The following is a 288358-nucleotide window of genomic DNA, read 5'->3' as shown; positions in this document are numbered from 1 at the left end:
AGTTCAGATTGTTCGTTGAATATATCAAACTACCAGCTGTAGCTATATATCAAGTGCGTACTTTTAGCCGTTAAACAGATATTTACAATACTAACATACTAATATTTAGAATAAAGTGTCTTACTGCATAGACTGAAAGCACACTATAACGTAAAGCAAAACCCGTATGTAGCAGCGAGCCGACCGTTCGAAATAACACCCTATGCATAAACACAGACAAAAACAATGTCGTTTCTTTAACCTTCACATATTGTAGGCTTGTCTACGTACATTTAGGTATTATCCGTCTCATCGAATGTAGTAATCTTGTCCCGGTTAGAGTTTTGGGTCTTATTGGGGTTTAGATTCACCTTGTATTTTGTACTCACTGCAACCGCTCAGGGTGTAGTCGCCAATTATCAAAAACACGTTGACTGTAGTCTAACATATAACATGATTCTACAGCTCGTCTCGTACGTTCAAGTATAGGACTCTGCAAGCGTGTGCGTGGAGATAATCAGGAAGCCTTTCAATGGAAATTGATTGCTTTCTACATTTCACTATTCGAGACAGGGCAAAGTTTGTCCTAGATTCGAATCCAAGGATGCTTGCAAAACTAGTTTGTTAATTAAGTCTGTTGTTAAGGTTTTTTAGTGTTAGAGTCAGTGATGTGTTCCTGTGCCCGTTTGGCAAAGAATAAGATAGTTTTAAAAGTTTATTTTGTGTGATCTTACCAAAATTATATCGACACAGGTGTTTATCGTGCTTATTGCTGTCTTTGTTAATCGAAAGAGCTCGTTTATCAACGAAGTTCAACTTAAATTGAGTTAGCAACAGTACATAAGCATCACACTTCTAGATCTTACTGCAGTCTACCCCAGTGGCCCAGATTGGCGTTGTGGTCGTAATGTATTTATTTGTTGCCTCGTTCCTGTGCGACGAGTCATAGCTCAAATCATACTCATTACGAAGAGGAAAATATATTCTAGCCAGCGTCTGGCTACTGATGCCGTCAGCAATCGCTTTACTATCAGACAAACTTGTGGCCGACGAAAGTGCTCAACTGTCACTAGCTGAGGAAGAACGCGCGAAAGACACCTTGGGAAAAGCGCTGCCGGATTAAAATCGGTGAACGAAAGCGTCCGTCTTCCAGGTCCTTCGGGTCCTGCGCGTTACGAAAAAAACCAACCGTAAAGGTGTGGCTACTCAGTGGGCGGTAATCAGGGCGTTGACTATCTTTCGTTCTAGCCTACAACCGCAAAACCAGGTTTCAACTGTCAGAGAGGCACCACCAGACATGAAAACGCGGGGCTTCGAATAGAGAACGACCAGGACTATGCACTGCCCTGACTATGCACTTGGAAATCGACCGTTTCGGCGAGAAACGCCCGAATAAACTGGAAGAACCCGCCACCAGCGCTCTTATAGCGTGTAGATCTGGCGTAGTCACAGCTCTGCAATAGATAGCCAGCATCGCTTTATCTTAGCAGTAACCTTTATCGCGTTACGGAGTCCGTGATTATTGTTGTTGTTGTTGTTGTCGTCGTCGTCGTCGTCGTCGTCAAATCTGCACTGTAATCCCGTATAGTGTAATTCGGACGGAACTCGGATTGGGTATCGAATTTATAAAGCCGTAGTCGCCTGAAGTACCGCGGCCTCTGAAAGCGCCAGTATTATTAGAGCGATGCAGACCAATTGACCGTAATCGTTTATACTGTCCGGGCGTTTCTTCGACGAGATCTGAAAGTCAACCGGTATCCCTCTGTTAAAGCGTCGGTCGTGCCGAGATACTGTTTGATTAGGTGATACGTGTGATCACCATTTCACCTGGATAACGGCTGTAACAGAGGATCGAATACTTAGCTGCTTTTGATCAGCCTAATTCCTTTGTGCCTGTGAGGGCAGTGTTTGTGTGAGGTGTTAGTTTGATAAACTCATACGAGTCGTCTTTTCGTTGACAATTAAGTGTCGCTATTAACTTAGCCATTGAAGAAATATGGAAGATAATTTGTGAATGTTTTGATTTGGCAACCGTAACATAATTATAGACGTATTGCTATTATGACAGAGTAAGAGCTTTTGAATGGCGGCTCCGACTTCTATGTTAATTGTATAGTGGCCGTCTTCGATCGACATTGGACTGCGAGATAAGACTGTAGCTGTTATGTGTAGAGAAGATGAATACAAGCTCATTTATACAACTGGTCCGGTGATCGGTTCGTGTTGAGTTGTCATTTATCTTACATGTATTCCGGTAACAACAAAAAAGAATCCATTGCCTCAGAAATATGACGTCCGGTTCACTTGATCATAGTCGCACAATATTTTGTGCACTAGGAGTCTTATTAGCGCTATGCGCCATAAACTTTTTCCTCATTACGGACACGCGATGTCGCCTCGTCGTGACGACGGATGCGCAGGTAGATGTAATAGCCCAGAAGGTAAGTGGACAGCTACATCTTATTCTAACTGACTACATAAGTCTGGAAGTAACTTCTCGAGAACTTTGGACAAAATTATCAAGGCCACAAACGACTACATATAATAACTCGAAAAAAAAAAAGAAAAATATCGAAACTTCCAATATTTATGTTGCGAGATTACGTAAATATCCTAGGTTCGGCTGCTTCGGTTATAAAATCGGCAAAGACATAAAACATTTATTTACGTTGCGTGTTGATATCCGCCTGTCAGTAAATAGCTTTATATATGTCGGACAGTACATATGCTATTAGCACAGATCCGTAGCGTTTGTTTGTTTTGTTGTGTCTGCTTTAACTCATTCGTTTTCTCTCGAATACATTAAAGAAAGTCCTATACAACTTCAGATACATTCGCATATTCTATATATATATATATATATATATATATATATATATATATGGATACGGTACACGAAGGATTGCAGTTGATTTGACAACATGAATAAATTCATTAGCGAAAATGTAATGCGTAGTTTTTTTAGAGACTATCCATAACATTTGCCCAGTCCACTCGAAAGTGCTTCAGACAGATCGTTTCTCACGGATTAACTTAATCAATCGTCTCTTTCTTCTATAGGTCTTAGAGCTTTTAGAGCCACAAATACTTCATCGCCGTCAGGTTCGAGATAGTGCCACCCCTAAGGAGGACGCTCTACCGGCTGACTCAAATATGGACGGATCACAATCTAGAAGCAGCTCCTATGCGACGTCGACGCCACCTGGAGTCAAGTTTAATCTCAATGGCTCGCGGATAGTTCCTATGCCGCACCATTATGCTACCGTGCCCGTACGGACGAAAAAAACCTAATCAAACAACTTCTTTAAAATTGCTTAAAGCTGCTACCTAAGCGATGCTAGCACAAACGCATGTCAGATACTATCGGATTTGTAACGATCAATTCGTAACAATGCCCTTAAATGACTAAGCCGGCCAATTTTTTCAGACGTCTTCAGCTACTTGTAAATTCCCTTTAGGGTGCGCGCTTAGCGTATCTTGTTTTACTGTAACTGAATCTCTGATTACGTATCGGATAAAAATTTGGCCGCCATTGCAGTCTTTATGCACAGACATGAGTGAGATGCACGTACGTATTTCTTAAGCTTGCATGAATTACAGCTGGATTCAATATGCACGCCCTTAATGCAATGTAAAACTGAATTACAGATGGATGTTATGACAAAATTCTGCAAGGATAGCACGGTATACTGCGGTTCCGAGTACGTTCAGGGTACGTTTGCGGTATTAGTCTATGATGGCTTTACGCCTGGTTAATTCCCAAAGAACACTTCAGGCACCGGTGATTTAGAAGTGTTTTATATTTGAACCCGTTTAGCTATAATTCTTCGCAACGGTTTCCTTGCACTTCAGGGGTAATTCGGATAGTAAATTTACTGTAGTACACATTCTTTGGAGCGCTCTAAGTATTTTCTTTTTATACGTGGCCTATTTCAGGTGAAAAGGGTGAGACTGGGCCAATCGGACCTCCTGGCCTAAAGGGTAAAGTGACCATTTTATGATCGTTGACTTATGTCTTGTTTGTAAACGGTAGAATTCCTGCAACGCATTCGAAGTAGTGTCAACATGAGCAAAAAAAATTGCAAAAATTGCAACAAATCCTACTCTAGAATAATATTTTACAGATAAAATTGTCATATTTCAAAAATAACACCATGTTTTAAACGTCATATCCCAATACATGTATAAGTTGTAAAGGGAACAATACGGAGGGACAATCTTATGGTTAAGCGAAAATGTCGACCTTCTAAATAAAACATTTTTCTAGCAGCTTATAAGGATTGCACACAATAGAGGGAATCTTTTGAGCGACATGTGTTTAGCCCTAACCTGAATTACTCTTACATACTAAACGATATGCAGGCCCTAGATACCATGTATCAGTTTTGAAGTGAGCAGGCAGACAATCATAAACATGTCGCAATTCAGGATGTACCTTCAAATTCGAATATTCTATCCTAGTTTGTGGACTGGCGCAACGATCACTTAACGAACGTAACGAAGAGGAAACGTGGTTTTTATAGACAACTGAATTCTAGTAAAGCAAGTGATGTCTACACCAGAATTTATTGCTTCCGTTTCATCGTACTACCACCTAAAGGCTTTTAGACTAGAAGAAAGTTTACCACCTACCCACGATTCAACAAATGGCAAATTAGGTCCCTGGCTGCAAACACACGGTATCATCCCCTTACGCTGCAGTGGCGATGCTATGTCAAAACTCCAAGCGTATAAGTAACTTGAGACTGGTGACCAGGCTGACGTAAAATAGGATTGCAGGATAAATAACTCTAGCGGAACTTGTTAAACGGGTGCGGCCTGCTGCTGTTTTCTTCTGTTGACAAAAGTCGCTCGTTCCATAAGTCACAAAAAACGGAAGAAGCAAAATAAAGTAGGCTTGAGACGCTCCGAAACGACAGTTATTTCAAGCTCAATAGATGGGCCGTGTTTGTGCATAACGAGAATCGAACGAAACCATTTTACAAGCGAATCCCGTCCAAATAAGCTATTCATGCTGAGCTTAAGCTCGAAACTAGTAACTTCACTAAATACGTCAACTTCCTCGTTTGCTTTTTTCGTTATCTCACATCAAGTACGCTGGTCACTTTCTAGCTGCACAATGCCTCTGAATCGAAAAATTTCTAACTTGTTAATCAATAATTGTTTGTATTCGAATTTTTCACAGTGCTGGTTAGTATAATAATTGAGTCATATATCTCATGCCTTTTTACAAATCCAATTGATGTCTAGCTGGATAAACTTATATCTTTCTAGCAAATTTATTTCACAGGTGATAGAGGTGCCTCAGGATTAGATGGCATTGAGGGAACTCCGGGAGCTCCTGGCCTTGACGGAATGGCAGGTGCTCAAGGAGCTGACGGGCCCAAAGGGCAAAAAGGTGAAAAGGGGCAACCTGGAGACCCGGGTAGACATGGATCGGATGGCATTAATGGTACGCGGATAAAATTGAATGCCTTTGACCTGGCATAGAGGCAGATGTTACAAAATTCCGGTAGAGCATCTCAAGTTGACTAAACTCATAGTATGAGATATTCACTGCGAAAGATAGTGACGGCATACAATTATTTTTCTTAGTGTAGCAATTTCCAAAGACAAAAATCAAGCCGATTTAGTGTAACATCAGTTAAAGGGATAAATACGAAATGTTTCTAGATAGTGTCGAAAAGACAGCCTTCATTATGCAGGAAGGAAACGGAGAACGTTATTAAACATATCCTATTTTGTACACTTGATGGTGGTACGTTATGCTCATGAACCTTATGTGAAATGTTTCTCATGTGCAAAACAGGCATCAACGGCATCCCTGGCATGAAGGGTGAAAAAGGCGACTCAGGTAAGGGGGTTGCTTACTTTAATAATATAAATGTTTAAACTGGATGTTTTTAATTCCACTTTCACGTGAAATCTACCTTTCAATTATTCAGCATAACATCTTCATATTTTGAGCTGGAAATTTAGAAAAATAGGTCTGCTCTATAATATCAATATTCTAACTATGACAGCGAACGCATCATTTTGATGCGTTAAATTAGGAATAACTTTGTCATTAGAGAGGCATCCTATCTATTCTCTCATTAAGTGTCATAAATGAAGTACGAACCTGGGCGAAGTATACTGAGTACCATCTTTATATAATACCTCGGAAGTAAGAATTCGTCAAAATACATTTTAATGATGAAGCGCATCTAAAAATTGTAAAAGTTATTAATAATTATTTTGTTTAAACAGGTTGGGTATGGGTATAGAAGTAGCGAACTGCACGCGTACGCCACCTACGTTCTGTGATTTCTTCTACTTGCGTCGAATACTTTGTATAACATATATGGTTTAATTTTAGGTTATCCAGGCTTGCGTGGTCAACGTGGCACGAAGGGCGACCACGGTGAACGTGGCGAAGCTGGTGTGCCGGGTATTCAGACGTGGCTGCCAAAAAACTCCACTCTTGAATCTGTCTCCGACTTGCTTAGTTTGTATACTAGACCGCCATTGTAGTTTTATCAACACCACCCCAACGGACTTATTTAGACTCAAAATATATTGTTAAATAGCTTTGTTTCTTGGTTACTCGCTTTGTGTCTTATGGAAGTCAAATGTCCTCGAAAATCGCTGGACAGAACGTATTCAGCATAGCACAGACCTAGAAAATCAGGACAATCTATAAAAAAAAATGAAAGCTAATGTAGATCTGGCTGATGGCAAACAAAATACAGCCTGTGAAAATAATCCGGAACATGGCGCAGGCGTATGAGTCAGCATTTTTTTTTTATCGTAAGCAAACAAACGAAGTTACTGACTAAAGTAATTGGCGACCACCTATCATGTAGGCTTTTTGTGTCCTGTCTTGCACTTTTAAATGACGGATGATAATCGTCATATAACAGTTCCACCAGAAATCGTTTTAAGTCCTGCTTCTACAGAAGTAGAAGTTAATGAAGGTGTTCGTTTGAGTTTGACTTGCGCTGCAACTGGCCAACCACTTCCTCGAGTGGCGTGGTCTCGCACGGATGGAAAGCCGATTTTGGGAACAACGCATGGTGAGTATCTTCCACTGAGGGCAAATAAAGTCGCTACAGCCGTCAGAAAATCAGTTTGTTTTTTTAAAAACAGATTTGTAAAAAAAAATCACAAAATGATTCAATGGTATTTTATTTCTTAAATTCGTAAATTAGTTATATATTAAAAAAATGTTTTCTGGTTGTTTTTCGACATATTTTTATTATATAGTATGGGTTTTATAATGACTTTTTATAATTTGAATTCCAGTGTCTTCCTTGGAAGGAAACCAGTTAAATATCAGTCAGGTAATGCTGGACGCGAAGTATGCAGACCTAATTATACGTTAAAGTATTAGAATTTTTCCTCATTCAAATTCCACGTCCTTTTTCTTGTGTTATTGAGAAAACATGGTATCATTTACGTATTTTTCGTGAAAAGCATGTGTTAAATTGATCAGAAAGTAATTTCGTTATCCCACTGATTTTAAATGACGCTCATCTTTGGAAAGACCAAGCTTTTAGCGAGAGTAAATTTCCTGGATATCCGTGCCGCTCCTCCGCTCTGGGGTTATCAGGCGGATTCTTAGGCAAACGGAGAATGAGATGAGCTGTGGATAGGCCCATTTTCGGGTCTTTGCCTACTGTTCTGAGCCGCTTGTCCTAGACACCCTGCTGCGCGGACCCTCTCCTGCGGAGCAAAGTTTGGACTATTAGCTACATGCACCAAACTTCTCATTTGTGCTTTACCATAGTTGTCCAAGTCTTCAAAGCCGTACGAGGTACAATATTGTTAAATAACAATGTCACTTTATGTAAACCTTTATCTGTTCTGTCAAAAACCTGTTTTTGTCAATCTGTTAGCTCAGCTTAACGACAAATCGATTCGTATTGTGCATTTAGTGTTTTAATGCTTTGAGGAAACTCATACCGTAAATCAGCCCGTTCAGATCTAACCAATAATCTGAATAGTCCATGTTTACCATCTTTTCAAGAAAAGCGAGCAATAATAGAGCATCGATTAACACTTTTTTGTGAAGGGAACTTTTTTTAGGCTGACGTAACGATATCATGCTTGTCTGGTAAACTTAAGGACCTGAGGTGGTTCAGATTCGAAATCTAGTGTAGCCACGCCTCATTTCATGCTGGGTACCAGGCATCTTAAACAATGCTTCAGGCCAACACGAGACGTTATACTTGAAGCACCCGCTACCCGTGCGACGGATTCTAAACGTTTGTTCCAAGGCAAATTTTCACACCGGATAGTTGAAGTTTATCGTCCTTCCTTTCCTGGTGCCGTTCGGAGGGCCATTTGTCGTTTGAATCAGAGCTTCCAGCTTGGAGCGGTGCCAATGGCGGCTCATTTCTATCCAATTTCAAGCTGAAAATTCAATGTCTAAGTTGCACCTTTACCAGGGAGGACGGAGCCGATCTCCTGCACCTTATCGCACCAAAAACTGTTCGCACTACGAGCCCTTCGGAACTGTGAATTGTACGACAAATGCGGAACAGTCCCAAAAAAATTCGCAAAGTTTTATACCAAATGAATAACTAAAATTTGCAGGCAGCAAGGTTACAGTTGCCAAAATCACTCTTTGACCTATCTAAATTTTAATGAACCTCTTCAGGTTTAGCTAAGTAAAGCAGTTAACGAAAAGCTTGCTTGTAACGCAATTACTTTCTATTCGCTTGTACCCTTTCTGTATTTTTTTTGTTCAACCTATTATGCTCAGGGTCAGAGGTCATGATCACGTAGGAGACGGAAAACAGCGAAGTGAAAATAGACGTTGGAATAATTCGGTATACAAATCCTGTACATATATCAATGAATTTTTAAATTAACATTTTAAATGATTTAAAATGTTATAACAAACAAGCTATCCGCTTTAGTGCACAACTAAAAAAGCATTTGTTTTATGGTGTGGTTCCAGATACAGCGGAATGGCCTGTATTTAAATCAACCCTAACTAAATTACAAATCGAAGTCAATTTATCTATTGTTGACAGATATTTATTACATATTTAACTTAGATGCTCGTTGGATAAATATTACAGAGGGGATACAGCAAAAAGTAAAATGTTTGGAATCCCCATTTTATAAATTCAGGTGACCCGGGGTGATATGGGCGTGTACGCCTGCACAGCATCAAACGGAATTCCGCCACTGGCATCGAGAGAGATTGCCCTTAACGTTGCATGTGCGTACACTTTGGCAATATTAGTTTTTCGCCCTATTGCACAATACAACTAAATTGGAAATCTTAAGGTGAAAGCAACATTTTGGGATAGCTAGCCTCCCTAAAAAACAAAAGAAATTTTCTGTTTTAAGCTGACCACGTCTAATTATACGTCACAAATATAGTTGCACCTCTGATCCGCATTCAAAAATGGAACGTAGCGTCGTGGAACGGAGGGGGCGTCATCCTCGAGTGTCTCTCTGAAGCCTACCCTCAGCCCGTCAACTTTTGGATATCTCGATCCGGCTCCATCATCGGTGACTGGCCTAACTTTGAATGGGATCCAAGCCTTCTGAATGCAGGCAAGAGCCACTTCTGTGCACGTTGCAACTAACCGAACTTAACAGCGTTGTGCAGACCGAATGGCGGGTCATTAAGCTAGGATTACCATGCCGAGTCTCTGATCTTTCGTCATGTTTAGTAACTTGACTAAGTAGCAATATAGTATTTGAGAACAAGCAACAACACGAAAAGCTCTGGCATAAACGAACCTAGTTCTGAATAATAGTAGTAACATAATGTTCAGCTTATTAAAATACAGTTCTGATAAGGCGATACGTTTTTATGTCATGTTTCATGAATAAAAACCATACGCGTCTTACGATAAAGGCTAACGGTCGAAACATAATAATTAACTTGTAATAACTCGTAGCGACCGACGTCCCTAACAGGACAATCAGTGCATACGACTTTCTTATCCTCAAGAAGACCTTTTACGCATTTCCTCGGAATCATTTACCTTGAGCTTATGGCGGTCTTGTCGACCAGGGTATGTTAATTGTGGCGTAGTTTCAACGTTGTGAAAAGTTGCTAATAACTTCTATGCTGTAATGGTTCTTTGGTGAAATTATTTTCTGAATTTAAATTGAAGTTGCTGTGAGATAACACAATCGCTTCGTGTGCTGATGTCAGTGTGTGTGCTTACATAGGTAAATATAAAAGCGCTAAAAAGCTGAGTATAACCTAACCAATTTTGCTGTCTCTAAAAAAATGTCACATTTTCGAAGTTATCCTATATATTTCGTTCGTTTCACTTTATCTGCTCCTTAAAGTTTGGCGCAGTCGCTTATTGTATGCAAAATTTAATATAATTGTTTGATATCCGTTAACCGGAACGTGTTCAACTACTTGCGCCTGTACTTCCGTGTAAAGTTCACAGTTCTGCATCTGCTTCCCACACACACATGGGAAAAAAGCTCTTTTTATCTAATCGAATATATGTAAAACACGCGTTTTACTCATTTTCGACACAGAGAAAAAGAACCCGCGCGACAAACGTCACCTTACTTGACACACGTAGACGTTACACAAAAGTTTATTTTGGTATTGTTCAATGTTTTTTAAATTGAATGCAACTAGGGGAGAGAAAAAGTGAAAAATGCCATAAATTAATAGACCATAGACCTATTTTGCTGACCGTTGAATGAAATTTTCAGAGGAATCACCGAAGTTTATCCCACACGACGAGCGAGTTGGACCGTACCAGTATCGTCTAACCTTAAATATCACCTACGTCACACCGAGCGACCTTGGCAGCTATTTATGCGTCTCGAAAAATGTTCGCGGTCAGGCTGTTGGTACAATTGATCTCAGCAGTACGTATGCAACGCTGTATCGTTACTCAGACGCTCACAAGACCGCCGCTCTGCTTATTTTTCAGAGGAACAAAGGCCTCGAAAACATTGTTTTGTAGTGCTGATCATATGCCATCGAACACGACAATTGAATGAATCAACGATAACAAACCGAGTCCGGTCGGCGGTCCTTACTTTATGTTCTCTGTTACGAAAGCTCTAAACTAAAGCCAGCCGCTATAAATAATCAAGATAGGAACAAAGTGTAAAATACTTTATTTCTATAAACCTCTTGTATGACTAGATAATATATACTACGACTAGGTACCAGCATAATTTACTATACTGCAACTAAGAATACTAGATTTACTGCCTGCACGATGGCTGAAACTTTTAGCAGGGATTGTCCATATAGAGAGATGCAACGAGCATCGTGATTGCGTGATACTTGAATATCAGCAACGGCGACAGCGACACGCATACAGCGTCTGGTAACAAAGGCCAATGATAAGGCAGAGAATGTAGCGACAAATTATCGAAATCAAATATCAGACTAAAATTGTTTCCAGCTGTTTCACTAAATAATGTGACGCCGTTCACGCCTGCATTCTACAGCATCCCTAATTTTATCAAGGGAGCCCAATGTTTCATTGAAGCCCCTCATTACTTTGCATGCTCCAGTTGCTCATAAGAAGCTGGTTGGGTTTCCCTTATTTGCTAATCGGCCTTACACTCCTGACCTTGCGCCAGTGTTCTCCGTCCATTGCTAGGCTTTCTTATATCCGGCCCGGATGATCCATTGGTGACCGTTATTGCCCGTTGACATGGGCTTATTATTTTGTTTGTTTGTTATTTAATTATTTTGGGCTTTTGGCAAAGTTCCTAGTAGATTTTATTCTTCTTTCAAGCAATATATCCAACGGTGAGGCATGTATGTCTCTGCTTAATTTAAAATAGCATTACCAATGCAATCGAGCTTCGTCGAAGTGCTATCTACTCTTTGTGTGGCTGAATTAGACATATCAGTGTCGGGTATTTACCTACCATACAACTTCCTTGACAGAGATGCATTTTGTGCATATATCTTTTATGTAAATACGGATTTTTGGAAACAATTTATGGATTGTTTTGCCACAAAGCACAACGCCCAGTAGCATTGCCTTGGGATTTTCCCCTCATCCACATAGCCGTAGCGACACCAATGTTGTTTTAACCAGAGACCAACGCGTTGTGTTGTGGTAGCCATGTTTTGCGTCAAGTAAATTATGTACCCAACTCGAACTATATTGCTTCTTCAAACAATTACATGAGATACAAACCATTTTTATTTTGATAAAGCCTCAGTGCCAACTTGTGCTAAACAGTGCCAGTTTGTCACGTTTTTGACATTCACATCGCTCGATTTACAATATGGCTGTGATAGACTGTACAATTTATGAACGGAAAACTTGCTACCAGTTAGAAGATATGTAGGACAGTATACTGAGTAAAAAGGCCTATTGGATACCAATTCTAGCTGTTTTCGATGTCCGACGACAAGGCCAACCATTGCAACAGGCTGTTTCCACTTAAGGACACATCTACTAATAATTAAAGTCATGCATGTTCCAGATGGGCACGAGCCTCTTGACTGGCGATCTTCTAATGAGGAGATTTTATTTGGTTCAGGTAAGCTCTACGTACAACTACGCAGAAAAAGTATGTTGATTCAGTTGATGAATTAGCATTGAAACATCAGAGGCTAAATCTGTCACTGTAAATAAAGCTGGAAGCTTTCTAATTGCCCATTCCATGATACAATAAATATAAAACCATACCCACGATCAGTAAAAGCGTAATCGTGTGCAACTTGCTAATGTCAAAATGGTAAGTAAGTTTCACTGAATTAGGGAGAAATTGCATATGAAGGGAGGACTGTTTCTGAATTCTATATGTGCGTAAACCTGTGTCCTAACGATGTTGAAGAAAATGTTTGTTTAAGCTATTATTAGACGGAGAATAATTTCGAAAAACGTTCAAATCGATTCTGATTACTTGATATTTATCTTTTAGTGGTTAACTAGTTAGAGAATTGACGATGGTTCAATGTATTCAATTGAAACTGACAATATTATCTGTGATTCATTATGATAGCACTAACAATAAATCACATGTATTTTATTAGAGAGATCGAAGCATCGATTGGACGTTTGGGTAAGAACCCTATTCAAGTTACGATTGAAAAGACCTCACGGCTGCAACAGCCATCGCTTATACACTGATCTGGTGCCAAAATTGCCTTTGGACAAAGCGATACATGATGAACAAAATTGCGTGGATTTATTAGTTTCAGTGTTACCTCTACCATTGAGAAGCCTCAGATGGCGCTGTCATCCTCTATTCACGTTCTATTTCGAGAGGCTTTCTTTTCGATATAAGGGAATTGCTGATTCTCTGACAGTAAATAACGGTAATAACTATAGCATTATTCCAGTGTCTGTTCTTTTTAACCGTTTCTGTCTCGTCTATATCGATATATATATTAACCCTGTCTGGTAAATGACACCAGAGCCGAAAGACAAACAACACGTCCAGTGTTTGCGAAAATGCCCTGAGTGTAGATGTCGAAGCGCTCTTCCTGAAATGGCCGACGTGCGAAATGAATATAGTGATGTTAACAAACGCAACTGGACCAGAAAACCTGACAGGCATCCTGGTAAGATGAGCAAGTGGTTGATTTAAATACAATGTGAGTAGTCTAAATTTAATGAAATTCAGTAGTTTCGTATTCTCACCTATACGTACATGTCGACGCCATTGTCAAGTAAAGCAAGATTATTGTGTGGCTCTTTTTAGCATGCACAACGGACTCTCGTTTAAGCCGAATTGGCAAACCTGTGATGTATCTTGAGAATGGCACCTTATACAGTGCTTGGTGGCAAGATGAACTTCGTTACCCGGATAATGATGAGGCAGTAACAAATCGATCCAGAGTCTTCTACGCCACTAGACACGGCGATAACAAACATCTGTATATGTTCAAGGTCAGAGAACAGATGGTCCAAACATATGCAAGTAGAGCTTTGTAGAGTGACCCTTTAAAAATGTATGTATTTTCTTTGTCTTCTTCTCAACGGTACAAATAATCCAAATCGTAGTTCAAGCTCATAGCGTAGCCAGTGCTTGGAAACTGTATCTGCAGCTAATAGCGATTATTAATATAACGTCACTTTGCCACGTGCTAGCTTGCCATGAGCTAACGCATAACCTATCTCGAGCCGGCTCCTATAACACTGCACCCACTTTTCTACCGGTAAATTTAACGGCCTCAATTTTCCAGTCGTACCCCCCGAGGGCTCTTAATAGTATCTCTATCTCATTGTGAACAATAAATTTGCATTTCGCAAAGCCGTTATGTCACGCTAAAGTTGAGTGCAAAATACAGCCCTAGCAGGTGTACAAGAAGCACAGCGAACACTTTCAGGGACCATGCAAGCCAAGCAGACTCGGGTCAGCTTGCCAACTTAAATGAGGAAAGTTTTGTTTCGAGCTGCTTAAAGCCAATACAGCCACGAAGCAAGTTCCGAAATACTTTCGCCAGGCGGTACATAAAATGGAATATAGCCATCCCATCTCTACCTCAGAAGGAACGGATTCTGACGGATTACAATTTGTTTTAAATCGAAATCTTTCTTGTGGTACATCTCCTTTCATTACTAAGCTGGAAATCCAATTTCAGACCCGAGAACAGTTTCAAAGTGGAGCGCCGGCGAAACAGATACCGTTGAACTCCCCTTTCTATGGCAACGGTAATCTGCTTATCAACGGGACGTTCTATTATCATCAGAATGCGTCGAACAACATAGTGCGCCTACCGCTTTACTCGAGATCATTTGAGTAAGTTTACTGAAGTTTAACTTGGTTGCTTTGTTGCTTCCTAATACTCTAATACTGTACCATCACATAACTTTTATTCTTAATAGATCTCAACTTACAAGGCCTACTCTGCTATATTGCAACTGGCCTCCAACAGATGTAAGCAAACATTTAATGTATCAATATTTATGGAAGTTTAACTGAGCTCTATTTATAACTTTGTTCAATATCATATATATATATATGTATATATATATCAGATTAATACCATATATATATACATATATATATATATATATACACATATCAGAGCGTGATAATGGTAACCATTTATTTGCCGGTAGAGCTTTAAGATGCCACACATTAGGATGATTACTGTTTATCCTAGATGTTCGATATTCGTGGAAAACGTAAATCAGACTTGAAGGCTTGGCTCGATCTTGAAAAACAACTTTCCCTGGCCATTATAGCTCAAGCCTGTACGTAAGCGTATCTTTTATAAGAGATCATGTTTAAGTTTGCCATAACTAGATAAAGCACACCCTTTCCTTTCGTTCCACTCGATATAGCAAACGGTATAATATCGATACGGTGTTTTGCAGCAGTTCTCAGAAGGCTATTTCGTCATAGACGGTCTCGCATGGCGTAATATCCACGTATCTCATATAGAATATTAATACCCTGTTCGGCAAAGTTGAAAAATACATGTAACTTGACCAGTATAGCGAACGTCTAACAAAAGTTAGTCGGATGAAGGCGAAAGCGGTATCGATTAATTTAATATACTTTGTCCTAAATGTGTGATCCTTTTGGGATTAGTTCACCAGAAATAGTTTATTGGACCATCTCTTTTGCGCTATATTCAAATAATACGTAGAGGCTGTTCGAACGGCTTTGTGTATCTTATCAATCGAATACGTTACTGATGACACAAATAAATCTAAGCAAGCTTTATCTAAATTAGGCTCTGTATCTACTATGTTGGTGCTTTTTAGCAACCTAAATTGAACGCTACGTCTAGAATCGCTGCTGCCTATTACAGCAGACGCCTTTCATTGTCGACCTACTTTATCCTAAAACATATTGTTGTTATGTTACGCAGAAGAACTGTGCTTCATAAGACGGTCACCTCAGAATGCTTAGCTATATGATAAACAACGGCTCGGATCATTGTTTCGAAGTTAACGTATAAAACAATGAGACATACTGTATTTACAGACTGAGTCAACGAGTCTAGCCCAGATGTTGAATAATACACATATGTGGTAGAGCGTAATCCCTAAAAATCAATAGATTTCTATTACGCTCTTCCTTTTGAAAGCTTTAGTTTTTCAAAACGTCTTTTTTTTTTATTCATTCGCAAACCATTATACTAAATAATGGATCAAATATTACTGGACAAACTTAGTACTTTTCAATGTTGGAAATTTTTTTCTGTTATTATGGCAATACGTACCCCGCCAGAAGGGAACTTCACTCATATACAGTAACAATAACGTTTAACTATTATAGCGTCACTTCTTTTATTTAGAGGTAAAGGCACTATTGGACAAGTATCGGTTCTCGCTGTGGAAGACATGGCTTTCTCAAATCGAAGCTTTCTATTTGCCAGCCAACAAAACTATGCACATATCGTTGCAGACGAAAATGGCCTTTGGATTATATATGCAAGTACACGCTCAAATAACACCATGTTACTGAAGGTGAGTTCTATTGAGAGCAGGCGATAATCACACGCGTTTATCAATCCATACTGCGTAATTGATTAAAAAAAAAAAGGGAAGAACCGCGCAATCGAAGACATGGATAGACTGAATGACACGAGCCGGCGAAAAATTTAAATTGCTATCTATACGATTCGGGTGTTATGGGTTTCAGTTAAATGGCCGACAGAGCCTTCATGCTATATCTGAGTTATAATTAATGTCGCTGCAGAAAGAAGATAAGCAGCAACGAGGTACCGAAATAAAAGAAACACTATCCAACTTTTTTTTTCTTCACGAAATATTTGTTAGGTGGATGAAACAACCTTTGAGAAGCAGTTCATGTGGAATCTGACGCTTCCACACCGAAAAATTGGCCAAATGTTCATCATGTGCGGAGTCCTCTACGCAATCAATTCTGTGACAGAACCTCACGCCCAGGTGTACATGTATGCGTATGATCTTATTGCGGACTCGATCATTAGCCTTGAGGTAAGTGGATGTCTTATCTGTATAATTATTCGAACTTTTGCCTACAAGAAAATAACTCAATGGCGAAGTTAATGGACACATGGGCAGCCGTTATCATGCTTACCAGAATGTGAATTTCATTTATGGTATTTACAATTTGTTGCTTTAGGCGCCAATATCATTCACAAACCCTTTCGGCAACACAACCTTCATAATCTACAATCCTCGCGAGCATCAGTTGTTTTCAACTGATAAGGGAAATCACCTCGTTTATCCTGTTAGATCGCTTGAAGAAGATCGCCAAGCGGAATTGTTAGAAGCCCAACTTCGGAACGCTCGATCACCTTCGAACCCATTTTCATTTTCCGCACCAAATACAACAGATTAAGTTACCCGATTCAAATGCACTTAGATATACATAACTATCTAGTTATTAGGTACGAAGGCCGAAGAGATATAGGGAAATATTTATCTCCAATTCGTTAACTTTGGCGTTTATTGCTGAGAAAAATAAAGCAATTGTAGAAAAAGCTAGTGTACCTTCTTGTACCTATTTACTTCAAACATGATACATTATATTTGTTCAGACCCAGTTCGATGATCATAGATTTTTCCAAAACGGTTTGCCGGGCGTTCTCATTATTTTAAAACACCCTTTGATTCGCGATTCCATAATTTGGCTTTCGCGTTAAAGAATATTAGGGGCTAATAGGATTCGAAATATTAGTAGCAAAATAACTTACGGGCATAGTCTTTCTTTATCGCCTCTTCTAAACGTTTTTAATTCTCTAATAAAAATATATCTGAATAATTTTTAGTTCTGTGGCCACGTACTGTAAGGCCGACCTCGCATGCCTCAATTCGCCTAATGCTGGTATCTGTCGTCAATTCGAAATTTGATCAAAGAGCAGTATTTCGAAAAAGAAACGAAGTGTCTTAACGGAGTGTTTTTGGCCATATGGCTGTGTTTACGTCACTTTCAATGCTGGCGTGCCCACCTTGCTAGAAAAGTGACACGATATACCGTCTGAATTCATCACTGTATACGTTTTACATGGATAGCGTAAGCGGCTGCGCTCTACCGGAGAGCTCAGCATCATGTTTGAGCATGTCACGCGATTTCCGGGAATTCGAAACTGGTCATCTACCAATACCGATGCATAGTATCTTAACAGACCTTTGGGCGAATACGGATAAGGCAGCTGCGAGGTTGCAGAACGATACACGGACCCTTGCCTCAAGCGACCCGACGACAGCCCTCGATATTTCGGCAGAAATTTGGCGTATCGGAGAACAGCTCCGGATGTCGATGCTGCGTCAGAAGGAGGCGTTCGTCTCACTTGATCAGATCAGCGTTTCACTGGCGAGAATCTTTCGTGGTGGTAGACAGGATGGACGGCCGACAGCGTCCTCACCGAGCAGTGTCAGCTACATGAATTACACAAACAAATTAAACGGAAGCGGTGAGAGTGAGTTGAGGGCTTATCGGTTGGCTCGCCGTGCACGTCTTGCGAACTCACAGCATGACACAAACACCATTCAGGACAATGCATCCGTATTCTGTTCCAAAAAACAAATTTCATGATCTATCAGTTCGAGAAGGGAGAGGGATAGGGCACTAGCAACTGGGCATGTTAAGGTGAAAAAATCTGCTGCATCGTCTGGGAACGGCTGAAGCTTGACCTAACCCCAATCAAATAACATAGTTTTTGATCAGCATTAAATATATAATTGAACGTGGAACCGTTGCTGAGTACTTTTGAAATGTTACTGCTTATTAATATTACTGAAATTAGCTTGACAGCTGATAGGACAGCACAGGCACATTATGGAAACCAATGCGAAAAAAACGCACTTCAGGTCATTACCTTGGAATTGGTACGTTTATTTGATGATACATTCATTTAATACATATTTAAAAGTAATTTATTTTCCTTGTTATAAGTACGCTTCTTCAAAACAACGGATTCGAAATTCATGCTCATTCATATTCATCGCCTATGGGTCTTCTTGGGTTAGGCATTATTTTCGTATGCCGGTCCCGCGAATAATCCGATATGTAAGCTGAGGTGGCCGTTCCTATTACTAAGCTACCTCAATGCGATTCTTGCCTCTTCAGAGCCGCTAGCATTAGACCCGAGCCTGTCGAGGGTTGAGTTTTATTTACGTTATTCTACACACGCTTTAAGGTTTCAGCGTTAGACAAGCATTGAACCTCTCACAGTGAAGACATTACTGTAATGATAGTAGGCGAATAGAGATTACTACTCGATAAATCCCAGATCTTCGATTATATAGTGTTTCCCTCACTTTCATCAAGTTTAGTATATATATATATATATAGAAGCTTCTGCGATACGATGTGTAAGGTCCATGTAGGATGGCAATGAGATGTTTAGGTTGGTATCGTTCAGCGTCACAATATGCTAAGAAGCGGTAATACCCTTTTCCCCACAAGGTTGCTGGAAACAAATGACAGGCTCACAAGGAACTTCTCGATGGTGCTTTGCCCATTGCTTCACCTAAAACAGCTTGTGAGAGGAAGGACGGTGCCACCCGTCAGCATATGACGACCAGTGAAGGATATAGCATGTACGTATACGTGCTTATCTTTGCCAACTGAATATTACAGAACTTGAGACGTGTCGTTTTTTTAACGTAAAAAATCTCAAAATTTTCTGCGCAGTGTTATTTTGTCTATATGAACACAAGACAGCAGTGATTTCCGTGTGCTGTGCATAACTGGTAGGTTTTCATAGTTCTCAAATTCTTGTATTATTATCCTTGTATTATTGTAAATATTGTAGCCGCCTTTTGAAAAATTGGCATTATTTGAATCATAATTTTTTCGGTAGCGTGCCGAAGTCAGTTATACGCAAGAAGTATGTCTTGTCACATGCTAATGTCTCATTTTTAAATAATTTTATAGGGCAAGCTGCTTTGAAATATTTGGATTTATGGCAATATGTGCCTTGGAGCATAGCTCACAACAGTTATAGACTGCCACATTGCCATCGTGTTGCATTTGTGTTCAACACCAGAGTAACGAAAAGCGTTGACATTTCAAAAGGAAACAGCAAATGGTTTCTATGTTTCAATATAGTCACTTGCTCGTGCATTATTGAGACCTTATTTGAGTAATATCATTGCATATGTGCTACACGTATGCACAGTAAGGACACTTGGCAAAAATTCGATCTATGTGCTTTTCCGTATATAAGTAAATCGTCTGGATTGTTGTCGAAAATAACATTTTTGCCCTTAATTTTTTAAATCTTGTTGCCAACGTTACCAAGCGGAGTATCCAGATCAGGAATTGTCATTTGGACAGCTCAAATCAGCCATGTAGACACCCTCCGAACCGTCCTCCTTTACGCAGCAGTTAGATATCACAATGTGACCCAAGCTCGTGGCGTGATCTTACCTGCTGGTACTTTTGAGCAACAGTTGTCAGTACTATCGAACGTGTAGGCATGATAAAAATGATCTTAATTCGTTCTTAAGCGGCCTACAACGAACGCTCCGTACATTTAATTAGATGGTATCGTGATCATAAATGCAAATGAAGATACTTTTCACCCTTACGTATTCTACGGTTTTTGGCCATTCCATCTTAAGCTCACTCGCTCTGAAATGCGAAGCTGTCGTAACTTTTGAGCAAGCCGGGCTAGAATGATTTTTTCGTATTTGTTCTTTTTACACATTTCCTAGCGCTCTGGTAGCTCCTAGACAGTTATATACCGACCATTTGCGTTTCCACAGGCGGGTTTTTGGTTAACTAAAGTACCGCAAATTGCAGCAAATTGGCGACAGGTAAATTAACAGGTATTTTGGTTATAATTCTACAATACATTATATATGATATGCTAGTTTCGGTCGACAAAGTCCATACACTTTAAACTGCGCTCTCGTAAAGAGCGTCCTTGACTACGACAATGCGTTCTTGTCTTTGTTGTCCTGACATCTGGCCAGCGCCTTGCTAGCCCTTAACTGTTCAATCTCTGCCCGTGAAACGTTTGCACCACCTGCTTACTTAAGGCTTCGTTGCCTAATGCTTTCAGCAATCTTCAATAGGTCTCTTTAGAGCTGTAGCCTTTAAAAAACAAAGAAAAACCCGATCACTGAATACTGACTTGCGATCCTAGAGTCTGTTTTCTTCTGAACTCATTTCCCCTAATATAAACTCGACCGATTTATATATTTATATACATATAGCGGCTATTTACACCTAGCACGTCAGTGGCCCAATGCCTTCGATATATACTGGCGAAATGAAATTTGGGACTTCCCTAAGAATTTCCTCTTGAGGCTCGAGGTTCGCTGTTTGTTGAAGTCGTATACGAAGCATAACTGTTTCGAGCGCACTAAGATTCACAAGCAAAACGCCATATTCGACATGATGTAACTGGTGACTTCGTTACGCTTCAGTAGATCGATCGCGCTACAATGTGTCAATTGCAGGTAACACTTCAAGCCATGTTACTAATCGTAGACGCCAGTTACAAAATATATCAGACACATTGCTTCTAGTTGCAGCAAAATTATTTGGTGCTAAATAAAAATTCGCTGTTCGACAGAACAGAATGAGATCTGGAAAGACCTAAACATATATGTCCGTTTTGACAATTGGCCTGACAGGAAGAGGTTACTAAACAGGAATCCTCAACCCACTTAGTTTAAACTATACAGAAAAAGGTATTTGTTTTCATGTGAAGAAATTTTATTGTCACTTTATTATTGAACTGATAGCGTCAAGTATTTTTGCTTTTGGCAATATACTTTTTTTTTATAAAACTCGCCACCAAAACAAGACCCCTAGTTTCGGACAGAGTTCAATTTAAAATATGGTTGTAATCTGCACAATGACGTGTGATAAATAGAATATATTATTTTTTCGAAGTGCTGGCGATATAATAAAGACAAAATAGTTAATAAAATAAAAAGGAAAAAAAGCACAATTGGCACTATTTTGCATAATAGATAACATGATTCGCTGTGTGAAGAAGGAGGACAACAGGCTGCTGACAATCATTTGACAACAAAAACATATGAATACCGTACATGCGATCCTGTATCTAATATCCTCGCTAAATTTGTGGAAAAAGCCTACGCTTTTGTCCTAATGGTAAGCCTCTAAGCTACTTTACCTGATGCCAGATATCAGCCTCCGTTCCTTATGAATTGAGCTCTGAAATCGTGCGCTGATCGAAAGGCGCTCAAAGACTTGACAAAATCATTCCCATCAGTAGTTGTGGCGCTGGATTAAGCTTGAAGGAAAGGATCGAATGTAGATTTGGTTTGTTCGTGCCGGAAATTTTTAATAAGATGGTAGAAAAAATAAATACACGGGTAAATCCTCGATGCAACTTGTAGCAAGATCGCTAAGCACAATGCATGTTTACAAAGTATTTGTATTCTAACAGAATACGTATTTAAATGTCTTTAAACTGTAGGGTTTAAAGCTTCATATTTTTTTCAAAATCTCACAGTGACATCCATAGGAAGATGCCATTTGAATAGGTATGTAAAAACACCCAGATCGTACTTTCGTCGATGTAACACAAGATTCAATCCATCATATGATTCTCTAAAAACGTGTAGGCGGAACAGCAAAATGCTGGTCCATTCTCTCATTACTCAATTTATCCACTTCTTCCCAGTCCGCTTGTGATGTTCATCCTTCATTTATATTCTAATTTCTCATCGTTAACGCACAAGGATATAGGTCGTCTTTGTCTTCGATTTATATTAGTCTTGATATATTGAGGCATGTCTTTATTGCAGTACTTCAAGCGTTGGGAACCGGTCACCCCTAACTGAAATTGCTTTGTGGAGTGGATTATTTCGCTTTTCCTAACCAGTTAGCCATGACCTAGACTGTACCACATTATCAACAGAAAATTCTCTGAATATGCACTTAAAATGGTTACTTCAAGCCATATCTAAGGCCACAGAAATCAATTTAGTCAGAGGTAACGAGGCTTTCGAACTCTTCCCGGTAGCTTCTCTTCCAATTGTGCGCTGTTGCAACAGTTCCTGTAGTCACTTTCACGGGCGCAGCTGTTGTCCATGTTGAGATGTTAAATCGCTACGGTCATTACGATCATTACGGAAAAAATAGATTAGATGCATACAATACGTGCCGATGAAATGTTAGTTATTACAATGTAAAAACGCGAGTAAAAAAAAGGCCTTTTCGATTCTAAGTCGTAGTCGTGCTTCCGGATTAGAATTCTAGCAGAGAATCTGATCCTTTTCATTGGACGATACAAATTTCCTTTTGGTTATCTAATGATAAGAATGACGTTTTTTTTTGTTTTTGTATTTTATTTTTTCTACATGTCTATTATAACTGTAGAGGTTCAGAGTACTGTCCTGTTACTAAGCTATTTACAAAAATGCCTTAACTTTTATTATTTTCTCCTTTCATTCAAAAGTTACGTCTACCAAAGGGTCGTTAGATTAGAGTCAACGTTTCTTTAGCCTATGGCATTATAGTTGGCTGAGGAATTCGATTTTTCTGCATATTACAGCAGCCATGAGCTTGCCAGCATGGGTGGCGGCGCAGCGGCCGCGATACTAGAAGTTTCGAACGTCGAGTTGAGGTTTGGTTCGATACTTCATGACGACTGTATCATGCAATAGCAGAGCCACATCTTAAGCTTTCTGCACACACACGCAGTATCTAGCAAAGTCTGGTCACGTCTTGCTTAGTTCCAATCACTGACGTCTCTACAAGCATAGCTGCAACTCTTGGCAAAACCAGGAACGGGTGGCCAGTATGCTTGGAGGCGGTCGTCAGCGGATAGAAGGAACGCAGGATGATGTCCTGAGGCCACCGAAACGTGGTTGTTACTCAGGGGCGCAGCGGTCTTGCAACCAAGACATTTATGTTTACATAGCAAAGCGAAGTTGGAGTTAGCAAGCAAGCCAGGATGGGAGCCATTGTTACAGATCGAATAGCGCGTCCACCTTGGATTAGAACTGAATGATGAATGAACAGCATGCCTTGAGGTAAATGATTGCGCTCCTTATTAGAAAGCGTCCGTCGCCAGCGTCAGTAGACTCTGGGAGCTAACAAATGTTATGCAGTATGACAGTCCGACTGTTATATCCTTCTTACACTGACAAGCTGATATATATTATGACGTAATCAAATGAATGTACCCAAAAATTATCATTATTTGATGTCCATCGGGATGGCCTATCTGTCTACGGTCTTTAAATATAAGTCCTTTCTAGAAAAATACCCGCAATAAAGGAGGAAATACTGAGCCGACTACACTAATTAGAAATACGTGATTACAAATCTGTAATTAGTATCAAATAGCACCACAATAGAGGTGTATAAAACCTCTAATCGTGATTAGAAATTTACAGAGCTTCATAAATTTCTATAATATATAACCCAACGGTGGGCCGAATGTACTGAAAACCTTAGTAAATCTCAATGGCAAATTATGCAGACAACATGAACAAGAAGCATGTAGTTGATAAAGATTTAGGAATATAATCTTGGCTTATCCTGTCTGTGTAATAAATGCGACGTCAAAACTCTCTATGGGACCAACGACTGGACCTCTCATAGCGACTAAAAAAGAACTAATATCCAGCTTCCGTCCTAAACAAAGCGTAGAAAACCAAGAACCTTTAGGTTTTGCGGGGTTGGAGCGCGCCCTCCCGGGATTGCATATGAACGAGCTGGACATATTTGGTGATGTGTGTGTGATGTTTCTGCAGCAAAGTTTTTCGGTGTACCTCGCCCACCATACCGTCTAGGAGTCACGATTACCTGACAATTGCGAAAATCTGGCTACAAGTCTCTCTGTCCTCTTATTGATGCGTATTCCAGCCCGATGAAACATCTCGCTTAACATTCAACCCTTGCCTTGTTTCTGCTCTTTATCGCTCGTCAACTTCGCGACCGTTCCCCTTGCTCAATACTGATACGAGACAGGCTTTGTTCTATTACCAGCGTTGTTTTCAACTTATGGCCACCAAACGCCCTGCCGCTCTAGTGAGCGATTGAGTTTCATTGACTTGGAACACTGCAGTCATATATGGTTAGATGTCGCCAGTATCAGGCCCGTGGCCGGTCTATTCAGCCGTCCAGTAAGTGGTGTTTCATGAATTATTTCATCAAATTGGTCGCATCATTTCGAGTCCTCCCCCCGCTGGGTAAGCCTTCACGCATGAATCGGGAACGCGTCTAACCTTACTCACTTCCTACCCAACAATATCCCTTATTGATTCCAGTGCATCTTTTTTTGGTAGGGAAAACATATTTTCGAAAGGTGAGCTCGACACACTATACTGTAGAAATCAATGAAATTGTCGAGATTGAGGTCTACAATAAGCACGTTTTCTGAAACAGGTTCCAACTTACATTACAACAGAACGAATACGACCTACGTGAGCTAACCAGTTAAATGGTTTCCTTAAAGCGATAAATAACGCGACATATATTTCACTCAAGAGTACCGACCTAAGAAATGTCGAATCTATTAATGAAGCTATGATAATAAAATCTGATATGTATGAAATAATACTGTTTGTAGTCTAACTTAGTTATGCAAGGCGAGGCGACAAGCAGAGCCGGTGAACTTCGAAATTAAATAACTTAAGAACTAGTTGGGCTAGAGTAAGGATTTTTAAATATAAATTAGAGATACTCTTCTTAATTTTTACACGTGTATCTCAGTGCTTTGTCAGCTTCTGGATAATCATATACCTACCATTCGCGTTCCCATAAGTAACCTTTCAATTTATTAATATCCGAAGTTGATCGATGGCGGGATAAGCTCGGCCGTCTATTGCCCTATTTAATACATGCAAAGCCTTGCAATCACACGGACTTATATTGGTAGAATAAGCGAGTTGAAGCCAATGTCGGATATTTTTCTGCTCAATCCTGAAAGTAATTAGGACATGGCGAAGTAGGCTGGCGTTATTATCGGGCAGTCAGACTACGCGCTTTTGCTTTCCGTGCCACCCGGTCCACGAGTCTCTAAGAGAACTTCAGATAGCGAGGAGCACTCATTATTTCATTTTCGGCAAGTATCTCATAGTAACAGATGCCGCTAATGTCCGTTGCAAGTACCGCCATCATCTTACGCCCGAACCTACTCGATGCTGGCATCAAACTCATTTCCTTCTAGAAAGACGCTATTCTCTCATATGGTGGTAGATGTCGAATCGTGCCTCGTCGATCGTAGGCTGTAAACGGTTTATCTCTGAATTAAAGTTCCGCAAATTACACGGGAAATATACTGCACGCATTTCTAATTAATCTGGAGTCAACTTACAGGAAGCCCATTTTTTGCTCGATTTTCGTATTTCGGAACGCATTAGACGTAAAACGCCAGTTTTGATCGACAGAGCTTTAAACTGCAAGCTCAGCCTTCGTGAAAAACCTCTTCGATTGCGGCAACGCAATTATCCTGTCAGGTCCCGATTACTGCCTCGTTGATCTCCCCATTATTCTCTATATAGTTTTATTCTCAACTTGGTATAGAAGACCACTGGGATGATGCACTAGACGATGGTACACTTCCTGTATAATGAACCTAACCCAGAGCGGTTCCATGTATGAATTTCGATGAGAAAACACTAAAATCAGTTATTCTTCATATTAAGGCAATGTATGAGTAGGCTTGTAGTTTGATTTGCATTATCGTCAATTGAAATACTGAAAAATCTTTGGGCCTTGATTGGCCTTCATCTTGATATACCTGCACGCTTTAGTAGGATAGCTTGAGACGCGTCCGAGGTTCTTCTTTTACATTTCAGTTATACTAGACCTATTTTTCAACTTTAGAACATGAATATTCTAACTCAAATAGAAATATCTTAAACATAGATTTTATTCTTTAAAACGGAGCGACAAAGTGTTATACATACAGAGTTAAATACACAACGTGTGGGCCCCCCACATTGACGAAACTAAAAAAAATTGATGCTTGAATTGAAAAAAAAAAATAGGTTAGTAAGTAGGATTTTCAGAGTTGTGACTGACATCATGCGCGCAACCTCACAGACACATTGCGGCCTTTAGTCCATAGTTAAAACCATTATGCAGCCATTGAGCGCGCAAGTCAATATTATGTAAAAGTGCGTATGATGTATAACAGCGTAAAAAAGTACAAGGGATCGATGAATCGCCCATACATTATTACACATGTTCACCAACATATTTTGACTTATTTTACTCTTCGCTTATAAAATACTAAATCGTAAAAAAATAGAAATTATTCAAAGATCTACTATAAGTTCGAGGCATAAACATGTTCGTTTAGTTAGAAATAGGCTAATGACTTCACAGAATTACAGTTGAAGACACTAGTCCCCCTCCTCCTGCCCCCTTTGTCCCCACGCCATTATCCCAGCGCTTTAGTAATTTCTTTAAACTACCTTGATGATAACTAAACCGATAAACCTTGACCTATAGGGTCCGCGGCCTTATGCGGTTTTATTAAGCTTCATAGGAAACACAGGTCTGAGCGTGTTCCATTGTTCGCAGTTTATAGAAGGCATGTCTATATACCATATGAATATTACTGTTTCGTTGATTGCATAAGTACCTCTATGCGAAGGTAATATTTTGTTCCCGACTGCAATGTTTCGAAAGCTAGTGACCGCTCCGCCTATTCTATTCTTGATCTTTTTAATTAAATGTTTTGAGCTTCACGTGCGGCGCTAGTATTAAGCATTACTTCAGAAAATTAGATCCGTTTGAGAAAAAATCCCCACGATGAAGATACATGCGTTCCCGCCTGGTCTTAAAGCGGTTAATATGCAAGCACGCTTCTATTGCATCGTCACAGAGACGCCTGAATCGAACCTTGAATGACCGTCGGATCGGTTGTCAACAATTCTATTATCCTAGAGCGACCCTCTATCTACAACTGTGCCACATAATAATACGGTGGATTGCTATTGCCATCGTGCCCGTCCTATAGCAGCCTGTCGCGTTCGCCTTGAGACAGGCGAATATGATTATGTTTTTTTTACTGCAAACACTAAACATATTATGTCTATTTCACCAGCAGAGGGACTACGTAAAAACGTACCGTTTTTTTTTTTTTTTATTATGAAGTGGAACAAACAAGGACTTAGGAAACTATGCTAAAAAAAAATCACTAACTCAATATCAATGCTGCTCTGCAGTCTAGAATCCTAGATCTGATCTGAAGCTAGTAAAATAGAAGTTGAAGGTCAAGTGTACGTAGAATTACAACACTACAGTCTGATATGCATATTTTCGAGATGTCTCAGCATAGACAATCACCATTCAATTAACGGCTAAGTGAGGGAAGTCGACGTGGGTTTCGGGATAGCAAACAGTTAATGCAAGATCATTATTTTGACTCGCCATTCTCGGCTCAACTTCAGTTGCAATTAACTAACAATTATGAGTTATATTTGTCCTTCAGGCTTTGTATCGACCTATCACTTTGAAGGGCTTCTATCACAGGTTACCTAGTCGAACACGGCGAAAGGCACCACAACGCAGGTTAACGCCTTATCAGCATTCTTTCTCTATTATAAGTAATTTTAGTAACGTATACAGGAACTTACTATAATCTCCGGTTAGCAGAGGCTCCCTGTAACATAAAACGCCAAATCTATTATCTTTATAATTATAGTGAAGCATATTGACGACTCGCCATGTATTTACTATGTAAAGTGCAAAACCGTTGTAAGACAACTATTTCTCCCCTGATATATCGTACTATTTTTATGTACCGCATTATTTAGTAAGAATCGCTAATGATTGGAGCTCAGTTTTCGTTTCATCTACTCTAATAGGATACAGCTGCTGTCGTTACTTATTTTATCATCGTCGGTTTTTCCTCGTTACAAACTTCAACAAGCTGATAAAGGTGGTAACTTGAAGTAGGCTGCAAAACATAGGAATCGATTATCCGGGTGACGACTCTACAGTGCATGTCTAACCACTCGCGCAATGACTGCAGTCAAGACCTAGCAGTGATAAACTGTTTGGTGGAAAACAAACTTTTATTAAGTTAATTATACTATACGACAAATTTGACTAAAGATTATCAATGTGATCTCTAAAGGCATTACTAATCTCGGAAGAAGAGATGAGGGCCAATATCAGCGGCGGCATGAACGAGATAATGTCAAAGGTTCAGGATGATACGATGCTATCGTTTTATATCAAATCCTTTATGTTATTATTATTAATTAAATTCAAATTAAATATAACATACAATTTAATAGGGTCAGTACAGTCCCTTCCATAATCAGCTTGTTGGGATAGTAATGTGAGCTTGCATCTTCGCGACTTTTCCCTAAAATTAACGTCGATAATGATACGACAAATAAATGCGAATGTGACTTGTATTTATATTATTAAGGGCCGGCAATATTACGGTTCTTCCGACATATATAATCAAAACTGAATCCTAATAAGTCTGTCAAGTCAAAAAAAAGTACGACGTATAGCTGTTTCTAGTGTATTCCCTACCCAATTCACGTTATTATAGTAAGCGGAATAGGCACACATAAGACAAAAAAAAAGGCCGCAATTTTTGTATTGTGACCCATTTTTCTCCCGGATGTTATAAGGGGTCTAAAAGAGTCAATATAGAATTATTATATAAAAAAAATATTCGCTCTTAATATTTAACAACTAGCTAGGTGTGTAATATAATCTGCAAGAATGCACCTTAGTCAGAATCGATCTATCGCAGTTGTTTGGATTAGGCATATTATTGTTGCCTAGCTGATTATTAAAGGCACGTTGTAATATTACCACAATTAAGGAAGAATCTATTAAAAATGCATTGATACTACTCCGTAGCATAAAAACTGTGGAATTTAAGCAGCTCCCGTAGCTTCGTATTCAGAGGCGCACCCATGTGAGCCTTTACATTAAATTTCGTTTGAGAATTCGAGTCTATTACAGCCCGACTCTGTGAATAGCCATCCAGACACATCTGTATTATGAAAGCCGAAACATTTAAGCATAATTAGAAATACACTTTTGTCTACCCTAAATTACATTCGAAACAATCGGAGCTTCAGGCTCCAAGGCCCAGTTTTTTACATCGTGAAAAAATGATAGGAACTAAATCATCAACCCGAAAAAGTTTGTGACGAGATGCCGATTACTTTCAGTATTATATTTCATTTCCTCTCGTTGGACATCTTCTTATAGAACAGTAAACACAGCAATGTCGATCATACCTAAGCGTTAGTATTTTATATTGTATACATAGATTTCTTCCTCGTTGAAAACAGTTAATAAGATGTTATACATTAAGTAGTGCTTCTTATTATCTCTTCCACTAGTTGGGTACCGGGTAAAGACATCCAAATAAACCCACAATAGAGAGAAATTTTTACTTCATGCTTTGTATGCGACATCGGACCGCGTCAAAATAACATTGAACCTACAAGGACGCATATAGTTTGAATGTTACCTCACTCATTCCTGCTTACTTGTAGCCTATCTTGAAATGCCACTGTGAAACTAAAGGCATAACGAACGAATGTTGTTTCCAGTGATTTGGGCGCATATTTTCTACTGTTTTGGTATGGTAGACACTTGCAGTAGAAGCAGTATAAGCAATCTATCTACGAAGGCAAGTTTCACATCTTGACAACGATATATATTGGGATGCCGAAGAAGCACTGACTATATTTCCAACTAAATGGCTTTATAATCACATATCTCGGGCAATATATAAAATCTCTTAAATTGCTATCACTTGAAAACCCAGTCATTTGGCTGTTGTAAATGTTTTGTCGGAAAAAGTAGCCAAAGGTAATTCTGTTTTTTGATGGTCCTCGTTATTGGTAAACTAATTAGAATAAGAAAATAGAGAAATCCGCAAAGCACAACTTCGCAGAAGCGCAAGGAAACTAAATGTTTTTTTTTAAAAAAACGTTGATTACGGTAATGCGCTAGTAAACAAAAAAAAATACGATCCACAATCTGTGGTAAGACCCGAACTAATATCAAAGGTCCCACTATACGTTTGATGGGAGAAAAACAAAGGAACCGTGCATGAATTACTATCGCCTAGCCAAACTATTGATCCGAACTAAGACGATTGCAACAAGTCACAGGACACATTGGATCGGAACTATTAAAGGGAAAGGTGACAATGCGGGAGCACATTCATCTTCAGCTACCCGGTAAAATTGAGACAACCTGAATGGAAATTCCAATGCGTCCGCCGTATAACTCCGCATTTGCTCCGGTCTCTGTAAAATTTCCTTAATAATGTTAATTTAGCTTCAATGTAGAGATACAAAAACTACTTGTCACAATTTCTCATCCGGAGATCAGAATGGTTCTGCAGTGATAAAGTTAAGCTATTACCGGAAAGCTGGCATAAAGCCATTGATTAAAATCATTTTATTTCTATTTTACATTGTTATTTGGCAATATTTACTTCAGTAATATTGTTTTTAAGTTATATGTATATATATATATAAGTTCATCTTCAGCATAAAGAGGCCCTCCGTAACATGAACGCAGATTTATAGGAAGGCTGTTGGAAAACAGTAGCGATTTCATGCAGGCCAGCGGACAGACGAACGATACCTCAACCAACCGAGGCAGTCGACTCATAGCAGCTTCAAATCGAGTACCAACCAAATACAGTGATAAATTTAATTTGTTCACTCGCGTCCCGTGCCACGCTTCTTGCACCGCGAAACAGTTTCCCCGCAGCTTTTATTTAGCTCGAATTTGACACAAACGATCTACCTCTTGCTTCAGAAAAAGCGGAAGGGAATCTTACGGTAGCCAAATCCACGTTATATATGCGCCTATGTCGGGTTCAGTCACCAATCGCCCGAGAAAATCGTAGAATACATGTATTGATAGACTTGATTCATACAATTATTACTATGATCATTGACATTGACACACATTTAGTTGTCATTTGAAAAAATCTTCTTTTTACTTTACTTTTCTATCAGTTTATTGGTCATTCAGCTGTGTTTTCAATAAGATCAAGGTAGATTAATTTAGTAAACCATCTCACGTGGAATAGTGTCTTTTTTTCTATGTCAAAGTATTAATTTCTCTATGTGTAATAGCCCGTTGAGCAACTTTTAGTTTTTTGTAAAAACTTCATTCATACAATGAGATTGGCTGCTTGAAATAACTGAATGGGTGTTCCTACTTTCGAGTTTATTAGTGCGCATCCCTTATTTCAAATATCTACCACTTACAGATATGAACTAGGTAAGTCTCTGTAGTCTCGGTAATGCGAACCAGATCTGTTTTAGCATCTTAACTTTACCTGTAAAATATATGAAACGGTTTTAGTTGGTGGCGCTTTCGAAGACGGACTATTCTACGGGTAGTTTCACCGAAACGACAGGCACAATGGATCGAAATTAACTGTAGGTGATGGATGTCTTTCAGTCTTCACTCATCACATACTTCAGTGGCACTTCACAGGTAATTGAATATCTGAACACAGGGGCACAACGTTTCCGGTCCTTCCGCAGAAATATCTACGAAATAAAAACATATTCGACCGAAGTAAATGATTCGATTAGAAGTGCTAACGAGCCAAGCTTTCGTCATGGGGACAAAAACCAATGGCAGTATTGTCAGGCGGAGAATGAAAGAACTTCTGGACTTTATTGTTATAACAAAAAACCTCATTGTTCATTTATGAACCGCCTCTTTGGATTACATGTTTGTCGAAATCATCGCTTCCTTATCGAATGCTTCCAAACAAAGTTCAGCGTAGAAGAGCGGTAATAGCTGCATCTATTACGTCCAAATAACGAGCAGAAACTCATCTTTAGGCAAAATCAAGATGCTTCTCTCCGCTACTAATTGAAACGGATATTCTGATAACTTTGACAATTTAATATATCTAAATAATAGATTCAAATTAACCTCTGTCGATGTTAGTAGTCAGCCCTTGGCGAAAATTATAGAGGCAGGGCTTTTCATTTGAATAGAAGCGTTGCCTCTATAATTATGTGTCATTATAGTTTTTTGTATCTTGAGAATACATTAATCAGTAACAACGGGGCCTGCAACATCTTCACTTTGCCAGCACGTTCGGTGGGCAAACGCCCGAGGCGTTCAGTGGAATATCTCCTGCTAAATCCATAGTACATGATCATAAAGGGGGTTTAACAGGGATTTGCTTCCCAGTCTTTTTCGGTATCATATTGTTGATTCCCATATGTCGATAGTCCCAAGCTCGATTAGTCATAACGATTAAGGTGAGCTTCCGAACCTAATAGGCCATAGTCATTGGGCTGAGCTTAAGGACCCCCTCAAATAAGAAATAAGAGGTTTGATTGTTTAACCGATCGATAACCAAACCTATTGGCTCCACGCAAGTGATTTAGGTTTCACAGATATAGATATTGGAGCCAGTTAAGGCATAGATAACAATGGGCCTGGCTGGAATTACACCATTTGGTACGACAAATTGCGACGCCTACCCTTGCGCTAATGTTCGAGGTAACGTGTTACTGAGTAAAAGTGTATAATCCAGAAGATAGCAAACCTTTTTATGAGAACAAGTACGCAATTAAGAGAAAAATAGCAAACTAATAAGCCTTTAAGATGTACCAACGATACTTGCTTACTCTGTCAGTCTATCGACAAAACGACGATATTAGCAACGGAAATCGTTCAGAAGGTATATATAATAGATTTTCAGGAATTCTTGAATTTGTCATTTAGAAAATAATTGTGCTAATCCTTGACATGAAGAATTTTTGAGGGACGAATAAGCTGGTAAAGGACACTCATTTTTGACTACTGCGCAACTGTTTTGAAAATTTTTGAGGCACTTTTATTACGAGTTAGGCAAGCCTTATGTTGAAGATAGTATCCCATAGGCCCACGCGGTGCTTCAGTGAGAACGTGTTTACCTACTAAGCCCAGAAAAAGGCTTTGAAACCAACCGTAGATAGACCAACATTGTTTCTTGCTGGGGCTTAGCCGACTGAAACAACGAGCTTTACATTCGCGCAACTAGCGAATGTAAAGCTCGAAATATTTGTTTTTTTATTCGTTAGATGATTCCACAGAGCTGACCTTTAAGGTTCGCATTTGCGGCGCTGTTTCTCTTTTGAGCTGTTATCAGTTAATTATGATAAAACATTTCAGGTGTAACGCGTATTTATTTATATTTCAATAAAGTGCCCACGCATAGGTTTTCCCAAACAAGAAATTTCTACGTATGATCTTTTGGACTACGTTTCATAACACAGTTACAAATTCTAACTCTACGCACTGTGGAAAACGCGGAGCCAAGGGAAAGCTTTGTCAAAGACTCCTTGCCCGCGATCTCGTTCAAACAGATGAACGGTTAGGGACTTGGCCAAGTATGCAGTAACTGCCCGCGACAAATTAATATCGAAGAAGAATTAAACCGGAGCATTGGTTCATGATTCCCCGCTAGCAGCATTAACACGACACGTAAATCACAAAGACTGTCGCAGATGACTGACGTTTCAAGATAATCCGAAGGCTGTCATTGAAACCTGCCAATTCAGCCCTCAACACAGACACATCATCGAGAAAACGTACCACACAAAGGTCATCCATCAGCGCATCTGCACAGGCTATGCACAGGCGAGAAACCATCTTTTGCTACCAAAATCAAGGGAGCCACTTTCCACTTTTTTCTGCACCCGGCTAAAAGAAGCACATCGAGTCTATCGAGAGAATTCAACCACAATTTGATCTTACTGGGACTCAATTTCGAGTCGGCTCATATCAAACAAAAATAATACTTATGGTAATACTAACGGTATGCTCTATGGTATAACTACAGTCCGTTATACAACATATCGTGATGTTCGTTCAAAATTTATCTCTACTTTCAGATCAGCCAACATTTTGAACAAACAACTATTACTTACAGCATGTATGTTTTTTAGGCCTGCGAAACCCTCGCAAATTTCACTATTAGCAGAGTGCACCAGCCGCGGGCATAAGCATGTAAAATTATGTTTTGCTCGGGCAGATATACCTAGTGTACAAAGGCCTCATGAAGTTGCAGTCGAGTCGAGAGCAGAAGAAAAATCCTCGGCAAGCTTTAGTAGACGAACCCAAATTACATAACTTATGTCGACGGTAATCATGAGTATCGCGAATTGTCAGAGAATAAAGGAAACTATAATATATTGCAACAAATTCCCTAACCGAGCTAACATTTTCTTTTTTCAAAGAGAAAACATACAAACTCACACTTACCTTGAGCAGAAGGCTTATAGGAACGTTGGTTCCCAATTATATTTACTTAGAGAGTCAACGTTCTCTATCCAGTCTGTCTCTCTCGGTTTGTCACCCTCGCTTGCTTTCTGCCGATGTTATATCCAACGCAGTGTCACTGCAGCCGGCTTTAGAATGCTTTCTCTCTCACCCCCCCTTGCCCGTCTTCCCCTCGCATGCCACCACAGAAACAGACCAACGACTCTGAAAAGATCAACACACAGCGGCAATGCAGAGCAGCTACTTGTTGAGAATTCACAAGCGTCGTGGAAGTGAAGTGGACAAACGAGACTCGCAAAGCAATGGAGGTTCATTCTGTATTACAGCTCTAACCGTTTTTAGGGGGTCTGCAAAGGAAGATTCGTTCGCTAGGTATCATATACGTTCCGCCTCGTAAACATAAAATGTCTTAACCAACCTCTTTTCGATCCCCTCTAGAAACGAGCCCTATAATGTACGCAGAGCGAGGACAACTCATATTGTCGAGGCAACGTCAAACAGGCGCACGTAGCTACGCAATGAAAACTCGTTGTCCTGAAAAACGCTACACGTTAAAAACGCTTGTTGCCTCTATGCAACAACAGATAGAGCATCTCCGTAGAGTATCTAAAAAAAGGAATCATCAACTAGCTTTTATTCGTTCCGTAAATGGGCAAGCGACGTGGCATTAACAGCTTCTGTAACGATAGGTAATTTCATGTTTCAGCTATATTAAAGTAATCCTCTGTGTCGTCCACTTAGTATTCGTTCATATAGGTTTGTTGAATTGAAATAGTTGTTTATATGATTAGCATCACATTAGTTTCATATGGGATACAAACTCTGGTGCAGGTGTACGTACTGGTGCAAGCGTACGCAGTAGTTCAAGCATTGATAAGCACTCAATGAGATCGAAAACACTTAGGTTTCAATGGTGTCCAGCACTTGAGAGCCTTGTATGCCAACGTCGAATGTACTCGTGTTTCATTGGCTGGTAGGTAACATTTGATGAGTTCGGAACTCAGCGAAGCTATCCCCAGTGGCCTTACATCTTCTTTCAACCCCCAACAAACCCAAGAAGTCTTACTCAGGCTACGCCGAATGCGCTCTATAGCAGGCTATCAAAAATTCTTCGCTTGCTTAGGTATGATCTCTGCCCTTTTTTCGTTTGCATCCAGGGCAAAACAACGGACGAAACATCTCCAAAGAGAACCCGGATTAACCTTCGCACAAGACCAAATAAAAACAGTATCAACGTTTAAAGCAGTCCGGTAGTCTTATAATAGATATTCTAATAGAAGTCCTTGTAGCAGATTAATTCCAGACTAGTTATCACAGCAACTATATATTGCCATGTTTGTTATACCCTTGTGTGTGTGTGTGTGTGTATATATATATCTATAGAAATATGTGTTAGAAACACTGCTGTAAATATAAGTTTTTCGAAAAGCAAATGGCCTTACGGTTAGGCAACTGTCATTGTTGTCGTTTTAGGTGAAAAATCTCCTGCGTCGCATTAGATACGATCGACCATAATAACTTACATGAACTTACTAGTATTTAAAGCCTCTCATTGCAGCAGCGCATAGCCACCGCGGTATGAATCGATGTGGCCGTATGCGCTTAGAAATTTTGTTACAACGATGACATTATACCAGCCAGAAGTGCGTCTCTCTTCAGGAATCTAATTTAATATACATCGCAGGAGTCGTAATTAGCTAGAAAGCCATGGGTGGTCATTCGAGTTCCTAATGGAGCCATGCCTTGACGTGCAGCACTGTGGAACGGGTAAACGATCCCTCAAGAAAAGCTTAGATTAAAGGGGACGAATGAGGATAACACGGTCCAGAAAATGATCTTCTCATTCTTTTTCGTGTATCACAGCCTGTGGGGCCTGAATTGCTGGCCGTCGAATAACGGGTTCGTAGATGTGGACGTGGTCAATCTTTTTGCATCTCATCAGGCTCGTATAGGAGTTGCCTCTATATTAGATATTAAATGAATAAAAAAAAATATACACACTTTCACGATAAGCTTGATTGATTCGCACTAGATAATAAGCGTCAACATTTTTATACAATTCGTTTCTAGGAACAGAATACTAATCCTTGTAGTAATAGATAACCGTTATTAGCCTATATATTATATTATTCAACAATGACAAATTGTTTGGGTCAATTCCAATGTTAACAGGTTTCTTAGCCTTGTATGTTGCGCGGAAGTACTCGACTACTTACAAAGACCAAGTTATTATTCGTTTGAGGCGTTGTTATACCGATAAAGATATTTGACATTAACGGTTTTCAACGGAGCGTAATATCGATTGCTCAGCGACGCTTGTTTTTTTCCATATATAATCGGTTTTGGTGAATGGATGTCATAGATCTTGCCCCACGAGCAGCACGTACTATCAACGTTATCGTGGAGCCTATTTCTTTCCTATTGACGAGCAGAAAAAGAACGAAATCGTTTCAATTCGCCCCTCTTAGTTGATCGTCTTCGTCGCTCATGGTCGACTTTTAGGGTGATCTGTCATTTCTGATGATCTTGTGGTGTTCTTGCATTCTACTTGATATAGCGTTACGTCATGTCAGGATCACGCGTCAGCGTCCCGCAAGAGCAAAGAGTAGCAAGTCAAGCCGGAACGCTATATATGTGCCTGCTTATATTGACATAGGCAGGTCCTTGTACACAACAAATGCCACTGAATAGACAAAAACAATAGCATTTACTGTATGTACTCCAAGCATATGGACAACAAATATGTGACCTGTTATAATATTTATCAAAGTATACAACGTATAGGCGCATGTTAGATGTGATGACCCTGATGTTTTGTCAACGTATGAGTCGCGTCGGTTTTTGTCATGCGAAAGTTAAAGTTTGCCGTTAGTGAATGTGCTCCACTTGTTGGAACATTGAAGGTCGATTGAGACTTAAGACAGGGCACCTTGAAGATTTCAGTAAAAATTTGCCATATTGTACAATTTTATTAGGACCAGAAAACACACCCTAGCAAGGCTGATAAAAAAAAATGTGTGGTCGAGATAGGTAGGTCCAAAAGTGGCTTTCATCTACAAATGTCGATTTCCGAAGTGGGAATTGACCAGTTAGGGAAGAAATCGATGAAGCTATTACGAAAGTTGAGCAAATTCGATACGTGAGTAGTTAGGATATTGCCAAGGAACTAAACATCCAGTACTAAACAGTTTCAAACAATATGGAGGAAGATAGATCGGAAAAAAAACAATTGTTTGAGTACCACACAAATTCACGTGAAAGGATTTACTCAGTCGTATTTCCAAATTGCGATACTTCACAGAAATGTAACGAAATCGTGCCGTCTGTGCAGCGGTTCATCGCAGGTGGTAGAAAGTGATTCACATACGAAAATAACGTACAAAAAAAAAGTTAAAAATGTACTCAATAATCTGTAAAAACGTCGAGACCGATGCCAAGTAGATAAATCTAAAAGTTTTTGGTGAGCTTAGAAAGGAGTTGCCACTGCGTGGCAAAACGATTCATTTGGGCCTCAGTTGTCAACGATTAAGAAGACTGCGTCAAGTCATTGAAAAAAAATAGTTAGAACTAGCAAACAGAAAAGACAACATCTTCCACTATGACAATAATAAACCACGTAAATGTTTAGCTATCTGACAAAAATCCATAGAGCTTGGATGAAAAATCCTGATGTATCCGCCGTATAGCCCAAATCTTCTACCATTAGACCATAATTTGTTTCGATGTCCGCAGAAGCTCTGTACGCAGAAATTTTGAATATAATTTATATATTAGGTATATAAATAAAGTATATATGTATAATTTAGTAGGTATACAAGAATCACTAAACACAGTTTTTTGTCCATTAGTCACAGGCGTTTTATAGTGATATATACATGTTGTTGCCAGAAAAGTGACAGAGAGTTATTGATCAAGATCAAATGATGCATACTTATTTTAGTAATATTATTTTCTTATAACTTCCATATATATATATATATATATATATATATATATATATATATAAATTAAGGTAAGCAGATACAAGCCACATCAGAAATTCGAAAAGCTTTTAGATAGACAAAATGTAGGCTTTTGAACGCAAGATGTAGTTTATACGAACTCGGCGCTAATATCCATCATTTACTCTTTGGTTAATCTACTAGGTTTCGTTATGGTTTCGATATATTCCATGTTCGTTTAGTCTTTTTCCCAAGTCCATGATTTCTACGAAAATCGTTCTAATAACAATGGAGGCAGGCCTAAATAGCCCTTCATTTTACCCCGCCGTTAGGCCGTGTCCTCTACGAAGCTCGTACTGCGACAATACTTTAACACTGACAAAAATCGTGATAGGACTAGCAAGAGGAAATCGTATAATAGAATTGGGGTAGCGAGATTGTAGCTACACAGCGTTGGTAGTAGCAACGAGAACGAAAGCGGAAAAGCCTGTACCCACGGTGCCGTATCTACATACATTCTTCTGGGTTTCTAGTTTATTTCACATTTTCTTCCTTCCAATGTTTTTTTCTCTCGTAGCAAGGAAACAGGGAACTAGTGCCCCCACCTATGAGCCTGTACAAGATCGATGCTGGTCTAGAAGCGCATGACTTTTTTTTTCCTATAGGTCCAGTTAATTTCCGCCACTGTCTTCGAGCAAGGAGGCCCAGAAACAAGAAGAGTTGTAAACGATCTACTGGACAGAAAGGGGGAATTTTAAGGAACGAAAGCAAACGGGAAAGGTGGCCAGCGAAAAAAACCATCCAAGCTTCTACTATTTGCAAAACAGCCTGCGAAACAGTGGATGGTAGAAAATCACAGGGTTCGAAAACAACTTTACCAGAACAAGCCTATCTGATGCTGCAACAAACCGCAAAGCAACGTTCATTGCGTGGAATATTTTTTACACAGAAAGCAATTTTATTGCGATTTCATTATTATTCAGTTATGACACGGTTAGACAAACAGTTAAATGTAACCAGTCATTCTATGGCACTTCTTTAATCAGTGTGCGGTTAAGCGTAGTAAAATGTATTATTCATAAATGGCGGGATGGTACCACCAGTTAAATCGTCATAAGTAAATATTTTAGACGCCAACCCGACGCTTTTTAAAAAGTTTTATAACTAATGCAAAATTAATTACGCTTGAGCGTTTTAATATATATATAAGTAAACGTTTACAGTCTCGCTAGTCCCGAAACGTTCAGATCTGGTTATGTGGCCCACGTTTTATATAGGTATTAATAATACGTGTAGTTTAGCAATTACATGCATAGGCAATATGGTACTTCAATGTTGATTCCGCCGTCTGAACCTGCAGGTTCAAACAGCGGAAGTATCATCGAACTGTAAACCTAAAGGTTTAGCAAGTCCGTCGACATACTAAGAGTCATTACCTATCACCACGCAACGATTGATAACAGAAAAGTAAGAGGATTGGGGCGGATCGACAAGCCCTTCCAACTTCCAAAATTTAACACCCGTGTGCCCGAAATTTCAAAGTCGGAATGCTAATTAATCGGTTCGATGGCCACCGAAAGGCAACTGCGCGCGTGTCTTATTTCGAAAATGAAAAATGAGATGAAACACGAAAAAAAAGCCCAACTTTTTTGTTGTTGAAAACGACACTCCACGCCACGGGTTAACGTGATGTCATGGGACGCAATTCAAGCCACTGTGTCATCGGCGTACCATCGTAGTCTATAGGAGGTCGGCCATTAAACTGTTTGTTTTGATAGCTCGAAAATATTTGCGAAGGACACGGTCACAATCGTCTTTCAGCGTTTTTGGTCCAAATTACAGTTAATACAGCTACGTATATTAGTAGTAAAAAAAAAAATCGAAAAACCACTTAAGACCTGGCAAAAAAGCAAGAATCTACAATAGAGTTCCCCAGACAGATTGATTCATATTTGCTACGCAATGCACAGTTTACGGGCAGTCAGACTAAGTGAACAATGATATTATTACAATGGCGCCAATGTAGTCTGTCAACACTTGGGACTAATGTCAAGAGTCTAGTTTAACTGCAAAAAGGCACGAATGCTTCTGTCCGTCACAAACAGGAGTAAATTGGCGTCGCCATTATTATCTTTATAAAGTGAGAATTTTGCCGAGGTTTATTTAAGAGCCAATATGAGAATCTACTTCGCCCACTAGATACGTGTAGGGCATAATAAACATACTGAATAATATACTAATGATATAACATGAGTGTCTCATTATTGAGATCACAATGAATGTGTACAAGCGACAATCAAAAAAATTTCTACTGACTATCTAACCGCTTATTAGTGTCCTTATTGTAGAGATGCTTAGGCAGGTGTAGTTACGTCCTGCAACCATCCTGTTACGTCGGGCAGCCAGCTCCGATAGAATCTACTTGTCTGTAGGAAAAGGTGATCGGTAGTGTTAGAAGACGTAGTGCTTTTTCTCTCTCTCTATATGTATATCACTTACGCAAATCTCAAGGCTCATTTATGGCTGCATATTATTCCAAAATCTATTATACTATAAAGTTCAGTAGTACTTGGCTGAATTATATTTGGAAAAACCGTCTGCAGCCCGGAAGAACAAGAGTGGATGTATCGGGCCTACTACGGTGAAAGATATAGATAAAAGTGCCTTGAAAACACGGCTTCTGGGAAGCTAGATATATTCGATTCTTATCGGGGTTTTTGTCTTCGGTGACTGTGCGCGAGGCGATGCATTAAACAAGTTCGGCATAAGGTACAATCTTTTCTACTCAGCTCTGATTATGTTTTTTCTTAATAATTCGATTCTCTTCGATAAAGGTTTGATAACGTTGAAAATATCTAGAGTTAAAATAGGGACAGAACATTTATCGTTGACAGTTGAGTTGCGGACACATAACTACAACAGGACCTATGCACATTGTGCCTGGGCGGTTCGATGAAATAGTTCCTCTCTAATCAACGCAATAATCGAATCCTGTAAAATTCAATGACAGTAATGGAATTACTTCATTTAGTTTCGCACAATCGATACTCAAACCAGGAAATGACCGAAGCTCAACGATGTCACCACTAAAACGATAGAGCAATTACAGAAATTTCCACAACGCTGGAAAAGGTATGATTGGGGCACGTTGCTATACAACTTTCCTCGATCGAAAACTTGTTAGTCTTCAAGTCTAGTCCTCCAAAATATATGTATTATTACGACGTTTTGCCTTAATCTCTGAAGCAGTGTTGTTCATTTCCATGCGGCACTATCAAAGAAGATATTTTCCCGATGTTCCCAAGATGACTCTCAGTCTTCACACCATCATTTTTTCCATCAAATCTAGCTAATTCTTGCATAAATTAGAAACATTTTTTGTGCCATTACAATTTAGGTCCAGAATAGCTGGCACTGTTTTATCATTTTTCAAAAAGTCCGGCCATGATCGTTGCAGTGTATTGTTTGGATTTACGCGTAACATGCGTCAAAGATTGAGTGTTCTCGATTAGACATATAAAAGGCTAACCTTTAGAGGTTGCATGAGTCAAACCGAAGGTGGATTGAAAAAGTCTGCAACCGGCCTGATGTAACAGGGACAATGTGTTATACTAGCTGACCTTATTATTATGTATTATATTATTATTACGACCTTTAAACGTTTCAACGATGGAACACCTAGGCGGATTGTACAACTGTAACCAGCTAAAAAAGAACGGGCTCTTCTAAAAAGCCAACAATACCACAATGCCGAGAATCGAGAAGGGCTCAAAAACACATTTTACATTCATTCAGTTTTTTGAAAAATCTAGAGGCAGTTTGTCCCCTTGTGAAACCAACTAGAACCGAGTACAAATATGTAGGATAGCAGTGAGAAGCTAGGTTTGAGATAAAAGCCAAAGCTTTCGCATTGGCTCTGTCGGCTTGCGTATCAATTTTCCTTGATGGAACAACGTTCGCTCAGCGAAAACATCGAACTCCCTCTCTAACACAACACCGATTTTACTTACCACTAAGTGGCTATGTCACGACACCGATCTTTCGATCCTTCATGTTTCCTCAAAAACATATTCGCACTATCGTCCTGCCCAATTCTCTATAATAAGTTCTTCATTGTCCTTATGAACCGCATAGTTGTTCTGCACCGCTGAAGGGACTAATGGCCCTCAGCTTGCCCTGAACCAATTCCTCTGCATACCCACCATACCTTCCAGCTCAGGCCGACATGCTATGGTATCTTTAGCTTCCCAGACTAGCTCAATCAGCTAATACCGGGTGCGATATCAAGAGTATTCACCACGTGCCCTTGTACACGATCCTTAGGGCATTTGAGCACCTCACGCAGACGAAAGCGCGATGCACACAATCACTCCAAAATATCAAAGTTTACCGCAGCCACTAGTGTAGACATACTATTGGAGTAAGAAAGGCATATGCTTTGCCTTTCAGTCAATAGCCGACTCGTATATCGTATTGCAGTATTCGAATTGGCAACAAGAAGTTTTATCATGGAGCAGAAAAACAGTATTTTCCTTACATTCGCCCATCTCCACACTATTTACTATATAACTTGATATGTTGTCTAGGACTTGCATGGTCTAATTCTCGGCCTACAGCCTTGTCAAATATTGCACAGCATGTTCCGCCTCATGTCCGTATGGATATCGTCCATCTTCTTTATCATCATCTGCTATATTAGCTCGTTAATTCAGAAACCTATCCATGTTATTTGTAAATAGTACGCGTAATTTTAAATTTAGGTTGTGCCATTGGAATATAAACACACCGTTTCGTATAGGCGATCGCAAGAAATGCTACAATGATGGTACTTCTGCATGTCTAATAATACAAACCGAGTTGTTTAAGAGAGCAATGAAACGACGTTTGGTTTGAAATACGATTCGTTCTCCGATCCATATATATGAACTTTTCGTAGCATATATATATATATATATATGTGATAAAATTTAGCTTTCGTATACATACGACACCGGTAGTGTTCATTTGACTTCATCTACAGTCATGAACGCTTTCGATTTCTTTGAATGCCTTAATTTTGCCTCGTTTTTTTGCTTGCCTCTTTTTGCGGATATTTACTTCTTGTATTTAGCATGGTTTGGAGCTATAGCTGTTGGTCACTAGATAGCGAATTCAGTTGATTATAGTTTGTTATTGAACAACTTTTTGAAAATGTTTATGCACCTCTAAGCTACTTACTTATAAAAGGTTTAGTTAAATATCATTTTTAATATTTAGGTGCCAATGTGTGACATACGATAAGAAGGTGAGAGAGCATAGCGCGTAAGCTCCTTCTTATTCGCCTAGTCCAACGCCACAATCGAAGTCCATCGCGAAGACTCTTACCAAGGGCCTAAAAACCTGCTGCTGCCATGGCACAAGCTGTTCAACAGATTGTGAAACGCGCCACCACCCCAGTGCCCCTGTTTCCTCCAGCATTAGCGAAGTCATCGCACGGTCCAGTGACCCAAGCTGACGATATACAGCTTCTAGTTATTGTTCGCTGAAAAAGTGAGTGACGCGGCGCCTGACGTCCATCACACAACGAGAGGCGGAACGCTCCCAGACACCCTTTCCCCTATTGAGGGCTTTTGAACGGTCGGCTCGCAAGTCTCCGTCTTATCCTTCTTTTCTCGAACTTGCCACTCTCCGCTTTGGTCAATCCGACGGTCGTGCTTATACCCGACGGGTCTATAATCCTTTCATCTCTACAAAGCTTAATACACCGTCGCGCTTTCTTCACAACAAGTGATCTCAATTTTTTTTATGAATTGGTACGTTCGAGACGTCAAATAGTGGGAAAAATGAGAATTTCAATTAAAGAAAAATAAAAAAAAATTGGACCTTCGTAACCATCCAAAATATTTCTGTTAAAAAACCTAAACGATCTCCAGTAAATATGACCATAGAGTCCTAATTTTTACGATAAAAGACGGTCAGGGTAACTTCACGCATAAGCTATATACATCAAATTTTCTAAACGGTCTTCTTTTTGGCACAGAATTGAGATCCTTTAGTCTCTGTTAAGGGCATCATGTTCATTACATACGGGGGCCTATTTCGAATACATTATTAGTGGGGAGTGTAAAAGCATTGGCGCTACTTAAACATTATTGAATCGTGTGGTAATAGGTATAGCTCAATGTGAAAGAATCACTGAGTCACATATGGGGATACAGCTCGAGACTTCATAGTTACGAGTCTTGCGCCCCCTGCTTATACCGCCACTGCGGCAGTTGAAATTGACACGGCCTTGCCATACTATGTAAGACGAATATAAGTTTAAATGGCCACAAGGTTTTTGATAACCACAGAAATACATGTTTATTAACTAAACGTAATAGTTTTACGTGCAATGGCGCCGCGGTCGTCGATGCGGTTTTGCTATTTCGACCACAGCTAACCGAGGTTATCGGGTAGCGCTCTGCTCCCAACGTCTGACTTGTTACATTTATCTAGAAGGCAGCTTACGCACGTGGCTGCGTAAGTAGGTTTGATATAGGGGGCAGTATGTTCATAGGGCACTCATTGCTCTCGTTTGAAAAAAGATTTGTTCCGTTTGTTTTATTGTTTACATTCTTCGAAGCAAAGCGACTCCATTAGGGTCTTACCTCCATTTGTGACCGGTTCGCCAGTACTGAAAGTCAGTCGGCTACTCCGCTTTGTTCGGCTTTGTATCACAGTATCGTCTAATTGATTGGTCAGCCAGTTTGCTGGTTATACGGAGTTTGCCAGTTTGCCTGGTTTGCCTGAAATACGGAGACTGCCGAGCCAAACGGCTTCGCTGTGTAACTGGGCTCATGTCTATCGCCAGCCACTGTACTATAATAATGTCCGACCTGCTACTAAGGTTTCTCGAAAAAAATGACGCTACAAAAATTCAATGACATCGATTTAAAAATAAAGTCACCCGGTCCATCAAAAATTTCCGCAAATTGATAGCTGCTGCTGATGTTGCGTCCTCTATGCCCACTTCGCTCCACTCTTCATTATTTCAAGTGCAGTGCATGAGACCTGGCGTTAGTAAGGGCAAAGAAATTCGGTCGCGCTTTTTTGCTGGTTTTCTATTTTCTAACCCCGTTTTTTCATCTTTCTCAAAATTCTATTAACTTGAGACCCCTAACTCCCCCATCCCCCACCCCTGAAAATAAAAAGTCGTCCCTTGTCTTCAATCAACGGCCTTTTGTAGATTTGCTTCTGTGCTTTTTGTCCCTCTATATATATATATATATATATATATATATATATATATATATATATATAGAGGGACAAAAATATATATTTATGTTCTCTCTCCTTTTTGTCCCTACTATGTGCTATACAAGAAGAAGTCTTTCTTGCCATCGTAGCGTTATTGACATACATATTATTATGCACATCGCGAGTGAGACTTTTCTATCGCGTATGTAGAGGGAGCTATGACATTTGCTGTGGCGTCCTGCAAGGTCCACCAACGTCACCAAGCCCTCAAATCATGCCTGATAGTCAGCTTCACGCAGCTTGCAGAGATCGCAGCAGTAGCAAATATCCAACAGACGCAATAGAACTGAGTTAATGGAGCAGAAGAAGGGCAAGCCGGAAACTCTATTGGACCTTGCTTTGCGTTGACTGACTTGTAGAGGGCAGTCGGTAGTTTTCAAGAAAAAGCCGAGAAACGAACAAAGCAGCTAGAGAGGCCTCGGTCCTGGTGCTATCTAGAACGAAACCTCTGTACAGCAAAAGCCTTTTTCAATTGCTATAATAGGCTCTATTCCAGCTGCGATGCCTGCGTCGATGGATTCAGCCGCGACTTGGATCCTTGGCCCAAGTGCCCTCCACTCACGTTTCGCCTAGTGTTTCAATAGCGCTCAGTAGCACTTTCCCTGAATACGATTTCGTTGCTTGCTGCCGTTATTCTCGCGGGCGTCGCCGCGTGTTTTTGCTATTCAGCCGTTTCGGTTGCCAGAAAATGGATCTGCGCCATGTCCAGCTCACATTTCAAGAAGCATTTTTTCAGTGCCGCGCTGCCTGAAATGTTGCGGTCCTGTTACTTTACAGGCCGAACCAGTAGAACTGGACACATCAGAAGAAATCTGACTGAAGAATGATCCACTCCTTTAGAAAATGTTTTGCTTGAGAGATACCATTTACAAATAGAGAGACTATGCATAAGGTAGCAAATGTCAGCCCTGGCTATAGAAATACACTGAGTTATCTCATAAACATACATATGACTATATCATAAAGGAACGGGTAAATACGTTGATCCACTGTTTTACTGATTTGGTTTACGTTGTGCGTCTCTTTTTTTAATAGAAATTTGTGACTGTATTATTAAGTAGACGATAGCTGATGGCTCTTAGATGTTTGCACCAACTGAGCGAAACGGGATCGCTGAAAACGGAGTAAAATGTCTCAACGCGTACTGTATTACTTACTAGTATTTTATTATTGCTCAATTTTTCAAAAATGGTAAGTCTGAATGAGTTTCTTCACTATATCGTAGCCAAAAGACACATGCAGTATCCAGGTATATCGATAATTTTTCCAGTTGGTTGCATTTGCGGCTGCGCTGTTACTCTTCTGTATAACAGTCTTTGAAATAGTCCCTAGATCAGTACAGATGAAAGGATGTATCATCGTTAGATGACTACGCCATGGACGACACTTGAGAGAGCTGTCAAACAAGTTTTCTAAACTAAAGTTGGCTCAACAAGCATACGATGAGTGCGCAACGCGAAGCTGGCATGTTAGCTTTTAAGATGATCTGGCAAGACATTAGAGGGCAATTTAAGGTTGTGAAAATTCCTGAAGGTAGCGGTTTGTGACGTGGACTTCTTCAGGGAATGAGTGACGTTCTAATATCAATGTATACTTATGTGTGATGCTTCAACTGCATAGGGCCATTTTTACGTAGCATATTCATTTTACTGGACGCACGTTCACTCCCTTAAGTTAAATAATTTTATAATATTAAGTTTGCGTATCTGACTGTATTTCGCCACGAAGCACTTTTAGAATACATGTATGCTTTTAATGCTGTTACAAAAAACTCTATATTCATATAAGCAACCCTACAAAGCCGTACAGGCAATTATGACAATAAAACTATCAATAATTTTTTGTCAGCTTGTCAAGGCTGATACCTATCAGCTTCGACAGTCCCGCTAAAAGCCAACTTACGGCCCGCAAAATATTGGTCATCTTACTGCATCATAATACAAGCCCTATAGAGTGTCGTGACACCGGTCTGACTGCACGACCACGATCTCTGTTTGATGAAAGCAGCTGTAGCCGTTTGTGTTGTCGCCTAGTGACATCATTATCGGGAAGGGCCTAGCGGACCTAAAAGTAGGCCGGCGATGTCGTACTACGGTGTCTTACTTTCTCAATATTCTGTGGTTTCCGGCATCAGATAGAAGCATATAGGGCGATTATATAGCGTAGCGCATAATATTGTAATGAACTGCATGCAGCGGCAATGCAAATAACTATATCGAGTAGCAGTTCACAGCGGATCGCTTCAAATCACCTTTCATGTGAGTGAAAGACGTATAGGATAGAAAGCCGCCCAGTTTTGTACCCAACTTTTCTTCATGCCGTCACTCCTGCAGGCAAATTGAACAATGGAAATTGTATGGCCCCAGGCCATTCCATATGACACGTCGATTGACTACCGGCTAGGATTTTTTCCAGAAATGATAAAAGTCGTTGTCGGTAGCATTGGGGCAGCAGCAGCAGCAGCAACTTCCTGTGGTGGCATGTTTGTGCCTATTCCCGTGAATTATGATTGCATGTATAGCCGTATCCATACTACACTAATGTAGAGAAAAGTGCGTTTGCGCCTCCTGTTACTCGATGTTGAACTACAAGTAGAATGTTGACAACAAAACATTATTGTATTGTGTAATAATAATAATCATTCCAGTTCTTTGTCTTAATTTGTTTCGATAAATATCTAATAATTACATTCACATACCGGTCAAGCAAGATACGCTATGATGACATATATAAAGCTCACAATTTTCATACAGTGGTGCATAGTCAGTTACTGGAGAAGTTAAAGGACATAACGTAAAAAGTTGCACGGCAGGAAATGAGTCAGTTTTATCAATTATGGATTCACTGTTTTATCTCCAAAAACTTTAAAACTCAGTTGTATAAATTTACTTATTTTGATGAACGTTACAATTTCATTGTCGAGAGCTTAATGAAGAATGAAAAGAAAGAAATAAATGAAGAAGAAGGAATTCCTATATTGCATTCCTTGCAATCAGGATTGTTACCGCAGGATCAAGGTGTATTTACACCCAGCTGCAAACCTAATTATCCCTGTGTCTCTCTAATTGGTAATCCATTATCGAGATAAAAAGAGAACCACAAAAACTTGCTTTCCGCGGCATACTCGATGATTCTGTCTGAAAGAAGAGAGTTTCAACCTGTCACGCTCGTTAGAATCACAAAAAATACAATGCACACATGTGTATATCGATCTCTTTCTAGTTTTGGTAGTAACTATCTTAGGCTATGTTATTCAGTTAATTGGTAGAACTCGGTAGCTCAGATGGAATTGGCAATTAATCACATATTATTTAGGCAAAATATCTTTAAACGTCCATTTTTGTCGTTGTAATCCGATTCAAATTCCTTCCGGGATGGCAACTTTGCTGGAATATTCGTTGACAGGTGAAAAAGAAAACAACGAATATATGACATCACGTAGCAATCCGTCGTCATCTTTCTTGTTCGATGCTCGATGTATCCTGCCAGTTGTCTACATTGCGCTCTAAGTAAGTTTCCTGTTTACGCAAGTCGAAAGCGCCAATAAAATCAAGAATAAGTAGAATTAGCATGCGGCCAGATTATACCTGAAAAGTGACGGAAAATTTTCGCAACGAGAAATCAACACGGCTAATATGCAGTTGCCTATATATATATACTCCACAAACCCTGTTTATTCGATTATACATGTGCTGTTCCTACATGCGCTATGTACCTTTCCTTATCAAACTCTACAAGCACTATTCTTGTAAATACCAGTTGGAAGATCTCAGCAATATTCACCATGATATGCTTGCTGTCTGTTGCTCGTTAGGAACCATTCGATTGTATCGTAAATGAATACTACTCTAGTTGCCCCATGACTAATCAATTTAATTCAAAAAATTGGTCGTTTCATTAATTACAAAAAAAAAAACGATCGCGTACAGCACAGTCGACTGTCCTCGTCCACCGTACCTTAAAATAAGTGGTTGAAATATCAGTATTACATGTTTTAAGATAGTACTCAAGTTCCGTTCATTTAAAGGAATCCATAATTATTAATCATTATTTTTTATTATTATTATTAAAGGAAATTAAAACATCTGCAACTCGATATAAGGAATTGGCGCGACTAAAAAGCAAAGGCATGTGGAAAAGCTTAAAAAGACTTGCTGTATCTAATACAACTTCCATACGAATCGTGGATTTAACACACACTCTATGCGGCATATATATACATACATATTTATGTCGTCAGCTATTTTATACTTTCAAGTCAACTAATTTCCATAATTTTATATAATTATTTTCATTTTTAAGTATATATATATATATATATAATAAGTATAATAATAATAAACTATTTAAATACAAACACTATCGCATGAACTTGAAAATGCTTTGGCTTCTAGTTTTTTTAGCAAGATTCCACGCAATAGTTCGTTTGGAAGAAGTTTATTTACCAGATAAAAGCAAACCTTCAAAGGAAAGTTAATTCAAGGGGGCGGAGGTGGAATTAGGCTGTGGAATTTCGTTTTTCTGAAGCATCGTATTTTATAGTACATGTTCTTACCAAGAGGTTTGTTTTAGATATTTTAGTCTAAATTTGGTGATTTGGTTATATATTGTCACTTGACGTTACTATGCAACGACAACTGATTTACGAAGGGGTGGTTGACTAGATCAGTTTTTAGGTTTTAGGTTTTTCGAAAAACATGTTTAAATGATGAAAAAAATGAAATACAAATCAGACAACGTCAATAATTAAGGACGACACAAAAAATGCTACATTAATTAACGATACTCATGACGACTAAAATGACCCTTGTTCTAAATACACCAGATAAAAGAAACGCTTGTTAATTCTTACAGAAAGGATAGTAAATAAAATAGTAAGAATAAGTATATCAACATTGTTCGGGCACCACCTGATAATAAAACCTGTTATTTTAGTACATCTACCCAAGAGATTCATTTATTTATTTTACTTGTCCCTGACTACCTGAAATAATTCCACCCAAAGGATGAGCCTATAACTAATATAAAGCATTACAAAAGCTTCCAAACTAGTTTTTGACTTCAACGGAAACCAATTTGAAGACTATACCAAGAGGCGCTACGAAAATAATGAAAACCAAAGTTTAGGAAAATGAATTTAGAAATTAAAAACCTCATTTTATTTTTTCTGTATAGCATTAGAGATGGTAAAAATATTATACCTGGCATATCATCCACTTAATAGGAGTAAATGCAGGGTAACATTTGGTTAGATACCAGATATTTAACTAGCCGAGTTTTCATCACAACAGGAAAAATCCTGAATTTTATAAGCAATATGTCATGTCCTTTTGGTTTGTCCGTTCATTCAACTGACAATGATCCCAAGAGTAATTAAAGGTTTTAGCCTACTGCGTCTTCAAACTTGATTTTTCAAATGATTTTTTTGAACAGTGACTTGTCCTTCTGTATTCGTTAGGTTGCACCGCTAGGACTTACATCATTAGAAGTAATTCACAGACTATATAGCAACTAAGTGTATACACCCTGCAAAATCTCTTCGCACACTCCTACCAGTAATTTCTTGTTTTACATGTTTGTTGTCTCACATGTTTTTTTTTCATAGTAAAATCACCCTGTTGAAGAATATAGATATACAAGAAAATATAGACTTTTTATGTGCCAACGTAAGTTGTCCCATCGGTCTCTTTTCGAATACGTTAGCCTTCATGGATGTACGTTATGTACGCAAGTTGAGGATCTAAGTAGGCAGCATATTATGGTAACAATTAAAATAGCTTCAGTTATACACGCCAAGTATATAAATTTGCCTGTTAGTAGTAGTAGCTCTGTTCAAGTAAACTTTACTAACGTTTACCAAACAGTCTACTTAATATATTAATTCTGGTTTTATATACAGTTTGGCATACAACGAACGGGGAATGAAACGCGACCTCATTTCTGTCGCGTGTGACATCAATTCGTTCATATAAGAGAGTTAGTTCTATTTATTTTTCTGAAACTAAAATTTCACTTGGTTGATTAAATTCCACGTTCGTATTATTTCGAACCTGTAACGGTTTTATTATCTTTCGTTCCACAGAAAAGCAATGACATTCTATAGATCCTGAGGTTTTTCGGGACCGCTCCTACTTCCCCTTGACTTAAATGTCTTCTACAGTTGAATACTTCATAGTGTCAATGTGGCGTAATGAGAACTGCATTTCATGGTTATATTCTGCACAGTATACATTCGACTCGTGCGAAATTTACGCCGTAATTTAAATTTTTCGTTCAAAGCTAATTGTGCGCGAGCGGCTCTGAGAACAACTCCCATGGTGATGCATTACACGGCGCCTTAAGAAGCATCGCTTGATCTTTTTAACTGAAAAAATAGTATGCCCTCTTTTTACTCTCTAGGAGAATAGTCTTCGTGGAGCAGTTAGACGACTGTTTACTGAACACTAAAAGCAAACAAGTCAGCGGCGCAATATAGAATAATAGTAAGTATACAACGCACATAAAATCATTAGCGACAATTGGAAATTACGGATAGCACCTTTAAAAAAAACTTATGCTAGAACTTTTGAATTGCCTGACAAAAAAATCACCCTTTCTATACCTTTTAGAAACATAGGTCTTCTGCTTGTTCTCGAAAACACAGGAATAATAATGTGTCACGAATCTCCGATTGTTTTTACTAATTCCAAAAGCACAGCCACAATTGCCTATCCATTGTTTCCTGCGAATCCTTTCAGTCACCTTCTAAAGACAATAGAACTAGTAATTATCTTGTACGTGCCTAGACGTCCTTTTTTTTTATTCTGTTCTTGTCAGTTTTATCTTTTTAAAACTATGACAAAATCATCGTTCTACTACTATTCAAACCATGTAAACGCGCAATGACCTTTCAACACAATATAGTGAGTGCGAATGGGGCAAATGTGTCTACAGGCAGTACACAGTTGTTGAAAATGAACGCTCAATGAATAACAATATTTAATTTGTATGTAAAATGTATGTACAACTATAGTTTGACCTAAAGCTACCTATCAGGACACTATTACTATGACTGGCCTGTTTTAATAATACAAGCCAAATAATGGCCTATTTATACCTCTAAATACTTCAAACAATCACTACACCGACTACACCTACTATTATTCTAGTCAATCCTGAACGTTTAGAGCTAGACGAATCCAGTTCAGGCAAATATAGACCCCGGAAAACTTCCAGTCTCCTGGAACTTAATCAGCCTCGTGACGACATTTGCCCACTTACTGGTAATATAATTTATTAAATAAAAAATATGGATACTAGTGAAGACGTCGGTGAGTATATACAATCAACAGAAAGTTTATTATTTGTTTACTTAGAAAAGTTTTACATTAACAGCGAACGTGACATCTATAATTTCTACATTCGTTATGTAGCTACCACTAATAAGATCCGTAAATGGCCCACTGTAGAAGCTTACTAATAAAATACTGTACACTGGTATTTGTACATATTTGTGTATTATGTTCATTTTGTTATATATGTATATATGCATGTGTGACCTTTCCTTATGACTGTCTTGTATGTTTCTGTGTTGTGATTATGTATGAGCGAGAAAATCTAGCAACGGTATCCCTTTCCGCTTATGAAACAATCACCTTAATACACAGGGCAAAAATACAAGTGAAACTGTTCGGCGTACTCTGGCTGATTCAGAGTCTACGAAATATTTACGTCTTGCGGAAGCCCTTCAATATTGGATAAATATTATCGAATGCCTCGTAAATCTCTGATCGGACTTTTGCTCCTGTCAATACCACCTGCAATAGATGGAGCATAATAGAAATTAATATTCGTAGCTCTTGAGTGCAAAAAAAAAGCTAAAAGCTCGAGTACAAAAACTAATGGAGAGTGCATAATAAACTATATAGGTTTTGTCAAAAATCTACCATTACCTTTCCGGAGACAAATATAAGAAGCACGATTCTCGGTTTCACCATTCGGTAGATAAGGCCAGGAAACAATTCCGGTTCATACGAGGAGAACTGACAATGTGTAAGTACGAGACCTTCCAATCGGATAGGAAATCGAACGTCACAGCTTCCTACCATATTTTGAATTTTGAAGTCAAGAAATTTGGCCTGAGAAAAAAACGAACAGACATTTACAACTATACCGATATAATGTAGCCACTGATTCTGACAGCTTAAGATTACCAGTGGTATCTGTAGAACAATTAACAATGAAGAGCCAGATGATCACTGGCGCCCTAAAAATAGTGCTTCGAAGCGTACTCGCTTGAATACAAGTTACATCTTTACATTATTATAGAGCCAGACATGAAAATATTGAACTGATTTATTTAATCATAATAGATACTACCCGGAAAAATCTGTGTGATTTACTTTAAAAACCGCTATGTGAGCTCACATACCTCAAATCCTAGTTTTTGTACAATGCGCGCGTATTTTCGGGCAGCCAACCGAGATTGATCTTCAGATTTAGCGCCTGTGCACACCATTTTACCAGAAGAAAAAATCAAAGCCGTCGTTCGCGGTTCTCTAATTCGCATGATCACAGCAGCAAATCGCTTCGGATTGTACTCAGCATTACGGGCTTGCAAAGCAATTTTCTGCAAAACGTAAAAATCACAAATTAATCATTCGGTGGTTCGGAAATTTCTTAACCTTTGCTAGCACCTTGGTAGATATTCATAACGCGTTCTGCATTGTACTATGCAAATAGTTCGATTTTTCGCAAAAAAACATAATTAGGTTAGAATAGTTAATTAATATGATAATACCTTGAGATCAAGTTTACAACCGAGATTCACTGTTGATACAATATTCTGTAATTGTGGAATGATGCTTGGATCTACAGAGGCTGGGGTCATTGGAGCCGGTGTTACTGGTGCCGCAAAACTTCCTGTGTCCTTCCCTGATGCCTGCTGCTGTTGAACGTAAGGGCAAGTGAATCTGCTAGAAGGTACAAACTTGCAAATGGCTTTTCGAATCCATAGGAATAACTGTATATAGAATTTATTGTTGGCCAATCAAACAGTATATTAAGCTAATAATAACTTAATGAGTGTTGAAAAACCACAAGGTTTTAGCTTGAGGTTAATATCGCAGCATAGTAACTATACCATATTGCTACAACTAAGCTAATTTCTCTGTCATGGTTGATTCAATGAAATGTCCTCCGGTTTATTTTAGTAAACTAAAAGTCTGGCCAAGGAAAACCTGTGCATACATACTACCTCATATATCGAACATATTTGGAATGAAACAGAAATAAATGCCATGGGAAAGTATCTAATATAACCAACCGCGGGAGTTGTACTGCCAGGTGGTGGTACGTGGCCCATTGGAGTCTGAGGTTGCATCATGGCTTGAGGTGTCATACCCACCCCTGCGCCTCCGCCGGGGAATTGGTTCGATCTGCAACGCACAAAGAGGCACAAAGCAGCACACACAAATATTCACTTGACATAAAACGTTACCTGCGTCAACCAATGTATCTAACGCTAAATAGGAGCGAAAGATGGGATAATATTGCTAGAACTTATTTGTTATCACATATGATTTCAGCAACTTAAGTATTGTTATTGCAAACCTGGGTGTGCCCACATCATGGTGTTGCGGTTGCATTGGTGAGGGTGAAGGCAACATAAGCCTATTAAGAGACTGAAGATGTGCCTCCTCAGCATTATCCATTGTGTCAATGGGACCCCAAACACCGCTGGACGCTATTGTCTGATTACTTCCGTGTGGCTCCATCGTGGCTACCAGGAACTGGAATGAATTGAAGAATTAAATATAAAAATACATAATATTTATATAGGTATTTTCAGTTATGATACATGTAAGTGCGTACTAAGACGCTATTCGGTACGAGAAAATTTACGGATGAATTAGACTTATTAACAATTATATGAACGCGTACTCTATTATTAATATTTGGTGATATGTTTATATATATATAATATAATACAGACCAGATTTATGCACGTCTCTTCTGACTGTTGAAGGGAAGCTGTAATAGCTAGCATGTAATAAGCTCAAAAACATTTCAAAAGAACCTGATTATAATATGGTAACAAACGAAAATATGTAGATCCCACACCAAATTACGTAATAAAATGCTACGACCTATATGTCTAAATCCTTATTGAATGCGCGGTTTTGCTCGTCATCTGTTGTTAGTTGTGTAACCCAGATGCTTTGAAGGGTTTGAAATCAAAACTAGTGTTTCACATCGGCGAATTCGTCTCTCGGACACTTCTTGATGGCCATCATTAAGGAAGGACAGGAGCATTCGTCTTAGAATAGAACTGCCGACTTATTTCTCTCTACTCTAAGCAATAATTCATTTGATCGCAATTCTTTTTAAATTACAACGATCTGAAGTAAGCTAGAGTGTATAATCTTTATTGCAAGATATATTACTATAGATTATCTGATTCATACTCAAACACCTGTCAGAGCGAAATGCAGGAATATGCAAAAACAGCATAAAACGTAGTGGCCTGATACAACTCTGGAAAATGCTCCTTAGTAGTAAGTGCTTTTTTTGAAACTAAGCCAGTAGAATTTATATACCTAAACAGTCATAATTACAACTCTCGTTTTACGCCGTTAGTTATGCTTTAAGAACCTGTATTAGGATCAAATCGAATTTTATAAGAGAAGGCGGATATGGGCTTTGAATGAGATTGCTGTAGACTGCAGTGAAAAATCGACTAAGGTAATTTCTAACCTACATCATTCCGGTGATACGTTTTCCAACGTTTTCACTTGCAACAAATAAAAATGCTTTTTCAATAAATCGTGCCGGTACATACGTTTTGCCATAGATATCCGAGCACAGTATGTCAAAGTAATAAAGTTTTACCCCGAAATTGTGTTCATGCGCACTCCGTGATTTTACACTATTTCGCTGAAAATCCTTGTCAGCCAAGTACCAATTCATGCTAGAGTCGATACTAATCAGAACACATCATATTGAATCCGCAGATTTCGAAGAAAAAAGTGAAAACTTTGTTGCGGTACCACTTTGTTCGTAAGAAAGAATATTTACATCTTAAGTCGCTAATGCAAATGAACTTATGGGTTAACGCCATTCGGTAAACAATTTTGTTTCCTTGCAATAAACGCGAACGAAGGAAGCACGTCTGTATAAAATTACCCTATATTAAAATGACTGAGGTACAACTGGCAAATTAAATCACGAAGCAATGTATACACACCTTCAAAAACAAGAACAAAAACTACCTAGTTCTGCACAGCAGTGCTAGGCTCATTTATACCGGTTCGATAAGAATAATCGAAATCCAATGAAAATATGCCATAATCGATGATCCACATAGCTATGGTACTTAGTTTTCCGATTGTAACTTATAGAAATTCGTAAGCCAAAGTGGCCATGATCTCCTGTAATTTCATAATTAAGAATATTCGATACATTGTTTAGCGAATCACATCCTGCCAATAGAAGAATAAATGGAGAGGCTACTTTTCACAGATCTTTCTTTAACTTTTATTTTTCTCCTCTTATGTCCTAGTGGCACTATCATAAACAATTTCACGTATAGCGAATACTATTGAAGTGCAAATGCGCTTATCATTTGCCTAAAAAATGAGCTAATTACTTAATTTGTTGAAACTTAGTCGATTTCTTTTCGTGGCTTGTGACAGCCCAGGCGGCGCCAACTTGTATCCCAGCCAACTAACACGAGCTTATGCACGACGGCGTTTAACGAAACAGCTTTTGTCCTTTTTCGTCTTTCTTTGCTAGTCGACTCACACGAAAAAAACACGCACGCTGCAAGTTCACTTCTTGGTTTATCCGGTAGCGGATAAACAAATTTGGCCACGAGCGGAAGATTCGTGACTGATGCACAACATACACCCACACGGTTTGACCCGTTGAACTCGGAATCGTCTGAGCACAACAAAATAAAAGCAATCACTTATTCATACGTAATACTGAAACATGGTCACAGACACCCACCAGCACACTGGGCTGGTCATTGCAGAAACTTTTACCTACATAAGGCAAAAACAAGACCAGCCGCATTTTGAGAACAAGCGGCAAAACAGACAACTTCGTTTCTGACCGGCGGCAAACATGTCCTGGCTAATTACATGTCCACGGCTAATGCTATGGCGAGCTCAACTGGCGCTATCTTTAGACAAACAATGACGACTGATTAAAAACGAGTAGGTTGCGCTATAATAATATCATACACAGCAAAGTTAACTGCAATGATTTTTCATGGCAATGCACTGAAGATAAACAGATTTGATTTTTTAGTAGCTTTAGTAGATAATTCTAATAAAAAAAAGTCAACTATTGAAAACAAAAGAGTCAACATACTGGAAACAGTTTCGAAGAAAGGATATTGGCGGTATCAAAAATGACGATGATATTCTAGGAAGTATGTACCATTTAAACCAAAAAGTGCAACCCATAGCCTAGATGCGAGCGTAAAGTGGCTTTGATCATACCGATACATGATCGTGGTTTTGACTTGTCCCTAGATATATTTTTTATTCTTTATTGTTTTAAAACTCTATTATTATTAGATTGATCTGTGCTCGGATTGACTATCATTTATTTTTACTATGATATTTCTACTCTTAAATATATTATAGATAACTATCAAGACTAAGTAAGAACTAATTGAGTTATTCATTCTCGTATGTTTTGCATATGCATAGCAAAAAAATAATTATTTCTATTTGGTTCAATTGCCATATCCGATCTCAGTGCCTTATAGTAACTCGTATGTCATATATATATATATATATAGATATATATATATATGCTTTAAAGATATATATATCTTTAAATTGTGAGCTATGCATATTAATTTTCAACAATATGCTATATAGTATTAGAGAGTAGGTTTTTTCACTGTTACAGGTGTCTGGGACTTAAAAAAAAGTAATAAAATATAGTTAACACTTATTGTGACAAATCTATTGATACGACCTGACAACGATCGTTTTTAATGATGTGTTGCGCATAAATTGCAATACATTAACATATTAAAGTACAGAAAGAAGACACGCGCTGCCTGCGGAGGAGACAGATACAGTATTTTATTTAGCTCAACTTACAACTTACCTTTGAAAAAATGTTAATTTAAGTTTGACTGAGACCCATCCGACTTCATTATGCATTTCGGCATTTCTAAAAACATCAATATGCTCCGTAGCAGCCTGAAATAATATTAATTGTTTGTAGAGGCTTTTACAGTCCTTAGTAACTACATGAAGTCGGCTCCACTCCCTGAACCTCCGTCGGGAGGTCCATATGGTGGTCTGAACCTAGTACTGGGATGGAAAGGATCAAGACTGGGGCGATTGCCGAGATCGGGACTGACTGCCCCTTCCGGGAAGAAAGGTTCAAACCTCGCGCCAGGTGGGACTGCTCCCCTTGGCAACGGTATTCCATCAGGGCCAAGAGGCTCAGGACCAGGAAATCTGTCACTGCGCAAATTTCGCAGAGGGTCGATTATCATGCCTCCTCCTGGGCCCTGACCCAGAAATGGATCAAGGTCGCGCCGGCCCAACGGGATTTCACCACGGGACAGTGGATTTGGTGCTGGCTGTCGAGGAGGATCAAAACTGGGGCCTTGATTGCGAGACGGATCGGGTTTGAATAGGTTATCAACTGACGTCGCGGGTGCCGTCGAAGTGCCGACAGTCCTGCTGATGACTTGACACGGCTTTACCAACTTGTCGAAGACCTCTGACAGAAGACTAAGTAGTTTAGGAAAAACGAGCCGCGGACTACAAAACAGAGAGACAAGATTAAGGAATACGGATATCTTTAAGAAACAATGAGTTTGCCAACTTTTTTTTTTGGGAAAATATTCACATGTTGATGCACGAGCAACTTATGTATACCGGTTTTTATTAGCGGAAACTACACTAATACAGCACTTACTAATTCATTTTTAGAAGCTGGTAATGCCACATTGTGTTGTAATGTTTATTTCTTTTTCCGTTTTCGATCAAGTTCAATGTACATAATTACCACTTAGACATTAGACTTACTTGTTTGATGCAAGCTGCGTCGAGTCAACTTCAGTCGATGTATTAATATTCATTGCCATGGCAACCTGATCTTCAACATTTACCATGTTTACAAGAAGGAACACGTCGTGTTCGACATACTTAATGATAACCTTTTTTCGTGGTTCGGTTCGCGACACGTACCGATACTGTTCGTCGCTAGCCTGCCAGCCCGCAGGGAGACTTTCGCTGCCTGTTTCATCTGAAAGACAATAACAGAATAGAATCTACAGATCAATAGACATGTCTGAAGGTGCAAAGGGCTATTCGACAGAAGCTTATGAGTGATTTTATTATATTTCAATAGTAGTGAATACAGTTAGACGTGCATTAATTATTCGCAACGTGAAGGACGATTACCCATCGTTTGCTATTAAAAGCCTCGCAAGCAAAAATTAAATCAGGTTTGCTGGAAATACCATTATACATTAAAAAAAAAACTATCAATAACGAATATTATCTACAAAATAAGCCAAGCCTGATAAAGTATCAGAATCAGTTAGCTGGCCACAACCTTGAATGGTCTTGTAGCGGCCTACCACAAAACCCGTACCTATGACACAAGACCGTGCTCCATTTATTCATTATATATAAACTACGGTAAGCAGCGTTCATGGGCAGTTCCTAGAATATGACCCAGTAACACGAAACCACGTTACAAGTATTAGTAGACCTTTGGGTAAGAAAAATGAAAAAGGACGTCATTGTTCGATAGCTTTGCATCCAGTAATATGATTACTGTACATTTATTGTATGGCTTTCTAGAATTTTTGACTTGCTGAACCAAATATTAATAAGTTTAGAACTGTATCAACCAATTTGCTTTAAGTTGCGCGGGTCCTTGACTAGAGTCATCAAGCATTAACTCGTTTGAACATAGTTAAATTTTAAGAAAACGATATCTCGTTTTCTTTCTGTATTATGTTTCCGCCACTAATACAAATGTTCGCGTTGATAATCTAAATAAGAGGTGCACCAGCTAAGACAAAAACTTTTTTAAAACCCTTCATAGGTATTTTATTCTATACAACATCAAATTTTAGTAATACTTTTCAAATATATGCGTAATGCGCTGAAAATAGGTAGAATTTTACGAATATGATCTTTCCTTAATAAATATAACTTATTTGGTGCTACATAATTGCTTGAATTCTGTTGTTAGCCCTTATCAACTCCTGGATGACGAAATTAGTACTGCCGTCTATTTACGGCTATTTTATTAATACTTTCTACGTGCCATGAGCATCTGAAGTTCACAGCTTAAGTAAAAAAAAAATTTTCCTTGTACCACGAGCTCGCCCTATAAATGTATAAAAAGATCTGCATCACGAAAAATTAATCAAATTAAACGGCAGTCTTGTAGTTATTTTTGGACGCCTAATTTTTTTATGGCAACATCCTACAACCAACCTAGTCAGTCTAAATAATCTACCTATCTAATGAATATGCACTTCATTCTAATTCGTTACGATGGCAGCTACTAGTTCTCACGGCCGTCCACGATTTAACGAAGTTATTAAAACTGCGGTATGAACCTGATTTTTATCATGAAGAACATGCAATATTTAACAAAAAGTTAAAAAATCGCACAAGTATCTTTGCTTATGTCATTATACGTATTATCAATAAGTAAATACGTAAATGTGTATTTCAGGCAAGTGTATGCTTCCCAAAACTAGAACAAAAATTTGTTCTCATCGGGTGTTATCGTTGAGTGTCTCATTTTTCCAGTACTTACTTTCCTTCCACTCGGTTCCTCGGCCTACATAGCGCCAGCCATGTTTGGTCAGTACAAAGTGTACGAGTAAACAAAGGGCATTCTTTGTTGACTCGATCGGCTGGAGTTTGTAGAGAGCTTCGAGCCCGAAGTCTGGAGCAGCCATCACAACGACTTAATTAATCCAATGCTAAGCTGTGCTTTGCAACGCAGAGAATAGTCAATCTATATAAAATGATTTGCCTGAGTGCCCTGTCAGCTGATTTCGTGTGTCTACTCAGTTCAATCGCCCTGACACTTCTTCAAAACCGACTACAAGTTATTGTTCTATAATCTCTTTAAATGTTTCGTTAAATAGTTCAGAACAAGTGGTGATTTATGTTGGATTTTTTGTATAAGAGTTTTAAGTTCGTAAACACAAGTTTTCAAATAAGCATGACTCTACTGCAAAATAAGATTTCTCTTCCTTGTAAATAACATCGAAAGGCTAATGACATGTCCCGCAAAACAAATTTGTGCCAACCTCTGGCAATTCTGCTATAAGGGGGACTTATTTTTCTTGTGCCGAATTTCAATATAGAGTATTGTACGGGAAAACAGACAAGAATCCTTGTTTTGCAATAGCTCAAAAACTAATTAAAAAGCTGATTAACGCGTTGAGTTTGGCGCTCGATTATTCAGATCGGTCGAAGTTAATGCACTGTCCAAAACATAGCAGCAAGGTCGCGCGGTCGGTCAGTCTTGCGGTGATGTTGTTGGCCTCATCCGAGTTCGATAAAAATCAACTGTGACAGGTTCTGCCAATTTCCTTTTGTACCGTACGTTGATTTTGAGATACTCATTTCAGCCCAAACCGATATGCAGTGTTTTCGTCAAGTCCGCATGGTGAGCCGGGCTCTCACCCGTGGAAAAGCAACGTTGCCTGATCTTCCTTATGACTATAATGCGTTAGAACCGGTCATTTGTGCTGAAATCATGACTCTACACCACTCGAAACATCATAACGCTTACGTAACGAACTACAACATTGCCGCCGAAAAACTGCAAGAGGCCATACAGAAAAATGATACCAATGCCCAGATCGCTTTGCAAAACGCTATTCGTTTCAATGGTGGTGGACATATTAATCATTCCATATTTTGGCAGAATCTGTGTAATCCTAAAGATTCTGGAGAGCCGAGTGCCGAACTTCTCGCTGCTATCAAGAAGGACTTTGGCAGTTTTGAAGCTATGAAGGATAAGGTACGACATTGCTAGCGCTAGCGCTATGCACAAAATGTCTTCTTCAAATATTCTATGGGGTGCTATTTGTATTACGCATGTTCTGTGATTTAAATTACCTGTTGTCTCCCACAACAGATATATACTAGGTAAAAAAATATTCATTATGCAATCGGCATACAGGTTGTATGGCCATCTATGGGCATAATTGCTAAAACTTTTCGAATATTTTCGCCCACGAAAATGTGCGAGATATACTTTTTTATGGGCCATGGAAGGTACTGAAACATGCCTATTTTTTGACAAATGGAAAAACATGATTTCAAGTGACCGAATTTTTTTATGCGTCGTTTGTGTAATGTTTGAACCAAATGCCTTAATTCGATTCTAATCGCTTTTGCTTACTTCCTCTAGATGTCGGCAGCCGCCGTCGCAGTTCAAGGATCTGGCTGGGCCTGGCTGGGCCTCAACAAAGCGAATAAACAGCTGCAAGTGGCAGTATGCCCGAACCAGGACCCATTAGAAGCTAGCACTGGTCTTGTTCCATTATTTGGTATCGACGTGTGGGAGCATGCATACTACATTCAGTACAAGAATGTTCGCCCTGATTACGTTAAGGCGATCTGGAAGGTGGCTAATTGGAAGGACATTTCGCAGCGGTTTATTAAAGCTTAGCGGTTACAGTGACTTTACATGTTGATGCCAGGATAAGAAGTAGAAGTGTAGTTGCGAGAAAGTGGAGTTTCGTTTTAGTTCGTTAATGAGCAGTATATGTTATGATATGTATCGGTGCCTCGGATTTACGGGGGGGGGGGGGGGGCGTGCGTCGCTGCGTATCGTAATTCTAGGCTAAAAATACACGAAACCATATGAGCGTGACATACATAAAAATAGAATAACAAACTAAATACAACAAAAATAAAATGCAAACAGATTGTTATTTTTTCATGCGGATATTGTGTTCATGTTACTGGATATTGTCTTACGAATTTGCTGGCTTATAGATAGGCTTGTTTAAGTGATTAAAGATCTCAAGGCATAGCCCGCGCTAGTTAAATAAAACTTCGGCCAAATCGAAATAGGTAAAGCAAATTTATTGTTTATATAATACAGCATCGAGCAAGTATCTGGAGCCAGCATTTGTTTCGAAAAATCCCAACAGCTATTAATTTGCTTGCTTGTAAGCACTTACTGCAGTTAACAAATGACGTCAATCCGGCACGATGGCAAAAACGGCGTAACTAAGTATTCGCATTTCCTGTTTAGCCTTATCGGGGATGAAAACATATTCAATTCATGCACTTTTGCCTATGCATTTCCCGTGGTTTTGCTAGACACATAATCGATTAAATTAAATGATTGTCTCTGAGGAGGCTCATACGTTGAGGTGACCTTCATAGCTGAATTAAGTAACTATGTGTATCACATATGTGATAAACCCATGTATATTTGAGGATTATTCAATCAGAACATGTTGATGATATAGTCTAAAATCAGTTTTTTACCGCCATTGTGTAGCAGGTGTTGCGAGATGAAATTTAAACTACTGTTTCGTTAAGCCACCGTGTTCATTCAGCTTACTACAAATATATAATAGAACATGCCATTATTGATAGTATTGATTTCCTTAACGTATTATAACGTATGGGCCGCATTCGTTATGCGCACCACGGCCCATTAGAAGTTTTACCTCTCATCATATACAATAGATGAGTAAACTAGATGATATTTTTACGCATTTATGCTATCTTAAGACAATACGAGGTAAAGCTTGACACTGGTCAACAAGAGTCTTGTGATTCGGCAGATCCTGTTGATTATCTCTTAAAGAAAATTCGCTTTCTCATAAGAGACTACTCTCATAGGCAGCCTAACCGTAAACTAGTGAGTAGCTTATTATTTAATGGTTGTTTTCCAGGAATCGAATGTCTATGCATTGCCTTGTACTAGACATATCGCACATCCCTCTAATTTTCCGACTAAGTTCCTACTTTCAACGCTCAGCAGCGGCCATTTGTATGTCCAAACTAATAGTAAACTTCGTTTTACAGTGAGTTTAGTATCAATTTGTATTAGTAGTAATTTTGCAGTAGTTCAATTTTAAATAAAATAAATACGCTCTGAGTCGATTTCGTACTTCGAATTCAACGCATAACAGCGTACAAATTAAGTGAATAAACACTAAGCATTGTTAGAATATCTTAATATTACGCGCTGCACTTCGCGTGTTGACCTACAACCTTAGACGTGCGACAGCTCAACTGACGAACCCCGCCGTTTAAGCCTGATTAATCACACAAGCTTGTGCCTTTCATTTTCGACGTATATTACTTCTTAGCATCTACTGAGCCTGGCAAGGTCTGCCAATCTTTTGATTATCTATTAGTAATCATACAGTCTTGTACGTTTCTCGCTGCAGACGCACTCAACATTCGGCTATGGGAGATACTGGGGGGTAAGCCTAAATGTTTTAAGTTTTACGTCTGATACCGTCGTTAAACATTTCATCGAACGAGGGGTAAGCCTATCGGTGCACAGTTAACCTATTTCCGTTATGCATTTGTGGACTTTTGATCGATCAATCTGATCGGTTGAGCGTTGCTTTCGTATTAAGCAAATTAGAATTTTAGTAGCATGACTGTCCCAAGATTAGCTGGAACATTAAAGCGAAATGATTGCACAAAAATCGGTATAATATTTCCAATTTTTTCGTGTTGTTACTATCGTAATAGAAAAATTTGTTATTGTTATTTCTTCATCATCCAGCTACGGCGGTCCTATCAGTCAACCAGAAGGTTCAACACTTGAAGTCAATAAAGCTGAGTTGCAAGAGGCACTTACGCTGCTCAAAGACATGCAAACAAGGACAAAACAGCTGTATAGGATAGCCTTTACAATAATTGGTATTGTGATAATTGTGTTTTCAATCATTACGTATGTGGCACTCGAGCAGGCACACGCTCGATTAGACCAAATCGACAAACTTGTCCACAAAGTTGAATCATTTATGTATTCCATAGACCCCGTTATCAGGCCTTCAGTACGAAGAAACATGTCGCTCAGGGCGGTTATTGAAGAAGTTCTTTTTGGAAGCGGTACGAAGTTGACTGAAATGGTCAATAGTCTAATATCCGATGGCAAGATAACATTAAACGGAGTTGATTTTCCCATTGATTTGAGTTCTCTTCTTCATCCGATACATTTGCCGGAAACTGACAAGGAAAAACGGAGAAGTTACCTCGTTCGGTACGTCAGAGGAGTGCCAATGTACCTTGGGATTGGTGCCTTTGGCTCAATAGGAAATAGCAGTCTTATTGTGCGCCTTGGCTGTCAACGCATCGCGAGAGAAGCGACCATTCCTAGAGATATTGTGTTAACGACCCAATGGCCTGAGAAGGCAAAAATCAGTTTAGCTATTTTGGGGATCGATACTATCCCCCTGCGTGTACTTTTTCCGGTGTTGATGCGGACTAAGCATATTGATGACTGTGCGCCGGGCGTTCCCCCGACGGAGGAACCGGGCCCTGAATGGATACAAAGCATATCACTGCTAGAGCATGCAATTTATATGGGGTTAAAGATTCGGTACAGAATTGAAATCTTGCCATAGTAAATTTACAGAAAACTACATTTTGATGCGTTTCTGTTAGTTTTGGTTTCTAGTATCTATAAAAAAAAAAGTAGACACTTGCTGAGTCTTGCCTCGTTGTGCTTTGTATCGTTACTTAAGTATTTTCGTCTGTTATGCGTATCGGATAAAATTATGTGGATTTGTGTATTACATTTTGATTACACAGATAATAGCGGACGTTGAAAGGATAGAATACCCTATTCGAATAAACGAATTAGTTCGATAGGACCATAGTTTAGGTACAATAAAATAGATTCGCGTACTTTTAAATTCACTGGTAATATTTGAGATTTTCCACACTTCTACATTAATTAGCTTAGACTATCAGCTAGATATAGTATTTATTTCAGCGAAAATTTCAAAGATAACTTTAGACTAGACATTACAGTAATATGTAAAACAGCATGTGCGTTTTTTTATCATGCAACAACAATTACTAACTCTGTGGTTCATTAGCGTTGGCTGTAATACATTTCTAGCTGCTAATTTCGTCAAATAATCCTTCTTGATAATCGAATCCTTCTCGAATTGATCTCGATAATAACCTTATCGAGATCATCTCTGATTTTTCAAAAATCTATTGGGGTACAACGCAGACGACATAAGGTATCTCTTCTTATAACGTTGTCAAGAAAAATTGTTTTTATAGTATACCTTTTACCTTGTTAATATCGTCGTCATTTACGAGAAATAAATAGTCTATATTGCATTGTGCGTGCAAACTATCGATAGACGCAGATCTGTCTGTACATCTAGTGCCGGATTATACACGGTGATGTACTACTCATTTGCATGGCACACAAGCGCATCATCGTGATATTCATAGTTCATCGCTGCTGTGGCGAACGTTAAGTGTTGAGAACGAATTGTGGCGAGATAATCTATAGCAGCGCCGAGAGGTGAACTCTCCGAATGTTTGATACCAGCAGTGTTTATCGGTCATAGTTGGATAACTAACATTTATTGGCAATTTTTGAAGACTAATTTAATGAATCTCAGTCGCATTTCGATGTTGATCTAGTGGAGGTCACAGTGTCGGCTCCATCATACTTCCAATTCCGGGACAAAGCTCAGCTGCAGTTGCTCACCGTGGATTCCAGTAAAAAGAGTTATCTGAATTTCGAACGCTCGATCTCTCACGATGACGATTCGACATCCGAGTTGAGTACGACGGACATTGGAAAACGACTTGGGAACGTGAACTACAAGCATGTAGAAATAAGATGCCTCTATGGATGCGCTCTCGCCGTCGTGGTTATTCTAATAATCACGCTATCAGTCATTGCTGTTATTAGCCTTAAAGAAACGTATGAACGCATTAGACACTTAAACGAGATTGGCACAAAAGCCACCCTATTTCTCCAAGCTACCGAGCCAATTTTAGGACCACTGTCAAAGAAAAATTTAACACTCGACAGCGTTATTGACAGATTTCTCTTTGAGAGCAGCAGGTTTCTAGAAGAGGCCATCAATGATTTGGTATCGAAAGCTGAGGTAACACTGAAAGGTGTTGATCTTTGGTTTGATATTACTCGTCTCCTTGGTAAATCTTGCAAATCAGCTTGTAGCAAACTGAATAACTCCTACGACGTACTTGTCAACGGTGTACCAATGCGAGCCCGCCTTACTGTAGCAGATCCTATTCGCAAGCCAGTTCTTATTTTGCATCTTACATGCTCTAATAACAAGGGTACGTTCGTCGAATGGCCCCTCAAGATGGACCTGGGTCTGAGTATCTTGAAATATCTTGACAACAAGCCGGCGGTTTATAAGATTGTGCCATCTACAAATTTCCTTAACTGCGATAGCCCAGATTCTCTTGGCCAGAAACACTACAGATGGGAAGTGTTGATGCAAACAGTAAGTGAAGCAATTTTAGATAACACTGTCCGGTACAGAGTCGAACTCTTGCATCCTCTATCTAAGTAGATGGATGAATTCCCCTTTGTAAATCGACGGTGGATGCTAGCGGGCAGTGGAATTGATCTGTTATAACGTTATAATAGTACATGTTATGAAAAAAACAATCTGAATGATTTTACAATGGCTGAACGCCACACTAATAAATAATAAACGACATATTAAAAGTCAATAAAAAACCTTTATAATTATTATAAAGGTCGTCATCGTTGTTAGTTCTTAAATCTCAGTAGAATATGCTCACGTCAAAAACTAATCTTTTTTTTTCTATAAATGCCATGCATCAACAGCGGAAAAATCCTATCGTCTTCAGAACTGCCTCGATAGAATATAAAGTGATTGAAACTAGATATTACAGGATTTAACATAGGCGCAATTGTGAAATAAATCGAAAGGCACCAGCAAGTTTTGTTTAAGGTTTAAGTTTAACAGCCTCGTACACTGATACTATTAGGGTGGTCATTCAGTATTATTGGAGCATTATATCCTAGCTTATTAGTTTACAATTGTCACTTGGGTATCGTTGGGTACCGCATCAAAATACCCTCGAATAGCTGACTAGGTTAAAATTCTGTAAATGGCTCCTAAAAGCAAGTTTTTGCTATATCCATCGAATGAGCTCTGCGTGGTCTATCAGCTGCTGTAAGGATATCGTGTAGTGAGTTTAATTTCCAACCCGAAAGAAAACCTATGTTTTAGGTAAAAACGAGATACATTTTTGACACCTTGTGTATTATGTGCGTAATGTGCCGAAGCGGCCCAGAACATTGGTCTTATTAGTAGCTGCGCTGTCGTTAAAACCACAAGGAGTGGTTTGCTGGGTCTAGAAATAATATCCTAGAGAACCTAGAGAATACACCTTGCTTTGGCCGACTGAGTTTAGTAATGACGATCTAAGGTACTTTTACAGGAACGGCCGGCACACAACTCCTGTGCGTGAAATGATGTGCTGTAGTCAGTAGACTACCGTTAAAAAAGTTAGGTTGAGGTAGATACTTTCGAGCATGCATACCTCATGATTATTTGATCCAATAATGAACTACGGCGTAACGCTGCATCTTGCCCGGTATCAAGCATCAAGTAGTAATGATGACCGCTTTTACATAAAATTTTCACAGATGCTGACTAGTAGTGTATGAAGGTCAACATAGATCAGAGATCGGAATGTGTGGCTTCAGCAGAAAAGCTACGATATAAGTCCCACCAGATTTTCATCTAAAATCTGGTGGGACCAAATCGCTGCGTTTGGTAGCATTGCAGAGATCTGATTTACTAGAACCAGACAATGATTCGGCATGTTCATTTGACCGAGTCGCATCGGAATCAATCAGGCTATGCAATAGAAAAACCCGACAGTCCATGAAAATGTTAGGCCTCACACGGTAAATACAGTCACAGCTATTTTTCGGAAGTTCAAATGGAAGGTTTCGTTGTATCCTCTATATACTCCAGACCTGACGTTGGTAGATTTTATGTTTTCCGTTCATTGGATTAGGAGCCGCTTATTTGACAGTGAAATAGGTTTTAAAATCTGACTGAATGAGTTCTTCTACAGCAAAAAAACTTCCGGTGAAAAGAAATAAATTGGTTCACAGATGACAAAAGGTCGAGAACAATGACGGAAGATACTTATTTTCACCGAAATAAATGTGACGTTTTCGCTTAAGCATTAAAGCGCAGGAACCTCCTTTCCAACTGAATATTACGAAGTCAGACTGCTCTATATTTTTCATCGTGAAATACAGTATTTCCCTGTAGAAAAAAACATGTCTAAGACTAATGCCATCGTTGTTTACAAAAATGAAGGGTCTATTTTAGATCTATTCTCGCATATAATCATCATGGACTTACAGATTTTGAGATCTTTGGTAGTTTGTAGTTCATTGTGTTCCGCTAATTCGTAAACGGTTTATCGTTTAATGTCTGTGAGCTTTTGCATATTTTGAACGAGGAAGCGTAGACAGAGATAATAGGGGACACCGTTTTAAGAAAAATGCCCGAAGTGCTCAGTCGTGGCAATTGATCAAGTTACTATTGATTTTGTTACTAGTACTGCATGGGCTGGCCTCTGCGACCGTCTATCAATTGCATTCTTGTGAGAAGCGATTATTTAGAATTGCATTGGGTGTCTCTTCTAGTCGGACATCTTTGACAAGTTTCAAGTTCCATCTTGGCTATAGCTGCCCTTTAAGATCTGTTTATCACAGCGATTCGTCGTGGATTCCAGTGTAAGGGATTACCAGCATTTTGTGAACCATGGAGGCCCCACTACTCAATTTGAAAATTCCACAACCGACTTAAGTACAACTTATCTTGATCGAAAACTTAAGAAGTTAAAGTATAACAACATAAGGACAAGCTTTCTTTATGGATTATTTTTGGCCATTGTGGCTGTTTTAATAATAGCTATAGTAGCATTCGCCGTTGTTAGTCTTAACGACGCAAACAAGCGCATCAAGCATATGCTCGAAGTTACCGACAGGGTGTCTGTATTTATGAGAGACACAGAGCCGATTCTAGGGCCACTTGCGCAGCGAAACGCAACACTGGATACAATTATTAGAGAAGTTCTGTTCTCCACCAGGAAACAGCTAGGGTCGGTCATCAATGGCCTAATATCTGCCGGGGAGATAACATTAAACGGTGCTGACTTCCGATTTGATATTGGCCGGTTGCTGGGGAAATTCTGTAATGCTGATTGTAATAGGTTTAATCGCACACAGGATGCTTACATTAAAGGAGTACCGCTGCGAGCAACACTCACCATAGAAGATATAGGCCTTAGTCCAGCCCTTATTTTGCAATTCAGATGCTCCGCTACAATCGGCGCATTCGTTGACTGGCCTCTTAAAAACAATATTGGTTTAAGTATATTAAAAACAGGCAACCACGCTGTGGCACATGTTATTGTAACACCTATGGACTTCATCAATTGCGAAAATCCAGGTTCTCCTGGTCAGAAGACATTCGAATGGCAGGTAATAAAGTCGACCGTGAATCACGCCATTAAAAACGATATTGTGCGTTACAGGGTCGAACTCCTACATCTTACTTCTGGATAATCAGAGGTACTCAGTTGTATCTTACGCGAGCTTACAGATTTCTATGTATATCGGCTCCCTGATTGTCTGTAACTAGTAAAATGATTGAGATACTTTGAATTCGCTTTTTAATTTTTTTGTTTTTCCTTTTACTTTTTTTTAAATTTAAAAAATTGTTTTTTTTTTTTAATTCTGCCTGCTTCGCTATTTTAAGCCACGTTAGTAAAAAATAAAAGCAAAAAATCTAAAATCTTAGTGGCTTACAATATGTAAATATTACATACTGTACGTACGTATAGACATTGTCTGTATAATAGTATCGAAAATATAATTAAGAACGTTCTAATATAATTTTGTTCAAAGTCTAGCCTTCATCAACTCAGTCGTGCATTGTTTATTAGTTTCTGCTAAACATAATACTATTTTCCGGTATCCTATTCCACTTACTCAATAGAAAAAGCTGTCATACCGCTTTTGCTCGAATGGCCATAATTACGAAAGAACTGATGGTGTGATTTCATATAAGCATTGCTTTAAGGGTTAAAATTTTGCTCGTGCCCACTGAAGGTTCTGTACGTCGGTTTATTGTCGACATGATCTCTGAAGGTCACGAGTGCATCGTAAATTCACGCCTTTCTACGCCAGGAGCTTCGGTAACCCTAATCCTCCTCATTCTGAACAGCCCTATCAGGATTTTTACAAGACACAACTTTTTTTTTTTGACTTGGGTTTGAGGCTCAATACTGAAGCAAATTACCTATCGTAATTTGTAGCATCAGTGAGTAGATGCCGGCAATGGTTCTAGAGAAATCGTGAAGTTGCTGAACATTAACGCATGTATCTATGCACATTTATTTCACACCATTTGTCTAGACAATTTTTTTAATGAGCTTATTCTTCCGAACCAGCAGTACCCGAACAATGTTTATAATTTTACTATTGATGCTTGTAAAGTATACATCTTTGTACTTTACATAAATGTAGTACTGACCAAAGAGTAGCGTGCTTCTACGTGTCGAAACTATAACAGCTACTTACGATTGTGATTATAGAAATTGATAATTATGTAGGTGAATAAAACATTTAAGCTGCAACCAAGGCAGAATTGGGTGCCAACATTGACCCTACCACGCTGTGCCTCTACAGTCCTATTCCGCCAAACAGGTCATCGAAACTATGAACATAAATTTTTATTTTCTATTTTCCTATTAAGTCTATTTTCCAATAGTGAATATTGATGCTAGTAGTTTCATATTTTTAGAACTTATATTCGCGATTTTTTTTCTCTGTGACGGTCAATTTAGATTGAGTGAATGGCCTCATTTGTAAAGTCGGTCCGCAAAATGCACTATAAGATACGAAATCGTGCTACCCGAACATCGACGTATCCTATAGAATATGTGTAACCTGTTCGCTTTGTTTTTTTTATCTGGCTACGCAAAGACGGACTTATCAAAAATTCAAAGATGTCCACAGGAGATTGACGCGCTAGGATAGATCTCGTCAAGAAACGGTGGACCACAGCAACACAATTATGTCGCTTCCTAGAAAGTTTTGACTAATTGTCAAGAAAGGCCTCGCACCGGAGGACGCCAGTGATGATATTTTCGTAAAATTTGCAACGATGTATTTTCTTGTGGGAGTACAGACGATGCTGCTGCATCTGCTACTTCGATAATACGACGTCTTTATAATTATTTACGCCGAACACAGAAATGAAACTATTGATTAAAGGAAAGGAAGTAACCGAATTCGGTGGTAAATCGTCAAAATATATACGACTATCACATGATGCGCCCTATAATGGACAAACTTCGTAAAATAAGACACTGTGACGATAGCATTGGGTTTTGTACCGCTACCGTCGGCAGTTCGCGCACGCAGTTCTTGCCAACATCGTCGCCTTATTTATGTATTTTATGGTGTCGCTTCTATCAACAATAGCCGTGCGTCAGCTAATTTGCTATATATCCGTTTCAAGCTTGTTGCTTGTATTTTTCGACCGGCTTTGTTTACACTCGTCCAAGTGTCAGAAGTTAGATAAGCCGTCATCTAGACTGAACTGTGAATCTGGTTAACAATGCCTCGCGAAGGCTTTCACGAAGAATTCGTGTAGCGGAGACAACCTATTCATTATACCTAATATATACGGTTGTGTAACTGTATGTGACGATTAGCCAGAGTGTAATTCTCAATATATAACGGCAGCTTGCGGGATCGATGGCTGCAGTCTAACTTGGAGAATGTCGTTTACCTTGATATGTTTGAATTGTGATGATCGAGAGGGTTACGACAATTCGGATTCGTCCCAGTATCCCACTAGAGCTAGCAAGGTCATAATTCACCGCAGATCCCGAAGACAGGCCTAGCCCTAGCTTAAGAAGAGAGTCCAAAGCTCAGTATGTTCTCTAAACCAAAAGACCCTGAGAGTTCTTCACCAGCCCGCAGGCTAACTGGAATAATACAGGAGTTGAGCCCAAGTAGTCAAGATCTACGTATTACAGAACTCGAAACTCGACTAGCTGACACGAAACGCCTCTACGGAGTCACTATGGCATGCACTATAATCGTGGTAGTTATCCTTGTGATCTTTACCATTATAATATTCACACGAACGCAGAATATGTCCAAAAAAACCGTAGAATTAATGGAAAAAGCGCAGCCTTTTCTGGGACTCATGGAAGACGATACTAACACTTTCAAGAAACTATTGACAAAATTTTTCTCTGTACCAGAAGTAAAAAACGTTTTTGTAAATACTGTTCTCGAGGAAATTGATGCGGAGGATATTGTGACAATGGTCCTTCGAAATGTTAAGCAGAGGCAAATTCTACTTGAGTTTTTTTTAAAGAGTCTATCCTTAGATAGTATTCTTAAGGATGCCCTGGTTAATATCGGTACGAATTTCGACCAGTTAGTTAACGGAGTGATACTGAATGGCTCCGTCACACTTCAAGGAGCTGACTTCATATTTCCATATAACAAGACTCGCAACGCTAGCACTTCGTATCAAGAAACGACTCCCGGACAAAGATACCGAAAAAACAGCTTGAACAAATCCATTGTTGTGTATCAAAACTCCTTGACTGGATTCGTCAAAGGTGTGCTAATGGAGGTCAATGTTACGGTGTCCGACGTCGGTTTTGACGCAGGATTAAGGATAACACTTCGATGTTTGGTTTTAGATTACCCCATACAAATATTTCCTCTTGCTGGGAATATTGGCATTACTGTTTTAACAAAAGGTCATCAAGTTTTAGTGGTTAAGGTCCGTAACCTTAGTGACATTATCAGTTGCCAAGATCCAAGAAAAGAGGGCTCGTACATGATTCCATTACCACTATCATTCTTAAGCAAAGCAGTCCATAATGGCGCAATCCGCATACGAGTTGAACGCTTGCCATAAGACAGCATTTGATATTACCCCGAAAAGCAGACGATTTAAATTGGTCTGTAATGGATGCCGTCCGCGAGAACTAGAGAACTTATCGCAAAGGTTAAACAATATTCATTTTGTTATTTGTGAATAAAATAATATTTAATTGCACTATAAATATAATAAACTAAACCAAAGTAGACTGAAATTTGCAGGAATTATTTCAACCGAGAGCTGCACTGTTTAGGAACTACCAAAAATGTCTGTCATTATTAATTTTCACTTGTTAAGTCAATTTTTAAAGTTTGTTTTTCTATTTACATTTTGCCTTACTCTTGCATTGTTTTTGATATATTTGAGCTGCTATACTAAAATCAGCTTTTGTGATTTTCCTTCAAATTTATTTGCCTCTTAAGTTAGATTGGGGGTCCCTTTACTTTTAACTGTTTTTACTATACATTTGTTTTTATTTTGTGAAACGATAAAGCCACTGGAGAAATGGTACACAGCTTAAAATAATCTTTCTTTATTCGGACAAAACAGTAACAATAAGCATGTAAACTAATAAACAATCTTACCGGTGAAATATAACACATGGCTATAAACCATTAACATTTAGAGGCAGAGATTTATGAAGCTTACAGCTAATTAAATGCTACATGAATTTTCTCTCGGTCAGTGTTTTCTTCTTCCACAACATGTGTAGCAAACTTTTGCAGAAATTTATACCAAGCGGATTACACCCACACCAATCAACAAAAAAACATCTGTTTTTAAAAAAAGTAAATACAAATACTGCTGAATTTTTCGGAATAAACCAGCGCACGCTGTGCAACTGCGTAAAATTCAAGTAGTCAATGTCAAAAGTTTGTCCACAATCGCCTTGAAAGTTCCCGACGTTTTACAACGAGTTACCCTTAACCACATAGTGGAAAGAAAGGTAAAAAGAAGAAAAAAAGAAAGGACAAAACCTGTGCGAATTATTACGCTGCAGCTTGTCCCCTCGCGTAGATAAAAAGAAAAAGCCAAGATCCATATTAACGCAGCTTCCGATCAAAAATGTAGGATGCAGATCTTCGTAGATATTCTACATATGAGTCTACGCATAATGTACGCATGCCTAGTTTAATCACTGTCTTATATTCTATATATAGTCTAAAGCATGATCGGGGGCAACGGATGTTTTAAATATACGTTACTATTTGGATTAGTATTACTATTCTTGATTTTGACTGTTTTCAAGCTCAGGGGCACAAAAACTATCCATACCCTACCGGAGATTGTACTGAAGAACTTCTTAATCGATCAATGTAGTGGTTTATAAGGCCTATATTTATAGCTTGTGGTTTGTTGATGAATGTGTAAAACATGTATATTTAAGAAATCTGCAGGTGCCCGAAAACCGTCCACGATGCCACTTAAATTGCCGGGCAACAATTTCCAGCGAGTGCTCATTTTTCCGTTTCGACCTTGACGGGACGACATTTTATCAATGATTTCTGTAAATGCTCAGAGAATCCCCCTGTAGATGACTCTGTGGGTAACACTAGAAAAGATTTGTGCCACATTTGTATGCAATAATATGCCAATTTATTAAAGAACTCGAATCTGCTAAACTCTTTGTTGTGATTGAGATAGTGTTTACTATTTCTTTCTATAATTATGCTGACAGTTCGAATATCAAGGAGAATGAACGAAAATAACATAATTACTGCAGCATGTCTAGCATTTCTCCACGTATCTGGCGCAACTTTCGTCATCACAACAAACTTCGTCAGCAACCACCTCGTTTTTTCCCGAAGGTTGAGACCATACTGGAACTCGACAGCAGGACGATTCCCTCCGGTTGGTATAGATCACGTATTTAGTTCCTGCAACTATTTGAGAGGTAACTCCGTAAACGTCTTCCGGTGCCAGGTTTGCGGTTTTCACTGCCTTTTGCACACGCCCGTCCGAGCAATTCGCTGTTGAGAATTTGCCAACCAGATGATTCTCTTTGTGTACATCCAGTCCGTACGTGCTATTACAACGCGGAGCTCCATCTGCATAGCTTTCAAGTGAGAATGCCTTGTCTGCTGGTGACAGGCATATCCCAAAAATACTAATGACGACTATAATTAGGAACGACATGGTGGCAAAGTTGAAACGAACCGAAATAGTTTTTACCGGCCGATCGCTTCGACTGATTGTGAGCTGTTGCTGGTATCCCGAAATTTAGCGAAACATTGACTTCACTGCGTTTTATGATTGCCAGTAAATGGTCGGATGAACCTGCAATGTCGTTGAGCGAGAGGTTCTTCAAGCTAGTCCAGTGAAGTTACGTAATAAGGAAGAAAAAAGGGCCCTAGACTACGCAGATAGCGAAAGAATAACAGGGAACGTTAACTCTCACCGAAATTAGATATCCGTCATCTAGAACATCGTGTATAGCACGACCAATTGAATAACAGATTCCGTGGGCACTAATAGCACAAAATGGATAGAAACTTACAGTAGTAGAAACGTGTAACTGGAACAAAGGCCGTCGTAATCTACCGTTCGCCAAGTTATGAATGGGACGCCGGGAAACTAGCCATTATATGAGCAACTTCTTCCTTTATAAAGTGATTTTTCCTTTATGCTTAATGGCACATCAGCGAAAATAGCTCTTACCTAATCTAATGTTGTAAACCTATCACTAAATGACGTATTGGGGGGCTTGCGATGTACTATAGTGAAGATAAGGACACGTAGTTACACAACGCAAAGATACCGACGCAGTAACCGATTATCAGCCCGAAGAAATCCGAAAGCAATCCACGTCGTACCCTTAAGCAGCTCCGCTAACTATCAAGAAATGTGCCACCTAGAAACAGTTTTATGATCCATGAACGTAACAATTAGGTAACGTATGAGACATTATAAGCTGTAATGATTGAAAATTCTGATTATCAATTATAGGTGCTTGGCACAGTACGCTTCATCTTCAAACATTATAAAACGAAGTGGCTACGTAGAAAATTCGTTCGTTGCAGATAAAATAGTTAACCCATACTGAACCCGCTTCTAGCCACTGATAGAAGAAAAACGCGCTTAATTTGTATTTGCTAATGAGGGCACGTTATAGACCTCATATATCCAACAACTAACTTCTACACGTAAGTCTGACGCCATTCGTTCACCACATCAATGTTACCCTTCTTGTGCCAATTACACGCACCGTTTGCCTGTCGCTCGCAGAGTGAGCGCAGGATGCCGCCGATAGGGGTCGAGATAATACAGCCTGACGTTTTCCAGATAGTTATTCTCGTATATTTTTCCTAGACTCCGCTAAAAAAGTAGTCTACTCATAAACCTGTACGCAGAATCATATGCCGAACGGTTGTTTCGAGAGGGTTTTTTTTTCTACACGGCATATCAATTTAAACTTGTTTATCAGCTTCGTACCTGTACATTTGTAGGAACTAAACATGCTTTGTATTCAGCCCGGGCAACTAGGTTTGGGATCAAATATGTAGTTTTATTTGAGGACACGTTGTGTAGCAAAGTGTTGAAATGTGTAACGCTATTGGGCTACTCCATTTAAAGAATGTCCACTCGAATAAGTCCATCGTATTTGTATTAAGGCCTTTTCGCCGGAACAGCGTTCAGTGTGTATCTATTGCACAGCTGGAAAATTAAGAACGCTGAAGTAAATGTACTAATGAGAAAATTCTACAATGAACTCTAATCACTAAGGGCGGTGGCCATCAAGGGTTCTGAATTTAGGAGCACGATTGCACTACGATCTATGATGCTCGCTTTTCAAAGAGTTTGGTAGGTAAAAGTATCGATAAGAGAGATTTCAACTTTTCTAATAATAATTTATGTGGAGCACATATTTACTGCGTTGTAACTATGCTTCCGTAGGGGTACAGTCATTATGATCATGTTGTGCAGCGCAATGCAAAACTTCAACTTGGAGGTGGCTTGTTAAACGAAGTTAGAATTTTTTACGATTTGTCCTTTTTGATCGGAACATTACAAGTAGTGTTCGTTTAAAGCGAGAGAAAGTTATAAATCCTAAGGAATCCTGTAGGGCTAATCGCTATCAGGAGATGCGCCTATTAGAAACCCATAACACGTACGAATAGCCCAGGACACAAATATGTATCGAAACATACTAGAATATAAATTAAAACATAATATAAGAAGCAGCCATCTCACACGTAAGCTAAATAGTAGATTTTCTAGTAAAATCCTATAAATCAAACCAAGTTCTCCACTGATACACTGGCTAATATCTATAGTCAGAATAGAAGAAAACTTGTACCACCCTAAATCCTGATTTATTTGGCTATTCTAGTACTAAGAGTTCTAAGGGCGCCTCTACCAACAGCACGAAGGTACATCTATTCGTGCGAAGCATCAAGTCGACGGAAATAATCATATGCAGTCCGTTTTAGTGAAATAATAATGGGAAACGATGATACGATTATTATATGTACCTATGTTGATTCAATACTAAGGTAAATAGTAGGTTTATAATTTTGTTAAATCTTTTTCACAAGATTACTATTTTATTCCGACGGCATAGAATATCACGTATCTATTCTTGAGCAAGCGTATTCGAATACACCTCACGCGCTCATTTCCAAGGACAACTTGCTTTTTAAGGGGCTTTATATTGTTCCTCATGATTCAGTGAGCCGATGTTTGAGACGACTTCATGCACTCTAATAAGACCATCATAACGCAACATCATCTTGCTCGCATCATGTAAAATTTAGACCAACGCCTGTTTATCGTGATGAAGAATAATACTAGTCATAATTGCACGGGGGCTCTGTATAAACCCACTAAAAGCACCTTGGTAGGAGTAGCAAATTGGATAAATATCATTATAACGATAATGACAAACACGTATACCGCTGAATTATGTCTGGTCTATTCTTTGTGAGCATAAATTGTTCAATTTAAAGTTTAGCAAAGACAGGTTGCTCAGAATCCTTTGAAATTAATGCAGTGGCAGCGGTCGCCACGTCCTCAGACTGCAGATGACATGCGTTCCACGTGGCCATGAATTCCAATGCCTGATCGACGGGATAGCTGCGCGAATAAACCAAATTTACCTGCAAGTAAAAATCTGGCGTTGAAATACACAGTGACAAACAAATAAAGTAATTCTAGACTGGAATAGTGTGTACGGATAGCATTAGACCTCTTTTATATGCAGGTTCTCGCACACGCTTCAAGTGGCGATGATCATATATACCTTCGTTCCCTGTACGGCAACCGGTGATTTCGCAGCGATGGTGTTCGCGAGTTCGAGTGACACTTTCATAAGCTCATCCTTGTCTTTGACGACCTTCGACACGAGACCTTCTTGCCGAGCTTCCTTTGAGTCAATTCTCCTACCGGTTAATGCCCATTCGCTAATCAAAGATCCGTTGCCCACAATTTTCGGCAAGCGTTGAAGCACACCAACGTCGGCGCACAGGCCCACATCGATTTCACGAATCGTAAACCATGCGTCTTCGGTACAATACCTGGATAGCAACAGCATCACTATTAGATTTCTTCTTATCTGTAAGAAATGAAAATGATAAATGGCTTTTTCGTACAAGAAGCACCGAGAACTTAGTGGAGCACGGAGTAAATCAGGGTCGCTATTTTTCAAATGGAACATTATTTGCATTTCATATGAATTTGATTTTTTCCATTTGCCATATGCCCAAGATTACCCAGTATTTATTTTCGGGAGTTTTAGAAGCGTATAATGCACATGCATCGGTGCCGTTCGACGGTACCCAGTGTAAGACTTGTAAACCCACCGAACCCATAAAGTCGGTACTATGTTGGAAATTAATCGATGACCCAGATTCTACAGACACTACGTCTGGAAACATTCGGGTGATTCTTTTGTCGAGTAGTATATGATAGTGGTAAATTCAACGATTTACTTTCCGTAGAGCAAATAAATGCGGTTACACTGTTGTTTCAAGCTTACTGCATTTCTAACAAGGTTCTTCCCAAAGATTCCTTGATGAATTGATCATTCAATTCATAAGCAATGGATCTTATACCCGAGCTTGCATATAGAACCTATCTTTTATTGTTTATGACAGATGTGAGATACGTATAGTGGGTTACGTAAACGTAAAAACACATTTTGAATATAATGAACATATAACAACTACTAAAGCTTTACTGTCCCCTGTGAGGTCGCCTACCCCCTGCATTAGCCTGGCCGGTTTTTATAACAGCTGACCGCTCTTAGGCTGTTCCTTAAGGCATCAAACAGCAGCAGGAAACTCATTACCTGATATCGCATGATGCGATAAGGCTGTTGCCCGCACCAATGCATCCGCCATGAATAGCTGCAATTACGGGCTTCGCGCACTTCTCTATTGACGTGACAGTATACTGGTAGCGTTGAATAAGATTACGAACTTTGACGAATTTTCTAGAAGCGTCGTCACCATACGCGCCAAATCCCGCCAAGACCGCTGCAATTATATTGTTATATACGTTAATAATAATAATTCCCTATCGAAGTTCTCGACAAGAGATGAAGTGTGATTCCGAGAGTGACGTATCGAGAATTACCAACTTGCTAAATTCCACATTATTCTACTGGAATTTATTTGATGACAGTGGCAAAAAGAAGGGCATAATATTCTCAGGGTCGACTTGTCTCACGAGTGATAGAAATATCGAATTGATTGAAAAGGATTTCCACACAGTCATGGGTCTCTATAGCACTAAGATGCATTTAACGAGAGCGCGAACATCTATTACAGAATACCACGCAATAAATTAGATGACGTTAGAATCTCCCAGTGGAAATGTTTGTAGAAACTACCATTCTTAGGTAATCAAATGTTTAAATACAGATCGCTTGTGTCCAAGATATTTTGTAACTGAATTATATATATGGCTTATATGATGGGAGCGTATGATTCGTGAGTTTGTTTGAGATTGAACCAGCGAAGAAAAAAAGAAGTGGAACTTGATTCAATTAGAAATAACAACTGGTACAATACGATGCGTATGTACTTGTGCGATGTATTAAGTATTTCGAAAACGGAAACACCGACATTAAAAAACTGATTCTTCTAAAATATATGTCGCAACGGAACGCGCGTTGTGTCACTATGATAGCATGAAAATGGTGATGGGTTGCGGATAGGCTGTGTGTAAGCATTAGGCCAATACTAACCGGCCTGCTCTGTAAGGTCGAGTCCAGCGGTAAACATCGCTCCAGAGCCTGAGAATATGACGACTCTGCAATTTTTTCATGAAGAACATTTGCTTTATCATGTGACTAAGCACAACATTGTTCGGGAATTCTGTTTGATACCACACTTACACATGAATGTGTTCAGACACACAAGTATCTATGTGAGTCGTACTCTCCTGCTAACTCGTTAAACCGAACAAAAAATAAAATACGAAATTCACGTTCCCAGATTTTTCCTTGGAAGTGACATATTTGAAACGAACGAGCCACTTCTCTAACTTCTATGTAAGTGGTAATTGGATAAACATTAGGTCATTGCTTTCAAAATCTACCTCACTCCCGTGCTCTCAGACAGCAAGTGCTTTTCGACCCGTCCACACTCTACTTGCAATGCAAAGATTTATGGATGCTTACCGGCAATCGGGATCGGTGTTTATCAAGGCAAAACACTTCGGTATGTCGGTCCACATCGCACTATTCATGGCGTTCCTCTTCTCCGGCCGGTTCAGCTCTACATTATAGACAAATGGCGCCGGTTTATACACCTAGAAAATGCGAAACGTCATTGCATGCAGTTAAGTTGTAGCCGTTCAACATCCTTCCCTCCTTCCGTCCGTCCGTACGAACGACTCAGTGTATGCGTGTTAGAGTAGGCGATTCTAATACGTATAGAATAGTCTCTAGCATAGATAATACCTTTAGACCTTTAGAATTATGCTATAGTCTAACAGCTCGAGTTCGAATCCCTCAAGTGTCCGCCTTTGAGGATGGACCGCTCATAGTTCAGAAAGTTGACTTGTTCAGATAGAAAGGCGATTATTTGTACGGCCATATTGGAGGAAAAAACTTAGCTTCCGGTATCCAAGGGTATCCTTCGCGATGTTTGTTTAACATTTTCAGCTAGAACAGCTGTCATTGTTTTATAGATCTACGCATCACTGAAACCAGCATCGGGAAAGGTTTACCCACTATGTTATAAAGTTCCACTACAGATTTTTTATCACTTTTATAAAATGGCTTATAAAGTATGCATGAAAGGACGTGTGTGAACTGTGAAATATAAAGCAAGTAGGATTTGTCTGGCAACGAATACACGAAGTAAGGTACGAATGCCTTACTTCAGTAAATATTTCGTATATTTGCTAAAATTCTAATATGAAACATTTTATAGAAGTGTGACTTTATATTTATAGGTACATCACTATCTTAACTTCTTGTCTTCTCTTTCCTTTACAAACTTGGTGTGTAATAACTAAGTATAGTTCTTGGATTGCTCTACCTCTGGGGAGTTACTTCACCAAATACTTTAGGGACCTCGATACACATGCGTTTCGTGTTATTTTTTTCTATCAAACGATTACTAATTATGATTTTTTCTTATTTCCGCTTATTGACGGGCTGTATTCCGTTAGGTTTAAGAGAAAAAAAATCAAGAGCACTTCGATTCTTTTTGTCAAACAATCGTCTGCGATGACTTGGCGTGATGAATGGCTCGGCCTCGCTCTTCATTTAATCACAGTTTCCATTGATACAAACAAATATATCACAGCTTTATTTGAAGATGTAGCATTTGTCCTAGAAGAAAATTTTGCAGCACCATGAATCAAATAGGCAGATGTCCGTACTAGATTAAGAACCGATAAAAAATGTACTTCAAAAACAAACCGGATAAATGCAATTAGCGGAAAGTTTAACTGACCTCCTAATTATAGCGAACAAGGTATTTGCTCTTGAGATATATAACTTAGAATTTCTTTTTCGTTCAATTAAAGTACTTCTGAACGTCCCCGTGCCAGGGCAAATGGGCTTCCAAATATATTAGCGCGAATGCAAAGAGGTCACGAGATATTAAGTGAGCGACGATTCTGGAGAACTATGTTTCATGACAGCTGAATGGTAAAGGCAGCTGAGCTTTATACATGTGTGAAAGATGATTGAATACATTTCTCGGTTGTGGAAGTCTTTCAGGCAGATACTCAGAAAACATTAGGTTCAATTGATTTATTTGATAAACAAAAGTAATATTAGGAAAACTAAGGTATGTGTGTGTACATAATGTTTTTACATAGTTCTCATACAGAAATACCCTTATTACCCACTATGGTCACCTCGATCGACTTAGAAATGGTTCTGCTTCTTGTAGTTCTTCAGCTTTAACTATTTTACCCACCTTGAGTGTCGTGAACTCGGTCGTTGTTGCTGACATTGCGCGTTTGCTTAACTGGCTTGCTCCCGAAAGTATAATATCCGAGGCTCGCCTGACAGCAAGCAATATTGCCATTGGCTTTTAGATTCTACTGCACTATACGAAAACGGATACGCGGCTACTAAATCGTTCCGAGCACAGAACGATACACATTGTCGTTCCGCAGCTCCCTGTCTGGATCCTGGATGTTTCCGTTTGTATCAACCCGTAACAAAGCACAACGGAACAGTTGTGGCAGTAATAAAAGAAAGTTTAACAGAGACGCCACTCTTCGTAACCAACTGGGTCGTTCCTTCCGTCTTTTAGTTCCCTCTCCCGTTTACTTTCGTTCGTTCCGACACAGTCTATGGTGACTGTAATAGAAGCTCAGTAGCCAAACAGATAGCGTTCACTACGCTATAGCTGTACGTAGCAGACAGCTGACCGACACCGGTATATGAGGAAGTATAACGCATAAACAAAAACATCGTCGCCATCAGTCGACGAATTTACTCTTACTTGAAATGTCTCTCGGTCGAATTACGGATATAGATCTATTTATTAATTAAATAGAGTTAAAAACCTACGCTTCTGAGAGGCACTGCAAGACGATAGGCGCGCGGAAGTGCAATAGACATTCTTCCAGCCGGTACCAATATTTATAGATGAAAAAACACAGCGACATAATTTACACAAAATGCCACGGTCAGGATAGCAATAGCGTGTGCTTTTGAAAATGATTATTCTGGTTGGAACCGGGTTGCAAGGGTTGCGGCGACGGCTCACGCAGGCTTGGCACTGTCTATCAACCTGTATAGAACCTTTCTGCGTGGAAAGAGCAAGCACGCAGCTCTTATCTATCGCGCAGCTATTAAAACCGGCTATCTACAGATACACAGAGTACCGTGTTTTGTCTGAATTGAATCTAAGAACATCGTACGCTGACACGCCAACAGGACAATAGGTTGTCTGACCTGAGGTGGGTGTGCAGGAAAAATACCTGTTATGGTATTAGACAATAATCAATCTTAGTGTATTGCATTTAACGCGTGTGCGTGTGTGTTTGAGTGGAAAGTGCCATTGGTCTGTCTGCGTCCGCCTTTCCGTGCAAGATTATCAGCGAGCTGCGTGTCCCCGTTGAGCAGTCGAATACGTGACATAGAGTAAAATGGATCGTGTAAAGGGGCTGATCGAAAGTTACACTGACTTTCCTAAGAAAGGCGTCCAGTTTAGGTAAGTTAACTTCGCTGACGCTGTAGCCAAATTAAGTTAACCATAATAATAATAAGAATAATGCCGCTGTTGTTGCAACGATTGGATTACTATAGATGATTTTCCAAATGTTTGTCTGTTGAATTCTTGTAAAATAGCACCCAATAGCGAGTTCCACTAAGTCGTTATATAGAATAAACATGAGTTCTATTATGCATGTACAATTTTACTATACACGTATGCATTTTATGTACATATGGTTCATCTTTTCTTCTCTGTGACATAGTGGCCTTCGCAGCTGATGTGGGGGCGCCTGCATAATGGGCGCGCATATAATTAAGTTATTTTTGAGAACTGATGTGCATTAAACCCGAAACTAAGAGCGCATATTTATATATATTTTTTTAATTCAATTTCAAAGTTTTTTCGAAGTGCATTTAACGACTGAATTTAGCTTAGAAACGTAAAGACGCCGTTTGCAGCTGTTGTGGGTTTACGCGTAGTACGTGAGAGAGGGAGAGGCAACGCTGGAGGTGTTTTTCATTGGTTTGTTCACGGCCCAGTTTTTAATTGTGGCTACTACAGGAACCTAATTTTCAAAAACGGCTCATTAATAATCATTGCAATATCGATTAGAGCTGACCGATAAGTTATTTTTTTTTTACCAACTTCGATATCATCAGCCATGATGTATGTCACAGCTATCCTGTATCTATTTATTAATTAACAGTTTTGTTGTTAATGAAAATGTATAGTGTATATTAGATTGTTACATTTTCGAGTCTTAATTCAAATAGTTGTTTGTCGTTGTAAATAAATGCAGAATATATATATATATATATTCTGGTGTTTTATTAAAGCGCGGCAACATGGTATTATAAATGGTATCAAAGTATTAGAGCTGGGGTTGCATCACCATAACGGAGACGGTCAGTACCCATTAGTAACTTGAAGATGAGTGGCTAACTTACGATAAGCGCATTTAAAAAAAATATACTCAATTAGATTTTGGTTCGATTAAGTTGCGCATTGTTGATGCTAACTTCAGTACAGTGTAACTGCAAGTTGACGAAATTTCCGTATGTCAGAAAACGATGCTTAAATATTAGAAATAGACAATGCAATATAACACACTATTATAATAACAAAAGATTTAATGCCAACAATAAATACTTCGGATATGTGTGTGTATATATATACAATTATTTCTGTTTGCTATAGATCTTAATGCCCCGTTAAAAAGACATATAATTTCATTATAGGAAGTATTGTTGTTAATATGAATAAATAATATTTGGTTACCCATTGCAGGGATATTATGCCTGTTTTTCGTGATCCAGAAGCCTACACCTCACTGCTAGTCGCGTTACAGAATAGGATATCGGCGTTGGCTCCTGATTGCGCTGGCCTGGTCGGGACGGAATCTCGGGGTTTTATGCTGGCCGCGCCTCTGGCAATTCGTATGAAGTTACCATTTATACCCCTTAGGAAACCTGGAAAATTACCCGGTCACGTTTTTCAGAAATCCTTTGAAAAGGAATACGGAAAGGTTCAATCTTCTTCCTTCTTTTTTGTGCTAATCGTTATTAGTAGCCATTCCAAAAGAAGAAACGCATTTTGGCCTCTATTTTGTAATGACATTTCATTGATGTTTTTCATGCTGGTAAAAAGTGTTTCACGAAATGATCGGACTGAATCGGAACGGTTCTTTTGGCAACCTGCTAGTTTATTACAAAGCATGCTTCCAGCGTTTGGTGGAGAAATGTACGTAAAAAACATAAGATCTGCTACTTGTTATTGCTGGCTATTTGCCCAGACCGCTTGACACGGATTACTTCCTGGGCTAGCCAGCTTTCAGCTTAGCTAGCTATGATAAAAACAAGGGTCAAGAAAATTCAATCTTGACAATATTTTGTTGGAATATATCATTAACTATGGCATTCCAAATATGTTTTATGCTTTTTTAAAGCAAAATTTCAAGTCGGTAACAAGAACACATATCAGTCAGAGGCAAGTTTAGAGCTCAAAAAATGGTGCCCTAGAATGCAGATTGTTACCGCTTCAGAACACCCTTCTGTCCTCTGCCTTAAGTATAGTGACTGCGGTTGTACATTTCGCGCACGTAAGATCTTGATGCACTGCGGGAACCTTAGCTAGCCTATAAGTCAACAATATCAACGCAAAAACAATCGGTAAGACTCACTTGTAGCTCTTCAGTATTTAAAAAATCTCCGGTCTATTTGGACTTGGACGTGCATCTGGGAGTCGTATCTAGTTTGTTTATGTAATTGAATGCTCCTTTGTTCGGATACACACCCGTGTTGATGCTTAACACACTGCGATGCCCCTTTCGAAAGGGGCTGCCCATTGAGGTTTAATCTGTACTGTGAGGGAGATACACGTGCAGCTCATAGATTGGTGTCAATTATTGTCCAACGAGATAGTACTAATGAAATGTCGACAGTTTAAGAGGTTTATTTAGATTGTGATTGACTTTGTTATAAATTACTATATTTTGTCTTTTATATTTATATTATCGTGCTATGTGTGCTATTGCTATGTAGAAACCCCGTCCAGATATGTGTTAAAGTTATCATCGTACGGAGAAGGCACAGACGATCTAAATGGCAAGGCTTTGTCAGCGAAGCACTATTGAAGAACCTCACATAACTGAAAATTGTTATTGTGAGTATAATTAGCTCGATCAATTTGCTCAGAAGCAGATACATACACTTTTTAAGTTACCTGTTAACTGTTCTGAGAAACCTGTCGTCATGCGCCAATTAAGCTGGTTACTTGGGTGACAATTGGGTATTATAAAATTAACGCGTTTTTCATTAAGCATAGGGTCGACTGTAGTGACCCCATGCGGATTCCCATTGGTTGGGGTGACTTTTTGTAGTTATGAAATTCTTCAAACAGCGTCGCTAATCGTTGGAGACGACAGGTAGGACGAACCAACTGAAGTATCTAATCTTTAAATATTAAATCAAGAAGCAAGTGCTACGCATCTTAGCTTTACCAATGACGGAGACACGTAAATAAAATGAAGTCCAACTCTTGTCTAACCGTCATTCCAACCTATTAAATGAAAACAGCCTCGTGAGTAACCTTCAACCAAACGAAAATCAAAAATAATCTGATACGTATTCTGCGTAAATCCATATCGGGTTTCGAGCACTTTGTTCTTCACGTCACGTAAAATGTCAAATCGATAGCTAATTTGATTATTACTGATCGCTGTTGGAGCACCCAGCAAACACATTGTAGCTGAAGATCGGACGTTTTCGTACCCGGACCCGTCGTCTGCTGAAAATATTGTTTTTTTTTTTTGGTTGACGTATTGGCATCGCGCATTTTCCCTAATCGGCTTAAATTAGAAGACGCCTGTTTCTCCTGTTTGGCACGGTATTATATTGTGAAAGGGATTTGAGATAAAACTAGCAAGTGATCGTACGATTGACCGCCTGCTAGTCGCAACGCTTCGCTGGAAGCACTGCCTGCTCTCCACCAGTCATGGAGTCCTGCTGATCAAACACTTCCTGCTTTATCATGTCAAGTGTTTGGTTGATGATTTAGTGAGTTTGAGTGTGCATTCCATATGAACTCCATATTGCTTATCTCGCATAACTCTCGCGGTCTCTCTCTCTCTCATGTTAAGTATTTTGTTCCAAGTCTTATTCATTCTACTTAAGGTAAAAGCTGCGATCGCTCAAATGAGCCAATTTGTAACCCTGGGAATGAGCCTGAACCAGGACATCGACGACAACTTATGTGATGTTGCTCAATAGATACTTCCATAACTTCAGAACACTGATGTTCGTTTTAAGAATAGTAATCTGAGTAGTAACCTGTGCACTCTTTGTGGTACCTTACGTAAAAATTGACTGTCATTGACGCTCTCCCTATCAGTTTGTATTGGAGTGCGCCTCACTCATTTTCGTTAACTGTAGCGCCTTTCGGACTCGGGAAAGTTAAGTTGAGATAAGTACCAAATTTAGTTAATATCATATCACTTGGTGGTTCTATTTATCGTGTGATTCTGGCCACTTCCTACTCAGTGATGAATATTTCAGTTGAGCGCTTGCGTAGCTCCTCAGCTTCTCTGGCTGACTGAAGAATCGCGAACTAATTTCTGCGCTCTTTGGTTGTTATATCTCTCTAGTTGATAATATTGAGTTTTTACGGGTGCGTCTAGCGGTAATGGCGGGTTAGGTAAGGATTTCAAATAGTTTCCCAAGTTTCTGTTAGCAATCATTGTTCTTGGCGTCGATAAATGAATGCTTGTGTTCGCTAAGACTGGAAGCCAATAAAAATTGACAGTGCTGTAGATTATTGACGTACAGATCATATAGCATACATAGTAACGAGTGTGGACCTATTTGTTGTTTGTACGTAATTCTATAGGTTATTGCCCAGTCAGAACAGCATAGAGCAACTGTGGTTCTCCAATTGTAACAGGAAGGCAATGCACGATGTATCTGGCTTTAACGAATCAAAGAAGAAGGTGCCAGGTTTATACTACAGCCCAGTGCGTCCCACGAATGAATGTGATCAGCATAGAAAATTAGCCTGGAAAGCTACTAATAGTAATAGATTGGGTACTATGTTCTACTAAAAGTTGAAAATTAATTAAATTTTTTAAAATGTTCTAGCTCTTTTCCGTTTGTCTGTGCCGTTAAGCAAACGCTTTCTTATAGCACAGTTGACGATGTATGGCTCACCTACAAGTTATTTGTATAGCTTTCACTTTAGATTATTATAAAAGACTGACCAATTAATTTCCCGGCCTTTCGACCCATTTAATAGTACTATGAGGTTGGATTAATCTTACTTCTAACGCGTTGGGCAATCACGTAATTGAAATGGATTTCATAAAACCCGTAATGTATAAGCCATGGGCTTCGTAAGCTCAATGAGGCGGAAGCCGGATTACGGTATATCTTACGATACTATTACGTTCAACGGTGAGGAATACGTTTTGTATCAAACTGCTACGTTATTGGCACCATTAGTGTTTCGAACCTTCTGCTAAAAGTTTGCTCTCGTTATTGAAATAGGCCCAAATGTATAGGCAGGATCGTCGTGTGGATTTAGTACAGTCTAGGAAGCATACTAGACGTTTTGGTAGCATTCTTGAAACTAGATCACGGTTATGCTGTGCTTACTATTCAGTGCGTATCCAAAAATTTCATAGGGGCCGATACGACTAAAATTTAGCTATCTCAGGTATAGTATGAGCATCTGGAAGAGATCTTCAATGATGCCTTGACGTTGTGTATGGCGCATTATACATCAAGTTTCATTGAACTCTTTGTTTGGCCGCAGACGCAAGTGAGTGAGTCCGCTGTGTTACGATGATCATCCGTACGTAACGTGACGTCTAGTAAAAAGATTTAATTATTTTACTTTTTCGAAAATGCCAAATTAGTGTTGCTGTTAGATACCCAAAAATTGCATAACGGTCAATTTAAAACACCGGCCCAATCGGCCAAAAATCCTTTTTTTGTCTCCGGTCAGGAGACTTTTGTCTCGGGTATATTGTGTAGTTAGAAAACCGTTCCACCGGAAGTGATCGGCAGGACCAGATTATTTGAATCAGACCTAGGTAAATCAATAAATAAATACTAGCATGTACCGTCCCCGTGATAGCGAAGTGCGTAACGGGTTAGCTTGCTAATATTAGGGACACATCGTGGTCTGGGTTCAAACCCGACCATAGACACACTTCGTTTTGTGCTGGGAGTCAACAACAGCAATACCGGACGTAGAACCCATGTATAGATATACACTTTACCAATAACGAAGACGGTTAACAATCTAAATAACGTGTAGCTTATTGAAATTTATGTTAAACATCGTATTTGAAATGCTTTGCAAAACAGAAATCGGTGGCTGACTTGACCGTTATCGGTCGCTTCCAAAGAGCTCAGAGCATATATATTGTACCCACACCTGTCGAAATCCGACGATCTTGAGTTCTGATATTTGCAGATTCCTATGTTGTCCAATATATACGTCCGATATATATAAGCACTACGGTTCGCGTTCAGAATGACGATGCCAATATAACTGCTCATGTGTATCTGAGGAGGCTTTCGTGCTGCAGCCACCAAATATTGTTATCACATTTAACCTGTCCTTGGGCATCATTGTAACCTCCGTGTATTTGGCAGATGACCTGATCGATCTCTTTAAAGCGTCTTGGTCGCCTAACGAATCGTTCTAACAAAAGGGAACCCCTAATTTAAGCATCGTGAATTCTATAGCTAGTTAATAGGTTTATAGACGTCCGAGACGGCGTGATTCAGATTTTTAATATTAACCATGAGCGTTATTTCACTTCTATACTATTCTTCACGTCTAGTAGTTCTAGTTTCTAGTCTAGTCTAGGGAGGTGGGTCCTTAAATAACCATACTGACCCATGAGAATCTGGCAGAACCTAAAATTGGAGAAAAAAAATTAAATTTAATATAAAAATTATGACCACATGTTAGCTATCGCAAAATGTACAACTTTACATTACAAACAAAAGTATGATAAGGATGTCACAGACAGTTTTTTTTTTTGATTCACGATATTTTCGTGTCATAAATGCGAAACACGTCGCTTCAGCGGTTTCTCAGCATTGACGTACATGTCAGTGATGGGGTTGTTTAGCTACTTCATTGGCATCCGTCGATGAAAATGAGCATACATTTCACTGGTTGGCCTGTATTGTTATGATTGCTCGTGTTAGCGATACCTTAATTAGGCTTTCGTGTCTTTCGTCCAGTTGTCTGAGGGCTTGGTTGATCGGTGCTTTAATTTCCGCAACTCCCTTACCTGTTTAGGACGTGCCTGTCGACAGCACAATAACTCTGTTTTCGCCAAGGTACTTTTCCCGTCTGTAACTAAGTATTAAAACAATGTCACTATGTTGACCTCTTCGAAAATGCTAAAATGCCACAAACAGGAAGTGCACCTACCGAGTGAATAGCAATACGTAACTGGATTGGCCTAAACCAGACCTCGATAACCTTTGTGAAGCGCCGTGTAACATAGGGTCGTATTGTAACGACTGAATAGAACTTTTCCAATCGAAGATTCGTAAATCGATAACTAAGCCAAGTCGATATTTCTACAGGACACCCTCGAAGTTCAAGCAGCCGCTATTGAGAAAGGAAAAAGGTACGTGATCCTGGATGACCTATTGGCAACCGGCGGAACTCTCAAGGCTGCCTGTGATATCATTAAAGACTGTGAAGCCATGGTAAGCAGCTTGCTAAGCATTAGGTGCTTGATCGTAGTACGCTTTAGGTAAATGTCATATGTATATATAATTCGTACTCTACAAAGCAATCGCTAAGCGAATGGCCCGTTCTTTCAATGCGTATGACCGTGAGGCTAAATCGAAATTTTGTAAATGCCTCTGAGCGAGATTGGAAAGTTAGTAATATGATGTACCTGTGGAGGGACATCCTCCACAGGTCCTTTTTCACGTAAAGCGTTCTTCATAGTTACGCCGGCATCTGTTCGAGGATGCTTGCATACTGCTACAAGTGTAACTGGAGAAACTACAACTCATTAAGATGTCTTCTGTCGATTTCAATCAGGATAAAAACACTAATGAACCGTTACTTGACCATTTAGCTAGTTTCGTGTTTAGGCCGATGACTTTACTCATTTGTTAATTGTCATGTTTTACTAAGGGTCTATTACGTGCAGTTCTTTTGTTATGGCAAGCTTTTGACCACCCTGACGATTCAATTTCGATTGAAACGAGCGTTTGCTGTGTCACGGCGCTCGTCTATCGAGAACCACTGAATAGTCACTTGTCAAGCGATAACGTTCAACGAGCGCATTAATAATCAATCCATACCTTAAGTAGGTTTCTCTTCATTTATTCAATGGATAAATTTACTACGTCCTGATATAATTGCCTCTAGCGTTCAGATACTGAAAACAGTGTTTTCAGTGTTCATATTTGTCTCACTTGTACCTTTACGATTTCTGCTGAGAGTAAAGCCTAGAAATTTTTTTATGGAGTGCCTTTATCAGGTGTTCTATTTGTTTAGTAATGTCATCACGATCCGGTTAATCTGTCATTCACGATGTCAGAGGTGAGTTAACAACGACTCAGAAATTTCTAAGTCGAAACGAAAAAAGACGAATGGGCGAACGGACAGAGATCGGCAACGATGATGATATCATGGATATAAATCACAGTAGCTGTAGATGGCCATGTCAATTGGACCTTCTGCCCTGCAAAGAATGTAGCGGCGTTCGCGTGTTGCGTATCTAGTGATAATGACTGTATGGCAATGTGGCCTCGACATATCGTTGTGCTGGTCTCAATTCCTGCGCTGGTTACTGAGTTCCTCAACAGGAATGGTGTGTCTGTTAGCAAGTAAAAGAAAGCCGGTTCCTTATCATAGGATCTATGAGTTGTGTAAGTACGGCAGGTTTGATTCTGTTTAGTCTGTATAAATAGGCAGCTGGTAGGTTTACATATAAATGTAGACCTTAGGAAGCCGTCCATGCTACCTTTATTTAGGTCAAGCGCAGTTTTTAGCCCTGGGAATGATCATTCAGCGTTGTTGAAACGAACACCTTACGAATTTTATCTTTGATACGCGCTCAATACGATTTTGCGCTGAATGTTAGCGTAACGGTCAGATACGTAAGCTTATTTGCGTTTTCTAAAGTTTTCCAAAGTGTCTAACCCGCCCAGTCGTTTTCTCCGTGACTGAGGTTCATGGCCTACAATCCTATGTCCCGGTTTTCAACAACGGGTGTCTGTTTGTATCTGTTGTGGAAAATCGGTTAAGAAAAGAGCGAACAGTAGAGCACTAAGGTCGTCGCCTTGGGCGAAGCCACTCATCTGTAGGTGAAAGTAACGTTTTGTCACGCGGTCGTCCGTTGCCATGGTGTTGCCCTGTAATATCATCTTCAGCGTACTTAGTATCTCTATACTGGATCTGCCATACAATTTTTTGAGTCTTTGTGATCTTGAGCTAAAGTCAGTTCGGAAATCAAGGAACGTAGTGTAGACAAACGAACCCTTCTTGAGAAGGTTCTTTTCGGCGTCTTCGAGAAACAATGAGCAATATGGCATATGGTCCTGGGAAACTCCGCTGTTGCCGTCAAGCAGAGCTTCTTTATAGTTAAGATCAACGGTCAACCATCGCACGAGAAAACATGTTAACAGTTTGTATGCATTTCTCATCTTTGCTATACCCCACCACGATTTCATGACTGTCAAACTTTTACTCATTGGGATAAGTGTTAACAAGTTCCGCGTTGAAGTCGCTGGCATAAACCCGGCATGCAAATGTTTGACAGTGCAGATTGGCATGGGGCTATATGTTCGTTTCGCATATCCCCTAACTCTAGGAATATCCTATTCACGAAAATTGTACCGACTTAAAGATATCGTGCTTGTGGATCCGCGTTGCATATGTGCTCGCCAGTGATTATCATTCTTCCGCCAGGTATTTGAGAAAACAAGCACATCTGGGGGATCTTGTTGCGGGATTGTAGTGTGTTATCGACGTATTCCTTTGGACGTTCAGGGTCTACAGGGGAGGCAGTGCGAACGTGTGTCGTGCAGCCACAGATACGAGCATTTTTGTGCTTGACGAAAAAAGCGAGTCCCCTGCCGAGGTTTACGCATAGCCTCTAACGTCTAATGCTAACCCTCTAACCCGGTACCGTAGTCTAAGTCGTTGAGGATCGTTATAGGCCGGCCTTTTTTACTTTGATCTATAATGTAGCGATTTAATTAGACAAATCATTGTGCAATTCCATGATTGATGTTCAGATTTATAAGGAAAGACATTTTTTGAAAAGAAATCTATCTTGTTTAAGTTGTTTAGACATTAAGCCTGCGCTCTCGCGAAGGTTTCGGATTGAATTTACGATAACATCTGTGCCCACAAACGTGTAATGAATGACTGCCCCTCTCCTTTTAACTTGTGCTTTCGGCCAAAATATCTTTTGTTGTAAAACATTTGTCGCCGAACTTATAAATTCGATAAATTTCATCTATTAATTTCATCTATCGAAGAGCTCACAGATCTGATAAAGGCTGGGCGCGAGATGTTGTTCGTTACTAAGAGACCCAGGAAAGCAGCGAGCAGCGTAATTGTCCAATTGTCTGTGGGCGTATCTAGTTTTGTGTTAAGCTTTTCGGCGGTAATCGTGGGTCTCTCCCGGTTCACAAGGCTGATGCACCGAGTTCAGTCGCTTTTGAACTTCAAATAACGTAAGTGCAGGTCAGATATAACTTTTGCGTGAACTATGGCGTTATAAATCGATTTGGTTCCATTAAGGACTATGGGCGACCTTGAAACAGGAAATTGCAAGGGAAACTGTTGTATATGATGGCACGCTGATCGTAAGATCAGCGAGCTAAATGCCTTAGAAGCCGTCTACAAACTTCTATATGGAGCGCATCAAATATTTAATATACTGGACGAAAAGACGTTCAAACGGGTGTATTGGGTTCTGTTTTTTTTTCTTTGATTTTTATTTGATTTGATATTCGTCTTCTTACAAAAATTTTATTCCCTAGTGTCTGCTAAAGCGAAAAAAATGATTAAAAACAAGTGGTTCGAAATTGAATTTTTTATTAGCCTTCGTTAATTAAATAGGCTGAACCTATAGCACGCTACCTGAAATAGTAATGCCTAGCCTTTTCATGGAATGTATTTACGAATCAATGATTTAAAAAAATAATCACGAACACATTGGGTTAGCGCCCAACGTATTGCAAAACGATTTCAGCATAATGCCTTGAATCTTGAAATTGCCACCTTCGTGTGTTTTCTTTTGTTTTTCTTTATGTCCTAAACATTACGAATCACTTCATTTTTTTGTTTTAAATTATGACATGTTTGAAATAGCCATATCAGGCTGTAATACAGACATAGATCAGCAACGTTGACCGTTTCTACTGTTATCATTTTCCCCCGATCCTTCTGCTCACTGCTTCAACAAGCCCTGCTCACTATCTTTATATAAACATCTACAATCACGTATATATATGTACACGGCTGCAATAGCAGGCGAAAAAGTCATGTCAAAAATAGCTTTTAGCGTATCGGCTATGAGGTCGTATCCCGTAAAAGGTTATCTCTTTCCGTTGTTGTTGTTGTTGTTGTTGCCATTGTATCTATGATTTACCGAGGGCTTATTAACGCCTGCTGGTACCTTCTCAGAGTCCACATGTCTTCTTCACTGGCATTAAGCGTGGGACCCGAATAACGCGTTTGTGGATAGCTATCAAAAAACTGCTTTTAGAAAACAAACCACTAAACCTCAGTTCTGCTATTCTCTCTAGTCCTTTCTGCCCTTCCCTAAGCCGCTGTTCTTTTTGCCTCCTGCGTTATCCTACGAATCCACATCACATGTACTTTGTAATAGCGATGGGCACTATATACAAATCGCCATCGACAAACGCAGAAATAAAGCGGTCGAGGGGCGCATTTGCTACGCGATATGACAATTACATACGCTGTGTTTCTTTGTACAAGCTACGTAAAGCAAAGTACGTATGGAGCAGCGTAAATGGTAAAACAAAATGAAGCTTAAGGTCGGTGTACCTACCAGCGCCCAGGTCGAGTAATTAATAGAAAAATGATTCTTTTTGCGTAAAGTCGGCCTCTGTCGAATTTTCAGTGTTGTAACTTTTCCACCTGGCGGGATCCCAGAGAGTTTTTGAAGAAGCGGCATAAAACATAACGGTGGTAACAAATAGTAGAAAAAGGGCGAATCCGACCGCCCTATCTGATACGCCTACCCCACTAGCACAGCAATCTCTAAACCTTTCCTCATGCTGGCCAACAGTGGTTGATATTGGAAGTTGAGTCTCACTGCGTAGATTTGTCGGCGTAGAACTTCTTTCGCCAGCTCCGCCATTGTTTGTGGCGCTGACCGCTGATTCGGGCGACTGCTGAGAGGCTTTGGACGAGTTCGAGGACGGTAGTCGGTTTAGTGCTATGGCCTCCCGGGGAGCCATCGCTCGTTTTGTTCTGGTGTGCAATTTTACGATACGCGACGTAACTGAATCTTGTCGAAAACAAACGTCGAACAACAAGTAGAATTAGTATTTGGGCAGAACAAGTTTTGCCAGGTTAGTTAATGAAGCATTTACGGTCTTACTTTTGGTTTCTTGAAATACACCAAACAAATCTTGTCTGGACTTGAGCGTCAAACCCTAATGCTCTGGTCGCCGTACATTTAAATCATCATTACGTGTATTTATGACATTTGAGACAAAGTACATCCTATATATGTTATGTTTTCATCAACTTACAATTAAAAAGTGACCAGGTTTAGGCACATGCCGACAGCGCAGCAGCGGACGCAGTTACTTGTTCGCGTTTCGCGTCTTCCAGTGGTTGCCGTTGTAGTTGTTTCGTGGCCTGGTTAACGGCGCAAAGGAATAGGTTAGCTTGTGTATTTGTATATGCAGACAAATAGACTTTCGGGGCGCGACGACTGGTTGAATAATCCTAGCTCTGTGCGAGAAAAAAGAATGACGATTGAGTCAATGTTGGCATGAAGGCCGAGAGCTTATCATCCACAAGTGGCTAAATACATGGCATATAGTCGAATACTACGATTCAACATGTCTATGTTCAACGCACTGCGGGAGTTTGCTGTAAATATGTCGTCACAATGCCGTAGTATATATTACATATATAGCATAGTTACATTGTAGCCATATATAGTGCATGTATATATGTTTGCTCGATCGACGGGTTTTTGTACGTGGGCTGCGGTCAACCCACATATCCGATATCATTCAATATAGTATTCGCGGGTAGATTCGATCAAGGCCACAAGTGCACAATTGTCTAATCAACACAATAACATTGTGACATAAGAACAGAAAGAAAAAATACCACAGTCGAAAAGCTACCGTCCGTACACACCTTTGCCACTTCAGCTGTTGTTTTTAGCGTCCCTTGATGCTACGATGTACGGAAACAGACAAACGCTCGCTTGAGCACGTAATCACTGTGAAATATATCATTTGTATCCATCGTATCGATCAAATCGTGGGTGACCTTTAAAACTTGCTTTCGTCGATCGATTTCCCCTACGTTCTCCACCAGTTCAGAATCAATTATCTGTTATATGAATGTACTATAGATACAAAACAATAAGGATTGACACAGTCTGATGATGATGATGATGATTATTATTGAACTTCCCGACGGCAGTTGCGGGTTGTCAACACGAAAATTAGAGCACAAAAAAACAGGCCCTAGCTCCTAGGCAAACTGACTAGGGGCCGGCTTAGATTAATCGGCCAATCATTTAAGGCCTTTTTCTACACAGTTGTTTGGACACGTTGACCGTCGAGCCAAGCATTGTATTGATCGCAGTGTCTAAAAGCGCCGCAGAGCCCTCTGCTGCGGTGTTATCGCGCTGTTGGCGATCGGTGACAGTTTCGCGCGACCCCGTCACCGCTACAACAATTGCGCTCAAAACAACCGATAGAGAATCACTGACAGATAGGCTTGAGGCTTTACATTGTCTTACGCTACCCCTTACTCCCTCTGTTTGCTTTTGCATTCTCAGTCTAAACAAACCTATGATCTATTTGTGCGAACGAAAAGTGCTTGTCGGTTGCATCATGTTGAAAGCAACAACGTTCATATAATTATTAATTGGTTTCTTAGTGACTGTATCTGAACAAAAATAGACGGGTTAACGAAATTGTTTGCATGTAGCAGAAGTGTGATTTCTGGTAATCACGTTTATCCAGTACACCTCACCGTAATCGCGGCTTCAGAAACTAGCTATTTTGAAAATATTTTTTTTAATCGTTTGTACGCCAAGCGACCTTTAGGTGTCAGCTCGCCAAATATGTTTTATACAAAAGATTCTATCGAAATTACATTCGAAGCACCAACAACTCATAGCTTCAAAAACGACTAAAAAAGACGAATCATTAAAGTTTATCCGGGTGATTTATATCCTCTGTTTTCTAAAATGGCCGGTATTGTTTTGTGTCAAACAATTAAGTGTTCTTTTTTTAAATCACTTCGATGTACCTTCCAGATTTTTTTACTGAAGGCCTGTTGCAGACCTCCCGGTTTCCCCCTTAAATTCTGCCCTGATTCCTTGCCGCAGAGGGGGCGTCAAGAAAAAATTATCCTCAATAAATGATGAAGTTCTTAATCTCAGTGGAAAGTTCATCCTACGTGAAGACTTAATAATAGTGAAGATAATACCTCATCTTTTTTTTGAAGGTATGCGCTGTTTCTTGCCGTGACGCGTACGTTCTACAGAGGATTGGCTTTTTTTCTCTTATTTTTTTTCTTTTTCTACCACCAAGAATAGCGAAGAAATGCATGCTCACCACAATAAGCGTTACTCAATTTGATGCGTGTGTATATATGTTAACGATCGATGGTCCACGGTCCAACGTCGGTCTGGATGAGCGCTAAACACAGTTGCGCGATATCCTATAAAGCGACTGCAGGTATCAGGCCACTCAGTTGCTTACACCAAATGTTGTCGAGGAAGGAAGTTGTTCTCTAACGTAAGTGCGGTGCCTCGATATGCGACGGAGGGAAAATAGGCAGTCCGCGTGGAAGTAACGCATTTACTCAGTACAGTCGGTACGAGCAACTCACAATGAAGATACCAACGTAAAGCATCTAAATGGACTTTATCCACGGCGAAATTTAGCTGAGATTCGAATGCCTATTAGAGCAGTAATCGATAGGCTAGATAAGACAATGCGTTGAAATGTGAAATATCTAAACTAGCTTGTCTAATGTCTGCGTTGACCTATAATGAGTTGTTTAGCAAAGTTTAGCGGATATACAATTGAGAAGTAGTGCCAAGCCGGGCGAGGCCCTTAGCAATGTTTATGGCAGAGAGAGAGAGCAAAAAAAAAAAGATTATTTTTTTTTTTTTTTTTTACCAATTAGCACGAATTCGTATGTCGGCTATAGAATTTCGTCATTAGTGACAACAATGCGTGCTTCTCTGTCATTCTTGTCGTATTGTATTGGCTTTCATCGTATGAAAGAGCCGACGTCAAAATGAAGACAAGTCGTCATTTCCTACTGTGATTAGTGATTTTGTAGACTATATTTAGGTTTTTCATTTTTATGTCCTGAAATAACCTATTCGGCAACAGCGGCGCCCAATCCGAGGTGGCAAATTATAGACATGGAAACGATAGGGACCTAACCCCTAGCAATTGTACATCACTGTAGCACTTCCTAAACGTTTAGCACGGATATGCCGTGTTACAGACTCAAGTTATTTATGATAATCTAGCAGGGTTAAGGCAAGATTATGAAACGACAGTTCTATAATAAACTACATAAATCTTCAATCTAACCCCGCTTGTCACTGTCATACTAATGTATTGACGTTTCTTTTATAGAATTCCCTTTTTCAAGGGACCTTATTCTAAAGACACTTTCTATTGTTCTAACAATTCCTATAATTATGATCTTCTTTATTTTGTATAGATTACGATCAACTTATGGATTTGTACTAGCTGGACACAGCCACTTGTTCCACTCTAACATATATGTATTTCGATTTTTTGGTGCCTGAAATTCGTTCGTACCTCTTATTAATATTTTCGTTATTGTAAACCTTAACATCAATATGGAAATGAACGAGTCCTCGCGATGAATGGCAATGGGACAGCTCCTTCAACGCAGCGTTCTCACTGAGGTTGAACTGAATGGCGTAATCACTGCCAACGTACGTACTCTAGCTGTTACAAGGCTTAATCCAAGGCGTCTCCTAGGCATCTCCAATGCATGACCTCACAAGACAAGAATGAGTATTAGTAAAAGCATTGGCAAAAAAAGTTCGTTGAATAGTATTTGGCAACGTAAGACTTTTGATGACATGGTCATACTTCGTGTTAAGCTGCATGCTTGACCCACGCCAGGTGAACCAACCATGTGGAAAGTTGGATCAACTCTTATTCTGGACCCTCGGAGTTCAAGCCGATTCAATCACGAGAAAGATCTCTAATGGAACCAATATCAGACCACTTCGTCTTTCTTACCGATTCTGTTTAGCATAGCTATGCAGTCAAACCAGCTCCGTTGAACGTACATGCTACACGACAGGCGTAATCAAATAGAGAAACAGATGCACGCTAATCTTTAGTTGATAAGACATTCTCTATTGCAGCTTATCAGTATCGCTATTAACTGTTCAGTGCTAGGAGCTCACAGATAGCTTTCTATATTTTGATTAGTCGCTGAGGAAAAGCGCAGTTATCAATAATCCGAGCAACTGCTTCCTATGGAAGCATCCTATTGCCACTGATAGTTACGTCTGTCTCGCATGTATGGACATTAAGACATTACTTTCTTTCGTACATACATAGCTGATACAGCGCTCGCCCTCTTACGTTAAACGCTTCACCAACGCGCCGACATCTTACATTGTACTTAGTAATCACTGGTTGCAACGCCAACCAATGATTACCAAGTTATTACCGTGCTAGCATAGTCAGTGGACTGTATATAGCGGTATATAGAAGTATGTTAATTAAAAAGCACAGCAGCATAAACGAGACGTGCACACTATTATAACATATATCGATTGTTTATTTTTGAACGTGAATCCGCGTATCTGCTTGCATTGAGTCCCATGCTTTAGACCATCATTATACGTAACTCACCTCATTGAATGTCCGAAGTTTTCCTTTAACGACGCTTCACTTCTCGCTAATACGGCACCCCTCATACTCGTGGACGTCTTTATCGACAGTTCGTTGTCTGCTTACATCAGCGTCAATGTTAATCAATAATTTATCTAACGTTGAGCAGACGCGACAGTGGTTCAATCGAGTTGGTGCGGACAACAACTCATACTAAATAACTGTAGTTCGTACGGCCATGTTACGGAGTAGAACAGCTTTCAGCAATAACGTTTTTACAACGAGATCAGTTCACGGTACGAAGACTCTGTTTACAGATCGTGTAGCTATAGTTGACGCTGACCCGTAGTGCACCGCACACTAATTTCGATGGAATACAAATGAGTTTCACAAGTGAACCGGAAAACGCTCGGAGTAACGCTTTCTAAGGGCACGTCGCGTTTCGCGTCGCTGGAGAAAAACCACTCGCGTTTCCACCAATTTTCGGTTTCAATTAACTTGTTCTTCTAACGTTTAGGGTGTTTCTCTCGGTGCGTGCTATGTAGTGCTACCAATGCATTCATCATTCGAGATCGGATCGAAGGAACAGTGAACACGTCCGATTACGAAATAAGTAACGTCAAACATAGCAACTGGACGGATCATTTGCTGGTCGATATCTGCTCGATAGCTTGGATAGCGTTAGAACAATGCGCTAGTTAACATACCACTCCACTGTGACTCACTGAAAACGAGTGGCGACGCGAAGAGTCCGAAAAAAATTCTTCAAGGGACATGGCTTGCGGTTACTATACAGCATCACATAGAACTGACCATTGGAACGTGTGTGGCGAGGACGGCTGCAGTGTTCGAAGTACCAGAAGCTGTAGTAATCCTTTCTTAGAGGCGTACTCTGGATCTGGCAGTGAGTCTGTCTATAATAGGTTTGTCGTTTGACGGTTCCGTGACGAGGTCGTACGATCTCGCCAGCTCAGCATTGGCTTTTACTCAGTAGCACCAGTCACCAACAAAGTCTCTAATAGAGGTGGCAACGGTAATCATCACTCGAATATAAATCTATTACACAACGACCGTTTACAAATGACGTGTACCGGTGCTAAATGCACAACTACACAGTAGTCGTAGTAGTTCAATGGCACTTGTGATACAAATAACTGTAGTAATTGTAGTGATAAAGAATAATAGAAATGCGCGATTTGCCACCGCCCCCTTCCAACGGCAGTGGCAGAAGTAACAGTAGCGCCACAGCCGATCGCATCGAACGTTCACGCACACGGTGATGAAGTCTGTTGTCGCTATTGATATCTATATGTTTGTGTGTATTACGAGTTAATATGTCGCCGCACGAGGTGTTTATCTGAGCGTGCGTTCGTGTGTCTGTGTGTGTGAGTGTGTGTGTTTGTGTGTCTGTGTGTGTGTGGCTGTGTGTGTGGCTGTGTGTGTGTGTGTGTGCGAACCTCTCATTTAGAATATAAAACGAACGTTGTATATGGATAGTAGCTTGATAGGATAATGCTGTCTTGTCCTATGGACCCTAGCGGTGTACTTGGTGAAACTATTGCTGGCAGCGTGCCCAGAAATGCACACGTACACAAAAACACACGCACACGACTACGAGAGGGAGGGAGCAAATCACACTCTGTGAAGCAAGATGCAGATTTGTATGAACAAGGAAAAAGGAATGCAATTGGTACAATCGATGTTTGCCGCTACTCCTGATGCTGGACGAATGCTGAGAGCGCTGAACAGGCAACGCCTGCCTGACTGGTCGGCCGACTCTATTCAATGCCGAAGACAAACACCCGCGCAGATCTTCACCTATATGCACACGTATCAGTAACAGCTCATTGGTATTGCTCCGTCTGTTGTTAGTATAGTGCATCCATTGCCGCTGTCGTCATACTTCGTGACGTCGTGTTGCTTGCCACAGTCGCACCGCTGATGGTAGTGAAGACCTAGAACTCTTTGATCGTCTTCAGTATTATAACGATAGCAAGAAGACCAACGTAAAATGTATCGACGAAGCCGAGCGGACAATATGCAGTGACGATTGTCAGTCATACGACCGGCGTGTCATACCCACATTATTCGATTGATTTGGTACACGTTAATTTTAAAGCACACACACACACATAAGTACACAATTAGACAATCACATCTAGGAAAAGCGAAGGCAAACTTAGGATAGACTAGTTGAGGCTTGCTTAACATGGCGAGTGCCATTGAACAAATAAACAGATAGGAATAAATTGTCGGCGATTTTGGCAGAGTTGTAGACCATTGACTTGGTCGCTAACCGGGCGCGTGAAACAAAGATGAAAGTGAGATGGAAATTTTAGGGTTAGTCGCCGGTGGGCCTTTTTGTGTAGTGTTCTGGTCCGACTGACAATTATGGTGACGGTTAACTGATTGCTAGAGTCAGACAATGTAAAGTGAAGGTGGGCGAAGGCGGACGTCTATGTTTGTGCCACTTGGTTTGTTCTCAGTTTCGGTTGTCCGTCTCGATTGTTGAGTTATGCCGACCTTTTGGTTAGGTGAATTCTTACGGTCGATTGTCACGGCTAGCAGTGCTCTTAATAAAATACACGTACTACGTAAATACAAATACATATATGCACTCAATGAGGAGGGTGTCATGACAACGGGATAGGGTTTTTAAGAAGCGGCTTAATACCCAGACCGTAAATAGCATAATGTGAACCTGCCAATGTGGCCAATTTAAACGCAATGGACAGCTAAGCAGGCCAATTTGTAATGGGTATATTAACAACGCGCTAGATTACAGTCAATTCAATGCAAAAAAAAAAAAGAAAATATCGCCAATAACAAATGAATTCGAGACCGACATCGCTAGGTTGCCGCTAGTAGGGCACGATTGTCTCACATAGAATATGTTATTATAAAAAACAACTGGAATCTTTGCTTTGGCTTCCGGATTGTCTGCTGCGTTTAATAATTTTGATCAATTTTCGCACGTCCGAAGGGCACTCGAGACGCTGAGCGCTTGATGTATCCAATCAAGGATATTGATAGGCCAGGAGAGTTTGCCATCTCCCTGGCTGATGACTACGATAAGTTTCAATTGTGCTGATGTCTTTCACATCACCTCACATATAGAGAAGGACACTAACTTAAACTGACGAAACCGCTCGTGTCACGGTTTGCGTGATAGCTGCAACAACTGTTTCTCATACAACATTTGACCGTGGAACTTATCAATACAAAAGTGATCAGTCTAAGGGCACATTAAAATATTCCAAATCTAGTTCTAGCCATATTAAACGAATTACGTGAAAAGATATGAAATTATTATAGAGAACGTACCCGTCATATAATGGTCATGAGCTAGTGCTGCGTGATATCGCGGGTTATACGAAGGCAACTAAACGTTACTTGCCGTATCGAAGATATCGCTCAGGGCCCCGCGCGTTTTTTGTATTCCTGCCAAACATTTGCAAAGTTCTGTACTTTTGCTCCTATCGATCCCTATTTGGCATGCCAGTAACTTTATTTTGTTATACATACTTTCCTCTGATTTTATTCATCACGATCTATCACAGCACGTTGGCCCTACTAGGACGGCGTCTAACTACAACGGTAGTTAGTAGTCGGACAGAGCTCTACGATCGTAAGATGGAAAACGTTCTTACGGTCAATCTTTCACTAGTCTAAACCTAAAATAATCATGCAGATACTTTTTGGTCTAGCAATCTATGGATTTAGATGGATTAAGTAGTCGTTGACTGTCACTGCACCCGAAAAGAGTTCCACAGAAAATTTTGTTTCTATAGAGATAATTTGTTTTCAGCTTAAGAGCCACTAGTGGGGGAAATAGTTCAAATTATGGCAGTGTTAACATAGAGCGGATAATTACAGTAGAGAAATGTCTAGGTCCATTCTATTATTATTTATATTGAAGATGAAATAACGCTTCCGAAATTCGCGGCAAGGGTATGGTTCATATAATATGTGTGGATGCTCCAGTTGATGAATTTTTAATAATGGATTCGCAATAGATGCAATGATCGAAAAAAAAATATATTGACTGCCGAAGCCGAAGCCGAAGTTGACGAAAACATTTTTGCTATTTGGAAGTATTTACCAGACTACATGTGCGCTATTACGTGCGTGGTCGATGAGGTACCGTAATGCAGAACGGAAAATTGTTACATCAAATAATGGAAAGTGTTCTGAAGACCGAAGCAATCGCGTATCTTCTAGTACAAGATCCGAGCTAGATGGTGGATGCATTAAAAGTCTCGATCCAGCTTCTATGAACTTCTGCCGGCTAGCAAAGGTCGTATGTGGCTTGCCATTGTCATAATGGAAGGTGATGGTTTCTTTGTTCACCATCTCTACAGAATTTTTATCACTCGAATGTATTTATATATCGTCTTGGCGAGCTGTCGAGAGGAATCGTCGTTTTGCCAGGCGACAGCAACTCAAAATCACGATTTCTTTCTAATCCCGCCTTCCACCAAAAGAAGGTATCCTTCTATTTTCTGGATTTTTTCTACCTGCACCTAATTATGGTAAGTAATCCACTTTTCACCACCCATGATGAACCGCTTCTGAAATGGGTCGATATCGTTGCGTCTCTGTCGAGTTTTGCAGACGAAAATACGATCGGGTAAGTTCGTTTTGGTCAATCGTGTGACGCTTAAAGCATTGAGGTTTTTTAATTTAAAAAAGTTCGGTGATGCATGCTTAGCCCTTTGGTGATGTCGTGGCTATTTACGTATTGGCTTTACTCCACTTGCTCAATTCTTCAGTTTCTACATAGTTGGTCGGCTACTACAACCAGCCGGAGATTTCCTGAACGAAAGGGATAGGACCATCTTTAGGCCATATTCTAACTACATACAATTTTCGTATGGATTTGGGCAGCAATTATTTCTCTATCGTAATACAATTCTAAAGTTTTTTAAGTTAATTTTTCAAAAGTTCTGCTTTTCCTCAAGCCGCTCTATCATAAGTTGCGCGAGTCTTATGGCCATCAAACAGTTCTGTTACCCCTAGCACTGCCAGATTTCACTCTTTAAACGTCGCTAAGGCCCACTCCACGCGACTTGTCAGTGGCACAATTGAAGTGTGTGGCTTTAAAGAAAAACACGGTCGATACTTTTTCGACAGTTCAGTATCTACATTGAAGCTCCACCCAACAAGGGACAAAAACCCAAGCTTCGTTAGTGTTTTTATGATTTTTGTCGAGTAACAATGAAATTTCCTCACGTTAACGTTAGAGTACAGCATAACTGTAGATAAAAATGCGTAGGTACAGTCAAAATTCTAAAGAACACTGAACATAACAAAGCAGTAATTGTTAATATATATGTATTAACAATTATTGGTATAGAATCAAAGCCAGAGAAGGCACACTGAAGGTTCAGTGCTGTAACATGCCCATGTCAACAGGGTTATATGTAGGTATTAAGACGAGACTCACTTCGTGACTAAATGACTAATAGACTTTTGCATGCCGAAAGCATGGTGTCTATAGTGGCCGTGGCCAGGAGGAGGCTGGATAGATAGATCTGCTTATTGACTGTCGCGAACGAGTTAATAAAAGTGAGGCCATGCGGTTTGCCGCAATGAAGTCGTTTTAACTAAAGTGTGACGTCCCGTTCGTAGATCAATAGTTTACTTCAATTGCACGTCGTTTAAAGTTGACGCTTTGATACTGGATTATCCTTTTGCCTTCAGTATCCTAAGACTTCCCTAATCGTTTGTGTGGGTCGACATTTCGAAAGATTTTCTATTGTAATTTTATTGTTCGCGAGAATGATTCATGCACCCAATGATTTTTTCTCCAAAAAAGTTGTCAGAAGGGCTTTTCCAGTGTCTCACTATTTGTGAGTAAGAAAGCAGTTATAGCAGATGCGTTCTGTATTGCCTGCAAACACCCCCCGCATTATGTAGCAATCATCTTTATCATACTATAAACTTTATGCGGTTATATATAACATATATTATATAAAGCATATATGCCTTGTCAAGGCTGTGGTTATCTCCTTATTATGATACTGGAACTATAAAAAGGCGGAGTGAGATTCTAATTTGGATTCTATTTAATGTGTATGGTGTCTTCAGGTTGCAGTGTGTATCGTCGTAATGGAGCTTGAGAACCTGTCCGGAAGAAAGGTTGTTGAAGCCGGTGGATACTGCGTGGAGACTTTGCTAAAATTTCCTTGTTAACTACCGCGTTAATATCGCTAGTCATGCACGCGTGGTTTTCTCGGAAGGCGCCAAAAATATTTTGGCGCTGGAAAAAGACTTTCCAACTACATTGTTAAACGATCTTCCAACGGGTTGGATAAGTTTCTAACAAAGCTGTTCATGCACCTCTGCTCTGAGCAAATATGGCCTTGTCCCTCCATATCTCGTTTACATTCCCTCTACAGGTTGAACATTCAGTATTACAAATCAAAGCAATTTTGAGGTATATAGAGTCTGCAGGCATTGTATCACGCGTAGAGATTAGGTATAGTAGCTGACCTCTGTGCCAATGAAAGTTTGTCAGGGTGCTTCGAGGAGAATTTGCTACGGTGAGACAGCAATCGCACTACAGAGAAATACATGAAATTTTTATACTCAAGTTAATATGAAGTTCAGAGTTCATCCGACCTGTACAAATAACGCCTATGCATATGTATGCGTCTTCTAAATGAAAACAATGGTTTCAACATTTCCGATACTTCATCGTAAAGTTTGCGATGAACAGATTGTCTTTATTAGGCCGTCGTTGGTTGAGTATTCAAAATTGTGTCACATGAGCTGGTAATTCTTTGAATTGTTTTTTTGAAAATAAAGCAGATGCAAAAAAAACGGAGTCATATTAAACGGTGGTATATGGATAAAGGCCGCTTGTTTTGCCGAATCTTGCTTTGTCTTAATAATATTATCTTTAGCATACATTTTATTAAGACTTCGTTGTGTCAATAAAGTCCTATTCTACTTCCATAGCGTTGAAAATATCCACAGACCTCTCTAAACGAACACAGCGGTGGACCTAACGTATGACAGAGCGCACAGCTTACAAGAAAAGGGCGTATTACTGGCGCCGCTGGCACTGGTTTTCCACCCAAGCACTAGGACTCAATAAATATTATATATATGAATAACGTGATTCTAGGGTATTCTAGAGAGAAAACTCAACTTTTTTTCAGGCATGTTTTTGGTCCATATAATTATCACAACTTAAGTGTTTATCAGTCCTAATATGGAATGGTTTTTAGGCTTTGTAGAAGCATACTTTTATGTTTGTTATTCAATAGATTGTAGTCCTGTCGCACTACAAGGCTGCGAGGGGCCGCAAACCTTGGGAGCGCTAAATAAATTACCTTACCCCTGCGAATGGATGCATTTTATATACGAGGACTTTATTACATGGTCCTGCTTTATCCTAAAATGTATTCTGTGGCACGTAGAATATTATCTTCCATTCGCGGGTTTCCTGCAGCTCGTCCCTGCGAAAAGAATTCATCCGATATATCTTCGCTTTTAGCGTAACATAAATATCCTGTGCCACAGTCAAACGGCGTCGCAACACCAACTGTAAAATCAGACGTATGCCGTTATGTAAGTATCCCCATCAGTATCAGATTAATATGAATTATAAAAACAACATGGCGAGCAGCTGTAAGAACTGGCGTGCGAGTGGATTAAAGCAAATAGGATCAAAGAGTGTTGTTTAAATTATTGTCTATTGACCAAATCGTACCTTAGCCCACGTCTTGTGATGATAGAGTCGGAAGTCTTCATTCGTGGCCAGCTTTCCCTTTGTGTTTTGTCTTCGATCAACAATCTTGTCAACGTTAAACGTAAATTCAGCAAATTCGTCTCGCGCATGAGTCGGTTTTACTGATATTTTCTGGCGCTGGTGCTGTGATGAATCACGCTTCAGGGGTTTATAGGCGAACGTAATAATCTTTGGCGTAAGTCGACAGCCATGATGCTCGCACAATTCAGTCCGGATGCACCGACTGCTTGAAGAAACAGAAATTTAATACGTATTGGCGGTCACAGCTCAGTCTCGTCCTTACACCCTAATAAGGACGCTCTTTCAATTGGGTTTGACAAATGCTAAAATATGCCTCGTTTTCATCGCCTGAGATTTGTATGTCGAGATTGACTGATCCGAATCAATGAATAACTGTTTCAACCTTTCTCAAGAGAACTATGGCATTACACTAAGAACGTCAAGAAACCTGCGAAATCACGACACGTTGGGTTAGCTTGAACAAAATGGGTCAGAAAGCAACCGTTCAACAGCTTTTTGGCCATTCTGAAGCCCTATTTTTTTTTCATCACCAGCCGCAGATTGAGCCGAGCAGATAAAGCAATGCAGACGATTCAATTGTAGTTTATAAAAAAACTGTTATTCAAAGGAGGAGATTAATTGATACCATCACATAGCATATGCGTGAACTAATCTACACGAAAGTTTCCAATAAACATACAATGGCTGCGGAATAGCCATATGTGAATGATTCACAATTCGTTTTTAATTTTTACGTGCGTGAGAACGGGACTGCCAAAAAAAAAGCCAGGTTCATGTATCTAAATCTTTTGCCATCGAACATGTCACACCATAGACAAACAGACCAATTATTAATTGTTAAACATAATACAAAAAGTATGAGACAGAAATACCCTTGAAGAGGCAAAAGAAGTATTAGTAGAATAGGTATAAACGTTTGGAAATGTTTGTCATGGGTTTTATCAATTGGAATTTAAGATCGTCCTGTGTCCTTGAGAGATTAAAAACATGTACGGATATCCAAGCGTCTGATTCAATTCTAGACCCTGGTAGGATCAGAAGTCCGACGCCAGTTTCTCCCAGGCCTTAATGCATCGACTAAACAAATGTATATGGTTAAGGAAATTCAATTTTTAGAGAAAATTTCGCTTGTGCACTGTTTTTGTATAGATACAAGAATTTAACATTATAGATTCAAGATACGAGTTGCCTTTCTGCAAGTAGGATTACTGTAAATGGCTTGCTTTACTATATAGAGTATATAAGACCACTCCATACTATACGGAACTGCCCGACCAGATAAGTTACCTTAGCTTTCTATTAGCGTTGGATTTTATTTTTCTACTTGCATTGTTTTAACAATCAGCTACGTAAGAAAATTTATTGAGAAAGTTGATTAACAAATATGGTACATGAAAGTTGTGTGAAAGCCGGAAACCTCTTTTATTGAATTACTCACGATCGTTTTGCGTCTTTTTTATACATCGATGCTTCAGGACAGGTGAAGTCAACGCATCGGAAGTCACCTTCAATATTGATGCATTTTTCACTGCCTGTGCAATTGTTAGTCCCGGCACGGCATTCGTCAATATCTATGCATGCTGATGGCCCGTTCATCACAAAGCCTAGAAATTTAATAAAAAAAAATGGATAATAATATGGGCATATGTAATTTATAGTATCCTAATTATGCAATCTAGATATATAATCTACACCCATCGGTGTGATAGGAATCCAAGCATTGAAGTTACGGTCGCTCACTTCCAGGTTATTATGTGAAGTTGCGTAAATCACTATTTTATTTAAAGCAAAACGGACTATAAATTTGAACGACGTACTTAACGATTTAATTTTGTTCCTGGATCTGCTTTGATTTCTACGAGCACTATAAATGTTTAGACCTGTGGCCTCCTGATAAATTATATTATAGATATTATAGTATCGATTATATTATAGTAAATAGATATTATAATTATTCGGCTGTATTTCTATATTAACGCCTCTCCATCGGTACAACTGACCCAAACTAGAGCTCAACGAATATCTAGCCTTTTTTTTTCTTTTTAATGTTTCCATGCATTAAATCGCCTACTACAATTTACTTCTTCACTTTTTTCCGCAATTATTATATATCTGATAATAAATGGAATTTCTTAAATATTTGCTTCAGCTATTATAAGATGTTTCTTTAAAAATTATCCAACTGTTATAAAACAGATCGTTCGAACAGAGAGCGGCTTCTTCGAAAAAAAAAAAAGAAATAAAAGGAGTATTATTTTGTCATAAAGGAGGCAACGAAAGAAAAAACACAGTTCTAAAGTATTTTCTGTGCAAATTATCTAGAAAGAAAAACGGATTTTAACGAGTGGAGGTAATCGTGGGGGTGTTAGAGAGAAAAAAGCTCATCTCATTTTTCAAATCGAAGGTAGATAATAGTTTAATGATTAGCTTATTACAAAATAGCCGCAAAATTTTTATAAGGATTTTCTAAGTGTTAACAGTTAATCGAGCTCACGTTACACAGAAAACTAAAAACAAGACGTATTTTCTTACGGCAAAGTCGATGTTTGCTAGGTATAATCATCTGGGCAGTATGTTTCAATCGATGAAAAACGATGGAGGCGTTTATTCAAAAGAACGTTCAGAAAAAGTTGAATAAAACGTTGTTTCTGTTCTAATAGTGAATTGACTGAGGTCGTCACTTACCTGGTGGGCAGGTGCATTCAAACGATCCAATCTTATTGATACAAACGCCTTTACATAAGCCGCGCTCACATTCATTCACGTCTTAAAAGAGAACATGTTTACCAAGTTATTAAGGACAGTTAAAGGGTTAGTCTTATTATAACTGCCCCAAATACAAGGTTTCGTCTTGCTAAATAATTATGTAGATATATATATGAAACAGAAGCCGTTATCTATAAAGTAGATTAACAATAGTAATGTTTTGACTAGAACTAGAATTGATGTGTTTTTATGCATCAAAAGAGGCCAGAAAACGTTGCAATCCATCGTACAATAGTCCGTTAGGCGTATGAGCATTTTTTTCATAACGCCGCTCAGGTAAAAGGCTTCCTATACAGCTGGTTATCTTCACCTGACAGATAATCTTCACTTTGTAAGTACGAGCGAGTTGAGTCAATGTGCGTAACCGTTGCTTGGTTCTACAGACCTATGCATTTTGTTGGGTCGTAGAGATCGGGCTCAAATCCATTGTGACATGTACAACGGTACGTTCCGGGAAGGTTCACGCAAGAATGTTCACATAACGGATTGCCGACCCGGGCGATTTCAAAACATTCATCGATATCTATAAACAAATGCTTCAGAGTTATATATACACTCAAAATAAGATGTTCGACTAAAAGTCACGAACCTTGAATTATGCTTTAAACAAATGAGACTTGACTACTCTGGTCAACTCACAATAAGATTATAACGGTGGGGAACATTGTGTTATGGCTAAGACTATTTAAAAAAACACTGCGATAAATCCTTACGCTACTCAGTCTGTTTACGAGTAAGTAGGCTCTCGCCATAATTTCGCCAAAACCACTAGATACAGCGATAACCAGATAAATCATTTCAGCCATTTTTATGACACTAGAAACAAACAAACGGTTTAATTTACGGTTGAGCATAAAACAATTTCCATTTTAAATCATATTCGCTTTGTGGCTTCATTGACGACAAGCTATAAAAAAAAGTCCTAAATAACAGTATAATTGTCACATACCTTCGCAGTTTTCGCCGTCCGGTCGATATCCAAGAGGGCACTTCGATTTTTCCGAGACGTTCCAGTTTTGCTCCGCTCGAACGCAAATGCCCCTCCAGTCACTAGTAAATCCTTCTTTACAGTGGCAAAGGTAACTACCAAACGTATTATCGCAATCTGCAGTGTGTGGGTCACATGTGTGCAGACCTATAAATTCAGGCAAAAGCTCTCTTAATGTTAATTTTTTCCATACATACATACATACATACATACATACATATATATATAATTAATAGTTGTGTAAATTCACATTTAAAGGAATACCACCAGTTCAACAGCCAGTAAACAGAGTTCATGCAGCGCTTAACTAACGTTTCGTTACCAGTAAAAACGCAATCCGGATTCACCTGAAACGCGGGTCTCCTAAATTTAGTAGTTGCAGCCTTTCTAGGTTAGTTCATAGACACTGACAGCAATTAGAGAAACTCTGTACGAAAAATGCATCGATTTCTAAATTTGTAATTTTTTTTTCCGAAATTAAGTGGAACCTACCAACCTTCTTGACATTCGTCAACATCCTCACAGGTTGTTCCGTTTGCTGAGCGTTTTAGCCCTTCGGGGCACTTAATGCCGGAGTCGCGACTGATAATACGGGTGCAACGATAAGATCCTATGGTATTTATGCACTCCTGGTCGGGAGCACAAGCTGGATATTTTAAAACGCACTCGTTGATATCTTTGCAGCAAAACGAAGAACAGATATATAATTATGGATTCGTGTCATCATGTTAGCCTATATATAAGAATATTCTAGAGGACAAACGCCGATAGAAATGAGCGGATCTGTTCTTAGTCGTCAAAATTCTGTTAGTGAATAAATGTACATTGTAACAAATTTTAAATAAAGTTCCTCATTACTAAAAGTAAACATATAGTTCCTGTAAAAAAAAATATACGATTCATAATAGAACGTTAGCCTTCGCTGACCATCAATAGTTATTCTTAGAAACACCGCATATATTTTCAACGGTTAATTACTCACGCTGAAGAGACGTACTCATTTTTCGGAAGGTCGGAAGTTTTTGGTAATTTCACCATGAAAAAGAGGTTATTTAGGAATGTCTGGAGGTCCGTTTGTTTTCATCTAGTCGACTAGAGTGGGGTAAGAAACCGACAAACACTTTGGAATTGATAGGACGACTAATAGAACCGTATAGTTTTACCGAAACCTGCACGCTCACAGATAAAAAACTATATCGAACGATTACTAGGTACTATTTTCAAAGCACACTAGAATTTAACTCAACCTTTGCAGATGTCAAAACCCCGATCGTGGTAGTAGCCATCCGCACACGTCCTTCGCAGAAGACAAGTTCCATCAGGAGCTGTCACTTTACCAAGGAGTTCGCAGTTTTCGTCAACACAACGAGCGCTTCCTTCAAGATTTTCGCAACGCTGCCCGACTAAACAAATGATATCTCCCGTAAAACATTCATCAATATCTGTGCAATTCAATACAATGAAATAGATACGTGTTGTCAACGAATTCTCGGATAGTTAGCGGCTGCGTCATGAACAGACGAAATACCGTAATTTACGTTAAATGTCAATACAGTGCGGGAAGTTTTGAAATGCATTTACATACCGATGCACGTCCCGTTGTCGTGTGTGTAGCCCTGCCCACAGGTCCTATGGCAGACGAAGCTTCCCGCCATGTTTACGCATCGCGAATGCGGACCGCATGCCTCTCGATGCTCTTTGCACTCATCGATATCTGAAGAGGAATATGGGTAGGGCAAAACAAGCTGCACTAACTCGAATATACCCCAAGCTGTTTGCTATAAGACAATTATTAGTGTTTAGTTGTTTTTATGCTGTAACCTGTTCACTATAACATTACCTTCGCATTCTCCTTTTTTGTTTCTCCAGTAGCCTTTGTTACATGCAGGTTTCGTTCTGCATTCGAAGCCTCCTTCTTTGTTGAAGCAGCTTTCCGTTAATGTGCAGTTGTGAATCTCTAAAGCACACTCGTTAATGTCTGAAAATCAATCACATAAACATTTACTCTGAATTTTTATTTATCTATTGGGCATTACGTAGGAGAAAACATCATAATTTCAATACCTGCGACAAATATATCTAACGCGTAACGCCGGTTGGCAAAAAGCAGCTTAGCAGTGACTCGTCATCTCCGACCTGGAACACCTACCTTCTCAATTCAGACTGGAGAAACCAAGCGGGTGTTACCTAAGAGGTAGCTTCATTGTGTTTTAGTTGGTTGCACAGTACTGTATGAAGACACCTTCATTCACGGAAAGGAGCTCATTCTTTATTAGAACTTACGCTCTTAGCTAACGCCTCGCACGCGGCACGAATATCAGGGCAGTCCGACTGCTTCGGAGTGGTTTGACGCAGTCTTAGAAAATAGCCTAAAATGGTTAGATTGGATAATTCTGAAAACTATATATAAATTCGTATCGGTCTGTGACCTTTGAATGAGGGGCAAATGAAATTTTGCGCTGGCTATACAAAGTTGAACGGCAATAACCTTCGCATGTCTCGCTGCCTTGTCTGTCATATCCATGTTTGCAAGCCGGCAATTGCTTGGCCGCGCATCGGAAGGATCCTTCCTGGTTGATACATGTCTCCAATACGGTGCAGTTATGTGTACCTTCCATACATTCGTCGATATCTAAAATTATGGGCGAATACTACAGATTATTCAACGGAACCTAATGTCAGCATAATTTTTATGATACAATTCGTGGCGTAGAATTAATCAGATGGATGTTCTTTTGCACCTACCATTGCACTCGACCGTAACTGGGTCCACCTTGTAACCTCTATGACAGTGACTGACACAGACGTATTGACCTCCACGATCTACGCATTCTTCTTCAGTCGAGCAATCGTGCACACTCGAACATTGGTCCACGTCTGATATCATTAATATCAGAAAAATATGTGGGTATGGAAAAGGCGAGCGAATATAAGACCAGGTCGTTAGGTGTTGCTTCAAAGCGAAAGACAAATAAATCGGCAATTTAATTATATCAACGTGCAGCGAGCCATATGTAGCTTACTAACCCGCATTCATTCAGGATTCCTAAGGTCCACATATAGTATATATATATATTTGTTGGAGAGCCTCAAATTTGGTCCATTATACATGACTATGGCCTTCTTCCAAAAAAGAGTCGTAATTTTACAGCAAACGTAATACGTTATAAGCCGGAGCGTATTTTTTGAAAAGACTTACCAATACAACCCTGATCTATATGAAATCTGTAGCCAGGCTCGCAATCCGTCCATGACTTATTGCGGCAGTAATAGTTGCCGAGAGTGTTCATGCAAACCTCATTTGGGGAACATATGTGTTCCCCACTGACGCACTCATCTCGATCTGCGGTATGTTAAATGGCAAAGCAGGGCATGTTGTGGGGGTGGGGGGAGGGGAGGGGAGGGGAGGGGAGGGGAGGGGAGAGGGTGAAGCAATTTTTGAAAAAACGTTTCATTGACACGAATTGCTTATATGTGAGTATTCGCATTGATGAACTTGGGCCAGCGGCACCCGCAGAAGAAATGTGCCGATAATAACTGAAAAGGTGGCTAATGCTACGAGTTTAAGCGGGAATAATTTGCTGCATCATGACTTTTAAACATAACTGAATTAAAAGAAAGGTATGTTTTTAGAGTAAGCCGTACAGTCGTACGTCGTCTAAGGCCTCTTCGGCCAACAAGTGCCCTATCGGTAAACTTGCCTACTAGAGCTCTAGTATTTTTATTCGATACCTATCAAACATGGATTACTAATCAATAGTCACTCAGCTAGCAGGATTGAATGCAAACCTATACAGTCTTTGACGTGCCGACTATAAAAGAATCCTGTTGGGCAGTCAGGAATCACCTCGATCTTCTGGAGCTCGAAAACGTTTGATGAACACTCGTATCCTCCAGGTAGATTAAGGCATATCGTACCGCGAGGGCAGGAATACTTCCCCAAGAAGCATTCGTCGATGTCTAAGATAGGATCACACCCAAAAAGTACTGATCGATGATTAAGACTATAAGCTATAATAATGTACATTTGTACTTGCGAAGCGAAGAGATGTGCGACATAATAAAAAAATATATATATGTTCTGTTACAGTTGCGCAAGTAGATAAAAATAACTTAATTATAGTGATAATAACATAATATATTTTTTAGCTGATTGGGCCAGCATATAGTTAAATAAATCATTGTAGATAATAACGCTTTCAAGATGTATAACAAAGAGACTTTGGGGGTAGCCTTTTATAAATGTATATATATATATATTGATTAAATTATTCAATTGGAATAAAGATTGCAAGTTACTGTTTCAGACGGTAATAATTTAACCTTAAAAACAACCTCTAATATAGCTAAAGGTTACAGAAGTTGTAATGCTGGTGGCATCAAAACAATTTTACTGATTCGAGAATCATTCGGGACTAAAGTGCCAAAGCTCAGACGTCGTTTTTGCAAACTCACTAAGTAAAAACATTTAATAATTTTAAACGGCACACCACTCGTGCTGTTGTTCGGGTTCGTTTGGTCGCTACGATTGGGATCGTACCGTTCTGCGTAACCTTCTTACTGTCCGTGCAAACTCTGGCGTATAGCGTCAGAGTAGAGTGGCTAGAATATTGAAGTAACTTTCATTTACCTTCGCATGCCAAAAGCGTCCTATTGAAGTGGTAACCTTGGTTGCACATTAACGGAAAAGGACCCGGTAAACTCGATAATCGTCGTTGCTGTAAACTGAGGCTTCTCCAGGTCGCCGTTGAAGCGGAATGAGTTGTCTGCTGTTTGCAGCACGCTTGAAACGTCCTATTCAAAATGGGTTCTCCTTCCAACCAGGGCGCCGAGCATGTCTCGGACACAAGTCCTTCTCGACAAGCTGTACAGCATTCCTAAAATACATGCAGTACGAGCTTGATATGTTTTCTCAATAGGCCCACATTTCCTATAAAAAATTATGTTATGAAATTTAAAAGCATCATACAGAAACTTTTGCGTTTAGTTAAATTTGCTGCTAATGTACAGAGTACAAATGGAGGCGCATTTCCGCCTTTTTTTTTATTACTAGACTAGACTGAAGTGGTATTCTAAGGGACAGAAATAAGAGACAGACCTTTTCATGCAGAGCAAATTGTTTCCGTATAAGCGAGGTACTTTATATATATAATTTTTCTCTAGTTACCTGAATTATATGATAAATGGTACCCCATTATATCCATATACTATAAGTCGTAATCTAGATTCTATTTGTAAGACATCATTCGATGATACCATCGAACCAAATGTTTTAAACGATCATATCTCGTGTATTTTTTCAATGAATGACTCATATACGCGAGGCAAGTGTGTCAAGAACACAGTCACTGGCAATAGAATTTCTAACGTTTCAATGAGGTTCTGGTTGTTTTTCTACGATGTTGGATTCTCCAATGATGACATTTGTCTGCATCGTTTCGTGCGTGAAGATGAAGTAAACAAGTGTTTATACGGCAGTCGCTTTCAGCTACCGCTCGTACGTGACAATGCATTTAATTGAATTTACATGAAACAAGCGGACGAACCGTTGGAACGGGACACTACAACGAATAGCTATGGCTTGTTCGAGCTAGATATACGCGAACACCTTCCATGACATATTACCCTATGCCTAGCTGAAGCCTGATTCAGGTATATAGCGTCTTGATTTTTTCCATCGGAATAATTCAACGATCATTTTACCAGGTGGAAACACCATTGCGTACTAGCAGGGCATACGATTGATCCTATTAAGCAATCCTGCATTACACCTGTCATCTTAGTAACGAATTGCTATAAACGCACTCTGAAAAAGCTAATGCCGAGGCGGAGTATCTATAAATCTATCAGTACGAAAATCTATAGTTTGTGTCGCTAACTAAAAGTTCTTAACTTTGTAACGTTTAGTGGTGGAATAAGGAAACCCGAACCGGCTGGTCCTAAATAAAGGCTTGCTCTGTGTGGCTTAACTGCATACGACAAATCATTAATGCATGTAAAGCGAATTTCGAGGACTCAGGTACGCAACTGATCCCTATTTTCGGGAAAATAATGTTACGATTTGTAGGTATATACGGTACTGTACTGTATATACAAGTCATGGAAATTTTCGTCCACTTTTCGTGAGAAAAAATCGAAATTAGAACGGATTACTTAAAAAAAAATAATGACAACTCGAATGGAATAAAGCAAATAATTAAATTGTCGCGTAAATATTAATCCACTATGATGACGGCTATGTTAACTACGTACTACCGTGAGGATGCCTGTCGTTGGTCATCTTCAATGTATTAGAAATTGTTGTACGGCCGTTGTCCAGGTATTCGCTTTTGAAGATCCTGGTTGACGGCCTCTTCGCATTGATCGATGGCCTATCGTGAATTTAAGTGCAGGAAGTGCAAACTTACGTTTGCAAAGCCACTAACCCTTTTTTCAGTAACAGAATTAAGTTAGACTATGTTTTTGGTCACAAGATGGACATTGGACGAAATTATATTATTTATCAGAAGTCGCAGTTCGAACTGCGCAACACCCACTGCTATTATTATTAGGACCCAATATAAAATAAGGAAGACAAACAGGTGAACTTAATATGGCGTCTTTTGTAAATGTTTGTGCATTTCTCTTGTATAAAGTGTATTTCGTTACTGTTTATTGCACAGATCCAGTTCAAATTATTACAAACCGCCTGATTTCATGTTTCCGATGTCAAATCGAGCTTTTTGAATGATCTCCATGTTTTTTTACAAGCAGCAAATGGTCTAACTACATCGGCAAGATCCATACCTACAGCCATAGTCAAAAATGGCTAAAAGCAAGCCGACTGGACCTCAGCTGTGATCGTATGATCGTTGCAGCTAGCATTAGTTACCGGTTTTTGTTTTAATTAGTTTCACTATAGTAGTAGATACTTCTACAGTTTACAAAGATCATTATCGGATAGTGTTTGCGCGCTAATTAAGCATTATATGCTCAACTTATTGGCATAAAGTTCAAAAAAATAGTAGACACAAAGAAGGAACAGTAGACGAAAGACACAAGTCCAAGCAATAAAAGTTCCGGCTTTATATGGCGGCACGAAGTTCCACACAGGTTTTTTTTTACATATTTGGTCCGTTCTTTCAAAACATTTCCTTGGTATAACCGGTTCGACCCAAATACTCCAACAGACCAATCATATTCTGTAATGATTTTTGCCTCATTCAGCAATTCAGAGTGGGTGCTGTTGATTTGTCTGTGGTAACACACTCAAACCAACCATGAACATATGGCGAAATCTTGACTGATATTCGTGCTTAAACTGAAGGAATAACCATCCCATGGACACTGCTCCCATTTAAAGTATTTATTTAAAAGCACACATATTGTGTAAGCTTGACTTGTATTTTTGTCAGTGTATATAATTGTTTCCAGATAGAAAAATTCTGTTTTGTGTCTTCTGACCTCGGCCTTGGCATGGATGAGCTCTTCGCAGGGTTTCCCTGAACGAGCGTGTTCACGTCCTTTTTGGCAATTTTGCTCGTTGATTTTTCTACGGCAGCAACGACTGAAATAACCGAGGCACTCCTTCGACTCGTCGAAGGAAAACTCTTTTTGTCGTAGATTTGCAGCAATCCGTTTGCATCCGCCAGTAGTTTGCGCTAGAAACTCACCGAATAGACAGCAGCTGTCTGAAAATGAAGTAAATTAAAACAAGCAATTATGAATCTATATTTAGTAAAGGTGGTGACTATGAGCTTGCGCTAGTTTCGTTCGTTTTCTGTTAACGACGTAGCCCTAGTCTCACTCACAAGCAGCTTGTTACCCTATAAAATCATAAAAACAAGGGTCACAACCGTCGATACGAAGTATGTGAGCGTGTTCATATATTGCCTTATCATGACTACCTAATGAATGCTAGTAGGTCAATTAAGGGCTTCGAAAGCTTAGTTTTCTGGCCAGCAAAACACGCAGTGACCTTTTGGGCATTGACTCGTTCTGCAGACACGTTTTCACAGCTCTTAAAGAGAGTCCTCATGTTACATTAAGCTATCGGTAATGTTATTGGCGGTTTAGACTCACCCTCAATATTGATGCTTACCTACAAAGGTAAATCCGTATGATATCTGCCACTCTCTATGATTTTTTTTCTCTTATCAATGAAGAAATTCGTTAGCACATTAACACATTAAAAAAATAGAACCATGTGTTGTTACTGATTGACACTTGTCCTTGGATAGATCGCAGAAAAGACCGATGCTGTTATAAAAGACATTATCTCTCTCCTATGAGCCGAATTTGGCAGCTGCCTCATTATTATACCTTTCTGCATAAGAGACGCGGACCGCATCAAGCAACAAATCACTTTTTCTCTCATGACGAAGAGGTTGCATGAGACTGTGCTGCAAAGGCAAGGGCCTTTTCGACCCCTTGGGCCAATGAATAGAGCTACCGAAACACAACAATGCCACTTCAAGAATGACCATTGTTATGATTTCAGCGTTTGACGCCAGATCACCAGGCCGCTTGATTCCGGGTAAGGTTAGACCCGTTTGTATTTGTTTCCGGAGGAAGTAACGCTGATGCCACCGCAGTGCAGCCAGTTGAATGTTTGGGGCCTCCGATAAATCGTAGTAACTGCGTTCAGGGGCATTTCCTATTCTATGAATGCGTCGACGCACGTCACTCGTTCAAAGAATAGAAAACAATGTCTACACATTGCTTCTCTACTGGCACAGTGTATAAAGCATGAGTAGAGATCGCGCCGTGTCGAGTAACTCAGTTCAGCAAAAGAAAATAGAGAGATTATTCATAAGTGGACCATCTTGCGTGACCTTGGGGACATTTAGCTGCGGAACAACTGGATAAGGTCTTTACGTGAAATAAACGAACGAAGCGCTACGCATTACGTGATCCATGGTCAGAACGGTGGCCTTAATCGTGATCAAGTGCTGGTGGATCTTAAGGGCGCATACACACTTTCAAACAACACATATGTCAAGATGACCACTCACGCTTGATATAACACTTATTTAAGTCAGCGCCGCCTGATAAACGCATGACGGTACGAATCGCTCTGACATTTGCCTAATGGTGATGATTTCAGTGCGGTCAATCTCATTTAGGTTATACTAAAGCATGCCCCTCCGTAACAAGTCATTTTTTGGCCAAAATTTTCCACGTTAAACTGAATACTTTTCCTATCTTAATGAAATGAAACGTAACGAAACGAATGGATTGTGATTTAGTTCGCTTTACATAGAAAATGTCGGTCGTCAATGATTGTATCGCCGTGCATCGGCTATACTAGCATCTCCGAAGCCAAGGCGTTTTTAAATTGGCTTGTTGCAAGAGAGCAAGAAGAGCAGTGAAGACTGTAAGTGGACCTGAACTGGATGTATATTATCTTCCCTGTCCGTAGACGAATAAAGAAATCTCCATAGAGAGAGATTTGATGAACAATAGCACTCTGCAAACATGCTGTACCTCGAACGAGCTTCTAAACTCCTAACAAAATTTATAATAGACTGGAAAACAAATAGGTTTGCCAACCTATATTTCGATTAGGCTAGGCCTAATTTTATTGGCCTGGCCAAAACGTTATAGCATTCACCTGAACGGGTTTCATATACGCGCCAACTTGGGCGTCGATTATACTTTCCCCTATGTATTTCACTTGGAGCATTGTTAGTTCCATCAAGCATCAACGGTACATGACTTTTTATCTAGACAGACTCAGCCATTTAGTAATTGGTCATGAACGTGCTAATAAAATTCAAGCTCTAGTGCTGAGTGAGTGCTTCGAATCAGGCAGAGTACGTTTTTCGAGGTGGTGTAACGGTCGCGTCATTGCGTATCGATCTGATAGCCCGAGTTTGGATCCATGCGTAACGGAACAGTCTTTATGAGCCATTTACTATGTAAACACGAGCCGAGGTAAAAGCGAAGGTTTTTCAAAAGGTAACTCTGACGTTTACATTCGCCAGTAGCATTCTGAACTTCAATCGAACTAAGACCAGTGGAGATGACCAGTAAACGCTAAGCTTAGTTATCTCATAGGGCTTGAATCGGATGATTAGTCTCGGATGCTGATGTACGCGCACCAGCCGCTGCCTAAGTCGGTAATTGTTTCTTAACTAATATAATAACTTTAAATACAGGAGAGGCAGTGAATTTCAATGTGAATAGTCAGAATTTTCAAGGCCAAAAACCGGTAAGCAAGGGGTAAAATTAAGGGAATTGTCAAAAACTTGTTAAGCGCCCAAAAAGATCTTCGGCGAAGGAGAAGTATCCAGAAGAAGCTGCAAAAGTACAAGTATAACAGCGCTTGTTCTACGGAATCTGTATATAAATCTTTATCTTTATAGTATAAACTATAAACGCATATTACAAGCAGCTCATATCGTTTGCTAACACACGATAAAGTTTATTCGCTAGCCCCTTTTATCCTATGCGATGACTAACTCAATACGTTTCTACCAATCGTATAGAGAAATCTACGTAACTTACTATTTTCGTCCATATTGTAGCTGGATCATTTCAGCACTGAACAGTCGAATGTTCTCTAGAGCAAAAATAGATGCAACCTTACGCAAACCTTAGATGTCGAGATTTTATTTGATCGATTTCGAAATTCACTAAAGTTGCTTTATATATATATATATATATATATATATATATATATAGACCAACTTTAGTGGCTTAATAAATACTAACGAACATAGGATAGCATAAATACTTAGTAACTGGCCATGTACGGAGGCTAAATTGCAATGATTACGGATGCGGCCTAATCGTGATAGTGAAAGAAAATGAAAAACAATTTAAAAAAGTGTATGCAGTATCTAGTATCTGTCCCTTATCTACCATTTGATGAAGTTGTACGGTCAACTCGAAGTGAGCACACGAGAAGCACAAGGGTCCAGCCGGACGTCATTGGCGATCGGCGCCAAACGTTTGATAGCTCACTCATCCTTTCAACGGTACCCAGCTGTGATTGTTAGTAGGCACAGTTGTTCTTAGTAGCAAGAAACTGTTAATTAGCGCACATAAATACACGTGATCGATTAGACAAAACCTCTTGGAGTGGGCCGCGTCGTTTACTTCGCTGTGGCCGTTTTACTGTGCTGTTATTCGTTGGGCCTTGGACGCACTGCAGTATTGTCGTTATTGCTAGACGAACGGCACTCAAGCGTATTGCACGCCGCTGACGCGCCGAACTGCTTTCGGCAACCGCCAAGACATTACGCGGACGATCACTGTAACGGAACGAAATAATTTGGGCTTTCAATAGCAAAATGATGGAGAGGACACTCGATCGTATGGTAGCATTGGCCGCTGCCTAATCACTAAACAAAGAAAACTATTGGAGAGAGAGAAATAAGTACGACTCTGCCACCCTTGCCTAGCAAACTCTGCCGCTGGGTATAGGGCTGATGCACTTTCCGACGTAGGCACGTTCCGGGTCGGAGAAGACCAGGCTAAAGAATACATGTACCCGGGATGAGGGGAAAACTACGATGCCCGAAACGTTCGTTCAGATAGGTGTTTATAGAAGTTTTTCATGTTAATCTTAAGTAATCATAATTGATCAATATAGCCTAGATCCTGCACAGTTCAAGCAAGGCCTGGTGACCCAGTAACGCTGGACTGACATCAATCGGCCCACGTTGATGCTAGACTCGATCCTGACAGTCGAGAAAAGTAGATAATTTGAAAGTTCGGTTCATTTTTTAAATCTTGGGTGATTTTCGGTTGTCACTCTCACTATATCTAGCAACGGTGAATATATACGATGTAACGTACATTCGGTGGCAGATCACGCCCGCAGTTGAATGTTCACTATCTGCATGACGACAACAGTTCGAGATCAACAGGTCCACTGAATAGGCACATTTCGGGTGTGCGGTGAGAGGGAAGGGCGCGTATAAGGTAATTCAACAAGAATAGACATTAATGAAAGAATATTGCGGCTTCTTCACTTGTGTTCCATGATTTCAAAGGCAACAGCGCGCTTCTTCCGCTAACAAAAATAGACAAAACGAAAGAAACGTACATCTCATTGACTAGACGCAGATTGCCTTCATTAAGACGTTTAGTTTCGTGCTGAAATAAGCAAGATGCCTAAACAAATCGCCAATGGCTATAACAGACATAAACCTCGAAATGTTTTTTGCTTTGCAGATTCTAGTTTTAGATATTTTTTGGCCTTATCGACACTTGAACTTCTGTACAGCGGCGGGTTATTACTCCTATACATGAAACGTCGATTTATTTGATCTCTTTTGTAACAGATAAATGTACCATTCTTACCTTTAAGTGTCACGCGTAGTTGGTGAAGAGCTGCTTTACATAAGTCTTCTGAGTAAAAGGATTTCTCATAGATCCACAGAGGTATGTCCGTTTAGGGAAGTACTTGCTTACTGCCCTATCGATAGTTGCGAGCCGTCCGCGTGTATAACTTTCGATCTCAAGGTTAATTAAGAAAATTACTACTTATTTGTAGAAAAAAAAAAAAAAAAGAAGAACTTTATTGGCTCTTGCATGTTGTACACTGTAAAATAGTTTTATGACTATTATATGATATAGGCTCACTTGGTCACCAATGCCTGCAGCTGGTTCCACCATTTAGAATTGATAAGAAGATTTATGTAGTTCGAAAAACGCCAATTGTCAAACATGCAATTTTCACTAACAGTCGGACACTTTCAAATGTCACAGTAATGTTAGTGGTCATAGTAAAAAGATGATCATGATTAAGTTAAGTGACTTTTTTTTTGTTTTTTTTTTTAACAAACCCATTCTTTGTGACTTTGTTATTGACTCGTCAGGCAAACAGAAATGATCTATAAACAAAATAATGGTATTCGCCACTGCGAAATAATCTAACCTGTAAAATCGGCGTCTTTTCAGCGACTGTCTTGTGATATGGACTCTTTCCAAACATACCTCATGAGCTCCCGAGCACAGCTCGCGATTATCTCTACCTCACAATCTAGTCAAGAGGGCACTGCATAAATCCGAAATAATGGAGCTCGTAGCACATTACAAAGCTCATAAATTGTAGACTAATAGTTAGAATGACTGTTATTTATTTTATCGAGCGGAATGCTTGATCTACTTATTCTGTCATTGTGACACAGAAGGAAGATCTCGTTCGATGCTTTTTTACGCTCATTTTTAGCTAATTCCGGTATCTGAAGTCTGCGTTCTCATCCTTGTAATAAGAGTTGAGTGTATTGCAATAATGCGTACATGCAGAAAGATCGTACGTTATTTCTACGACTTATCGAAAGACTCGTTTGTGCCAGCAACGGCATTTTTGTAGTAAAGATATAGTCTAATTCTCGTTAATTTGCTTGCGCTTGTGAATATAACTTCAAGGTCTATTTACTAATATTACGTCAGTAAAGTTTAGTATAGGTGCGCGTGTGATGAAGAACACTGTGAATGGAAAAACGAAATGAGCTCTTTCGTTGCACACCTTCACACCCATAACAATAATAGTAATGTAAACGTGTGGCTGTGTAATTAAAAATTGATTATAATATCGCACTTTTAATTTTATTATGCTTTTTTTCTTTTTAACTGATGATGAAATTTAAAGCGTTTCTAATACATTTTTTTGACCAATAGGATCTATCTCGTTCTATAGAAGAATCAGTTTTATGTAGTAGATATCTTTTGCTAAAACCTATTTCATGTGTTCCCGTTCGTACGGTTCGAACGATAAAAACGTTTAGCAGTCCCATTAAACGTATTACTAAGTACTAGATGTAAATAAAACACATGTGCCTTTATTACACTTATAATAGAAAAGACAATGGTCGAGCATTTGTGAGGAAGTCACTCGTACGATGGGGCGCTTCAAAACGAGAAACTATATAACAATCAGCTCTCTCAACAAAAGTCACTTCGACAATATCAGCGCCCATACACGCTGCCTATCTAAGAATCATAAACAGCTCAGTCATTTGGACATTTTTTTTTACGGAACTACAACACATTACCAGAAGCAATGACGCCCAATACTGCAACGACGTCTAATAAAGTGTGCTTGACTAATATAAAAACGCAATTTACTTCAATTCAAATGCTCCTTTATTATATCATTATTAAGTATTAAGTATTTACATTATGCACACTATGTAGATTGCGTTTACGTCAACTATTTACAGAATTATGTACAGTAAATTTTTTTCTTTCGTTTTATCTCTCTCTCTCTCTCTCTCTCTCTCTCCCCCTCGCCCGCCCTCTCGCTCTCTCTTCTTGTCGCTATTTTTCTGTCGTTTGTCATTTTTACATACACATTCTAATAATTTACGTATATATATATATATATATATATATATATATATATATATATATATATATATATTTCCATCGGGCAGAACGCTAGGCGCTCCCTGGTATTTAGTGACCCTCAGCAGAGATCAATCACTAAATTTGAATTATTATTAATATTATCATCCTCATTATATATATATATATATATATAGACGGAGAGAGAGAGAGAAGATAACACCGATAGTAATGTGGGGTGGCGGGTTGTTTTCAACTCAAGAGATGTACGTGGAGAAAGAGGAAGATTAGTGCTAATAGTATTAGCCCAGTGGACAATAAGCCATCAGTGAGTCGCAATGATCGGTATTCACCAGCGATGTTTTTTTGTCAATGCGTCGACACGGACCGTGACCGTTACAGATCATCTGCCCAGCGGCCATATGGAACGTGATTTATCGTCATAGTCATTTACAGAGCGATAATAATAATATTAATTTTTATAATAGCAAAGAATTATGTTAGTGGTAATGGTTGTAATAGAAAAAATTGTAGTTATATGTAATTTCGTTTATCACTCAATGTCTCTTCCTAGCGATCATCATCATCATCATCATAGGTTTCTGCTCACTGGCACGTTCTCTTCTTTGTCCCGTTCGTCGGTGGACATATTAACTAAAGAACTATAGTTTAGGTTCCTGTTTGTATCGCAGAGGTAATCGTTCATGCTGTTGTCGGCCACCGCCATCCATAGCATTTTTCAGCGATTAGGTTGACAACAAAGAGCTCGCTGCTTTCATGCAATATCAGTAAACGATATAAATTATTCTTTATGTTGCTTGTTCTTGCTTCCGATCTGTGTTGTCATTAGTGTTGTAAATGATTGGTTTTCTTTTTCAATTTTGAAAAAGCCGAAGATAAATAGATTTACAAACAAACACTTACGCGCGTATCCATACACACACACACACACACACACACACACACACACGCTCGAAACCGAATTGCTTGAGAATTTCGTTAGTTTGAGAGACGGCCATTCTGGCACCATTCATAAGTTACGTACGATACAGCGATCGGTCCCTGTAAACTGTTGGAGACTGGTATCTCCTTTTTGCTACCTGTCACGCTGGGTCTTTTGCTGCTCCACTTGGAAGAAACAAAGACATTGATGATGTATTCCTACTACTAGAATCACTTTAAGCATCATCATCGTTATTATTATTATTATTATTATTATCTAGATTGATCAATAGCTCCTACGGTTTTCTCACTCTCTGCGAATACCTATATACTTCTATTTCGGTCATTGGTTTACTGATATTTCGACGTGCATTTCAGTGAATTGTTACAGGTGACCTATGGTAAGTTTGTCGATTGTATCGTTCTCTGAGATAAAAGACAGTAGGATTATCCAGTGTAGCAGGACGCATGACGGCTTTTTCCGTTGCTGCCAAACGCTGCAGTTGTTCTTAACTTTCAATTTGTTTTTTTTTTTACATACTTTCTCTTCCGTTTACATATAAGTGACAAGACGGCAAACGCATAGCTATTTCCGTTTGATTCGTACCGTGGCGAGGTGTGTCAGGCTTCGAAATCAGACAAGAGAAGGTGGTGACACTATGGAGAAAAATCAGAGGGCACCATTTATGCAGTGCGTGCAATTACAGTCGTTCATCACATTCCGACAGCAATACACAAATGCACAATTGATGGTCTATTGTATCAGTATTTCGTAAGTACTTTCACTCCTTACTAATTCTATTTTGTTTGACGCGTTTGGCTTTTTTTTTACGCATTTCTATATCATTATCAAGGTTCTGGCGTATTATAGTTGCACGCCTACAGTTTTGTGTTTCACCTTGTTTTGATTCACAGTTAACTCGTTCTTTTCACGTTACCTTTTTTGATGCATTGTATTTTTTGGTATCGGCCTACCTTTCAGAACCCTCTTTTTATAATACTAATAATAATAATAGGGTTTCAGTGGTTTTTTTTTGCCCCTTTCTCAGCTTAGCCTGCCCCATTTTATTCTAACGTATCAGTACCGCTAAGGGCCGTCAGATCGGCATCGTTATGTCGTGGGAGTGTGGTGAGGTCAACTCGCTTCTCCGTATTAGTACCTCATCCATACATTTAGTCATAATTCGTTCACACTATCGTTAAGCACACAGTCACATAGCCAGAAAGCCACCCGTACAGCAGTATTCCTCAACAAGTAACGAATCAATGTGAGGAGGAGGATGATGATGATGATGCAACCGTGAGCTTTCTCAATGGTCTTCACTTCATCTCCTAGCAGATTCTCCATCAACTCTTCCGTCTCCTCCCATAGCATAAAACATTTAAAACCCCGACGACGTCTTTACACTCACTCACTCTCTCTCTCGCTGTCTCTCTCTCGTCCTGTTTAGTGCATCACTACCAGTTTCTTATATACGCCATCACCTCATACTTCATCTGCTGTTTATACCATTTATATCAGATCACGTTTTCTATTATATATATATATATATATATATATATATATATATATATATCCATTTCCATCTCTTTTCCATATATATATATATATGAGAATTTATCCACTTTCATCCGGCAGTCTCTGTTTTTACCGCTAAAAGGACCGCGCTTTCTATCCGTCTCGATTCGTTAGCTTGCTTAGCTCAAATAATGATTTTGTTTCTCTTCTAGTTTACTTATTTGTTACTTAGCTGTTTCCCTGTTGTGAACAAGATCAACCCATGACTAGATGTACGAAAATCCGCTATTCTATTAAATCATACGTTTTGAGCTGAGGGTTCGACTGAGGCGTTTCGTTCGAGGAGGTTATGACATGATTAACCGGGGTCCTGTTTCCACTTCTGTTGTTCCATAAATATTTTTTACGGCTGGGGTAAGTGACCGTTTTGGATCTGTTTCTCGTTATTTGTTCAGCAGACGTGTGTGTGCTAGACAGGAAGTGCTATATAGTAGCGGTATTAATGAGCTCTTGTGTGGTGCTATTAGTGATCATGGTACAATGAAGAATTGGAACCGATGGCAGCAGTAACAGGCACAGTATAGAAGAGGATGGGGAAGCTTAGTAGGCTGATTATTCTGTACATCATCGCTAGATTCATTATTAGCGTTGTCATCATCATCGTCGTCGTCGTTATCATAGTCAATCAAGGAAGCCATTTCATCATTGTTATATTTAGAACTACGTAAATCCATTAAATTGTAGCGCAGTTACGACGGCGTGATATACACGACCCCGCTAGAGGTTGAAATACGCAGCTCTCACCACTTACCCATACTCTCATGCTTTCAGCTCTATATCATCTCGCGATTAAATTCATGGTCGCGCGGGCCTCGCAAACTCACGTATTCACACAGTCACATATATAGTTCCACTTTTTATTCACTCATTTTACAACAGAAAACTAATTTTTTGACATCGTGACGAATACGAGCAACCTGCCAAGTTGCCTATAATTGTAAGTCGATGCCCAACTAATAAGGTGGCCCTTCACTATTCGATATAATTAGTTTGTCCACCCACGGGTATCCTAGTTTCAGAATGATATTTCTCTCTGTTTGCCCTTTGTCTCCGACTTGATTCACATTATACTATATATATATATATATATATATATATATATATATATATATACTTCGTAGGTAAGTAGTAACTCTAACTAATTTTCATACAAATCTATATGTATATCGCACGCGCGGTAACTCCGACCATAATCAGCTTACACAGGGTAGATGGCTGGTTACTTCTGTGGGATTTTAAGCCTCGCCACTCGGCTATTGACAAAGAATTGGCCAAACTGCTCAAATCGAAAGCCATTGCCTCGTGTAAAATCCAACACATAGCCATATACGTACTTGTATACGTTATTGACGCACTGAATAAGTTGTGTCCACTTGCGGTTGTTATTTACCATTGTTGCTGAAGCAGTATTCAGTATTCTTTAATTTACGTTGTTGCTTGCAGACGACACGTTTCATGTTGTGGAAATTTCCTTTAAGGTATATCTCAGCGTCGGTGTGAGGGCTCCGAAATAGGCCAGGGGGTGTCCAAGTCCTTCGTTTGCAGAGGGTTGGCCATAGAAAGCTTGGTCCCGAACCTTCGGTGGGCATCAACCTCACCCGTTGCCGAGCTCCCTAGCTAGCGGATGTTGCGTCGCTTACCGATCTCTGGTTTTCCCCGCCTCTTCGAATCACAAACATCATAGATGACATCATCAGCAGTAGCAGCTGGTTGAGATAGACGAAACGTTGAGATACCATCCTGTGTTGAAAGTGTTATTAATGTAGATGATTTCAGCAGATGGATATTACTGCGGTGTATGACGAGCCGTTCTGCCCCACGTTAGCGTTACAAGTTGGCTGGTTAGTTGTGTTGAGGTATAGGGTTGTTTGCCTAGACTGAAAAATCGGGTTTGTTTTTCTTCTTTGTTTGATGATGGTAACGATGATTAACGAACGAGCGTTAGTTTATAGCAATCTAGTTGATCGGTTTATGAGGCGAATAGTTGAAGCATGTGGTCTGTTAACATTGCGGGGGCGGTCACGAGCTGCGTAAGCCTGTTTACCCTGCAACTGAACAAGAGCAATTGAGCATAGTGTGGAAATATTGTAAAATCGGTTAGTTGAAATAATATAAAGGTCGAAATCCTGCTTAATTTCTTCCATTGTATCATTTACAATTCGTATCTCATCAATGTCTTCACGCGTGTATGTACGGTTCAATAACCGCAAAGCAATTGAAATAACCAAGAACAAGAGTAACGAAGCAAAGTTAACCTACCGTGTTGAACCTACCGAGAGGGAAGTTTAGATCAGCCATTTGGCTCGCGGAGACGGCGTTTGAGGTCGCGTTGACGACGCACTTCCGCATGTGCTTCTCCAGCGTCGAGGGCACGGAAAACGGCATGTCACAGAAACGGCAGCGGTATACATCCTTGCCGATCCGTCCGTGTGTCTTCATATGTCTGGTCAGCTTGGAGCTCTGCGCGCAGGCGTAGGAACACAGCTCGCATTTGTAGGGCTTCTCACCCGTGTGCGAGCGTCGGTGCACGGTCAGGTTGCTGCAGTTCTTGAAAACCTACCGATCCGATAGCAACATGTGAACGAGTCGAGCTTTAGCAAAAGAAACACTATGGGTCGCAATCTGCGACCTTTCAACTGGACATTCATATATATATGTATATATATGGAGAATATGAAGAAGTTGCAGTTCTTGGCGAATTAATTAAATACAACGAAATTTCAGCTTCGGTAATTCAAAGGTTCATCATTACGTACCTTTCCACAGAATTCGCAAGTGTCGTTGCGTCTCTCCCCCCGGGGCGGCTTGGTGCCAGCGAGAAAGGGCACCATGGAGGCACTCGAGGCGGCGGGGTGTCCCCTGAGCGGCGAGAAGGGCAGACTGCTAAGCAGATCCTTCGCGCCTCGGCTGAACGGGCTGCTCTCTCCGAGCCCGCCGTAGAGGTCGCGCGCCGCCGGCCCGAGCCCCTGCATCGTCCACAGTGGGTAGAGCGCCTCAGCTGACGCCCCGTCCAGTTTGGCTGCCGACGAGGACCGCTCCGTCAACGACGAGTTCACTGAGCTGGGGCTTCCTCCTGTAAACGCGTATAAAGCCATTATGAAGAGTGGGTCTAGCCGCGGAATTTATTATAGATCTAAGTGCAATACTTTCTTCATCAAATTAAAAAAAAAGGCCTCTGAAAGAAATACAGAATATGTCATTTCACTGTCGGATAGGTATGCCATAAAAGTAAGCAACGGGCAAAAGAAATGTTCAGAAAATCATCCAAACTATGAGCATATCACTATATGTACCCGATTGGTTTTACGTTACCGTTTACGAACGAAGCCGCAGAACTGGGCCGTTCCTCGAGAGCCTGTTTGTAGGCCTCCGAGTACTGCTGGATATTGGTAAGGCCAATCTTCTCCATGACTTCTCCGAGAAGGGACTTCCTCAGGCCGGCAGCTGCGATCATGTGCGCCATCGCTGAATGGTCGGCGGCCGTTGTTGGCGGGGCCGCGGGGGCCACCGAGGTAGTCGTAGTTGACGATGTTGTTGTCTTGGGGGGTGAGAGCGATGGGGGCACCGGAGTCGTCGAAGACGAAGAGCTCGGGCCCCGCACGGTGAGGTCTTGGGCGACACAGTCTCCGTTCACAGGAGCTGCAGATCCTTCGCGACATCGAGATGATCCCTTGTGTTTGAGGTTTAGGCGGATACGGTGGTGGTGACGGGCGAGCGGCAGGCCGTCGTGCTCTTCTTCATCGTCCAGCTCGTCCTCATCCAGTTCGTCCTCGTGGTCCTCGTCATCTTCTTCCGCTTCTTCCACTTCATCCACCTCATCTTCTTCGGTGTCGCAATCATCGGCTGATGCCGACGCCACAGATGGTGCAGATGCAGCGGAGACAGCGGCTGCTGCCGCAACCACCGCAGCAACTCGACCCTTTAAATTGGTCGGAACGACCGAGGGGTTGTTGCTCAGACTCGGATTTAACAGCTTGTTTGCTAGCTGTTCCCGTTTAACGAGCGAAATGCTGAGGCCCGTCACGCTGTCATGTTTGCTGCTAATACTGCCGACGCTATCTTTGAGGGCAGCATTTGTGTCGACAGCGCTGACGTCGGTTGCTTCAACCAATCGATCCTTAGCACTATTGGTCGTCTCGTTCGTGCGGTCCGGCATAATAACATCAGATAACGATGAAACGTCTTTACGGGTTAGCTCGCTGTCGTGTTGCGACTTCATATGTTTTTGCAGTCGCGACTCTTTCTCGCACTCGAAACTGCACAGGCTACAGCTGAATACTTTGGGTTCTGTGATGCTAATGTCCTTGATGGAGTTGAGAGCGTTTGAAAACGACTTGGGCGAAACCGACGCCGCATCAGGCAGACGTGCGTCAAGTGACAGAGGCAAAGCCTTTCCATTGCTTGCAAGCGTGCTTAGAGCAGCGATGGCAGCGTTAGGGGACGAAGCGCCAGCGAGCTGTCGGAGCCGCTGCGAGTAGAAGTCGCCGTGGTCGAGGCCGGCAGGTTGAGGAGGACGAGGTGATGAGCCGCCAGCCTTGAGGTCGAGCGGGGCGCCCAGAGGTGAAGAGCTGCGGAGAAGTGGAAAGCTCGAACCAATGGGTAGGTTGAGAGGACCCATAGGTCCTTGTGATGACACCGAATCTGAGCAGATTCTTAAGCCGTGCGCAGATTGCGCGTGCTGCACAAGCAGCCACGCTGACGCACACGTCTGCTTACACGTGAAGCACGTATAACTGCTAGGCTCTGTAAGATATGCATAAGAAAGCGAAAGAACAATTAATATAACGGTAATAGATCGCCGGTAGACACGCATGTCATATTGAAAGAGTTGCGCCTACACAGCGACATAGCAGTCAGCTAGCTGCTGCAGTACAACTACATACACAAATTAGTTAGATAAAAGGGGCCATACGACATTGTCTGACGAGACAATGGCGGCCTCTAGAACAAAGGACAACCAGAACAACGGAATGGCGCCATCACAACTACCAGTTATGGTGCTCTGCGTCGATGTACAACAATCACAAACGACAATCCAATAAGCGAATGTCGATATGGCCAGCCCAAGTCAGATATAATGAAAGATCTCCTCGTCTAACTTCAGCCAGACAACAGCACCCGGGGCAGTAGCCCATTCTATTCTCACTATCCAAGCACTACCCGCGCACTAACAGCGCGGAAACATCGAAATGAGGGAACGCGCGGCGAGCGATGCGTCTGCGATGGCAGCACGATCGGCGATGTGGTAGCATTAAGAACCGCGCTGACGCCGCCGTCACCGGCGCTGCTATCATTACCAAGTGGGTGGCCAAGTATTCAGATCTCCATGGGGTCTCCTCATAGGCGCCCACTACTTGATGTCAATGTGAGCTCACATCGAGAATCTGGATTAGAGGGGCTAAAGGGGTACGCAGCAGGGACAGACAAGAGGAGGAGAGAAAATCGGGATATGTTCGATATGGTAGGATCTACTGCACACGGAACCCTTGTGGACGAGGAGCGACAGGCAAGCGCAAGCCCAGCACAGCCATTGCTACAGTTACTACTGTTACTAATGAAAGAAGTCCATTTACGATTTCCACTGAACGGCTGGCTGACTAGCAACCTACTACTACCGGCAAAGAATACTCGACGCATTATTGTTGTCGTACGAGAAACATCAAGGTAGCGATAAATGCAATAGGCGCTACGACGACGAGAAATAGATTGGCTAGCGGCAATGGCCCCGGCGTGACATTGTCGCATTTCACACCCCTTGAATGCGATGTGAAACCACGTTAATGTTGGTAAACAATTACAGCCACCATAAGAGAGACGCCAGTAGGCAGCAAAGGTACAGTACAGCGAGTGGGAACATATATATATATAAAATGGCCGCTGAGCGGAGGCGGCACAACGAGCGACGAGACGACGTAGAAGGGCAGGAACCTCATAGTACGGCGGTTAGCAACTGATAATGGATTCCGCACCGACGCTGATAGTCAGTTTAAGCTAGTGGAGAAGACGCTGCCATTCGGCCGCGTGGATGCGCGCGGTAGTTCGACGTAAGTACAGAGCGGCGAGGGAGAGAGAAAGAGAGAGCCATTTTGATCAGGAGAACGACGACGTCAGCGAGAGAGAAAAGAGTACGATTGAGAGACAAAGATGATGCCTTGCGTGAAGTTGGAGGCCGGAGATGAACGGAAGCATCGTCATGGTCGTCCAATGGTCGCAAGCGCTGCAACAAACGCAGAGGCGTTCAAAGCACTCACTAAAACTAACCTTCTTCATCTCTAGCAAGGGTTAAACGCAAGGGGATGGATCGAGCAGCAGCCGATAGCAGAGTCAGTAACGTAGCAGTAGATTAATGAAGCTCCTGCCAGGACTGAACCTGCTCTCTGGCTACCGTTTGACTAGCCAGTTGCCTTCGCAGTCGCCACATCGGCACCATTGAGAGCTCCATCAGTCATTCGAAGCGACGCAGGAGAAACTCCTCGAACACAGATACACACAGTCAGACACACAGAAACATCAGGAGCGGGAAGCATTTACAATTTAAATCGGCCGCGTCTCGTCTCATCGTGCTTCTGGCCTCCGGCTCAGCAGCTTCGACAGCCGTTACGGCAACCACTATCGTAGCTATCCTCTGTCACCCATTCAATAGTAGAAGCAGTGATAGGAACTGGGAATAATGTGAAGGCGGAATGCTTCCTTCTAAACGAAAAAGGCCGAACGTCTTCTCGTTAAACTCTGACGACGACGACGACAATGCAGAATTCTTCATTCTTTTTCGACCATCGCCTCGGCTCGTCTGTAATAGCTATACGTGGCCGTCACTGCCACAACTGGTTGGGCTTTTAGCATCTGTTCATGCGACTGCTGCTGCTGCTGCTGCCTCCAGGGCAAAGACTTGCTTTCCATTGCTGCGCACCATCTCTTTTGATTTTGGGAGCGTACAGAGCGGCGGCCAAATCAGTGGACAATCTCAGATTAAAACGATCCATCATTTTTGTTGAACGGGAACATTTTTCGAGATTTTAAGCGTGGCCCATGAGTAAGTCCCCTCGATCTATAGATCTTAAAAGCGAAAGCCCAAAGCAGGCTTAGATTCGCTAAGGCTGCAGTGGTGGCTACTAAATCCAACCTGCCGTCCCTTTTTTGCCGAGCTTCAATTCCAACGTTCAAGAACTTCGAAGGGCCAGGGTGAGCAAGTTTCAATTATGTCCTCCGTCAACTTCAATATGGACCTGTCCCGTAGAAAATTCGAACATGCTTCAAACACAATATATATATGTATATGCAAGCGTAAACCACCGTTGTTCGTTCATCTATAGCTGCTTGTACGAATGTATATAAAGTATGTTTTCTCTGGGAACCCAGGACGGATGAACGCTACGAGTGAAAAACTGGAAATCAAATAATAGCTTATTTAGTTGGCATCACTTTGTTAAGATACCATCGGTTGCAATACCTGTAACAACGAAAGTCTAGCGCTACTTTTGTCTGTAGCGGTTAACCTAGAATGAGTCCTTAGTTCAGCTACCATACCGGTCACCGGTTAGAGTAGTCTAGCCGTAAACGAATCATACGCTTGAACTATCATCGACATATCGACTAACCGTCAGCCATTGAAACGAGTCGAAATTCGGATTTATTGTCAAGTGATCAGTTCAACGTAGTGCCGGTCGGAACAATCAACGATTGATCAAAGAGTTTGCTCCGTAAACAAATATGAGGCTTAGCGATCCCGTCTGATTGGTTGGCAACTTCTACAATTCACAATCATTACGTTGGGATCAATCGGAAGGCTGTTTGTGGCTAATTCCCCTCGACTGATGCTATATAGTCAAGTACCTTCCAGTTGTAACGTACGTTTTAGTCCTTTACTACTTTTCACCTATTCATGAATCTTTGTCCGCTTTTATCGTACCGTCGTCTCGATCGGACGTCGAATAACTATCATTGCAATAACCTATTGATCGTGCTGAGTAAACGTCCTTGTCTCCTATCCAGATGCAATTGTGTATAGACCAGTACCAACATAATCATACTTTGATTGTTGTTCTCTGCCCACTAGCGCCACTCACGTGCTTCAGTTTGATAAAAAAGAAATTTGAAATTTTTGCGGCAAATCATCTCAGAAATAAAAGGCCGAGTCAATAACTCAACGTAAACGGGAACCCCGTCTCCGCAAATCGTTTTCAATGAACGGCATTATCCATTTACGAAAAAACATGGATTGAAAGATCGATCTCTTTCCAAAGTGAGTCGCCTATATGGCACCTGGCTGAGGAAGATTTCCAGTGCGCTTATGACGCCGTAACAACAAATGAAGAACAATGGGCTGCCTCGACCAAACCATGCAATACGATCGTCGGCACTACGGTATCATCGGCAATACGCTCATTTGTTTAGCCTCTTTCACAAGCTCATGCGGATCTCGTCTGGCTGTAAACAGCACAAAAACGCCACAGCAATGCGCTAGATAATGCACCGCAGCAGTTTCCTTCGAGTCGCGTGTGCTTCGTAATAGATTTACATGTGTCATATTATAGGGGACGGTAGATGGAGGAACCACAAACGGGGCGTTATCTATTATAACGATTCGCGATCACACGGCTAACTTGTACAGATAGGTGTGCTAACACGTACATATACGAGGATGCTATCTTTGTCTTCTAGGATACGACTTAAATCGAACAGCGCTGCCTACAGACGCCAAGCGACTGCGGGTGCTGCTGCCCCTTCGTCTAAACTATCGATTTTAAATTTCAACTTTTTCACCCCCGCTTGGGCTCTCCACCCCCCCACCCCCCCCCACTTCAAGTTCTTTCTCGTTTTCGTAGACGGAACAGATGGCAGCATTCAACCGATGGCAGTGCCAACGACCATTCAGGGAACCGACCAACTGCCCGACCATCGAGGAAAACCAGGACAAAATATCATCGATGATCGACCATCGTTGTCTTTGCTGATGGCGATGATGATGACAAGAACGAAAACAACAGCAGCAATGACGACGAAAACGAGTCGCCAAAGAAAACCATCATCAATGCTCGGAATAGAGTCGGCTCAACTTCAGGGAGTAAGTAGTTCAGAGGAACCACCTAAATATATACGGACTACGCAACTACTTGTACGCTAAACGAGATAGAACGGTGCTTCTCTATATTGCGGAAAGGCGTTTGATTCTGCATCGTTCACCGATGTTTCGCTTTGGGAGGAGGGCCGTCTAAATCGGAGTTAGGGTCAGGCAGAGAGGGGCTACATATATGGATGAAAATCGCCTTAAATGGACGGACTTTATATCGTCATCGAGTGCTCTTCTTCGTCTAGAAAGATAGATCTATGTGATCGCAGGCAATGTCTAAGTATTCTATGCTCGAACTGAACGCAGCATCGTCGCTACCGCCGCCAGCAGTGTCGGAGGCAAACGGCGGTTTGTCGAGACGGCGAAAGCGGCTTGTTTGCCTCACGATAGAGCAGATTTTTTTTGCCCCTCGATGTGCTGTTGAGAGTAGCTTTCTATTTTGCTGATTTCGACCTCATCGAGTCGATTCGTATAAGCACATTTCGAGTCACATAAAGACATCAGTAGCACTGAAGAAAGCTAACTGTACACGTCTTCAATGGCACATTGTATCTATCCTCGTTTTTGCAGTCTTAGTGTCCCATCACTAGTCGTAATAGAAACTCAATAAACAGGTATATATATATATATATATATGGGCACTTACATGATTTATTTCAAATACATTTGTCTCTACAAACATTACAACAGCATGGAACAAAAAATGATCACTGAAATAAATTGGGCGGATTGAAACCTCAGATACTGCAAAATGATACTAGCCATTATGTTCAACGAAGCGGACTAAGATTGACAGATTGACATCAGCGAGAAGATGAAAATAGGAATGCGGCGATCCGTCATGCAGGAAATGATGTGGTTTTAAGAACTAAATTAGACGGCTTTGCTCCGTTGTGGTTGTTCTTACTTGGTAGCCCGTTTCTATATGGATAATCTCTCAGAGGCACATGATCTAGAAGCATTTGGGAGCAAAGGGCCAATGTTTTAAAGGACTAGTCACCCCTTTTTGTGTGATCACAAATGAACTAATGTCGGCTGTGGCCAATTTCGAGTGGGTGTCCTTCATGATTTAGCAGCCAAATGTCCCCCCAATGATTCTCACTAGTGCTGCTGCTGCTGCTGCTGCTATATATCGTTTCACTAATGCGCGCGCTCTGTACATTTCCACTCGGCCTTCTTCAATTGTAAGGTCTGCAAGCGGCGATGATGAAGGTAAGTGACCAAGCGTAATGACGACTCTTTTGCGTTTCTTCGCCGGGTGTTGCATATGGCCGGCCAGCTGGCGACCACTCACCAAAAGATGTCTCGATCCCATCGCTCATTTCTGCTCGCCTTGTCAATTCAGGCTTTCGTATGGCGCCCTCTCTCGGACATTCTTTGCGCTAGCTATTAGGGGTATGGCAGTACCCCATGTGTCGTTGGGGTCGTCGTTGGTAAAATAGTCGTCTTATTTTTCCTCCCTTTTATACGCACGTTAGAGTGGCACCAGCGTAAGTTGAGCGTTTTGGACTCGTCCAGACTCGTCGCGATGCGAGGTCCCGATGTTTTCGTCTCCGGTCTTTTCGATTTATCGTGGCGGTTGATGCCCCCTGCTGAACACTCGCCTGCTTCCAGCCCCCATTTGACAATTCACGATGTTCGCATATCCGTTTCTCCCATCACTGGCGTGCGAAGGACAGCAAACGAGCGACCGCCGCGTGTGACTGAGCAGCACCGGCATCGAGCTATGGTATCCCGCACGCTTCAGCCTCGTCGCCATTGAAGCGGATATTCATATTCACTATTTTTCACCGATGAGACGACGACGACGACCACCAAGACGAGAACGATGACAAGGAAAACGACGAACATCGCTTCATCGTTCGCACACTTCGTTGTGAGTTCATCCTGCCCCTCTGGATTCACTTTTCTCGCTCTACAAGCACCAGTTCTACTATGTGCTACAGTATTTCTATGACTACTACGTTCACTGGTAGTTGACTGTATTGCTCTTCTTAGTTACTGATACGCGTCTGTACATGATGCATAAACTCAGTTGTCACACCGAGGAACCCGCGTAGATACGATACTTGCTAGCAAGGAAACGGGACCGTTGTTGGGTGTGAGAGCGTAAGCAAGCTGCCATTGGAATTGCCCTCAAAAGCAGCCCACTGTACGTACAAAGCTGGCCCGTGCAACCAATGAAGCAACGTCCCCGCATGCAAAAGTCCATGAAAGGTCTATGCACGCCTTCGTATCCGCGCCAGTCTAGTTGCGGTATACGAGGATATAGTAAATTGGAGTGCGCATCTCCTCTTTTTTTCACTCACTCAATGTCCTCCTGCTGTAGCCCCTATTTCTGCACTGGTCTCTTTTCTATGTCACTTCCCGACGACCGTCCAACGAAATAACATCCGCGCAAGTATATCCGGCTGTGCAAGCGGTAGCGACAGATACTAACGGAGTAGTAGGAGAAGCAGTAGCAGCAGTAGGAATTGAAGGCGGCTGTAGCTCAACCTCGTTCGGCCATAGCATCCCATTCTCCTGACAGAGAGTGGCATCGAGCTGTGCGGTTAGACGGCAAAATCGGCGGGCCGTAGCGAAAAGAGAACTAAAGGGGGAACAGTACAGGGGTTCATGGGCATCTACCGCGAGAGAGCAGGAAAGGACATCCGACAATCTGGGACAGCACGACATAGACAGCCCTTCCTCCCCTTCTGCCCTCCTATGGTACTGCGAACGCTTCGGAAATCCACACTGATGCTCGTTCTCTGACCGTGGTTCAACTATCCTGGTGGCTGGCCGATGACGCAACGGCGTTGGTCCCGGTGGCCCAGACACGGTCGTGCACGCACGCACAGAGTCGGCCCAAACAAGCAGGACCTTTACCAGAGGTAGAGGTCCAAAGAGCGAATCAGGGAGCCATACAGTGATTGAGTAGAGTATGCAGAACAGGAAAACTAGCAAGGGAAGAGAAAAGGCGAGCCTTCCTTGCCACGGTATTGTGCTGTAGTGTATTACGCTGCCGCAGACAGCAGCCAACGTGCAGCTTTTACAACAGCGGACGAATAGACAGAAAGAAGGGCGGAACGGTTGAGGGAAGAACATCGATTGGCGTCAATACGCCTGCATCGTTCCAATGAGCTCAACGTTGCTTTCCTCCTGCTCCTCTTTGCCTCTTCCTCGTTCTCGTCGTCGTCATCGTCGTCGTCGTCGTCGTGGTTACAGGCAACCATTACCCCATGCGGCTCCACCACCCCAACCCTACGCAGGCTTTCTCTTTCACTCGCGTTTGTTCGTTCTTTCTCCGTCTCTGCTGAAGCTGCCACTGCACTGCTTTTACTCTTTAAGACTGCGTGGAGCGCTTGCTCGCTATTCTACTAGCGCCATTGAAGGGAAAGGGCCTTTGGGACGTCGCGATCCGTGTTCCAACGACGACGGGGAGAACATTGGTCGGAAACACACGACGTCCATCGCACCGGGAAAAATTGGGAGTGTCAAGCGGTCTGTAGGAAAGGGGGTAACAAAGCAGAGGCCAGCGATTCGGAACAGCCCTGTTACTGCCTATCGGGCCTGACGAAGCGAAGGACTGACTGACTGGCTGGCTGAGTGAATGAACGAACGGCTCTCGTAGCGGAGACAGACTGGCAACCACAGTTCCAGCGACGGTAGTTCGCATGAGCATAAGCAGTCATTGGCTGCTTCCTGCATTTTTCCTCTCTTTCTTTCTCCTGTTCAGTGATAGAAAACGCCGTCGACTATGACCATGGAGACAACTCCACGACAAACGAGTGCAACGCACATGGTGTATGGCGACCGAAACCGATGGTAGCAATCGCCAGGCAAACCTGAAGTGGCGCGGAACCGTCCTGGCACCAGTTGTGCAGGACGAATATTGTGGTGGGGGGTGGTGAAGGTGAAGCAGTAACAAACGGACAGCCGAAACCCCTTTGTCTAGCTGGTCTCTTCAGAAAAAAAGAGGCGGACGACCTATTTCCTGCGACCAAGACCGAACAGCTAAACTTGGTCCCATTTATTTCTTTTCTCGCAGTTTCTTACTTGGAAACTTTATATAGTATTACATCTCTGCAGAAACTTCGATTCGAAGGAGGCCGCTACAGAACCACTGCCGAAACGAAAATGATTTTCTTTCTTTTGCAGTGACCTGCTACTATATCACTGATACTGCTAGTTGTAGTTAACTAGCCCATGGGAAGGTAAAAACAAGCCGTTACTGATCGTTGCTAAAACTTCAAAAAAAAAGTAGGCGAATTGCCTGATGATGTATCATAGGCGAAACTGCTGTCGCTGTTAGCATTGGCGCTAGTGTAGCTAGCTCGTCTTCGTGTGTGTGCCTGTGAGAGAGGGAGAGAGATAAAACGGAGGATATTCAAGTGGCGGTGTTTTTCGAAAGTCGTGACACTATTACTCAACTTTCCTTATTGTTGGCGGCGACGGCAGCAACAGAAGCAGCAGCCGCAGCGCCACCAGCGGTAAAGGAACCAGCTTGTGAGCAAACTGCGTAAGCGAAATTCATCAAGGCAGAGAACCAGAATGGGAAACCTAAACAGAATGAGCGTGTATACAGTTACAGTTGTTTGCTTCTGCGAAAAGAGAGGAGGAACGGTTTAACAACTGATCGAGCCAACGTGTCCTTACTCGCACGGCCTCCATTTAGTGGACCCGATCGAATCCAGCCGAAGGATTAAACTAACGTAACCCAAGCAAACCAACAATACCCCCTTCTACTTTAAGCGCGGTGGGAAATAATTAAGGCAAAGGTGTTTAAACTTTCACTTCCGTTAGCGGTTATCTTAACTGGCAGCAAAAATCGATGCAGCAATGGCTGTTCCTGTAACGGTAATAGCAGTTCAGAGTGGATTGTAGGGTAGTCAGCAGCCGTGGCGCCGAGTGATTGGTACAGATCGGTTCACACATTCAGTCACCACTCGATGTAACTCATACACATATGCACCTAAACGACAGCATACGGCAAGTAGGTACATAAATGCGAAGCAAAAAAAACTGTTCAATGTAGCAGGCCGCACAAGGGCCTTACTAATCGGCTCCTGCCGTTGACGCGCTAGTTACAGCGTCAGACGAGCATGCATGAAGGCCGGCAATATTGGGCTCACGCCCACTTTGCTATATGCATCGTCGTCGTCGTCGTCGTTGTCGTCGAAAGCTTGCTTTAATATTGTGTACTTATTTTATCTAGAGAAGTAAATGAAACCGAGAGAAACAAGGGAAGCAGGGTCCAGAGAGCAGTATTATCGCATGCTGACACTGACAGTGACCTGGTTGGCCTCGCGAGGGTCAGGCAGGTCACGACCTGAATGTCCGGCGGCCGGCATAACAACCAGTCAGTGCGGTAAAAGCATGTCCGCTCGCTCGTCTGAATTACCGGCCGTGCCCACCAAATATACGTATAGTCAGCTTGAAGGCGAGATGTCTACTGATCAGACTACGACAACATCCCCTTTGGCATTCAGCGCCCACTTTACACATCAAGCATCGGTAAAATACGGATCGAAACACGTAAACATTCGCTAAGTTGTTAGATCAACCGACAAGAAAAAGGTCAAGTACCTAGGAGCGTGGACGACAATGTAAAGGCTAGGGAAATGTTGTTATCTTATAAATGTCCAAACCGTTTCAATTCCATTCGATGGGCGCCTCTTACGTTTTCTTTTTATTTAAATAGACCTAAACGTCATTCTATTTGATATTATTCAAGTGGCTCGGAGGTGTCCACAGCCATATAATGTGTTCTTCACTTTCACTATCGCCATTCGAAATAGCTTCATGGCGTTGTATTATGGTATTGCATACATGCACCTGATAACATATAGTGTATATATATGTGTGTGTATGTGTATGTGTATGCAGATAAATGCATTATAAGTACTCTGGAGAGATTTAATAGAGAGCAGCAATGCCTATAAAAAGAACCCCGACTATAAGGCTGTCAGAAAGAACGGAGGACGTTATAACGGCCGTGAAAGACAAACGACAGCGGTCAGTTAGTCGATAGGCCTCACCTTATGACTAGCCAACGATCATGAGGCGCTGCCGAATAGCGGATAGCATTTGCTGGTGCCATTAAGCGTTTCCTATCGCTGAATACGTCCTTGCAACATCCGACAATTCATAGCAGATAGGGGAACGAAAACACAACTAGCGGCCATCACTCCCTATTTGGCTAAGCATAGCACATGTCAGACTCGCTTCGCACAAATACGGAGCTCAGGATTGTTGCACTGGTATCAATGATAGGTTGACACAGCTTCGTATATCCGAGCACGGTATTTGCAATCCGACGTTAGTAGAGGCATATATGTATCAGAAATAGCTAGTTTTTTTTTATTATCTTTTATTAACATATTTACCGAAAGCCATTGCCCCAGCCTTCGTGATCGCTTGACATCGTGTCGCAAACCAAAACCAGTACGGAGAGTTTTGATGTGGTTTTTGATTCCAAGTGTCGATGCACTTCGGAAATTTGCTATAAGAGAGAAAGGTGACAAACTGCTCGATTTGTCACTGCGTTTCTAAACTCCTGCTGGATTGTCGGCGCTAAAATTTAAAATTTTAAACTAACATCGCTAGCAGATGTTGTCGCAGAAAAGACAGACGCAAAAAAATCGAAAGGACCGATACGTGGGGATAGTTTGGCGAAGTGAGGAGATAGTTCTAGATGGTGCTAGAAAAATGACGGCGATAGTTTTTCGTTGTAGTCGTCCCCGTCGTGGAAAAAGTAGTTGTTCAAATATCTGTAGATGTCGTAGCCGTAGCCGTAGCCGCAGCCGCTCGTAGCTTTCACTTAGCAGGAGGAAGGAGGAGGGTTGATCGTCACCAACTGAATAAAATCGTCGTTTAGGTTGTTAGCCTCTGCCTTCGCTGGCGAGCGGCTCCCATTGTGCCAACAGCCGGCGCAACGTTCGCTTCGGTCTAAAGCTTAAAGAAGCCTGAGCACGACCCCCCTTTTCCCAAAATCTCAGATGTGCGGCCACAGCCACACTCACAATTCTTCAATCTAAACAACATTTAACTTTAGGCTAACCGCCCACCATTTTGGCAAAATTCGTTCCATTTCGAACCACACCGCCAACACGGTCGATAACTTCGTCAACTTGCTCTGTTATGATGTGTTCTGTTTTGCCACTTTCAAGTACGCGAAGTAAGTTCTTTGCGACCGACTTAAATCATAGAAATTGAAAATTCTATCTCCGACTCTGCTACCGAGAGAATCGAAAAAACTTAGTATCATATGATATACAACACTTACCAATAGGTGGGTCATTTGATGAGGTGCTAGTTTTCGTTAGCGACCAACTTTTTTAAGTTCAAATGTCCTAAAAAAATTCTTCTAATCCAATTCATTCAACATTAGTTTACATTTCTCTTTAAATTTGCTTTTCAGTTAAAAGTAACTGCTCTAGTAACTGCTAGACTCTTATACGTTATTGCTAAAAATTTAATATCAATTTTTTTGCTGGGTGGAATTTCGAACGGCTCAAATATAAGACGGTTAACAACTGGCAATCATAAAGGACTTTCTCAAGGATAGTGCGCGCCAATACATTCATCGATAAGTTGGGAAAAGAGTCGAAGCTCTAAAGCCCTTTCTGTCGTCTAGCGATCCTGATCGAAATACTACTAGCGGTAGTGTTGACGATGGTAGCGGTGGCCTGAGTAATTGATTTTGCCTTACTGAACAGGTCAACTTTTTTAAGAAATAGCAGCTACTTCTCGCTTTTGTCAGTAGTTCGATTTGAGCAAAACGCGTGGCCAACGGGATTCCTCCGTAATCTTGACTTGTGACCTGAACCAGCGGACATCGTCGCGGCCTCTTTGGGGCACCACTAAGGCAACCAACCAATAGAAGCCGGCCATTTGCGCTACACTTCAGTTCTATCCAGACGAACCAGTGGTCAGTTACAGATTACCGTCACCAGTATCGCCACCATCAGCGCTTTCTGACGGTCATTGTTTTTTTTTCTTGACTCGCTTTAGACTTTTTCGCGTTTCGTCTTCTCATGCCGATAGAGCTGATGCTGCTAAGTCGACCGTAGCGCTCTTTCACCTAATTTATCTATCGCCGGGGCATCTGTCGCCCCAGACGAACGGATGATCAAACCAGACTCGACCGGACAGCGAGCCAGTCAATGCGAATAGGAATGTCATAAGAACCAATGCGTATATAGGAAATAGTTAGCCATGCTAATCAGTGAGGGGCTTAACTTTTGGGGGTAGCGATGGCATCGACAAGATCGCAACGGTGAAGCTATCTTCTGGCACGGAAGTGAAATAACCTCGCCAGTGACAATTCGTAATGGTTAGGGTTGCACTGGTATATACGACAATTAAACAGCCATTAAAACGTCTGTTTGAGGCATATCATGCGCAGGTTCGGATATTATATAGAGATCCACTGTCGTCTATGACGTACCAGTATCTGTATACACTTGATTCTCTTTAACTTTTAAAATGTAATAAATTAGAACGAAATAGTCACCGGTAAACATATGCAAAAATTCTTCGCGGTATGTAATGCTTGTAGTAATCGTCGATACGTCTATCGAATGTGCTATTACTGTGTGCGTTCTTCTTAGATACCTTTTTCTTGGCGCTGAATGGGAGGTAAAAGTCTAGGGCATGAGCATATCATTGATCGTTGGTCCCGGGCCGACAAGCTATTGCATGGATCAACGACCCCCATCCTCTATTTCTCAGCCTGAAAACATTCTCTGAAACATCTCCCCCGCGTCTCCCTTGCCCGTCTCTCCACTTGGCCAAATTTGTTGTGGTTTTTGTTGTCCTCTTAGGTCCTTCTTCCTGGTCAGGACGGACGACACCGATCCATAATACGATTTGGCTTGCAGAGCCTCCCTCCAAACCAACACGAGCAGGCCGATGTAAGAATCGAAGTCGGCGTGTCCGAGTCAAAGGACTTAGGGGCAGGCAACTGTATTGGCGTGTGTGTGCGTGGCTGTATGGTTGAATTACACGACCGCTCCTCGTTTTTGGGCAGTACATGAATCATTTCAAGAATGCTTAAAACGGCGCCCACGCGCATGAAGACGACTGTGATAAGGGAAAAAAAACTCACTTCGCCGTACAGAATTGGAACACTGCTATACCGATATTTGAGGTCAGCTCCCAAAGAATGATGAAGTTTTGCTACACAAGCATTACTGACCCGGTCCGATTCGAGTCAAAAATAATGGGTAGCATATATATATGGATAGGCGGCAATCAAGAGCTTGGAGTCAAGAGGCCGAGGGCGGCTTTCAAGGCTTAGATGACTCGATGAAACCTTAGATTTCAGATCGTTTGGCCAACATCAATGCGAAGAATGAGTTAGCGTAGGACGGGATAGGGGAAAAGCGGCTTGGCGGGTGCTAAGTCAATTAAGAGCAAAAGGCTGCAAAGCCAAACATGCAAATAAGTCCTCCAGTTCCCTTCGATTTCTTATCAACTCCCGTACTCTCCTACTTAAGGACCGCCACTGTCTTCCGACCGTCTGCTGCCTTTCCTCACTGCTTCATTTCTCTCAGACCCTTTTTCTCTCTCCCAGGTCATTTGCTTGGTCCTCCGGTTTAGGCGTCGTCGTAAGATGACGGTGGGAACAGCAACGGTAGCGGTCGCTGCAGTAGCTACATAACAGCATAGGTCCGTAGAACAGCCAACGCCGCCTATCGAGGCAAATGGCTCGAAAGATTGCCAAATCGCGCTCTACATCACATGATCGCTTGCATGGTTCCAGCCTCTCTGCTCCTTCAGTCATCAGTACGACGGCTGCGGTGGCGGTGAAGACGACAACGCAAGCCGCCCCTGCAATCTGGAGGCAGTCGAAGCGGTGCTGTTGCTGCCTGATGCCGGAGCCACTGCCTGCATCGGCGTTCCTCCGCAAACCAGTTCACATTTCGTCGGAACAAATTTCTCACCTGATCAGCGTCGATCGGTGTTTCCCGATGACCCTTAGATGGCGATCGGTGCTCGACGCTGCTGCCGCTGCAACTGTTGCCCAATGAAACTGTTACTACGTCTATCGTCTAAAATCAGTAGACGACACGAATGAAAAAGGAAAGCAAGCAAAACGTAGAGATATTATAGTTTGCTGGTTTTATACCATTTCTAAATACGTTTCGTGTTACTGTGTTACAATGGAACAAAGTGCATAAATTGAAATAACCTTTTATACTAACCCGAATTTGTCGATTCCGTTGTACTGCCGTCAGCGGTGCCTGCAGTCACAATGAAAACGCTTATGACCATAAAACAGGGACAAATTCAAGAGCAAAAAAATATTGTGTCTGAATTAGATAGAACTCGCTCGCTATACGATCAGTGTGGGACCGCATCGGCAGAACGTAGTCCCCGCTGTTCTCGTCTAGACGGTTTTAGACGTTCCTTTCTTCCTTCTTTCATTTTATTACCTTTTCCATCTATTGTAGACCGAAGCGAAAATTGAAATCACTAAGGGCTGTCCCAGACTTTGCAGAAAACTACTAGATTGGTTTTTGTTCAGGTCGATAGGTTTCTCACCTCCTCGATGTGAATGTTTAAATGTGTCGCAAATACTATTCCAGCTGCGTACAGCAGACTGCCTACCACCTAGCAGAGGCCATGGACGTGGAGTACCAACCGCAATGTCAGTCGTCGCGTGATGCAGGTGAATATGAAACGGTAAGCAAATGCTATAGTGTAGACGCACACCCTCGCCAGGCCAATCTAGTAATTCTGTAGTAGTGGTTATTGCAGTAGTAGTTGTCGTGGCAGTACTAGTGGTGGTCGTCGTCCCCAGCAACTGCTTATGCCGAAGGTCACTGCGGACATACGTGGGCGGCAGACAGTGGCCCCGCCCGGGCTCATCTGGACCTGCCGGTATCAGACAGGCAAGGCGAGCGGAGTGGGCAGCAAGGGCCCGCCCTCGGCCCCAATGATCTGGAGCGAAACCCCATCATGCCGCTTGGGGGATGTCCGGGCTTATGGGGTGTGAGTGGGGGTGGGGGCAGCGGCCATAGCGGTTGTGATAGCGATGGTAGTTGGACTCGCTGGATGGCCACAGCCCGTACAGGCAGCCACACACATAGCCCCTCTGCGGCCCCACTCGATGGCTGCATGGTGCGGAACGCTGCGGTGTGCATCGCATATGTATATATGGTATATATATGGTATGTTGCGGCCGACTGGCCCGTGGCTCTTAGTGACTAGTGGCCCCCGAGTGGGCGGTGGGCCCCTGGAGCTCCTCATCTTAGAATTATGCAGAGGGCGACCAGTGGTCGAGGGCTAAGGGCCGGGCGGTTGGTCGGCCGCCAGGCGACCAGAGAGGGACAGCTGCGCGGCTGGCCAGCCAGCCAGCTCTGAGCGGCGGTGGAGGCGGAGAGAGGGGGGCCACAACCAACACCGCCACCACTACCACGCCACCGCCGCGGGAGGCTGGTGGCCAGCCACGGTGAGGTCCTTTCGGTGTCCTCGCCGTCTCGGAAACCTGCTGCTGCCGAGCTGTTTGCCTTGCCTGGTCTGGCTTCAGCCCTCCCTCTCTGTTTCGGCCATCACTACCATCACCAGCAGCCACGCAGATAGCGGCGCGCTGGCCGTCGTCCCATTGCGTGCGCGAGCGACGCAGGCTTCGTCTATGCCATTGCCCTCTCCTCTACCCTGTGTCTGCCTTTTTTTTTAGCCGCGCCTGCAACTGCGCAAGTCCCTCGCGCACCTCAGCAGTCCCTCCTGCCGCCATTCAACTGAGCTTACCTTCAGGTGTGGGTTTGCCTAGCATTCCTAGCTCTGTCCTTCGTGGCAGCCTGCATTACCTACCCCCGCTCCTGTTCGTTCTTCCCCGCGGCGTTCGGCCCCTTAAGGGCCTACAGAATTGCGTTGCCTTCGTTTGCCAGCAAAGTTAGCTGGCTGTGTAGATGGCATGCCTATCAAGTGGCAGCATTAACATTAGTCGACCGATTGTTCGTGCCATACTTACCTTCTCTAGCGTCATTGTCGTCGATGCTGCCGCTACAGGAACCGCCGTTGCCACTGTGGCGGTCCCTACCGCCATCGTCAACGCCGATCTTTTTCCTATCTTTGTACCTTTCGTCTTGCTCACCTAACGCGCGAAAGAAAAGTGAAGCAGTCTAAGACGATGCGAGTAAAGCAACCGAGTGAACCGCTAGTCGGTAACCGTCGTGAGATCTAGCGCAGCTAGTGGCTTCTCTCATTGCTTAGTGATGTGGGTGGTAATGGCAAGCACAGAAGGGAGGCTAGACCTCGCAGTCTGGCCAGTACTCCTTTCTCCGTTGCCTATTGCCATTGATAAGGCCGAGGCAGCAGCAGCAGTGGCAGCAACTCGCCTTGTCGGCCACCAGTGGCGCTTCCGTCCGCTTGCTCGTTGGTTTGTTCACTGACTCGTTGTCGTCGTCGCCGTCGTCTGTTGGGGACAGCAGCAGCAATTGTACCGAGAGAGGCGTTACTAGGGCAGGGAACAGACTTGGGATAGAGTTTCAGTGCGCGGGTCGAGGCCGCCGTGGGTCGCCGTGCCCGTAGAGAAGCGAAGCGCTTCTGGACAAGCGAAGGAAGGGCCTCGGGGCACTTCGAAAAGACTCTTCCGTCGGCAGGACGGGCAAGCGCTGGGGCTTTGGGGCAAACGAGCCAGCGACGGGGTCCAACTGGGGGAAGAGGCAAGAGGGACCGCCCCCTAGTCGAGCGCAGTAGAAGAGTGGAGGAGTGCAGCGAGGGCTAGAGCAGAGCAGGCAGCCAATGGACAGCCGCCGAAATATTTGCCTCATCTCGTGCTGGGCTTGTCCGGGCCCGCCGCTGCCATGCTTGAGGCCCGTATGAGGCCGCGAGGAGGCCGGCGGCCGACGTTCCTCTACCTGGTTGGTGCCCCTCTTCCCGTTTCTCCCACTCAGCGTGGCCTGCCTGCCGGCCTTCTTGCCTGCCTGGCTGACTGCCCAGCACAACAAGCGAGCAGCGGCAAAGCAGGCAAGACAGCTACGGCAAGCACGGCAAGCAGCATGCAGGAGGTAGGTGGCCAGACAAGCATCCTTGCGCATCCCCGCCGCGCCCCTTACGCACTGCCGCCATTGCCACTCAGCTGCTGCTAGATCCCGTGACTCCCCATGGGAACACTGCCTGAGATTGGTCCACGCGTTCCCCGTTTTACCCTGCTTGCAGGCTGCAGCTTGCCTCCTAAACCGCTGCCTGTTTGACGGTACAGCAAAATATGTCGCAAGTGGAGAGCGCTACCGCTATCCCGTCGTCCCTGGCATGCACGGGGCCGATCCATAGGACCTATGCAAGCTTAGAGCCCTCCACACGAGAATGATGAACAGCGATTTGGAGTAATGGGACAAATAACTACGAATTCTGAACGTTACAGGCAAACAGGTCGTCTTTATCCGCCGGAGCTGCACAAAGATGACGACGATGCAGACCAGAAAAACAACAAACGGACAACCAAAGAAAACCATAGTGGAATTCGATAGAACGACTCTACTTACTGAACCATTGCTAGAAAAAGGTCGCTGGAACACTCTCCGGTTATTCTACTTGTTTAGTTTCGTTTTACGGGCAAAATTGACATTAGCCTCTTTAAACAAAATAGGCTGTAGCGAAAACAAGAGATTTATTGTTTGTACTTATTTGTTACATTAACAATGCGTTTCAATGTTTTCCGTTTTGTTATTATTATTTATAGAACAGCAGCAGATTCTAAATAACAATTGCTGCTAGACAGGCACATTGCCAATATGAACATAACACAATTGGTAACTTTTGTTAGCAGCTGTATGTAGCCTAGAGATGGCGACGATTGCACGATATTGTAATATCAATTAGTCAATGGTAAAGCATGTCTTGTTTTTCCGCGGGCTCACCAGCGATTTTTTTGTGTAGCAAACGTAAGTTACGTGGGAACGCGACACGGAGTCACTGATCGCCGATAAGTATTGCCAACAATGCGACCATGCTCGATGTGACAATCGGACATTTTCTGAAACCAAAAACTAGAAGAAAACTGTGAAAATCGTAACTTTCACAGGAAACAAGTACTCATTTGGGAAAGGAAATTGAGTTTATTACGTACTTTAAGTGATGGACGTGTGTTACCGAGCGATTTGCTCATCCACTTAAATAACCAATGCACACTAGTACGGTACTGTAGCAGGCGGAGTACCACAGGGCGTTTACTTTACCCCTAAATGCATACGTTGCACAACATCGTAACGGCTGAATAATTCGTCCATCTTAAGCTAGTTAAGACGTGCTCTAAAGAAGGGAACCGGGTGGCGAAATCCTGCTCCGTTTAGATGTATGGGATCTTCATGGCATTCTAAATACGTCGTTCCTCCCAGCTCAGTGCTTGGTGGCTGTCGCTTCTACTGTGCCCTTGTGTGTCTTTCTATGCTTAACAACATATATGCTTATGCATCTGTCTGTCTCCGTGCGTATCATGCGGTCGTGGGCCCTCAACATCCTCTTGAACAACTCTTCCATAACACTCGTTGTCCTATCTATCCTTCCTCCGCTCCGAATCATAATCCTGAGTAAACCTTCATTACAACATTACCACCACGCGTAGTGCGAACCGCCATCGCATCCCGCTCGTGCCTGTGACCATCGTTGCGAGCAGCAGGACAACCGCGGGTCGCTTCGTGGAGAACATGAAGAAGGTCCAACGTTGAGCAAGTAGACTTGAAGGCAGGCTCTCGGTGAGCGTACCCCCCTCTCCCCCTGTCACCGGCGCCAGCGCCGCTTCGCCATTCACAAGCCCTTTCTTCAGCTACCTCCTGGACGGAGCTTCCCTTCAAAGCCTTCGTCCCAACCTTCGGCCCACCTCCTACGCTTACTACCGCCTGAACGGCACCACACAAAGCCAGCGTACAACACCCTAAAAAGAGTTAATTACGTTCTCTGGGCTATTATACACCAGTGCGACACAGTTGTGCCTGTTGAACATAACACGCAAGGCGGCAAGACACTGGGCGTGCGGGCGCGCCCCGAGTGGCCTCGCCGCGAGTACCACTTCAGGAGCCTTTCAAAGAACGACAGCGTCAGTCGCATTAAAGGCAGCCATACGGCTTCTGTTTTCTTAACAAACTTACGTTTTTCGGTCCCGGATGCCGCCACTCCATAAAGGTGAACAGGCAAGCAGACCTCCGAAAGTTAGACATCCAACTTATATACTAGCATAGTTTGAGAAAGAAACGTCGCAATAGTCACATAAATCTCAACGACGAAAGATATATTTGAAAAGAACGTGAAAAGAGGGGGATATTTGAGGACGAATTATGAGAAAAAGTCTTATTGCATCGCGAATGGCAACGTCTTCTTTCATCTCACCAATCGTTTAGCAACATACTAGCAAGCTGTACTAAATCAGCACTGGAGTAAAGGTTGTCGATTGTCGTCTTTCTATTGGAAAAAGTCTTGGCAATAACTCGTGCCATGTTAGAAAACCCAGATTGCCGTTAGCTTCGACAGAGGGTTGATAAATAAAAGAAAAATATTCGAGAAAACAGCTGATGTCTGGGTTTGTCCTTTTTGTCTGTTCCCTCGTATTGGATGAGAGGAAAGAACGAGGCAAGAGAAACACAGCGAACACAAAGGGATGAGCGAAGGGAAAAAGAGCACGAAAAACGAACTCGTAGCAAGACAGCGAGCAAAAATAGATAAAGCTCGTTGGAGATGACGGTATCGACGAAGAAGAGGGACCATCGCCCGAGTATAGTGCGAAGCTGGGGGAGAGGGGACAGGGGTTGGGGACAACGCCTAGAACTCCACCGACAGAGAATGCATACTGGGAATAGAATAGAACGCAATGGGGTAAAAGACAGACGAGTACATAGACAGCAGAGCGTGCTTGGCCAGCTGGGTGCCCAGCCGCCCGTTGGGGTTTGACATTGACGTGGCATTAAAGACAACGAAAAGGAAGAAAGGCTGCTGCTGTCGCCGTGGGTGGATAGATTTGCCAGTGGCGAATGTGAGGGCAACGTCGGATGGTGCGCACACTATGAGCGCAAAAAGGTCCGGGTGAGTTTTGGGCAGTACGGAATGCCGGTAGGGCTACTATTGTGCTTGCTGTGATCAGAAGCTGAAAGACAGGGGGAGCTTCCTCATAGATAAAACTGATAAAGCCGTTCGCGACAACGTAGGAGCGCACAGCATTCAGTAGACATGAGATGGCCGTAGACAGACTGTGTCGAACATATACAGACACACACAGAAGCAGAGAGAGAGCTTTGGCTGTAGACGGCTACCAAACCGACATGACTATTTCAGTGAGCGGAGCGCACAAGCAGGGAATAATGAATGGTCATGTAGACTTGAAGGATGCTGGCGCGAAAACACTATACCAAGATGCAAACCAGTCCATGACATATATACAAGCATATGGGTAGACAAATGCGAGCTTTAGCTGATTAAGTAGATCATTTCCAGTTACCCAGTTATCTAGTGATTGTCTTGGTAGATTGTGTCGGTTGTTTTATCAGTACTAGTTGTGTGTTGTGTGTCACACATTAAGAACACAATGAATTTTATAAAAGGCACGTCTCGACGAACGACTGTCAGGGGGTTAGTTGGCCAATCGGCCCGTCCCAGCGCAATTAGAAAGGCCCAAAGCATCGCTTCGTCTGAGACGTGTTCACGATCTTGTCTTAGCTGCCTTTGTTCGTTGTTACTGCTGCTCGAGGGTGGGATGGTCAACGAGATGAAATGTTGTCGAAAAACGTCTCTGTTCCACTGACCAGTAGCCAGAAGTCATCGGCGGCAGTAGCGTCAGCTAGACAGTCATTTGGTTCAGCCATACGACGGCGCTAACCAATAATCATCATGGACAATTTTGTGGACAAGACTATCCAAATCAACAACACACGTTGGTACCGACTAAACCCATTGACGAGTTCGCACACCAAGAAATATCTGAGAAAGTGTTGCATTGTGAGAATGGTGGTAACCAGCAGCGTTTCGTAGCCAATCAGCCGCGCCGCCAAAAAGCCCGGACCGATTGTTCCAGCCGAATGGATGATTCTCAAAATTTGCACTGACTGCTACCATTGGAACGACAGCAACGCGGCTTCAGTTAAGGAAGAAGCCAGTAGGAAAATCTACCTTCTGCCCAGATGAAGTACAACGATCGCCAGCAGCAGGATAAAGTAGCAAGTGATTAAAATGTTGAGAATACCAAAGTGGAACACAATTAGTAGCTACCCAGAAAAATAGGCGATCGCTGATTTCAGATAGATATGCATGTATTGGGTAACAAACAACTGGTACCAAAGATATAAGGCACTACCTTTTCTATAGTAGTCGGATAAATATTTGGGACTTCTTCTCCAAACGTTTGCTCGCCTAGAATTATAACTTAAGCAATATCGTTTCGTCAGCTTATTAACTGCATTGCCCAAAATATACAAAGGTTTGCAGTACTAAAGTAACCTGAACACTGTAAAGAAAAGAAGAGCAAACTCAGTAATACAATCATTGAGCTTACCAGTAGATGAGGTGTTCGTATCTGCATCGGCGAGGACTGATTTGTTGTTGTCCACGGCGGTTGCAGAGGCAGCTGAACTACTTTTGGCCTTCTCGCGTGGTGAGGGGGCTCGCGAGTCGTCGTCGCGGGTTCGCTTGACGCCTCGCGGACTCAAGGGTCGTGAATCGCCGTCGCCCAGGCCAGATCCTGCCGTCGAACCAGTAGGCGACTGGGGCGAATGCGTCGAACCGGACATCGTGGACAAACTTGAAAGGTTAGTAAGCGCATTAAGGCCAGACAGTACGCCCTGAGGAAGGCTGTGCAGGGCGACACCAAACGATTTTTTCGCAGTGCTATTTTCCTTGTTACTACAGTTATGCATTTTGTGCTCGATGAAACGCAGTATGTCAACCAACGCGAACCGCTGGTAGCACACGCCGCACGTTAGAACGTCATCATCCATTCTCCAAGCGTTGTCCACCTCAACTGAAAATAGAGACACAAAAGAAACAAACAAAACAGATTAGTTAATGCCGATTGAAAGTTTCTTGCCCAATGTAAATTCGTTAAGATTTCCGCTTAACTGCTTAACACCTGCTTTAATAGTCATGCGCCGCTGTTTGCCGGCCCGATGTCTGTTACATCATCCTTTTCCAGGACATTTTCCATCTCATTGCTGGAGTAATATAATAACTTCCTAAAATTCTTTAGTCTAGCCAATATCCTCAGTCGCTTTTCATCCCGCGCGGCGGCCTTCAACTTCGTCTTTTCCTTCCCCTTCTGTTTTGCTAACCACGCTATGATTTGAAGCCCTCTGAGAGGAAGTTGCCATTCATGACGTGAATATGAGAAGAGCTCTTAAATTCAAATTTGCCACCATTATCTAGGCGGGACGAGTGCGGTCGGTCTGCCGACGGCCTACTGAGGAGCGGCCACGGGTTGAAGCGGCGGCGTGTCGACGACCGAAGGGCACAGCAGCCTGGCACCCACTGCCCTCGTCTTTCTTAGCGGTGTCTAAGAAGTTCCTAATCGGTAGGTCGGTGATTTGAGCCTGCCAACCCGACCTATGCCAACCCCTTTAGTCCCAATCTTTTCTCACCCCCAGCACCTCGGACAGAGTTCTCGATTGCACGCCCCTCGCACGCGTTGTTCCTACTGGCCATTCCCGCCTGGTTCTATACCGGCACTACTGCTACCACCAGCTCTATACAGAGATTTTTTTGGCTTTAGCTGATAACGCTCTACAAAGGCTGCGCGTTGGCAAAAATTGGATGATTGGATAGTCAATCCCCTAACGGCAAACACAGCAACGTCAGCATGAATACAGATAGTAGCGAGAGGAAAAAAGAGGAAGACTGAAAGAAAGGAAGGATACTTGCTCAGCGAAAAACGCGCAATGACAGTGGCACTGGGTGCCAACAGTAGCAGCGATGTCACTGAGAAACATTTCGTGTAAATCATCATCATCATACACAATTAAAGGGGTACATAAGAATGTATAGGTACTAAACAAATGAAAAGAAAGAATGAGTTAAGTAAAGTTTTAAGGTTGATCTGAGAATGTGCCACCGTAAACGTATTGCTTCTATACATTGCTAGCTGATCTAAAAAAGTGTGTAGCGAGTAAACCATAGGACTGTCGTTGGTGAAAGAACTGGTTCCCGTTGCCGGTAGTGGCTGATAGGATGTCCTTATTACTTCTACGTGCCTATATACATAGACCGGCAGAACGTGAACACAGACAGTATTGTCACCGCTATACCATTGGCATATGGTCAAACTGCCTGCACAAGCCTAAAGGCAACCGATGCCGATGGCAAACCCGCGCTCGCCCCTTCTGGGTACTTCCGGTGCCTTCATTGCCTACAGTAAGCTCCGATCCGCTCACAGTTGCTTCTGCCCACCACACTAGTACTCAGGGTCTTCTTCGCAGGAGAAACATTCGGGGTAGCTGGCTAAGTGACTGAGTGCAACCAGCGGCGAAGGCAACCGCCGTAGCAATGAACACAGCCTAGGTGTAGGGATAGGACGAGACTCGCGCCCGCCTTGGGTAGATTTGTATCAATTTTGATAAGTGACTCCCCTATCTTCCTACCAAATGGGCTGCCGCCTCCGCTTCTTCTACTACTACTACTACTGTGAGACACACCGCTGCTGGCTGGCTGGTTGGTTTGATGCTATGCCCCCTCAGTATGTAGGGCGCCTTTTGAGAAATAGCTACCTAGCTTCAGCCGTTTGCCTCCCACCTACTCCCGCTACATCTCATGGCCTATCGTGAGGCCATATCATGTGGTCTACGCGCAATGGGTGATGAAGGCGGCTCGTAAGAGGATGACAATCGTCCTGTTCCACTATTAGTGTCTGTATCAAACACACTGGGTATGTGTGCCTTTAACCCCCCTCCCCCTCCCCCCCACAGAAGAACGAAAAGGGGAACTAAAGCCGAACCTCGTTCACAGGCTTTCTTGGCTTTAACTTCAATTTTAGGAACTGTGGAAACGCGGGAAGCTGCGGCCTGTTTGTTCGTGCATGTCGCTAGTGTCAGGCAAGTGAGATACCTTCTCTACTCTATAAACGACGTCTCCGGAAACTAAGCAGGAAAGCTAGTTACTGGGGTGTCCGCCATACCAACGATGAGCTTCAAATAGCCCACAAGGCTAGCTGAATCACCAGCTAGCCAAAAGGATCGTAAATCCGTCGCATCTGCTTGTTGCAACCCAACCGTCTGTGGCCGGTCAGCAGTTGTAGAAGACGGGCAGAGAGGACCAGTTGATCCCACGTCAACCGTAAGCCACCTTTATTCTTAGCATAATAGAAAAAATGTTACCATAACAACAATAATCCTAACACGACTACTTCCTTTTGTTTTTCGGCTAACCGGTCGTTCGTAGGCAAACTGTTCGAGTAACTATTAGAGTATCCTGATTTTGACAGGTTTTTCTCACCGAAAATAACACATCTAGTCCAGGCATGTCTATTCGGTTTCTGTCGTTTTTCGACGACATAGAACCTAAATGCAGAACTTCGCATTCTTTGGCTGACAGCATTGAGGTCCTACTAGTGCCTTCAACCGCAGCAAACATAGAGTGGTAGAATAATCAAACAAAAAAGAAGAGCCGACAAGGAATAAGTTTGACGACAAAGAGAAGGACAGTTCGATGACAACTCGTCGCAGATGGCCAAACGAAACGAGTTTGACGCAGTGGGTGAACTACTTCGATCTTGGATCGCGATTCATTCGTTCATTGGCGACGCGGTGCCAACCACCACCAGTTGGTACGGGCAAGCAGGCAAGATAGCAGCAGCAGCAGCGACGACTTGAGCACAAGAGCTTGAGCTACTCACTGCCGCACCATACTACGGTGGTCTATACCGCTCGGTGTCCATGGCACGCTACAGCAGCACCAGCAGCATCAGGAAGACAGGAGATAGTATGCAAAATAGAACGACAAAGGACCCGCCTGTATTCGACGAGACGGTAGTCGCTCCAGTGACCCCTCCATCTACACCCTCCGCCCCCTAGCTCTCCGCTCTCGCGTCCTCTTAGCAAGACCAACTGATTGATCCACTGGAGCAAAGCAGAGCAGATAAAGAAGGAGAGAGACTGAGAGGCCAGCTGGGCTTCGGTCGACCGACAGGACGCAGTTCGAACTGCAATGGCCGAAACTATTGCGCATTTCAATTGACTCTTTTTCAACTCCCCCGCTTGCCTATCTCGTTGGCTGACCCCCTCTATCCTCCTTTTTGCATACGCCCCGCTTTACTCGACTTCGGCCTGAGGAGCCACCAACGCCTCGGCCAACATCCGTCGGTCTCGTGCTACTGAGCCGCCTGCTTCTCCTTGGCAGATCGCGAGCCCCGCGATAGGATATAGTTCGAACTTTTTTGCTTCTCGTCTCGTTGCCGGCATTTTCGTCGTCGTTTCACAAATCGAATTGGCATCGAAAGAGTAGTCCACTAGCGGCGTTCGAGGAGACCGTTGGCTCCTCCGTACCTGGACACCTGATTGAAGATCGTTGGCCGCGAAGGAACGTGCGCGCTGTGGGTGAATGCGTTGTGGCGGGACGCCTATTCAAAATGGTGCCGTGCACCCAGGCTGGTAAGGAGCTAAAGGGGAGACCACACTGGAATGTGTACGGACTGAAAGAGAACGACAGGATAAAGGGGCAGCAACATCTGAGTATCACGATTCAGCTAACATCAGCGTTAAAGTGCAATGAAGCTAACGCTCTACAGTCTAAAACAAACTTTACATCGATATGATAAAATGGTTAACAAAAAATGGTCGTTTGTTTAAATAGTTAAATAATAAATTAACTTGAATAAAGTTCCTAATTATGAAGAAATGTTCTGGTATAAATTATTAAATAGTATCATGTATTTATTAGCAGTTATTTCCAAGTGAAAAGGGTACAGAATAATCTCATATGATTTTCATGAACCCCTCAACTTATTAGATAGAGAATAGTTATCGATTTATTTACTGTGTTCTTATTAGTAGTGACAGTCTCTTATCGAAGTAAATACCTCACATTAAACGGTATTTTATAAGGAATCCCAGTTGGTAGGAACACTACTGCCTCTAACGGGTTAGCTTGAAAACAAACGTTTTTTACCACTGCTTCGTTGTCTCATTCTGTTTCATTCTTGCTTCATGACGTCCGAGAAAAATTTTCATTCATCTGCCAATCGATATCTCATCGATATTTTTTTGTTCGAGGTTTGTCTTTCTCTTGCACGTAACACCAGTTGCGTCCTGCCATGGGTGCAAGACGGTTAACTGGCCCGCGCGTACCCACGAATATTTCAAATAGGATGGCCCCATTAGGCAGCACTCGGTTAGATCGTTTCTGAAATGAACAGACCAAGTCTGATTGCGTAACCTCGGTGGTAAAACGCCTTGACAAGTGAGCGCATCTCGCGGACGTTCAACCTAATCTATTTCCATTAACGATGACAAACCCTGCTAGTGGACAATGGCCAGAACAACATAGGACTGTCTTCTATATTCGACATGCTTGTGTTAGTGTTAGCGAAGCAAAACGAACGGGCTCGAAATACCAGCTGACAGAATCAGTTCTACGGTGCTATCTTGAGTTGGACTATCACAAAGGTGATTTACGCGAACTCAATGAATAATCGCTCTTTGCCGGCGTGGGCGGAGGCTTTAGGAACGCGTTAACACGCTAAGAGGCGATAATTTACCTATCGCTATATATCCAGCTACCACCGCCTTTGCTTTGATCGTTGTCGCAACCGCCGTATTTGTTCGGTTGGAAAAGCAACGTGATCACCGCAATCGTCTCTGCTTGTTACGTTTATGCGTGTTCTATGAGTGTGTGAGCGAAAAAAACTATCCGTTGTTCACATCGCCCCGACCTGTATTTCCATCCTAAACATCGGGGACGTAGCTCTTTACCTAACCTACTGGCGTTAAACGCGTTGGGTGTGACCGCTTTAGACGCCGCTGCTTGGCGTACCACGGAGGGAGGCAGGGTCAGGAATGGAAAAAGCAGACGGGGAAAATATGACGCAGAGGACGCTACCTTTCCCATGCCGACGAAGGCGACAGCCGCAAGCCCTGAGGATAAGGTACTGGGTCGTCAGTCGCTCGCTCGCTCGTTCGGCGCTAAACTACCGATGTCGAACGACTAACTTCTGCTGTGGCGCAGCTGCGTCGACCAGCAACAGAGGCTTGAGCAGTAGTCGAACAAACGATAAAGAGATCGGTTAGTGCTGATCCTATCAGGCGGCTCAGCATTAACCGGTGGTTCAAACAACTTTGCAGACAGATCAGTCGGACCAGACTATAGACTTAAATATGGTCACTAGACACGGTCCGACTTGTGGCTGCCGCTGCTGCTGTTGCTACCATATGTGTGACTGAGCGATACGGAAGCATGTTTGCTTGCGTATGCAGCACGCCATCTACCGCAGCAGGCTCTTGCGGCCTGACGCAGGAGGCCTAACACATTGCACAGTGTAATCTTGCCCGCTTAGCTGGGCGCTAAACGGCCAATGTCTCATAAGGCGACGAGGGTCAACTGTCAAATGGTCATCGAAAGCCGATGACTGGACGTCTGCCGCATGATGGACGAATGACTTTTATTCGAAGCAACGTTGCAACTTTCTGCCTTCTGCCAAATAGACAGACAGGTCCGTACACGCACGTCCATGTTATGCACACGTACACAGTGGACAGCGGCGGCTGGAAAGCCTTTACCGCAGGATATAGTCGACAAGATAGAAGCTTCTACACTACAAGGTAGGCTTGAACAGAGTAATAGCTGCAAACTGCACACCACTACCATTGGCAACCGTAAGCCTCTACTCGACCGCCGCCGCTGCCGCCGCTAGAGGATACCAAACGCACAAGTTTCTATCGACCGGCTAGAGTCAAGTGTTTGTTGCTGGACCGGGCAAGTGGCTAACTCAGTCCGCGAAAGCGCCGGTTATCGTCAGATCACACGTAAACTTGTAGTTATACCCTACCTGGTGTCTGACGTATCGGCCAACACAGCCATAGCCACAGCTACGGAATGACGATAGCATTCAATCACTCCTGGTCATAAACAGGGCAATGACGGTAGCGGATGTAGTTATTGCAGGCAGCTGCTACTCCTACCGGCCAGGTCCACCTCAACGACGATAGGTAAGCGATGTCCCTCTGAGAACAATGGTTGCGATCACGCTGCCTCGATAGCTACTTCTATTGGTCGCCTGTAGCAAGACGCCGCCCGGTCCGACTGTCACTTACTAGCGTGAAGCGACAGACGGGCAGACAGGCAAACAAAACACTAGAAGTCGTTTTTAGCCGGCTGACCGATGGGAAGGCCTGTATATATAATATGCATGTTTACTCCGCGCACAACACATTGGAAAAGGACTATCCGCAGTCGAAATGTGCAAAGGCAGATTGTAACGTAGTAGCGTATTACTACGTCACGACCTGATGTCTGTCCAGCTCGTCGTCGTATGTGCCAGTGCGTCCTAGAACAGGCCTGCTGCACCAACTTTCGTCATCTGTTCTGCTATGCGCCTAGAGAACATACGCGTCTAATTGACTAGGTAAAACTACTGCATGCTACTGATGATGACGTCGTTTGTTATTCCAGCTGTTAATGATTTGGCAGTGATAATCTGTCGATCTTGTTAAAAGTGAGAGTTACAATAGCAGCAGGTATAGTTTGACGTGCATGAAATTAACTGTGTATCGTAACAATGACATGAGTTACAAACGCCCGTAGATCAGTTTAGTAGTATATTATTTCTAGACTTGAAGCAACTGTATGGGTACAAAGCTTTTTCTGTTCCATGGAAGCATGCTTTCCCCCCATAAACCTCTATTGTTTGTATCGACACAAAAATTGTTGTTGTTGTTGTCGTTGCTGTTGCTGCCGCTGGTGGCCGGTCATGGCCGTCACCTTTTTGGTTTGATCGTCGTACAGTCACTCATTCAAACATAATAGTCATACAGACCACTTGTTTGTACACTGCACCGTTTCGCTGAATCGCTTTTTCTCCGCCTCTTCTTCTTCCTGACTCGTTTCTCGTGCGCCTACTGTGCCAATTCCGTCTACCTACAACTTGTCTACTTAACGTCCTTTCTTTTCCGCGTGTAGCCATCCTGTTCATAGACCATCGTCGTCGTCGTCGTTGCCGGCGTAGAACAGACTCGAGGTTTACGAGGCGGGAAATCTCGAGCGCTCCCCTCCTCAATCGTTGCTCCGACGAAAGCGCGCTTTCGTCCCCGCGAGAATGTTTATGTCGATTTTATGACCATCTCATGGCAGAGCAACTGCCTTCAACAACCCCAGCAAGCATTCTCTTTCAAAACACCCCAACAACTGGCTGAAAGCTATAGTGCTACTGGTTCACTTGTTTCTGCTATTGGCAAAGCGAAGTTGATCGCACCCGACTGCGGCGTAGGTGACGGCAACGATCATCATCGGATAGCGCAAACGTTCACACAGTCGCGGTTCGTTGCGCTTTCTTGTGCACTGTAACAGCGTGTCGTATAGTCAGCGGAGCGATGAAGGAAAAGATAGGCTGGTACCAGCTTTACCAGCGTGCCGATTCATTATAAACCCAATGATACCAGAAGCAACAAAAAAACAACAACAAGATCAAGGTTCGTCTTCCAAATAGCGGCAGCAGCGATATAAACAACAACAATGCCAGGATACGATTTGTGCAGGTCCACAGAGACATCGTTGGACATTTGAGTGAAAAACGGTAAGCGGTCCACCAACCCGATTTTTAAAAGCATCTAACGTTGGAAGACCATTGCCTAGCATGTATGTACGTATGTACGTTTCAGAGAGTATACTGGAGGTGGGGAAACATCAATGGACAATGGACGTGACGTGGACGAGAAGACTGCTACTTGGCTTGCTATTATGGCGGTCAGCTGTATTGCCCCGCCGGTAGACATCGTTGCTACGGCTGTCTCCACCATCACTGCCACGGAGGCACCGCCCAAGTGAACTAACCGTTCGCATCAATTTTTCATTCATCGAAATCTATCTTCGACGACTATACACTGTGAATCAAATAGCACTCAACGGTGGCTGGTGGATAAAAAGTGCGCCCAGCTTGGCCCCCAGGGGACGCTGCTGTGGCAACAGTCATAAGTGACCTGACGGGCGGGGTAGTGCCATCACTGTGCATTGCTTGGTCGCTATTCCCCTCTGGAGGTCGGCCCTCATATCTGCGTAGCGTAGTGTGAAGAAGTCAGATATGGAAGAGTCTGCGCGTCCCGATGGAGAAATTTGTTCAATGAACTGTGGGTCAGAGGGAATTGGACATAACGGACAAAGAGAAATTCAAACGTTAGTAACATTTAGCTTTAAAGCAGCAGGAATAGTTTTGCAAAACAGTTAGGTAAACACTCAGATTCATACACAATGGCGGTAATTTTTTTATTCTTCCTTTTGTGTTTTCTGCTGCTGGTCGCTAACGAAAATAACAATATGGATAAGAAAAGTAACTCATTATAGAACCCAGTGACATATCTACTCAAAATGTTTGAAGTACTTTGTAGTTGAGAGTAAACAAATCCATTATAAAAAAAAAAAAAAAAAAAAAACAAAGAAGAAAAAAAGAGTTGAGACGTCTAGAAGCTTTTTATTTTTTTAGTCCTTGTACGGAAGGCAACCGGATCTCTCGGGAGTGTCTGACGCCCTAAAGGAACTCTGATGAATCGATGCTTTTTTGGTCGACCGGTCGTCTGCCTGACCTGATGAAGTTCGAGCAAGTCAGAACCAGAGCGAACACTGGAGACATGGACGGTGATCTATGCTAGTGTTTCGATCCACGCCTCAATGGGTACACGAAATAGCACAAACGAAGTAGAAGTTATAGTCAATGGTAAATCCAGGCAACGCTGATGCTGCTATCGTTGCTTTTTCACGTAGGAACTGGAGAAAAAAGAAAAGCGAAAGAAAAACTACGTTTTCATAAAGCAAATTTCATCACGCGGCGGCGACCGCTAGGGTAAGCCTGTTGGTAATCACCCTCCATGCCGACACGGCGAATTACCGAAAATAGCCCCTATAATAATCACGGCAGCAAATGCCGCTGCCGCTGCTGCAGCTGCCCCAGAAATGGCCCACAATCACGCGCCCTTTATTGATCATTTGATACACTTTTACGGGTAGAGACGACAAGCGCGAAGGTAGCCACACCGACATACCTCCCAAAGGATAAGACTGCAACACTGTCACCGGCGCCAGTTCCGAAACGAAGAAAAGTGTAAGTAAGCCGAGTAAATATATGGCGCGCGGCTATTTTTAAAACGATACTAAGATAGAGATAGGGGACGATCACACAAAATGATTGTACTTCGCGATGGAAGACGCGACGCAACAGACACGATTTGCAGACTACACACACAGATATATATATGTATATATTTATATAGGGAAAGGCAAGCAGCCAGCCACAGGTCCGGTAGGCAGCTAGGGCCGGTGGAAGAAAAATCAGCCCTTTTCTCTCACTTCAGATTTCAAATGTGGATGCGGTCAGCGGAATAGCGATCGCGTGCCGCGCGGATAATGTGACAGTGGTCGCAGACGTCTTCGTGTGCTGTTATAATGAACGTGCACAAAATTCATTATCTGTTTCGTGATTTCCTATGAACCTGCTGCTCTGTGAAAACAGACGATATTTACGACAACACTGTGAACTGGATGCCGGTGGCCGGCCAGCGAACGGGCTTCTGCAAGCTAACGATCGTGAGACTGAAGACGGCGCAGATCGCTCTGTTGTTACCTATTTATTTTGTGAGGTGCAGGCACTATTCACTCGATTAACGTCACCTACTGAATGAATGTCAACAATTGGACCGCCGTTAAATTCCTGTAAATAACAAAATATTGTCCAGATCGGTGCGAAATGTTGAGCACCCACAATTTCCATACATCAATGGTTTTGATGACGCATTTCAGAGTATCGTAACTTGCCGAGCACGCTTTTCGTGACGTTCGACTTAACGGACGTGCTGCCAGCGTAAGACAGTAACAACAGTACGATGTTGTCTTATCTATTCATGTAATTCGACATGATCCTATCCCGCTGCTGCTGCCGCTGCCGCTGCTGTTGCCTGTCACCATCTCCAAATCATTCTTCCAACAAACGGCTAGGAATCAATTTGCAGTAAAGACACCGTTCGTCATAGTTTTCTCGAGAGAAACCTCGGTTATGCAGATTGCTACACTTTGACCTGCGCTGTCGCCTTCTCGACACTTAGGCACAGAATATTTCATAGACAATGTTTAATAGCACTCAACATTGACGGCCGCTAGAACTCGAATATACTGGTTACTGTTGGCGTCATCGAAAAAATCTTCACTCTAGCAGTGTTCAGGGTGTTTGTGTGCCAATCACAAACATTAAATCAACAATTGTGCTAAGAAATAGCTGAACGAAGAATGCCATAAAACGTATGTGCTAGTCTATATATAGATAGACGAAGGTGTTTGCCGCATGTAGCCGCTGATTCTACCATTCTGTCGCCGATAGCGATCCCTGGGCAAGGACGCAGCTATAAATTTTCCTGCTTTTTTTCCCTGGCTGTGTTCATGTCGGTGTCGTCGGCTCGGTTCTGTGTATACTAGCGCCCCATCAGCATTGTGGTGTATCTCGACTTTCTCCTTTTTCCTTTTTGTCCTTTGTCGCCTTCGACTTCTTCTGCGATGGTCATCGACGTCTGCGTATGACCGGTTGGTCTTCGTATAGTCACACGGACGCTCCGCGCCAGCGGCAGCATCAACAACAGAGAACCGCGTGTAACACCCAAGCCGATGGCGGCCCGAATCGCCCGTCAGCAACTATACGACAACGTCTAAAACAGGACCGGAATCGACCGCGAAGGACTGAAGCAACGTATAATAAAGACTCACCAAAGACAAACATCATGGCAACGAAGCAAATAGTCTTTACTGCAACGGCCGCAGTAGCCGTATTATCATCGACTGTAAGTCGCGGCTGAACGGCGAAGGCAATCCTCAAAGTGTAAGCGTACAACTCAGCTGCACAACTTTCACGGCGCGTGTATCACTTGACGGTCGCATCTCATATTTTGTCTTCTACATGATGAACGGGGGGCAAAGGCAATCGCAGAACAACAGGTACACTACTACCGTCACAGTTATTGGCTATTTGCATTTTTTCTTATTGTTCTGAGTGAAAAATCTGATGCGTCACTGGATCGCACCCTAAATGTGTGTGCACTGCGCTGTTAATGGGTGTGCGTCTGTGACTGTATTCGGATGTATCCGCGCAGGTGGCATACTTTTCTTTTAAATACGCACGTACACGATACATGTAATAGTTCTGTTCAAAGAGATTTGCTGGCGGGCTCTTTAAATCCCGACCCGAATAGGTCATAATTGTATAACTTGCATTCACGCTTTCCGCCGCATAGTGAGGTCTTGGTATTGCTATAACTCGTGTCAATCGATAGAGAACGAAATGAACGGTGCAACGGATTAGTGCTGCACAGATTTCACAGTTCATGGAAATTCGGCCAAAATTCATACATGCGGGGACCACAATAAGACACAATCAAGCGGCTGAATCAGTGAGCACGCGGCGCACGATAGCTGTTTTTTTCTTTTTCGCATTTGTTACTATCGTAGGTGCTAAAATTTATCTAATGAACAATATGGGACAGAATCCACACACACGAATGACAACGCCGCTGTGGTTGTAATGGTGCAGATGCAGTAGCAGGCATTGCATGGTGTCTGTGAGGTTGTGTCCTTCTGTCGACATATTATAAAAATGATCGTGTGTTATTTCGTCCTAGTACTGGGTGACACGGGGTGAGAAAAGTGTATACTGCATATATATATATGTATACGTCCAGGCACGGACGCCACCCGACAGCGACAAGACGAGGAGATGAAAAGAATAGACTTCGATAAAACCCCATTCGAATATTGGTAGATTTGGCGGCTGCCGGTGCTGTCGCTGCAGTCAGCCAAAGCAACGATGGTAGCGCCATTTTTGTTTACAATCAGCAGTATCATCAGTTTTATCACATACATTAGAATGAGAACTGCTAGCGAGAGAGCGGAAAAGAGGGCAATAGATCTACGAAGAAGCTACCCGAGAGGAGAGAGAGAGATACCGAGCGTGCGAAGTTAAATTCGCCTCCGTGCTGCTGCTGTTACGGTAGAAGCTAATGCGTGAACGACGAACTAGCAGAAAAACAATACCGGTTGAACTGATGCTGATGGCGGTATGAAGGGCCTGAGTAGCGTAGCTGAATGGAGGATGAAAGAATAGTCGGGTCCGTCGAGAAGTCTGCAGTCGATTTTAGTGCTAGTATTAATAGTAACGTTGGTCGTTATAGCACCAACGATAGTAGAGGTGTCGCCGAAAATTTGCATGGGTCAGAAATGTTTTTTATCCATCTACCCCCCACCCCCACCCCTTTCTCTCTCTATACGGAGAAATGCACGATGTGTTAGCGCTTAACGCGCGCCCCGGTTACATCTGTTGATTCGGCGGGTGCGCGGGTGTACCATAGTAGCACAGAAATGCCGAGAACCCTTTTTGCCTTTCGTACGACGCTGAACGGCAAGTAGACCGGTCGTAGACAGGGTGCGATACGCAAGGGTCAGGGTGCATGAATTTTCGTACAGCAGCAGCAGCAGCAATAGCCGTTCCAGAGGCCGTATTTGTACCAATTTCGGCGAATTTGCGACGGACGACACGGTGGCGCGTCACAGGATTCGTGAGTAGCTGACAGAAACGCGAATTTCGCGAAATTACACCAACGAACTAGAGGAAGCATCCGCAACGACGACATCGCGACCATTAGTGTCTGCTGTCCGGTCATCAACGCCCTCAGTCTTCATTTACTGCCAGGTCTGAACCTGTGCACATTCATAAAACGCGGAGGATGATATGCACACAATCCACGACAGGATAATACGACGTTGTCGTTATAATTCTAACACAGTTCTCTTGCTATACTTTTCGTCGAGTCTCGACTAGCCGTGTGATGTTTGCTGCCACTTATTTTCGCGCCATCCTATCTTCCACTACCGCTGCTTTTCTATCTGTTTCTACGGCTACGACCAACGCAATCGATGTCACCGTACCCAGATTAACTTACAGATACACACAAATAAACAAACAGAATATCATCTTCAATGACTTGTGGGTTCAGGGCGTGTCGGAGGAATGCTATGCATTGTCTGAACGTTCTACATGACCGAAGCGACCGTCGTGAGACTGCGAACTCATTTTGGGTGTCATTCTTGCATTGTACGCAGCCAGCACGCAGTCATATAGATCGTTCGTTTTAAATGGGCTCAGGAGCGCTCCCAAATAAAGCAGCCATCAACCGGCCGTCGAACAATATACGCCTAACGCATAGTACAGAGGAGTACACCCAGCTAAATTCTGTTACCACTGCACTCTGTACAGCAGTAACAGAATTTTAAAATAATGAACAGATTACCCCTTGCTTCTGCGGCAATAACAAGGGTTTTGTGTGTGGTGTTTAGCTAAACGAATAATGTCAGTTGACCGATCACAATCTCTATGAAACGATTAAGGGATTCACTCACACGGCCGCACAACGAAGACAATTTCATCGGTCTGTCGAGCGATGCGACGTCGAAAACCCGAAATCGATAATGTGCTTCCTTTGACTTTTGTTTAATTCTATTGTATCTGTTTGTTTTTCCCAGATGTTCTGGTTTGTCTTCTTTTTCTTTTTTTCCGCACGGCGTTCTTCCGCAGGATTGCGCGGGATCTCCATAATACGGAATGATCATTTTCGGCGTTGAATCTTCAACCCCATGGAAAAATCTTCGAGTGCGTTTTACGAGCATCGAGCTGGCTATCCGATTTTGATTATTGGGCCAATGCGGCGCTAATGCACCGAACTAGTCGGCCACGATCTAGCTAGCTCATACATAATAAGCAGTGCCGCTGTAACATCTCACAGTAAAGATTCAGCGCAAGCATGGAAATTATTCAAAGCACCAGTAGTCCCTGCTGAAAATAGATATTTTTCCCTTAACTTTCCCTCCGTCTCTCTGTTTTCTCGTAACTGTCTTTTTTTCAGTGCGACAGGCCTGCGACTGCAACGTCGTTCGACCGTCACATCGACTGACTGACCCTTGTCATGGCCTCGCCGGAGCAATCTCCGTACGTGTCTAGCACCACCCCGTATTGCCTATGGTCTATACGTGTCTGTAAATGTGTGCCTGTATCAAATATACTATGAATGTTAACCATTTGTATCTGGTACGGACATGTGCTGCACCTTTGCGTAGCTTTTCACAGGTAACGTGACTCGTCACCGCGTACCATTTTCCGCCCGGACCTGTTTGCCTGCGCTTGTCGTGTGTATGCGCTCCGACAACGACAACAGCGCCCGACGTCAAGAAGATTGCTACAGAAGCAGCAGCCTTGTTGATCAATGCGCTGACAACAGGACAAAGACAGTCACCATCTTGACAAACCCTTGTTTGACAGTTACGAGCAACTAAATCACCAGCAGTAATTCGTCAATGGGCCATCGAATGCCAGCCACCCAGCTCAACTCGGCACGGTAGGTATCGTTGTCATCGAGCGCAAGGGCCGCTCAAGCTACCTCATCGTCGGACCCTTTAAGGCACAGGCCATTTACCGAGTGCGGATGCATTTTGCCATGCATGCACATGCATTGGCCCCATCTTTGTTACTTTTACTGCAGTGTCACCACAGTGTGAGCCAGCGTTGCGCCACTTAAGCACCCGCTTCGGTCGTTCCACAAGAGCGCCGCTTGTTCTAGTACGCTTCTCGTTCGCGGGACGCTAACTATTGCCATAACATCTTTCAGCTCGAAGTGACAACTATTGCCAGTCGACATCTTTAGCTCACTGGTGACGCTCAGCGACTGCTCACGGGGTGCTTCGACGTCGGACGCTTGGCTGTTAAATGCTAAGACTTTCTTCGATCCCTCTCTCTCGAAATCGCTGCCTGTTCAATGCACAACGTTTGTTACCTACCGTGACTTTTCTCTGCTTCGCGCCCACCATCCTCATTTTACCGTCGCGGCTATGAGACTGACTAATCGAATGTTCGAGCGGCGGCTGGCAAAATCCTTGTCCGACGAATATAAGGTCTAGCATAGTACTATAAATTTGTCCTGGATAGCTAACAACAACGGCTAGTAGTACTTCTAGCCGGCTTGCGGCTTTACTGAGTTCGATTCGCATATTGTCGGTGCCGTTGATGATGGTGACGAAGAGACACAGCCAGTGGGCATAGAGCGACGGGCTGCGTTAGAGATAGAGCAGGAACGATCGATTGAAAGCAAAACTGTATCGCCATTGGCACACTCGCTAGCTGTTAATTGCATCGGACGGATGAATCGGATACGCGAGCAACTTGCTAGGACCAACGTAAATGTCCCGTAGCAAAAGCTTTTCCCCATGTCCCTATCGAACATAAATAAATTGGCCAATCAATGAAATCAGTCTTCCATATTTCCGACGTGTGCAATACATTGTCGACTGTTAGGTATGACCGGCGGCCTTCTAATTTGTAACGAGTGGGACCGTTTTACTTGCAAGAAGCGTCGATGAAGCATTACATTAGTCCTATCATGTACATTGTGGTATTCCTCATTCGAACTAAAGACAGCAAAAATATGAATATGAACATGCTCCGTTTCGGAGATAGAATCACGCACATTTGCCGCAAATTCGAAATGTACACAGAGTTTTCTCCGCGAAAAGCCGCTGCAACATTGGAATGGCCCGGTATTGCCATGCGCCTTGACTGCAGTAGAGGATACATTATTCTCTACAGCTCAAGCTAAACAGTCTGTAATTCCAGTAGGTTTTGTTTCGACAATGCCTAGCAAGCTGACTTAGCAGTAGGACGTGCACAAAATGCGCGCCATTTTCAAAAAAAGCCCAGTTCAACTGCGTTCACTATAGAATCAATTGGCAAAATGCATCGTTTATTTGTCTGTGCGTTAGGCAACTTCCTAGCGCTTTGTGTGCTACTGCAACAAGGAGAAGACAGGAGTTTAGATAGAACACATCGAGCTGAAGAGTTTGTAGTGGACCGTAAAGGAGCGACCAGGCTTCATATCCCAGTTCCTGCGCATGCATGTACAATCAGGAGATGTATTGGCGAGCAACGTCCTTCTTTCTAGAACGGTAACATTTGAGTAGAGGCAACTGGCTTAAGCTTGAATCTTTTTGTTATTGGAATAGTCACAAATTAATTGGCTACTCCTAGGGGGACGCCTCTGTACCATGTGAGCGTATAATACATTTCATAGCGCCATTAACGGTAAAGCGTAACGTATGTATGTACATGCGGTACATGGCTTTGTGGGGGTGGTCTCTGTAAGGCCCAAATTTTTCCTGCTTCCGTTTCGCGCATGAACTTACGCGTTAAACGCAAGCATATAAATTCCGCCATATGTAATCACCAAAAGCAATAAGGCGGCCATGTTACAGCCCAGCTATTGTGCGGACTGTTGTCCGTTCACGCGATTCTAGTTTCTAGTGCACAGTTCACAGCAATATCTGAACATCCGTCTGCGCTTCCTTTACGGTCGATTATGGTCGTTATCAAGATATGATAAACTATTACTCTGACCTGCGGGGGCGCAACAAACAGCGCCTCAGTTCGGTCGCCAGTGATCTCCTTATTCTGAAGAAGTTCAACTGATACCAGGTTATTGCTAAGCACAAAAAGAACTGCATTCTTGCTTGGTTACGTTATAGGGCGACTGGCACGGCAACACTGTCGCATACATTTTCGCAAAAATGCGAACGCATTTCCGTGCAGACGAGACGGCAAAAAAACAGCCAAAACAATAACGTTAACCAACGTAGATTGCGACGATGCAAGCAAGCGGCTGGTGGACTTTGCGGGTAAACTAATTGTATTTTCCGACGCGCCTGGGTTGTTCGCCTCCCCCACAGAGACAATTGTTAAATCGTGGTCGGTCGACCGGCCGGCCGGCGAGCGAGCGACTTTGTCAGCCTTCCTTGTGCAGTATTTTCCGCTATTTTATTCCGTCTGTCTGTCTGTCTGACTGCCGGCTAGTCTCACTTCAAGCCGTTTCCGTGGCCAAGACGCCATGTTAGTTAGTTACTAGTTTTGGTGCATTCTTTTGCTTCTTACCAGCTGTCAGGTCTCTGTACTAGAACATACATATTTGCGTCTCTGTGCCTATATTTACGCTATCATTTCGGTGCGTATAGTAAGCTGGCCGATCGGATGGCCGGCCAGCCGGCCGGCCGGCGGGCCGGCTATTTGTGTGTACGGTGTTGTTGCGCGTACCAGCAAACAGAGGCATATTGTCAATGTAAAGCGCCATTACGCCGCCTTGTCGCTGGCTTTTCTTAACCGCCGTTGTTGTGGTTATGGCTGCCGCTAACACTGGGACAATTTCACCCGTTCACAGCTCGTACAAATAATAGGAGTAGTTGAAGATTTGCCGGACGAGTGGGCGACACGATCCTGAGAGTCGCTATATCCAAGTAATCGTTGGACCAGTAGCGACTACAGGTGCCATCGTATGCTGGTATAATATTATATTGTCAAGAGTCATCACTATTGTGGTTCTGTGTGCGCATGTGTGACTGGCCGTGTGTTGTTATAAGCTAACTAGGGCTGGTCGATGTACTGGCCGCAAGTAGCAGCAGCGGCACCCTGGCAGTAGTACAACTAACCACGACGTCCGACCACCACCATGTCGACTGTTAGTGCTTACCGCGGCAAAGACTTCAGCCACAGACAGCAGCCACAAGTTGGCCGGTACTGAACGGCCTTAGGGTGAACGGCTGCTTTGAACAATGCCTCTCTCACTCATCCACTGCCAGAAACGAAAACGGAGAAACACCGATGAGGCGACGATAGAAAAAGAAGCCAACACAGCAGCACAGCGAACGGCATAAACATCGACGAAAACTACATAGAAGAGAAAAGGAACGGGGGATGGGGTAGAAAGAGTGGGAGAACCGAGGAGTTGTACGGCATATAAGTCCCCATGCAAATTTACGCGTGGCATAGCTCAGCGTAAGATAGATGTTGTGACAGCTACCGCTAATGCTATCTGAATTCGTTGTTGTCGTCATTCCAGTGCAAACATACACGACGGGCAAAGCGCGTGCTTGAAAGTAAGTAACCGCGGGGTGGCAAAAAGCGGCTTTGTGGCAGCTGGTTATAAATTTGCAAATATCTAATAATTCTTGTTGTTGCTTCTCCTTGTTTCGTTTCGCTTCTTTCCCAATCGTCATCTCAACCCTATTCCTCAGGAAATACACAGATTTCGGAATCGTTTGTCCAGCAAAAATATGTGCCGTGTCGCAGAAACACCGTGGTAGTAGAGCGTGTTGTATCAGCAGCAGCAGCAGCAGCAGCAGCGGTGTCGGTGACGACAAGGCCAAAGGCAACAGTAGCGGCAGAAAAAAGTCAGATAACAAAACCCAAAGCTGCAACTAAGCGCTGGTCCTATTGAGGCCGTTTTGCAAAAGCAGACCAACAACGCCGAGCGTGACAATCAAATGGTTCGCGGCGTGTAAGAGGTGAAAGCGGCGATCTGCAGTAGTACCCCGGCTGTAAAATGACGATCAGGGCAAAGGCATGGTGATTTGTATGGACCTTCCTAGCTTCATTGGTCTTCGGTCTTGATTACCGCGGGCGATTACCGAAACCAATGACTTAATATAATTGTACAACAATTGCAGCAACGTCATCATTGCCACCACGGTTTCAGCATTAACAACAACAACAGCAGCGGCGACTACTACCAGCGAATCGCGTGGGAGGCACACTGTGGTAGCAGCTGAGTCACAATGTCTTATGTCAATTATTGTTCATCGTTGAGGCGGCACGTTAGTGGTGCTATCAAGAAGAACAGATAAGCAGACAGACAGCTAAAGGACTAATCCCAGCATCATCTCCACTTTCACCCTCCACCTCCACCTTGCTTGAAGAGCGACGGCTTTTGCAACAGTAAAAAATGAGCAATGTCTGTCCGTCCGTCCATCCTTTCGTAGGTTGGCCTATCGTCCGTACGCGCGTCTATAGCCGCACAGAAATACGCTATGGCCACGACGATAGTCAGGAGGACCGTAACAGCAAATCTACAACATTGCTACAAAGACATCCGCCGGCAGTCATCAACAACGTCAGAATCATCATCCGTTGGTGTGCATGTAGATACTGTGCAAGTAATTGTAGTTCAAATCGACTCGTCGAGGAGGGCGTCACCCGCAACAATGCTGAGGTCACTGCAGAACTTGATCCAGCGCTACCACTGCAAGCTGCTGCCGTGACAAACTGAAAACCGACAAAGATCAACCGTCGCTCAGTGTTCGGAATGAAAGACGAAGTGGCGATCGTGTTGGTAGCAGCCTATGGCCAACAGAGTCATTGTAACAACAACAAAAACAACAATAGCAACAACAACAACAACAACAAGTAGTCACCACCCAGTCAGTTGATCTATCCATAAGCCATGGAGCCACATGTAATAATCCGCCTGTGAGGGCCGACGAAGGATGGTCACTGATGACTCTTCAGGAGCGGTGGCGGTGAGACGAAAAGGATTTGAATCAACATCATCATTGTTATGGGTAGCACCAATGTCCTCACCAGCGCGAGCACTATAAATTCAACCAAGAGAAACACGATATTCACTATCAATGGCTGTCTAGGCTAGTAAACGTACCACCGGAGTCCTTTCATCGTGAAATCACGATTTGTCTGGCTAATGGAACAATCTGACAACATCGTGTATCCTGTAATATGCATGCCAGACAGGGCCGGTTCGCCGATTCTATCACATATACACACACACAGACACACTCACATCTATATATATATATATATATATATATATATATGTGTTTAAAACGTAGCGAACTTGAACAAAACTGTTATATAGAATAACTGAGACAATGAGAGTGCGTAATTTTATTTAGCTGAAGGTTAGCAAACTTGTGTCGATCTGTATAGCGTATTCCAACCCTTTAGCAGAGCTAATTTACACAATCCGATTGGAAGTTGAAGAGATTGTCGGCTAAACGGGGTAATTTAACTACAATTATTGGTTTATTCGGAATATAACACGGCGCTAAACGGTACAAAAGGAAACGACCGACATCGGATTTTGATATCCGGCACGAGCGGAGCTCTAATTTCGAGAGATCTAAAGATCTGACCTGTTCAGATATTCGGTTGTTAGAGACGCCCGAACTGTCCGACAGAGCCGAACCATAGCCTCCCTCGCACCAGCATCTGTAGCCACAACGCCCCCTCCAAAAAAAGGGTGAAAGAGCACTTTGCGGTGTTTTTAACAATTTCTCAAAGCAATGCCTCAAATTTTGCGCCTGGACCATCATCTTCGTACCTTCGCGCCCGGCCTAAATGGTCCTCATCGGACGAAAAAGGCTTTTCACAGCGATACACTTTCACGCACCCCCTTCCCTCCCCCCGTGCATGTTTCATCATCACAACCGCCTATATTATATTTGGCCTTTTCAAACTCTAGCTTTGAGATACAAAGCCTCTCGTACAGTGCGAGTGCCGGCCACCGCACGCTTTCTCTCATATCAAAAAACGAAAAAACATTTACGCATAGTCAACAACAAAGCAACGGGGGTGAGCAATTATTTTAAGTTCGTGGTTTCAAATAAAAACAACAGTAATAACAATGATCATGATCATCATCATCCGCGTCGTCATTATAATATACCAACGAAGAGAAACGGGCTAAGCTGAATCATGATCAAAAGGGAGCGGCAACAGCTTTTGCATCGGACGCGAACGACTCTCACTAGGACTAAGACGGCAGGAGAAACACTGCTCATCGTCTTAGCACTAGGAAACGAATGACGCGTGAAGAACAAATATCGATTAATCTTTTGCCGGATTCCCCTTTTTGCCATCCGTTATGGATGGGGGCGTCAGCGGCAGTGTCGGGAGCCGCCATGGCTGAAGCAAATTCTGTGCCTATTCTGCCTCTTTTTTACTAATGTACAATATATAAGGAAAGAGCGCAAGGAACCCTTTGCCACTCAGCCATCTTTGCCTCCCTCTGCTTACGTTTGTCGCTTCCCATGACGTCGAAAGCCGTCGCTAACGTCGACTAAGTGGCGCTGATGGCCTGCTGGTTGATTGGCCCAACCTTTTTTCGTGAAAGTATCAGAAATAGATCACAGGGTACCGACAGCAACTTATGAATATCGAGGCAGATACAGGGAAGATGAAAGGGTGAGCTATGAGGCAGCAGCGTTCCGTAGAAGCCGGAGCTCGTAACTGAAGGGCGTTGTTATGGCTACTAACTGACCAGGGCAGTCCTCCTTGGCTGGACGGTCTCTTGAAGAATCTATTCCATTTAACTAGAAACACCTGCGGATGCCGACTTTAGGTATGACCGTAGGACAAGTGACAACAAAACCATTATTCGATAAAGATCCGTCTCATGAACATTCCCTGCGGTCAGTTGGATATTGCCAATTGTTTTTTGTAAGTACTTACTAGACAGAGACAGATATACACATACACTCCGTCATCATTTTAACCACACTGATATGGATATATAACATTCTAAAGCTGTAGCACGGACCAGTAACGCTGGACAGCATATACGTACGTAGATTTGTTTCGACTTCATTGTGGAAGGAGAGAGAATTAGAGGGGATTGGCAATGAAAGCTCTAACATTTTCTGTAGGCAACGGAACAAATGCGTCGACGTTGGCCACGTGATAGTGAGAGACTGTTATACGTCACGCTTAATGACGACTCAGTGTTACTGATCGAGACGAAACAGATTTATTTGCTTTTTTTTTTTTTAGCTGATACGCGTCTCAACGTTGATAAGAGAAAAACAAACGCATCGTAACGCTAACTGAAGTTAACTTCGATTGTTTAGTTCAGATGAATACTATGCTAAATCAGTGTATATTTGATTGTCTTTCGTTGCACGTTAATATTTCGTTGTCTTTATCCGGTCACACTTCTTCAGTTCATCGAAGGTACCTAGGCAGAAACAAAGTTTGTTGCCACTTTCGCCCGCTGGGTCTGCGCTTCTGGCCATTTTCTACATCGCTTCATCATCGCCTACTCACTGTAATGACGCAGTAAAGGGCAAGGCACCGTAATAGAGCACTGTTTTTCGGCTACTAGCTAGCTTCATGATAATTCTCGTAAATCTGCTGGTCCGTCCCATAATTTCGACAGGTGTCCACTAGCGGCAGGCGAGTAAGCGATCTGTGGAAGCGACGGCATTGAGTATTTAGCACCGTTTAGCTGCGTTGCCCGAGCCGTCGTGTCATCACAGCGACGCTGACTAACGAGCGGCGGTCGCTTCACGAAATGGAGCAGGCTTACTTATTATTATGTGCGTATTGGAGTAGCCGTTATGGCCGTCCCAGTAACGAATAAAAAGAAATCATCAACGTCAGCAAGGGTCTGGGAAGAAGTCATTTACACGTCAAGTAGAATGGAAACACGGCCAAAACAAAGAATGTAATCCCTGCTCATTAATGGAAGGACAAAAGAGCACATCACCATTACCAGACCACTAGATCCCTTCTGTGCTGTATGGCATAATAAAAGAGCGGCAACGGTAGTAAATCAATGACAAAAATGATTCAATCGGATCCAGAAACGATCTGATGCGGCGTTTTCATGGGAAATTTTCGGTCCGCCACAGCCGTACAACTGGATCTTAACGCTATTGTTTTCAAATAAAAAATTTGATCGAGTCCGAATCAACGAAGCTACTAAGAGTTCTACGACTGGTCAATGGTATAATTCACTCCACTATATGGATACCAAGAGATGCATCTTTTCGTGTGTTTGAACGCATTTTAATAGGCCTTATTAGGCCCACTGATAGAAACGTCAAAATCAAATGACGGTATTTGGTGGACGGATCTAATCTAATCTGATTTCGTATTAAGCATTTGGACAGCATTCGTTTCACTGGGTTCATAGATATCCTCTCAGTAGAGCTACCTTGCGTATAAGAAGACGTAACTAAAGACAGTTGTCGCCCGCTAACAACAATATTATAGTTGTTTCTAGCGACCTAGTCAGCCTAGAAACCAATATAAATTCGTCTTTTCAAACACTGGCTTGTCAGGGTTGCTGCATTTACCATCGCGGTATCTAATTTGTCGTTGGTTGATCTGTTAAATTCATTAGTTACTATATGAATACCTGTGTCTTCCTATATCTGTGCATCTGTCTGCGTATAACGCAATGCGTGGTCAGGCCTTAACTAAATTCTTTTACTACACGCGGTTTCAATATACCTCTCTCTCTCTCTCTCTCTCTCTCTCTCTCTCTCTCCCCCCCTCCCTCCCTCGTCATTTGGCCTGTGGAATCGGAGGCGACAGTGGTGACAACGACGTTCTTCAAACAGCCGTCGTCCTTCCCTCTACCCCGAAGAGGTCCTCGTCGTGTCAAAATAGCGCCCTCTGATAGTTAAAGCCAGCAGCGGTAGTGGCACAACTGCTACATCATACAGATTGATAGACAGGCCGTTACTAGAACGAAGAACATTGAGAATCCTTCTCGAAGATGTCAAGAATAGAAACGGTGGTTGTAGACACTGGTACTGCCGCTGCTGCAGTTTCTGATCCGTCAAATGCTGTTGGTCTGGCCGTGAATGGATGCAATGGACAAATGCGTTGTCGTGGTCGTCGGAGTCGACCATGGAGGCCCACATCGTAAGCCAGAGAGCAGAGAAGCCCAACGGATTCGTCTAAGCGTTCGAACTGCCATACAAACGACATCATGGTACGGAGAGCCGTACTACACGAGCATACGCACACACAAAAGATCCACTTACTGCACAATGAGAGACACAAACGCAGATATCGAGCGGGAACAACGTAGTATAGTAGCAGTGCACAGGGCGAACCACAAAACGATGGAATTAACGCAGCAGTATAACAAGCGAGTTCGCACCAATGTCAACAACAGTGAGACGCCGAAAAGTTTCTGCAAAACTAAGTTTTGCTAAGTGAAGAAAACGATGACGCGACGACGACCCCCGCGCCAAACGATTATCTTTGCCAGTTGGTGGGAGGCAAAAACGATCGCAGTTTTTATCTAACTCGACGACATTTTTTTTTATAGAAAGTGATTAGTTGGAAGTTTTACTCGTAACGTTTCTTTAAGCAAACAGAGTTAAAGCGGAGATGCCTAGTCAGGGCAATTAATTGAGCTGTAGGTGTCAAGAAACACAGTGCACATAGGTTAAACATAAAACATTACCGTCCATTATCTAATTATATATCGTCTATTCAATGTGTGTTTTTCTAGAACCCTACAGATATGTTACGTGTACGACTCCTGTGACATAGAACTCTTTGAAGTGTTCTGATGCTTTACCTTTGAGTGCAGGCGAGTCGTTAGCCGGTGTACTTGATGGTGGGGAATCGGGAGAAGGTGGTCCAGACGGGGCCCCGGTGGATCCAGGGCCTCCGATCGGACATTCGGACGCGATTGGTACTCCGGGCGGCTTCATGTACACTCTTGGCTGAGAGGAGCTACCGCCCCACCACATCCTGCGCGAGCTCAGGGTCGCCACTTTTACAAATAATAAATTGTACGACTACTATACCGATTGTGTTTAGATTTCGGGTACACTTCTACAACTTTAACACCCCAATACAGTCGCCAAAATTCGGTTGAAGAAGAAGTTCTTCCATACACTCCACAGACAGCCTAGGTTAGTCCTTGGTCAGCACATAGTCCCACGAATGCACCGGTCACCTAGTCGACGACGTTCTGGCAGCAGAAAGGCAACAGAAGCTCCCTTTTTTTTTTTATCTTGAAGTAAATAGCAGTTGGGATAATAGTCGAATTATAATTGTTTGTAATTTTTGCTTAGAGTGGTGAACGTATCGAACAGGCACTTTCTTTGACAGTAACAACGACGGACAGCGACCTTTCCCTTATAGGATTGTCGCTAGCTTGTGTTGAATTTCCCTTGACGTCCTTTTGGCAGGCAGAAATAAAGGCTGCTAGAACTTTTCACTGTCGAATAAATGTCCCAAGCGTCTCCTACGTTTTCTATTACGCCGATCTCTCAGCTGAGAGGAACAACAGGAACATCAGATTACGCTGATGATGGTGGCAGTGGTCGTGATGAGAGTGACAACGGATACGCTCATCAACGCCAATATGACACTCGGCATACGTTTAGCATTTTTTTTTCTTTGAAATTTCTCTTCTGGCAGGTAATTTCTATTTTTTGTTAACTTTGTATTAATGAGTTATCAATCATTCTGGCTAATAGAGGCAACGGGCGTGGAGAGCGGTAACGACGGTGAATCATGGGAGCACATAACGAATTAGCAGGCATCAGTTTTTTGCTTCACTGGATCACGCGAATTAAACTGGTTGAGCTGGTTATAGCAGGAGTGATAATAATCGCAGCAATAGGAAAGTAACGGCTTTTTGTCGTTTTTTTTTTTTTTCTAATTATTAACAAAATGTCGTCAGCATAACTAATTTATAAAAGCGGCTATAGCAGCGATAGAAATAGCGGGTATTACATGTAAGAGTGATGACATTTAAAATATATCCGTGCCATGGACCCTTATTCATATCCTGTTATTTGCCGTCTATCTGACGAACAGCTACGAGCCGCCAGAATAAGCCGAAGGCTTATACGACGAAATGCTTCGGTGTGGAGACGAGGACTTGCGCTCGTGTTCTACGACGATGACAAGAGTCGCTGCAACCACGAACTAATATTGTTACAGGCAGCCGAGTGTCGTTATCCGGCCACAGAGGAGGTCAGACTGCGATTCTGATGCCTGCGTACTCAGTTGATCTGCCGCTCTATCTGACTAACGGCAGTGAACGTGCTTAACTAAGCTGGCCAGTTACCACTGTAGTCCATTGCTGATTCCAACATCTTCCAGTGGGTAGCCATCAATGGCGCATTGGACCGGCCTGTCAGACCGACCACTCAAATTATATTACTACTGCCACGGGCAGCATCAGCGCTATGGCACTTCACTGGACAGCAGCGACACCGCCTGGATCAGCACCCCCAGCACCAGAAACAACGTTTCTTTTTTAGTTCTTCTTGCCTAGCCGTCGTAATCGTGGTCGTCGTCGTCGAGGTCGTTGTCCAGCTTCAGTTGTCATGACAAGTTTAACAAATTCGATAATTAGTATAATAAATAATTAATTAGTTGATGATAATGGTGATACCACTTAAAATATTCCTCTAGCTTTTGTTTTCCTCTTCGTTAATTGCCGTTAGACGGTTAGCAGATTGATTATTCTCCTTCCGTACACTCGTTTCTCTCTCACACACTTTCACACAGACACGATACCGCAGCACTCACTGGCGGCGGACAACAGTAGAGTCGTATATAGGCGCGATAGGCGCGGACGCTGCTAGCGCGGTGTCCACGACGACGGCGCGCGGACGAATGGTTGGAGTTGTTGGAGTTACTACTGCTCCCCAGCGCCGCTCACAGCCTCACACTCGCGCTCACTCGCTCGCTCGTCCGCTGCTGCTGCTGCTGCTGCTGCTGCTGCTGCTGCTGCCGCTAGATGGTTCGGTCGCTCGCTCGCCTGGTCCGCTTAGTTGGATAGCTAGCCTGCCTGCGTGCTTGCGCCGCGCTGGCCAGACCGCCGGCCCCCACTCGCAGCCGCACTGCTGGCAGCAGCAGCGGGCTCACCGCGCGCCGCTGCCCTCTCCACTTCTCCGCCGGACCGTCAGCCTCCCTCTCCACTTCGCGGCCAGCAGCGGCGATGAGCTGAGCCCATCGGGCTACTGCTACCGCGGATGAACGGCGAACAGTGGCTAGGCGACAGGCAGACCAACCTGGATTGCCATGGACAGACCGGCAGGACAGCAGCTGCAACTGCTGGGCTTGGCCAGTGGTAGCTGCTAGCAGATACGCAGCGGTTTTCATAGCCACTACCGCTACAACTATTTAATATGTCAGATAGCAATACAAAGGGATGGCCGTAGCTTAATCCAGCAACAATAGCAGCAGCTGCAACAGCGAGATGTGACTGACAACGCGTGAGATCGGTGCCAGCAGGTATGATTTAACGCAATGCAGAATATGGTGGCTTTTACGTTCTGAACTTCAGTGACGTGGAAGGAACTTGATAAAAGTATACTGCTGATAGAGTTCCATCAGTAATGTGGGCACATGACATTTCGAGCTGACGTCCCATATGGGCAGGTCGTGCAAATCGTCTTTCTGCATTTTTTCAGAACATTACAGGACAGATCTTGCTGGACTTACCTGGAATTTTTTCAGCAATCCTGTCACGCACTAGGGTAATCATATCAGCAGCCTTTAAAGCCATGACCTCTTTTCACTCATTTTTCTTTCTTCATAAATCCTTGGTCGTCGTCTGGCAGTGCTGGTATAAACTGGTCAGCCTTGCCGTTAATGGCTCCTAAGGAAAACTATTAGAAATGTGTTAGTCACACAGGCCACACCGTCGCAGGGAGCTAGGCATATAACCTATAAATTCAAAATGAGCAGGTTTACGTGGGACTTAAAGCTAAACTCGACTTCAGTCAAGTCAGTAATCGAACCTCAGCGAACCTCAAGGAATTCCGATTCCATATGCCTCATTTCGTTTTTTTTTTGCCTTACTCGTAATACGTTTTGCTTTACCACTGTCTTGTGCTTTAGGGTCACACGAATTCAACTCAGCTTTGAATAGCTTGAATCTCACTATTCGTATTGCATAAACTATGACTATATATAAATATACCGCTTCCAGAACCACAAAACTTTGCAAAGCTTCGAAACTTTAAACGTCAGGTTTTTTGGCGGAAACCTCAAAAACATTCGTTGAACCGTCACTAAGGGGACGCCTGCCGTGCACCTCACCGGGTGAGTGCTGAAAGCTATCTTCATCTAGAACGCAACGGCCCAGATGTATATCATAAAAGTTGAAAAAATTGAAAAACGCCACTCCTCAGAAATTTTCTTTAAAAAACTTAATCCTCATTGACGTCCTTCGCCTGGCGTGCCGCACAAGCCGCACTTTTCCATACTGATGATATTATATTTGAATAACACGATAGCCATTGTTGAGCGTTCATTATTTTCATCGTCGTTGTCATCGACGCGATACAAGTTCGACATATTTCGAGTTCAGGGTCTCATCTGGGAACAGAGTGTCTGTAGTGTAGCTGTCAATTTTGCCTCGGTTCCTTGATTGCAACAATGATCGAAGCGTATCATTATACAGCCAATGTAGGGTGCTATCTGATTATCCACTGGTTCACCTTATTCCACCATCCCGTGAGCCTCGAACCTGTATTGACAATTACCACTTTATTCTGAACCTTTGCCAAATAACAGTTCTTATAAGCTTTTTTCACCTTCCTTTATAGTACAGTCAACGCGGCGTTTACGATAGGTGATCAAGACCGACAAGGTAGCGGGGCGGTATGCCACGCAATCGACTAAATATTTACCTCAATAGCAAACGCGGCGCTCCGGTGGCACCTGAAGCCCACATGGTTTTCGTCAGGCAACCTAAAAGGCCGAAATTATGCGCCGCCGAAGGTCAGCAAATGTAACCATGGCACTGAGCAAAAAGTCCATTTGTGCCTAAACGTATTTTTTTAGCGATCCGCCTTTACAGATAGCATCTATCATGCAGGCAATACAAGCATCAGTTACTATTATACTTTGCCTGCATTCGAAATACGTAGGTGCTACATTTCGTACTGAAATACCTGGCGGAAATACCCAGCGTTGCATCAGCATCTAGGCTACAAGGATCAGTGGTTGAACGGCGCCCATAGGCAACTCAGTCTACCCAAGCTGGTAGATGATAGATATAAAACAATTACATGAACGGATCTCAGAATGATCCGCCTGCTATTTAGAATATAATCAGTTTCTAGATGTTTGTGTGCGTAGCTTACTTATTAAAGGAACTAATGTGAACAGGTAGTAAGTCATCTTTGTTATACATTTTTGGCATCCACCTCTTAGTTTGCATGCAAATGTTTTGCAAACACGTTTTCTTCATATTAGCTTCTTCAACTCTAACTTACACACGCTATTTACGTATGACAAACGATTTACGTGATCTCGACAGTTAAGTCGCAGTAAGTTTCGACGCTGGCGGTAGACACCCTTTCCCGTACAGCCGACCGACGTTAACGGCTGTACCGGACGTAGCAGTCGAAACGTTCATTCACTATAATGCAATTATAGATTTTTAATCTTTATTTTTAAACCGTCCACCTTGAAAAATTAGCAAGACATCACAAATGCGAGGCACACGTTCGAGCTATTACATTGTGTACAGCCACTGATGCTCGGCCCTGTCGCTGATTTGTAGTTGTCGTAGCAACTGTTAACTAATGAAAGAGTCCATAGAGCCATCGATCATATCTCTGACTCTAACGGCACCGTAAAAGCCTTTGTTAGTTTAACTAATATTGCTACCGTGGTAAATTATCATTCACGTATACCTGTAGCAAAGTATAATCATTGTAAAAATCAGGCAAAAAAACAACAAGCAAAATTCTCGATGAAGGTATTTGAGACGCATCTCGTTTCTGCTGGCGCACGTTTTCTTGTCATGAAAATTTGCGTAAACACAACAATCTACAATCGGATTTTTTCTCTGATGCTCTCAGTCCCGATCAAGGACGAAGGTACTCGCGTCCGGTCCGCAGGTAGTTAAATTAATTTAATGAGAATCATTTGTCAAAACACAGCCAGCAATTATCACGGGACAGGGTCACGCTGTTCAGAGCAATCGTAGTCGACCTCAATAAAAAAAAAATTATTCACCGGACTTCGCTATTGCCGTCATCGCAAACTCTATAGGAGCTCGTCTACAGTTTCTGCAGGCACAGGCTATTTTGACAGGGCGGTATCATGGCCGAGGATGTAGTCGATCCCGTCGCTGTAGTTGATGAGCCCGAATTAGCTTCGAAGGGCCAGATCGCCGCGCTGCATTGAGACTAATAGTGATGAAGATTGTTGCTATACTTTTGTCATGATGGCTTAGCTGAACAGCTCCTTGGGCATTCTTCATTTAGTATGTATAATTTTTCGGCATATTTCTAGCTATTCGATTGGTAAAGGGAGGATACGGGACAAACATATGCCCACAGCTAGCCAAGGTCTGAACAATGGACTGTCAAAACTGAGAATACCGGCAGGTGTTAAATAGATCAACGTGTAGGGCTCAATTGTAGAAGACAGTTGCTTGCATCGTTCCGAGGACGCCAAGCTAAGTATACGACGCACGTGGCAGTTCGAGATGGAGACTCAAGACATAAAAATCTTCGGAGGAATAACTAACTTATACTTGCATCGAAATGGAATCGTATCGACGATCAACGGTGTGGCTGTATCACTGTGTCATTTTGGACACTAGCTTAATAATATCATTGCCATGTTATTGTAGCTTACTACCGAATTGTTGATGGAACTGTTAAATGTACATCGTGTAGATTGATGCAGCAAAGGCCATACGTTGTGCCTACTTTCTACACGCTGACACTATAGCTACCACCAGTGATACGCTTCTAGGGCAACTAAAGGAACAGGAGGTTGCCGGGTCGGACAGGGCGATCTAAGTGGATACACAGAAGAGATCTTGAAATAGACCTGGCTGGGAAGAGACAGAAAGGCTGGCGGTGAAACAATCGGATGAGGTAATATTTTCCATACAGGCTAAAAAGCACTCAACTGCTGCGGATTACACAGTACGTTTGATCCGTCTCATCATCCGAGTTACACGAAGAACACAGTCTTGCCGATGTACGCCCTCTTATCGGGTAAATTATCGCTCTAAACATTGATTTTTATTGATTAGCTTTAAGCCAACTGTTAAGGCTTACTAGCTACAAATCAGTATTCAGGATGGTTCTAGTTCTGTGCGTAAAATTTGCGTATTACAATAGTTGGCCTTCGCTACAAATGTGCCTTGCTTGACTGAGCGGCCTTACGTTTGCTTGATGGTGGACTAGTTCGATACGTTTTTACCTTTCACGATCTTTACTGGCCAGGTGGAAATGTTAACATGTACACACGCACACATGCACACAGATACTAGCAATCCACTTTTCATGGTCTCCTCAGTCGAGCTGGCCTCGTCGACTTGTGTAGAATTGTCCCTTTCTGCTGTTGTCCGCAATAAAAGTAGTTACCTTTACTTCCGCTGGTAAGGAGGTAATATTTACTAGCGCTTATCAGACAGATATATTAATAGAAAGAATAAATGATCTCAGTGCTCCTATTGTGGTAAGCCAATGATAATCGCGACGCTGTTGAGTGAAATCTCCACCGGCAACAACAAAGCCATGCGAACGGTCGGCAGGAAAAGTGCCGGCCATTCACTGCATCACTGAGATGGTTAACTAGTTGCCTTTAACCAGTCACTATAGGTTAAATGACTATGAACGCCTGGAACGATAGAGGCAGCATCGACAGTCGTCTCTGGCGGAAAAGGTTAGCTTCCCCTATAGTACCCCCCAGCCGTGTTTGTATTTAGCTAAGGCATATGTATCAATGCACTGCATTAAGTCCAGCAGACATATAGGGTACCAAAATATAGGACGCAGACTTTTTTTTACGGTAAAAATATTTGGGAATCGTAATCCATACATGCCTGTATCTGCGTAACATTCGATAGCACAATCATATGGTACTTCTTTCGGCAATGTCCATATTCAAGGTTCCGTTATCTTGCGATTGCCAGTTAGTGAAAAGTCATCAACGACAGCAGATGCTTCCGGCATACTGTTCCTATGGATTGCGACCATTTGCTTATTTAGATTGAATCACCTTTAGAACATTGTACATTTCCTATTATATGTAAAGCAGGTTGTTAGGTAAATAGTTGCATTATTTTTCGAACGCCCTGTATAAGTTGTAGCTGGGCCTTTGATGAGGAGCCGTTACATGCCTCCTACGCATATAGTTGTGTAGTCGTTGTTTTGCGGCATGTGTATGCGTCCAGGCAAAAGAAAGTTCGCGTGACAAGAATTGGCCACAGAGTGACGCGAACGTACTAGCTGTTCGGACATTCGTTCTCGTTCTCTCTGCACGGTTCCTCTAGCTACGCGTCATACACTAGTGATTCAGGCACTCCCAAGTGCCGGCAGAATAGAAGTGCGGGAGGAACGCGACATGCTAGATAAATGTATTCCAATCAAGACGCATCTAAGTACCTTATGTCGCCCGTTAGCTTATTACAATATCTAGCTGGCGTAAAACGCGCGTAATTATTAGGCTCCAAAAAGATTTAAGAGATCATTACTAGGTAAAGTCAGAATCGCTTCACCCACTTAAGGGTCAGCTGGCTTCGTCTACACCAGGTGATTGCCTAACACTGATGGTCTGGTGCGAGCCCCCAATCAACCCTTCGAGTCCATCCGGTCTGACGCGCGTCAGTTGGCCATCCTCCACGACTGGCCTTTGTGGAGCTTTCGGAACGAACATAGTGCACTCTCTCTGGCCCGTGTAGCCTGATGGAAGCCGACGAAAATCAGCGAATAAGCAACATGCTTTTGAGTGGGTGGGTTTCCTGATGAAGCACTTCCGGTCGCACTTTTCTGACCACCGTCTGTATGGACTCTTGCTTGGACACACGATTCGTCGACCCACTCCAGTGCAATCCACATATAAGCGGTATTCGCTCATCCAATGAAGCGACAATGTTATCAAATGAGATGAACAGGGAAGCCAACAACGATTGAACCAGCTAGGGGTCTTTCTCTCTCTATATATTCGTAACGTCTGCGGTTATGGCGTAAGAAAGCATAGAATGTACTTTGCTTAGCATGTTACCAGAGAGTTCGATTTCTGCTCAGTGTACCAATATGAAATCCGTTGTAAGTAAAAACTTTAATGGGCCGCAATGCAAACAAAAAGTTACAAATGTGAATGCTTCTACAGAAAGTCAAGTTTAAGAATAAGGCCGAACATTACTTTTTTCGCTGCGTGGTTACTAAAAAATTAATGTCTATAGCTGTTAAAAGCATACGCGGGAGTTTTGAAAGTTAACGCCCTTAGATAATATGCATTAATGTCGCTACTAAGTCGTTGTGTGAGTTGCTGAACCAGTGATTCCATTCCACATTTGTCGTCATTTTCAAGCCTATAATTATACAAGTGTAGGTCCGCTGGTAGGTTACGTAGCGGTAATGAAAGGGATACCTTTAAGTAAAACTCTAGAGCGACGGCCATGTGCCAAAAGCAGATGGAACATGAACACCCATCGCTTATAGTGGTCATTAGTTCGATAGCGTTGGGTTGGCTTTTCGACCAGTTTTTTTTTTCTGCTTTATTTGCGTACTGGAAGTGGGGCGGGCTTCCATGAACATGGTTCGATTCGTTCCCACCTCTTATGTCTTACTTCAATAATAATTGAAAAAAGATAAGGTATAGCTGCTGAGTTAACTTGGTTACATTTTCTAAGGTGGTTATATTGGCTAGCACAGACCAACCAATATCTGATGCATACATGTACCAAAGTTCTAGTAAATTGAGCACCTACTATCGTCTATAATTCTGGTCAAAGCAACGGGAACGGCTGCATCTTCGAAAAACACTGAATTACTGTATCTGTTTGAAAACCTATTTACCGGCTGTGGCAGCTCTGTTGAAATTGTTAATGTCAAAATAGCCAAACTGTCACAATGTTGATGATGGATTGATGATCGAAATGGGCGCCATCTCTTACTACCTGGAGATCAATGTATGCTATACGAGCTACATTACCGCGAAACGTCACGTGAACGGATGTCCTGTCAACAAAAACGTTCGCCACTCGATCATGCATAAGAAGGAACAGGAGAAGACGAAAATTGAAAAAAAAAAACAACGCAACTCCTGAACACTACTGATCAGAGGAATCATCAGATGCGACCAGCAAACAACCGGAAAAAATCCAGGGGGCGAAGGGATAACCGCTTTGCATGACCATGGTAGGTAATGCTGGTGGCGTTGTCGTCGTTGCTGCTGGCGTTATCATGTAGCGTATGTAAGCTAGCTGTGGTTTTCTTCATTCTCTTTGGGTCGCGCGTCCTTGGTGATGTTACTTCTTCAATGGCGCGAGACATACACACAAGCACAGACAAACACGAGCCAAGACAGCCCAACCAGGCCAGGCAAGCCAATCCGACACTGTCATCGCCTCCTTTCGACATTCTGCCATAATGCATACTGCTACGGCCAGTTTGGTAGTGGGAAGCAGTGGCTGTCGTCGCGCTGGGCTTCGTGTTGGTGTAGCACCAAAGGGAAAAGTGACAAAATGATGAACAACGCATACAGCGCCCCATAACAGCAGCGGACGCCACCGCATAGATAGTTAAACACATACATTCATATATTATCCACATATACGTACGCTCACAAGACACGGCCGTAGTAATTCTTGCTTACCTCTCTGCCCGCACAGTCCACCAACTTGCTTACCTCTGCCGATGGTTACTGGTGTCGATGGCTAGCTACCGAATGAATGTCAAACGTTTGCGCGAAGTAAATCGTTACCAACACCAAAGCTGATGCCACGGCCTCCACGACAACTGAAGCCGCAACTACGATCACTGCTGCCGGTGATGCCGTTGGCGTCGTTTGCATTACGATTGCAATGACAGCAGCTACGGCCAACTCCCTCCATCGAGTGGCCGCCGGCTCCAAACTAGTGTCCCTGCCGTTGTCGCAGTCATCATCAAAATCTCTGTCTTACCGCAATATTTTCGAAAGGCGTCGTCTTTCGTTGATTTTCGTTCATTTTCATGGCATTTCGTGGCCCGGCTCACCGGTCGTCGCTGCATTTTGCCTTAGTAGTACAACTAGTGAACCACTAAGTGCTGGTAACCGCAGCAACGGCGGTCGCGTCGGGGACAATCCGTAGGGGACCTATCGATGCATCTGCTTCTGCACCCACTACTACTATAGACGAACTGTCGATCGCCGAAGAGTGGCAGCCACGATGTACTGTGAAGAACAAGAAGTCACCTTCGAACGACGGAAGCTCGAAGACGGCAGTAGGGTTAGGCTCGCTTTCGTCGCCAACGCTGTGCAGTAGTAAGTGGCGAACAGGTGTGCGTGCGTATTTTTACTTCGCCGCCAGTCGCTTATTAGCATTGGCCGCTTGCTCATGCCGGGGCGGAGGCATCAATGAATATTTTTGACAACTTTTAGACGCCATCACACCACCATCAGATCCAAAAACACCATCACGATCATTTTCTTAGCGTTCTCTCCTGTTCAACACCGTTCACCAGTCAGTCACTCGTCCTGTCCCGAGCACCAACGCTGAATTGCCAACGATCGGCGTCTACCTACGAACCAGTATCCTTCTGTGAGCCCCTGACTCCACTGTTAGCAGGCAACACGAAGCAACAAGCCGACTTATTTGAGTCGTTCGACCGTGTCCGTCCGTCCGTCCGTCCGTTCGTGTGCTGTGGTCGGATCGAGTCCCGTCCCGTCCCGTCCCGCAAAATGCCAACGACCAGGCGGCCAATGCCGCAGATAGACCGAGCAAGCAAAGAACGAGCATGGAGACAGGCAGGAAAGCGCGTGGGCCAGCGTCGCCAGCACCTACAGCGTCACAGTGATCATGATCATCCGATTGGAATTTTCTATTAGGCTATCCACATGTACCCATGCTCCAAAGGAGCCATATAGGTAACTAGCGAGCGGCAGCGGCGGAGGAAATAAGTGACTTACAGATAACTGGCCGTCATTGCAACAAACACTAGTAGAGCAAGCGTTAAGCAAAACAAGATGAACCATAGTGTTCTTGAAGAAAGGAGCTGCGCTCAACTGCGACATCGAGATACCATTCATCCACAGTTGCCGCTGTCGACGTCGATGCCTCCATGCCACCCCTTCCCCCTCCACCCCTCCCCTTCTTGGGCATATTTCACGCTTTTAGCCTGTCACGTTCTACTACTGATTCAGCACGTCCAGTTAGGTTAGCCCCTGGTTGGACCAATGCTAATCTGGCTGTACAAATTGGCCGCCAGACTGATGACTGTCGGCCTATTTGACTGGCCTATAGGTCGGCTAAGGTAGTTCACGAAGACGCAGTCCTACCATATACGGCTATAAGCACTTGACTGTTGACAGGAAAACATCAGGTTTATGTGGTAACTTTGTACACAACCAGAACCGAGAGTGCAAACGTCTATGCTTCGCCAACATGGGTTAGCTTGTCTATACCGGCGGAGACCATTGCAGATGGCTAGTATTTCTCAAATACTCATACGTGTGTATGTGCATAGAAGCGTATGCCATTGTAAACATTTCTATAAATGTATTTGGTTTCCAAGGCAACCGATTGTTCATGCACCAGAGCGCCGTGATACCAGACTAACACAATATAGGCATTACGGATCTGCCTTATGAAATTTAAAAAATCTTACATATTGAAGCTCTAGTTTGCGTCAATCGTTTTTTTTTATCCACCATGGATGTATCTACAATGTGCTGTTTATTTACAGAATACTCGTACTTCCAGAGACGTAGACGTGCCTATTTGTCCACAGATCAGACAACACAATTGATCCAAGAATAACTAGGTAGTGTACATGCGTAGGCCTACATCGAGTTTGCATGGGTTTCGACGTTCGTTTGCTACTGGTATATATATGCTATGTATTTGTCATGCGGTGCTGGCGGGTAGTAGCGTAATGCTGTTTACTTGATGCGCTTCTCTACCAGTCCCAAATTTGCCCGTTTATTACTTCACTTGTCTACCTGTTCGATTGTGGTCGTGGTTTTTTTTCAACTGCTCCTGCCTGTGTGTACATATATATGGTTTAGCTACGTTTTCGCCTTGTTGATTCGTTTTTACCGTCCCTTACGTCGTCCGTCGATGTGTCACCTTCGAGTTGAGTCCGGCTTAACCAATGGAAAACGGGCGTAACCAAACGCTTTTCGATAGCAGCAGCATAAGCGGCGGCGGAGGCGGCGGCAACAATCCATAGTTGTACGGGTCGAGAGCTACGACGGCAGGCACTATAGTGAGGTGACGCGGCAACAGCAGTGCCTTTGCACTAATCAGCTAGTTGATCTGTGGCCAGCTTCATTGGCACTCTCTAGCATTATTGTTATTACTATGATATTTGTTGATGGCCATGAGCGGCCAAGGTGCCCATTTCAGTCGAGTTGGGTAGACGGGCCGTGTGGTGGCTGTTTCATTGCAAAAAACGGGGAAAACGGTCTGAAATAGGATCAAGAAGAATGGATCCGCATACGAAGGTGCGGAAACAAAGGAAAGCTTATTCCTACTGAAAATCGCCGTCAACGTTCGCATGCAACGGCGCAAAGGTTTAAATAGCAAGTTCCCCATTTTTGATATTACTCTTGTTGTAATTGTTGTCAAATCAGGGCGGCATTTTTCCTTATCGTAACCTTAGCCGAAGCCATCGTTCTCATCACTAGCGATGTCCTCATGTTCCGTCAATCGAGGAAGTGCCGCTCTCAACATCACCAGACAACAAGACGGTGAAAAGACCAGACAGATACACGCTACCTGTTAAATTCATGGCTGTCATGGAACTCTTTATAGGTGGAAGTAGAATGGATACTTGGGGCACTGATGTACGGAGCCGTGGATTGAAGATTTCCGGTCCGTCGTTGGTCCGTTTGGGCAGGTAATACGATAGCTCCAACGCCCGAAACCTGCCATAACGTAAACAGAATGCAGGCTGTGGAGAGCTTCAGAAAGAACTCGATAGCCGTTAGTCTGACAAAGAACGTTGCGTATGCTATAGAATGGCATTTTTGCGCTGATGTTTAAGACTTTAGGTATTATCACATTTAACGACTATGTGTTAAACTTAGGTAAAAATCAATACAAAATAGATCTTTTTATTTGACATTTGACTATCTTCACGGTGAGACCTGAGTAGATAGGTACTCATAGGCAATTGATTTAACCCTTGTAGAATCAATTTTCGTTTGAAATAATGTGAAATTTAGTATTTGCCGACTCCACGCCAGCGAATGGAACTGGTCGCTATTTACAATATGTTACTTTTTCTCATAAAACGTACATAGAATAGGTCTAAGGTCTATACAAATAATCATTATTTTTCCTATATATCAACAAATCAGAGTCAGGATCATTTATGCCTCCGCACTTGGGTTACTAATAAATTCTGATCTGGCCAATAAACTTCTACTTTACCTAGCTAGGGTTGTTTATAGACGCACAGAAAAACATCATATGTAAACAAGCCACAGGAAAAGACGACAGCAGCGTATTTTTTCTGTGAAGCACAAATTAGCATTTCACGATCGTACGCTACTAAAACTATCGGTTTGATATTATAAAGCCAGAAAAAACGCTTGATTTCGAAGTCCCTCAGTGGTTACGACGCCATCAAGTTGGGGCGTTGGCCTGAGCTTCTTGTTGACTCTAGGACCGCGTTATTCTTGCCTACGTGTCACTGCGAGCCTACCTGTCCACCTACTTCTTACCTGTATATTTTTCCTTCGCCAACGAAGAAGCGTTGTCGGTGACTGACTGACTAACTGCGATACGAGTTACCTTGTGCGTAAGGCGACTTGTATCGTGTTGAAAATATTTGCATAGAGGAAGTGCGGGTGTATTCGGGTTTCGCGCTACCACCCCCATTTAACCTCGCCTAAAAGTCTTGCCCTTTCGAAAAACCATTCTCGATACCGTCCTGAGCTTATGGCAGGACGCTTGGAGGTGCTTAGCAGGATCGTGTCAGAGAGTGCAGTTACTCTGCGCATTCGCTATTGGCGCTATTGCTAATTTGTGTTTAGATGCTCATCCGGTGCATTCATTCTCCGGTAGTTTGCTTAGCTATACTTCGTACAGCTCCAATATCTCGTGCTCGTCTTTTTGCCTCTTTGTGGAGATGTATTTGCATCTGATATTTCGTTTTTTGGTAATGTCCTTCATGGGTCTGCGAGCAACGAAGATGCGAATACAGTCAGCTCGAGCATACTCTCTTAGCACTTGATTCAATCTAGTGTTAACTGTATGTCCGTTTTGACCCTCCTGGACGAAGCATTTCGTAACCCCGCAAACGCGATTTCTTTCTGTCCACCTGTTCCCTCTGGCCGTTCCAATAGTCAGCCGCCGAAATCGGCTGCGACAAAACGCGCGAAACGACTACGTTTTGCTAAACGATGTCTCGCTAACGCCTTCATTGTACTTAGCATCGAATGACATCAACAGCTAGATTTGGTAGATTGATTTGCGGTAGCTGTCGCGGACTTCATGTCGACGACCGGCAGAGGGTAGCGAACACCATGGCATTGCCGGTATCATTGCCCCCCCCCCCCCCCCCCGACCCAGGTCGATTTCTGTCTCTCGGTGCTACCGTCCTCAGTATTCATGGCCGTCTTCATTCTATTCCCGTAACTCAATCACATTTCGTAAGCGATTGACTTAAGTCAATGAGACAGCTCCTTAAGGACGCGTTGATTTTAGCTATACTTACTGTGCAGTGTGGTCGTTCTTCCTTAGCTCAGATCTTCTTTTGACACGTACGTGCGCAGGATGTAAGCAAAAAATAACGATATTAACGCGCCACCAGTGGGTAGAAGTATCAAAACGTTCTGTGTATGGCGGATCTGGTTCGTATTCTCGTAAAAGTTGCGGGTCACGGTGTGAGTGACCATGGCGACGCTTAAGCTGGTGTACTCACCAGGGTAGAGGCAACCACTGGCTCTTACATTACAAATCACAAAAGTCTCTTCGTGACATTGATTAATAAACAACGTTTCCGGCAACTTGTGCAGGTTTACTGTAGTCCTAATTGCTTCGTGTGAGGCCAACTTGTTTGCTACTGACGAAATGCAAATCCCCCATTTACCGGAAAAAGAATGGCTCGTGCATAAGCAAAGGTTAAACAAAAAAAAGTAGCTCATAAACTATATTCCCGCTATAAAATAGAGCACCCTGCAGCGTTTACTTGAATAGCCGTATTCGTGTTGTAAAATCAATTCATAGCTTTGTTAGCCATTTGGCCAATATTAGATGTTTGAAGAACAATTCATTCAAGGTATCTCTGCTCGATCCGTCTTTTATATCTAACTGGCGCCCCTTATTGATTAGTTTTCCACCTGTGTACCATTATATCATATTGTCGTCAAATTTGCTTCACCTCTCCCTTTCTCAAGCCTTTTTCACTCATAATGTGGCTGCAAACATGGGCAGTAGCAGCTCTTGGCAGAAAGTGCCTATGGCGAAAACGCTGCCGTTCAAATGGGGTGGGCCATGGTCGATAGCCACCTTGACGCTTGGCCCAGACCCACAAGCTTATATCATGGTTACATTTTGGGCCAAACTGGCAGTGATACATGTTTTTGTCCATTATTTACTTTATCAAATCGTGTTCCCAGTGTTGCAACTGGATCGCCAGGCACTGAATAAGATCTACCACAGACAACGGACGTAAGGTCCAATCGTATCCACGTTACCGTCCACATACATACAAAGCCCGTGCTTGCTCCTTGTTGGTCTTCGCCACGGCCCCAACAGTAGCCGCCGCCACTGGCCGGTCGGTAGCCGTGGCAATCGGTGGTGGGGCATAAGTGTGCGGTGCCCAGTGCTTGGCCACTGGTTATGACGGGTTGTGTTGCCTAGATGGCCTCCAGACTCTTTTTGTCAGCTCTTGGGCAAGCTGCTGCCAGTCATAGCTGGAGGCTGGAGTACCGGTGTCGCAGAGGTGACTAGCAGGAGAAGCTGCAAGCAAAGAATAGACAGACAGACAGGCCGGCAACCTATCGACAGACAGACAGACAGACAAGCTGTACAAGGCGCCTACTTTGGTGCGCATGCGCTAAAGTTGGCACCGGCCGCGGCCGTGCGCGCTTTACCAAAAGCCCTGTTCTTCGCCTCGTCAGCTGTTCGCTAAGTCGTGCTGGCGGCAAGTGCTGCCGTCCACGATATACAGCTGCACTAGCCTAGTGCCTCGCCCTATCCTTTACTGGCGTTGCTGCCTTGTTTTCCCTCGTAGCAGTGTTCGTTACTGCGTTGCGCCAACGACAACTGGTCCAGCTAATAGCGGCTGTGTTAACGGCCTCTGTCGCTGCCGCGCGGCTGCCGTTACCGCCTGCGGCCGCAGGGCCCTCGTGGATCTGCTGGCAGTTGCTGTTCTATCTGCACTGGCAACAAGCGAGCGAAAAAGGCTGCTAGCAAACGAACGGCAGAGCGGGCTGTGCCTAGCCTCTCTTTCGTCTTCTCCTTCTTCGGCAGCGGCCGTAGTGCTGCCAGTAGCAGCGGCACTGGCCGACAGCTCGGCAGCCGCCGACGGGATCCCTCGCTCTCTAGCGCGGGCGGGGGACCGTGCCAGCAGAAAGAGGCTGGCCATTGGCCACTGCCACTGCTGGAAAGAAAGAAAGGGCCAGCGGGTGGTGCCCACTGGCCAGCGCGGGTGGGCCCTTCGCTGCTGCCTCTACTATCCAGCATGCTGTGTCAGCTGGCTACGGGTAGCTCCCGCTCACTCTCTCACTTGCACAGACTCGCTCGCCTGCTCTCCAAATGCTTCTGATCGTCGTCCGCCCGTGTTACTGCCGTGTCTTTGCTTCAACTACTACTGCTATCGCGGGCAGTGCGCTATAGGAAGGAACGAAGGGGGGTGCCTATGGACAGCCACAGGGACGGTACTGCCATAGAACATCATGGCAAAGCAAATGGCCGTGAAGTGGCCATAGGGCTGCGGCCATCCGAGGGTTCTGCAGCGCCGTCCATCGTCGTCCACCAGTGAGCTATATGCGGCCTCGCATAATCGCGCGGTAGCCTCGAACCGCCGGCGAAGCTGCACGGCGATGATGATGGTGGCGATGATGACCCACCCCACAGGAGCACGTGGCTGTAGCGGTAACAGCGGCTGCTGTAGCCAAGAACTTCATGCCACGTCACGCTGTCTATCGATGAATTCGTTTTCACACTAACATACGTGAGATTTTTCAAATATTTTAAATTAGATGTTGAATCTTCGTAGGCGATGATGATGATGGTAAATGCTGACTGCATGTAGCAGTTGGCAACAATAGATATTGTATAGATTTAGAAGTGATCAGAGGTACATCAATCGTCTGCATAAAGTGACATCTAAAAGGCCACCTTGATTTGGGTCCAATCGTGATCTACTTTGGCTACCCTCCTGTTCGCTTTAAATGAACACTACGAGTATCTCATGTAAACAACTTTTATGCGCAACAAACATTTACCGATTTTATCTAATTTTTAATAGGAACATTGTTTTTATTTTGTGAATTAGCGATCGTCTAATCGTTTCCCATTTACTTAGGTCAATTTCGTAGCTACACTTATCGTGCATTTTATATCCAAGCGAACGTCCAAACGCTGTTTGCCCTTAGAGAATATTAAGAATCCTAGCAAAGAGCAGGGCCTCCAGCGCAGTCTTGTCCGGTTCCATAACAAACGTTTCTGAGTCAACTACATGAACCGGTAATAAGAAGTCACGTACAGAACGCGCATATTTCCGAATCCATAAATAGAAAAAAGATTCTAAATACAATACTAAATTGTGAATTTTGTACAAAGAGCTGCACACTTGCTCCGTAGTGCGTACGCAAGGCACAAGGTCCTACTGTTTCGTTCGGGTTACTGAATCGCAGATACCGTTAGATCTGTCCTATTTTGTTTTCGGTCGTGATTGGGCCGTGTTAGACACTCCCAGCGCTCACTATGCATATATCTCTATCGAGTCAAGTCAAGCAAGTCTACTAGCTTTTTCTTGCACTCAGTTGTTGTAGTGCTTTCCTTAAAGGACTATCGCTATAGAGCTGCTGACACTGCCACTATGGGCTGGCTGTACACCCGTGTGCAAGCATATCAGTGTGCGAATGTGCCCAATGTACAGAGTTGATCTCAGGCGTGCAATAGAGTAAGGTGTTTACTTTCCGAGCAACCAAAAGTGACTGACCTAGTTTTCAGGGAAGGACGACACATCCTTTGTCAGCTCCTGCGTCGCTATTGCGGCTGCTATTCGGACAACAGCGTCGACGACGACAAAATCTCCAAAGGTGCTTTTTCCTAGCAGAACAGCAGCAGCACCACTAAGCCCCGATTCCCACAAATCCCCCAATATCCCCCATCACCGCAACGGGCTACCAATCGACTGTGTATATATATATGTATATATATATACACGCACAAGCTGTAGAATCTCCAGAGAATCTCTGTGTGTGGATCTAGATGGCGACGGCGGTAGTTGAGGCAGCATTAGCAGAACAGCGTCAATATCTAGATGAGCCAACTGACACCCCATTCAAGTCAGTTCGATCACAAGTCGACACTGCTTATGCTCGATATCGAAGAAAAGGCGTAGAAAAGGCACTGCTTTTCTTGCAATGAGCTGGCAGAGGCAGGCCTTTCCTAAACCTCACAAGCCGCTTGCCTGACTGACTGGCAAGCGTGATTTTGTAATCAATTTTGTCATTAATTTCGACCCGGCTCAAAAATGTCCTCGGAGCCACAGGCTGCATTAAGGCCAGCAATACACCCATAATGCTGCATACATGTGACGTGGGATATAAGGCCTAGACGACAAAGGACAGACAAGTTTATATCGACCGATAGGAGCAAGAAAAGGTCAGCTGAAATTTTACAGCTGAACTAACTAAAAATAAAAGAGATGACGCGGAAGGGGACGTCTTCTACTATTACACAATTACGGGAAAAAATTAATATTTTTAATAACTAAACTAAATCGATTAAGCTTGTGTCTGCGAGATGGTGCTGGAAAATGAATGGAAAATTAAATACGGACTAATTTCAACCAACTATTTGTTGGGCTTGCAATAGAGTTGACAGAAGAATGTTTTAACTAAATCAGTGGCGATCTGTGTGGTAAAGCGTACACGGTGCCACTGCATTGGACTACCGGCCGGGCAGTAGCAAGCCAATGAATCGCAGAATACCCGAGTTTTTGCTTCTGGCTTCTCGTCGTAGCGACTGGTGATGCAATTGGGGCTCTTGCTGCTCGCCGAGTAAAAGGTGTGAAATCTGTCTCATATCATCGTGTGCCAAACCGGAAGGAGTGTGAAGACGTATCCATTGGGCACAACTTAGCACCATCCAATATTGGTGTCTATGATGTTAGTTAGTTAGTTAGAGCCCGGAGCGAAACAGCTTGAGGTGAATATTAAGGTTGGCGATGGCTCGAGTTCGGGCGACCGACCAGCAATACTGGTTCGGTCGCGTGTAGCAGGCAGCTGTGCTTAAGCAAAACAACAATTACAATAACAACAACGTCTCTCAACTCTATACGGAGGCATCATTTTCGGTAGGCAGCGGCAACGATCAGCGAACACGCTACTAACCGGCACTTTCTATTTCGCTGTCAATTTCGGTAGACATATCTACAATGTCGCCACCATTAGGTATTACCAGATAGGAAACAACTAAAGCAGCCTAAAACAACACCCTAAACTTCAGCTGGACTTGGTGCGCCCAGGGATCTCCGTGACAGTTACAAAAAGTCGGACGCTGTAGCTCTTCAAAAAAAAAAACATACATTTCTTCAGTGTGTGTAGGCTAGAGAGTTCAGTCTACCCAGCTTCATTCCCGTATTAGCAGAAGAGACTTAAAAATCGTATCAAAAAGAGCGATAATTTCTATATACATCCATCGTTGTTTGTCTAATTTGTCAGCGAATACATCTACATATGGATAAAGCTTTTATTAAAATTATTGAGATCATCAAAACCGGCTTTGTATATAATTAAGCGTTATTTTTTAAATTCAAATATGAGAAAAATATTATTATGGTACTCTTATCTCTTTTAGAATAATGTAATATCTGTGTTTTCCTTAAGGAAAATAGCACTCAACGAACCAATACGACTTGTCAAATCAATGTTATTCCTTCCAGTCTGATACTTGACCGTATTAAAAAAAAAAAAAAAAAAAGGAAAAAGATCGTCCAGAAAAGCACCGGCTTCTGTTTGAACTCTTTGTGAACAAAGAATCTAAAAAAGCGGGATCTTTTGCGGTTGAATCTTCAGAGTGAGATTCAGTGAAGAGGCTCTGACGACAGTTGCAACTTAAACAGCAATTTTTCCGATGTGTTTAGCCTGCGTAAAGGTCATAGACTAGGGGTTAAATCTAAACGTAGGTTATGAGCATCAGGGATCATAGATCTTTTTGGCTGAGCAATGATTTATTACTTCGCGGAACATCTCTAGCAAAACCCAACAGTTGCATTGAAATCGTTCAACAATACATCCATGTCTACGAGCGCCTCTAGGTGCTTTCGCCAGGATGGGGTCGACTTTCGGATGATTTCCGAGTTCTGCCAGATAGCAAAGGGTTATCCGCTGAGGCTCCGCTGACCGCAAGGCGCGACAAAGAAATAAAAGTAGAAGTTGCGGCAAAAAAGTTGGAGCCCGCCGCGGATCTTCTTTACAATTACCGTTTGCATCTATGTGCAAGCTTGTGTGAATTCTCGCAGTTACGCCTGTAAGTCCCGATATGGCTTTGGTGTTCTCAGTCTGTACTTTCACCGATCGCCGCTTAATGATTGTAAGTGCTATGCAAGCTTGGTCTAAGACGAACGCGACGTTATAGATAGAGCAGCAACGGGTGAAGTATACGGCTCATTCTAAAGACACGATATATATTACCCTTGAGATCTGTTGGTTGACCCTTTTGGGTAGACCATATCAATATAATTTCGGCGGAATCCTAAATAGACCTGCCAGGTTAGTTTCTCAAATCCTTCAAGACGTTGCACGTAAGTTGGTTGTGTCGCAACCATTTAGATATGAACTTAATGTCCTCGCGCCCCCGAATAGAAATGACAGTTGAGAGAGCGAAATAACAGCAATCCAAATATAAATCTAATAAACATAGCCAAACATTGATAATCCCGTACCTTTCGAAATATGTGGCTCTGTCTGCCGTTGCCGTCGCGGCCGCCGCCGTGATTGTGACGATTGTCAATGACGTCGCTGTTGTCCTTGTATATTAGAGACAACCAGTCGACTTTTACTGTGAAATCGTTTTGTTCGCTCTCTTCCATCTTCTCTGCCGCAGGCGTTCAGTCGAATCGATGAACGGTCATCCCGCCGTCGTTCGACCGATTCTAACCGTAAATAGTCCCTCATAAATTTCCCTTCCGCCACAAGAGAAACAATGGTCATTCGCAGGTCGCGTTACTATTCGCCAACCCCACGAAAAAAAAAAACAGATGCCTTCGGACTTTCGTAGCTGATACAGGGACTCTGATCTATTCGTTCCCCCCTCAGATCTGAACGTACTGAGCCCACCTATATAACGTTATCAGTAGAGTTGTGCTGGCCGATCCTGACGCGTTCATTTCTACGCTACTGGAACTCATGCTGAGTAGATTTTACTCGAAGAGAGCAGCTTTTTTGTATATTTATGTACAGTACAGTTGATATGTAGACTACCGATTCTGTTCACCGGCTCGCGCTGGTCATTGGTGGTAATCCTTGGAAACTCACTTTGAAAAAGTGGTTCCCAGATTCTCAGTAGAATATTTTATAGATATACAATAAAATATGTGCTTACACAATTAGGCAGGGAAGCGCTTTATTTTTATTTGTTATTATATATTAGTTTTCGTTTTATCAGCAGTATTCTATTTGTTCATGTTGCGCCGGTTCAAACGACTCGAAGGATCATTACCGTCTTTTTTGGATAGTGATTTTGTTCTTTGGCCGTATACGTGCGTGCGTGCGTGCGTGCGTGCGCCCGTGCATGCGTGTACATCTAAGCTACGTTTCCTATGAAGGCTAGTATCATACGTATAGCGATGAGTTTACTAGGGTCAAGTCGGATGCGTCTTAGCTGATAATAGCGTCAACGGAAAGGTTCGAGTTATAGCGTATACAACCAAATGTGAGGATATGCAGTGGTTTTCGTTCGAAGGCGGGTGTAGAAACGCTTCGTTGTCTGCCGGGCTGGGAGGTGCCGGCCATCCGAAGCAACGCTCAACGTCAGTAGCGGACGTAATGCTCAAAAAGTCTAGTTCTATTTACACGTCTGGTGTATGTTATTGGACTCATATTGCTGCATTTAAGAGTAGGCCTATATGGTGTGGGCTACTGATGTACTTTTTAGTTGTTGCACTATTGAAATGATACGTGTGTTTGCATGTCTATTAATCCTATTGTTTTGTTACTTCGTGCATTCATCAATTGGGCTGCAGGAAGCATTATCTACCTTCATGTCACCAGTCGAGAGCCTCAAGACGAAGCCAGGGTGCAGGGTCATGGTCGTTAATGATGAGGTGCGCATATATGTATTGACAACACAGCATATCGTGGGCAGCATGTATTCATCTACATAGCGATAAGCTATATTTTATTCTGGCACTTTGCATGCTTGTTCTAGGAGACTACGAGGTGATCTAAAATAAAAATTAGGACCCGAAAAAGGTGTGAGTGCTTATATCTCACGTACTATATCGACATAGAAATAGGTCAACACCCACCTTAACTTCACTGTGCACACTAGAAAAAGCCTAATTTTATAGAAATTCTCTGTAGAGCTAAATGCAGCAGAAAGAAGAACCAGTTTTGAAGGAGCCACCAGTTATGTTGTGCCTTTTGTCGATAGGCCTGTGCCTGTCTAGGTGCGTTTGGCTTGAGCTAGAACAGGCCTAATAATTCCCGATTCATGTAGCTGGGAGGTCTCAGCTTCCCAGGCAACACGGAAGTAACCATCAGCATGACTCCACGGACTTCGTCGGCTTCTATTGAGTGCAATGACATGTCATTCGTCCTAGTGAATGTATGAATCCGGAAATGCTACGTAGTAACAGATAGTTTACCGGAGTAAAGTACAAAGTGTCCCTATTCTCAATGTACCGCGGTCCATTCTGAGTGAAGGCAAGCATCGGATACCCAGAACGCTATTCTCGTAAACTAGTCCAGCTTGGCGATCGGTCTCGAATAAATGAGCAGGTAGTTGAAGCCGGTTTGGTTAAGGTTTGAGGGGTTCCGTTGAAGCCGGTACTAGAAAGCCGGCTAGAACTAAGGGGTGTTATGTTTGTCAAGCAGCGCCCCCGCTAGGCGAAGTTGGGCGGAGGGTTTGAATCGTAGAGAAACGTTGGGGTTTGTGGTGGACCATCGACGGACAGGTTTGGGTGCTGGTCTGTCGGACTATACCTGGCGCGCTGCTTTCATCGCTAGACTAATGGAACGGTCTGCTGCCCGTTGTTGCCGACTGTCGATTTCCATTCAGACATCTTGCGAACCTTCTGTACCTAGAGGGTGGGCTGGTAATGAAACGCACAAGCTTCCGCGAGCGCTAAGCCACAGACTTCGAATTTAGTTCAACTGATCTCACATTAGCCGCCATATTCAGAGACGCTTGGAAATGAGCCAGCCAATGGGAGTCGGCAGGTAACGCCTTCTGAGCGCTTGCAGGACAAGAAAGTTATTCAACCATACCTCATTTCTAATTTATGTTTATTAATGACTTGTCAGATCAGTTTGAAGGTAAATATCTAACAGTCATAGGTTGAGATGTTAAACAATCATGGCTAAATCCTACGGCGAGGTGTTGCCTGATACCGTATTTCGAATAGAACCGATATAGTGGAACGAGAGACGAGTCGAATTTCTCCGATCCTTAAAGTAGGAAACGATCTCCAACAATCAAAGCAGATACATCTTAACTTTCGCTCTACTCCTTCCCAGCCCTTAGCAATTATTAGGGAAGCATTCGTTTTTCGGTGAAGACAAAGTGTTACTTTGTGATCGTAAAGTAGCCAGCGTCTCAATAGAAGCCACTTGACGAAAAATAGATGTCATGTCTCAATTCCGTTTTTGAGTAACTGGATCCATGCAGCAGCTTAAGTACTGCTCGCTTTTTGCCCGTTAGTTGGTAGACGCGTTCGCCTCCGTCTGAAGAGGATGTGATCAATGCACGTTGACTGCAAAAGTCAAACACCGGAAGGGGTATTAAAATCATCAGAGTCGCTCTCGATTGAACAGCGTTCAAACACTCGAGTGGTGTTAAATTCGAACTGTCTAAGTTCCGCACACGGATTACGATTCCACTAGCTGTGCTCATGTATTATATTTATCGAGTTTATCAAAAGTTACTATGCCAACCCTAAAAGTCTTTCTCTCTCCCTTTCACAGACTATTCGTCTTTGTTATCCGACGACGTCCGCTTGTCTTCCAAGTCAAAAGAGCGACCGACTCGGAATTTATATATTTAATAATAGATTTATATGTCATCACGATGTTCCACTATGCTTTACTTATCAAGTCCAGGAAAAAAGAAAAAAAGAGAGACGTCTAGAGACAGACAACACGAGTCGGTTCCGTGCCAACTGCACCAACATTAAAAATAACATTAAAAATAACGAATAATAACAGGCCCGTCAATACCCTTAATGTTTTCATATGCACGTCATTGTTGTTTTGATCTTATGCCCCGTTTAAAGTCTGCTTCCTTTTAGTAAGCTCAAGAAACATCATGAAAGCTCGCTATACTTGTAACTTAAATGCGATATATATATGTACTTGTGGATGTCCATGCTGAATCCATATAGACGCCGTCAGGAAATCAAAACATTCATTTTACTTATAAGTTCAGCAAGAACTGAACAGCTCTCTACAACCTACTATTTTCTCGGGTTTTTTTCCCCGACCTTTAGGAGTGGAGTCCGTTGGATCAGGCAGAGGGATCCTCTCTTTTCGATGTCAACAAGGAGCACTGCATAATCCGTATCGTCCCTGGCCATTCCTATGACCGGGGCCTGCGAGTATTGAAAACGAAATGCGGCACCGAAAATAACAGAGCTGGCAAACGGCATCATAGATGGCGGTAATTTTTCTTCTTTTTCAGCTCCCGCCGATCTACAAACGGCGTAAACGCTCTCACCGGTGAATTCGGCAGCGATTGTGGCAGTACATCTATGCGTCTAATTCTAGAAAAGAGTCATCCACGAGTACGCAAGAGGATCGAACGAAGCTTTGGACAGGTAGAAAAAGAGAGATTCAGTACGCCGGTTCTGGACAAACGTAGACGACGAATCTGAGTCCGCTCCCTGTGTTTCTTCTTGTGTCCTTATGTTTGGCTGGTTGCGCGAATCGACGATAGAGGTGCAGTGAGTTAACAATTGTAGCGCTATCGGCCACTATCATTGGCGGTGTGACCCGGCCTCTCTCTTCCGTTCCCAGCGCAAAGAAGGCTCAGAAAGATCTCGTCTTCGTTGTCGACAAAGAGGAGCTGTTCCACGCAGATGGGCAGAGTAGCAGGCCACAATGAATCGCTGCACCATGAGTTCTATTGATGCACACAACGGCCCGTAAAACACAGTAGTCTAACTGTGAACGCTGGTCTTTTTTTTTTCTCTAGATGTATGTATCTAGGTTCGTGTGCAGAGAAGGTGCGCATGTGTGTGTGTGTGTGTGTGTGAGTGTGTGTGTGTGTGTCAGAGGCAGAGCGAGAGAGGGGGGAGGAGGGGGGAGCGAACTACGACGACAGACGAAATCGACGGAACATGGCTCTTGGCACGCCCGTGCACAGTAACGTGCAATCGTGCATCACCATGTCCACTTCTCACTTGGACCACCTTCACCATTCCGACCGTTCTAGGCAGATAAACTATTCACCTAAAGAGAACAATGCGTGATGTCTCCAGTGGCAGGCCGATTGGCGCCACCAAACGCTCCCTGTTTGTGTTTAACGCTGTCGGTGATCGGAACTTTAGGCCAGAGTACCCCCTAAGAAAAGAAAATCTAGCCCGGGAAAAGTGAAACAGCTTAGAATCAGCCACTGGCTGATGTAATACAACAGTGGTTTAGGTAGACGAAACTGCGTCTTCTTCGCCAGCCGGAAAAAGCCATAACGAAAATAGAGAGAGACAATGTCAAGAGATGCATTTTCCATGACGGTGGAGGATCGACTTTGAATGTCGAGACCAGTAACCTTTTAAGCTAGCAGCAGAAGAAGCAAATAGCAGTGCAGTTAGCGGAATCGGAGATGGACGACGGACAACTCGGTTGTGGTTGCCGCTGAAAGCCGAAGCGAAAGGAGAGACGCTTTCTCATGCACTGATGTACACACAAATCCCGTTTCAAGGAAGGAAGGAAGGAGATCTGACCGACCGAAAAGTCTGTTATTGGCTCTGTAACTCTGAGGGCGATCATCCTCTTGTCGCCATTAAACCACGACACGGAGGACAATAGACCTAAAAGGGGAGAATAGTGACACAGGGACAGCTTTGGCCTACAGTTGGGTAAGCTTAATAAGGCACTGTATTAAGAGCCGATCAGCGTCACATCTCACGACGTGACGACTATCGATGAACACTGTTACCCTGCCCTTTGTAACATATTCCAGCTATACCCAGCTCTCTATGTATTTCACCTACATAGGGTGTATAACAGTTTTTTTTTTGCTGACTCTTTCAGTGAAAAACGAACGAATGAGCTAGCAAAAACATCTTCCTTTCGCGGAAACCCCCTAGAGGTGAAAATGAGGGAGTCATAAACACACAGACTATTTTCGCCGAGTGAATAGAAAAGTACCTGTTCAACAGACGCAACACTTCAAGCTCATTTTTTACGTCAAACATTTGTCAGGTCTATCCAAGGATTAAGCTAGGTTTTTAAGTTATATATTGATCGAATTTTATTGACAACTTTGTTTTTGGCTTCTAACCATCCTCGCTCTTCACGGGTCATGTCATGTTAAAATTAAGCTGTTTAAAGTGATAGATATCCTAACGGCCATCAATGTACTGCTTAGTAGCTCGTATCCCAGCCTCTATTAACAGAGCAATTGTAATAACAAGTGACACACACAATGATCCTCTTGTTCTATGCAGTCAAAGTTGATAGCAAATTGTATAAAGTCGGGGACCTCACTATTATCACGGGATGGTACTCGAAAACAATTCACAATTATAAAACGTTGTCCGTAAAATGTTGCCTTCAATCCGCCGGCTATAGTTCACTTAGCCAATCGGGTCTGTCATCGAATAGGTCGATTAATATATGTCTACGACTCTTAATTTAGATGTGGCTTCAATAGATATCTTTGTAGCGAACTTTTTCATGGCCGTAACAGCGATCGGAACTACAGTTTATGACTTTTGAGTATGACAATGCTTATCGTAAACAGCCCAATTTTGAATATTAGCAAGCTACTCTGTGGACCCGTGCTCGATAAACATATACAGTCGGCAAACCAGCAAACTCAACGACAAAACAATTGATTCTTATTGTTACTTGATCTATTGCTGCTGCCCCCGTCACAGCAGCATGGCTACTACCTTTTTCGCCTGTGTCCTTGAGTGTTATGATCGAGAAGGACAATGGGCGTTTCAATGAACCCTTTACTTGGGATGAGTCCGCTGCTTATGCTGCTACTCCTACTAGTTATAGCTTTAGTGGTAGTCGTAGTTCGAAGCTGCCGCATTACAATCCTCTTCATAATAGACTTGTCCTCTATCCATAACCCCTAGTACAAGCTTCTTTGCCTAACTACCCGGATGAATTTGGCGCCCCGTGGTCACTGTTAGCCACCGGGTCGTTGTCGGTTGCCTGATGTTGCCATTGCGGCGCTACCCCGAGGTTATTGTGGTCGGAAAACTACAAGAACTGGTTACGTCCGGAGGTCTTTTAACGACCACCAGTACCGTCATCAGCAGCAGAGTCGCCTGAGGCAAAATAGCTCCGATCGACTGGAACATTCTCAGTGGGACATGGACGCCAATGGATGGCCAACAGGACCACAAGCTTTTCTTATCGCCCACATGGCTAAGCGCGGACCCCAGGATGGCGGATGGCATTTGCATTGCTGACAGCGGCCATCACGATCGCCTGATCAAGTGGTCGTCCTCGCCTCTATAGGCGTTATGATTCGAGCCGCGGCACCGGCTATGAACAATAAATGGTCTGTAATCAACGAGTCCTGCGAATGGCGCGGCAGGCCTTTGCTATTGTTTTATATTGTTACATTATCTGCTTATGCAATGCAATATAATAGGTTCAAATAGCCAGTTGGAAAGACAAAAGAGAGTCTAAACGAGAACGAAATGGATTACCGATCGCATCTTTTGAGAACTTAACTACTAATGATGTTGAAATAGGTTCAACTTGGATCGGCCACGAGACGGGTCACTAGTGCATACGCAGGTCTCAGAACCCTATAGACGTGTTTAGTTCAGCAGGGCCTCATTCTTACCTTGTTGCCCACCAAACGTTACTTAGATCTTATCGACAAGAGGAAGAAATGAGATTCATCACAGGAGAGACGTCCATCGGAAGTGGAGTTGGTTCCACATGGACACCGTTTCGAGCAATAGTAAAGTACATGCCGTGCGTAGACCCCGGAAACTGTTTGTCTAGCATAACCATCCTGTATAAGGAGTCAGTACGAAAATAATAGAAAAAGTTTTCGTGATGACTATGATATTTAACTATATAGCATCATCTGCATAAGTTAAGGTAAGGCGTAATCAAATTCAGAACCTATTAAAAATTTTATTAATTACTGAGATTTTGATCATTTGTTATGGTTTAATATCACTTTGGAAGAAAAGTTATGCAAATCGTCGTACGAACACGACGTAATAGGGCTGATAGAAAAATACGTGACCTCTCTATGCTCCTAAGAACATTCAGTGAGTTATGCAACTTCTTAGAAAGTTACATTGCTTTTTCAAACACGCCACATAATTAAACTTGTTATGAACATCCTCAGGCGAAGACAAGGCGTATAGCACAAGTTTAAATGCCACAAAAGATCGCGGTTTTGGATTAGTGCAGTTAACTGTATCGTATCCTCACTATCGACTTCATGCTCAATAGTTCGTTAGATGTTGAAGAAAAGCGTACATTTACAGCTGTCTCCTATGGGCTGATGTAGCCCGTTATCTTCGACGATGTGCTCCATTTGTGGAAAATTGGTAATAGTAACTAGACACAATGTAGGCATACATACTGTATAGGTGCTATATCCGAAGAACAAAAAAAAAAGTAGTAGACAAGCTACTCATAACATAATAATTTTTTTCTATATGTATCCAACCATCGAGGGTTAACGCGGACTTCAGTTCCACTCGCTCAGTGATGGATGGTCGTTAGAACGGTCTATACAAACGACCGTTGATTCGTTTGAACAAGTTCGTCGGCCAGACAAGGGATCCGGTAACTGGTTTTCCTTTCATTCTCCCAGAAACAGGAACCAGTTATTGTTTTCGGAAAGTGCTAGGTCGTACTGAGCACAAACTATGCCGGCTTAGTAGATATTTTGTTGCAAACATTCGCTACTTGTAGTAGACATTGTGGCATAAGAATGACACGCGGCCGTTTTCTACGACTATACATCGAATACAATGGGTAGGCACAAATTCAACTTTACATACAGATATATTTGGCCGTTTTCTCTCTCTCACTGCTACCAGCATTGTATTGTTAAACTCTACTGTTATTATTATTATTATATTTGTATGCTGTGGTTAGCTGTGCGATAGGCCAAACGGACCTTCTTCTTACAGGTTTGCCTCCGAGGGAGATTCCACTAATTGAGAGTGTTCTAGGGCATTAGTTAGAGTAGTCTAGTGGCTGATTTATATTGAGAACTTTATAAACAGAGTAGCTTCATGAATAAGCTCACCGCTTGATTCCAGACAACAATGACAGAATTAGGATCATATTTAAATGATTCTAGGTTTAACTATTGGACATTTGCTAGCTTCCAGAAAACTTCTAGCTATTTTGTATACCGCATCAATGCCACTCGTATTTATTTTGCCTGTAGATGTCTTTCACACAAATATCTCTCTACTATTGTAAAGCCTATAGGCAGGATTGCTCCTTCCGCTAGGCAAAGTGAAAGACACCGGACCGAAAGACCGATAAGGACCTACCTGCAATAGCATTCAGGCAGCCATAAGGCAACGCTTGTTTCGTTCGCTTTTTCCACTTAAACATCCGTCTATTGTCCCCAGGCCACCCGGCCGATACGTGGTCACGACGGAATTGTTAGCGTAAAAAAGGCATGTTAGCTATGTTAGGACAATCATAGCACTGACGACTACAGCGACAGCAAAGGTGCAACACACTCCCAGATATGTGGTAATAGTGCCTTAATCGAAACAGAATGATCACAGTACGACTGATGGAAGCTTTACGAGAACCGGAAGAAGAGGGCTGCAGACGAAACCGGGTCCGATTCGAATATGTTTATGGGAATTTCGTGCCCGATGTTGTCCACTAATAGCTATACATCAAATTTTCCCTAACGTGGGGGAGTAAACCCTGTCTGATTCATTCAAAGACCAACAGATTATAAACCGACAAATGGAAGTATTTTACCGCTAAGTTGATCCATAAAATATCTCTAATTCATGATTTTCAAAAAACAAATTGTAAATTTATCTGTATCATAACGTTCGTTATGCAAAAACATTATGTAAGGCTACTTTATCTGTAATGCGAGACGTGAATCAAGATATTAATAAATTCAAGGAAAAAGAAACATTGTTTTTTATTCATTCTTCAAATAAAAAGTAAAAGAAGAAAATTTAAATATTCAAATTGAAAAATAAATTCATTAATTACTCTTTTCGAAACCTTCAATACGGACACAAATGTATCGAATTATTATGTAAAAGAACCTACATTTTGAGCGTGATTAGAGCTAACTAATTCACTCAAAAGTATTTGCATTCAAATGCATCAAGATACGAGAAGATTTCAGTGAATGCGAAGACATCTCAATACTGGTGCTATAATCCCCTTTACTGCTCAGCTGCTTGAGTCACCTTTTGGGGTACCCTTCCCGCAAGGAAGTGAACCCGTTAGACACCTGTGATCTTGTCATGCTGACCTCTACATTATGGGCAGTAGAAAACCGTTAACCGGCTGACCGGCATCCAAACTATTTCAACAATCCTTCCCCCACACGCGTTGATTTGATGTGCTATGGTGGATCGGTGCGTCATTGTTCGCCTGCTCGTAACATCACCCCCGTCGTCATTCCACATCGTCAGTTCGGCATCTCAAACCAGATTCAGGTCTGAAAATTTGTGTGCTGTTAGGGGTATCACAATAGCATAGAGGATGTATCTTCTTTCCCCACCCATATCGGTCCGAGACCTTTGGCGGACCTTGGACTGGTAGCCACCAGACCGTCGGTCATCTTGGGGGAGGGGGGAGGGGGGGGATCGATCCCCGCCACCCACTCCAGTCGAGCAGCTCAGTCGCTCCTATTTTCATAACCGACAGGGTCAAACGCAATAGCCTAAAGTCTTTTGTAGACGCGTGCCGGTCACCTGGCCGCACTGGTTAGCAGCTTTGAACCTCTTCGTTGCTTACTACGACCGCTCGAGCTGCGATACCCATCTGTCTCTTGAGACGCTCATCATAGCGCCAATACAACTATCTGAACTACTTCCCGGTTTGTACGGACAGCTCGAAGGTCCGAAGATCGACCGGATGTTCTAGCCTGCGCCAGTCTAAGATTCGAGCGAATCTAGTTAAACCCGTAAACACCCAGACGAAGCGGTGAGGAAACCGGACATCTGAGGACTCTTCGATGACTGAAGAATGGGACCCAAACCACACCACGGTCAAAAAAGGGCAGGGGTCGAAAGAAAAGACATAGAGAAAAAAAGGGGGAAATAACGGGCAGTTAGAAATGGGACACGGATCGCCTCATTGTAGGACGAACCTGGTAAAAGGGTTACAGATGTGTCGGCTTCCAGTAGAATGTCGAGAATGCAGCCGCGAGCGAAAGCAGGTGACAACAGCCTGACAAAAAGCACCTGAAGCAGACGAAAAAAAAGCTTGAAGTGAGACGACAAATTATTTTAACTGGCATTACTATTTAGGTGACACGTGAAGCCGTCTACGAGAAGCTTAATATGTTACCGCATCAATGTTTGTTTCCTTCTACCAAGGACAGTACCTTATATGGTACTTTTTAAAACAAACATAATTGAGTTTAGTGCTCGTGCTGAGTGCAGCTTAGCCAACATTGTTTAGTGCACTTTTTCCAGATAAGAGTCATCATATTGTGTCCAAGTGCATAGTGCCTAGAATTGTTTAGCTTCTTTTTTGCGGGAATTCATAGATAATAGGCTATAGGGTATATAATTGTAAATACATAAACGACGGACCCTTGGCTGGCGTGAGACGACCCTGAAAGTTAAATTAGCGATGGCAGTTTTGAACAGGCGTAGATGCTACGTTGGTGTTGGATTAGAATGGTTCGCCTAGTGAAATTGTCGTGACTGGCCGATTTGAACGCAAACACATCTAAAGTGCTGCTATGTCATCCCGCATATTGTCAACTAAAGTTGGTATGCCCACAGGATTCTAGGCCATTTGGTAAGATTGTCAGCCAATGAATCGAATCCGCATAACATGAAAGGCTTAGCCTTTCAAAGTCCTGTCTAAATAATGCACCCGCATCAAGCAGTCCGACAGTATGATAACTGACTATGTGGCCTGAATCTCGTAGGTTACGCACTTTTAGGCCAACACCAGCAGCTTGCGTGGTTACATGTTGCTCTGTAGTCATCTGCACACTAGTGCATAGCATATTACAAACACAGAAAGTTCACTACTAGGCTACTTCAAGCAGCGGGTTGTAGGTTATGGGTCAACCAGTCAGCCAGACTACTGAGCAACAGAAGCAGCGAATTATCGCGCTGTGGCAGAAGGTACACGTGCTTAATCCATTCATGTCCTATTCGCTATTCTTTGACGGCCAACACACTTCGGTTCGGTGATCGGTCGAGGTCGATCGACTGACTATGTTTCGCTGAACGGAGCAACCTGCCATAGCAATCATCCGTTGCAGTTGCCCAAGACCGGCAACGATAGCGCGACCAGCAGAAACGAGAACAGTCTGTACGTATCAGGTCAAAGCCGCCATCGCCACCCTCAATAAAAATCTGCCTTCGCGCTCGGAGTACCGTTAGGTCGGTCAGCCCCGAACAACGGTTCAGATCAGATTGGTTTGGTTCCCAGGCTAGCCAGCCGTCGAGTGTAAAGATAAAGGCTGTTCAATGGCTTAGACATGATGGCCCGTTGGCGTCGGCGGCGGTGAGACGGACAAAAAGACAAGAAAAGTAGAAGAATCAACAGGAGCAGCAGCAAAAGTACAATAACTGTGCCGCGCTTGTTGCCTGTGCCTGACGACGATTCCTGAGATAGCGGCGGCAGAAGTGGAGTGGCCTCTTTTTGGCCGCTGCCGTTGCTCTCTGAGAAGCAACCTGTCGTCTTCTTTGCCGCCTCCCCTGCCGCCTACCCCCAATTCTCCTCGGTTTGTAGATCACTGACTGCTGCTACCGCACTGGCTCATTCTCCTGTTCGCTCGCTCATTATTCGTTTGATTCGACGCAATTCCCGAAGATCGGCCTGTGGCACCGAATCGGCAATCTGTATCAAGAAGTCCAGAATGTTCTTGGTCCACGCAGCCGTATGCATACGCTGTCGATGCGCCTCTCCAACTTGGCTCTCTGCGCTGCTCTTCTCCCTTCGTAACTTTTTCGTTTTCTCTTCGTTCTTCGGCTGCTCCTGGATCTACATTGGATCGCAGTGGCGGTAGTCGATGCAGTGGTAGCCTGCCGTCACCGGGCCAATCCGGCCCACTTGGCCGCTTTAGCGGCTCGGCCATTAGTCGGCCGGGTCAGCGCGGCCGGGTGCTCTGCGGATCGCGGTGCTCTTCTCCGGTCGACACCATTCGGCACATCTGCTGCTGGGGCTCCTCTGTCGAGCGCTAGCCCACGCTAGCTAACTCTGGGGGTCCAGCGATCAAGCAGCCAGAGAGCACCAGTCGAGACGCTCAAGAACCTCCGGACAACGCCGCCGCGCTCGGTTCTGGCTGGCGCAGATATGGCGCGCCGCGTCATGAACTAACTGCTTCTGAAGCATAGCCAGTACCCAGCCAGCGCAATACAACAGCTACGCGTTGCTCGGTTGTGTCACCAGAGTGTGCGAGCAGGAGCTAAAAGAGTGTACCTAGTGGCATGGCTGTACAGTCAAACGGATCGTGAGAAAGGAAGGCCTTCCTTGTTCTGGTCCTCTGCGCCGGCCGCTAGGCCGCTCTTGGCTATTGGCGGTTGCTCGTTCGAACAGATGACTACTGCTGATGCTGCACTGCACTGAAGAATGCCTACCACTATATACTACTCGAGCTGCCGCTGCTAGTGTGACGCCGACTACCACTAACTGTATCGGTCGGTGGGTCGCTGTTTTGGGGGGATTAAACGGTGATGAAGAAGACGCTTATGGCATCCCTCTACCCAGTTTGGGCCTGGCCCACCGTGTGACCAGCGGCTCCTGCGAAAGGAAGCCGAGTCGCAGTATCGTACGGCAAGCAACTGAGCCGTGGCAGCGTTAACGGCCAAATCAACAGATCGATGCAAATCTTAATTGACAAAAGGGACCTTGCACGGCTACTACGTGAATGAGTCCATAATTGGCATCCTGAAGACGTGCACCAGTCGATGAAGTACAATTCGACCCTGCGTCAGTCTAGACGTGCTCAATCAATTCGACTTCGTTCATTTTCGATTATTCGTTGCACAAGGCAGCCTTTGTATAATGTTGCAGAAACGGGATATGAATGTTACATTAAAATCGTCGGGTCATCGGCTAGCGATCATGGGCGTACGTTGAAACTGCACATAGCCGCCGAGTACGAGCATCGAAGAATGTTGTTAAGCATTTTTTCAAATGTTCTATGTATAAGACTAAGCCATGGAAATAAGTATGATAGCCTGGTACTATCTGGTTTCTGCGCTTGAGTCCAGCTCGAGCGTTATAGTGGCTTTATGGCCAGAAAGTTATATATAATCCCCTTTAATTGTGCAAGCAGCGAATGATAAGGCGCACTGCAATGCGAACAGAGGCATAGGAAGTCCCTATTTTCAGTAAAGTAGGAAGTTGAACAGAGGTCGGCCAGTCCTATCGTACCTTAGCATGGCGCCCATAGACTGCTATTCTGACCAGTAAAGGGCAATGGCTGTTATTAGAGCGAGGGGTGCCAGCGGAAGGAGCCGGCGCAAGGTGCAGTGCCGACCACTCGTTCTCTGGTGGTTGGCTGATACGCCAAGAGCTTCGGCCATGTGGACGGATCCCATACGACCAACAATGTCCAGCAGAGACGAGAGATGAAACAGTGAAAAATGGAGGAGGGGTCAGCCCCCCGGCGGACAAGAATGCGGTAACAGTCTCTCACTTGCCTGGGTCGATGCAAACATGAATGCTTACAGAGTCCTAAGCCAGGATGTATGTGCGCGAGAATAGATGCATGTTTGTCTCGTCTGTCTGTGCATATGCACATACCCCCAATGCAAAATGAGAACCATGCGCCGTTAGCTCATGGTTATAGCCGGTGTTAGTGCGCATTAAGGGAGACGTTGTCGACGGCCCCCGAGAATGTATAACCTGAGCAGCGACCTCAACTTGAGTACTGTATGAGAAAAGTTACTGCTGAAAAGATAAATCCCTGTCAGAGGAAAGAAGAGATAACCGACTGAAAATTAAGAATGAGGTGTCGTTCAAGATACATGGAAACAACTTTACTTGGGGACTTCATTATCGCTTAAAAATGAAGGTTTCTAAATGTTCAGTTTTGTTAATTGTTGTCTCAAGAAAAAGGCTTACATAGGTGTTGGTCATCCTATGGGTTGATTGAGAAGCCTTTCGACAAACATCTCTTGGCCGCTGTGCGCAAATTTCTACGGTAGCAGTTACATTCAAGCAGAGTCTTCATATCTTATTGATATTATTGAAGACGTAGTCGTGTGTGAATACGAACCAACTAGGTACAGTCCAGCGCATGACGATTTGTCTAGCTGAAGGGCTGTCCGCTACCAAAATAGTACTGATACAGGTGTAAAAGGTGTACGCTTGTGTAGCCAAGGTTCGTATAGTTTTTTTGTGACACAATTGGTTAATATGTAACTTGCTAGGTAAGACTGTAAAACCTTTAATTCAAAACATTGATTCAGTTTGTTCTTGAGCATATATTAAACTATATCGTTTACCACATTCTTACCATTATTATTACAGATCAATAGTCAACGTTTGTTTCATATGTGCTTTTAAACGTACACCTAACAACTACTTAAAAAACACAACTCTCCAGTTGGTCAACATTCATTGAGACACCCAAAGTTCGTAAACATCGTCCAAATAATTTAACGTTAAACACATATTTCCCTTCAATGGCCGGATGTCGTTCCTGTTGACGAGGCAATTATCGCTGTCTAGCCGTAATTATCGCTGCCTGGAACAACAAGTCCTTTCCTGTATGTACGCTCTCGTTGCTTTAAGATAAATGGTTGAAGATTGCTCGATGGTCCGAACGAGTTACGCAATGAGGTGTGCGTGCACGTACTCCACAGATTCTTTCGTCCGTTGAATGGTCTTTACGTCACGAATTCGCTCTGACTCCGTTTTCTCAATTGTCGAGCTGTTGTCTGGTTCTGCCTTCGTTATTGGTATTACTCAATATCCGATGACGATTTCTGCTGCTTTTTTTGCTAGCTATCATCGCCTAAAACGAATGAACAGCAATAGACGGGCTGGCTGACAATCGCCTGCGTTCGCTGTCCTCCTGTTGTGTCCGGACGATACAGACTTGCCTTCGTCCTGTGTTAAATTAGGTAGATAGCAACGAATTTTGACGATGTCGCCAGCTCACACAAATCCATCAGAACACGACATCTACGAAACGTCACACAAACGTCATTTAAGTCTGTAATACGTACTATCTGTGTCGCAGCAGTTTCAGTTCTCCCGCTAGTCAACGACGCATCGACGCTCGGTCAATGCTGGTTGGGTTAAAAGACAAAGGTAAACAAGCGAAGGCATAATGTGTGCATAGCAAATACTATTTGTCAGTAAGCGATGAAGCAAAAAAAAAAGGCTGTAATAGACATTCATTCGTAGACATCACATGTATACGGAAAAATAAGGATAAATTAGTAATACCGATGGCAAATATACGAGTAAAACTTAATAATAAAATGCTCTCGCATTATATCTTAAATATATTTACCAACGTGTTTTAGTTATGAAATTCCCAAAAAATAACGACTTTTAGATCATGGTAACTTACTTAGATGTGATAACACTATAGTCAACTTTTAGAGTTAAGTAAAGTAGTAAAACGAATTATCATATTGTAATATAAGCAATTATAATTGTTATAGGTTCCTGTATACACTGGTTACAGTCAAGTACAGCAAACGTAGACGCGGTCCTGATTGTGTCAGGCACAATAAATCGAGTGTCTGATAGGACATTACTTTATTAATATTTTTTATTGGGATACGTCCAATCCTGGTCAAGCAGTGATACAGCGGTTTAATTCTTGAACAAGGAGCCTCCCGGGTGCACTGGCCTTTTCAGGTCCCCTAGACTAATCGTGGCGGCAGGATTGGTTGCATAACTTCCCGGTCGCAGGTTATCCTGCTGCCGTAGCTACTTGCGGTCGATGGGCTAAATGGCCGAGGTGGTGGTGCGCTGACCGACCTTCAACCGGAGGCCCCTTGTTGACCAGATGGAGCAACGACCGCTGACGACGACCAGAGGCTATTAAACACTGCCAGCAACGAGTGGTGGCGAACTGGACACTCCGCGCGCACCCCCACAGAGGCCCATATTCAGGTACATACTATACAGTCTGTGTGTGTAGATGACGACACGACACACCGAAACCCAGAGAAAAAGACACATTGGGGTAATGTATTGAGAGTCCTTAAAGGTAGCGTTGTAGGAAATCTGCGCATTTTTCTTAGGTCGTTGGACGAATAGCTAGGCAGGTTAGGAGATGTACGCTAGACAGGGTCAACGTCTTGGATATCTCAGGGTTCACAGGAGGTCCACGAACTCCGTGCACATTGGTGCGTGGGGGAGCAACGCCCTGTGCTGGGAATCAATCCCGAAATGCTGAGAATGAGGCTGACGGCATCGGCAGCCATGGTCGTGCCGAAGAGTCCCGTTTATCCATATAATCACTTTGCTCCTACTAGTTTTGTGCGAATGGACTGCTAAAATGACGGATATGCGCCTTGACTGTGATCTAAGCTATAAACAGAATACCGAAATGTAAACTTTTTCATATATACCTATTAAGTATATTAAGCGGAGCATCGTTGGGCACCATAAAATGAAAGATAGCTGTCTGAGTATCTACTGATCCGCTGGTCTGGCGATAACTGCAAAAGTCCTGTATTGATGGAAGGATTCACTAATAGAAGAACTATCTTAACTCTTCGAAGTAGAATATACGCTTTATTCGCCCTCTATCCGCGTTGTTAACGACAGTTTATCAGTGCACCCGGTATGCGTCAGGACAACACTACTACATCAAACATTTGCTTAGCGTATGGTACGGAAATAATTTCATCTTCATTGCTTCAAGATAGCCACTTGTTAAAAACAGATCCAGCCACCTATACTCGTAATGAAAACGAATGCAGATTAAGCAGGTAATGGATTGTATTTACTTAGGTAAACATAAAAAGGCCGTAATTGACAGTTGCACTGGTAAGGACAGATTTCAGAAATTGTCATCAGTTTGTGAGTCGCGTTAGTACCGTGTGTCTGCGTACCGTTTGCGTTTTTCCATTTGACACCGCGCCGACAAGCAGACGCTCGTAGCTAAATGCTCGTATTTGTTATAAACAAAAAATAAACAGGATCGGAATCGAGAATGGGCGCATGGGCATGGGCAATGGGTGACCGAAAAAGAATATGGAAAAGCATCAGTGCTATACAGGAGACTTACGTCGCTAAGCCCGATTCCGTTGAAACAACGCAAAAGGACGGCGATCATACGTCGCCATATAGTCTGGATTATCCGCATGTCGAATAAAAGCGATAGAAATTGAGAGTTTCTAGAATGTTATAGAAATAGTTAACCTGCCATATTGGCCGAGCAGCATTTTGCCCTTGTGCCCTCACGTGGGATGTTATATGTCTCATATGAATGAGTCGTTGATTCTCATATATTTTGAAGAACCTGTGGTCAATGATCGAATCAATCACTGCCTCAAAGAAGGTTGCAATGTAAACCTAGGCAACGTAGTAACTTCCTAGTAATAGTGTCAACAGCTACCGCCCATATACAGGGATTACTGCATACGCTAATACGCGTAACCGTCTTCGACACTCATTTGGCCCAAAGACGGACTGCCACTACAGGATTAAGCCTGTCACTAGTTCATTGGCTTATCACCAACGGCAGTTAGAGACTCATTCGGCATATATGTGTATATAGCATACCAATATTACATGCACATGCGAAACTATAGGTTTTTCACGTATCTGTTGTATATCGATGTTACTTTCAGCAACAAGAACACTGGACGGCAACAAATCAACAGATCCGTCGATTTACACACAGATATTGTATCTTTGAAACGCTAGATAGATGGACCGCTGTGGCAAAATTGCTGCATCTAGCTGAAGTCTTTGATCATGTAGTTGTCGATGTTGTTCTCCCACTCGCGCAGGCCGTGGATGAGAGGCAAGGAAGAGCGTGCGAAAAAGACGGAGATACAGTCATCGGATTCAATTAAGAGCAGCTGAACAAAACTGGCAAAGTCGCTGTCGTCATGGCCATTTGTGTTCTTCTCTGAAGGATCATCATCATCTTGATCCTTGAAGTAGGCGACGACGGGTGGCCTGAACTGCTTCGCGCCGCTACCGGAACAGCTGCCTCGTGTTTTGGTAGCGTCCGTCGAATGCGAACAGAGCGCCGCTGCTACTATGGTTAGTATCAGTTTGCTTTGCCGTCCAGATCTGTCCATCCGCCGTGGCCTAAGTAAGTCTCCATTTTGCCAATTGCGTTAAGTCTGTGCGCCTCATAGGTAGCGATGCAGCTAAGGAGCCACCCAATAACAACGCAGTTGTTGAGGTTTTGTATGTACAAACCTACCTTATCGCATATAGAGTGGCAATAGGTAGCTACCCGCATGATAGCGTCTCCGGGACGCCGTCGACAGCGAAGATGACGACGACGACACCGATCCATTGATCATGATGCTCTATCGACCCGCCAGTTGCGTCATTACAACTTTACTGCCAGGACCGTTTACGGTAACAGTAAATACTCGTAGACTCTGCATCTCCTTTTGCAATGTTAGCTCAACCAGCAAACAGCTCCTACTACAACGACGAAAGTGAGGACATATTCCTCACTGACCTAATAATTAAATTGTTTATATAAATGATGTAGCATATATCTACAGTGCGCTAGTAGGATCTATTTGACCGGAGGTCCGTTCTTGCGGTCGAATTATATGAAGTAACTGAAACGTAACTTCATAGCCAGAGATGCGCTGTTAGTCACTCCTGGTAGCCCCACAAAGCTATCTCGATTAACAAATGCGAACAGAGTGAATCAGATAGTCCAATAGCAGCGGTGGTGGTGGCGGCGGCGGCGGCGGCGGAAAAAGCTAAGAACGGGAAGCTGAATAGGACAAAAAAGATATCTGAATGTATTTGTCCATAACGGCAACAACAATAACAGTGACGGTAGCGTATCATTCTGATGCTGATCAGCTGCTAATGTATCGTAGTCACTGGAGAAGTCAAGAAGTGGATTCCACCTGGTTACATGCACAATTCCGCTGGCCCGCCGTTGCCACTCGCATTGATTTTGTTGTCTGGGCGATATCGACGAACGGGCGAATGGACGAGTCGACTCGAGTCAACTTTATGGAGCTAAAAAAAAGAGATGCAATAGAAGACGCATTATAGAGGATAGATCGACAAGAGAAAACTAGCGGTAACACCAGAATGTAGAGAAGAGAACAGACATGCACGCAATACTGTGTAGCTTGAGTGTTACCAACAATACAAAATGACTCAATTGATTAGAATTTGGCCACGCAGATCTTAAGTGGCTCTAGAATATCAGATGCAGCAGTAGCAACATTACCGTAGCACACAATAACTTTTCAATCGTAATTGATAACTGATTCATCATTTGTCCCGATCGGTGTCCGCTCGTTTCACCGCTGGAAGGATAAGCAACGACAACGGCAGGCCAGACTACAAGATCCTGCTGCGGACGGTGATGTTGCGAAGAAATATTCTAAGCAATCTGGACAGACACAGAAATGCCCAGTTATCGCATGGGCTGACTGATTAACGGACCCAATGCGTAAGTAAGCAAGCAAGCAAATGAGCGAGTACCGGAGCAGCTGGCTGCTTTCTACCAGCGAGCTGGCAATTGTTATGCTCAGCTTTCTACAATGCCGCGAAAAGGTGAATCTTTTTGAATGTCTATGCAGATGATGTGTCCGCTACCGCTATTGACGCTGCCAATATGTCTCACTCTGTTTGCTTCTTCTGTTTTGTTCCCCTGACGATGGTCTACGTAGTGGTGGGCTACTAGATGTGGGTCTGATGCCGCCCGCAGCGGCCTCAGCCACCAGACCGCAGTCTTTGGTCGAGAGACGAGAGCAGCTCCGTTACTCCTTATGGGATTGTCTTGCAAATGGGCGAAACAATATACAGCTAGTAATTGCGAATGCTCGTAGAGTGATAGCACATTAATAATAATGGTGATAATGATAAATAATAATGGCAACAACAGAAGTAGTAACAACTTCTACATCAATCAGGTTAGCAAAAGTAGGAACGGACGGACGAATGAAAGCGACCGCCAAAGGCCGCTGCTTCATTTTAAGCTCGAAAAAAATAAACGAAAAAAAAGATGACGGAGTGACAAAAAGAAATTTAGCTAAAAGACCGCAATACTACAACGTCGATGACAAATAATAACATTGGCAGAAGCAATATCAACAACAATGGAGTAAGTAATGCATAAAAGGTAAACAGCGAAACGACGCAGATAGCCAGCGGAAACACACAGAAGCGGATAAAAGGGAGGATCAAAGCAGGAGACCAAGTGATCACGGCCAATGCTGATCCGAAGTCGCTCAGACAGAGAAAAATTAACATGACGATAACCACTATGTAGATGTCGACAAGAACGTCGACCCGCTTGGAAACCGGCTAACGGGCCATTTACTTTGGACTACTGTAGTAGTTGATCAAATAATGCCTGCCACGGCAAAAAAAAAAAACGTCGGCTAGGGAAAAAGAAAGATTTTCTATATATCTATCCATTGTCTACAATTGCAAAAGCCTACAACGCGGCGCGTCAGAGGTGGGTGCTAGAACAACAATAATCAATCTTGCAAAAATAACGCACTTCGCTGAGGACACACCGCTGGCAGCGCCAATCAAAAACATCGACTGGACATGCAATGTCGAATGGAACAAAGAACGACGAAGGTTGATTCACCATTGACTGATTCGGTCCTTCCGAACAATCCTGACTGACAAAGTGCATCGCTGAAACATCCCCAGAATCGCAAGTCCACTGTGCAGCGCAACTTGTAAGTTAACTTTTGAAGTTTGTCAGCCGACGACTAATAAACGTCCAAAGACTTCCATCAAATGCCGAAAAAACTGCCGACAAACGTTGAAGCTAGAACACATACATAGTTTGCTATCTGCGGTAAGCGTAATATTTTCACAAACAACAATCGTCCGTCATAGAATTGCTAGTAGCAGTATCAGCAGCAATAGAAGGCCCGTTGCAGTCCTGCAACAAAGTCAAAGGTGATTAGGTGACAAATGGACAGATGTGTATGCCATTAGAAACAATAGAAAAGGGACCGAAGGCAAGCAAAGAATTTAGCAGGCAGCAGTGGATGACAACAGACTACGGCAATACACAGACTACACGTATGAAATAGTAAATGCCCTATATCGATCTACACCTCTGCGCATATTGAAACATAGGCCTTAACCCTATATTGCTGCGGGTTATATTGTGTTAGAAGACTCAACATCAATGTGACTAATCCAATTATATGCATATATACGTATATGGCTAACAACTGTAGCAGTTGCTAGCCATCGTTGTAATAGTCACTGCGGCGCACGTGTCACCCACGGCAGCAATAACACGCCGTTTGTTGTATGGGCAATTTGTGCATGGCGACCAGGACTGATTAGGCCGTTAACATCGACCGGCGGGCGGTTGACAGTCTCACGACGGAACTGATGAAAGTGAATTTGCTATCGGATCCTTGCATTTATCTACCTGCAGTATTTATGTCGGACTTTTGTCTATGTTTCAGTGTGACCGGAACAACGCGTGTGCTAATTTTTGGCGTTAAATCAGGACACGCCTGAACGCCCGGAGAGCATGCGTGCGGGGCAAGCAATAACAATCGCACAACAAACTATTACGGATAAGGATGTCAAGCAAAATGGAATTTTAATTGCGGTCACTTCGTCCTGTCCCGGGAGGAGAAGGTCGCTTCCGGTACGGCTAGCAACAATGCACTGAACGTTACAGCGAAGGATGGAGTGCCGCCGTTTGTCATATAGCTGCTATAGGTGGTAGATTAATATTGAGACAAGGACAAAAGCATGCATCAGCTTGTCTCGTATCCGACGCAGGCGGCCTGACCGATTCGCACATGCGTGCACACGATTAAGCACATCTGTTATTGATAGTATTTATTCATAAAACATAAACAAGATAAAAACAAGATCTCGTAGAGGTCCAAACCGTTCAACGTAATCCTACAGACCTGTCGTCTGGTTTCTTGGTGATTAGCGTTGTCGTTCATGAGCGCCTATCCTGTATACGTCTATTGCAGATCTGAACGATCTGCAACGGGTGACGTTTTCTACCTACTACCTAATAATGTATACTGGTACTTGTCGTCCTAAAATCCCTATCTGAATTGTTTCTACATGTATTGCTTGGTTGTATTGATTCAACTAGCTTTGAATCAGCGTGTGTTATGTCATATTCTTCTCCATTTCTATGTGTCTTATGTCGTCGTGGACTGCTCACGGACCGCGCAACGCGGTGCCCTCTGTCTGCGTTAGCTATTGGAACAGCAGCTGTAAGGCTGAGCCACCGTAGAATAGCTGACTGCGTCTGTAATAGCTAGCTTAAAAATGATCTCGTGCTACTCTACCTCCGTCGCAAATGATGCTGCTGATATTGGTAGCTGTACCATAGCACGACTACTGCGGCTTGTCGAACTTTTTTCATCGTTTTTGTAGGATTTTTCCGGGTTCACCCAAATCTACCTCTCTCGCTTTCTTCCTTCTCACCAGTCTAGAAGCGGCCCCCTTCACGGGGGTCAAAAGTAAAATCGCATGGCGAAGAGGTGTATGATGAGGGGTGTCGAAGTGTGTGTGTGTGTGTGGGGGGTGGTGCATAGTATTGGTCTGATAAACATAAACGAACCGTCTGTAGGCTGGTCGAAATAAGACGGATTCGGGTAGAGATTAAACAAATGTTGTCAAGTTGTTCAAAGTAATCTTGGGACTAGCAATGGCAACATCAGAAATAATCAGCCGTCTGTAACGAACTCGAAGTTTACAAACTTCGGTGCAGGTGAGTGCAGCGGTTCATTGGTTGGAAAGTTCAGACTAGACATTTTCACCCATTAGGAACTACGCAAATGGATCACAGTTTTAAAGCAAAATTCGGGGAAGACCACCATCGGCAAGAAAGGCTACAGTCGGAGAGTATACTCAACAGGCGATTATCTGGCGGTGATACCTCGTGAGGTCGCAAACGCTGCTGAAACCTCTTCAGCCTTACGTGGCCCCTAAATCGAAGTAGAACGGTTTGGTGCACAATTATACCCAGAAAAACAGGTCATTCCAGATAGATGTTTATAGGTATAGAAACATCAATCCACGGATTATTAGATTTGTGAATAGAAGGTGCAATTTTTTTAATACGATTGCTTTGTGATGCCTGTAGCATGAGCAGTAAGTACCATTTAGACAAGGTTATCGAAACGTCTGCTCGAAACCCTGGTTATCGAAGCACGTCATGGAATCCACTACGCGTGTGACAAACGCTGCATAGAAGACCCGTTTAAGCTTCGCTGCCATCTTCTTTAATATGCCTCGTGAAAGCTGTTCGCGAAGTTGTTTGCCTGACATAGCATACTCGAAGTAAGTTTTTGCAAAACCATTATTTTGATGTTTCGGATCAGTATTTGATGCGAATATTTCAGGTTTATCTATCTGTTCATTCTGCACAACCTCTCGGTCGCAAGAGCCACATAAGAAGAACTATATTCAAGAAAATATCTAAAAATACTATTTAATAGTTTATAATTTTATAGAGGAGAGCCAATTCAATTAACAAAATAGCTTTGGCTAGACAGCGGTACTGGATAAAGGCACATGCAAGCTTCGCAGAGGAAAATGCCTGAGTAAAGTTCTATTTATCGAGAGAAAATCTTGTTCTTAGACCTTCATGAGTAATAGGTATCCATCACTGTGAGCCTACGATCAGAGGGGTCGTTGGCATGCGCTGCTTTTAACTGAATATTTGACGACAGTTAGTAGGATTGGAGTCGGCTGTCGTCTGATCCCTCACTTCCTCATCATCAGCGTCATCATGGTCTTCCTCTTCCGCGTTGTGCAACGCTATTCGCTCGAGTGGCGAACTGGCCTTCCCGAAACACGAGAATTGCAAGCGGGCCAACGGACAACTATATCGAAATTGAGGCGCGCCAATCGAATAACATATCCCACTCGCGGCTAGCGTGAGCTTGCTATCCGCAGCGGTCATCACATGCTACTACCCCCGGTGACCCTGGCGAACCTCCGAACGCGTCCAGCAGCAACATCGCTTGCGTCGGCGGTGCCGACAGCGGCGGTGAGGTCGTGTGGGTGGCTGTAGATAGGTATCTACAGAAACAGCAGCATCAGATGGACTACGACAGAAGACTAGGAAGTCGCTACCCTCAATCCACACGATTCAAATCGCTCACTCCGAAGTCCTTGGACTTCGAGCCCCCTGACTAAAGTCCAGATCCGTCACCCTCGAAAGCGACTCGATCTTTTTTTGAATCGCTCACTCATCAAAAGAGAAATCATCAAAAGATCTCTAAAGAAAGAGAAGAGTAGATAGAGAGGGAGGTAAAGCGCGAAACGCCAAGTGTTTCATTGGAGATCTGACTAAACGCACGCCCGTCTTCCGACGATTGTCGTCATTGTCGTGTTGGTGTTAGAGGCCACTGGCGGCAACGGCGATGACTCGAGAAAGCGGATTGCCTTCGCCGCTTCCACTGCGATTGCCTTCGCTTTAGAACGCATCGTACCGCTACATTGCGACACTGTGATAGTGATAGTGTAATGGCTGCCGGGCAACACCTCCCCCACTTCGCATAGTGCTGGCTCGGAAGAGATGGTTTTGACGGAGGGGTTTCCCTAACCCCCCGGTACCTCCTAGCCAGCTCGCAAAAAGCTCGATCAGCGAAAAGATGAAAATTCAAAAGTCACGTTGATTTGATGAAGTCTGACAGCATCGACTCAGAGAGCATCATGTATAAGTTGCCTTTCGCGCTATGGCTTCAGTTGAGTATAGCTCAGTTGAGCATTGCATCCGCGTGTAGAGAACGGCTGGCCGACGGGCCAGGCCAGCTATAGAATGCGGAAGAGGGTGGCGATACTGAGCCCCTTCTACGCCAACATATCCCCCTCGAGTGAACTCCCGGCAGTCGGCAGAAGCTAAGCAAACGGCTGGGAGACCGTCGACCGGCAGGGTGACAATTTTTTGGGAAATGGACGACCCATTGACAATTGGCGGCCAGCGGAGTAGCGCTAGGTTAGGTCTGGCCAAGAACGGATAGTCTGGGGGAGAGTGAGAGAGTATCGTGCTCTCAAAGGTAGGAGCTGCTTCTGACCCCCGTAGTGGCGCTTCTTGTTTAGCCGTCGCCGCCTGCCTGCCAGCAAGCTTGGTGTACAATAAAGTAACAATGAGTAGCAGCTCGTTGTCCTGTCGGACTAGTTCATGTATTATTATATAACAGTTGGTGTATATCGTGAACTTCCTGGATTGGCCGCTGCTGCGACTAGCAGCGGCGGCCACGGTAGTCCAACCGGTAGCAATGGCTATACCCGCGACTGCCCGTCGTCATCCAACAACAGCGTGCATGCATGCACCTCTGAGTAGTGAGCGTGCATCGACCGACCAAACCATCATCTTTGAGGCAGCGGGCGCCGATTTGGCCAGCGATCGGAGCTTATCGCGCGCGCATTACTACTACAAAAACGGCGCCGCCGCGCCGTTCATTTTCAACGATGGAATGAAATGTTCTCATTTGAACGACATGAAACAGGAAGATTGGCATAGCGAAAGTCTAGCGGTATAGAGGTAAGGGCGGCTTGATGCTTGAGGCCATATTGAAATGAAATGAATCTGTAAGGGATACCATTACATTTCAGCCGTTGACGAACATATATATAATGTTGTGTCGCATAAGGAGAACGCTGTGAAAGATGAATTGACAGGTAGATGTCTATCTCAAAGAATCACTTCGCACAGTTTCACACCCGGTTTAAAAGAAGACTACACTACCAGATACCAATGCACCGTATACAGTAAGGTAACAATCAGTAGCAGCATAATTATTATGATTTCATTATGATGATAATACGCTTTAATTGCTTATCATTTACCTTCGGTTTTTTGTTGTGTATGACATAAATGACGAAAAACAAATGTATCATCATACATGCACGCTTTTGTTTAAATCATAGCGTATCGCTGCGAAGTGACGCTTTATGTAGTTGCTAAGTTAGATGGCCCCACGGGGGCAAGCTTGAAACTACAGCACCTTAAAGTGTGAAGGGTCAGGAGGAAAACATATTAATCTTAAATTACGCCACGCCTATCTAAAGCTGGTAGCACTGAGAGCCGAAGTGGACGTAGAAGCCAACGGGACCCTTCAACGCTGGAGAAACCACGGCAGAATGTGAGCCAAAATGGCCTCATTCACCTGTAAAATCTAACTAAGCCCAGAGTCGACTGCCGCAACTCTAATTGCCCCGGGGCTCTTGTTGCCGGATGAGCCACCATGCAACTAGTGCCCCTAAAGGAAAAGGAATGGTTAGGAAGTACGATGGCAGAGACATAATTCTCTAGACCATAAGCCGCTGAAGTTAGGACATTAATTTGCATTTTTTTTATTTAATAGTATATCTATACCGATTGACTAGAACGCAAAACCATCTGCGATTAATGAGTGTTAGGAATTACTAATAAAAAACTGTCAAAACGAAGTATATCGCGGTAAATATGTTGACGCGATATAGTTAGATTATGCCGCCTAATGTAACTATTCTATAATTTGTAATTTATTCTAATTTAATGAACTAAATTTAATCCATCCCGTTTTACTATGCACTAACCTGGGAATAGCACAAGGTAGGGATATTTAGGCACTGGTAGGTGGCCTGACGGAAGTAGCTGGAATAACGCTAGCTGCACTCTTCGATCCATCGTTGCATTGTATACTGTTTATCAATAAATCAGTTTAAGTTAGCGGGAAAGTTTGAATAGTACAATCTAGCAATATATCCTATTTCTTTTTATAGCACCGCAAATCCAAGTGGAGTTTCCGCGCCCTAGCTAGCGAAGGCACGTTTTGATGCGGCCTTTGAGGTAAAACTACTGTACAGAGAAACTCTTATCCCCTTCGTTCTGATACTTTCTAACTCGACTTCAGAACCCACATCGTCTTGCATCTCCCGTCTTGCTGAGAAACCTGCTTTGCCATACGCTAAATGTTTGTTGGTGCTAGTCTTTATAGATTGGGCTACACCGGTAAGCACCCCAACCGATCTTTCTACTGTTATCTTAGTTTGGACGAATTGCAGTAACTGGTCGTTTTGCCTTGATCTATTCCGCCATATCATTCTATGTTTTCTATTATACAATATAATTATTCGTCAAAACCCACTATACTAAAGCTACCAATCGTGCAAAGGACAAACAACAGATATATGTAAATAGGCCATAGCAGCAAATGTTCGGTTAACGTCAATAACGAACATACTGTGAGCATTCGCACAGAACTTAGTACTTTCAGCAGCCATCACGGAGGCACCATTCGCTGGGAATGGAAGTAGTGGTAGTCGTGCGACTGGTCCCAGGATGATACTTCTAATCTCGTCTGCAGTTTCGTACGATTCCTCGTGTTCTCGCTTTTTCGTCTGTTACCCCTCTCTGCCATTCTCTTCGGTTGAGATTCATTTACGTCTTCAGCTGTCCTACCTTATCCCCTTAGGCTCAGACGCCCAGTTGCAGAGTGCACACGATCATTTTACTTTTCGGCTTCCAATTTATGCCTGAATCACGTATGTGTGTGTGTGTGTGTGTGTGTGTGTGTATGTATGGGTTCACCGAGAAAATCATTTCTTTACGTGAAACCGTGCATCTTTTCTCTACACAGCCTAACCAGGTTGCCATTAGGCAGACGCTAACAAACACGTAAGACTCGTCGCAATGCTCAAGGATTCTCGGTCAATTTTCAGCGTCGCCAGGTTAGCGCCAGCTCTTAGTTTTACATTTGTGTCTCGTTGTCCTTCTCTTGGCCTCTGCTGTCCCGGCTTCCATTTTGTTGCAAGGCAAACTTCAACATGCGTACTGTGTCCTCGTGCATCCTCTACCTGCCTCAGGTTCAAGAGAAGAAAAGAGCCACGTCTAAGCATGAATGGCCGCCGCGGGAGTCAGCAAAGAACCACTGAAAAGCGACAGATCAAGGAGGAGAGAAAAGCAGAATAATACTCTGTGGAACCGAAAGACACAAACCCCATCGCGTGAAATTCGAAATACAAGAGGAGCGGAGACCTCAAGAAGGTAGGCAGGCTGAACAACCGAGAGGCAGACCGTCTTGCCGTCTCCTACAACAACCGTTACTACGAACCACTAGAAAAAGCCGCCGCTATCGCGTTGCGGCCGCGTATGGTAGCGCTCAGTCGGTCCGTTGCTCGCTGGGCAAATTGGAATAAATGAGAGAGTCCTCCCTCTTTTGCACGTTGATTTGGGAACGTAGGGGCCGGTATAGGGGACACTCGAATGCCGCTGTCGAGCTAGCTGGAGTGGCGACTACGGCTGCTTTTGTTGATGCTATCCTATCCCTGACGGCCGGTGAGAGGGTGCGCTGCGCCCTTACTGTAACGTTGCTATTCAGGCCGAGGCTAAGCAACCAGCTCCGGAGAAGTGGGATGAGGAGCACGAGGTTCTTTAAGCAGCAGGGGAGCAAAACCGTCTTCTCCGCAACCCCCCCCCCCCCCGCCCCGTTTCACTCTTCAACCATATACATAGATACCTCTCTCGACAATTCGTCGCTGCGGAACTGAGTCCAGTAGCACTGGCAGCAGAGATGAGCATTAGCGTCTATGGGGCACGAGTTGAGCCGCAGAGGTAAAATAGGAGGACTTAAGAAGGCACGAAAAAGGTAGTCAGTAGGATAGTCGTCGTCTGAGAGTAGGAAGAACGTCGGCCGGCCCGGTCGCTTTCAATCTTGGCTGGGCTGGGAACGGGCGATGTACGGTGTTGGGTCGGGCCGCAACGATGGGGAGTAGTGGTCGGACGCTCTGAGAAGGTAATTTTTCTCCAATGTTCTTCCTTTTTGCCTTCTTTTTCTTTTTGCGACCACCATCATGCATCTCGTTCTTTTTGTTCTGCGCGGCTGTCGTAGTTGGCTTCTAGACACCGAAACAAAAAGCTGCGGCGTTATACGGAATACCCTGGACATTATGAGAAGGCAAGAAGCTGTACGGACCGTCGCAACGGGGATTGTACATTAATGAACGCATTATAATGACCCACAAGCGGACGTATGAATAGAGTATTAACATTCGTAAGGCCATATCCATGTGACCGTCATTGAGATCATTCCTGAGAGCATTTGAATCACGAAAACACGCAACCGTCTTATGACAAGCGTGCTGTAAGCAATATGGACAACTGCGGGTTGAGAGAGGAATGGAAAAAATATTTGGATATCTGAGCAACAAAACTTCTTAAACGTAAACATTGATTTCTAAATGCGATCCGTGAGCGATACATATACAGATGATTTGATTACATTGGTCTTATCGAATTATCGCTCATTCGCTTTCGATATACCGTACACTATTGTATAATCGATAGTAAACAAAACTCTTTTTCCGTCTTTTTAGGCTTGTCAGTTTAATGTAAGCATCCATCTGTCGCGAAGACATCAGTTGCATGTAAGAATTGCTTGCGACGGGCACCACAGGATACATGCACAATGTGTGCATCATGTTTTCATTTTGCTAAAAGCACGCTTTTTCATAGAATTCGGAGCACCGCCGCTATTACTGCTGTGTCAGCCGCTACGCGTCCTGATCCTCGCGTATCTCAACTTTTCGAGTATGTAAAGGCGCATGTGCTTACTTCTTCGTGTTTCACTATGGAGGCTTGGATGCAGTACGCCGCTGGTACCGCGTGAAAATTCAAAAGAGGCTAAGAGATAGAAAAGAGCGAGACGACATGAAGGAAAGAGAGAGAGAGTGAGAGGAAAAAGCCTGGATCCGCGCGGGACATGCTCTTGGCTCTTCGTAAGTCAAGTTCTTTTTCCAATGCGGACTTGATGTCCTATTGGCGCTCCTTGTAAAAAGAAGTAAAGAAAGGGGTCGGTCAGCGGGGGAGTGCATTAGTTAATAGAGAGGAAACATCGACGACCGTTGAGATGGCAGCGCTGTCCTGTCTTCGCTGGGCTATCACTGCTACTACGATCCTTTGCACAGTGCGTATACTTCGTTTTGCCCTGGCTGCAGCAAAGGGTCGTCTTCTGTCGTTCAGTTAGCGGATGACGATGAAGTGTATAAAGTGAAGACCATAGGTTTGGTCTCGTCTGGCTATCCAGCCGACCACCGTGTGTCTGCAGCTCTGTAGAGGGCGCGCGCTCACTCACAGCGGCGACGGAGATGTGCTCCTGCTTAGCTTCTACAGACATGCCTGCCCCACTGAAAGGACGTGATGTCCCGAGAACTCGACCTGAAGAGGTCGAAAGACCCACAGGAGAACAAGGCGCTCCACCGCCACGAATCCTGCTGCTGCCGTCGCCGCTACTGCCTAAGGACTATATAAGTTCAAGTCGGTGTGTATCCACCTGCCCGCCAGCGCCTACACTGTGAAATGGGTTTGCCCCTATTGTGAACCCTTCACTAGCCCTCTTCAAATGCGAACATGAGTCTCAGATTCTGTCGGTCGTATACGGGTTGAGAAAGGAAAAAATGAGTGGTCCTATTGCAGCAGCTCCGGTTGCTGGCGGTGGTCGTGAGCGGGAGCTAAAGAGTACGCCAACCGAGAAACGAAAGAAGATGAAGCTTGCCGGCTAGCTAAGCGGCTAATGAACAGCCAGGAAGGGGCGAATACGGAACGCGGAATGTACGCAAGGCGAAAAGGGGCATTCAGTGATCCCGGCACAGAAGTATTCGGCTGAACGTCTGAATGTATTAAAGAAAGAGTGAAAGAAAGCGAGAAAAATAAAAACGAAATAAAGGGAAAAAAGACTTCAGAAGCAGTAGACACGTCCGCCTAGTTGCATAGATAATAGTAGAATAACTTTAGTGCAAAGTAGATAAGTTTGAACGTTTTTTACAACTGTACTGATCTGAATATAACTAATCTGACCCATTCTGACACCTATGAAATCTGATTAACCCATCAGTTTACCTCTACTATTTAGCCTTAATACTTTGTTGTTGATTCATATATGATATGAAGTTCGGAAACTTAGCATATCATAAAAACTACCACGCAGTCGTAAAAGTGCAGTCCTGCACTATTCTGGACAAAAGTTGTCTATTTGTAACACACATACACACATATATATGTATATAGTTACTGTTCATTTACAGCTGTTTAAAAAAGTTCTAATTAAGTGTCGCATGTGACCTCTAGTGTATGCGCTTCTTTCTTTTAGACTAGCCTTTGACGTGGCCAGTAGAAACGTGGAATGAAGAGCCCGAAGGAAATCGAAAGAGTTCCTTGATACCAATGTACAAGATGTTGTATTTCATATATGTCGTATGTGTAGCTGGTGGGTACACCCATTTGTCCATCAATGCGGGTCGCTATCGATCCACGCACATCTATTAAAGGTTGGTTGGCTAATTCGAGTTACAAACGCTGCCGCGACGTCAGTCGAAGGATGATCTATTTGTAGGGAGAGAAACCGATCTACCTATATTAAGATTACTCGTGTTATAGCTCTAACGTCCATGTTTAGCATAAATGTGCAGCCCGTGTGCCTGTAAACACATACGCCTTCCTTGTTCCCTTTATAGCAAGGCTCTCACGAATACATTGCAACGTGCTAATGACGGAATAATTGTGGCACATCATAACGGAAAGGCGGGTAGACGTTGTAAAGGCATGGTGGAAAATAGGGGTTGCACTCTTGCAAACATTGTTGGTCACTGGCTATATGGGTTGCCTCCCGCGGTAGCTTTGCCCGCACCCCACAAGGACTATGACGCTGTACCTCGTCAACAACCGCTAAGCTTCTACCTCAAACCTTCTCACGTATCCGGCATCATCGCCGCTATAGAGTTACTGGTCGGTTTCAGTCGCGGCATCGACGCCGCTCCGAATGCCTGGCCCGCGCGTGTACATTACTCATCCGTGTGTATGAGAGTAACGGGGGAAGTTGTTTCTGCCCCCGCGCAAAAAACGTCAACAATTGCAAAAGTCATATTTTAAAGTACAACTACGAACTGCATCAGCGGCTGTGCCGGTGTTAGCATTAGCAGAAGCACGCCTCCTCGTCAGCTTCTCTTTTTCGTTTTCGTCGTCGTCGCATTCTTCGATGTTGTCCAACGCCTCCAAGCAACCCCCAGTAGCTCGTGAACTCTACTGGACCTTCAACTTGTTCCCCCCCCCCCCGCGTCGAGCAATTCTGTGCCCCTCTAGGCCCTCAAACTCACCCGTAGCTAACAACGACGGCACGGGCCACTACGGTTGGCTTTTCCGCCGCTGCGTGGGACAGCGGCAACCGCCGTTCCACAGCAGCCGCCCCCCACCATTCCTTTCAGCTTCTCTGGCCACTATTTCGCGCTAATAGTTAACGGAAGCAGCTTGGAGGGCAACTTCCATTATGGTGATTAATAGTTGGATATGTTTAGTAGTAGCTGCACAGAGGGCGATCAGGGTGACCGGGGCCGCAGCGTGCAACGGCTTACGGGTGGATATTCGCACGCAGTGAACAACGCAACGACGAATAGGGGAACGAAAACGATGGGAAGGCAACAGCAGCGTCTGTCGGCATCTACGGGTGCGTAAGAAGAACAAGCGGCTAAGTCAAGAGTAATAAACGTCATAGGACATGCAATGATGTGCGTATCTTTTCTTAATACTGTTACTTTTGTCTGAATGCAATGGGCTGATAGCTGTTATAAAAGCTAATCTTCAAACTGGCAAGTCAGATTATTTCTATAAAATGGGTTCTCGTTCTGCAAACCCCTGAACGTTACGCATTGTATTGGCTGATCTTGTGATCGAACGAGGCGTCACACACGTGAACGTTTGACGTTCTTACGGAGAGGTACGCAGTATGTTTTATTATAGTTGGCGACAAATTTGTAGACTTGAACAAATTTGATAATAATCATTCAACATGGTTTATGTGGCCGCTTTGAATGAATTTATATCAGTGTAGTATATAGTAACGTGGCTTCAAATGGATATGGCCAGCAAGGTATTAAGGAGCTCACTATGGATCTTGATTGATTGATTGTCTGTTTGTATAGACATAGCCTGCCCCATCAGCCACAGGGGGGCTCGCGTTTTTTAATTGGATTGTATTAGTTACATTGGCCACGGCAATAAAAGCAACTGATCCCCGCCTACTCATATTCTCCATAAATATCCCTAAGCAGCATTATAAAGACAGTTAGTTAATTTACAATTCATATGTCGCATATAAGAACTTTGTACCTAGATTGCGTCACAGCTAATTGACTGGTACATTAGGAACCTCAGGTACATTAAATAGCCATAAGGGTTCCGTTATATCAAGGCCAAGTATGTTTAAAGTCAAAAGTTTCCTGCTATAAACTTTTTCTATATATTTTTATATAAAAAGTAGCATCGATTTTCAAATTTACGATTCACCTATGATTCAAACGATCCTTTATAAAAGAGCTACATACCACAAATTATGATTTTGTTATCCTCATCCTGCATATAGCCCAACGGGATCACGCCTGAGTTTGTAGTGTAGACACGGGCATAACATTAAACAACTGCCAAAAGCTGGAGCAAACATTATAAGAGTGCATCTATTCGCCTGCATTTCATCAAATTGGAAAAACTTCTAACTTCTAACTGTGGTTTGTGACATAACTGAACTCCGTTCCCTCAAGTTCGAAAGCCACTTACTCCAATGAAACGTTCATCAGCTTTAACTGGTCTGTAAGAATACTTTTTTCTTTTTTTTTACAAACTAACTAATGTAACACCTCAGTAAATTCGGGCACATGGTTTTCGTTATTTCGACATATTTGCGAGCCATTGAATAAATTAATTTCCAGTATAGAAATCCCGGAGCAACATGCTTTACCCTTCACAAGGCTTCGATTCATTTTTGTACTCAGCCCTTTCGCACAAAGTCCCAAGTATTCGATGCGAATGAACGAAGACTTCCTGTAGGAACAACGAGAACGCCATGGTTTAACGCACGTATCAGTGCAGAGTATGTGTGTGTGTGTGTATATATGGATACTGTTATAGTTGGTGGTACATCACATCGTTAGTCATACGTGCATAGGTGCATGCATCAACATATATTACCTGCTCATTGTCTCATACAACATTTAGTTTGCTCATCGCTTTTGCGATATCACTGAGTTGTCTATGGCCGCTTGTCCTTTACACAAAATTGATTTCCCAATTTCGCTGGTCGCCGTTTGCGGTCGCGCAGCTACGGGGCAGCCTCAAAAGTGTTGATGCAACCGCGTACTGGCGGTGATGATGGTGTTAACGCCGTATCTTAGGCTGCGAGCTCTCGGTCCCCGAGCGTAGTCCCGCCGTTGGAGTCCGACTTGCTTCTCTCTGGTTGTTTTTCTTCAGGAGCGGGGGCTCTGGCCACGGAGTTTTGCCGCAACCACCTCCGGCACTTTGGTCGCTCGCCTCCGCCACCATCACAAATAAAAACATTCTCAATGGCCCGTGACCTCGCCATTTCTCTTTCGCTATCCGTGTTCGCGTAGCGGCACTGCGTTTCGCTTTTCGTCCTCCATTGCATCCTCCATTGGCCACTGCCGATTGCTTTCCCTCTCACCCTCATTCTCTGTCTCTCCGTATACATACATGTAGAAATATACAGAGACACACGCTCACCTCGAATTCAACGCGAACACACACCGTCTCACCCTTTACCTCTTCACTGCGGAACCGTGTGACCGTCGGCCGAAGTGCACCGCAGACCCAGGCCTTTCTCCATTCGTTCGACCGCTCTCCACTTCCCAGGCGCGGAGCAATCGTGAAAATGGCCAGAGAGAAAGTTAGAGCAATGGAGCTAGTTGTTGTATTTGTACATATATATATATATGTCTGCGTACATGTGTGTGTAGCAAGGCGGGCGGGCGGGCGGGCGGCCAGCCAGCCATTTGGTGTGGCGTTTGAGCAACGGTTCCGGGAAACGGTTCGCCCGCGTTGAGAACGATCGGCCGTTTGGTCGTCTTTCAGTGCCCAGCCTGCGGCCTACCGGCTGCGGTGGTCGCGGGGTCGAAGGTCCAATCCTTTCATTTTTTATCATTCCGTCATTGGTGCTACTATAGCAGGGGGACCAGCGGGCGTACTGCCTAAATGTGCTCCTGCAAACCCAAGCAGTATAAATTCAGTAGGTAGAATGCGATCGACCCTGGTCACTTTCGTAGCCAAGTCCACACTGCTCCTGTCGCTATAACTTTTGAATGGATGCTCCGGAGATCGCTCTCGGTTCACCCACGACTTATCTTTTGTGTCGGGCATAGAAGATAGGTACTGATTGTTTTAAGGTAAACAAATTACTGAAGACAGGCGAGAAAGTAATGGGGGAGGATACAATGCTAGGTTATACTATCAGCTAACAATCAAATAATATCTTCATTGAGTTTCTAATGAAACTTGTAAAGAGAACAACTATATATAAACAAGAAGTTGATCTAAATAGTCTCCTTGTGTACCATAGTTGAGCATTTTTGTAAGCAAGTTGATGAAAAATAAAGTAGATAGTTGCGTCGACAGGTTAATGAAATCAAACGCTTTTTTGTTTAATTAAAAATATAACGCGGTGAATATATCTTCCTTGTGTTACTCTATAGCAGTGGCTCGAAGCATTCTCTTGCCTCACCAGAGCACATATCGCCATTTCTGCCATTTCATTTTTCTGCCAATAACTGTTCAATGGCAAATTCGTTAATGTCTAGGGATGCTGCCGTCCCTAAAACACTTGAAATGTACAATAGAAACGCTGTTTGGCAGATGAATGTACAGCTTTAGATGGCTACAGTCGTTCTAATCAGATCTGCAGCAGTTCATTACAATTATAGTGCCTTCGTCTCTGACGTCTTCAAGGTCAGGCTGACTGACCGTGTGTTCCGTTACTTCTCTTTCTATAACTTAGACATTCAAACAACCAATTTCCTGCTCTGACAACCCTTCTTCCTCCATCTGCGATCCCTTTGCAGGAGCTGCGTAGAGCTTGGCAGAAGTTTTCAAGTAGATCAACAGTACACCGTGTGCATGTGTGTGTGTGCACTGTCCGTATTTGCACGTTGGGAACACAACAGACGAACAATCTGCAAAAATTTTCGCTTGCCAGTTCTCGTTTCTTCCTTCGGCTTTGAACTTTAGCTATTATGCATATCTGCGAGGTCATTTTTATTCCGGCTGTTTCTTCTTCCTTATTATTGCTAGGATCAACGCATCGCATAGACTTAACGATTGCGAAGTTTAGTCCGAAGCAAGGACTTACTGGTGTTAGTTCGAACCCTTGTTGTCGTCATCTGAAAGGCTTGAGTCAGTCGGAATCCGGATGTTCCCGGTTTACTATGTCGGTCTCGGTTGCCTGATTGTCTGTCCACCACGTTGGCCTTTGGCCGATCTGTCTATTAGTGCTGTCCAGAAAGAAAGAGCTTACTCTTTTCGTATGATCGAATCGTTCGAAACTATTCTCGAGACGTCCCCCATTTCCTCCCCACTTTGTCGAGGACAAAGAGCATCAACGCTGCTGAAGAAGCAAAGATAGGATAGTGCAGGTAGTTGCTATTTCGTCAGTCTCGATTGGCCTTTTGGGTTACCCCATTCTCATAGAAAATGACGCTAAAGCCAGACTTAACAGAGGATCCGCGCGGGTTTTACGGTGTGCAGTAGCAGCACATATCCTGGAGTTTCAACGCAACGGATTTTGCAACTACTACTGCGCTCAGTGCAGAAATACAGACACACAGACATACACACCCAGCTACAAGCGCACGCATGCTTCCTACCCGGAGGGTCGATCTGTGGTAGCCCTTTGCAAGGCCATCACCCACAATGGGGGGCCCTCGTCCTTCTTCCTTTCTCGGCTAACCCCTAACCTCCTCATCATTTTCGGCTCTTCTAGTCTACTATTATAGCACGAAATGTCGTGCTACTATCCTAGCTTGCCGGGCCTGATGAAACCCATTGGCTTTCGTTGTCGCCATTTGTTGGTAGTGGCCAGATCTCGAGCGTAGCAGCCATTCTATTTAGTCCACCAGTTTGGCATCTACAAAACAGCCTCTCCCGAAACACATATCGCTTCGAACTAATTCTCAATACGGCAGCCTTCTAGTCCAATCATGTTCCACGACAGCCAGCTCCACCGGTGATGTGGCGCGTCCATCTGGCGACCTCGCCAGCGTTCCTTCGCATACCATTGAACAGAATATCATCATCACGACCAGCAGCAGCAACAACACGAATAGCAATAAGACTCTGCCTGTTAGGGGGGTGCGCGCGCGTGCATCACATTCACTCTGTCTTGACGGCGCTGCTCTGCCCTGTCACATGCTGTTGCTAGCCTTTCGATCGATCGTCTTCGCTTTTTTAATTTTTCACGTGCGTTATTTATGTGCATTTGATATTCTCATCACATCAAGCCAGTACTAGCGTTCCTGATTATCGTCCTACGAGGCCTTACTTGGACGGCCGCAGCACGTTGAGAAAGAACACTGACGATTCTAAAACTGGCTGACTTTAGAAACTTCACTGTGCCCTCGGGTCCAAAGTCGCGTTCGAGTCGTAGCAGTGACGCGACTTTCCGAAAGCCCTCAGCGTTTCCTCGAACTTGTTAACGCCGAGCACAAATGGGGTGTAAACTTTACCAAGGGTTCTTAACCCTTTATGTTGGCCGGGCCTTTGCTCAGTGCGAAGCTGAAATAGGAAATGGCAATCCCCTCATATGAAACACGCGGCATTGGTCGCCCTTAGTTCAAATGTTCAAGGCCTGCGGACAGCGATTTTCGTTTTTGGTCGTCGTCAATCAACCTGGTAACCGTAAAGGCTGAAATAATGAAATAACTGTATTTTGGTTACTCACTTATATAATGGCCGTATCAGTTTCAAGACGTAGTTTTCACACTAACATGTCATACATCGTAGACCTTTCTGTTTCAGTTAACTCCCGTTACAATTAGCTTAATTAAATTATCTATTTGTGCTACAAAAATAATATATCATTATTGATTTATTCAGTCTACCCACTAAGGGTTTGACTTTTGCTAGCATTGTTATGGCGGACTTTAAACGTCTATCTTTAGCATGTGGTTTTTGAAACCTATCTGTCAAAAGGATTAGAGTAATGTAACAGCCCGTGTACAGGTTGTTCATGGTAGCTAATATACAACGACATTTTAGCCGCGCAAATACCGATTCCCCGGTCGAATAATCCATGCAGGCCACTGGGCAGCCATTAAAGGAAGCAAGTTTTGTGATGACCTGTTTCGCCGACTAACGGTACCCTGGCGTATGGCATATAGAACCCAACTCTGCTGTGACTGACACTGGGTCACTTGTGTTATTGGGTCTACGTGGGCACTTCTATGTGTATGTGGAAGAGTAGCAGAATACAGGATGTTTGCGCATATCGTTTAGATTTCAAGAACAGGGCTATCGAAGTTGGCTTTCTGTGGACACACATAACGGTGGCTGGTCTCCACCTTTGCTCTCCCGACCTAGTTTATAGCCATCGAGCCTCACTATCTCCCAAGGTTACGCCTCTTCACATACCGGTGAGCTGACTGGCGTCGTTCACATCTTCAACAACACAGAATAGCAACATGTACGAAGAATTGTACAGAGTTCTATGAATTGAACAGACCGGATAGCGAATAGCCTGATAGGCCCATGAGGTCGGTCCAGAATCTGAAGGAGAAAAAGAAGCTTGTGCTGGAGGCCAGCTCTGCAACGGTACTAGCAGCGGGGAAGGACCTCGGCAAGCACAGCTTTGATGAGAAGATTTTACTGAGTTCCATAAGGTGGAAAAGAAACAAGTCGATTACTCGCATGGACAATGCGAGAAATGGCTCACGAGTTAGTTTTCGGCTGACATCTACTTAATGAGTCTGCTCGATTTTCTCACTTTGTATATATATATATATATATATATAAGACGAATTCCCCACCAATAAGTCCAGAAAAAAATAATTTACTAATATAGCTAGCATATTTATTAGCGCTAGTGATGTCGGTTCGCTTTTGATTTTTGCTTTTTTTTAGAGGGGAATTCGTCTTCGATATTTATTAGGTGTGTATGTAAATAACTCATGGGGGTTAGGATAAATTAGATTTTGGCACTTTTTTTGCATGCTATCTATATCATGACTGAACAATATCCCTTTTAGCATGACAGTGCCGCTTAACATTGGTGTCGGTGCCGCAATAACTTTTAAACAGCATAAACAATACGACAGCCAATAGACACTCCTTAAACTTCCCAGATAGTCATTGTTGTAGTAACGATGCCTTAGCTAAACTAATGGGCGCCATTGAAAGTACTTGATCTATTCTGGTCACTATGATGATCCACATTGTTAGTGCAGAAGAGGTAATAGACGCTACCTACAGGTTCCGTGTTGTGAACTAATTCTTTGTGGGAACTTTTCCCACCATTTGTTCTCCTCGTCAGATTGTATTCATTTTCTTATATCATAGTCTAAGTAGAAGAAGAGTCGTTTTTGGCACGTTTTGAAGACATCCGTTAACAATATTATGATGATGGGAAGCAGCATTATCGAAGAGGCCATGTCGCCACATCGTAAAAATTTGTACCAGGATCCTATGCAAACGTAAACAGATGCACAAGTCAAATAAAAACATGTCAAGTTGGCCCACCAGAACAAGTCTAGGTTTTTTATTGCTTCATCGAGTGTATCGGCTAGATTTTTGTTGTCGGCATTCAATAGTACATGTATAAAGATTGTTTGCTATACAGTAAAATTTGATCTTCTGGTAATTTTCGACATTTTTTTTATTGCTAGTGTTTTTACCGTATCACCTATCTTGTCGTTCCAGCGTTTTGTCGTCTGCTTCGACATTCGGGTGCCGATAGCCGCCCCAATCAACTGAGCGATTAGCTTAGCGGTTTGATGGCCAGCTGACATTTCTTACAAGATTTTACTGCAACAACGGTTCAATAGTGATTCTGAAGTTGCTTAATGTTAAACCGGGTTAGCGTGTCCATCCCTGTGCGGCGAGCAGCGGCTGAGACCGGCAACATTATTCGTTAATAATGTTGTTAATGCCGATGTCCTGCGTCCGTTCAGTAGAAGTAAACGTAAAAACACTTTTCCTGTGGGCTTATTTTGGCAATATCTTTAGCCCATTTCCGCAAGTACGTAGAGTTAACAGTGATGATCCTTAATCAGATTAAATCTGCAAGGTCACGTTTATTACAGGGTGCGTTTGTCATTGAATAGTATTACGTGATCAACTTTAACTAATCAACGATCGAAAGTCGAAGGTTTCAGGTTCATTGCAAAAATTGTAATATATCGAAGAGTATTTTGTTTCAACTTCATTTTCTGCGTACGGGGTTTCCCAGTGCATTCAGACCCCGACCTTTAACATTATGTCATACAGCTCGCAAAGCAACGATCTTCAGTCTTTTTTACTTGACTCAGTCCGAGTAAGCATAATGTACAACAAAATGTGGGTGGAAAGTTGAGGCTTACCAACGCATATATCAAATACCCATTACACCCAATTTATGTTTTCCTTTTTGCTTCGTTCGGTAATCACTGAGATTTCAGTACTGTTTTTTTTTCTTAACATCATGGTAGTATGCGCACTTCATGTAGCTTTTCAGCGGAAGTTTGTTTGAAACTTTTGGTTGTACGCTCAATCTATCCTAATAGATTCAACTAGGACATAATTTTGATATTTCGTGCTGGCCGCTGCATTGAAACCCCGTTAGGTAAACACAGAGCTAATGTAGACCTGGTGTACATTACCGAAACGTTTCTGGTAGTGCATCGCATCCTGTACGTCTGCAGAAGTTTCGGCCATCTGCTCTCTGATGAAACCTTCTTGACTCATCATACATCAATGAGCACTCACAACCCAATTTATGTATTTAAAAACAGAAGATGAAGAAGCGACTGTACTTCACTCTGAACTGTAGATAACTCTCGTACCCATCTACTGTGCGAGTTAGCACAGTTAAGTCCCAGGCATCGAATACTACGCTCGCTCCCTATTCCCCCCGCCCGACTCTATAAGACTTTACCTACATAGTACGCAATTACTAGTGAACTCGCAACTTGTTTCATTCACGAGGTCGTCCTGTACCGCTCGCGTTGAAATATAGGCCAGACTATACAACACCAATGAATCGCCTAGCATTGGCGATGTTGCTCTCAGTGCGTAGACGAGAGAGCGAGAACATCGTGATCTGCCCTTCCATCCGAAGTGTATCACAACTTCCTTCGACTGTACCTTCCTAGACAACAATAACCAGAGCCGCCAAAAGTGGCGGGACGTGGAAGTAGGGGGGCCTCAATAAGGAAAAAGAACGAACTCTCTACAAAGAAACAATCCCGGTTGACTTGCTGCGCTAACATAGTGAGTCTCGCAGCTAGAATCGTACCTTCATAAAGACACGTACACAGACTTTTTCGACACACGGATCCTGTATTTAGTTAACCAGCTAGACCTCTTCGGTGGCATGGAGCTGTGGTGGTGTTAAAGTGAGCGTCGGTATGCAGTGCAGCAGCGCGGACAGTCGTTGGGTAGCAAAGAGGATATCATCAGCCGACATAGTCGAATTGTTCTCCGTTGTTTCGTTCATTGAGATCGGCAGTGATCGTTCGTGGGGCACGATCTTCTGCTTTCTAAAGACACGGAAGCGGCCAGTACGAAAGCGACTTCCGCTCAAACTGTCCTATTCCTTGATTATTCTTTCGAGTTCGAACCGTAGGCATAGTACCTTGACATGGTTTGGAAGAACGTAATGGCAGCGCCGTGAGATATTCTGCCCAGATCGAAGCAGATTAAGAAGTGACGAACCAGCGAAGCGCTCTGCTTGAACAGTGTCCGAGACAACCCAGCTACGCAAGCTGAATAGGCTATTAAAAAGCCATTATAGTAATACTTGTGTTAGTATTAAATTTTGCAGTGCCCTGCTTGGTAACATCTTGTCTTTTAAATTCGGCTACCTGTGCAGTTCTGGTAGCTATAGGTAGACATTGTTGAATCGTGGATTGTAGAATATCGAAGTAGTGAGTGCCGCTACATATTGGTGAAGACCGAGGGCTATTGAAATCAATCGAGTACGAACTACTTAATTGGGCCATTTTGGGTGACGTTTGATCGGCTAAGGAACGACAGGTGTGTGTATCTTTCTCTATCTGATAGAAAGTCAATTGACCATAGCGACTTCTGATGTACATTAGGAAATTAGGGAAGCCGATCAGTGAGGCTATCAGGGAAAATCGGCCAGTGGGGTGTGGCAAAGGAGATTGGTAGCTGGGTCATTAAGATCGGCGTGTTCCGCCTTCGCGGCTAATCGGCCACGTACAACGATGTCCCATCGAAGAAAGAAAAAGTGAAACCTTCTATGGGGCTTTTTATCTCGGTGGTGATCATTTAGGGGCGACAACGTTTCAAGAATATAACTTCATGTAAAACACACGTTACATTCCTGTATTAAAGTATTTCGTCGCACTGAACAGAGACATTGCCATTAAAGACTTTGGTAGACCCAGACTGTACATATTCAGTTTTTTTAATAGAACTTTCATTGACATAAATATACATTTTGTACTAGATATAATAACTCGTCATAGCTTTGCTTTTTGTATGGTACGTCCATCGAAGCGGAAACGCCAAAGGGGGTGAGTAAACAAACTGTTTAGATTTGACTTTTTATATATACTAATATTTAAGAAAAAAATTTCAACATACGGGTAAACTGAAAGCTTTATATGCGGGTCATAGTTGTCTCGGTATTCACACTTGGCCGCATTTATTTATCCAAAATTGTCAATCAGTTGCTGTTTGTACATATAAGCGACTGTGTGCTAAATACGCATGCAACGTAAGACGAGCAGTAAGACAAGAGAGCATACGGCAAAATCGACGAAGATGGGACCAGGGCAAAGTTCTGAATTAGCTTATTCCTTGCCTACATCGTTACGGCCGTGGTGACTTGCACATGCACGCATTGAGAGAACCGAACACACACACACCCCTATGAACAGTCACAGATGTAAAAAAAGAAAGAGAGATACAAGAGTCCGCAGCACTACAGCGAACTAGCCGCGGTCTTACAGTTAAGCGAAACACTCGCAACAACCCTGAGGCTTTCGCTGGCGTTCGCCGCCCTCCCCACGCCCCATGTTATTCTCTTAGTCCCCCCGTTTGCCAACATCTGCTTGGCCCACTAGGGACAGCCCGTGCGAAACGGTCGGACAGGCAGACCTCGTTTTGTACGTCTACTACTTCGACTACCAGTCGACGTTTGCGGGGGCTGGTCCTTTGGCTGCGGCCGGCAGTGGTGGTCCTTTGGTGGTGTCCCCAGGGCCGGGGAACCCCCTAGGCAACAGCCACAAAAAAGGCATCGTCGTTGTCGTCAGCGATGGCGGTAGTGGGCAGACGAGAAACAACGGTCCAGCTTAAAGCTTTCGGATGGCTACAGGGAATCGAGGAAGGAAGGAGGAATGGATAGACAGACCGGCAGTGTGCCGCAGCCAGCTCGCGGCCAGGGACGGAAGCATCCTTACCCGCTACCGTGATGTAGTTTCTGCGTCGGAGCATGCATAGAGCTTAGTCGCATATACAGACAGGGTCATAGACAGGAGCAGAAACAAAACTCATTGGACGCTCCCACTACCGCTGCTTAGCGGGCCGTCAGCGGTAACAGCAAGGGGCCCCACAGTAGGGGCTGAATGGGACAGCGGTGCTTAGAAGGATGTAGCGGGCGACCGGGTGCGCCCTCCACTCGTTCATCCGTCGGCCGAAGTCCTCTATTATTCGATTAGACCAACGACAACATGCTTCCCTTAGCATAGCAGCGTTCGACCCCCTTCCGCTTTGCTCGTGCACGAAACTAACAGACTGTAGGATCTACACTGTAGTAGAGGGGACAGCAGTCGAAGCTACAGTTAGGGGACCTCAGGCTTCTAGTTGGCTCGTAGATTGGTTAGAGATGGAACAGAAGGCGAAGGGGCAAATGCCGGGCAGGAGCTAGTGGAAGGAGGTACAAGACAAAAACAGTGAGCACGTCACCCCAATGTCATCTTATGCCAATGCCACTGTCCCCCTCTGTGTGTCTGCCCCGGACCGACCAACCAACTCTGGCCAACGGCTTTTCTTTGGTTTTTCTCGATCTCCGTGCTGCTTCTACATTGGACCTGACGTCAACTCACGGGCATCGAGGGGGCCATTCGCTAGTCACAGGGACGACGTCCACAGGCCTATCAGCTTTCTGCATATAACACCACCATTCGCCAGCTGCCACGACCACTACTTGTACGGTTTAACAACAACAGCAATGGCGACAACAACAACCGCCGCCATAACTACGACAACAACGACAACAAGAGCATAAGTTTGTATAGTTAAACAGCAGCAGTAGTTTGCTCGATTGGAAGCGTTCTGTATACATCTCTTTTGCTTGTTCGTACTACCTGCTTGGTTAATTCAAACAGGCGAAAGGAGGAGATGGTGGAGTTGCTGCCTGGGCGGACAGCCGGAGGCGTTGAGAACACGGGGGCACTCTAGGGGGCTATGGACTTGGTGATGCCAGAAAGGGGGGAACATATCCCTCAATTTTCGCACTCTTCTCAGTCCGTAAACGGGGTGTGGGGCTTGGGAATTCGAGGGTAAGTTGTCTTTCGCCGTTGGCTGAGAATAGAAGAGTCTCACACGGGAATGAGAAAGTACCGGTGGCGGAGCTGCTGCTAGCTCGAAGAATAGGAAGTATGAAATATGAGTTATGCGTTGCTCGGCTACATGAAATGCAAAGATGCACGCTACGCCAACGTTAGCACGACATTAACACGGCAACGGAACAACACAGCGTGCAACGTATATCGGTATATGTGAGCCCCTATGTCCGCGCAACAGACATTTCACAGGCTGTAGCCTTTTCTCAACCCGATGCTCCCCTGGTTGCCAGTTCTGACAGAATCACGTAAACAAAATCCTTTGTAGCAATACCAAATCTACTGCGAGACACACTCTGCGCCCAAGGAGGTGCACGATCACAAGCGTCGCAACGTGATCAGGAATTTGGTATCTACATTGAGCTCTCTTTCGACGCAGTGGTCGACAAAAGTACCTCACCAGTGTGGATGCATGCCATAATGATAGCAGAAACAGCAGGCAAAATTTTAATTTCTACCAAAGGGGGGGGGGGGTATGTATTGAGGACGAAGGCTAGCATGTAGAACAAGCTAACGAAAAGAACATAATGATGAAATAGGCCTAGGAATGTTTCAGTCAACGTTGGAATGCCCATTTGAGTCATGGAAGAGAGCGAAGTCGAATTAAATGCGCGAAACGAATGGCCGTCCGGGAAAATGTAATATTATGTTACCAATGCAAAGCATTGTTCATCAGTAGTCATTTGTCCCTGCCTGTGCACGTCCATTTATTATTTTGCTCCCGTACTTTCTTATTGATTAAATGTATATATATATATATATATATATATTAGTGGAGCCTACATAAGGTTTATGACCTGCATCTTCAGAAGACATTATCTAAATTCATAACTTGGGTGGTGATTATGAGTGTATAATACGTTTCACCAAGGCCCTTAGTGATAATAGATTCAGTAAGACTTATATATACATATATATATATATATACAATTTTTTATATTCAATAAGGCTTTTGCTGGTAAGCACAACGAGACTACGTGAGTGCATCTAACGGATCTATATAGCTCTATCCATGGTTTAACTCGTCGATAAAGCTGGAACTCTCGGCCCTACTCGGCTCGGTTTCCCTTTGCTAAACTTCTCGGAAGGCCCAGAACGGACATTGGAGGGTTTGTCTTAATGGACTCGTTCCGTAGACGTCGGGGACGCTGTGACGCAGCATTAGCGACACAAACAGGGACCAGGTCATGCGTCCAGTCAGTCAGAAAGAGTCAGTGCGATGCAGCTCTCCCTTGTCCAGGGTTACCAATCGCGAATTCGGCCATCTCCGCTTGTGACCCTGTGCAGTCTTGTCCCTGTGCCAGGCTGGTTCGCGACTAAGTCAGCAAGCTACCATAAGCACAACGAAAAGTCTTAGCTCTATAGAGATCAAGAAACAGCCACTTCTTCAGTAGATAAGATGGCCTGCTTCGCACCCGTCAGAAATATAGGACACTGAGATAGGCTTCGGCTCGCAGGCTAAACAGGTCGGCCATAATACAGCCGGGTGTGCGCACACGACTGTAATTTCTGTCTATCTTTCTCTGTCGACAAGCCGTCTTGTATTGGTGGCTAAATATGGAAGATCGAATAAGCGGTCTCAGAAAGCGGACCTTTCCGAGAGGCCCTGTGCGGACCTCCTGTGGCCCACTGAGATAGTCCCCTACATTGGAGGAGCATCATACAAAAATAAAGATGCTTGCCTTGAAACGAGGAAAAGGGAAAACTAGCGGCTACCAGTGTGGCACGCTACCAACTAGGCTTCACGATAGCTTGTGTATGGGAAGGTAGATGCGACCGCTCGCGCCTTGGCGGCGGCAGCGGCTTACTCAATCAACCTGTACGAATTGAAGCTGACTTTTCCACTATTTTCATCACTTTCAATATTAGATAAGTTGTTAACTTTGCAACAACTTATGCAAAGATGGACAATCACAGAAGGTGATTAGGGCTGCGTTACACAGACATCAGCTTCTTATTCTGTCGGATGCTATGGTTTACAACCACTATGAATCTACCGAGACGCGCTAACAGTATCTCGTCGCTCAAACAAAAACAAATAGCTCGTAATAAATTTGTCAGTGTAAGACTCAACTTTTTGGCGTCTGCGACAGTATTTCAATGTAAAAAATTATAAATTGATGACTTTCTGTTAAGAAATGTCAGTTAATACTTGTGAGATGAAACTACAAACGAGAAGTCTGTCACTGGGGCTAACGGGCTCTGATCTGAATATGAGCAATTGAAAGCAGATTACCCTGAACCCCACTTCGTCAATATAATAGTCATATTAAGACGACTTACTACGAATATTATTTAGTCGATTAGCTTAAAATGCTATATATATAGCATATATATATATATAGTTGTTGTATCTCATAAGCCATATGACATATTGAATGTTAATGGAACTGACCCAGCATTCACAAGGATCTTTGATGTTTATACTAAAACAAATGCAAACATCCTTTATAGATGGAGAAGTGGTAACTAATCCTTAAAAATGAGGTTTGTGGACGATGGCAAGAGTTGCACAAACTTTTTTGACCACGCCTTGGCGCCCCTCGGGGTCCCACGGGAGAGGAAAAGCTTCAGCAGCTGGGGAACGTCCGAAACACGCGATGACCCAAACAGCAGCATCAGCCGCTATCTCGGCCTGAAGCTGTTCGACTTACTCTATTCGCCTTCTCAGCAAATTGTCGAAATCACTTCAGAGAGAAAGACCCACCCGGAGACAGAAAGATCACAACGGGAGGCTGTTCCTGATGGCATGTGCAGATTTCACTGGCGCTGATTTACTCCAGGAGTACACACTCGCCCTGAACCCGTTGCGCTATGGGCTGCAAGAGTTACCGTTTTCTGCGGTTAACTTTGTTTATTAGTTCTTAGCTGAATTTGTTCCCGCTGCTATTCACGCTGCTGGTTCTGAGTGTGGTGCTATCGGTAGCGGAGGAACGAAACCAAGAGCGAGTTCGGAACCTCAGAATAGGGAAGCGGTCGAGAAGGTGACGGGCTAAGGTGAATTGTTAACGCGACCGCCAAGGATTGCTTTCGTGCTAAGAACATTTTCCTTAGCGAGATTTGGTTCTGAGGTGAGGGTTTGACAAACAGATCGGACGAAATGGCAGCCGCTATATAGCCGCAGATTGTGCTATATGATAACGCGAGCTAAACTACGAATGCGACCATTACAACGCGCAGGTCTCTGTCATCTCGACAATTTAACGAAAACTTCGAGTATCCAATGCTATGCCGCTTCCGGCGATATAATCTATGCGAGTGCACAACAAGCAAAAAATCATTTAGTTATACAGTGACAAGATAAACGTAATCCTCGCTTCAGGTTGCTTTATAATAAAAAGGATATGTGGATGGCAAAGGTTTTAATGCTTTTTTCCTAGGTGAGGAGGCGGATGTAGGCCTGGCCAGTGCTTACTGCCATTACAATGGGTATGTGTTGCGTGCCCGCAAGGATCAGCCGCCACACAAACGTGGCTGAGATGGCGCGGCATAAGCAGCTTCAGCGGGCGAGAAGAACAGGCAGGAGAATGAACGTCTCACGCCTCACAATAGCCTCAGGCCTCGGATCGCCCTCTCGTTGAAGGTTCGTCGGCGGATAAGTTGTCGTCATCGGCCAAAGAGTTCTCTAGGCGTCTCTGCAGCCTCGTTTCTGCTAGCGTCTTTGAATGCGTTACTGTCTGCGTGTCTGTCTGTGTATATCTAGGCGTCTGTGGGTTTGCGCGTGTATATATGCATGCGATAGGACGAGGGCAAGTGACTAAAGCTATTGCTTCACTGCTAATGTTTGCTGCTGCTCCCTGTCGACGAATCGCCCTCCAAAGAAGAAGAAGAAGAAGAAGAATTCCCCTTCAACCACGCTACCTTCAGCGTGCTGATGAGCTCGTGCGGAAATTTACTCGTTGTCAGTGTGATGCTGATAGTGGTGTCGTGGTTCCTCCACGCTGCAGGTTTCGTGAACCTAGTATAGCAAACCTGCAGGAAGCAGAAATACTGAGAGTGAGGTGGCAGGCGAGAGTTACGCATGCTATAAACGAAGGACTGCTGGCATGGAGTAAGGTACTGTCTAAGGTACTTCCCTGATGTTTCTTAGACAAGTTTCGAGAAGATGAGCTAATAGAGACCCTGATAGAGCTGAAAAAACCGGAGAGAAGCCCTTCTCGTAGAGGTAGTAATGCTATGGCGCCTTGCACATCGTCTTCGAATCGCACGAAAACGAACGAGAGATTTAGAATTGATGCTGGCCAATACTGGTTCTGCAAGAGCCATTGAGGCCTGGGATTGAAGCCAATTGACTAGCGCTATCTGATTCTTCCTTACATTCGTTTTTCATGATCTTAGCAGCTTCTGTTTAGCCGTTAAGTGGTTCGTTGTTGTCCTTTGTGTCTAAGGACCGACCTGCGACCTTCCACTTCCGCCAAGATAACATAACAGGAAACGAAGGAACCGAAAAGTGTACTTTATAGATTAGTTTCAATTGTTCAATAAGACTGTATCAGTAAAGTACTTATCGAACCTACTCAGAGGTGTCGCCAGACAATTTCTTTATGCACAAATACCTAACTAGAGAACAACATATTTTAACAAGCGCTTTTGAGAATTCCGTCTGATTGTGTTTCACACAATAATTAAGGTATCGTCAACGCTTAACGGACGGACCTCTATAACTTCTGCATATACCTTTTAATTGGCTCACAACCAGAGACTCTGTCCTGAAATTTTCATATCAGCCTATCTCAGAGTTGAACGAAAAATCCTATACAGTCATCTATTAGAGTTGACCTTTGGCGGCAACTCCTTGAAAATGAAGACATTATTGATACGAAGTCTGGCCTCAGTGGTCTCAAAGTTCACCTCGATGGTCTTTGAAGTCCTTACGCTAGCCACTCATGGCTCGAGTTCGAGAGATGACAGCCTGCCTTTCACCAATCCTTTCATAGAAAAGGGCCGCCCGTGTGGCCAATGTGGACAGAAGGGAGACTAGCTGCAGACCACAGGCCTGCTTAAAAGCGTCTGAGTGGAACTTCGCCGACGTCGCAGTTCACTAGCCAGCACGCTCCGTGCGCGTCTAAGCTCCTCACATCACTTCGGGCAGTTCTCCCAGCGGTCGTTGAAAGGGACCGCAAAGTCAGCAAAGTCTAAGTCAATGCCATCGCCGGCAACGATTGCACATCGCTGGTAGTGGCAGTCGCAGCAAATTTGCAAATTTCAACGCGTTACTTCTCCTGCTGGACACAGTTGACCGGGTATTCGACATTAGTTGTTGGAAGGAGGAGACGTTTACTTCAATGGATACTTGCCAATGCAGCGAGTGTCTGGCATCGAACGGCGGCGACGACGACGCCAGCTGTTATCGTATCAGGCTTAGAAAGATGTAAAGGAGAAGGATCGGGGCTGAAAAAGGCAAACTTGTGATGAAAAGCAGGCGACCGACGCTGGACGCATACTCCCGGCATTGGCCAGGCGAATTGCACGGCTTAACGATCTGAAGTCAATATGTGATGACGGCAGTTGTGAAACTGGTCTATTACTTGCCGCTATCTCTGCCATTACTTTCTGGCGGTCACTGTTGTGCGTACGAGTATGCTTCAATACACGTTTCGGGCGAGAAGGGCGAAGGCCGCTTCGAATGGAGGCGGAAGGCGGTTATCTGCAGTTGGCAGTATCGTATCGACTTTACAAGGAAAAACAAAAGGCAAAGTAGAAGACCCCCGCCTTGAGCCATATTAGACGCACAGCGTCAGTGCTGAGAGCCAGTTAAATGGTTGCCGTTGCTTCGAAGGAAGGGCTTACTACGGACATCGCCTCATTAATATATAACGCAATGTGATGGACCTAACAAATTCTCTATGTACGTATTTTTAAAATTCTCAAATCGGCTCCTTCATGTTGATATTAGTGTAAGCTTGGAGGAACATTGGAAGAGAAAGTTCGGCCGAAACGAGTGAGGGACAAGACAAGACTGACTCGTCTTGCAAATATGAAATGATGTTTGGCCTTCTAAGAGCCTCTAGGTTTCGGTTTAGTCGGTTTCGGCTGAGTAAAGGTGAATAAAGTTGTTAAAGAACCGAAACAGCAGCAGGAGCGGCAAAGTAAACTTTTTTATATTGCCGCTACCATCGTTCTCGTTCCGTCTTCGCGTCGTGGTTCGCTCCTCAGCGTTCGTTTACCGGCTCTAGTAAAGGAGTGGAAGAAGAAAGGGGTACACTGTCTGCCCCGCTACCACCGTTCGTTGCTTATGTGCCATGAAAGATGTAATAAAATCCTTACAATGACACCCCTGGGAGACGGGGTTCGCACCTTCAACAGTGGTGGCAGCGACCCTGGCTGCAGGGAGGGCCGCGGGAGTCCAAGCTACCGTGAACGTACCGGGCCGAAGCAGGGCTTTAGAGGTCGTCCACTCTCGCGCCCGCTTTACCATCATCGCGGCCATAGCATATTCAGAAGCTGCAACACAATCTTTACCTGCTTTTGCTTTTTTGCCATTCCTCACATCATGCAGCGGACGTGGGTGGCATCAGCATGGGTACTACAATGATTGCACTGGACTGGTCGTTTGGACGCGAGAAGTCGCAGCGGTACTAGAAGCGGTAGAAGAAGCAACAACTATTATTGCATCTAGAAAAGGCGCAGTTCTGCATGATTGTTGTGTTGTGCATCGTGGACGCTATACAAATTTACAATGCGTGTTATGGTCCCTTCGCCATGTCGGGCTTCGGTGAAAGAAAGACGGACTGTAGTGTTGACGGCCCAACACAATACTGTGCGGATCCGTGCATTCGCGAAGGACTCTGCATCACTGATAGATGGAAGGCTGAACTCACTTTAATCTATGAAGTCTCGAGCGAGAGACACGACTCCATTTGGATACATATTAAATTCATTTATGCAGTAATTAAGATGAAGGCGTTATTTAAACGAAGGCGAGTATAAATACGAATCCGATGTGAACTAAACATCTATCATAGGAAAATGTTAAGTCATGTTTAGTGGTAACTTGATTCAAGTATGAATCCTGTGGTACGAGAATTTGCCAAATTTATCAACGACAAACTCTTCCACTGCTTCTAACTTCTAAACGCTGCATTACGCCTATATTTTACTATTATACTACTAGAGAACTGACTATTTCTGCTCTTCGATCAAAGTTGCTTCTGCAAAAACTTTGTTCTAATACTACCCAGTTGACTTATCAGCACGCCACGCACAGTAGATAGCCGCACTTCACAAACCCCTTCTATAGACTTGTTAAGCATTAGGATGACTTTTGTTTTTTATTCAGTCGCGCATTAGAGCTCCAACATTGTCGTAGGTGAATTATTTCGAAACTGTTTGTCCAAAGCCGGAAAGGAACAGATCTGGTTTGACCTTTGTACACAGCCATTGCGATCAGATTTACATCCTGTTGTAAACTAGATTTATGCAAAGCGACAAAGATCTTGAACTATTAAGGGGAAGCCAGCAAAAACATATCTGCTTCTAAATTGCTACAGTGGATACCTACTGCCGCTGTCGCGAAGCCGACCGCGATGATGCGATTCCTGCAATGGATGGTCATCAAGGTCACCAGTTATTGGAGAACTTGGACTAAATTTGGCTAAACTAGACAGCGCTCGACGATGTACGCCCTGGCTATTTCTAAAGGACTGGTGCGTACAGGTAACGAGGCCGGGTGACTATTGGAGCGAAGGAGGAACAAAGGCCTGTCTGGAGAAATGGTTTCGAAACCGGGGAGAGGTCTTCTTTGCGTATATCGATTAATAAGTAGCTACAATAGAGTACGACAGTAGGCTAGGTACTCCTGTTCGTTGATCGGGTTCGGTAGAATGGGGAGGAAAGAGTACACATGCAGGGCTGCGAGATAAAGAGAAAGAGAGCAAAAGAGACTTGAAAAAAAGAGTTCGAGAGGGAAGTGCATGGGTTGTGTATGTGTACGCTGTTAGCTCGATAGGGTAAGCACAACACGCAGGCAGGCTGACTAGCTGGCAGCGGACGACGTGGCCCCCTTGTATAATACTTTCGCTGGTTGTAGCTGAACGAAGGGATTCAGCTAGATACAATACATAGTACTCCTATATCCAAGACGATAAAGAAAATGAAGAGAAAGAACACGAGCGAAACAACAGCGGGCTGAGAGGGCGGCAGCTGGCTGACAGACAGCCTCACACCGGCGTAGACTATGAGGTCTTCAAGGCCTCGTCGAAGCTCACTCGTCGAGAACTACTATGGCGCAAATATACGCACCCTATACACTGTAGATTTGTACTTATAGCATAGACTATGTTGTCCCAATTCGCCTGTTACGATCTTGACGATAAGTGAAGCAGTGCTGGCTTCTGGCGTACTCCTGCTACGCAATACCTAGTACACAACACTCCGCTGACGGCCCCGACGGTTAAATCGTGTCGACTTAAAACTGCCGAACTCAGCGGAATCGAGGAGTTGGAAATACTGGCCAACTGAACTGGTGTGTTGCGTTGCTATCACTGTATGCTACGAGAAAATAGCAGTCGTTCAGGACTCGAAAGAGGTGATCCACACCGAGGCACAGCACATGTGGTTCTTTGGGCTTAGAGACTGCTCACGATAGGAATGGGATAGGCAAAACTCGTAGACTAGAGAAACTCCGCCGGCTCTCGTGCACCCACACTTCTAGTGCGGACAGTGCTAGAAAAATAGTCCCGATTTAAAGAGCAACAGCGGAAGCTACTGGGAGTTGTAGTAGTGGCGACACTGCCTAGTTCACGACTGACGCATTAGCGGATAGAAGGGGAGAAAAAACGGGGACAACTTGGCTTGGTGGAGACCGCAAGCAGCCGATGCACTACCATACTCCATGGCTGTAGCACGGTAGCTTATACGGGTGAAAGCTCCGGGATTTGATGCTGACCACGACTGAGTTCCTTCTGGTCGCCGCATTTGACTGTTTTCGCCGCCTTTTGTCTCTCCCCGCCGCTTTCGCTTTAACTTGATTTTTGCCTTTGTCTACTTTGTATTCAAATGTGCAACTTGTGATTGAACCCCGAAGCTAGCCGATTAACTTGATAAATTCACAAAAAAATTGCTCGATCTAATAGCAAACTGACCTGCTTGATTTTATATAGCAGATACAAGGCTGCCGAAATAGTGGAAAAATCGCAGTAGTCTCTGGGAAAGGCTAGACGAGACAACTGCAACTACTACGACCGGTGTAGCAGCGGCTGTATGGTAGGACTGAAATAAGGAAATAAAAGGGCTATTTGTGTGAGTGCTCCTATTCGATTTGCTAATCAGGCCAAAAATCGGATAGGGCTTGCCAGACACTGCGGCAGTGAGTGGGTGATTTTAACAACAGCAAAAAGGCGCTACGCATGATATGCAAAATGGAAAGTAGTATAGAACGAGGTGGCTTCGTGTAATGACAAGGTCGATTAAGTCGTGAAAAAGCCAAAATCTACATAGGAAAAAAGTAAGTTAGAAAAGTTTAGTTCGTAAAAGCAGACGTCCGCTAATGTCGTACCACAGTTGTGGTGATACTTTAGCGTTTTCTAAAATGCTTTTCACACATTGCCTGCCAAACGTCTTTCAGAACATATCAAAGTTTCAAGGACACTGTTTCATACCTTCACTGTTGCAATTTTTTAGGCATTCCTAGTAAACCTTACCTCCTCTTTTAGCTTTAGCTGAGCTCATATCGAACGACTACGAGAATCCAACGCACATACAAGCGTCGTAGATAAATCGGTTGTATTTCACAAACCGCAACGCCAACGTCCGTTAGTTCTGAATATGCCAATACCATCTAAAGGAGAAGATAGAATACGCTTACGACTGTGTCAGACAGAATAAATATCGGTAAACGTGATCCGTCCGAAGTCCATATGAACTTTTTGCTCGAACTCTGCTTATCACACTCAGTCCATCTTCCAACTGCAATTGGCAGGAATGGGGCTTGGCAAAGTGAGTTTCGGACGAGGCAGGTCAATGTGTTTTGCCGTAGGCGATGCGAACACTTTTTTTTAACCCTGGCATGGTGGGTGCGGGATCAGTTTCGTAGCTGGAAGTGAGTAACGGCAAAAGGGGATTGATGGGAGCGCAGATTCCGCGGGCTCGCCCGTGAGTCTGTTATGAGGGACAGCTTCGCTTTGACATTTCGCGTGGATGCACACCACAGAGAGGAGTCGCCAGTCGTCAGGCTGCTAGTGGAGATCTCCTCCTGCCAAATAAAGCACGTATTAATAGTGAACAAACTCTTTTTTAGCATCTCGTCGCGCAGACGAAAAGGATCCATCCGGTCGACATCCCGGCGGCTACTGTTGAATTTAGCGGAGGCGGACGCCCCACAAGTGAGAGGAGCGTACCCCCGGAGATGAGACCAGAAACTCTCTGCTGCTCCTGCTGCTTCCTCTCTTACTAGTTGTGCTGGCCGCGTTGTTTCGCTGCCCTTCGTTGCGTTGCATCACTCTTTTTCCCATCTCAGACGCCACCCACAACTCGGTTTTCGTTCTTCAGTTTGAGCTGCAGTACGAACCGTAGCGGGTGCTAGCTCCCCCGTCGCCGTGCATACCTTCAGTAAGTATATGTATGCTGAGTAATTAGCGAGGCTGCAGACTGCGAAGGGCAGAGCAAAGAAACAAGGCCCATGGCCTGCGTTGGCGTCGTGGCCTCGCCCGCGTGCAGTTCTCTGCTCCTTTCAACCGAAACAGTAACTACACAAGCTAGAGCGGTGCATACACTGTCCCCGGAGAAATTTTACACTGTCCGGTCGACAAAGCGGTGTGAAGACGCGGGGCGTGAAAGCATGACCATCATTAGGAACCGCTTGACGGCTACTGATGCCAAAGAACAGGCTAACTACCTTAGGTCGTGAGTTCGAAAATCGCAGTAGGTAAGATCGGCTGGACTATGTAATGGCAGACCACTACATAGTTCATAGTGCTTTTAAGTCTGCCGTGAAACTTCACAGACGGATATATTATTTGAGAATATTTGTTTGGCTATGTTAGAAAAAGAGTGTTCCATAAAATAAAGAGGTAACTTAGAAAATAAAGCATTTTCCTAGTAGGATCCTGAGCGTCAATATTCGTGTTATTCCTAGAAGTTGAAATTTACAAAAAAAAAGGGACTTCGACAGCTACTTTAAGCTTACTTGATGTAACTGTATAAGAAACGCTGCTGGGTGCAGAAGAGTAAGCGTAGAATTTTTTTCCTTCATAGTTATTTCCAGTTGGCCTATGACAGTAACAATTCGGGACATTTTAACTTATCACGCATGATATTTTAAGTTCAAAATTATGTGGCTTTTTATTATGGACTAAGCTATCGGTGCGAAAAACTGCTATTTCGCTTAGCGCGATCGATGGGGCTATCGAAATGCTGGAACAAACTATAAAATTGTAAAAGGTAATAACGTAACTTTCTTCGATACAACAGAGAAAATTACTAAATATTTTATCTAGTCTGTATGGCTGCATGACAATAAGAGATCAAACAGGCGACCGTCGACCATAATATGTGCTTAACACTGATAAAAAAAAAATAACCGACATATATTTTCGAAAAAATCGGGGTTGTGTTTGCCGATCAAGCTACCTCTCTACCTGGGCCAGATATTCACTAATAATTAACTCAAAGATAATGTTTGGATCAAACACTTCGTTTACTATTATAAAGAAAACTAAAACATACCATAGTTGGACGATCGTAGTGGTCTAGTAATCATCCTTTGTCTGCTGAATGTTCTTCGTGTTTAGATAAGTAATAAGGGACATGCATAAGGCTTTATAGCTCAAAGTTTATTTGGTTGATACGATCGTGATAGCAGTCCCGGCTTTTTTAGTAGTATAAACCCATGTTACTGTTTAGGTCTCCAAGTCAAGCAGTTGTTGTATAGTTTAGTAAATTTAATTAAGACGTTGATTGCTTTTCGAATTTTTCTAGGATACTAAATTCAGCGTTCAAAAGATGTATCGTTGTCCTACAACTAAAGGCTGTTTCAGAATTTCGCTAGCCTAATCGGAACCTTTGTAATACCAAAGTAAAAGGTCCTTGGTCATAATAGGAAACAAGTCTATTCCAAGCGTGATTATTTAATTTTCGTTTTCCCTTATAATTTGTTGTTTGCTGGCTCACATTAGTGGAAGGAGCAAAAACTCTTCGACATAAACATGTCTTTGCAGGTCCACTAGAGGCTGTATTCATTACGTATTTCTCAAAATGTGTGCCGATCTGTCTTTTTCACGCATTTTCAAGCTTTAGCTCTAATCTAAGGTATTCGTGATTCACGTATTGATTGATACCGTTTTATTTCATGAGATAATTTGTTACGAAGGGGATATTATGGTTACGCATTGTTGAAGATACGTTGGAAAGATTTACAGCGGTCGTTAAGAGGTACAAGATGTCTAATAGTGATGACACATACGGCAATTTGGACAGTATATACATTGAAATATATATGATTTTTGAAACAAGTGATTCTACTGAGATATGACTATAAGGAGAGATGCAGCCTGCTCATTAGCCATTTGCATTCCAACAGCCGAAAAATGAACCTTTCCAGCTACTAGAAAATTGTTGGCTTTTGTTCTGCTTCGTTGAGTGCTGGAGTCAAGGGGTAGTTTAGTTGCATAATTGATATGTGCACAAAGCTGGATGTTTGCTATTACTTCTTTCTGAAATTAACAAATATTCTAGATACAACTTACTGTAGGACGTAGAACCCTAAATCCCGCTAGTAGTTGAAGAGGATTTACACACAACCTGTGTGTGCCCATCCAACGAATTGCCCATTAGCGTATTTCCTCAGCTCAGACGTTCAAATGTAACTAGACCCAAGTGTATAAGCAAGTATAAAGAAGAAGCGAGGCATATCGACTATGTGCATTTTTCAAATTTGGCTTTTGGCAATAAACGGCACTTTGGTCGCTTCGTTATGAAACAGCCAGTTACTTCAAGCCGAGTCGACCCACAAAAGGATCGGTGGGATCGGGAAATAGTAATTCGGGTGTAGCTTTTACCTCTGTGTCTCAATTAATCTAGGCCTTCTTTGACCTTCCTAAATTGTTTCTCCATTACCAAAAATAGGCTACTAAGGTGCTAGCTCTCTTAGGCAGCGCTAACACACAGTTCCGCCGCTCTCTACCCTTCTAGCAGCGGGGCCTCGTCGTCACCGGCCTCCTGGATGCTTTCGTGGTTTTCAGCTAGCGCCCCACTTGGCCCTCAGCAGCCACCGACAACACTTACACTTGCTTGCGTTACTTTTCCTATCGTCTGCCGCACTAGCTTAGCCGTTGACTGACTGTAGGTATATGTGTACGGGCATGAAAAGGCTGCAACTTTTTGCACTTTTGCACATAGCAGCAGCCTAGAGGGTGAGCCTGTTTGGGTGACCTGAATATTTCGGGCAAGCGGAAGGGTTCCGCAAGTGACTTGTTAGCAGCAACTTTTTACGTCGTTGGATCTTTTTGGCTTTCGTCTATGTGCCCGTTGCCCTAACAGACTGATCAAGTTATATTTAAAGGTAACTAGCGTGTGTATACGACTTGCTGTAAACACGTATCGATCGAGAACGGCATTGAAATGAATATGCCCATGGTAACTATATCTTCAGTTCTTACCACGAACAGAACGAGACAGGGAGCGAGCGTTTGCAAACGTTGGTATAGTTAAATTTGGCAACAAGTATAATTTACCTGCAGGACGCCTAGCGCCATTAGTAATCAGGTGCACGCTACTGTGTTCACTATTTGTGCTATAACTGTTTTGTATCGTTTCTTCTTCAGCAGCGCCCTTTATAGGGTCTTACTTATTAAACGAAAATAGCCTTTTGTTGTCATTATCGAATTTTCGTCATAGACCCCACTCTAAGGCACGATAGTGCATTGAGTCGTGATCGCAGTAAACGTCCGGTGCCATCAGCGTCTCTAACGTTAAATGCCTCGTTCCTCGAATACGGGTTCTAACGACTTATTTTTCTTGGGCTATGCACAGTCAGCAAAAGTGAAACTAGGCTAGTGGGCCTGCTATTGGCCCGCAACATACACGAATCTCGTAAGCCTCTATGCGTCGACATCTTCGAACTGGTGGCAGCAGGTTTAACAGCAGAAGTTAAACAGCTTCATTACAAAGTATCCTTCTTGGTTCTGCCACAGACTCCGGGCTACCGACCTAAACTGTGTGTTTTAACAAAACTTCGTTATCTCACCTCTTTTTTTCCTATTCTCTTTAGACGCATTTTGCACAACCTGGTAGGAGTGTTCTGCACTGTACATAGATGAAGGTAGAGGCGGTACGATTCTGCTGGCTACTACCAGAACCATCTATTGGCCGTAATGTGGCAGCGAAGGGAACTGCGGGGGTGGGTAGGGGGCGAGGCAAAGAACAGTGGATTGGGGTAGCTCGCTTAGCTCACCAACGGTCGTTGTGTTTAGTCTCTGCGGCGTCGACCAAACGACGAGGAGCCTATAACCGGTGCCGAGTGGCCTGGTCTGACATTGGCCAGGCGCGAGCTTAGTCATTTTTTGAGGAAAAAAGGAGTTCACTAAAGAGAAAAATACGAACGAACCGATTCAAAAAGGGTCGAAGGGGGGAACAACTACTTATAGGGGCCGAAAAAAAGAGACATAGTAGAAATCGTGTGTCAGCCAGCCAGCCTGCCTGCCTGCTTGGCCGCCCGTGCACCCGAACGTGGTAGTTTTCAAGTCTGCCTGTCCCTGTAGCTCTTGACGGGTCTCTGCTTACGAGTGTGTGCATAGAGCTGGATGCGGTAGAGGTTCGAGCTGAAGCAAAAACTGGGGGGTAAGCGACTAGTGGAGGACGGCGAGAGAGAATTTTGAATATGTAATTTTTAGTCGAAAAACTCGTGTTTCGAGGGAAATGCGCGCGCGCCTGCCCGCGAAGGTTTAGCTGCCTCGTCGTTGTTGCCGCCGAGCGGTAGCCGCAGCACGAGCAGGCGCTGGAGAAAAAGGGTTGTATGTCAAAAAGGAGGGCGAAGAATAGGCCGACACTTTTTTCACGTTCGTCTCTTCGCGTTCGCGAGAAAAAGGAAGAGGTAATATGAAAGCGAGCAGAAGAGATAGTAAGCGCAAGAACTGCTTCTACATTTGCAGACTCCCACACGACCACCTAACCCATCTTTTTCTCTCTTCCCGTCTCCCTCTTCCAGTCATCTCTCCATGACACTTTTGCGTTCTCTCGTTTTATCTCCGTTAGTTTGATTCTTCCTGTTCTCGAACGAGCTCTGCATGTGTGGCCTAGTTCGTTCTTTGGGCTTGCGCGCGACCGCCCTGACCCCCAGGACGCTACCCTCCGCCTGCCCCGATGAAGGGTTTAACAATATTTGGTGTCGAATGGGTAACATGGCGGAGCAGCAGCACTCGCAATAGTAGTTGTACTAACGGTGGTACGAACGGGCTCAGACTAGCCTGCTAGCAATGAACGACGCGTAGCCGACAGCGTTGAACAAGCACCGTTCACCTTCCTGGGTTCTCTTCGAATCGGCTTGCACTCTCTTTGTCAGTTGTTGGCGTATTTCGCCGGAGTACGAGGTAGAAAAGTGGCAGTAGCCCTCTTCACCACTGGCAGCCTTCAGCGTTGTGGCATCTACATATAGTATTATAGTGAGTAGTAAGTGCCGGGGCTAAACGGAGGAAAAAACTAGAGAGCTGGCAAGATCAACTAAGCTGGTCCGCTCTAGAGCCTGTACCTTGTGTGTTCTTGTTGCTGCTGCTGCTGCTTATGAAAAAATCGCAAACGCTAGCCCAACCCAGTTCACTGAATTTTTCTTCTTTTTTTTTTCTTATTTCGCGCTTTAACTTTAGGAATTGCGGCCGTTAGCTGTCGGATTGTTAGCGCTAAAGAAGCGGATGATGTACTTGGAAAAAAAAGTCGAGGGTGGGTGACCGGTGTTCCTTGGGGGGGATCGAGCGAATAGCGGGAAAGCAGAGAGACGCGAACGGGCAATCATGGAAGAGCTGCAGTGGTGGTCGCAGCCGTCGATGCGCGGAATCTAAAGGGCGAGCGGCCGCACGGGCGTACGATGACGAAACGGCGGCAACGAGAACCAGCGATGACGACCCACGCCAGTAGAAGGAAAATTTGATTTGCCCTCACGCCGCACCTCGTATGTTGTACTAGCGGCGGCGTTTGCTGCGGAGTGGGTCTGACTGCGACATCGTGCCAATCAGTTGCTGGATAAACTAACCAACTGTGATACGATGAACGTGGATTGATCGGCTTTCAGAGATTGACGAGGTTGCGCGTTGCGCTAGCAACAAATCGAGAAGGAGCAGCGTTCATATGTCAGCGCTAGCTGACGCCGTTACTAAAGTCACTGTTTTCGCTGGTGGCTTTGTGATTGTACTTGAATCACAGCACCAAGGCGGATTAGTTCACTTCGTAGCTAAACTACTTTTGAAAATCTATAGAGAAAGAGTATGGTAGAGGTGTAAAATGGGTTTCGATTACTATTTGAGGTCATGTTGACATTGTACGCATGATTACTGCAGCTAGTCCTACGGAGCCAATATAATAAATAATGAAACAGGGCCGGCACTTCGAGGTGAAAGTGACTAAATACGGAAGGATGACTTTCTATGCATTACTAATATACTTGACACAGGCTAAAAAAAAAAAAGGTCGAGCCGAACTAAAGCTATCATAGTACTCTTGCAAGCAGTAGCCGTACAACTACATTCGTTCAAACAGTGATGTTTTCTTTAGTTTGCTTAACAAATTTATTGAACTTCCTAGCGAAAGATTTCCATTGCCCGCGCGTTGACATACGCATACCGTTATTACGTGCATTATTTTTTTCACTTCTTTACGTCGCGGCAACGTTCTGTACAGCTGTATTTAGAGAATCATACTCTGGCCAATACATGACAAAATGTTACGTCCAAGCTTCTACAAAAACTATCGTCTATGTAACTTTAGCAGCGTTATGCAGTGTTCGATACTATACCTTTTACCAGAACTAATTATCCTCAATACCTAAGACCTTGCACCCTCTAACCCAATATAATTCGAATGTTGCATACGTTATCAGTAGAGGGCTTATTAAAGATGTCGTTTGGCAACGTTTACCTTTACGCGGATTAACTTTGGATTAAATTAAATTATCTAATCGGAAAATATCAATCTAATGTTTTTTTCTCACAACTTATCAGCGACTGCGCAATAAAATATGTAAGGCGGCAATATACTAAAGTTTACAAAAAGAAAAATGAAGCGTCGAAACATAATATGACGGAAAAGCAAGTGATTTCGTCCTTTCATAATGGTATCATCGGCAGCGAAAGAGAGATAGAAGTACCGCTTGTGTAGGTACCTTTTTGTTCGCCATCGTTCCGACGATAATGAATTAAATTTTAGCCTAACTTCCTCAAAAACTGGAGTGGTCAGAAAACAGCCAATAGGCCAGTGACTCTTTTCAAAGAACGCGCCAACTCGGTGGAAATCCCGAGTTTATTTGCATAAGGAAAATACCTTGAAGATGTCATACTACCATTCTTAAGTTAAAGGAAATCGCTTACGAGTTTCGAGGTGGTTATCTCCTAGCTAGCAAACTAGCCTACTCCGTAATTTATTCGAGCAGTACAGTGGTCAGTCACTTCGAGGGTTTCGTTTACTTCTTTGACCGGTCTTTCTTTCATTTTCTTCTGAGACACTTTGAAATGGTAGGATTTCGAATCTCACTTAGCACGAATTGGAGCTCAAGAGGTCTGTCTACCCTGCTACAGCCGCGAGCGAGCAGTGATCGAGCATATGATAACAATGGCACCGGCGAAGCCAACGGGTAGTGACGAAGAAAGCTAAATAGTTCGTATTAGCTTCTCTTTCTCGTATAGTTTCTTTTTGCTCATATGTGTTCCTCCGTTTTATCCCGAACTCGCCACATCCGACCACTCAACCAACGAATTCGACGTGTAAACGAGGCGGCCGACGAGAAAGAGGTTAGTCCCGATTTCTGCCGAAACTGAATCACCGATGTTTCGTGGACAAAGGCGGAGAAGAAGAAGAACGAAGGGACAACTCGAGGCGGGCGGTGGAAGAAAAAAGAAGTGGAAGAAGTAGTATGGTTGCTAGACGTGGTGAGGGTGGTGATACTGTCAGGACGATGGGATACAGTGTGGCAGAGACGGACCACGATGGGAATGGCGGGAAAGACCTCCTGGGAACGGCCGACCAGCTAGCTGACAGTGAATGCCCGATGGCCGAAAAAGACGAGTAGACGTGAGAAGGAAGAGGAAGAATTCTCCATTGATTTCCGCGAATGGACAGTGATATGATCTGATTATAGATACCCAGTCGACTTACACGCAGAAGAAGCAGTGGGAGAACCGGATCAGAATACATTTCCGATTCAGCCCAGTAAGAACGCCCATGCACGCCGGAGTGTAGTAGCTACATACATGCAGGCACTGCGGGCTCGAGTGGGCTCCTTCACAAAAGGGTATCCGAATCCTCGTGGCTAAGGAAACGGCTTGGCTGGAAGGCCCAAAACAAATTGATGTTCTTAACCTTTGGATAGGACAAGAGCAATCCGGCCTCATCTGAATTGATTCTAGATGAAAAAGCTTATAGTCAATAAAAGTAGACTAGTACTGCTGTATTTAAAGGTATAACAATAGCTTTAATAGTAATCCTTATTATTATTATGAATGGGAACGATAGCAGTTGACGACATGGCCATGGCTGCAACTCTTGCAAAAAATGTGGATTACATGTGAGAGTAATCAGGTCTAAGGCAATGAGCAAAATATGCCCAGGAGGACAAATTTAGGTGAAAATGTAGTAAGTTGATGAGATCATATTGGCACCAGCAAATCTGTAATGCCAACTTCCGGCTGAGGTTCTAGGACAAACCGTACAATCTGAGCAAGTTAGCATTCATTGAACTTGTTCAAGGGTGTTTAATTTCTATTGCGAACCTGTTAACACTTGTTCCTGGGCTTTTTAATAGTATTAATTTTGTTTCTTAGAACACCCAATTACAAGTAGAAGTACTGACGTCTACGAAGCTGTTCGTACTGATCACGTTGCAACACAACGTTTCGTTAACCTCTACGTCGCTATCCCTAACACTGCACTAAATACACGGCAATTTGCACAGCTCTTTTTTATAAGACAAACAAGTTTGATTTGTGCATACAACAACTGATATACAACTTAAATCGTCCGATGTATTTTGAGCAACTTTTTACATAACGCTTCTCAGCAGGGGGTTTCGGGGTGCACTATCAAAAGTAGATACCTGGGCACATTCAATAATGCCTCTCTAATCTATGAAGAACTGTAACATCACACTACGATGGATCTATACTATATCTTTAGCTTGGCCATGCCTTTTTGGTGCCAGAGGGTCACAATACTGTTTCACGGCACGTTTCTTTTCTGATAATATCAATAGTACATTAAATTGAACAACAGCATCCAAGTGGCTAGTAATCAGTAAAAAAAAGAAGTAGTCGTTATGCAAATCACTATCGGCGGAGAGCGAAACTCCAAGAAGTCCCTCGGGACCTCCTAAGATATAGTTTTTACCCTTTAGTCCTTCGGCACGTATGGGTGCAAGGGACAAAAGTGCTTACGTTGCTTCCGTCGAACACTTTACGAGAAATACCCAGCTCGTGCTCATTCTTTACCCTCAAAAAGCCGCTTCATCGTCTCCCAAGAATCCTCTGTGTCGTCTTCGATGTCCTATGGTTTTTCAGGCCTCGTCGCTGGTCGGTTCAGGCGGCGGCATGGATCCGATGTGTTGCAGCAATGGAACACAAAAGTAACGAAGAAGAAAAAGGCAAGACTGACTGGACAAGCCGCCGAAGGCTGCGTTCCCTCTCAGATTTGCGGCTCTTGATCGCACAGATCGGAGAAAAGAAGAACCAGACGGAAGAACAACGGCTCCAAAACGTGGTGGCCTTAGAAAAAAGAGCGAACGTGAGAGGAGCACAAAGGATATCTGTTGGGTTTGTAGGGGGAAACTCCAATAGGGAAGGAAAAAGGTTCGGGTGCCCATGAAATGGCTGCTGCCGGGGGATGCTTGAATTGTTCGGAAGGTGTGGGGCACTCGAGGGGCTGGGGAGAGGGCAGGCAGTGAGCCCTTGGAAGGGAGGTCCATGAAACGGTATAGTGACTGACATGCAGGAAGACAGACAGATTCCCTTCGCGATTTGAATATCCACGTCCGCTTGCCTTGTCGCCTCAACCTCCCGCAGCCTTTCTTTTCTTTATCTCCCTCATCTGCGCGACTTCGTCAAAGTATTAAGGTTCCATACCACAGCTCGGTTGCCAATCACCGTCTGGCAGCGTAGGTCAACCCTACCTAGTTGCCTGACCTTGTTCAGTGCAAGAGCGAGGATGATATGACTGCAAATCCTATTTAAGGATTCAATGGAAACAATTTTCCATTATCAACTTGCTTATTAAATTTAACTCTATGATTGAAGGCCTGCTTTTTTTATAATTTATTTAACAAATCATTGGAACGTGTTCGTTTCATCATCTGTACATAAAGAACGTCAATCGATAGTAACACAAAATGCTGCTGTTATTAGTTATATAACATACACATAGAATGCTAGTTAAACTGTATTTTTTTTCATGCTATATACAAGAAACAGAGTTAAAGGCACGGCGAATTATAGAATATTCAAAGCCTCCTCCATGCGACCAAGACTGGTCAACACGAGCTTCAGTAATGGCTGTCGTGCGAGCGAAAGAAAACTATGGGGGTATGCTTGTGGTCATACGGGAGGGGTAAAGTGTATTGAGGGGAGGGGGGGGGGTCGTCTATTGCTGTTCTGATTGACGCGCGAGGAACGACTGGCCACAAAAGCGCACTACCATGGTTCTTCCTCCCTTTCTTTCTGCCTGAACAACGCTTGAAATAGAACAGAAAGGAACGGAGAGAAAATTCGATATTATAGGAATTCCTATTACAACCCAGCAGTCAACAGTAGATGAACAACGCCGCGTCGTGTAACACGCCGGTCGGCGCTGCCAGCGGTAAGGTAACTGCAAACGGCCAAGCGGCCAAACGGGAAGTAGGTCTATCCGAAGTAGGAAAAGATAGGACTCTGTTCCGAACGAAATTAATAGTAAAAAAAAACCTGTTGGAGCCAACGGGGTATATCTTCTGAGCGTAGACACACAGCCGTTCTCAATGAGAGCAATAATGGCTACCAAGAGGAGAGCGCGTCAAGCTAGCGGCAGCAGGAGCAACACATACTCACTCAGTCTGAGCAAGTAGTGGAGTAGTATCCATCTCATCTAAAATGTGAATTCAGGCAGCGTCGAGGGTGCTACGCTTCGTTGCCACTGTCCTGACGAGGGCAGCGCTTCGGATCGGAACAGGGAGAATTCGGGCAGATCTATATGGTATATAAGTGCTTAACAGGTTGGCTGGCAGGGGTACTGGGGCAAAGTAAGAAGCGGCACAGTAAGATTCGAGCCATAAACTGTTTATTTAAACTGTAGGCTGTGCTCCGAATATACAAAAATCCAGTCGTAAACGTACTAGGTACAGTATCTACTAACATTTTAGGTTAGGGATAGGAACATGTGGCGATGATGACTGCGTTTGCAAAATTTGTAACTTCAATAATGTATATGTCTCATCGTGACTTATGCGGTACGTTATCAATAGAAAATTGAATTTAATATAAGCACAAGCAAATATTAGAAGAATGTTTCTAGCGATACTCTAAAACTTCGACAATAACGTGTGCTTAAATCTTATTTATTTACATCACAACAATACTAACCTTTTAAGAAGATCAGACCCATTTTTTGATTGAACAAAATACTCGCAGGCCGCAGTGTTTACTGTTAACGGCTAGGTGTAATTTACTTTCGATGAAATCTATGTATTCCTTCCTAGTTCATTGTTCTTAGGTATATCTTTCTCTATAATCTATTGGACAACTCCACCTTATTTCAACTTCAAAATGCTCTAGTTATTTTGCGTCCAAGCGTACGTCGTTGTTAATCTATAAAAGATAGACAAACATCGACGGGATTGATAATTTGTCTATATTGTTGCATGTAATGTGCAATAGCCAAAAGTGTTTTATCTTAGGAGATCAAGGCCTGAAGTCGCGTACAATTGGCAGTCGCTATTTTCTGTTTTCCGTGAGCTGATGACAAACAAATCGTGATAAGGACGTTACGGAACGATGTAACGTGTAAATATTGGTCGCGACAACAAAGGCCAACTCTGCAGAACACCACACTGACGTACACACACACACACATGAGACATAAAACGTTACAGAGAATGGTCGGCGGTCTGGAATTTTCTCAATTTCGCACCCTCTTCGCGCTTCATACGCCTAAATGCCCTTGTGATTCCCTTCACAACTCACCCTCGCTGGCTGGCATTGCCGTTCGTCCTGAAATTCACGCCCTTTTTTTCTAGTCACTCACTGCCTCAGTCAATATCCCCGTGCTCCTTACCCCTGCTTCGAATGGTAGAATTCGCTAGTTTTCTTTTTCATTTGACTGCTTTCGCCTTCCGTCAGTTTTCCCGGCTTCTTTCGGATCGGGGATTCAGACCGGCTCAAACAACAGTTCTTAGGGCACTGCAGCTGCCCCAAGATCTTTCATCGTTGTCTGTCATCGTCGACGGTTTTGTCGTCATTTCAAAGCGAAAAGCGAACACAGATGACGCACACCAACGAAATGGCCAGACTGGGTCATGCGACCGAGTAGCCTGCTGAGTTCCAATCCACAGTCATAGAAGCTTTGGTAGTAGTAGTTGTAGTCTGTGCAAGTGTGAGCGTTTCGATGTGCGAGTGTGCATGTGTGAATTGTACTATATGTGGGTCTTCTGATCACTGTCTTCGATCTAAGTTGAGCTGATGAGTACGATCTTGTCCACCGTCGGCCTGAAGGTGGGAATGTAGGACCCCGGCTGCTGCCGCAGCTCTCGCTCCTATTTCCCTCGAAAGGATAAGGCGAAAAAGAACCTTATACGTTTTCCTCTTCTTCTTTTTCTTCTTCGGTTCGGCAGGCTCTCTCCTGCCGGCACTCAACGGGTCTTCTTCGCCGCCTTTTTTACGTCTCCGATGCCTATTCGCAGCTATCCGTTCCCCTGACACTCTACCACAGCTAACACCAGTACAGCCACCACCACCGCGTTTAGGGGCCTGTCTCCAAGGCCTCTTTTTAGCCCTGTCTCACCAACCCCATTTCTAGCTAGCCCCTGGCCGCCGGGCTCGAAAATAAGCCATCATCCGGTCTCCGGCCTCCTTACACTAGCTGATCTGATGGCAGCAGAGGCGGGATTCGAGATCCCTTCTCCCAGATCTATCTTTCTCTCGAAGATGTGGGTGGAACTCTTGCCGCTCGCGTTACTTGCATGTAAGACCGTTGGCCGGATAACGACGATCCCCGAGGCATTTTGAGATCATCGGTAGGCAGCGGTGCTTGACAGCGTCGACGCAAACGAGTAAGCGACGGGGTGCCGACCTGGAGAGCGAGGGGGGAGGAGGTGGTACTGTCGAGAACTGCATCGCCGGTAGCTTTCGGTAGCCGACCGAGTGCTTATGAGGCGAATTTATCAAGAAATATTAGCTCGGGTTAGCCAGGTATGCAGATAGGTGGAATCCGTTGGACGGCACGGCGACCAGCATCTACTAACCTATACCAGCAGCAATGGTAGTAATAGTAGTGCAAAAGTTTTGAGTAGGTTTGAGTGGAGCCAGCAGAAGACATCGAGCGTCGTCACGGTGACTGGCTGGTGGTGAGCAGCAAAAGGTGAGGAACACTTCCATCTAAAGAACTCTCAAAAAGCCTCAAGAAGCAGCACGAAGGACTAGAGAGGACAGCCACATGGGGATTATGTACCCTTTTTTTCACTCCCATAATCCCCAAACGTACGAACCAACATTCATTGCGTAGCGATTCCCTGTGACAGTTGGGCAAGGCGTCTGACGAGTGAAGGTAATGATTTAGCGGATAAAGTGCGTGTTATCGCTGCATTGACAAATATAATACAAGCAGACGGCGAAATGAAATGAAACTACGTTTGGATATCATGTATAGGTATTTTTTCTTGAAATATTGTATAAGAAGGATTATTCGGTTCCAACACGATGTCGACCAGTCGGTACGCTACAGCGGTAAACGATCACAGTTGATATACTTTTGAGGTTTTTTTATGTAGGTTATTCAGCATACTATAATTATTATGTAGCCATTTCAAGTACTACATACTATAACTTAACCTTTTATACCGTTTATGTGCCACTATTGTGTTCGCTTTTGGCATCAAGTGTGGCGCGGGTAAACTAGGAATTTCTTTTACGCCTCGTTTCTGAAACTGTGTTTATGAAAAAAAAACAGATAATCCAACGAGATTTATTAACATGTGGGAGAAATATCATTCTTGACAGTCGTGTTTTTTCAATGTAACCACCATCTACCGCGATCACGGCCTGAATCCAGGATTTGAACCGTTCTTGGTCCGCACACAGCTTTCTAGTAGTAAACGAACTTGGTAGGTGCAAACTACCTCAATTGCTGCTTAAATACGCCGAACATGAAAAGTTGCATCAGAATAGATTTTGTGCTGAGAGCAGACCAAGAGTCCTCAAATACGAATAGGTCAAAACGATAAAATGTTCAAAAGTCCACAAAGGCCCAAAAAGGCTAATTGCTGAAGCTTATCTAAACTACGGAATCGTAAAATACGAACTAAAGGCGACGGAGCAATTATATTAAATGGCACCATCTACTGACAGGGCCAGTATTAAGAAAACAAGTGATAACTTTATGGGTACCTTTACATTCGTAGTTTGCGATTTGTACAGAAGGCGTCGGTGTGCTATAGTCCTATTTCAGTCACAGGCGACAAGCACAGTCAAATATTAGGCGCTTGTCAAAAAACGCGATATATCAAAAAGATCTATTACATCTCAACAGGAACCTCCGAGCAAACGAAAGGCGTACCCGAATGCTACCAAACGCCGGGCATTTTAGGCGGACTCAACTTGCACCAGTCGATTGCCGCTTTGGTGAAGTAAGCAATCCTCTCGAAGTGCAGAGAGAGAGAGATCTTGTGTATACTCGTTTTTACCATTATGCAGCCGACTGTGGTGGTGCTGCTACATGTCCATAGGCTATCATCGAGCAGATGCGGCCAGTCGCGTAGGACAATTCACTAGGCCTTGATCCGTCGTTCCGTCTGGATACCGTGAGCCACGTAAAACCCTGACATCTTGGGGCCTTGTTATTTTTGTGCGTCCATAATTTCTATCGACGTTCTCTAGTGTTTCTATGAGGGGTGACTTGCTGTTCATACCGTCGACGCTGTTGTCGTTATCGTTGTGTTTCTGCTCAAGTGTTCATTGTATTAGCGGCTGTAAATGATGTTGACATGACCGTATTTTTGACAGACCTTTTTTAACCGTTCTACTACCTTATACGCAACTCAGAACCCACGCTGCTGAGATGAATACAACCTTCGTTTCGTGCTTTGTCGTCTTTCAACAAGCCTTGTGTTGTGTCCGCAACGTTGCAGATTGTTTGGAAAATATTCTGTCTCCCTCTAGTGTCGTTAATAACTCGCGGTTATTCACTGTTTTTATCGAGTTCGTTGCGTACCGTTGGTCCCCGGGGGCATCCGCCAGTATTTTTACTTCGCACAGGTACATGAAACGGTTTATGCCAGTGATACTCATAAATTCGAAGAGCATCTAGCACTTTAACGGATCAAGTTAGCTATATTTGTTACCGTAGTTATCCATATAATATGTTATATACATGGTCATTTCGCAGACTCACGCACCTCTAGACAGTATACGTTCTAGAGGTACTCACAGAAACGACAGCTGTAAACTTTCGCTAAATGAAAAAAAAAAACCCTAATACGAGAGAAAAAAAAACTATTCATATTGAAACTGGCCATCCATCGTCTCTAGACGTAGTTTAGGTAATACATGAAAGTAAGTACTAAAGTAAGCTTATCAAGACCAAATTGTTGAAAGAAACGAAAATATTGTTTGTTCTATTGATTCGAACATATCTGCAAGGCAAATGCGAGGCGAGACAGGCGCGACTTGTTGTTTCGTTGAAGTAAAGGCTGTTCTATAGATATAACACTTCGCGCATCGTCGCCGAAAACTTACTCATTAATGCGTCCAGTTTTACTTGCCGTCGTGAATCACGCAACGAAGGGCGTGTCGTATTTGTTTTGGGTTGGAAGGACAAGCCCGCAAGGCGACCGTCGAACCATTTGCGACTAGGATATACTCCGCGTGGCCCCATTACGCTGTTTTAGCCAGACGGACCGTTACTAACAACAGTTGTCGGCGCGCTAGATCGACCGCGTTCCGCGTATCATGTTTGACCGTGGCAAATACGCCGGACATTCCCTTTACGTTTTAACGGCTTATGGACGCTGCGTCGGCCATCAATAGCTTTCGCATTTTCGCACATACAATCGAAATGTGAACAGAGAGGATTCCCAATAAGTATTGCAACGGCAGTCGCCGCATAGCGACTGAGCGGCCGAAACAATATAATCGGGTTAGGACCTCTTCCAGTTTAATGTGGTAAACAGACTGGAATGGAAGATACTGTCTACCATTATGCGAATATCGCTGCTAGGGCTGGCACAATACTGTGGTCTGAGTCAAAATTCAGGCGAACAAAGCACCAGTAAAGGGTACATCGATCGTTTCCCACGGTGCTAATGGAGGCTTCCGAAGAAGTACAATAGAGAAAATTACAACGGATTGACACTGACTCACACGTAAATACTAACTGGCAGGATTAACTGATTGGGCTGGGTATACAATTGTGAAGCCTTAAGGCCTTCAAAAAGTTCTTATCTTAAAACTAAGTTATTATACTGTTTGCATAGGAGAACTATGCTTGCAGATGGTTACTGTAAATAATATTGATCGATTTTGTTTCAAGTTTCCACTAGTAGAAATCCACTTCGGTATTTTCCAGCCAGAGGCACTGTAATTTTAATATACACACACCTAACTGACACGGGTTAGGTGGCTGTGAACTTTAAGGCTTACCAAAACGGCCACTCAAGGACAATGTTTTAGGATTTTACATTATCCTGTAAATAGGTTTTAGTGTCAGTAGCCACATTTGAACGCTCTCTACGCAGTTCTTTCCCTTCATCGTGTGCCAGATTCACGTTTTCAGCTTAAGTTTAGATTACATTCACATCTATCCTATCCTTGATTACAGTCAAATAGTCAAGCAAATAGTCAAAGGGTTCTCAAATCATATATTGGTCGCAAAAACGACGGGTGGACATCATTACATAGCACTTTGTAAAGACGTTCCTTGTTCCATTGAAATTCAGAACCGTAACTTCGTTTCGTTTTCGTTCGGAGATCTGCTGGGACGGAAGACACGTTTTCAATATCTGCTTTCTCTACTCATCGGCCGACTATACATCCTTCTCGCCAACTAACGAACCGCTTTTAAAACGAATAATCAAATCATACGATTCTAGGGTTTAAACAAAAACAGGGACTGTCTGCCGTGTTGGGTCGGACTGATATAGAAACCCCACGTGACCCATCAGTCAAAGATCATCTAACACATGCATTATGATTGTCATCTGTGTGGGCCGAGCGACCATACATGCGACATAACTAATTTATTTTATGCAGTGCATGTTTTTAACCATTTATCATAAGGTAGCGATAACTTATAGGCGGTAATTAGTTGCATTCATACCAGGTCTGACATTTACATGAGCGCGCTCTTATAAAGCCTTGCACTTGTATCATGCTCGCCAAAAAGAAACTCACGCTGAGCGTTCAATTACTCAGTTGTCCCATCATTATACTGCCACGACCGATGCGTTGCCGTAACAGTAGAGTCCGCCTAAACTTGGCATGGCGACCACTGATTTCCCCATTGTCCGTCAACGTGAGGGTTGCGCTGTCTACGACTTCGTATTTCGTAAGCGAGCTTTCATTGTGCGGAATAGCGGAGACTCAAATCTGGAAAGCCCGGGCTCGAGGCCCGCGGCTCTAACTCGGACTGAAGTACGAAGCGGACCGGTTACCGGGGTGCAGTGCAAGGAGGCAGGATTTGCATTTGAATGAAACCATCACTGACATCACCGTCGTCTGCAAATACTACGTTTTCTGCTGTTTCTATTGGAGCGGCGCGTTCGAGTTGCAGTTGTAGTAATCGTAGTATATGGCCGGCGAGATTCCTTTACCTTGAGATTCTTTTTTCTGCTCCTTTCGCTCGTTTGCTAGCAGACCGAGCGATGGTCCGCTTACTTCGATGCTGAGCGGGGTCTGGTACCTATCAGCGCAAACTTTGAAACGTCTTTATAGTCCGGGAGCTGCGACGCTGCCGCCGCTTGGCCAAATTGCCGCATTTCTTTTACTCTTTCCCTATCGAAAAAGCGCCACGCCGCCTGTCGCTGCCCTCGGCAGCGTGTCCACTCACTTCGGGTGAGCTAGCCAACTAGCGAGAGATCCCCATGAGTTAGATTCGAACTTAGGACCTCCGCACGCCTTTCTCAAGACCACGCGCACCCTGTCAACGAGTACGACCATTACAGCTTAAGGTGACGATAGTGATACTTTTATTTAGTACACGCCGAGAAATTTTTTTCTCTGCGATTTCCTTGTAGTTCATGTTGCAAGGAAGCGAAGCAGAGACATGATGCTTATGGTAAAAAAGAAATCATCATTTATTCTCCCCTTTGCTGGATACTTACACAAGATTGAACGACGAAGGTATTGTATATATTGGCTAATAAACTTTCTTGAAAGTTTTTTACTACGAAATACTTCCATTCGAAGTGACTGTTCATACATGTCAAATGGATGAAGTATATCAACTCTTAGAACCTCTCTCTAGCTATTCTGTGTTTGAGGGCTGAAGCTAAGTGAGCGTGGGAGGAGACCCGTACTGATACCTCTTCAGGCACTAGGAGAGAGGTCTTATATGTATACTCCTGTTTAACGAAATCTTATAATAAAAGATGGTGTGATGAAGATCTACGTGCTTTCACCCTCCAAAAGACAAACATCGAAAACTTTGATTACAGGTTGCATATGCGTACACGGAATCCAAAAAAAGCTAACACAGGGAGTCGGCTATTTAGCAATACGTTAACCTTGCGTATATCCTCACTAGCATACAATAAAGGCATATGTCACTACATCAATGTTGGTTGGTATTAGCGGGGCGACTGGTTCGAATGAGCTCCGAAGGAACTCAAGATATAGGAGTCTATTGCCAATCGCTTTAGCAAAGGGTGCCGGTGAACGGAAGAGCTACTTCAATCTCCTAGCTGTTGCCCCTGCCAACTACCTTCATACGACGAACGACGCATCCCTTTTTCGAAAAGGCACGATATTAGAAAGATATCGTAGTATTCTACGATCCATCCCAGAAAGACGAGGCCGGCAGTGGTAGGTACCTTCAAGTGGGAGTGGTAACAGGGGGCGAGACGGGACGGCAATGAGATGGCAAGGGTACGGGAAGAGAGTGTAAGGGTGAAAATGGTGAAAATAGCACAGGATAGCGTCGTCGTTGCGTAGGTGTAAGGAAAGCTGCGGGGTATGGAGACAAAACGGGAAACTCTGACGAGTCCATATAGTAGGCCAACAGACACCCATAGGAACCGACGAACCGAGCGACAGGCAGACAGCATCCATGTAGCTCTCTGGCAGCAGGTGGGCTCTGCTTTGGTGAGTATGAATTCCATGGGCTGTGCATGTGTATGGAGTGGTATGTTGTGGGAGTAATGCATGCACGCACCCAGTGCCTGCATAAGAGCGACTCCCTGTCCAACCCCTAAAACACATATGAAGTAGTCTGTTGGCCGACTGGAGGATAAGTATTCCTAAATTTTCACTGGTTTTCGCCAATAGGGCCACCGGCTTGGCTGAGCTATGAGCTATTACTACTGCTGCTGATGTTGGCGCTGTTAAGCATCTGCAGGCTGTGGGGGCAGGGCCGCTGGCCTTTAGGCCAGCCAGCAAGATCTAGGTCTTGACGGCCCTCAACCTGATGGAGGCAGTTCGAGAGAGGAAGGGTCGACTGAGTGCGAGTTGAACATACGATGTGCGCTGGCGACGCGGATTGTCAAAGCACTCTGCTAAGTGGGTTGGAAACAGGCAAACCAGAGAAAACGAGCAAACGAAAGAAAAAGACGAAGCAAACGAACGAGCTCACGAAAAGAGACTCAAGTGTCAGCGGCGGCCGTTGAACGTCATAGGACAATGACTGTGGCTGTGAAGGGCTGTCGTCATTGTCCTATCATAGTCCTATCAACAGCAGCAGAAGGCGGAGATTCTTGAAACCGGACAATTCGCAAAATTTTATCTCTTTTCGTTCGTGTCGCTTTTATTCATTTCTGATATGTGTAGAGTATCGGTGCGGCATATGCAGGCAATGCAAAGGACATAATAAATATTTTATGAGAATTTCTATTTTTTTAATGAAGAATTAAGACAGCAACAGGCGTCAGTCAAGCAAGTATAACTGGGTTACAAATGTTCGCAGTAACTGCGCTGTTTGTTACCCCGTAGCTGCATAAATTGTCGAATGTATCCAAGTTGTTTCCACAGATATATTAAATCGCCGCTGTTCACACTCATTTCTAGATTGGTGTAGGAATAAAATGAAAACTGAAACAGCCAGAGAGAGGCAAACACTTTTAATTAACACGTTTTCCCAAAAATATGATCGTAATTCATTTCCATTTTGCACCAACCTCCTTAATAAACCTCCAGAAAATACCGAAATTTCATACTCTATGCATATTTAATTATTTTACTTCAAATTAAGATTTATTTAATTGGAAGTAAACAGTTGATTCCAATCTGAATAGATCGATTTCATTCACAGCTGTACGTATCCATTATAGCCTTACAAACTTTTTTTTCGGGCTTCCTCATCTGTCCTTGAACGCCTACAAAAGCCAACTCTACAGCTCCAGATCTCTTTTTTATCCTGTCCTTTGCCTCACTCACCATCTTTATCGCGCTGGTTTCTCCTTATGACTAACAAAGCAGCCAGCTTCTTAACCCGTGTACAGAGAAGTTTACATATTTCTCATTACGCCCGGGCGGTTGTTCCCTCCTGTTGTCGATGTCGTCGCGCACAGGCTCTCGCTCTCTCTCTCTCTCTCTCTCTCTCTCTCTCTCAGACACCCACACACGCAGACACATCCACACACTCAAAGTTTCTGCCTCTTGCAGTCGTTACCCTTTCATCCTAAAACTCAGTCCGAATTTTTCCACTCAAATTTGAATCGTGCTTCCATTCCCCGTGCTCAGCTAACTGCCGCTTCTACTACTGCTGCTGCTGCCCGCCCCTGCTGTCTGCCTTTTGCTTTCTCCGTAAGCGTCCGTGTGTCAGTCTAGCGGATTGTCTGCTTATTGCGTTGTCATAATATGTATGCAGGAGAGTAGCAGCAGTGGCTGGGTAAGAAACAGGCAGACGGGAGTGGCAGAACTAGTGGATAGAGCAGCGGCGTGTAGGGCAACGCGAATCGACAGTCTGCTATGGCAGCAGCTACAACAGCTTTCTCCATGGTCGTCTTCGTCTTAGAGCGAGGGGGTAGTGGTTCTCGTAGCACTCCGTTATACTACGTTGTAGTGCCGATCGTAGTGGCAGCAATAGTAGCAGTAGCGTTCCTGTTCTTGGGAGCACACGGAAGAGAGGAAGAGGAGAAGAACTGGCTACGGGTACCAGACGGTGACCAGACCGAGCGACTAGCTCTCTTTTTCCCGTTTCAGATAAGCGGTGGCTACGAAGCCGACTCGCTGCCCGCTGCTGACTCACTCGAACACTGAGCGAGCCGACCGAGAAGAGAGGATCGTCTTTAGGAACGGTAAAGGCGCGCGCACGGGGGAGGCGAAGCCTATGGAGATATTGCCTCCGTAGCTATGGCCGCCACTGCGTTACGATTGTCACAACCCTTTATATCCCCTTGCTTGTTCCATGCATGCCTGCCTCCCCGCGGTGCGCCCTCTTCTTAGACCGCCCCCAGTGCCTTGCTGCAGCCAACACCCCCTCTACACCCCCGCATGGTAGCATAGGCAGACCTTACTAGCTTGCGCTCGGAGCGCAAATCCACGCCCCTGACCCCAACGGGCTTAAAACTGCTGGATAGCTACGACGACCGCGAGGCCCATGATGAGAAGCCAGGGGTCTTGAGAAGACTGACCTCGGTTAGCCTACAACCATCTTTTAGCCTACTTTTTCGCCATTCTCCCTAACATCACCCCGTTTTTTTTTTAGCAAACCTTCTCTCGTCCTGCCTGTCTCTGTCTCGCTTCTCAGTGCGCCAGCAACTGCGGCGGAAGCAGCATCCGCATGAAATACTTATTCTCCGTTTCAAAAGTATCCGCAAGGCGAATCGCCGACCAAACCGACCCAAACCTGCAGCTATCTGCACTTTGCCGTGGTCGTCGTTCGAACAGGGTCGAAAGAAAAACGAGGAGAAGGCAGACGACAGAGATAAAGGCAAGGCGAGGAGACAAGGCAGGACAGAGAGAAAACGAACGACAGCCTCGGAGGGGCAGAGCGACTGGCGCGGGTTAGAACGGAGTAGAATCGGAGAAGGGGCTCGAGGTTGGAATAGGCGAAAGAGAATTTACCGAGGAAAAATCTGTCCTCAATGAAGCGCCCACTTACGAGGAAACGAAAAGAAGAAGGCTGGAGGCAAATCGACCAACCAGCGAACGCATAGCGGGCGAACAAGCTGACGGGGTGGCAGCACAAGCAGGGCTAACGCAGAGCGGGCTAGTGGAGCGGCCATAGCCTAGCGAACGGAACAAGTGAGAGAATTCTTTTTTTGTACCGGGCACAGGACCACCGCGGACCACTGAAGACGGGCTTACACTGTGACTATACTAGGGCAGCGGGTATTTTAAATGGGATGAGAGACATCAGCAGCAGGGAGACATCATCCAGACGCCCGTGCGTTAGTCAGTCACTGGCCAGCGGCAAAATAAGAATCGTAGCTCTAGTACTAGTGGGAGTAATAGCAGCAGTAACAGCAAAAGGTCTACGGTAGTATTAACAATAGTAGAAACGAAGACATGGAAGGACGAGGAAAATTTTGCAAAGAATTTGCTTGTATACTGCTACGGTGCTATAACAGTGTATATATAGACATATTTATAGGCTAAGGAAACTATAGGACTGTAGCTAGCCTGTTTCGAGACAGCTGTAACCGCATTAGAGGCTAACAATGGTTGTACAACTCGCACGTGTATTCGGTATTCGCGCGCAGACGCGCACACACACACATGGACACATTCATACGTACATGAATATATATGTGTGTTCCAGAGAGCATCGATGGGTTGTCGTCCCTTCGCAAATGGAGCACTAAGCTACCTAAGCCCACTCGCACGGTTTCTGGGACAGAAGGAAAAACTTTGACGCTACGTCACCGACTAACACGAGACGAGTTGACTGGCCGTCGTTGTTATTAGAGATGGTGGAACGACTGTATGTACGTTGAATTTAGAGTCGTAATCAGAATCATAGGAACTAGCTAAATGGGAGAAGGGATAGATTTTTCCGTATCTGAAAGGGACTCTTATTGATTAAGAGGTTTGCGGGACGAAGGAGTTACGGAGAGAAGTTAAGGTAACATTGCTACTATGTTATTAGTAGGGTACCTATAAATACGTGCGCACATCGTAATGGCTAATGTGAAACAAACGAAGGACAATTGAAATGATCTGCGGATTTCGATTCCGGCGAAATTCATTACCAAAACTAATCGAGGAAACATTTTTGTTTGCATTATAGGTATTTTCCTATATCTATATTCAATAGTATTTCGAAGGATGTACATAACAGCCGCTGTCTGGAAATGACGACGATGTGCTGCTGCATCTGCGACTCAGCGAAGTAAGCTACACGTTAGAGAAATAGTCGAGTAAATCTATATCCTACATAAGAACAAGGGGAACGCCTTGGTGTACAGAATATCAGAAACTGTTCGATAAAGAGATAATCTGGGTTACCCTATAAATAGTTTAACTCTAGAGTCATATTTATACTAATGTATGCTTATATTTATGATAAATGTAATTAAAAAGGAAAAGAGTCTAGTTAATTCCTATAATTAATTAGTTCACTGTTAGAAATATGCTAGCAACTCATTTCGTATGGTCCACTCATAGGGTCGTATTTTAGTTCTCTTCAGTTGTCCATTAAGGTCGTACAGCCAGGCACGAGAATGATTTCTTCACCAAATATACCTGATAGCATATCTCTGTGCTAGCAGTTTAGGCTCTATAGCACAAAGGCACGCATTTTTATAGCCAAAAAATGATCGGGAACCGATTAGGCCTTGATCAGTTATTAAACTCACCTAGATTATATTAACAAGTGTTGCATTCAGTGTCGCGCAGGACCAATCTGAAAAAAAGGGAACAAGAATTTTTGTTATAAGGAAGTGTCATCGTTGCAAAAGCTCGCATGAAGTCTTCTATTGCACAAGGCCACTATTATAGACAGGTTAACAGTCAACAACTTGAAAATTAGTTGTATGACGCACGCACACTAAACGTACACAGGTGCGACTAATGTGTATCGGTGTGACAATAATACGACAGAAGGACCAATAGCTAAGGACGTCTGGTCCCTCCGGTCCTGAACAAGCGTGTAAGAGTGGCTGCAGGCCATTCACCCAATAACCAAAATCGTCCGAGATCTTCCAAATCCAGTACCATGTATGGATCGTATGGAGCTAGTCTCTAGCAGAGCCTCTAAAAACATCCGCCAAATTTTTGGCGGCCACACGTATTTGTGTGTGTGCACATGATCGTCGGCGGGATGTGATCGTCCCGCCGACGATCATGTGCTATTCCTCGCTACCGTGAATCACTCATTATTGACATTGAAAATTTGGCAATGGGGCACACGACTAGATATCATCAGTATCAGCTGTCTCCTGTTGGATTGGCTATGTGAACTTAGAACTTGTGAGAAGGAACTATTCGCGTCAGATGATCGAGTTAGCAAGGAACATCATATTCACGAACAGGGCATTGGAGCGTGTTCAAAGCAGGGCAATAGATTAGAACTACCTGTACTAATTTAAGGTAAGTTGAACATTTTTGGAGGAAACCGCTTCAGCACCGATAGAAGTGGGAACTCATGGGAAGTTGGATCATTTAACTGTAATCAGTATCGTTGAAGCCGAGTCAATAGGATTTACCTCCTGAGATGTTCTGAATGAACGCGATCAGCAACAGCGTCAAAATACAATATTTATTTCAATCCTACTGTAGAGTATAATGTGCTAGTTAGCCGGTTTGCCGCTAGCAGTCACTCAAATAATATACTATATACTACCGTTGTTCTGCGTCAACGAAGTCAGTACATCGAGTGCTACTTCAATCAACAATGTAATCCCTTAGCAGGCAGAGGAAAGAAAATTTTACTTTGCGTATTTTTTTCTAGAGCGAACCAAGATAAAGGACGGTCAGCGACAAAATTGCAGCATTCGAAATTATTCCCCCACTCATCTTCATATGACGTATACGTTACGAATGAACCTGATTAATCTGTATTCGTTTTATTTTCTAATGCCACTGGTCTTAGATAGGATATGGGATCCCCGAAGTAGCTTCCTCCCCAGACAACGGGATTGAGCTGTTTGACGACAAAGACGCGTGCATTTGCTGTGACGAAATCTAAAAACGCTATCAACATTTAAGATGGAGAACAACAAGATGGTGAAAGATGGTGGTAAATGATCGCTGCGTTCAATATTAGTTCGTTACCTGTTATACACAAGCAGGGACTTAGGTTTCTAGGTGCTCAAAGCAAGCTCTCGTATTGGTACCATTTCACATAAATATGCTATGGTCTTGCATAACAATACCCGCAAAGGCTTCGTAGATCTAACGGGATACGCTGCAATACGGTTCGGGTATGAAGTGCTTATTATATATATATATATTATATGAAGTGCATTTTTATGAGCCTTTGAATACTCGAGTCTCAGTCATCAATAAATTAAATACAAACCCAAATATAATATAAGTATTGCATTTTTATGGAAACCTGGGTTCTGTTAGTATAGACTGAGACTGACCAATTTCTAGAGATGGTTCGAAGCTCGTTGAGATTGCCCTCCTAGAAACTAGTGCAACAATGAAAACAGATCTAAGTGTACTAAGACACTACCGTTATCCTGTGTGTATACTTACATAAGTAAAACATGGTTAGCGCGTACATACATGGTCTTATAACACTAAAAAGAGGGATCCTTATAAAAGAGACACAATACGCATGGTTAGGAGAGTTTGAAGACACTGGAAGCAATGGAGAACCGATTTTACATTTCAGTAAACCGTGACGTTATCAATACTGACTGTGCTGACTTTTTTTTTTAAAATTAAGCCTTGTATAATAAACGTCGAAGGCCCTATCGACGACTTCTTCTTTATAATATCAGCATATACAAACGACGTAACATCGATAGAAGCTTGAATTAATCAGTATTTACATGCAAACTAAGTTTAAATGGTTTAGGAAAAAAGTGACCCACTAAAAAAGTGCCAATTAGTCTTTGCGTCACTACTTATTGGAACTTATAATAAGGCCCTACAGTAACTAACAAATGATCCTATTGATTCCCAACAAATTTCCCCCGTAGACGTTAAAATCACGCGTGGAACATCTGCCTTGTGATTTTCAACGTTTCTCTAAAATGTACCTGAAGATAATATAGTTTTATCAGATAATATAGTGATTCCACGTGCTAGCCAACCGGTATTTTTTAAGTTGAAGGCCAAATAATAATAAGAACAGTTCGCTTTAATGGCACTGCCTGTTTTGGGCCTGTAGAGTTGCGCGTTTCCGCGTCAGAGGATTGGTCAGTCGAGTAATCTGGTCCGATACGAATGAGCTTTGAATGGGGCCTATGACAATGATGAAGAGGTGGATACGTGGTAACCAGCATGCTTTAGGTAATTTTTTTTACGTCAGTAGATCGAACGTTATTCGATAGTTACTATAGAAAATTAAGGCGGCTTCATAGTAGATTACCGAAGATTCATTAAACTTCCTCCCGCCGGTGTAGTGCTCGAAATTCGAAGAACTTATCTATACTATAGACCGACATCGGTCAATGTAAACTGAAGCAGTATTTTTCCATATTGCGACTCGGAGTAGGTTAACGAAATTGATTAGAAGTCGTGTCCAAAAATTTTTGTTTGCCTATATCCGACTAGTATCTACTGTGTAGATCTGAGCAGTCGCAAAAGGTACCGTTTAAGTCGCGATGGCGTAAGCGGTAGATAGGATGGCTGATCGTTCCGAACGAATAATCAGAACGGCTGATTGTAATACTTAAATGATATAAATCAAATATTTACAATGAATATCGTAAAGCGTAATCTTATCGTAAAAACTCAGCAAATATATCGTAACACGCCCCGTATCCGTCACGGAACGTTTCTGACGCACATTAAAGACGTATTTAATAGAGATATTTTCCTGTACGATATACTCTTGGCTGCCACTCAAGAAAATGCAATTTAGGAATATGAAGAAAAGCAATTCAATGCTCTGACTACGCAACGTATGTGTCCTAATTATATCCCTGAAATCTGCCGATGTTATGAAACGGCTCTGATTTAAGAAGGCGATCTTATCGGTAGTCAGTCGAATGTTTTCCCGGCCAGAACCTTCTACTGCTGTTTCATTGCATCAGAAACACAACAGACAACAGAGCATCAAGGAGCAGGTAATTCTGTAATAGGCACTTTGTTGCAGAGATGATTCGCGTGCTTACCTCGCTTTGGGAGTCAAGGGGCACAAACATGCCTGCTTTTCAATTATATTACTAAGTTAATACTCATCCAGCAACATCCACCGGTTGATATAGACAGAAACTGACGAAAGTTTAGCTTCAGAATAGGTAACAGACTGTGGCCTGTAGACGTGGTACGTAAAACCTAATTCAATGTTGCAACAGACACGCGAATGCTTATATTGGGAATCAATAGGATTCCGCTTCTACAAGAGTCTCCACTCGAGAAACTTTTCAATTGAAATGGCTACCATACATCAAGCTATGTGTGATAACAATGATCCGCCAGCTAGCGTACGGTCACCCGTACACCTATCTTACTTTTATGTTAGTGAATCATCATTTTATTCTAAAAATTTCGCCTGATCAGCTACGACGGACTCGTTAAAACGTCGTGGTTTTGTGATACGTTCTTTCGGATCCATCTTTCCGCACGGAACGCCATCCGAAAGGTATGTCGGATGTAAACAAGAAGGTCCCGTGCACACACATCCAGATCTGAGTGACCTTTGAACGTTGTAGACAATGTCCGTAGTAAAAGAAGGCTCATTTTGATAATAAAAAATAGACTGATTAAGGAAAATGGCTTACAAAATGAAGTACGGTGCGAGCTCCAGATGGCTTTGAAAATACCTTTATGGCCATTCGAACATCACTTAGTATCAAAATGTGTTTTCGGCTTCCGTATGGTTGACCCTTATGAGGTTGAATTATTAAGCCTAAGTATGTTGAGTAATTGACATCAGTGTTAACAGACAATATAAAGGCTCGAAAGGGGTCTTTCCTGTACTTGATTCGTCATAAAGACCAACACATAATTGTGTTCTCTGAAGTGAAGCGAGCGTCCAGCCTCCGCTACGCATTGTCAACAGTTCAGGGTTCGCGTAATAGGAAACGGTAGAAATAATCGTTCCTTCTGCAATGGCGAATCAAAGCAGACGCACATTCGGTTAATAGATAAGAGGCGACCGGAAAATGTCCAAGATGTGGCTTGGCAATGTTGGCTATTACGATGACCTACGGTATATGCCTTAGAAGTGTGTGAGAGGCTATCTATATGTTGAGATGGCAGACGTCAGTTTTACACTGAACAAAAGGAAGCTACTGAGAAGCAGACGTGTGCTTGGTTCTGAGTAGCCAGTTGGCTCCTCCGAGGAGACAGCAGGCGAAATGGCCGATCCGATGACCCTTCCTTGCTTGCTTTCAAGACGGTGGCGACGATGACGACAAGCATCGCCATCTCTCCCGATCAGAGATCTCCCGATGCCGCATCATACATATAGAGAAGAGAGATGCTAAGAACGAGCGATATGGGCGCCGCTCTTTGCGACCGACCAGAAGCGCGCCCTTGGTGACGAGCATTAGTGGTAAGCGTCGAGTTTAGTTTAGTAGTAGTGGTAGAAGTAATATGGTAGAGCGTTAGAAGCGAACGCAATAGGCAGGCAGGCAGGCAGACAGTCAGCTGGTTGTTGTTGTTGCTTTCGGGGGCCAGGAGGGGCCTCTGCG

The 288358-nt window shown here is 43.2% G+C and overlaps 9 protein-coding genes and 2 long non-coding RNA genes across 61 annotated transcripts in view; 4 read left to right on the top strand and 7 right to left on the bottom strand.

The window, feature by feature from the left end:
- The window catches only part of LOC111247297 (uncharacterized), a 125198-nt gene extending 89991 nt beyond the window's left edge, over positions 1-35207 (bottom strand). For 16 of the 31 annotated variants that reach the window (XR_015325335.1, XR_015325333.1, XR_015325334.1 and 13 more), the window contains exons 1-3: positions 35053-35200; positions 32117-32333; positions 18010-18260 (exon numbers count right to left, since the gene is read on the bottom strand). This is a non-coding gene — a long non-coding RNA (uncharacterized LOC111247297). The other 15 variants (XR_015325321.1, XR_015325325.1, XR_015325316.1 and 12 more) reach the window with 15 other exon arrangements.
- Positions 1713-17371, top strand: LOC111246948 (uncharacterized). Of its 6 annotated transcripts, none has more exons than XM_086985730.1 (19): positions 1713-2420; positions 3040-3249; positions 3628-3691; positions 3916-3960; positions 5270-5431; positions 5789-5833; positions 6338-6466; positions 6882-7034; positions 7264-7301; positions 9100-9190; positions 9355-9486; positions 10666-10824; positions 12400-12471; positions 13352-13498; positions 13639-13853; positions 14522-14679; positions 16190-16361; positions 16674-16853; positions 17002-17371. In XM_086985730.1, the coding sequence occupies exons 1-19, from the start codon at positions 2268-2270 to the stop codon at positions 17218-17220; spliced, it is 2544 nt and encodes an 847-aa protein (XP_086841856.1). In that variant the 5' UTR covers positions 1713-2267; the 3' UTR covers positions 17221-17371. The 6 variants fall into 6 exon arrangements, with proteins under 6 accessions (XP_086841856.1, XP_086841854.1, XP_086841855.1 ...); XM_086985728.1 differs by having other exon boundaries at positions 9355-9531; positions 12415-12471; XM_086985729.1 differs by having other exon boundaries at positions 9355-9531; positions 13639-13826.
- Positions 35208-53604: 18397 nt separating the features above from the next.
- On the bottom strand, positions 53605-58378 carry Tbp (TATA binding protein). 4 transcript variants are annotated; one of them, XM_022797531.2, is made up of 7 exons: positions 57916-58378; positions 55881-56059; positions 55594-55705; positions 55069-55212; positions 54700-54897; positions 54221-54406; positions 53605-54085 (listed from the first exon to the last, which is right to left on the bottom strand). In XM_022797531.2, the coding sequence occupies exons 2-7, from the start codon at positions 56042-56044 to the stop codon at positions 53996-53998; spliced, it is 894 nt and encodes a 297-aa protein (XP_022653266.1). In that variant the 5' UTR covers positions 56045-56059; positions 57916-58378; the 3' UTR covers positions 53605-53995. The 4 variants fall into 4 exon arrangements, with proteins under 4 accessions (XP_022653266.1, XP_022653265.1, XP_022653267.2 ...); XM_022797530.2 differs by having other exon boundaries at positions 55069-55215; positions 57916-58377; XM_022797532.2 differs by lacking the exon at positions 57916-58378 and having other exon boundaries at positions 55069-55215; positions 55895-56035.
- A 969-nt stretch (positions 58379-59347) lies between these two features.
- PI31 (Proteasome inhibitor 31 kDa) lies at positions 59348-62540 on the bottom strand. Its single transcript, XM_022797533.2, has 3 exons — positions 62088-62540; positions 60332-60551; positions 59348-60064 (listed from the first exon to the last, which is right to left on the bottom strand). The coding sequence occupies exons 1-3, from the start codon at positions 62230-62232 to the stop codon at positions 59539-59541; spliced, it is 891 nt and encodes a 296-aa protein (XP_022653268.1). The 5' UTR covers positions 62233-62540; the 3' UTR covers positions 59348-59538.
- Positions 62541-62764: 224 nt separating this feature from the next.
- Positions 62765-64235, top strand: Sod2 (superoxide dismutase 2). The gene is made up of 2 exons (XM_022797534.2): positions 62765-63308; positions 63702-64235. The coding sequence occupies exons 1-2, from the start codon at positions 62925-62927 to the stop codon at positions 63960-63962; spliced, it is 645 nt and encodes a 214-aa protein (XP_022653269.1). The 5' UTR covers positions 62765-62924; the 3' UTR covers positions 63963-64235.
- A 136-nt stretch (positions 64236-64371) lies between these two features.
- LOC111246569 (uncharacterized) lies at positions 64372-67096 on the top strand. The gene is made up of 2 exons (XM_022796381.2): positions 64372-65742; positions 66054-67096. Exons 1-2 carry the CDS (start codon positions 65726-65728, stop codon positions 66895-66897), a joined length of 861 nt encoding a protein of 286 aa, XP_022652116.2. The 5' UTR covers positions 64372-65725; the 3' UTR covers positions 66898-67096.
- A 10305-nt stretch (positions 67097-77401) lies between these two features.
- LOC111246858 (uncharacterized) lies at positions 77402-78426 on the bottom strand. 2 transcript variants are annotated; one of them, XR_015324787.1, is made up of 3 exons: positions 78385-78399; positions 77747-78100; positions 77402-77526 (listed from the first exon to the last, which is right to left on the bottom strand). It is a non-coding gene; the product is annotated as an uncharacterized LOC111246858 (long non-coding RNA). The 2 variants fall into 2 exon arrangements; XR_002671823.2 differs by having other exon boundaries at positions 77747-78426.
- Positions 78427-79747: 1321 nt separating this feature from the next.
- LOC111248362 (delta(3,5)-Delta(2,4)-dienoyl-CoA isomerase, mitochondrial) lies at positions 79748-102654 on the bottom strand. Of its 2 annotated transcripts, none has more exons than XM_086984994.1 (6): positions 102518-102654; positions 82871-83001; positions 82436-82500; positions 81536-81722; positions 80489-80762; positions 79748-80345 (listed from the first exon to the last, which is right to left on the bottom strand). In XM_086984994.1, exons 2-6 carry the CDS (start codon positions 82936-82938, stop codon positions 80190-80192), a joined length of 750 nt encoding a protein of 249 aa, XP_086841120.1. In that variant the 5' UTR covers positions 82939-83001; positions 102518-102654; the 3' UTR covers positions 79748-80189. The 2 variants fall into 2 exon arrangements, with proteins under 2 accessions (XP_086841120.1, XP_022656302.1); XM_022800567.2 differs by lacking the exon at positions 102518-102654 and adding an exon at positions 84627-84942.
- On the top strand, positions 85594-110986 carry Aprt (adenine phosphoribosyltransferase). 2 transcript variants are annotated; one of them, XM_022800568.2, is made up of 4 exons: positions 85594-85874; positions 87165-87402; positions 92981-93106; positions 99910-101205. In XM_022800568.2, exons 1-4 carry the CDS (start codon positions 85810-85812, stop codon positions 100015-100017), a joined length of 537 nt encoding a protein of 178 aa, XP_022656303.1. In that variant the 5' UTR covers positions 85594-85809; the 3' UTR covers positions 100018-101205. The 2 variants fall into 2 exon arrangements, with proteins under 2 accessions (XP_022656303.1, XP_022656304.1); XM_022800569.2 differs by lacking the exon at positions 99910-101205 and adding an exon at positions 108587-110986 and having other exon boundaries at positions 85624-85874.
- Positions 109174-125935, bottom strand: LOC111248361 (uncharacterized). Of its 6 annotated transcripts, none has more exons than XM_022800563.2 (18): positions 125815-125935; positions 124876-125267; positions 121474-121700; positions 118661-118907; positions 117820-117990; positions 117230-117373; positions 116776-116907; positions 116519-116662; positions 115871-116008; positions 115616-115744; positions 115278-115472; positions 114527-114706; positions 113992-114177; positions 113428-113565; positions 112962-113042; positions 111715-111880; positions 110217-110478; positions 109174-110048 (listed from the first exon to the last, which is right to left on the bottom strand). In XM_022800563.2, exons 2-18 carry the CDS (start codon positions 124979-124981, stop codon positions 109899-109901), a joined length of 2796 nt encoding a protein of 931 aa, XP_022656298.1. In that variant the 5' UTR covers positions 124982-125267; positions 125815-125935; the 3' UTR covers positions 109174-109898. The 6 variants fall into 6 exon arrangements, with proteins under 6 accessions (XP_022656298.1, XP_022656299.1, XP_086841117.1 ...); XM_022800564.2 differs by having other exon boundaries at positions 115278-115433; XM_086984991.1 differs by lacking the exon at positions 125815-125935 and adding an exon at positions 125664-125792.
- A 1854-nt stretch (positions 125936-127789) lies between these two features.
- Positions 127790-184448, bottom strand: LOC111247565 (uncharacterized). 5 transcript variants are annotated; one of them, XM_022798648.2, is made up of 6 exons: positions 182237-184448; positions 157372-157836; positions 134144-135574; positions 133588-133904; positions 133091-133387; positions 127790-132882 (listed from the first exon to the last, which is right to left on the bottom strand). In XM_022798648.2, exons 1-6 carry the CDS (start codon positions 182409-182411, stop codon positions 132778-132780), a joined length of 2790 nt encoding a protein of 929 aa, XP_022654383.1. In that variant the 5' UTR covers positions 182412-184448; the 3' UTR covers positions 127790-132777. The 5 variants fall into 5 exon arrangements, with proteins under 5 accessions (XP_022654383.1, XP_022654384.1, XP_022654386.1 ...); XM_022798649.2 differs by having other exon boundaries at positions 127790-132876; XM_022798651.2 differs by having other exon boundaries at positions 127790-132876; positions 133105-133387.
- Positions 184449-288358: the final 103910 nt, after the last annotated feature.

The sequence above is a fragment of the Varroa destructor genome, unplaced genomic scaffold (genome assembly GCF_002443255.2).
Source record: "Varroa destructor unplaced genomic scaffold, Vdes_3.0 BEIS01000003.1, whole genome shotgun sequence".
Classification (NCBI taxonomy): domain Eukaryota; kingdom Metazoa; phylum Arthropoda; class Arachnida; order Mesostigmata; family Varroidae; genus Varroa; species Varroa destructor.
This window is presented reverse-complemented; position numbering and strand designations above follow the sequence as displayed.

Excerpts from the sequence above, each read along its gene's own strand:
- LOC111246948 (XM_022797378.2), top strand. The coding sequence starts at position 2,268 with ATGACGTCCGGTTCACTTGATCATAGTCGCACAATATTTTGTGCACTA. Across the intron at positions 7,035-7,263 it reads GATTTTGGGAACAACGCATG|TGTCTTCCTTGGAAGGAAAC; the intron begins GTGAGTATCTTC and ends TTTGAATTCCAG. Across the intron at positions 16,854-17,001 it reads ACTCGATCATTAGCCTTGAG|GCGCCAATATCATTCACAAA; the intron begins GTAAGTGGATGT and ends TTGTTGCTTTAG.
- Tbp (XM_022797530.2), bottom strand. The coding sequence starts at position 56,044 with ATGGAGCCACACGGAAGTAATCAGACAATAGCGTCCAGCGGTGTTTGG. Across the intron at positions 54,407-54,699 it reads TACAAAAACTAGGATTTGAG|GCCAAATTTCTTGACTTCAA; the intron begins GTATGTGAGCTC and ends TTTTTTTCTCAG. Across the intron at positions 54,086-54,220 it reads TTATATTTGTCTCCGGAAAG|GTGGTATTGACAGGAGCAAA; the intron begins GTAATGGTAGAT and ends CATCTATTGCAG.
- PI31 (XM_022797533.2), bottom strand. The coding sequence starts at position 62,232 with ATGGCTGCTCCAGACTTCGGGCTCGAAGCTCTCTACAAACTCCAGCCG. Across the intron at positions 60,552-62,087 it reads AGGAACCGAGTGGAAGGAAA|ATGAAACAGGCAGCGAAAGT; the intron begins GTAAGTACTGGA and ends ATTGTCTTTCAG. Across the intron at positions 60,065-60,331 it reads ACGCAGCTTGCATCAAACAA|TCCGCGGCTCGTTTTTCCTA; the intron begins GTAAGTCTAATG and ends TCTGTTTTGTAG.
- Sod2 (XM_022797534.2), top strand. The coding sequence starts at position 62,925 with ATGCAGTGTTTTCGTCAAGTCCGCATGGTGAGCCGGGCTCTCACCCGT. Across the intron at positions 63,309-63,701 it reads TTGAAGCTATGAAGGATAAG|ATGTCGGCAGCCGCCGTCGC; the intron begins GTACGACATTGC and ends TACTTCCTCTAG.
- LOC111248362 (XM_022800567.2), bottom strand. The coding sequence starts at position 84,737 with ATGGCAATATTGCTTGCTGTCAGGCGAGCCTCGGATATTATACTTTCG. Across the intron at positions 80,763-81,535 it reads ATCGCATCATGCGATATCAG|GTATTGTACCGAAGACGCAT; the intron begins GTAATGAGTTTC and ends GTTGCTATCCAG. Across the intron at positions 80,346-80,488 it reads TTGCCGTACAGGGAACGAAG|GTAAATTTGGTTTATTCGCG; the intron begins GTATATATGATC and ends TTTTACTTGCAG.
- Aprt (XM_022800568.2), top strand. The coding sequence starts at position 85,810 with ATGGATCGTGTAAAGGGGCTGATCGAAAGTTACACTGACTTTCCTAAG. Across the intron at positions 85,875-87,164 it reads AAGAAAGGCGTCCAGTTTAG|GGATATTATGCCTGTTTTTC; the intron begins GTAAGTTAACTT and ends TACCCATTGCAG. Across the intron at positions 87,403-92,980 it reads TTGAAAAGGAATACGGAAAG|GACACCCTCGAAGTTCAAGC; the intron begins GTTCAATCTTCT and ends ATATTTCTACAG.
- LOC111248361 (XM_022800563.2), bottom strand. The coding sequence starts at position 124,981 with ATGAGTGAGCTATCAAACGTTTGGCGCCGATCGCCAATGACGTCCGGC. Across the intron at positions 114,178-114,526 it reads TGTTGACGAATGTCAAGAAG|GTCTGCACACATGTGACCCA; the intron begins GTTGGTAGGTTC and ends CTGAATTTATAG. Across the intron at positions 113,566-113,991 it reads GGACGGCGAAAACTGCGAAG|ATATCGATGAATGTTTTGAA; the intron begins GTATGTGACAAT and ends ATTTGTTTATAG.
- LOC111247565 (XM_022798648.2), bottom strand. The coding sequence starts at position 182,411 with ATGTGGTGGGGCGGTAGCTCCTCTCAGCCAAGAGTGTACATGAAGCCG. Across the intron at positions 157,837-182,236 it reads CGACTCGCCTGCACTCAAAG|TTGAGGTGGACAACGCTTGG; the intron begins GTAAAGCATCAG and ends CTCTATTTTCAG. Across the intron at positions 133,388-133,587 it reads CTTGCGAATTCTGTGGAAAG|GTTTTCAAGAACTGCAGCAA; the intron begins GTACGTAATGAT and ends TCGGATCGGTAG.